Below are 227,863 nucleotides of genomic sequence, written 5' to 3'. Positions count from 1 at the left end.
TAGAGGCTTCAGGTTCCAAAGACAGCAATACGGCAGCACCTCCTCCACCACTGTGTTCTCTCAGGTTGGAGCTCAGCAGCAAGGAGCAACTGCTTCTTTCCCAGAATCCCAGTAAGGCTCTTCGTGTCTCACTGCACCTGGTTGAACCACGGGTTCACTTGCTAAGGACAGAGAAACGAGAAGCCCTAATTGGCTTCTACCTGGCCTATGCTTCAGCTCTGAGTCAAGGGCTGATTGTGAGGGAGAGATGAATGCACCAAAAAATTGGGGGCTGTTACCTAAAGCAGGTGAATGGATGTTTGGTGGTTAAAACTCATCAAAGTCCGATGCTTCCTTTAACATTTTTGATGCTAAAATGTCCCTATTGAAATGATGATGACTTTTCTTTCTTTACTATCCCAACTTGCCAAAATAGTTGACTACTCTGTATTCTTCATCAATGTTTTTTTTTTACCTGATTCAAGCAATCCCAATAGGAAGGAACCACTATTCAAGTCTGATCCACAGAGCTAAAGCATCTTAGAGAAAAGAGTGGGAACAATGAATTGGCAGACCGTCCTCCCCTCCTTTTAGGATTCATCTTGAGAGCCCAAGAAATTGACGTGACATCCTATACAAGGACCAATGGAGCAGAACAGCCAGACGGCTCCCCAAGAAGAGGTCTTCTTGGGAAGTAGGAAAGGTTAGGAAACCCCTAGTTGTCACAATCACGTTTCGTGACGCTTACAGTGAGCCAGACATACTCCTAAACAGGTGCATGCATGAACGCCTGTGACTCTCGCAATAGTGCCCTGCAGTTAGTGTTTTCACACCCATTCCATAGGTGGGAAAGCTGGTGTCTGATCCCAGGCTCTGGCTCCAGAACCACTGTGCTGGAAACTATTCTTTAAAAACAAAAATAGGAAAATGACCCCAAAATACAGATAGCATTCAGTGTCCAGCTTCTCACCCCCCAGTTTTTTAGGCTTGGGTTATCGTTGACCTTCCTTTGGTTGGAAAGTCATTTCAGTTTTTAACCTTCAGGGCCCTGGACTCTGCAGAGTTAAAAAATAATTCATCTCTCTCTCCCTCTCTAAAAAAGGGAAATAAAAACAAGCAGGGGGAAGGGACTGAACAGGCTACCTGTGGAAAACAGATTTGCAGTCTTGAGCTCAATTTGTGTGTTGAGCTGCATCGGTCTATTGTTTTTCCTTGGCTTGTGCATGAGATATTTGAGAGCCAACTTGGGTTTTTTCCCTCTTCTTAGTCTGTCACCAGTTTGCATAACCAATTCACCTGCCTGCTCCCCAGTTCTGGGCCTGGCACCCCGCAGGTGTTCAGAATGAACTTGGCATTCCCTGGAAGGAGCACTCCCTCCTAGGAACTCAACCTGGCCCTTGGTTAAAGTAGACGTGGGGACCCAGCATGCTGACCCTCTTTCAGGAAATTCCTGTGGGACTCTTTTCTGGCTCTTGGTTCCTCACTATTACCAGCCTTGAGTCCACAGTAATCATCAGCAAGAAAACCATCCCAAATCCAATTCACCATCTCCCACTATGAACCTGCCCTCTGTCTGTCTGTGTTCCCTGCCAGGAACACAGATTCTGCTGCCACCACCTAGCCAGTCATTCAAACCAGAGCCCTGGGCCTTCACACCCCAAAGCCAACCAGAACTGAAGCATGAAATAAATATAAAAGCTCATGAAGCAGACTTAGTGGTTTATAGAAGTACAGTGTTTAACAGAGGGCCTGGCACATAGTAAGAGCTCATATTAAGTAACAGTAATAATAAGCAGCATTATCATTATTATGGAATATTATGTGCCCAAATCTAGCAGTGCTTGCTGTAACTGGGTCAGGCGGATTCCAGGAACCAGCTGTGGCTAGGCAGAGAGCCTACCCCAATCCTACACAGTCTGGGCCTCCCTTTTTACATTTGCCAGGTAGAGACCGTTTGGAGAAGAAGCTCTGGAGTCCCTGGATGAAAGGTGTTCAAATATCCAGGCTTTGCTGGACTTGTCTCTCAGCAGCTCTTCAATTCCTCAGAACCCCCACCACACTCCCACCCATGTCAAGCGGGGTGTCTCTGTGCTGGCTCAGGAGAGGCCTAGCATTGCCTGGCCCACTGCCTGGCCTTCCCGAAGAGCATCTCCCAGAGAGAGGAGAAGGTCCGCAGAAGATCCGTTGCCTTCTAGGTCACGATCTCGGGGCGCTCTCTCCAGCTTTCCTACAGCTGGCTTTCTTTGCCCTAGGCTGACTTTCTCAGCCGCAGGGCCAATCCCTGTGCTACACAGGCCCTGAACACTTAGCTGTTATTAGAAGTCCAGGCTTGCTTTCAAGAGAGCCCATGGCGAGAAGATTTTCGCAAACAGTTCCTCTGATAAGGGGCTAATATCCAAAATATACAAGGAACTCATGAAACTCAACAACAAAAAGACAAACAACCCAATTGAAAAATGGACAGAGGACCTGAAGAGACATTTCTCCAAAGAGGATATACAAATGGCAAATAGACATATGAAAAAATGCTCAACATCGCTAATCATCAGAGAAATGCAAATGAAAACCACAATGAGATATCACCTCACCCCAGTCAGAATGGCTTTCATCAACAAAACAAATAGTAACAAGTGTTGGAGAGGCTGTGGAGAAAAAGGAACTCTCATACACTGTTGGTGGGAATGCAGACTGGTGCAGCCGCTATGGAAGGCAGTGTGGAGGTTCCTCAAGAAATTACGAATAGAATTACCATATGACCCAGCAATCGCTCTCCTGGGTATCTACCCCAAAAATATAAAAGCATTTCTCTATAGAGACACGTGTACGCCAATGTTCATTGCAGCTTTGTTTACGGTGGCCAAGACATGGAAACAACCAAAATGTCCTTTGATAGATGAATGGATAAAGAAGTTGTGGTACATATACACAATGGAATACTATTCGGCGTTAAGGAAAGATGATACAGGAACATTTGTGACAACATGGATGGATCTCGAGAGAATAATGCTAAGTGAAACAAGTCAGACAGAAAAAGCAGAGAACCCTATGATTTCACTGATATGTGGTATATAAACCAAAAAGAACAAGACAAACAAATGAGAAACAAAAACTCATAGACACAGACAATAATTTAGTGGTTACCAGAGGGTAAGGGGGTGGGGGGTGGGTGATGAGGGTAAAGGGGATCAAATATATGGTGATGGAAGGAGAACTGACTCTGGGTGGTGAACACACAATGGGATTTATAGACGATGTAATACAGAATTGTACACCTGAAATCTATGTAAATTTACTAACAATTGTCACTCCAATAAAATTAATAAAAAAAAAAAAAAAAAAAAAAAAGAGAGCCCATGGCTTGTCCAGAGGACTAGGCCAGACCCAGGCAGTGCATGCCCACACCCCGCCACACAATTCTTCTCTCAGGCCTCTGCCTTTCCAGCCCATCCCCCACCTCCCCTCTGCTCTCAGCCACTTGCTCTGTGCCAAACTCCAATACCCTCAATGGTTTCCCAACTGCTGCCACTAATCTGATTCTGCAGGGAGGGAACCAAGCTACAGCTCCTGTGAAAACAGCCCCAGCTGGCCCCAGCCTCTCACACCTGCACACTCCATTCATCCCCACTGTTTACACATTGCCATCCACAATTAATGCTTTCCCAGCAACTGCAGTGGGCTTATTGCCCCACCATCACATAGGGACCCCATTCTGAGCCCTTATGTCTGTTAAATTGAGCATGGGGCCCTGCGATTAAATTAAGGTTTGTGGCTCTGCCACTCTGGCCCCCACTCCATCCCACTCTGCCTCTCCTCCTCCTCCCCCTTTTCTTCTTATCCCCCCTCCCCTTCCCTTCTCCCTTCCCATTCATCACAGGGCCTCCTTGCAGTTTAATGGGGGGAGGTGGGCAAGGGGAAAATGGCCTGGCCCCTGGACAGGGAGGAAAAGTAGATGTCTTGGGGATGCGTGATCTCTTGGTGAGAGGAACACTGGGAAAAGGAGACAGTGCTGGAACTAGAAAGAAGAGGGTGTGTGGGGTCTTTGCTAAATTAATGAATCAATTCCTAGAACCAACATGGCAGAGTGGTTAAGAGTATAAGCTCCAAGGTAAGACAGACTGAGTCTGGGTTTGATTCCTGGCTCTGACCCTTTGTACCTCTGGGATCTTATTCACAGTATTAAGTCTTGGTTTCTCTGTGCTGGGCAGAGAGATCAAAATGAGCAAAGAAATATGTACCACCATCTATGAGATAATCCTGCAAAACAAAGAACAAAAATAAAGCAAAAATCCCTAAAATGGACCTGACTTCAAATCTAACTTTAAAAACAAAGGGGACCAAGGAACATGTTAAACACCACAGTTATGAAATCAGCAAAAAGGGGGAAATTTACAGGGCAAAGAATTACTTTCTTCAACAACAAAAACAACCAAATTATGAGATAAAAATAGAGACAATGAGGGAAACTATAAATTAATAGAGTCATAAGAGCCATATCAACCAATTATAATATGAGCCTTTTAAATCCTAATTCAAACGGACTTATAAAAATTATAAGATAATCAGGGAAATGTGTGTACTGCTCATTGATGATAATAAGGGATTATTAATGTCTTCAGGTATGAAAATGATATTGAGGTTATATTTTTAAGTCTTTAACTTTTAGAGATACATAATGAAATATTGACAAATAAAAATGATATAATGACTTGAATTTGCTTAAAAATAAGGGGAGTGGGGGAGTAGATTAGGTATAGATGAAACAAAGCCGAGTGATGGATACACAAGTTCAATAAACTATTTTTTCTCCTTTAGTGTATGTTTTAAATTTTTCATTTTAAAAAGTGTAAAAATAAAGATAAATTGGGGACATGGTCAGACAGAATATCTGCCAAGATCTCCGACAACTACACTTCTATGATATGAGGTAATTATTAATCTATTCCAGTTAAAATTATGATCAACGATGCTCCCAGAATTCCTCTGCTGACTTACGCATAGGTAGAGCTCTATCCATAACATATGAAGATGAGGTAAGATGTAAAACTAAGATCTCATGACTTGGGTCCTGGGTTTCAATCCTCACCTTTGGCGATCATTTTGCCTACATGGTAATTCCCTGTTACTTCCCCTTCAACCCTTGTTCCACTCTATTTTCTATTGATATTTATTGCCATAATACGGTAAGATCTTTGGAAAATTATTAAATACATAATTTAATTAACACATTAACTCTCTCAGAAATTTTAATTTAAATTATCAACAAAGAAAATACACAATTGAAAAAGAGAGCAAGTAAGGGGAGGGGAGAAGTAAGGTAGGAACTGTGAGACCAGCAGCCTGGAGGGGCCATCAGCCTGGACTCGGGGGTGGCTCAGAGAGGATGATGAAATGAATACTGAACTGACCAGTTCATAATCTAGCATAATCTGGCATAATCTAGAATGTCTTCTAGGATCGTCTCCTGCCACACCCAGAAGGGGCTCTCACCCACTGCTCCCTAAATGCAAGTCCGTGGTACCCCCAGAACACCAGCATTAGACACTACCTTAGTCCGTTCCAGCTACTGTAACAGAAATACCATAGACTGAATGGCTTCTAAACAACAGAAATCTATTTCTCACAGTTCTGGAGGCTAGAAGTCTGAGTTCACGGTCGGTCGAGTTCTGGTGAGACAGCTTGGAGGCTGCTATCTTCTTGTTGTATGCTCACGTGGTGGAGAGCAGAGAGTGGAAGAAGCCTCTCTCATGACTCTTATAAAGGGAACTAATTTCATTCATGAGGGCCCCATCCTTGGTCCTCATCGAAGCCTACTCCCCTCCCAAAGGCCCCCACCTCCTATACCATCACATTGGAGGGTAGGCTTTCAACATGCAAATTGGGGGTGGGGGGCGGGACACAAACATTCAGCCTATAGCTGACACCAAAGCTCAAGGCAGGTGCTCAGCAAGTACAGGGTTCCCACACAATCACTAGGAGTCACAAGTTTCCTGGTCCCGCTGTGATCCACTGGGAGCTGACTCTTCATAGGTGAGCCTACTTCACCCCACACCTCTTCTCTGCTAGATGTAATTAATCCAGTCTCACAGCCCCAGCTATAACTGCATGTGAAGAAAGACAGAGGAGAAGCCACATGGGAGAGAAGTGGGGGGCCAAAAGGGTTGGCTTCCTAATCCTCCCTAGTGGGGGTTCATTGAAGACATTGTCTTAATGTCTTCAGTGTCTAGCACAGATTATGGCACCCAGATCAATAAACACACACACACACACACACACACGCAGAGAGAGACCCTTGACCCAATGATATATGTGGAAAATGAAATACAAAACAGACTTACAATAAAAGCAAAATATTAGGGAGGTTTTCATGTATTACTTCTGTCATTAAATATAAATTTTTTAAAAGAATATGGGAACACCAGAAATCCCAAAGTCCCTGGACCACTTTTCTTTAACCATGGAGTAAGTGGGCCTTTCTTCTGTACCTCATCAAGCCACAACAGCTCTCTAGAAGCAAAGCTATCTACCAAGTAGAAGGGACCCCAAATCTCCATGAAAGGGAAAGTGAACAAAATTGTCTGCCTTCCACAATCCCTCCCTTCCTTCCTTTCTTTCTCTTCCTTTTTTATTCTTTCTGTTCTTTTCAAGAAAACATTGTATCACATTTCCATTACAAACTCATACATACTCATTATAGAGCAATCAGAAAAAAGATCTAGGTTTATCTGTACATGGTAATAATATGCAGCCGTTGAAAGGCATGCATGCTTTTAAGCATAAGGTTGAGCTGTATGTATTGACAGGGAATGATGTCCATGACATATTGTTTAGTGAAAAAAGCAAATTACAGCACAGTGTATACAGTATGATCTCATTTGTATTAAAATATACATACATGTGTTTATATGTGCATTCAAATGTCTGAAAAAATATATACCAACCTGTCCACAGCAGTCCTCTCTGGGGAATGATGAGAGGGAAGGCACCTATATACTTCTGTCTGGTTTGAATTTCTCACAATCCTGTAGTACCCATGTAATTCTTTTTTAATCTTGGAAAGTGAAAAAAAAAAAACACACACACACAAAATAAACAACAAAGTCACTTATAATCCTTATTCCTCCTTCCCTGCCTGATGTAATCACTGTGAATGTTTTCTAAGCATGTAATGCACACACTATTTTTATTTACATAAAAGGGATTATATTATGCATACCATTTCCATTTAACCTGCTTTTCTCCCCTAACCACATAGCATGAACATCTTTCCAAATCAATGAAAATACATCTCTCATCATTTTAAATGGTCATATATCTATTTAGGTTGTTTCCTTTTCATACTCCTATTTTTTAAAAAGGCTACTGTCAACATCCTGGGCAGTGCTATCTCTGTGCACATCCATTGTTCTGTCTTTAGGATAAATTACTAAAAGTGAAACTTCTGGGTATAAGGATGTGCAATGCTTGTTAAGGATTTTAATCTACGACACCAAATTGCCTTCCGGAAAAGCCTTGACAACGCTCCCTGCCCCAGCAGCTTGTGGGCCAGCCTGGTGTCCACTTCATCTGTCCCCTCCATGAGTGAGTGTCACTCTGAAATTTGTGTTCATTTGGTAGTTGAAAAAAATGTAATTTCTGTGCTGTGTCATTTTAATGATCCTTCCTTGGGTTACTGCTAGGGCTGGACATTTCGAAATGTTTCTCAGTCATTCGCTTGTCTTCTTCATGTGTTTTCCCAATATTCCCACTGGGGTGTTTCTCTTTTTCCTACTGATTTGTAAAAAGCCCCTTGTATGGTAAGAGTATATTGATTACTGTCTTTTATATATGTCATTTTTCTACGTATGTCACTTTTGTTTTTAACTTTGTTTTTTTAATACAAAAAAAGCTTTTAGACTTTGAATTAATGTATCAGTGGTCTCCTTTATAGTGTCTGTCTTTGGTGTTACATTTAGAATATCCTCCCACTCCAAGACTATATAAATATTTACCAATACTTCCTTCTAGTGTGACATTAAACTCTTCAATCCAAAAAAGAGAACGTAGGAGGAAATCAGAGTGCCATTTTTTTGTTGTTGTTCAAATGATTTTAATTATTGGCATGCATGATGTTCTTAATACGTAAATAAAGTTTTAAAACCTAAAAAAATTTAATTTCAATTTATACAAATAATTTGCAGATATTATGCAAATACCCCTGATTATTGACAATCATAAACCAAGACTGGGACATGTGCACCCTCACCTCCACCCCTCCACCTTCCCCAAGCCCCCAGGGCTTCTTGGCCAGCGCTGGCAGCTCGTAGCTGGGCTCCAGCCATGCGGAAGCAGCGATTATCCTTGGCAGCAAGACCCAGGCTTGTGACTGACCAAAGGAGGTCTGAGAGTCATTTCAGTGTGAATCTCTCAAACTCCTTTTTTTAGGCAAGCTGAGAATGGGGGTAGAGATGTGCCTAAAGTTTGAAGAAACCTTAGTCCCCATTTTGTTTCCCTACCTGGCTCATGCCAAAACACGTCCAGAGCTTTCCATGCAGACTCCAGGGAATTTGAGGAGTTGCTCCTAATGAGAGAAGAAGGAGTAGGCAGCAGGTCAGCAAAGCCTCTGCTTTATCTTGGAAGTGAGGAGGGCTAACTGTTGGAATCTGAGTGAGTCTCTGTAACAGAAGAAGCCCCACACCTGTGGGGCTTCTCACACTTGAGGAATCAAGGAGGGGAGGCCTGCCTCTCACGTCCCATCACAACCATCTCCACCCTGCACCAACGCCACCTGGCCAGATGATATCCAGGAGTTTCACAGCCCAGGTTTCTAAAAATCAATTCAAAAACAATAATATGGTCTGTGGGGAATAACAGCTTAATGGACATGGGGTTTTATTTCAGAGTGATTAAATGTTTTGGAACTAGACAGAGGTGGTGGTTGCACAACACTGTAAATGTGCTACATGTCGCTGAATTATTCTCTTTAAAGTGGTTAATTTTTATCCTATATGAATTTTACCTCAATTAAAAAAACAAGATGGTTTAATGCAGTGGATGAATAGAAAATTAACACCCAAGAGTCAGTTACCTTGCATAGAACAGAAATATCCAGGTAGAAAAGGAAACTCGAGGGAAAGTCCATTTTAATAGCAAACAAAACTATGATATACTTAGGATTAAATTTAACAGAACTGGTATGAGATCTGTGCATTTAAAATTATTATACTTAATTTAAGGGTAAAACAGACATAATTTGAATATAGATGGAAAGATTTGCCAGAATCCTTGACAGGAATCCTGAATATTGTGTAAATGGTAAATCTACCACCATGTTTTATAAATTCAATGCAATCTTAATCAAAATCTCAAATTTTTTTCTGGAAGTTGACGGTTTTGCTATATATAATTCATTTAAAATATAGAAAATGCAAAGTGTAATCCTTGTAATTTGCCCATAATCCTAAACGGCACACATAACTTCTTTCAGCAGTCTTATTGTATCATCTTACGAGTGCGTACGTTTTTGGAAAAGCTATAAAACACAGTGGCAGAGCTCTCAGGCTCTGTCAGAGTTGATCCCAAACTCTGCAGCTTACAGTTGTGTGTATGATCTTAGCCAGATTACTTAACCTCCCTAAACCTCAATTATCTCTTTTGCAAAATGGGGAGGATATTAATACCTACCTCATAAACATGAGGATTCAATGAAATTATCATGTTGAGTACGTAGCCTAGTATTTCAGGCATAATGGATCTCAGCCTCTCCACACTGCTATTTACTCCGCCACCCCTAACCCCCAGTAGTCACTAGGTGTAGGGCAATACCATAAGAAGTGACTTACTGCCATCTGGTGGCAGAATTGGTAAGGGCAGCTAAGATTTTCTCCATTGAAATGATTCAGGTAAACGCAGAATGTGATCTATCGCACACAGAGCAATCATTTTTTCTCTTTTATTGAGATATAATTGACATGTAACATTGTGTAAGTTTAAGGTATACAATGTGATGATTTGATACATTTATATATTGCAATCATTTATCTAACAATGCTCTAGGAGCTGCAGGGAATGTAAAGCTAGATCGTTTTTTGGCACCTCTGTATATTATAAAGAATAAAACATATACATTAGTATGCATTTTTTGGCACCTCTGTATATTATAAAGAATAAAACATATACATAAGTATGCATTGCCCAGATCAAGGAAGAGAACCTTGACAGTGACTTTTAAGGCTGTATCTCTCCTCACCAAGAGGAATCCAATACAGTCATGTTTTGCATCTTGTTTGGGTCCGAATGCATGGCTGAAAACCATAGAAATCTACTGTGATGGTCTTAAACAAAAAAGGAGGTTGTTGAAAGAAAAGAGGAGTTCTCATAGAACTCGTAGAAAGCTGAAGAGTCAGATTAGATTTAAATAGGCAGGAACCAGCAGGGCTGGAGGCTGGTCTGCCCCCCTCAACACTGGGTAACTTCCCCCCACATTAAGAACCTATTTTACCTTTGCCTTTAAGGCACCCTTCACTCCCAAAAAAACAGTTTTCTAAACCTGGGTCCTGTGCCTACAGCAGTCAGGGCGGTGGCTTCTGGGAGTTCAAATCCTGAAAACTGTCCATTGTCCTTGAGTGCCCCAAAGTTGCCTGGCTGCTCCATCCAAACCTGTTTCTGTCCTCCAGGAGATTTCTGTCTGGGAGGGAAGCCATGCAGGCAAATAGAGAACTGACGAGTGTGTGGAAAGTGTCCTGTGATGTTGCCAGATATTTACTGAGTGCCTCCATTGAGTACACACAACTGTGACAAACATTCGGGGAAGCAGAAAATACTTCCCTCCAAAGAGAGCTGAGCTCCTACAGGGTGGGAAGGATCCCAAAATGGCGTCAGGTCAGGGAAGACCTTGTATGTCTTCCTAAAGACTTTGGATTTTAATACTGTGGATGCGAAGGGCTGCTAAATGGGGAGTGTGTGTGTGTGTGTGTGTGTGTGTGTGTGTGTGTGTGTGTGTTGAGCAGAACTGTATACTGGGAAGGGTATACTGAGGATACGACTCAATTCAAGACCTGTTGGTCATAAGGTTGAACTGACTCAGTTTGGCCACTGCTTGGATTCTCAGAAGAGAAAGGTAAAGGGAGGTATTGGGGCATCTCTATTCTCATGGCTTTGGTGTAATTCTCCTGGCCCAGCTCCCTCCCCTCTCCTCATTCTCTCTCCCCTGAGAATATACAGTGACTCAGCTGAAGGGTAAGCTTGGGATAAGGAGCCAAGGGATGTAGGTCAGAATCATCAAAATCATCACATTGTACACCTTAAACTCCTTCTCTGGGGAGCCAGCTTCCAGCAGGCAGTCCACATTGAAATCTGAACTTCCAATTGGTGAGATTGTCAAGGAGTTTTGATTCCACCCTCTCCTGGGTTCTGCTGCCTCACTTGTCGTTCTTTCTCAGTCTCTTTGCTCGACCTTTTTTCTTTTCCCCAGCCTTAAATGCTGGGAAGCCTCAGAGCTCTGACGTCAGACCTTTGCTCCGTATCCATGTTCACCTTCTACACACTCAGTATGAGAGATGCCGTCCACACACTGACGATTTCCAAATGTGTGTCCTGACTTCTCCTCTAAATTCCAACTCCATATTTAATTCTTTGGATGACAAAGAGACCTCTTACTCAACATTTCCAAAATTTATTCTTGAATTCCCCCTCCCCAAACCTGTTTCTTTCTCAGTGTCCCTCATTGCTGTAAATGGCACCACCAATAAACCAGTCACTCAGCCCTCACTTCTTACCTCTCAGACCTTCCATTGAGGCACAGGCTCTGGTCAGCTCTACTTTCAGAATCCATGCAGCATCCAACCAGGTCTCGCCGCCCCCAAGGTTCACACTCTAGTTCAGTACTGTCCAATAGAAATCTAGTGCAAGCTGCAAATGCAAGCCACATACGCAATTTTGGATTTTCTAGAAGCCAGGTTTTAAAAGTAAAATGAAGCAGTTCAGATTAATTTTAATCACATATTTTATTAACCCAACATAGTCAAAATATTATCATTTCAACGTGTAATCAATATTTTTAAAAGTTATCAGTGTGACATTTTATTTTCAGACTAGCTACATGTCGAGTGCTCAGCCGACATGTGGCTAGTGTCCTCCATATTGGACAGCCCGGAGATAGCCTAAGAACCTTCATCTGTAGTCTGGATTATTATAATAGTCTCCTGCTTCCGTACTTACTCTGCTGAAGACATTTCCACAAAGCAGCCAGATCTGACAGAGTCAGATTGTGTCACTTCCTTTTTTAAAAAACTTCGGTGGTTTTCTACCATTCTGAGAACAAAATGAAGGGCCCTTTCCATGTCTGACAAACACCAGCATGGTCTAGCTGTGGCTTCCTCTCTGTCCTCATCACTTACTCCTGGCTCCCTCCCTTGGTTGCTTCACTCTGAGTCTCCTTGCTGCCCACCAAGTCTGCCAAACAACGCCCCAGCCCAGGCGCTCTCCACTTCCCTCTGCCCAGAACACACTTTCCGCAATCATGATCTGTCTGTGCACCTTACTTCCTTTCATCCCAACCATGAAGTCCTTTCAAACCCAGCCAGTCACATGCCCTTAGGGCCACAGGAGTCTCAGAGAAGAGGAGTTTGCCAGCTTGTGCCCTCTCTGCTCAGATGTGCCATCCTGCCATCTCCAAGCGATTGCTGCTGGCCACAGCAGGGGACTCTAGGATCTCAGTCCATTCCCCCAGACCCCAACTGGGAAGGAGCACAGGTCCTCTCAGCCCTAAGAACCCGCCAATTTATTAACGTGATTGAGCCCAACCCAGGGTCGTGACCCTGAGTGTGGTAGAGGCAGCAGGGCACAAGCCATTTCTGATTAGCTTCGATTGGCTTCGTTTCTCTCTGGCTTCCTCTCTGAATCTCTTCCCTCCCGCTCCCAGATCTTGTGAAACTTGTTTAGGCTTTGGTCTTAAAAGCCAGCAAGATGCTTCTCTCTGCTTTGAGTTTCAAATAAAAAGCTGAGTATCCACATGCTTCTTTATCTCTGCATTTCTGAAATCCTCCTCTAAAGATCTGAAACCTTACCAGCCAGGCTGGGGAGGGGCACAGTATGCAGGCAGTGTGGACTTAGGGATGCGGAAGGTTAATAGTCAGCATTATCATTCTGCCACTAATTAAAAGGTATTTCTACTATTGCAAGACACCTCAATCATAAAAATAAAAGACTGGTGCTAAAATGATCCATTATATGACGTAATGACACCAGGATGGGTTACAAATTCGCTTTTTGTTGCACAGCGCATGATTTCCCCAGGAGGGAAGGTTGGTGTGTGGAAAGGAAGGCCCTGAGTCTATAATCCAGAACCATACTGTGTGTGGCCTTAGTGTATGCTCCTGCATGATTTCCCATGGTAGACCTGCAGGTCTGCAGCCTCCAGCCTGCCGACCAAGGCACATGTATGACGAGCGCAAGGAGGTGCCTACGGAGGCAGGAAGAGCTGGGTTCAAGGCTGGCAGAGAGAGATGCACACATCCCTAATTGGTGGTCTCCAGGAGGCTGTTGCTCATCTGAGCTCACCAGCATGTTTGTTTATTGCAGTGTTTATCTGGTCCAAATCTCTTACACTTCTTTGAGTAAATTCTAACTAGCCTGTATGGAGACTTAGAAGCACCTCCACAGAATCCTGGGTCCTCTAGGCACCCAGTTGGATATATAAAACATTAACCAGGCTTATCTCTGGGTGGTGAGATTTTTGTTTTCTTCTTTGTGCTTATCTTTATTTTCTGCCTACTCCAAAATATACCCTTGTGACTTGTGTAATTTTGTTTAAGCTTTAAATAAATCAATGTTATAAAGGACTCCTGACCCTGTGAGTCCCCAGCTTTCTACCTGGGGCTTTGAGTCTCCCATGCACTTTGCTCTCTTCTGCCCACAGAATATTTGCTCACATTTGCAAGCAGGTGAGAAGTGCCTCAGGGGATGAAGCTGACCTCCTCTCCACCAGCCTCACCATTTTCAGTAGGAGTGGTGCAGGAACCATAGAGAGTGTGGCAGTAAGCCCAAACTGAATGATTCTGGGAGGGCACTGAAGAACTTCTTCAGGAAAAGTTGTAGGACGCAGGGAGTTGTCTTCCCCATCCCCCATTCTAGCTCATCATAATCATCACATCTGTGAAAGACCTAATGCCCTCCTCTTACCCGCAATCCACCTGACTTCTCAGTTCTCAGAGATGGGCCAAGTTCTCTATTATCATCACCGTGACCATCTGAAAACCTGCTGAGACCACCCACTATGCAGCCTGAAATTCAGACATCTGCAGAAATGTTGTAGCATATGCAGAGCTGTACCCCGGGATTGGTATCGCTGTCTTCAGCCATAGGAAGAGCGAGGAGATGCGAGCTGTTATTTCAACAACCCCACTTCCAGCACATTTTATATTTATTTTGGAATGGGATCAATACTCTGAGAGTGCATAAAAGAGAGCACTTGCTATCTTTGCTGATTTAGCACCTTGCATACACATTTCCCTACCACGTGTTAGAACAATGAACAGGTACCATTTTGCTTTAACCTCAATAGACATATAACTTATAGACAATGCTTAGGATCGTGTGAACCCCTTCTGATCCCCCTTCACTAACATATCCCCTCCCGCAACTAATCTAACCCTAGAATCTCAGATTGGAAAATAACATGATCGTCTCCTTGTCCAGCTTCCCACTTGATACTTGAGTCCCCTGAAAAATGGTCATCTCTGCTTAAACCTCTTCCACCCACCCAAGCCCCAGTGACAGGCCCTTCCAAGGTACTTCATTCCTTTTTTAGATAGTGAGAAGTTAAAAGTTTTCCCTATGTGGATGCAAATACAGATTCACCTTCCCAACTCTGCAATTCCCAAATTCAAAATGTTCTGAAATCTAAAAATTTGTTTTTAACTCCGTTGACAGCAAACCCTATTCTAAACTGGTGAGGCAATTTATAGTCTTTATTTACTCTTCATATGATTTACTGCAGAAATATTGATGTGTTTGATTATGGTACTATCCCAGGCTCCAACTGGGATGTTAGATAATATACTGTATACCATCTTGTCAAACTTTAAAAATTTACGGGAAGGTTTGAATAAAAAATTGTAAATCTGTATCTGTTTCTCTAAATATGATATTTTGGTCTTCTATATTCCAATTTACTTTTTCCATATCATCTATAACTGATTGCGAGAGATGAATTAAAGTGTCCTTCTATTTATTTGCTTGTCTGTTTTTTCCCTTTAGCTCCTGTAACTTTAGCTTTATGAATATTGTGCTGTTACTTGGTACACAGGTTTTCATTCTTATTGTGAATTGCATCTTTGAGCATTTCAAAGTGCCTTTTTTCATATTCACCTTATGTGATATTAAAATTATGACCTGTGCTTTCTTTTCTTTGCATTTGCTTCATATGCCTTTATACATACTTTTGTTTTCAACTTTTCAGAAAATACTTTGTCACAAATGGATCATTTACTTGGTAACAGTATAAAGGTGGGTTTTGCCTATGGAAAAGTCTGAAAACCTTTTTTAGTAGGTGAGGTAAGCCTATTTCAACATTTATTGATATGTTACATATGTTAACCTTAGTTCTATTATATTAATATTATATTTTCTGTTTTTATCATTTTCATAAAGCTTTCACTATGTAGTCTTTGTTGCTATAATTTTTCTCAAATTTAAAAAGGTTTTTATTTTTGCTCTAGTGGTTACTTTTATAACGAAAAATTTAAATAGCACCTCCAGTTTTCTATTATTTAACAAATGTCTATTAGTTCCTTACTATGAACAATAAAAAAGTAAACACATTTCCTCTTCTTCCCTTTCGCTCCTTTTCTACCCTACTTTAGTCAATAATATCTTTTTCAGAGTTAATCTTTGTATTTTAAAAGTGCTTATTATATTACTTGGTTTGTCAGCATTGAAGAATGTTTTTTGACCCCCCGTTATTACAGATGTAGCAATTAGTAAACTTTACCTCTCATCTACTTTCACCCTTCCTCTACCAATATTTGTTCATTGTTTGTATATTGTTAGGACACATCATTTTTACATCATTCTCAATCACTCCAATGTGTAGAATTATTTTAGCTTTAGTCCACGGTAATTGTATACAAACCTTGCTGCCAATATTTTTTCCATAATTTTTTTTTAAATTATCTCTTAGTTGACTGACATTCATCCACTGGTAGTTTCCTCAAGAAATGTTCACAGAATTAATATTCTCTGAATTTTTTCATGTTCAAGACTATCTGTAGTCTTTATAGTTGAATCGTAATTTAGCTAGATATAAAATCCTTGGACAACACTTTTTTTTTTCCTGGAACATCTTTTAAGGTTTGCTTCACCATCAGCTGGCATTGAATGTTGTAGAGAATTCTGAGGCCAGCCTGATTTTTTTCTCCCCTATAAGTGACATTTTGCTTGATTGATCATCTTTGAAATCTAAGAAATTTAGTAAGATATATCTGTAGGTTGACTCTTCTGGATCAACTATTTTCTGATACATGGTATAAAGTATTTCAGAAAATCATATTCATATTTAATCTGTTCTATTGTTTTGCTCTTCTTCTACAGAGACTCTAATTATGTATATTGAATCTTCTTTCCCTATATTCTATATCTATCATTTTATCACTACTCTTTTTTTAACTCTTTATTGCCATTCTATTTTGTTTGCCTTTCTCACGTCTCTCTTCCATGTCCCTTACTATGGTTTTCTTAATTGTCTATTATTTGTATTCCTTCCGTTTCACCATTAGCTGTCTGATACTTTGTTTTTCCTGAGTTCTGCCAGCCATGCTTCATCTCCTCCTGTTATCTCACCATCTCTGTCCTGTGTTCTTCCCCCCCTTTTTTTCCGTTTCCACCCTCCCCCACCCCCCAGTTCAAGCCGTTGTTTCTCAGTCTAGTTGTGCAGGACACGTCTCCCTGGCCCATGCTGGTACTATAAGTCTTGCACACACCCCACCCCGGGCTGAGGCTGTCGGTCACTGGCCGCCAGCTGGCTGCTCACAGCAGCTCTCGCCAGCTGCCAGCCACTCACGCTGGCCACTGGCCACTCATGGCAGCACACGGTAGCCCACGGCAGCACACAGCAGCTCATGCCAACCTCCGGCTCCTCATGGCAGCCCAGCTCCAGGGAGAGCCGTTGTTCACAATCTTAGCTGTAGAGGACACAGATCACTGGCCCTTGTGGGAATCGAACCAGTGACTTTGGTGTCAGGAGCTCAGCGCTCCAACCACCTGAGTCACTGGGCTGGCCTTCCTGTGTTCTTTTTCTCTTCAACTGTTTATTTTGAAAAATTGCAAACTGACCAACATATTGGAAGAATAATACAATGAGTATCCATAGATTCTTCACATGGTTTCACCAATTGTTGTCATTGTGCCATATCTGCTTTTGCTTTCTCTATACACATACACAATACACAAACACAGTTTTCCAAACCATTTTAAAATAAATTGCAGATATCATGACACTTCATCCATTAAGACATCAGCTCGCATCTCCTAAAATGAGAACTTTATCCTATATAACCACAATACCAATTTAATTAATTCCACAATATCATCAAATATATATATTCCTATTCAAGTTTCCCCAACTACGAACATTTTTTAAAATGTTTCTAATTATCTTTTCAATCCAATATCCACTCATATATTCATTTCATTTGGTTATGTTTGTTTATTCTTTTAATGTAGAACAGACCCCCAACTTTTGTTATGACATTTACTTGTTTAAGAGTATGTGCTAGTTATTTTGTAAAATGTCCCATATTCTAGATTTGTCTGGTTAGTTCTCTATATTCCATTTGTTTTACTAACTCTTGTATTTCCAATAAACTGCCAATTAGGCCAAAAGTCTTGATGAGATTCAAAGTAAACCTGTTTTCCTATAATTATATTGTGTGTTTCATATTGCACTCCTTCAGGAAGCACATGATTTCAGGTTGTCTCACTATTAATAATTCCAAGTTTGATCACTTGGTTCAGGTGGATAACTGCCAGGTTTTGCCAATGTAAATGTACCTATCTTACCTCTATAATTACTAATTAATCTATATGGTGAATGGTGATACTTTATCACCACATGAATATCCTATTCCCCGATTACTTTTTACCCAAAGATTTACCATCTACTGATGATTCTTAAATCAGCTATTACGTTATGGGTTCCAAAATGGTGATTTGTTTTAAAATTTTTTATTTTTGTTCTTGTATTTCTGTTTTGTGGTCCTCTTTCATAGAAGCAGCTGCATTCACTTTTTCAATGGCATAATGTTTGGACAGTTTTCATCTGCTCTGTGGCAATGTTTTCCTGGTGAGTATTCTTCAGTTGTTGGAAGCTTTTGCTACTCCTTTCCTCTTTAACTTTATAGTGGATTGAATTTGACGCTGTGTATTACTCATTATTAAATGGGCTAGTTTGCATGCAAGAGGCTCCCACAGAGGGGGCCAGGGTAGCCTTCCAGGTTTCCAACCTTCCATTAGCCAGACACAGACTGCTTCCTGTGAGTACTGCTCATCCACCGGATTCTTTGTGTGGCCCCTTGTGGAGACTCCTGTCACCAAACCTTTATTTACGCAGGATTCCAGAGGTCCATGGGGCCATTGCTGTAGAGTATTCATCTCTAGGTGGTTCCTCAGAGCAAGCCAAAATCCATCCCCACCCCCACCCCAGAGTGCTTCACACCCTGGTTCCTGTCCTGCCCTCTGGAGTCCCACACAAAAAGCCTATGAGACCCCCTCCAGGCCGGGTGCGTTCCAACCCAGCCAAGAGGCAAGTGTGTTTCGAAGACTTCACCCTGTCTCCCACCTCTGAAGGTACTACCCTGCTGGGATGGGAGGAGGAAGGCTCAGAGGACATGCACACACTACACAACTGCCCCAGGCGTGTTTATCTTTGCCCGTCTCTCTCTAATGCTGTTTGCCCAGAGCCCAGCTCCCAGCCTCAGACACCCAGGCATAGAACAAAAGTAGAGCTGGGAAAAAAGTATAACCGGAAATTGGAAAGAAAAGTCTGTGCGTCCCTGCTTCCTGCTCAGCAAGTTTCCCAAACTCTGGGGGGTTCCCCAGGCAGCTGTCAAGGAAGAATGGACACAAACAAACCTCCCCAGCCAGTGCCCTCAGAGCTGTCCTTTGGGGACCTCAAGCTTCCCGAGAGCCCCTTGGCCATCCCCACAGGCTTTTCCCTCTGGAGGTGAGCGTATTCTCCCAAGACCCACACCATCCTGGTTTGGGGATAGGACAAAGGTGTCCCCAGCACAGGAGAGAAGGACACAGGCACCTCTCATCTCCCAGGAAAAGTGTCATGGACACATCTCCTCCTAGAGGCACCTACATTGTCCCACTGAGACAGGTGAGTCAGCATGTTATTAGGCAGACAGGCAGGTCCCTGGTGGAATAAACAAAAGACAGCCATATCCTGAAACTCCACGTTCTGGAGTAACTTCTTCACTCCAGGACAAAATGTAACAGTGCCTTGAAGTTAATAAATTATCTCATAAAATTCCTTTTGTGGGACAAATGGAACAAATCTGATACATAGGAATGAGTTATTCTGCTAATCCCTTCAGGATGGGCAAACAGAACAAACCTGATAGATGAACTCCTTTAAAAGGCACCAGCCTCCTGCCCCCAGGCCAAGGAAGGGTATAAAAGTAAGAACTTTTGCCTCAGTCAGGGGTCATCCCATTAGGGAGCCTCCTCCCCCTCGGGAGCTGCATTTCTTTGCTTTTTAATAAACTATCCTCTTTTACAACACCTTGCCTCTCCTTGGTCCACACTTCCATTCTTCGGTTTCACGAGACACGATCCCGGCACTCACTCACACAGAAAAAATCTCCTCTATCACCACAACCCCTTGGGATATGCTACCTATATTCCAGAAGGAAAAGTAACCCTCTTTTCACTCCCAAGGGTTTGGAGGAAGATGGAAGTGACCTGCTGGGCATGGTGAGGGCACCCTGGTGAGGCATCAAAGACTGAGCAGAGTATGAGAAGGGCTGGGCCTGGACTGCTGCAGGCCCGGGACGGGGCCTCAGGAACAGAACGTCTGTGGGAGGGCTCAGTGTGGGGCAAGGGAAACAAATAAGTTCTCTTGTCCCAGAAGCAGCTAAGTGGGAAAGGAGTGTGAGTGGCACCCAGAAGAGATAGGGCAGCCAGGCAGACAAAGCTCTGGGCTCTCTCCTGTTTGGGGCCACAGCCAGTTGCATCATCCTTCTATTTGCATTCTGGTCTTGACCACCTGCCAGAGTAGGACATATCAGACCTGCTCCAGCTCCCTTTGTCCTGAAACTCTGCCCTGGAAGGTGATTGAAGAAGGTGCCCTCCAAGGACTGAGCAGGGGACGCAGTCAGCAGGCCAGCCGGGCTGTGCAGGTCTCTCGGCCTTCTGCCGCCACACAGGAGAATGGAAGCCCACAATGGGTCAGCCCCGCTCAACTTCACCCTGCCACCCAACTTTGGCAAGCGCCCCACCGATCTGGCACTGAGCGTCATCCTGGTGTCCATGCTGCTCATCATGATGCTCTCGCTGGGCTGCACCATGGAGTTCAGCAAGATCAAGGCTCACTTCTGGAAGCCCAAGGGGCTGGCCATTGCCCTGGTGGCGCAGTACGGCATAATGCCCCTCACTGCCTTTCTAATGGGTAAGATCTTCCGGTTGAACAACATTGAGGCACTGGCCATCCTGATCTGCGGCTGCTCGCCGGGGGGAAACCTGTCCAACGTCTTCAGTCTGGCCATGAAGGGGGACATGAACCTCAGGTAGGCCTGGGAATGAGGGCCATATTGGAGATGTCACAATCAAGGGGAAGAGCTGGGCTAAAGCCAGGAGGAGTGAGTGGGGGCTGGGTGGATACTAGGGCAGGGGGTGGCAGGCATTTTTTGTCAAAAGCTTATGCTGAGCTGGGGCCAGGAGCAGGGGTACGTCTTGGGTTAAGCAGCAAGCCAAAGAGGTCAAGCTGGTCCGGGGCATCCTGGAGACCTCCTTACTCCCAGAATCTCAAGTGGGGCATAACGATGGTCTTGAAGGAGTATTGATTTAAACCAAAGGGGCCTATGGGGAACTTTACCTGCCTATAACAGTAGGCAAGTTGTCTGCTTTGAGGCCAGGTTCCAGACATCTCCATGGAGATCAAGGGGGCTCCAATTCCTGCAGAGCAAGCAAGAACTTCCAAAGCTCCTATCCAGGCAGATGGAATGTCTTCTCTTAGCTTTCCTCACACCCTCCCATAAGACGCAGGAACACTTCCACGCAAAAACACAACCAGGTAGATCCAAGAGTTTCCCAGCACCAGCCAGGTTATTCTGGGCCTAACCTCAGCTAAACTGGGGTGTGTGAGGGGTGGGGAAGTCAGCAGCTTTCCCTATGCTGACTGAGAAAACTCACCAGCAGAAGCTCCTGCCTTTATCTAAGCCTGGTCTCACGCCTCAGTGGAGATGCTTTTCTATTCCAGGTAGGGCTGTGGATTCAGACAGTCCACCTGTGTGTCTGTCAGCACCCCACCCATTGTCACACTTTACTAAGGAAATGAGCCAAGAAAGGAATCCCCTCCCAGTGATGCCAAGTGAGGTAGGGTCGATTTTTAAATGAAAAAACGAGAGCAATAGTTGGGGTTTACCTGGACCCACCATTTGAACTGATCTGGACTCGTCCCCCACAGAATTCAGCCCTCACTGAGGTAGTTGATGGGAAGAGAGGGACAGAGAGGAGGTTGGCTTGTACAGTCCCCCACAGGAACATATTCAATGTCCAACCACCTCACTGTGAGGAAGTTCTTCCCTCTGTCTAATCGAAATCCCTCCTGCTGCAAAGCAAGCCCTCGGTCTTGATCTGGCCTCTAGCCAAGGCTCGTCATGGCCTTTGTGTCCTGAGAAACCTGGGCTATATCTTAATTCTGGTTCAGAAGGGATGCAGGAAGTCAGGTGTCAGGGAAGGGGTGCTCTGAGGGCTTTGTGGGTCTGCAGAAGCAGCAGAGCAGAGTGGGACCACATAAAGGGCAATGTGGGCATTTTTAAGTGTGAGTGATCAGATGTCTCAGCCTCTGTACCCGGTGGGTGCTAATGAGACCTCTTCAGTCATACCCGCATTTCCTAGGCTCAAGGCCCATCCCCAACATGCCTCCAGTGACTCGGGAATGTGACCCCCCAACATGTTCTCCTGCTCAGCCCCCTTGTCTGGGCACCTGGGAGCTGTCGCTTCTATCTAAACCCCACAAGAGATAATGTTCTGCTGAATGTCCACCTTCCACCATAGAGCCCCTCCCCACAGACGAACCATCCATGAACATTCAGCCACGCCTCAGACCGCACTGGCAGAGCGTGAATTTCATCATCGACCATCACGTGTTGCCAGACTTCCTATTCCAATTTGAGTTCCACTAGGATAGCTTGTGATGTGTATTATAATTGTGACAATGATGCTGACAATAGGCAACAGCCAGGCACTGTGCCAAGCACGTTACATGAGCTCCTCGTACAGCTTCCTGTGAGGAGGTGCCCTGGAAGAGCACCATTTGGAGATGAGGAAATTGAGCCTGGAGGGCTCCAAAGCCTGTGTTTTTACTCAAATATCTTCAGGGCCAAGCACACACATAAATGAACAAAATGGCTGAAGGCTGATTGCCAGCCTCAGAGGCACGGGCCTCCCTAAACAGGGCAGATGCCATGCATCTCCACCATGGGTGTTCTCTGGGAGCGGGAAGCCACCACCGCCACAGCTTCACGTTTTTCAAGAGAAGGTAGAAACTCCCTTTTCATGTGAAATCGCCAAATTTTTAAATATTGGTAACTCATGCAAAATTTTTATAAACACTGCGCAAGCCAAACCATACATATCAGAGGGCCAGATGTCACACAAAGGCTGCCAATTTGAGACTTCTCTTTAAGCACAACACTATCCTATTTCCCATTTCAAGTAGGGAGGAATCTTCAAACCCCAATTCCACTCTAGACATGAGAAAGCTGAAATCCAGAGACTTGCCAGAGGTTTCCCAGAATTGATGAGAAAATGGTGTCTAGAGCCAATCCTGGGCTCTCTCTTCCCAGTGACTCTGCCTCACAGCTGGAGTGAGTCTGGGGCAGCCTGCCATCACAGGCAGGCCGGAGCATTCTGGAAGGCTGGACCACCAGGTGGGCCTCTCACGCCAGCCAGGCTCCTTCCTCAAAGATGCCACTTAGACAAGCTCCAAAAAATGCGGGGAACCTACAGGCAAGAGACAATGTCCTCAAAGAAGTGAGCTTGGCTTATCAGGGACAGAGAGAGCCAGAGGGAACTGGGCCCCTGTGACAACCTTTCAGTTCATCTGCTCCTCTCGACCCAGCCCACAGCAGAGACCAGAGCAAATGGCTGTGGGGACAACAGACATGGACACAACCCAAGGATTCCCAAAGGCCTCCCCACCATGACATACATAGGAGGCCTAACCAGGATGAGACGGAAGCCATTTGGCTTCCCAGAAGTTTCCACTTCACCAAAGAGATTCTGCCAGGTCCCCTCACACTTCCCTTGGCTTCTGCCTCCGATGCCTCTGTTGACAGTGTCTCAAGGCCCATCCACCAGACACAGTGTTTTGGACATCCAGAAGTAGGGTCTGTGCAGTGCTCTGAGAACGTAAGCAGGGAGGGAAAATGAAAAAACTAAATGTGCTCCTTTTCCCCTGACCCCCTGACCCCCTGAGAGGTATCCGGGTCCAAAGTGTCACTACGTATGACGCAGGTTTCAGTCTCGGAACTAGCATCTGGACAAGTCACCTCCTATCCCTGTCCTTCAGGGTACACTGAGGATCGTGACCGTCACAGATACCAGCACATTAGGAGGTGGGCACGCGACCCTGACCAGCATTTACACACGTGGAGGAGGTACCTGAAGGTCTAGCAACCTGGCTCCCACACCCCCCTGCACACAAAGCACACCAAGTCCTAGAGCAAATTCCAGAACCCCTGACACGCCAAGCCAAAGTAAGCATGACTCCTCTGCCCAAGGACATCAAAACAAGCACACCCGTTGTGTGTGGCCTTTCTCCTCAGCAAAGATCAATAGCTAACACCGCGGTCTCCACGGGCCCCACCCCATCTCAGCCCCCTCGACCCGCCCCACGGGGAGCATCTCCCAGAATTCAGCACTGTTGTAGATTCATTTCTACGATTTATGCTACTTAGGTACCTATCCATAAACAAGACATACTATTGTATTTGCATGTTTTTACATTTTGTTATCAATGCTGTCATGCTGCCCATATCATCTCACAACCTGCTTTTTTGAAATATGGACATATACATAAAATAGCTACTTCGTGCGTTTGAACGGCTCTATAGGTTGCTGGTATTGATGTATTCTCAACTTATCTTAACTAATGTTAAGTACAAACCAGAAAGTAAAAAACATGAGAATATCAGTGTTGGGGACGAGAATAGTAATCAAGATACAAAGCAGGTGAGATGACCAGGTAATCCGGCCACTTACTAACAATGGGTAACTTGCTGCCTTCTCTATTGCACCACTCTCATGGTCCTTCAATTATCCTGTTTCTACTGCTTTGCTGCTATTTTTTGTAGTCTTTCTGATCATGGCCTGTTTACTGCTTTTACTTGCATGTTTTTGGCTTCTGCCTGACCATCCCTCCCATGCTGCCCACTCTCAAAGACCGAGCATTCTGTCACTGTGTCTCATATTCAAACTCCCCAAGAGAGAAAGTGCTCTTCATGTAGTTAGTCCTTGTTACCTCAGTCGGACACAGCCACCATGGCTAGCTGTCGCCGAGGCTCTAGGGCAGACACTCTAAGGTCGGGCGCTATTCTGTGATCCAATGGGATGTAGTCAGAATGGTGGGATCACAGTTAGCTTTCTTCCAAATGGGCGGTGCATATGGCAAAAAACTGTTCTTTTACAAAGGAGATCAGAATGGTTCCTTCCACAGGGAATCACACAGGGATTGAAGCAGCTAGACAGACCTGGGTGCAAATCCTGCTTCAGCCATTACTCCCTGCGTGATCCTGAGCAAGTCACAACTCTTCTAGTCCCCAGCTTCCACGTCCCCCAAAGGGAGACAGTATGCTTCCCTTCTGAGGCTACTGGGAAATGGAGCAATGCATGTGAGTTGCCAGGCACACAGCCGGCGCTCAGCGAAATGGTCTCTATTAACGGGCTTTCTCTCTGCGCTCTTCCCATGTCTCCCACCCAGCATCGTGATGACCACCTGCTCCACCTTCTTTGCCCTGGGCATGATGCCCCTCCTCCTGTACATTTACAGCAGGGGAATCTATGACGGGGACCTGAAGCAGAAGGTACCCTATGGAGGCATTGTGCTGTCACTGGTCCTGATTCTCATTCCTTGCACCATAGGGATCTTCCTCAATGCCAAACGACCACAATATGTGCGCTATGTCATCAAGGTAAGAACCTGGGGGTCTGGGCAGGGAGCAAGAAGACCGCTTTCATCTCAGTGTGTGGCTTGAGGCAAGTCATTTGAGCTTTTTTGTGTTGTTTTTTTTTCCTTGTTAACAACAAAAAAAGTGTACTATTGGGGGACCTACTTCATGGGATTGTAATGTACCTAAGAATACTTTTGAAAAGTCAGGAGGAAAAAAGTAAAACACCATTATAAGATATAAACATTATTTTATTAATAAAATTAAACTTTTATTATGTACCAACTAGATGCTAAGTTTTGTGCTACACTCTCTGAGGATTCATTGTCCACAAAGAGTTTATTTGCAGAAAGTGAAGTTAACACATGAGAAACAAGACCCAACACACTATACAATCAAGCATTGGCAGAATGCAACGGGGTGAGGCTAGTGAGGGCCAAGTGGTCAGGGAAGGCTTCCTGGAGGAGACGGTCTTGAGCCAGACCATGAAGAAAGGATAGGATTGGGGTAAGCCTGGGGAAAAGTCTGAATAGAGGAGTTCAGGGGAGGACCAAGGACAAACGTGACTGACTGGACAAGAAGCCAGATGGGAAGAGATGGTGTGTCCACTCCCAGCATTTTAGGAATAGGATGGGAGGAGCATGGAGTGAGTAGGACCCCAGAGCAGTTAGGGGAGCGCTGTGGTCACAGACAGGGCATCATGCCACTGTCTTGCCCTTGGAAGAATCACGGACTCTTGGAGTGCAACCATGGTCCCGCTGCCACCTTTTGTGACCTTAGCGCTCAGGCCCTGTCAATCTCCAATCTGGCTCACTCTACATTACTGCTCAGGAAGGACTCTGCCTCCTGACATTCTGAGGTCCTGCTTCCATCCTGCCCCTGGAGCCACGCCCTGGGCCAGTCTACACAGCATGCTGTTATACTTGCAACCTGAGGCTTGGCAGCAGCTTGGCCCCTAAGACAAAGAAGCTGGGTTTTCAGGGTCGTTTTATTTTCACACTACCATTGTCAAGAGTAGTTTTTGCCCTGTCCTGGTACAGTCAGTCCTAAGAGCATGGTCACAGTTCCCCTTCCCACCTGTTGGAAGACATGGACACCATTCCTCCTCCTGCCATGGCTGATCCCCCTCTCTGTTCTCGACGGCATCTGCCATCCTCTCCACCCTTACTTCTCAGAGAGCTCCTTTTGATCATGTCCCCTACCTTTGCAACCTTCCCCATCTCATTCTCATTTCTAGAACTTCTCTGTATTAATTCTTCACAATCAGCATGATACAGGTCACAGCTCTCCTATCTTTAAAAACAAAGCAATCCTTCACCTCCCATCCCAGCCAACACCTCTCTTTCCTCCTGCTTCCGAGCCAGGCTTTGGGCGACAACCTTCCCCACACTTCCACTTCCACACATGGCCACTGGCACTGCTCTCACAAGTGACCAGGCCCTCAACAATGACTCCCGCTCTTTTATCCTCCTGCGGCTCTATCCACTCAGCATCTTGATGACCACTCGCTCCACTTTCTTCACCAAATCCAATGCACACCTCTCAATTCTTCCTTGACCTTTTGGCAGCTTTCAGTATGGTTGACTTGCCATACCAAAAGGTATGGCCTCCTCGGAAGCTTTCCCCCTCAACTTTAGTGGCTTGAGCATTCCTATTTTCCTACAACATCTCTGACACTTATTTTCAGACTCCCTTGTGAGTTCTTCTGGTAAAAGTTACTTCTCTGCATTCAGCTCAAGCTTCTGCTTTTCCTGCCAGGCTTCCCTAAGCCCAGGATCTCCTCTCCATGAGATCTCATCCATCTCAACAAACATCTAGAAGCTGAGATGATTTCTAGAACTGTATCGTCAGCCCTCAACTCTCCTGACTCCAGAATCCATTTATTAACTGAGAAATCTTTCTACATGAATATCCCTCAGGCATTTAAAACACACTGTCTTACATTAAAATCACTTCCTCCCCAAATCTGCTCCTCTTCTCCCCCGATTATCTCAATGAATGGCATTCAATGTGCCCAACAGCCTGAGGCAGAAACCGGAAGTGATTCTCAATGCCCCTTCTCCCTCCCCACTCACACTCATTGGTGATTGTCAACTCTACCTGCTTCTGCTTGAATCCATCCATTCCTCCCCAGCCTGCATCAACTATCTTCATTCCGGCCACTATCCTCTCTCACTAGACAACTGAACTAGCCTTCCAACCTGGCTCCCTGACCCAGTTTTACCCCGAAGGTGGAAAGTACAAACTGTTGTCCTGTCACTCCACTGCTTACAGCCCCTCACTGGTTCTTTACTCTCCTCCAGGATATAAACTCCTTAATGTGGTTCCTCAGGCCTTTGGTCTCAACTGACCTCTCCAATCTCAACTCTTTTTTTTTTTTTGCATTCCATTCCCTCCACCTGGAACATATTCCCTCCTCACTCACTGGGCTCACACCTATTCACCCTTCACATCTCAACACAAACAGCACCTCCTCCAGGAAGCTTTCCTCAACCCACAAGCCTGGGTAGGATTAGGATGCTGGTATTTACGCGCATAGCACCCAACACTGGCCTGTTGCAGCATTTATCATACTGCGTTATAAATACAGTAGTACCTCAGTTTTCGAATGTCTCTGTTGATGAACACTTCAGTTTACGAATGCCGGAAGTAAATGCTTCAGTTTTTGAACACGCCTCGGAAGTCGAACATGTCATGTGGCTTCCACTGAGTGCAAGATCCTGAGGCCTAGCTGTAGGCTGTTTTTGAACGTTTCAGAACACGAATGGTCTTCCGGAAGGGATTACGTTCAAAAACCGAGGTACCACTGTACCTGTATGTTTTTATGCCCTAGTAACCTCGAGTTCCTCAAGAAGCAAGATCCTAAGGCTGTGTCTTAACACTGAACCCCGGCACTTAGCACAGTGCCCCCACAGCCAACACCTGAGAAAAAAAGAGCAAGTTCTGTCTCCCACGTTAGCAGGGGGGAAAAAAGAACACAACAGAAACATGTTGTGTTCATCATTTCATTTATTCAAATAGTTTGTGGGGGTATAGGAATAAAGAAAATCACCGAATGTGAAAATGTAAAGTGACCCCCTGATATGACTTAACGGAACTCTGCCTTCCCCCATTTTATAGATGACAAAACCAAAAACTAGAAACCCAAGTGCAATTGATAAGAATATATGCCTCCTTTTTACCTCGGAATAATTTTAAAGTGTTCTGAGGACACAAAAAGAACCCCAGGTCTTAGAGTTGGAAAGGCCTTCAAGATGAAGTTCAGTCTCCTGCCTTATTCCTATTTTGTAGGTAGAATAACAGAGGCCCGGGAAAGTTACTTGGCAGAGCCAGGATTATCAATCACCCTCCTGTCCGGTTGTGCTGCATATCCATTGCTCAATTCCACAGCAAAAATGGAGTCAGACTGACATCAGAGAACATTAAAAGGGCTAAGACACACCTGGGCTGGAAAGACAGGGACCGGTAACAAAGAACCACAAAACACAGGTGTACACTGGACCCAATTTACCACAGCTAAACCTCCAAGGTTTAACAACCAGAGGCCAATAGCTCTGTTTCTCAAATACTCCCAAACAGGAACCACTTTTGTGGGAATGCAGAGACAAATGTGAGGTCCCGATGCAAAAGCTGTTTTCTTGAGTTCATGGCTTTGAGGGCTGTGGTCATCCTTCATCTGCCTGTGCCATAAAATATAGTAAGTTATAAACTGAAAAATGAGCCAACAATCATCCCAACCTCTTTGCACACTTAACCTTCCTAGAGACTTTCCAATCAAAATTATCCAATTTCTGAAAACTAGCTCTGGCAGAAGGTATCTGCTCAAACTCTGCTCAACCAGTTGCGCCCCCTAGTGGGAGGTTATATTTAGATATGCTGAGAGATGATTTCAGGGACGCCCCCTTGGAAGGGCAATTCAAGTTTAACACTTGACATATGCAAGGGCTTATTCAAGGCTATATGGTCAGCTTGATGAACCTGAGCATGCCATGGCCCAGGAGACTTACTTTTACCGTAAGTCATCACTCTTTAATAAGTGTCCCCCGTTACATTGACTCAACCAATCTGTTTGCTTTTCCCATACATGCTGCTACTGATGAACTGACCGGATTATCCCTTATCACATGGCTTCTGCCAACTTGTAGCTTCTGCTGCTCCCAGGCCTATCTTTTAACACTTGCTCTGCTCTCTGTAATCCTGCAAACTCCCACAATGAGAGGATCTGACTAGATGGGTCATTCACCAACCTGTGTAGGCCTACTTTGTAGGAAGATTTGGAGCCAGGTCATCTCCTTGGTCCAGCTGATGGATTGCTTACACATGAATGAACACTCATCACAGCTTCAATCAGCTATGACATGGCAGAGAAGTCAGGTGGTACAAAACATGGAGAAGCAACTACCTATGACCTCTTGTCTCATCAGGCGGTTGTGGACATAAGATTTCCACAAATGGCAGGACTGAAAGTGACAGAATACATTGGGATGTTCTTTTCCTCTCCTGTACTTATAAGTAATAACAGGAGCTACAATTTGGTGAGTGGTTCTTATATACCCAGGTCCTGTGTTATCAGCCTGAGAGGTTGAGTGACTCACCAAAATTTACACATCTTGAGACTGCCTGAGCCAGTTTTCACATCAGAGTCACACTAATGTCTGTGCTTATAACCACTCTACATCCAAGAGTGGGAGAACAAGAGTGAGGGAATGAGAGTGAATGCCCACACAAAGAAAGAGGGCATTTGGATTCATGGACAATTCCTGTAGCCCAATGTCCCCTACATTATCCATTATACTCATTTAATGAGGTCAAAACTATTTGGTCATTAGGCAGAAGACAAATCCAAAAGCAATTGAAGAGCATTGCCAGAGCAATGCAAGAGCAAACTGAGCAGCTCATCAATTAAGTCTTTCAATAAAACTTGAAGCATGAGGGTTATTGATGAGATCTGTCAAATTCCTTCCTATCCTGGCATGAGGCCACTAGTTGGTACATGTGAGGTCTTGAATGACTACATCAGTTGGAACATGGATTTAAAACATAGACATGCAAAACCGGACGGCTGAAATTCGAGCAAAAATAAATACATGTTACCAGGATATTGTGAATGTAATTAGTGCCACTGAATTATACACTAAAACATGGTTAAAATGGTAACTATTATACTTTACCACAATTTTTAAAAATGATATTAGGAACATAAAATGCTACATATGTGAATGAACTGGAAACTGAACCAACACATATAATCATTACAAAATAAGATGGTAAGCTCAAAACAAGTTCACTATGTGTGCGTGTGTGTGTATGTATGTATGTTTACTCAAAAGGTGAGACAGAGCCTTAAATTTGTGCATAAATTTTGTTTGAAGTGTGTTCTTCTCTAAAATGCAGACCAAAAAAATGCTTATGTCGCATGCTAAAAAATCTTAACATTTTAATTTGACTGCAAATCTACCTATTGAAAATTTTAATGGTAAGATGCAACTATAAAAAATAATTTTTAAAATAAAACTAAAGTCTTAATATTAACATATATTTATTATTATTAAAAGCAGTAAATGTTGCTTTCACAGCCTTTAAGCTGCAACAGGGTGGACCTGCATTGTTTCTGATGATGCCGTTATCACCCAAGATATTTCTGAAACTCCTTTTGGGAACTTCCTTCACATCCAATTTGCAGGTCCCTCGAGAAAGTAGGCTCCTCCCTTTACAGTTGTATACCATTTAGCATCTAAAACCACATTACCTGACTTGATAATCCAACTTGTTTACCAGCTTCACTTCAAATGACTCTTGGCAACTTCCAGAAGTCAAATTCATCCTAAAATATATAAAGTCCCTACCTGTAACGGAGGTATTGGAGACAAGTACAGATTCTAAAAATTACATGTAGTAAGTTCCAAAATATTTGGAGCAATGGCAGTATTGTAGCATTGTGTGTACAAGCTCCAGAGTTAATGACTTTGCAAGAGAACATTTAATGTACAAGCTCCACTTTGCAGGAAGACGAAGTCATTCCTTCAGAGCCCCAGCACCTCCTGAGATGTCAAGCTGAAACTGTGCTTGGCTGAGTCTTTAGTAACAAGTGTTAATCAGGGTTCTGTCCTCTAAGCTTCCTAGCTACTGATAAGTTCAAAAACGATGGGAAACAAAGGTCTTTTGTACTCCCTTCCACTTCAAATAGCAACTTTTTAGACAATGTTTTCCCAGCTCAGTGTCCAGCGATGTTTCCCCACCCCTCTGCTCTTCCCCTTCCCACCACCCTTCTAATTGCCTTTTCTTCTTGTCCTCATTCACAGGGAGGCATGATCATGACACTGTTGCTCAGTGTGGCCGTCATAGCGCTCTCTGCCATCAATGTGGGCAAGAGCATCATGTTTGTCATGACACTCCGCTTGTGGGCCACCTCCTCCCTGATGCCTTTCATCGGCTTTCTGCTGGGCTACATTCTCTCTGCTCTCTTCCGCCTCAGTGGACAGTAGGTATTGCCTTAGGTCTCACTGTCCCATGAGCCTCATTCTTGATCGGGTTTCTCAGGAAAAGGATGAGATCAGAGATTTGGGGAAGGCGTTTTCCTAGCAATATGTTCAAATGCATCAACCGAACAAGGAACTTTGGACTGTGAGAAATATTGGAAAACGGGACACAAGTGAATGGGTTAGGAACATAAAGCGAGACCAAAGGCATCTAATCATCCAAAGAGCAACAACTCATGGCCAAGTCCTCCCTCCAGAGTCTAGATTCCATCTCCTGCCCAACTCCCTGGGAGCTAATGGCACTGGGGTAGTTCCGTGTCCTGACAAGTGTCGGTAATATTCTTCCTTTCCTCCTTTTCCTCCTTTTGTGCCTTGACAAGGACACCACCACGTGGCAGAGTAGCACTAAGTAGCACTCAGAACTGAAAGAGCTGTGGCCTCTGCTTTATAGTCTAATCCAATTCACAAACAGCTGCTACTTTAGGGGAACAGGTGACTTGCGAGCCTGATGTGGGAACATCAAGCACCTCTCCATACAGAGCAGTACACTTCAGGAACTTTCTTTTCAGCCATAATAGACAAATGCTTATGCAGGAGTCTATACATTAGCGGCAGCCTAGCCTAAAGCCCCCCACCCCACCCGAAAACTGAGGTGCTTTAAAAGTACAATTTAAAATCTTTTTAAAACAGGCTAATAAAAAACAATTACTACAGGATGGTGACATATGGCAACACATGGTGACATAGTAGCCAAGAGGCTGCTAATGACCACTCGAATTTTCACAAAAACAGTGACACGCATGCCAACAGAATCAAGTGCCACCAAATTAGTCTTCCTCATAATGTGCTGAGGCAGCTCTCAGGGGTTTTAGTGACTATCTTAATACACTAATTGCAACTCAATTTTTTAACTAAGTATATTCAACATAGTCGCTAAGTGTAAACATCCCATTCTTTAATCCATAAAATGGAAAGCAAAACCAAGAAAATGTATTCCAAAGACAGATAAATGGGGCTGAATTGAGGTTATTTTGGGTTTTTCTCCCTCCAATCATGTTTTGGAGTTAAAGGTTTCCAAGCCAGAAACTTGGGAACAGGACAAGGTCCCCAGATATTTCAATCTTTTACTGCATGTTGAAGTTATAATTGTTCTATACGTAAGCCCAACCTAACAAGCCCATGGGTGATATTGGCTAACTTTCATCCCCCACCAGCTGGACATTTCTCCAAATTTTAATTTGGTCGTTCTACAAAAGTAGACAACCTGTAGATTTCCAAGCTAAAAAACTGATCTAATAAAAACTTCCTGACATGAACCTACTAGCCACCATCCTTCTCCAGGGCTGGCTGAGTGATTTTCAGGAGTCAACTTTTCTAGAAACCATGTGCAAGCCGCACACCTGGCCCCCTCCCACCTTCCTGTCTGGGACTACTGAGTGGGTCTCGGAGCCCTTGGGAGGGAGGAAACAGGCAAGTGAGGCTGCACCCTCACGCCGCTCCTGTGAGGGCGTAAGGGGCTGGTCGTGTTAACTCCACAGGTGCAGCCGCACTGTCAGCATGGAGACCGGATGCCAGAACGTCCAGCTCTGCTCTACCATCCTCAATGTGACCTTCCCCCCTGAAGTCATCGGACCACTTTTCTTCTTTCCTCTCCTCTACATGATCTGCCAGCTTGGAGAAGGGCTTCTCCTCATTGCCATCTTTCGGTGCTATGAGAAAATCAAGCCTTCCAAGGGTGAGTAGTTATTCTCGGCTCCCATATCGGAGCGAGTTTCTGGCAAGGGCCTTTTGCATGGGACTATAACTTGTACCAAGTCACTAGGAACCAGGTAGCACCAAGTAGGGACCTCAAAGAGCCAAGGCTACTTCATCAACTGCATTCCGTTTCAGATGGAGTTTGCTTCATGGGACTGAGGCGATTTTGGCTGCTTTAACTAGGGAATACCATGTGTAGGGCTTAGGATGAGAAAGGACAGAACTGTCTTTGTTGTTAGATAGTTGTGAGATGTGAGTTGTGCCAAAGGCCCCTTATTCACTAGAGTTCAGGAAGTTTGTATTTCAGAACTAGGTTCTCATGTCCTAGAAGCAGGTCAGAGCCCCAGCACCACTGGTACCTGGACGATGGAAAACATTAAAACAATGCAGCCTAATAACCCTGAATTCAAAAAAAAAAAAAAGATTCCAATGCTGGTTACAAAGTAAAGTTTATTGAACAGCAACTATCACAATAATCTAGTTTGATATGCCTTATACCTTAATCTGATTACTACTGGATTAGTACCACATTTTGCTGTGTATAATGCACTCCTGTGTATAATGCGCACCCACGTTTTTAGCCCGAACTTTCAGGGATAAAACCCTTCTTAATTTTTTAATTCAAATTTTATGTTTACATTTAGGTACTTGTTTTTTGTTTGTTTTACAAAGGAATTTTAGCATTTATTATTACTTTTAACTCATAAGCATAAATAAAAACTTTATAAAAACATTTATATAGATACAGAATTAGTACTATCCATGTATAATTAGCTCATCCTTATTTTTCCCTCACAAATTTTGGGGGAAAAAAGTGTGCATTATACACGGCAAAATACAGTAACTTCCTAGACAATTAACACCTATTTTCTAAGAGGCTCAGATCATTTCACTCAAAATTAAATCAAACCTCAAGAAAGCTGAGTCCCTTCCTCAAAGTGGACTTTAACTCCAAATGTCTTTTTTTTCCAAACCAGGAAACTCAACCTTATTTGGTAACATATATCAGTATTTTATATCTTAAACATCAGTATATTCTTAATCGCTCAAATCCTTCAACTAACTCTTATTTACACAAACTTAATTGAGGGCTCTTTCAAGACCTTTTCTAAACCCCAAAGTTTGATTTACACACTGAGGAGAAAGGTATGACTTCCCCTGGTGGAATGCATTATCTTATTATAGTATCGTGTTTCCCCGAAAATAAGAACTAGCCGGGCCATCAGTCCTAATGCATCTTTTGGAGCAAAAATTAATACAAGACCCAGTCTTATTTTACTGTAAGACCGGGTCTTATCTAACATACAGTAGATAGAAAAAGGTATATTGAGGATGAGCTGCACGAGCTTCCAGAAGGGTGGCCAGATGGCTCAGGTGGTTAGAGCTCGCAACAAAGTTGCCTTTTCAATTCCCTCATGGGATGGTGGGCTGCGCCCCTACAAATAGACTGAAAACGGCAAGTGGACTTGCAGCTGAGCTGCGCCCTTCACAACTAGATTGAAGGACAACTTAGAGCTGATGCACCCTGGAGAAACAGTTCCTCAATATTCCCCAATAAAATTAAAAAACAAAAAAACCCTACTGTATTGCACATATAAAGAAGTTCGGAGATGAAGTCATGAAGAGGAAATCCTCTGCTAATTTACTAGACCTTTTGTTACTAGTATTACCATTCCTTCGAGTTAAGTCATGGGAGAGATGGTAGAGATGGAAAACCAAAGCACACTCTAGCGGTAAACTGGTACTTTTACCTTCCAGATTGAACATGCTTTGTACTAATTCTTTCTCCTTCCTCACCTGTGACCCTTTCAACCTTACAGATAAAACAAAAATGATCTACACAGCTGCCACAACTGAAGCGATTACTATTCCAGCACCTCTGGGAAATGGTACCCATAAAGAGTGCTTCCCCCGCACAGCCTAGTCTTCCCCCCAGTGGCCTGGATTCAGAAGGCAACTCGGAAGGCCAGTGTGGTAAACTACAGAGCAGAAAAATGAAAGAACACCAGTAGTATCTGAGTCTTTCTGAAACATTTCCAGCAGAAACCATCAGGATCATCAAGCCTTGCCTTTAGGGTCTACCCTACTCATATATCCCCAGCTGAGAATTGGATATGTTTCAAAAATAAAAGGGCAGACTTTTAAATGACAACCCTATGAAAGCAGGAACCAAAACTGCCTTTTGCCCCTTTATCTCTAAAAAACTACCCAATAGGTATATAAAAGGCACTTTCTTCATTAGTCAGAAAATCGTTTTACCCTAGAATCAAATATCCGAATCCTGTTCCAAGTTTTGTGACTAAAACCGAAATAAATGTTCAGATAGCAGTAGGAATTAGTAGACTCCAGAAATCCTAACCTTAAAAATTCAGATCCCACTCCTTCCCTTTTGACAGCACTACTGGGATTCAAGTTCATGAGAACACAAACATGACACCAAGTATACAAAAGCAGAAATGATAAAATGTAAAAGCAATTGCTAAGACAAACTCAAACACTCAGCCATGATGAAACAAAACATTTTTGGAGAATACAATCCCAGAAATAGAGAAGGAAAACTTGAACAAGAAAAGCCAGGCAACAAAAACCAAAATTAATCAGAAATGTTTCACTAATCTAATGATCTATGCCATCAATTCATTAGTTGTGGTTTTCACATTACACTAATTCAAAATTCCACGTATTCAAAATTAATTGCCAAAATGAGTGGTTTCTCAATTCAAAGAAAAATACTCAAATTAGAATTTTTAAAGTTCAAATTTCCTCCAATGAAACTTAAACATTTTGCTACTGGTCACGTGCAAAGAAGCATTATGATTTAAAAGAATATTAAGACTTGCCAACAACTGACCATGCCTCTTTACTTGTGACTTTTCGTATCATTTAATGTGATGAGGTACAACTAACTAACTGATCCCAAGACAGTAGTAAGGCATCAGTCTGGCAAATGTCCATGACTACCATACTCCCAGTACGGGAACAAACTTACTACACGGATTTGTGAAAAGATCTATTTATGTTTACACATTATACCCATAATTGACATGTTCCAATTGTTCTCTAGTATCTGACATCTGCTAGGAGTATCTAGTATCTGCTAGGAAACTTGGTTAAGTACACAAAGTAATATTAGTTTAGCTTTTTGAGGAAGGGAAGGCTGGACTTGATATATTACCCTCAGTGAAGGCGGAGGGGAACATAGTAACATTGTCTGCATAGTGACAGGATGATTGCTAAACTTAGTGTGATCACCACTGTGGTAAGGTACTTAAATGTCAAATCACTGTATCGTACACCTGAAACTAATGTAATCTTGTATACCGACTACACTTAAATTTTAAAAAATATTGCAAATAAGATACATTACCCTCAAACTTTCCTTATAGATGAAAGGACTACATAAACACAGAGAACAAAAAGTTGCCACATGCTCTGCAAAGGCTGGTCTTAAAACTGCTTATGGCTGCCGGATGGTTCAGCAGGTTAGAGAGCAAGCTCTGAACAGGGTTGCCGGCTCGATTCCCACATGAGCCAGGGAGTTGCGCCCCCCCACTAGATTGCCAGTTCAATTCCCACATAGGTGGTGGGCTCCGCTCCCTGCAACTAAAGATTGAAAAGACAACTGGACTTGGAGCTGGACTTGGAGCTGAACTGCGCCCTCCACAACTAAATTGAAGGACGACTTGGAGCTCATGGGCCCTGGAGAAACAGTTCCCCAGTATTCCCCCTGCGCTCCTCCCCCCAAAAAGCTGCTTAAACTTACACCCACAGATTCTCAGGTTCTGGATCTTGGAATCTAAGCTAACTTGTTGGTTCACACTAACTCCCAGTCACCTTTACCATTTGTTTAAAGAAAGGGTCTTTATTTATTGCCTCAGTGTATAATAATTTGTAGTATTAAAATAGTAAGCCACTTGCCTGTATAACTTTACTAACCAGTTACCCTAATAAATTTTTTAAAAAATAAGCCACTGCATATTTCCTTTTTATGAGTAAAGACGGGTGTGGGGGGAATCAGAAGTCAACTGGTAAAATGTCAAAATACATACACCATTACCATCGAGTTACATTTTAAAAGCCCAAGGAGAAAAGAATTGCCTCTACGTTTGACAGCAACTTGGCTGATCTGTACAACCCTCAGAAACACTGGAAAAAACTAGCTTCCGTTTTAAATAAAACCAGTCGTCCCCATCCAACTTAAACAAGTATACCAAATAAACTCCCTAAAATCAGCCTTTTAAAAGGATCAGCTTTACAATTTTATGGCCCGAGTTCTAGTGTCTTGAATAAAGGAAATCAGTAGCCTTCATGGTAGTATACCAAAAAAGCTTTCAAATCCACACCCCGAGTCCTCCTAGCTGATCCTCACACTTTGGGGAAACCAAAAACAATCTTCCTAGTGCTTTCCTCAAAATCCCTGTATGGCAGGGCAGATAAATATATAACTGAAGTGTGGGGTTTAAGGATTCTGAACTAGACTTTCTGGGGTCTAATACCAGTCCACCACTTACCTGCTCTCTTTGGCTCTGAATTTCCAACGGTACTGGTTATTACATACCGGAGGTGCCAAAAAATGTATACGACTTGTAGTCATCTTTTGTTATCAGTACATATTACAACTTTAAGTTTTTCCTTTAAAATGTTATTTTTTGGCACCTTCTGTATATAACAGGTAATTTTGAAGATTCCGCAAATGTTATTCAGTTGCCAAATATTCACCTAGCCTAGTATTCAACTAGAGGACTAAGTCTCCAAGACTCCTGTAACACACCATTAATCAATCTCCTCACCTGCAGGTAGAGGGCTCTAACACTTTAAATATTAAAGATGGACACAGAACCTCAAGCAGTTTTCACTATTGTTTTCTCAACATATATTGTCACAGCCACCTCAGGACTAAAAGATAAAGCTATGTGAAAGCCCTTTAAAGCATTTATGTGCATTGATTTAAAAACAACAAAAACAACCACATGATCTCTGACCATCAAAATTGTTACCACCTTTAAGACAGGCATGAGACATTAACTGTTACAATAAGGTAACCTGATGTCGACAAAGTCAGGGATAAAGGAAAAGAGCATGGGAGGGTCACATACTCGGGAAACTCAAACAACTGTTAGTCATTGTTTTAAACAATTCACTGCCTTCTTTGCCCATCATTTGACCAGCCTGACAATGTCAAAATAAGTATTTAAATTAAAAAACAACCCAACCAATTTCAGGATTTTCTACAAGGCATTTTCAACACGTTGAATGTAGAAGAGGAGGGAGTAGTAAAGAGCATACTTCCTCAGACAAACAAGACAAAAAAGCAGTTTTGTAATCTTTTATTATCAATAACAAACAGCTGCTTTACCGCCCTTGCCAGGCAGCTGTTAAAGGGTGAATGGGAGGACTCCCTTGACCCTAACAAGGAAAACTCAAATTAAGCCTTTATATACAAGCAAATTTAGAGCTCTTTTAAGTGTCCAAAGCTATTAATTAGTTTAACTGAGTCATTAAACTAATTCTGAATTAACATATTTGAATAACCAGGAACTAAAATGTTCAAAATTTTTCTAGTACAAAAAATTAAATTTGCTTTAGTTATAAAAGAGCTCTGTCAATATACACAAACTATATACTTCAGACATTCACAAAAATGTGAGCAGAAGGCTTATCAAAAGACATTTAATACAATTAGTTTTCAACAACCCCTTGGTGGTCCACATCTACAAAGATATCCAGCCCAACCCAACCCCCCTCCAAATACCACCCCCCCAGAAAAGCACATACTTACCAGAATTTTTAGCAAGTATGGTTTGGGAATTTTTTTTTTTTTAAAAAAGGCCCCCAGGGCAAGTTATTTACAGTTTAATTGCCACTGTCAACTGATCTGGACCGGGACCGGGACCGGGACCTGGACCTCTGGCGATCCACAGATGCTGGAGACTTAGATCTACTTGAAGAACCACGTTTCTGGCTCTTCTCAGGTGCAGGAGACCTACTAACAGAACGGGACTTGCTCCGGCTCCGGCTCCGGCTCCTGCTCCTAGACCGGCTGTAAGACTTCCGACTCCGAGAACGAGACCTGCTTCGTGACCTAGAGGAACTCCTGGTCCGGGAACGAGACCTGCTTCGTGACCTACTAGCAAGGCGGAAAAAAAATACAACTTAAGTAGCAGGCCCTACATTATCTGCAAAACACGACTTTAACTTAAAAATATTAGAGAGATACCTGTGCCTTTTGCTGCCTTCAATTAATTTTATTTTTCTCCCATTTATTTCTTTTCCAGAAAGTTTTTCAATGGCATTCTTTAAGTCACCATAAGAGGCAAACTCAACCACCCTACAATGAAGAAAAAAAAAATTTGTGGAATTATATACATCTTACAGTCTCGCAAGTTACGGGAATCTAGATTTTCTATGTTCATTTTGCTATTGCTATAACCAAGTCTTAACTCTCAATGGATAATGCAGCATTCGAGTAAGGTTTCTCAACCTCTGAACTGTTGTCATTTTAAGCCAGACAATTCTTTGTTGTGGGGGGCTTTCCTGGGCATTGTAGGATGTTTAAAACTCTCCAGACATGGGCCAATATCCCCTGGGAACCACCAGTGCATTCGAACATGTGCAAATTTTAAGTACTCAGAAACATTCACGGTAAAATTTCCAAGATATTTTAAAAGGCTCTCATAATCTTCAGTACATACTCACCCTTCATTTAATTTAGGTCGATGTGCATCCGCAAAGGTTACTTCCCCAGCTTGTCTCATGAAATCTTTGAGATCCTTAACACAAGACAATTGTGTTAAGCCGAGAAAAGGAAACGTGGCACACAAACAACCACATGGTATAAAAACAAGACTACTGAAAGAGAAGATGTTAGATAAAGTACAAACATGGCATTTACCACACTTGTATTCTATCAGAATTCAAAAATTATGTCAGGGCACGAAATAAAGCTAATAGCAAATTGCTTTTAAGCAAAATGCTTCAAGAAAATTCAGATTTTAACATTAAATAGTATTAGTCTATACTGAGCTCAATACAAAAGGAAAACAAGAAAACAAAAAAAAAAAACAGAAACAAAACAAAAAGAAACAATACAACTTTTAAAGACTAAAGTAGAAATTTTATATTTAAAAACAGAACATTTACAAGACACCAGTTATTTTGTGCCCCATATGTCATTAAAAAAGTTTACTTTACCTTTATTATTATTTCCCTAGGCTAGTCAAGCAGCAAACCGTTAATCGGTCGAAGAAACCTTCATGACATATGCCCGACTGGCTCTTCGCCACCCACTTGAAGGACACTACCCAATCGATGGAAGCCTTTAATCGCACAGCCCTCCCTATTAGCAGACTACTGGCGATGCAGACATGTTCTACTCTTGTGCAGTTACCAAGGACCACTTTACTGCGATCAGGATTCCAACGACCACCTAATTTCGTATCTTTCAACTCTTTTCGACCAGGACCTCTTATTCGGAAGCGTTACAGGAAGACAGCTCTCAACTTAAGGATCAGATCACGTTATCAGCGCTCTGGGATCGCTGCAACCTGGCACTTCAAGAAAGTGCCCCGATTACGTCTAGACCGGCAAACACAGATCTAGAGGTGGCCAATTGATCACTGTAGGAGCTGACTGGCAAAGTCAACCAGGCCCAACCAAGAGTGACCAAGACAACGATTAGGATAACCCACAGGCACTCCTCGTCATAAGGCCAACGACACAGATAGGCTGGCAAATAAAGGGTTTAATATTTGGTTAAAATTGATTTTAAAAACAAGAAAAAATATCCTCAAAACATTTACATTTGATCACTAATATTAAAGTTTGAAATATCCCCCAGTTACATTTAATTAAAAATTTAAAATTACAATTAAGTCCATTAATTTAATTAAAAATAAAACTACTTTTAATAAAATAAAAAATTAGCTACCCATTAGTTTTTTAAAAAAATCACATCAAAATATCTCAAAACTGAATTACAACAAACCTGCCAGCTGACTCTTGAAGATAAATTCTCAACTATAAGCCGATTTTCTGTCCTTACCGGTGGAGCATTTCTGAGGAAGGAAACGAGTATTCAACAATGGAAGCAATGCAGCAATGTGTACTTATTTTGTTCAATTTTGAGCAAGTTTAAGCAGTCAGATATGACAAGTCATTCAAATGTTCATCAACAGTTTCTGAATTATTTTATGACTCATTACACAGACTTATCAGAAATACTAGACTGACACAGGAATAACAGAACTGACTATATGGTAAGTATCAGAATCACGTATTGCTAATGGTTCTTAATCACTAACTACCCCTGCAATAATGATTGCTCAAAGAAGCCATCACATACCGTCTATCATTTCGAGGTCTGCGACTACTGAAACGGTCAGAATAGCGTCCTCTACCTCTTCCCCCTCGGGATCGAGCCCGAGCATGTTCAATAGTAACCCTAGAGCAGGAAACAAAAACCTTTATGATTCACCTAAGCAATGAGACCTAGAAAAACACCCCAAACCTGGAATGCTCTATATTACAATGCTAAATAGTCATAAAACTAAAAATAAGGTTCTCACCTTTCACTACAAAGTTCTTTTCCATCAAGTTCATACACAGCATCGTCAGCATCCCTGGGATCCTCAAATTCCTGAGGCATTAGCATGAAAAAAGGTAACGCTTTACACAGTTTTCAAAGTACATTCTACCACATATTAAGGGCACCAAAAACATGAAACAGAATGGAACGAGTGTATTAATGACAGTGCTATACAGATAATGAGTCTAATTGAAAAGTGATCAGGCCGGGTTTCCTTCTCGCCGGCAAATCCTTTTGTTCACTGTCTTAGGGACACATAGCATTTCCCAAAGATACACCACCTGTGCTCCATGACATCCAACACGCTGCTGATCAAAATCTTTACGAACTTAACAACAGGCAGTTCAAGAAGCTCTAACTACCTACTTACCACAAAACCAAAGCCTCTTTTGAGATCGATATCTCTTATTCGCCCGTACCCCTTGAAGAATCTTTCCACGTCTTTCTCCCTGGCCGCTGGATTTAGCCTCCCGATGAAGACTCGACAGCCACTCATAACGCCCGGCTAGTAGTTCCTGTCAGGAAATAATTCAATTGAGACACCACCAGTGAATGTCAAAGGCATGCCTAATCAAGGGATCAAAAACAGAAACAGCATAAAATAAAATGTTTACCGGGTGATGTTATAAACAAGATTGCCAAGAGTGCCTCTTATTAGGCCAGGTCCCTTGCAGACAAAATTAAAACTCGGCTCCCAACACGATCCTTCCTTCCCTGGGCCCAGAACACAGCAACCGCAACGCCCACTGCCGCCTCCGGAACTGCGCAGCCTCACACTCTCCCCGGCTCTTCTGGCCCCCTCCCATCTGCCGCAGTTAGGAAAGGCCGAGAAGTGCGGGCGGAGCCGGCCCCGCCCTCCGCAAGGCCAGCCCAATGACGACGGGCCGAGCGCGCGTCGCCGCCTCCCAGGAGCGTCACAGCGGGTAGAAGACGGAATCTCGCCAGGCCACGGCCGCGCCTGCGCAGATGGCGGCGGGAGGACGCTAGGCTGCCACAAAATGGCGGTGGGGTAGCCGGCGGGGGGGGGGGGACAGCCGCGCGTGCCAAACTCCCTTCTCGCCCCCTCCCCCGACTCCACTATTCCGGAGTCACCGTACCCGCCCGCAGAAAGCCCGAACCACACCCCGAGCAAAGCTCTCGGCTCACTACTCGAGGGGTTCGACTAGTGAATCAGAGGCAGGGAGGGGCGCACAACCCCTCCGTGTAAAAACGACCGTAACCACGACCGCCCTTCCACCTTCACTTCCCCTCAAACAATCCCCAAAGGGAGACGTGCCCCAGCGCCCACCTCGAATAAACTGCGCTCATTGGACGCCGTCCTCCGCAAAGAGAGCAGCCCTGGCCACTCGCGATCTGAGTAGCCATGAAGAAGCCTCGATCCGAGAAGCCATTCCCTCAAAGTGAGCCACTCACCTACCGGACAGGATCTTTGGCAGCTGAGACCCAAGAGAGGTCCGTAGTCTGCGACGGAGCCGTCTACCTCCCCGCAGACCAGGACTCAACTCGTCTACGTATCTCCACAACTGACGCACTTAGCTGCTCGGGCGTTCCACAAAATGGAAGGCGCGCCTTTACGTCACATCCGGGGCCGCCCATGGGACCGCCCCCTTAGGTCCAGGGACGGAAGTTTTTGTGGGGACGGGGCCTTCGTACGGTGACCGCCTGACCGACCTTCGCCCGCGGTGGGAGGGACCAACGGGCGACAACTGGCGTCGTTTGGGCCGTCAGGTTCCCGGCGCTGGAGGGGTAGCCGTTGAAGATGTTCGCTTTCCTTAGGCTGTCAAGTTCTGTTCTTCGTTATCTCTAGTATAAAAATATTCTAAGATAAATAACGTCTCTGTTATCTGATTATTTTTTTCACGGTGACCTGAGGAGTACTGGGTAAGAGAAACTCAGACTTTGCAAAAAGGAGCTGGCCATCCCTGCCCTCTTCCTGCTGCTTGCAATTTGAGGTTGCACGTTGGAGGACGCTCCTTGATGAGCAATGAATCTCTTAACCATACCATGGACGTGTTAAACCACACTAGTTACAGTAAGAAGACTACGGAACTGCACTTTTTTTTTAAATGGAAGGTTTTTTTACGTGATGAAATACTGAAATTGGGACTGCAGTTAGAAGGCCATCTTGCATTGAGTCCAGAATGCCGATTTCTCCATTTCCACTACACGAGGGCGGTGCTGGCCAGGAGAGGTTTCCAGCTCTTCTGAATCCAAACACAGTTGGTTAACCCTCCCTGTTCAGGTTTCTGTAACGTAACACATGATAGTCTACATTCTTCAGAAACAATGTGGTGCTTCCAGAGTTTCGAGTTTATTGGCCAATGGATGTGAAATGTAGCCCTCCACATCCTTAGCTCCACTTTCCCAGTGAGGCTGTCAGGCCTAGAAATTTGGGCATGAAGACGGTGAGAGGCTTACTTTTCTTTAATACGTTTAAGTGGGACGCAAAGCATCCCATTTTTGAGAGCAGCCCAGAATCTAGGGTTGCTGCTTGTAACTGGAGTTACACAGAGATAAAAGTAGTTCCAGGAGAGGAGCTACCTGTCCTTACTCTGACCTCCACTGACCACCAGGGCATTTAGGAACTCTGGGTTAGAATGTGGATAGTTCATAGAGCACGAGCTAGTCCATTCATGAATTTTTATGTTTATGTTGAAAAGAGCCTCGGCGGGTACACAGCAAAATAGTGAAGTTATTGTGGGGGGGAATTTAAAAGGAAATACTTATTTAAGTTAAAGAAAACATCTTTAGCTGATAGCCTGATAGACATTGGCATTTGATAATGCACAAATTGTACCAAGCCAGTACTTAATTTGTTTGCTTTCTGCATAATTTTCAAAAAAATCAGTCTTCCCATTCATTATTTTATACATTTCGTGTTGTTGACTGAAACAACAGCTTGTGATTTCACTCACTAAACATTTTTGCTGCAATAAGAGATCTGGAAAAGGTTTTCTGGCGGGGGGGGGGAGGAGGGGGCACAGGAACAATGGTGCTGTACGGCTGTACCCCGTGTAAAAAGTTGGTGCCTTCAGCCCATGCTGTTGTGATTTTTGGGGGGACTAATTTTTTTATAAAGCCTTTTCTCTTGATTACTGTTACAAAGTTTGTCACTTCTACAACAGTAATTTTTCATCAGTATTCCATAGTGACTTGATCTATTGTAATTTAAACCACTTGTCTTCTGCAATGCTTGTTTTTTCCATGACAACTACATAGTAAGTCCCTACCAGATTGTTTCTTAACAATTTCTCCAATAAATACAAACTCATCTTCCACGCGCAGAATTACTCTCCCTCCTATGTGATCCTACAGTATCCTGTGTATACCCCTATAATTCCTTCATCACTGACTTATAATAAGATATATGTTATTCATGTTTCTGTTTTCCAGAAATGCCTAACACAGAAAAGACTCAATATTTGAGACCTGGATTTGCATTAGCATTTTTTTCAGGTCATCTTCTATAAGAATGTTTCAACGAAATGGCTTGGCATCCTTTTCCTAAGACATCCAAATGAGGGGCAAATTTTTAGTAAAGAAAAAAGTGCAAAGAAATCACAGATTAATATAAAGTTTATTGGCCAACTCTGTCAGGGACTTTGAGCATAACTGTGGGATGTGTCATTCATCCTATTCCTGCTTTTATCTAACTCAGGTCAGCAAATTACAACTGGTGGGCCTAATCCAGCCTGCCACCTGATTTTTGTACAGCCTGGGGGTGGTTTTACATTTTAAAATGGTATGGGCTGGAGGAAATCACAAGAATGGTTATTTCATGACACATGAAAAGTATATAAAATTCAAAGATCATTATCCATAAATAAAGTTGTTTTTGGAACATAGCTACTCCCTCTTATTGAATTATTATCTACATCTGTTGTCCTGCGACAAAGACAGGGCTGAGTAGTTGCAATAGAGACCCACAAAACCTCAAATATTTACTATCTGGTCTTTTACAGAAAATGTTTGCCAACACCTGAGCTAACTGATTCCTAGACTTTAAAATGTTCTGTGAATATTCCACGCAACTCCCTTTGTCAGATAATAACATAACAAGGAGACAGGATGTGATCTTTCTTTCTAAATAGAGTTTATTTTATTACAGTTATAAAAAAAATATAGCAAAAATGTTCAACAGGAAAAATAATTGAAAAAAGAGAACACTCATGATCCCATCTCCCCAAATCTATCTCTGATTATATCTTACTCTTTTCCTTCTCATAGTTTTTGTCCTGAGTGTTTAACGTATGTTTACCTTTTCCAATTCAAAAATAATACATCATCATTTTTAAAAACATAGATAGGAGAATGTATTAATAAAAGGCCATCCTTATTCCCAACCCTGAGGGATAACTATTTGGCTTTCTTTATAATTACCCTTTAGTGTTTTTCTATAAACACAATTTTCAAGATTGTATTTTCAAAATATGAATCATTCTCACATATAGAATTTGGTATCATGATTTTTTCTATTCATAAAACTTATTCATAAGCATTTTTCAGCTTTCTTTGTTTTAATATACTTATGGTCAAAAATGCATATTCAGATTTGTATCTCTTTTTCTACTCAACATGACACAACTACATGCCTGGGGAAAATATTCCTTCTGAACGGTAGCTACTCTGTTTCTCTGTAAATGTCCTAAATCTCAGCAGATACTTAAAAATTCCTGTCCAAAACTCCCAGCACTAAGGAAAAAGTTTTGCTTCCTTGATTCTAGCTAAGAATTCTAAAGATCTTTCGAAGGAGTAAATATCCTTAATCTCTCTTGGAAATGTATGGTTTTTCATCTGTTCCGTTTTGGCTCAGATTCACCCCTATATATTTATTTGACTTCTTTCTATTACTACATCCTGATTTTATATTGTTTAATTTAGTGCACAATAATTAAAATACCAATGAAACCACTATTGTACTTTAATTTGAGTGCCTAGTTCAGTGTCTCTCATCACCAGCTGTACACTAAAATCACCTGAGAAGTGTTTATAACACAACTGGGTTCCCACTGGCAGAAATTCTAAATTAATTGGTCTGGGGTAGAACCCTCATTTGTCAGTGAAGGCTGCAGGCAATGCTAATACTCAGCCAGTATTGGAGTTGCTGACTCAGGGCTAAAAGCACACTGGCTCCATCTTCCCTCCTCCAAATACTCATGTCTCATTCAGGTTATGGCTGGAGCCCTATTGGGATAGTCACAGGGAAGCAGATTCACGACACAAATCATTCTAACATCAAGATAATTAAATTCAGGGCACCTAAGCGTTTCATCCTAACTATCCCTCTTAATATTGAGAGCTGCTATTTCCGGACACATAATCTCAGTCCTCACACCAACTCTTCCATGTAGGTGTTATAATATTTTTTTAAATGAAGAAACTGTGGCTTAGAGAGTCTAAGAATTTATTTTGCCCAGAGCATCCCACTTTCTGATTTTCCTGCCAAGGCCCTATTCACAAAAGCTTACGGCATGACTTCACGTAATACCTTTCTGTGCATTAAGATGGCCCCAGAAATCCCAGAAACCGGAAGCACTTCTACTGAATTGCACAGTCCTGACCACCAAGGCCAGAGAAGTTTGGAGTGAGGTAGAAATTAGAATAGGCAGAGAGCATCTCTGCATAGGGAATGAACTGAGAGAGAGAAAGGATGCTGAAAATATTTTCTTAGACAGAGATAGAAAGCAATTCCCACTAATTCAGAATTTGTTGATGAAACTTAGAAATTATTTATAGATCCATAACATAGTGCTGAGTTGATGTCAGTTTGTGCTATGAAATAACTCCCAATTTAAATTCTAGCCTTAGCGGCTGTTTCTGTCCCACTTTTACCTCTATTCTAAATTATCCTTTAACTCAAGGATTCTGTAAAAGAATCATTTGGGCTCTATTCCAAATGCAGATTCCCAGTGATGTTTCCCAAGGGAGCCTGATTCATGAATCTCAGGCTCAGGAGTCTGAATATTTAACTGGCACATTAATCAGGTGAGTCCCAACTATAGTTTGCCACGAGACTTGCACTGTTTGGTTCACTCCTCTCTTTCTCATTATCTCAGTAGCCATTCCATGCTTTTTCTCCTCTTCTCCAGTGACCATTTCTCCTTCATTGTTAGCAGTTCTTAGTTATATATTACTGTGTGACAAATTACCCCAAAATTTAGCAGCTTAAAACCACAAACATTTACTATCTCATAGTTTCTGTGAGTTAGGATATTCAGGAGTGGGTTGACTGGGTGGTTTGGAATCTCTCATAAAGCTACAAACTGTTGGCTGGGGCTGCAGTCTCATCTAAAGTCTCAACTGGTGGGGGGGATCTCCTTCCAAGCTTACTCACATGACTAGTGACAAACCTCAGTTTCCTGTTGGCTGGAGACTTCAGTTCCTTTCCATGTGGGCCTCTATAGGATGTCCTCACAAAATGGCAGCTGACAATCCCAAGAGGGAATGACAGAGAGAGAGAGAGAGAGAGAGAGAGAGAGAGAGAGAGAGAGAGAGAGAGGACAGGAGAGGACAGGAGAAAAGAGGAGAGGAGGAGAAAGTTCCATTCATTTCCAAGGTTTAGGTTCTTCATGCACCAGATTCCAGACCTTGGCTCCATCAATTCTTTCTTTCTCTCTTTTCCCCTCATTTCAACTCCCACCCTCTTCACTACCTCTTAAATCTTTAACTGCCAAAGACTTAGTTTTCCTCATAAAAAAAAAAGAAAATCCGCTTAATCTACATCATTTGTCAAGCTGCCCCATCTACCTTTCCTAAGCCAACATATTTCTTAGTGCAGCAAGTAACCTTTACACTCCGAGGTGCCCCTTTCTCAAGCTCTCATTCATCTCCAGCCAGACTTCCACCCCACCTTTCCATTGAAACTGCTCTCAACATTCATCATCAACCTAATTGCAAACTCCAGTGGCCTCTTTACAATCCACATCCTCCTGAATAAAAGTTGCCATTCATCTTCCCCTTACTGTATGCTTTGCATTTATTAGCCTATTCAGCCCTTATACAACTTTCTAAAGTCAGTTCATACTCCTTTCTTTTTTTTTTTTAGTATGTTGAAACCAAAGCTCTAAATCACACAGCTAGAAGTAGAGACTTGAACCCAGTGTGTCTTTTCTAACTCTATGCTCCCAAAGGATTTTCCTTCTGAAGTTATAGGAGTTACTCAAAGATGGAAATATAAAACCTTATAGCATTTTTTAATTCAGGAGAGAAAATTGCACATCATGGGAAAATAACTTTAGCTACATTTTTGTCTGTCTCTGTGTTACAAAGATGGGAACTGAGCTAGACTATGAAAATGGGTTCAGCATTAGCCATTACTATTAAGGACCGAAGCATGTAGGCTACATTACAAGTAACATCCACAGGCTCAATCACACAGGGAAGCAGCTGAGCCTGTCAGATAAGCATGCAGGCGCTGAAATCAGATGTGTGTTGAAATTTCTGGTCCAATACTTAACTGTGGTATGCTCCAGAGACCAAAATAGGGCCTGGCACATCAAAGACACTCCAACGATAATAAGGAGTGAATCTATGACTTCCAGCAAGTTGCTGGACCTTTTGAGCCTCAGTTTCCTCATGTGAAAAATAGGTCAATAACTACTTAATTTGTAAAGTTGTTATGAGGAGTAAGTGAGGCAATGCTTGTAATATATTGGATCCAGTGCCTGGTACACTCAACACATGTCAGCTACAATAAGTGCTACAGACAGGTTTGTCTCTCCATTCAGAAAGGAGAAAAATTAGAGTGAAGGTTAAGCTGTTGTAACCAAGAGAATCAATAAGACAGTGACCTAAAGAACATGGAAGGATCTTTCTCATGCCCCCAAATTTTCTGTGACTAAAATATTACAGACTGAAACATTCTGAAGACCAAACCATTCAAGGGACTTATAAGAGGGAGAAAGAACTGGACAAATGTCCATATCTACCCAAGAGTCACCCCCAATGCTTCTTGTCCTCTACACCTACTTTCCCCCCAAGCTGTCAGGAACTGGAGTCTGACCAATTACTGGGCTCTTTTCATCTTTAGTATCAAGAGAGAAGCCTCAAAAGTATGAACTCCCAATACCAATTCATAATAGAGCCATTGTGATAGAGTACATACTCCCAGAAAGAGAGACCTCCTAGATCAGCCCCAGTCCTGGAAATTAGTTCTTCCCCTATACAACAATTGGGGTCAAGGCACACAGGACCAACCCAATGAAGAACACTTGACATTCTATCTGTTTGATAGATCAGAGTACCCACAAATAGGTCCAATTTAATCTGGAAGAAATGGCATACTCTAGTGTAGAGAGTTGTGGAAGGAAATAGGAAGCCCTGCGTGTGTTTCTTCCTGATCATTGTACCTCAAATAAATAGTCTCCTGTTTTAAGAGCTTGGATATTGAGTATTTAATTCAATGACCATGGCGTGGGTTAAGGACAACTGGAGTAAGATATCCTACTGTGCAATTAGGCTGTCCTACTGAGCGCTGAGAGGTCTGGATGAATCCACAGGGAGATACTACTAGGAATCCAGAGCTGGGGAAACTTGGAGCCTGATGGAAAGCCAATGACCAGGAAAGGCCCTGCATCTCCAGTGTTAGCACATAAGAACTGGTGCAACTTCTAAGTCTGGGGTTTCCAGGCTGCTTGGATTAGGCTGACTGTTAAAACCTCTTTTCTGGTTTCTACCACCCTAATTCCTGTGCTCCCAGCCAAGGGCCCTCATCAGAACAGCAGGGCATGTGGTATAAATAGTTGAGTGTTGCTCAAAATGGAAACAAGGAAAGAAGAGCTCAGACATGGAGATAGAGAGGATCATGATGGCCTCAACTACCATGTTAATGAGCTGGGATTCTGTTTCTTGCCATATAAAGAGTCCTAATTGATTTGGCCACCAGCCCCCTCACCGTCTTCCCCCTCTAAAACATAAATCTGAGCATGCTACCTTCTTGCATAAAACCTTGCAACATCCCCTGGATACAAACCAACTTGTGTAGGACATCACTTGTGTAACAGCGAAATGCTCCAGTCTCTTTGACTCCATCTTATTTGGGCCTGTGTTGTTCCCACGGCCTTCAGGCTACAGCTCCTGCTTCAGACGTGTTAATCACTAGAAGAATTCTACTTGGGGCTTGAGTTTTTACAAAAACAGCCCCTCCCATTTTCCCTTTCTTTGATGTAAAAGAAGCCTGAACTCTACTTTTCTGAGAGTTTGAAAAATTGCTAGGACTCCCATTGTGCTTGGTGCCATCTCAATAAATAAAACTTTCCTTGCTCCAAAGTCTAACATTTTGAGCTTTAGTTCTTTCGAAGCATCAGGCACATGGACTTTGTACTTGTAACACTGGGCTGGCTGATCAATGCTGCAATGATCAATGCTGCAATACTGTGATTTATAAGAAATATACATTTGAATGACCAAATATATATTTCTTTTTTTTTCCCCTTCTTGCGCCTTTCCCTCCCACCCTCCCTCTGGTTCAAGGAATTGTTTCTCAGTCTAGTTGTGTAGGACACAGCTCCCTGACCCATGCTGGTATTCTGAGCCTTGCGCCCCCCCTGGCTGAGGCAGTCTGTCTCCAATCTTTGGTCGGCCACTCACAGCAGCTCATGCCGGCTGCTCATGATGGCTGCCAGCCACTGACGGCAGCCCACGGCTCAGCAGCCCATGCCGACCAGCTCCAGGGAGAGCTGTTGTTCACAGTCTTAGCTGTAGAGGGCACAGCTCTGTGGGAATCGAACCGGCGACCTCGGCGTTGTTAAGAACATGGCGCTCCAACCACCTGAACCACCAGGCCAGCCCCCGTGTGTGTGTGTGTGTGTGTGTGTGTGTGTGTGTGTGTGTGTGTGTGTATACATATATATATTTCTTAATATATATGTAATCTTTTTCCACAGTTCCAGACTGACAACTCCTTAAACTCTTGGAATTTTCTAAGTGTTGAGAATGATAAAGATGTCTATGTGAATGAAATGACTTTTGGAAGCCCCTGAGGATAGGGGCTGGTTGCCAGCAGAACCTGTGATTAGAGGGTTAAAACTCTCAGTCCACCTCTGACCTCCTGGGGGAGGAGAGGAACTGGAGGTTGAATCAATCTCCAAAGGCCAATGATTTAATCAGTCATGCCTATGGAGTGAAACCTCCATAAAACCCCAAAAGGACTCGGTTCAGAGAGCTTCCAGGTTGATGAACACAACATGGAGATGCCAGGAGAATGGCATGTCTAGCTAGAGAGGGCATGGCAGCCCTGTGCTCTTTCCCCAAACCTTGTCCTATACATCTCTATATCTGGCTATTCCTGACATACAACCTTTTACAATAAACCAGTGATCTAGTAAGTAACATGTTTCTCTGCATCTTGTAAGCCGTTCTAGCAAATTAAATTGAACCTAATGAAGGGGTTGTGGGAACCTCTGATTTATAGCCAGTTGGTCAGAAGCACAGGTAAGAGCCTGGGCTTGAGACTGGCGTCTGAAATTTGTGGGGGGTGGGGGAGAAGGGTAGTCTTGTGGGACTGAACCCTTAAACGGTGGAATCTGATGCTATTTCCAGGTAGATAGTATCAGAATTGAGTTGAATTCTTGGGCATGCTGCTGGTATTTGAGAATTGCTTGTTGGTATGTGGGGAACAGCACCCCGCACCCCCCCCACACACACATTGGAATTAGGTCTCAGAACACCATTTAAGTGCCCAATTTTTGTTTTTGGTGATCAGCACATCCTGTCCTCATGATTAAACTCTCTCAGCAGCTATGTTTCTGCTGCCTGAAACTACCTCGTAGCCTTTACTATCTGGCTCATCGTGAATCAAGAGATTCTCCCTACCTCAGGAATTTGGAGTTTTGAACTGAGAGACCCAAGTCTGAGGCATTTCAATGGCAGCATACCAGAAGGAAGTTGGCTTTCCAGTCTCTGACTGAAGTACTCAGAGCTACCTCGGTGCTGGCACCTCCTGAAACCGGGGTGTTCAAACCTCCTGGATCTCATGAGATCCTCTAGCACCTTCCACTAATTTTCCTCTTTTTGCTTAAACTAGCTCAAGTTGGCTTCTGTAATGTGAGCAAAATAACTTAACATCCTACATTATCCAGTTTAAGCAACAAAAAATGGGTTTACATCAAGGATTCAGAAGTGTCTCATGAAAACCAAGGGCAAGAATGTGCCCAAGCTTGAAAGGAGTCTGGAGACAGGAAGTGGGAGCTGTCAAGAATTCCGGAATACAGTCAGTCTCTCTCTCTCTCTCTCTCTCTCTCTCTCTCTCTCTCTCTCTCTCTCTCTCTCTCTCTCTCTCTCCTGTCTGTTTTGTTTTTGTTTTATTTCATTTGCTCTCTCCCTGTAGTCTGGCTTTCCTTAATTCTCGATCCATATGGAGGAAGATGGCCACAACATGTCACCAAATTTTTAAACATCCTCCATCAAAAAGCAGATCCCAGAATGAGAGTGGAACCTCAGTCAAAATTCCAAATTCCCTGGTGTGGAAAATCTTATTAACCCAGCTGGGCGAGGTGTCTATCCTGGTCCAATCAGAAGAGATGAGGTCACAAGATACAAATATGTCTGTTGCAGAACCCACCTCATAGATGAGGATGAAATTTAAAAGGGCATTGTAAACTAGGCTGACACTCTAAATATTGAACAAGCGACTCAACTTCAAAATGGCCCAGTCTTCCCTAGATCAAACTTATAATCACCCACCATCCTTCTACCAGAGCAGGCTAAACCAGCTTATCTGTGTTCCTACACTAGGCTCTGCTTTGGCAAAGACATGTGAAAATACCTATCTGCCTGAGTCATGACTGTTTTCTTCATTATGTCTAACATTGGAAGATGCACCAATAATTACCTGCTGTCCCCTGCAACGTTTGGGAATAATTGGAGGCCTACTGTGTGTCAAATATTGTGCAAGGGGTTTCATAAATTTATCTCATTTGACCTTCTCAATAACCGTAAGATGGGGATTGCTAACCCTATTTTATGGAAGAGTAAATACATTCCAAGAGGTCTACTTGCCAAGTTCAATAACTATGAGTGACAATGCGGAATTCAAACCCAAGCCTGTCTGCACTCAAAGCCCATTTCCTTTTTCCACAGCTCAGGTCAATCCCAGTATGGAATGGAGGGGTAGAAAGAGTAGAGACGTGTGCCTTGGAAAGCAGGCGCGGAAAGGGAAATTGAGTTCAGGCTGAGGGGCTCAGGCACCGTGGGTATCTGCTCAGTTTCAGAGGATCTGGCCCTGACTCCACAGCCCTAACTCAGCATACTGCCTCTCTGATCCAACCTGCCCCCAGGAAAATGGGGCCAATGCGGAGCAGAGTCTCATGACAGTAACAATAGGGCTTGAGATTCTGTGCAGTGATTAATCTTCTGAGTCTCGAAGCATTTTATGAGCATTGCCTGTCCCAGGAAGACTTAAAAGGAGCTGAATATAGGGCAACCGCAAATAATGATAATAACTTACATTTATTGAGTGTGCACTGTTCCTGACATTGTACTCGGAACTTCATGTGCATTAAATCACTTAAACCTCCTAACAAAACAAGTTTGCATAAGAGGAGACTGAGGCTTAGAAAGTAACTTCCAAAGTTACACAACAAGTAAGCATTTGAATTCTAGGCGTTTGTCTCAAAAGAGCTCCAACTTTTACTACCATGACAAAGACATAAATACTTGATATGTGCTGAAGAAACTTCAGGACATACCCAGAGAAGTTTAAGAAAAGAATTTGTTACTGAAGAGGGAGGATGAGGCCAAGAAGCCATTTTCTCAGAAGAGGGACACCAGAGGAACCGCCAGGCAGCTCCAGGTGTGATCCGTCGTGAAAAGCGGCCTGATGAGCAAGCAGCTTCCACCTCCTCACCAGTCAGTAGAGGTTATCTTCACACGAGTTCTAAGCTACCGCAGCTGCTCCACCTGGCGTGCCCAGGTGTGCATGTGTGGGGTATTTGAACCACTGGGGGACACACTGGGACTTTCCGAGGGATATTTGGGCATTAAATTCCATTTTAAGGGATCCATCAGTCATTCTAGATCCTTGTCATACTCAGTTTGGGCTGCTATCACTGGATGCCATAACGTGGGTGGCTTGCAAAAAATAAAAATGGATTTCTCACAGTTCTGGAGTCTGGGAAGTCCGAGATCAAGGTGCTGGCAGATTTGGTGTCTGATGAGAGCCCGCTTCCTGGTTCGTAGACTGAGCCTTCTCACCGTGTCCTCACATGATGAGAGGGTGAGGGAGCTCACTGGGGTCTCCTTTACAAGGGCATTAATCCCATTACCTAACAACTCCCAAAAAGCCACCTCCAAATACCATCGCATTGGGGGTTAGGACCTCAACATATGAACTTGGCAGGGGACACAAATATTTAGTCCATAACAATTCTTTGCTTCAATATGAACTCTTTCATATCTGTTGGTCCGGGCATCTTCTTTCTAATAGCCCCTTTCCCGCTAGACAGAGGTTTGGGATGGGGAGAGGTTAACTTTCTTTTGTCCAATGACGGAGGAACGCCTCTGAGGCACCAAAACAAGGAATAATCAGAAACATTGGGTATGTATCGAGAAAGCCACTGTGTCTAATGACAAAATAACAAATTCTTTTGAAAATCAAATCGTTTCCAATCCTTTGTTTTAACTCAATTACAGGAGTGTGGGGACAGAGCCCCAAAAAGCAGTTTCCAGGCTCTTGGCCTCACATAAAGGTGCTGGCTCAGGTAGTAAATGGCCATCAACTGTGATTAGATGGCCATCAGCTGTGGCTAGTTGGCTGTCAGCTGTAACCAGTGAGCCATTGGCCACTAATATAACTGCTGTGGCTACGCTAGCAGAGAAAATGGAAGCTAGCAAGAGTGGATTGCAGAGAGGCAGATGCCGCCCGTGAGAATATAGTAATATGACTCCCCTACTTATGGCTCCGTGGGTGTTCCTTTTTGGCCTCACCATGTCCTGTGTTCTTATGTGGGGAGCGGGACCAGAGACCCCGCAGGCCGCCCCGCACGATAAGGAGGACACAACCAAGTTGACAACTAATATCTGATTAAGTTTTGATAATTCATAAAAATATTTTTGACATTTAATTCAGTAGGAATTTTACAAATGGAATATGGCTTTAACAAAATTCCATCCAATCTTATCTGCTTGTTCATATAAACATTTCCCAGCACTTAAGTATGTAAATGTCTTTGCAATGAAAGTTATTTATCCACAGTTATGTGGAAAAAGTAACCATATCCACTTCATTAACAGATGTTTTTCCAATAAAATTACTTTTGAAATGGAACAACTATCAAAATTTGTAATATATTTAGGTCATTTTGATCACAGGCAATTAAAACATTTTTAATTTCTATTAAATACCTAATTTTGATGCATAGAAATATGAACGGTGCTTAAAAACACTAACAAGTATAAAAACATATTGGGATAAAATTCTGAGGGGGGAGTGGAATGGAAATGAGTTCAAGAAAAAAACTTATATAAATTTCTGTGTTATTAGTAGAGGTGGTTTCTGTGCATTAAAATGGAACATGATGGATATCAAATTGCAATGGTATGCAGGTCCCAATGGATTTATATAAAAGAGTGATGTAATACTTTTATTTTGAAATGTCAGTATTTAAAATACACTAGAAATTATATCATTCGTAACTATGTAAATCAATGAAAAGTTTTAGATGTCAACTTAAAAATGTGGAAAAAGTTATGTAGTTTAGTTGTTTTATAAGACTAAGTGAACAATCAGATTGGAAGAACACAGGCCTGAGCTACAGAACACAGGGCAGTAGATTTGAAAAGGTGAGTGTTGTGGGAGTTACCCCACCCCACAGAGAGACTGGATACCTGGCCTCACACTGAGTCCTATCCCTTACTTCCCTATCAGGTGACATTCTATGAAGCAGATGGTTTTTCTCAAAGGCCCATTTCAGTACCCTCTCTTGGCAACTGTTCCCCTCCTAGTGGGATCACCAAGCCTATAAGTCAACAAGTTGTTGACCTTCTAAGTCAAACAATTCTGAAATTCATAGAACCACCAGAATCAGACCCATTGGAGGGTCTGGTTCACAATGCAATTTCAGTGGGCCCTTATAGACCAATGGAATCACATTGAGAAAGATATTGTCCCAAACCCAACCCAATGTGAAACTCTGTGGTCTGGTAGGAACAGTTGTTCCTTCCCAGAACTTTGTATTCCTGATAAAACACTTGAGAAAATCTATTCTGATAGATAGACTTAGCCTTTTCTAGGAATCTCACCCAGCCTACTATGGTCTTGAGAGGAGCCCAAGGACCTTTAACCAGTCCTAGGAGATTTCTGATAATCTTTAACCCAACATTCTTCTATCTTTTATCTCCAGTCTAACAATGGTTATCTAAACCAGCACTGTTCAATAGAAATATAATGCAAGCAACAAATGAAAGCCACATTTACTATTTTAAGTTTTCTAGTGGCCACATTTTTTAAAAGGTAAAATGAAACAGGTGAAATTAATGCAACAATATATTTTATTTAACTCAGTATATCCAAAATATTATCATTTCATTGTGTAATCAATGTAAAAATTATTGGTGCGATGTTTTACATTTTTACCATGTTGTTTTAAAAATCCAGTGTGTATTTTAGACTTTCAGCACACATTTCGAGCGCTCAGTAGCTATGTGTGTTTTGTGGCTGCTGTATCGGACAGCAAACATTTAAACACTCTTATTTTTCCCTTTTTAAATGTCTTTGACAAGAAAGAAGTCTTTCAATTAGTTTCTTTTTTTTCTTTTTTTTTTTTTTTTAGAAAGCCTCCTCCCATTATACTAATGTCAAACACCTATTTTTGAAAAATGTACTAAGGTTATATGAGATGCCACCATTAAAGAAAGCTGGATAAAAAATATAAGCGAATTCTCTGTACTGTCCGGAAATTCTTCTGTAAGTCTAAAATCAATTCAAAATGACATTTTTTAAAAACCTTATTAAACTGTGTACTTAAAAATTGTGAATTTGTGGCAAAATATAGCTCTGTGAGACTAATTTTTTTAAAAGAAATTGTTAATTTTATTAGGTATAATGTGGTTATCTTAAAAAAATAATTGTCTACTAAATATACACCCTTAAGTATTTATAGATAAATAACATGACATTTGGGATCTACTTTAAAAATACTTTGTTCAAAATAAGGGCAAAATAAGCAAAACAAAAATTGTTGAAGTTGGGTGATTGATTCACTAGTGTCATTTATACTATTTTCTCTACTTTTGTGAAAGTTTATTATTTTCCATACTCAAAATTTTAGTTGTTGAATGTTATTATTTTTCAAAAAGCCAAGAGTTCCAAATTCATGACTTTTATTATAATAAATAGTTGTCAAGAGCCTGTATTCTAGCAAATATTTTTTGGGGAAAAATACATTTTGCTCAAGGTAAATATGATATTTTAATGAGTCAGAAACTGTTTTTCAAATGAAACTTGTGGTATGGAAAGTGGATGAGAATGTTTAGAAATGTTTCCATTGTTGTATGATGTTGTAAATGAAAATGTTGTCTGTCTCCCATAAAAATTTCAGTATCTAAATGCATTAAAAAGTTGGAAATGGTATTTTTAAGCTGTTTAAAAAAAATCTTCTAACTGAAAGGTGTTATTGGTATTATCAAACCATTTTCAAGAACTGTTTTGTATCAGAGAAGCTAGATACTTACAATAAACATAAATTTAAGAAACAAAAAGAAAAAAGAAAGCCTCCTCCCTTGCAGCATTTGAAACAAAACTTTAACATGTGTTTGTAATCACTGTGTCTGAAAAGTTGTTTTGACTAAGGCGGTGGGTGAGGTTAACAACTGCTTCAGGTGGTTCTTGGCACCCTTAAGCTTTGGGATCACTTTTCTAACTAGTCCACATCTAATTCCAATTTGCAAGTGGCCAATTCTTCCCCAGCCGTCTCTGTGGAAACCTACCTGTCTATTATCCAAATTCTTTCATACTCCAGAGGCAATGATTGGTACAGCTGTCAAATGTGTTGCTTGTCCTTGTGTACTAACCTCAACAAAGGGATGGTACACTCCTGACTCTAGGCCCTGCTACATGTCCCAAACGTAGAGGCTTGAAACATGTGCATTGTATGTAGACAGCTCAGTACATGGTGGCTGCTACGTTTAGATAGCCTCGCTCCAGAACCAGGTTCTACCATTCAATAGCTTCATGATTTGGATGCGTTACTTGACCTCAGGTCTTCCTCTATAAATAAGGAGAGAACGTGTTCCTACTTCATTATAGAGTTGGACCCAGTAGATAAAGCCCACTGGACCAGGACAGACCTTGGGCATCTCAACCAAAGGAAGTTGGGAGGAATTTTTAGAGGGTTTGAGGCTTCTGCTGAATGATTGGGGAAGTAAGAAGGGAGGAGGAAGCAGCTGTGGGTCACGTGTCGTCATGAAGTAAGGACAGTTGACAGTGGAGTTTCTCAGCAATCTTTGTTTATGAGGCAAGAGGAAGGAGCGTGTCACTGGTAAGAAAGTAATAAGGTTCCAAAGGAGAGGGGTCTGTGACCTTGGCCACAGTCCCCTAGAAACATTATTTGAGGTTCTATTAGAAACTTCATTTTATGGTTCATAGTCGTAAGGACCGTTAAATGAGATAATATATGCAAAGTGCCTGGTGCATAATAAGGGCCAATCAATGGCAGCTGCTCTTATTAGTGAGTATTAGTGTCAGCATTGGTACAATTCACCTAGGTTTTCCGTAAAACCGTTCCTTTCCTTCTGCTGCAAGGGCTACTGCCACTCAAAAGTTGGACAGGTTTTTATTTAAATCTTAGTCCTCGCCAGATTGCTCATTAAAGACGCATCACAGAGGCTCCTGGTCCAGGAGTCCCAGTGTCCTGACGCTGCCCAGAGCCAGAGGCTCACTTTTCATCCATGACCACTGCTCTCCTTACCTAAGAATTCTGGCTTTGCTCTGTCAGGACTTCACTTCTGGGCTTTGTTTTGTTTTTCAGGTACAAATTGCCTAAAGGATCCTTAGGGAAGGGAACCTAATTGTATCAGGAGTCGACCACTCATTTCAAGCCTGCTACACTAGATCAGGGCTACTTGCTCAAAGTGGCACGCACACACACACACACACACACACACACGTACACACACACTGACAAAAGACTCCCCAGGTTCTGTGAGGTGTTTTGTTTCCTGTGTACGACACCCACACCTGCACCCTCCACCTCCACTCTTCCGCACCTGAGGAGACAGTCATTTTCAGTGTCCTCCCTCAGCGCCTGTTTTCATCAGACTGGTTTTTCCAGCTCCACCTTCTCTGAATGTAGCATCCGGGGGCACTTCCTGTTTTCAAATGCAATGATACTGGGATTAATACAATAAAAATGTATTTTGAGTGTTTGAATTGCTTTTAAATAAATTGCTTATTTTTCTATATGCATCTCATAGGGGAAGAGTAGACACAGGGATGAGCTAGAAGAATCCGAAATGCCACCATAAGCAGACCCCCATACAACACTAACATGTTGACATCTTTCCAGATCTCCTTGCTACGGATGTGTTCTTTTGTCAAGATCAAAATTATGATCACCTTGTTGGCAGTATTATAACATTTCCCCCCACTTAGCAAGAATATACCACAAACAGCCTACTCGGACAAATAAATTTTCACACCATGACTTGAAGTAACTGCTTGTCATTTAAGAATTCAATTTGCAGGATTACGGAGGCCTGGCAGCCTTTTCTGTTTGTGATGGTTTTTCAACACCAGAAACATAGCACCGAGTGAGTGAATAACGGGTTGTCAAACCAATTGAAGCATGTGACAGACAGCTGTGTCTCTGACCAGGACAGGAGCTACCTGACCCTGTCCCTCCAAACGGAACACACTCTTTGTTAAAAATGAGCTGCCAGAACAAGCCACCGATACTAAGAGCTCAGCAGCAGTCAGTTGGACAAATTTTTCTTGTGATTAACCTGCAGTTCCAGATGTCTAACGATGCATTCCGACACGAGTGGGAGCATGCTGTGCTAACCATTCTTTATAAACTGCCTTTTACTACAAACCAAGACCATCTTTTCCTGTCAGTAAACATCATTTCAATCCCTCATTTAAAAAAAATTATACATAATACAGAATTGTACACCTGAAATCTATGTAAATTTACTAACAATTGTCACCCCAATAAAATTAATTAAAAAAAAAAATTATACAACATTGAGAGAATATTGATAAATGTTGAAACACAGAAACAGGTACGTGGAGGTTTGTCAAACTTTTCTCTTAATTTTATGCCTGTTTGAAATTTCCCCGAATCATTTTTTTTTAAATAGGTTCTAGTGTGCTCTTACATTCCATCTTTAGTTTTCTGAGACCACACCCCAGGCTTGGGGAGATTAATGAATACTCAACTTCAATGGAGGTGCGTGGCCAGCTTGGAGCAGAAGACCAGTTAGGAGATTTTTGGCACGGTGTCCTCACTCTAGAAAAGCTATTGTAGGGGAGCGGGAGGTGGGAGGCAGAGGCGGAGTGTGGGGACAAAGCCCCAAAAAACAGTTTCCAGGCTCTCGGCCTCACATAGAAAGGTGCCGGCTCGGGTAGTAAATGGCCATCAACTGTGATCAGATGGCCAGCAGCTGTGGCTAGTTGGCTGTCAGCTGTAACCCGTAGGCCATTGGCCACTAATATAACGGCTGTGGCTACGCTAGCAGGAATGGAATGGGGGCTAGCGAGAAGATGGTAGCTGTTAAGCGCGGACTGCTGTTAGGCAGATTATGTAGATCCTGCTTCCTGTGTCTCCAGCCCAGCCGCCAGCGAGAATATATTGGTTTGACTCCCCTATCTATGGCTCCGTGGGTGTTCCTTTTTGGCCTTACCGTGTCCTACGTTCTTGGGCGGGGAGTGGGAGCTGAGACCCTGCACGACACGGAGGTAGCTGTTCTTTGCAGCTTCCTGGGTGCTCTTTTCCTCTAGCCTCTAGCTCAAGCTTAGGGTGCCGTGGAATGTTACTAGCACCTGGGCGGTCTGGGAGGAGCTGCCCTCTGTACCCACTGGAGGCAGGCCGTGGGTGTCCGGAGGATGCTCAGTGATGGGATGGGGTGGAGAAGATTTCTTCAGGGCGCATTTTCTACTTTCTCCCGCCTAAAGCACCTTGAGTGTGTAGTTGAAGAGTAACCCAGAGATGCAGTGAGAGGTGCTTGCAAAAGACACGTGGGGCTGAGGAAGCACCTGACAGCAAATTAAACAAGCGTGCAACCTGTTCTGGTGATGTGATCCCACTGAATTGGTTTGAGGTGGGACAGGCCAACAAAGGTGCAACAAACAAAAGGACTGGTCATTTACAGAGAACTAAAACTTCTGGTCCTGCAGGCTTTTTCCCCTCTTTCTTTCTTATGTTTGCACAGTATTTAAAAACCAAAATCATAAACTTCTTATATTTGGTCTAAAACCAAAGTTATTACTGCAATTAAAAATCAGGGGATTTCACCTGAAAATTTGTATTTGGGGACTTGTTTAAAAGCCATCTGGACATCTGCCTTCAGACCTGTTGGCTATGGGTGCTGACAAGGTCACCACCCTCCCTCCCTCCCTCTCATAGGCCTGGCTCAGGGAATTTAAGCTCAGGAGCTTTGGTCACAGACTCACAGAATGTCAGGAGAACATTTAGTCCAAACTGTGGTTCTCAACCCATTAGTGGCCCTTGAAATCACTTTATTTTTAGTGAATTAGAATAGAAGAGAAGAAAAGACAGGGCTGTAACAGAGAGAAGAGAAGAGAATCTTGGCTATTAGAGGACATCGAAAGCACTGTGTAAGTTGTACTCGTATGTCCTGCAGTAAAGTGCAGTCAAAAAAACAAACCAAAACAAGGTTTGAAAATTGCTGAACTAGCCTAATCCTCTCATTTTACAGATCAAGACATTAAGGACCAGAGAAGATGAGTGACTGACCCACAGTCACACAGCAATCTAGTGAGAGCCAGGAGGATGTGCGGTCCCTGACCCTAGGCCACCCCACCTTGTCTAAGGGTTGGGACTACTGAACACACCTGGGGGCAAACGAGGCTCAAGTCAATACTCTTATTAGAAAGGACACGCCCACTTAGGAGTTAAAAGGGTAATACAAAGAACAACTGTGCTCCTTCTACTTAGAGTCAACAATTAATAATTTGCCACATTAGCTGTATTGCTTGTGTGTGTGTGTGTGTGTGTGTTTGGCTAAACCATTTGAAAGAAAGTTGCATAATCATGACATTCATCCCTAAACACTTTAGCATGGTATCTCCCAAAAGTAAGTAAAGACATTCTCCTATGTAACCACAGCACCATTATGACATCCAAGAAAATGAACATTTTCTTGAATATTAATTCTATAGTATCATCTCATATCCAGGACATATTCAAATTCCCCCAATTGTCTGAAAAATGCTTTCTAGGAATGTCTTTCCCTGCAATCCAGGAAGCAATCAAAGCTCACACATTACATTTGATTGTTTTTGTCTTTTTAGGCACCACCTGTTAGCTGGTCATGAAGAGGGAGCCAGAGTCCAAGTGCTTCCAGCACCCCCCACCCCCAGACCACATTCACACCACAGTGTGCCTTCCTTGTTTTAGCCGCTGTGAATTTCTAAAATATTAGACATATTGATACGTAAATGAATGCCAAAATCACTTTCCAAAGCAAAGAGAAAGAATCTGAGAGTATTCTAAGTGTTTGCATTATCTCTTTAGGGGATCTGGGACTCAAATCAAACTTTGCTGCTAAGTAGCAATGTGACCTTGGCAAGTCCTTGGTGATACCCGGGAAACATTAGATGAATGAATGAACAAAAAAAATAAATGAACCAATTTGTTTTCCTCATTGCTCTGGACTTGTCATTTCTGTAAGAAAAAAAGATTCAGGGGATCTAGTACAGATCTTACATCTGTTATTTTAAGTTCCTGGTACACACATACACACACGCACGCACACACATATGAACCTTTCATCTTTCATTGAAAAAAATCCCCCATTCCTTCGGGTAGAAATGAGCTCCCAACTGTATGCTTATTGCGCCACCTGTTGGACACATCACATTGAGGCAGTCTTTCTCACTGGAACTGACAAAAAGTCAGATGTCAGAAAGTTCTTCAAATGTTCTGAAGCAGGTGTTGTTCCTCGTCACCAAATCCATTGTCAGTGCCTGACCATCACTTTATGAACCTAAGCTCATTTTTAAGCTTCACCGGGGTTTTAATTTGAATTTGAAAGAGGATCGTGTGCCTAAGCAACAAACTATCCAAATGCAGCAAATAGAACAGAGGTTGGCAAAATGAAATAAATACACTGCTAAATCAACGTGGTGCATGATTATGGGAGTGCATGATTGGTCATAAGGCAAGCAACGACTGACAAAACTTCAGGGAGAATTAGATAAGTCAACAACTGTAGTTTGAAATATTACCACACTCCTCCATGGTCAAACAGATATTAAGGATCTGAGCAATATCATTAATAAGACTGAGATATTAGCTGCAGCACTCTGTACCTGGAAAAAATGGAATACACATTCTTTTTGAGAAATGTGACATTTAGAACAATATAGTAAATCATAAAGAAAACTTCTACAAATTCCAAAGTATCCTTATCATTCAGACTATAGTCTTTGATACCAAAGCAAAAAAACTAGAAATTTATAACAAAAGTTGAGCTTTTTAAAATCTTATGATAAACAAAGGTCTTTGAAATATTTGGGAGGACAGAAACAATAACTTCAAAATTTTGGGAAAAATTGGGTGGCCTCTGAAAGAATGGGAATACAACCTATGACTTCCCAACTGAGGGAATAATAAAGATGACAGAAAAAAACTAATGAACTTCATCTAAGTTGGAAACTTCTGCTCTTTGAAAGACACGGTTAAGAAAGTAAAACAAAACAAAAGACAGGGAGCAAATATTTGCAAAATACACACCTGACAAAGGATTTGTATCCAGAATAGAAAAGAACTCCCAAAACTTAATAAGAAAACAAACTACCCAATTTTTAAATAAGCAAACGCTTTCAACAGACACTTAAACCAAAGAAGACAAATGAGTGGCAAATAAGCACCTGAAAAGATGCTCCACATTATTAGTCAAAAATGAAAATAACCCAAACGTCATCGTTCAACTAGTGAACAGAAACAAATGATATATTTATACAATGGGATACTATTTGGCAATAAAAAGGAATAACTTACTGATACATGTAACAACATGGATGAAAATCAAATGCATTATGCCAAGTAAAAGAAACCAGATTCAAAAAGCTACATAATATATGGTTCTATTTATATGACATTCTGTAAAAAGCAAAACTATAAAGACAGAAAACATCAGTAATTGACAGGGGCTGGGGTGGAGAAGGGGTTCACTACAAAGGAATACAAAGGAATTTTCACAGGGTTTGGACCATTTCTATGGCCCGATTGTGGTGGTGGCCACATGATTGTATGTGTCAAAACTAAAAGCTAAAAAGGATGAATTTTGCTATATATATAAATTATATGTTAATAAACCTGACCAAAACAAACAAATAAAACCATACACAAATTTCTAATGAGATTGATTAAGAAAAAAGAAAAGTCACACAAGTAAACAATTTTAGCAATTGAGAAATATAAAAAAAAACACATGATTACGGATAATAAAAATTTAAAAATTAAAAAAACAATATCTTGAACCACTTTAAACAAATGAATTTGAAAAACATGAAAATGGATAACTCTATAGAAAAGTCACCAAGATTATCTCAATAAAATGGAAAATCTAACTAAATCAACACTCATTCAGGAAATTGCACCAATAATCAAAGGACTCTTCCACCAAAAGACACCAGGCACATATGGTTTTATAGTTCAGTTTTATCCAACTGTTAAGAAACCAATAAACTCTATATCCTACAAACTTTTTCAGAAAACTAAAAAGAGGGAAGCTACCTATTTCATTTTATGGGGCTAGTATAACTCTGATAGCAAACAAGGACAAAAGAAAATAATGGACCATTTTCACTTATAAATGCATAAATAAAAAACAGCAGTGTATTTTAAAACACACATGCAAGCACTCCACATGTTCTTATCACAACCAAATTTGGTTTATCAAGAACACAAGGATGGTTTAATAGCAATAAATTCTATTACTATTCAATATAATACATTACATTAACATATTACAGAAAAACATGTTTGCATTTAAATAGGTGCAGAAAAAGCATTTGATAAAATCAAACTATGGTTCATTGCTAACAACGCTCATCAGACTAGAAATTAAAAGGGTTTTTGAACCACCTTGATGCCCATAACCCACTACTCTTAGGGTCACATCTATAGTTACCCAGATTGGATTTCTTGGTACTTGTTGCCGTGAGAGGGATTGCACACCTCAGGAAGCAGGTGCTACCAGGGGCCTACTTTAGAAGTCGGGCTTGTGGTAAGCATTTTGGGGACGTTTCAAGGCAGCTTGGTTTTCCTCTGGACTAGGTGCTGCCAGAAAGTGGGGGCCATTCTGTGACCGGACATTTTTAGTCAGAGAGGCCCTCTGGACCCCTTTTCCATGACCTCTGCCTGGGGCACAGTCTCTACTCCTGGTAACTGTGACACCTAGAGCATGCGTTAAAGCCTCCTAGGGTGCCCCTCCACCTATGGGATAATGTTGAAAGCCCTGACAATAGCTCTCAAGACCCTTCCTTATAGAGCCACCATTTTCAGGTCCATGCCATTTGGCAGCACACACACCCCCACCCCCGCCCATACACCCTTTTCCAACCAAACGTCATAGTGTCTTTCACAGTTCTAAGCCAATGCTCACTCTTTCAGCTCTGCCTGGAAAGTTTCTCCCCGCGCTCAACTCTTTTCTGTCTGGCAAACTCCCATGGCTGCAAGACCCAGCTTGAAGGAAACTTGCTCTGCAAAGCTCTCGCCAACTGTTCTGCTCTCCCTTTTCCCCCGTGTCATATCCCTCCTCATTCCTGCAGCCCTTATTTCCTCTCTCCTGCCCTTTCTTGGTCCTAATTGCCTCCTTCAATGAAATACTGAGTCTCTGGGCCTGGCCTGCTGGTTGCTGAGGAATCAAGGTTGAGGCAGGAGGCCACAGATCAGTGGCGAGACTATTAAAGAGTCACACGTGAGAACCTCAAAGACAGAGCAGACACTACGTAGTCAGCTCCGCTGGCCCAGCTCCCCAGCTCAAGACTGGCACTTTGCAGATGCCCAGGGACATCTGTTGGATGGAAACAAAAGTCTGTTGTGGCTTGAATTGCGCCCCCCAAAAAGACATGTTCAAGTCCCAACCCCCGGTACCTGTGACTGTGACCTTATTTGGATATAGGGTCTTTGCAGATGTAATCAAGATAAGATGAAGTCATACTGGATTGGGTAGATCTTAATCTGATCACTGGTGTCCTCATAAGTAGAGGGACATTTGGATACAGACATATAGGGAAGAACACAACATGAAGACTGAGGCAGAGATTGGAGTAATGTAGCTATAAGCCAACAAATGACAAGAATTTCTGGCAGCCACCAGAAGCAGGAAGGGGTAAAGCCATCAGTGGGAGAATGGCCCTACTGACACATTGATTTTTGACTTTTAGCTTCCAGAACTGTGAGAGAATACATTGTTGTTGCTTTAATCCACCCAGTTAGTGGTAATTTGTCACAGCTGCCCTAGAAAATTAAAACGGAGTCCAAGACTCATTGCTCATAAACTCCTGGGACACACTTCTCCCACGCCCCAACCCAGGAGGCGGAAACTGCCCCAAGCTCCGATACAGGGTGGATTTCAACTTTTGGGTCAACCTCACCCTCCTTCCTTAAACCTCCCCTCTCCACCCGCAGAGGACCCCACCTCATCCGACACTAGGTGGTGCCAGCGGGCTGAGCCATCGCAGCTCCGTGGACTCCACAGGCCGCTGTTAAAGGGACTCGGTGTGAGCACTCGCCATGGGCTGAGCTCTCCAATCCAAGACGAGGATCAGGCATCAACTTCTTTAAATTCTTCCCAGACAAGAGGCTTTTGTTCTGCCAGAGAGAGGATCGTCCCCTCTGCAAACTGTCCTGCCAGTCCCTGTTGGCCCTTTGCAGCCTAGGAGGTGGAGTTGCTGGGGGTGGAAATCAGAGGGGGATTACTGCCTCCCGAGGGTTCTGCACTCACAGGCTGGCTCTGCTCTGCTCCTTCAAGTTCCCCTACATCTGCCTGAGCGAGGCCAACCACTTCCATTGTCACCTCAGAAGCAATTCCCTCACACAGGCTTTGGTGCTCCCTGCAGATCAAGTGCGATGGACCCCTCCCTGGGTTCTGCTCCCTCAGTCCCACGCTCTTCCACAGTGATTATTTAGGTTATTTTCAAATTTTGGCTTTATGAGACAATTGCAATGAATAGCTTGTACACATAGGCTATTTCACATGTGAGCAAGGACATCTGTAGGAAAAATTCCTGAAAATAGAATTTCTAGGTCAAAGGGTGCATTTAACAGTTTAATTAAAACCTTAACTTAATTAAAACTTTATTTAGAAACAATCACAAACTTCTAGAAAGTTTCCTGACCCATTCCGGAGTATATTGCCCAACCCCCTTCAAATACTTTAATATGCGTTTCCTACAAACAAGGACATTCTCCGACATAACCACAATATAACCAACAAATCAAGGAATTAACACGGATACATTGCAACCATCTAATCCTCACACTCCATTCAAGTTTTGCCAATTGTTGCAATAACTAACACCTTTCACAGCAAAAGGATCCAGTTCAGAATCACGCCTTGCATTTCTCTGCGTTTCTTTAGTCTCCTTCAGTAGGAAGCAATTCTTCAGTCTTTCCTGGACTCTCATGTCCATGACATTTTGAAGATTACAGGCCAGTTCTTTCATACAACATCACTCAGTTTGGGTTGTGTCATTTTTTCATGTTTAGATTGACATTGCATTTCAGTGGGAATATCGTGGAAGTGATGCTGGGTTCTCTCATCGCATCCTCTCTGCCGGTTCATGATTTTGCCTTGTCCTGCTTGATTAAAGTAATGTCTACCAGGCTTCTCCACTTCTGTCTGTATGGACTTACGGTCTCCTATTTTATTCAATGGATTATAATCCATTATCGTTACTATTTTCACGCTCGAGTTGTTCCTGCTTTGGTCAGTAGAAGCCTCTTCAAGTGGGCGTCATTGGGGCATCATTCTTTGAGTATTTCCTTGCTTGCCGATACTACAAAATGTTCCAGGCTCCTCTTGTAATCCTCCTGCCTCGGCTATGGAATCAGTCATTTCTCCAAGGAGCACGGGTTCCTTTCAGTGGAAAACAGTATTTGAAAGCCAAGGTCTGAAATCTGTGTGTGCTCACTGCTATTGAGGTGTCCCTATTTCCAAGCCCTCTGGGAAGAGCTAGGGAATCTCTCTCTCTCTCTCTCTCTCTCTCTCTCTCTCTCTCTCTCTCTCTCTCTCTCTCTCTCTCTCTCTCTTTCTCCCCATTACATTTATATTTATTTCTATAGCCATTTGTGTAGATTGAAAACCATGAATTCACACTAATCCTGAAAATTACAATCCGACATTGCAGGGTTCATCTGTTTGTTTTGTTTCCCTTTCTGAATTTGTTGTTCTCCCCTACACTATGCTTTAGAATTGAACTGTTCAGTAAGAGAAGGGAAAAGGAGCTGCATTATACTTTGATAGCTGTTGCCAAATTGCCCTTCATAGAGAATGTACCAATTTACACTTCTGCTAGACATCTTAAAGGCCTTTTCTTTTGCCAATCTGGTAGGTGAAAAATATTATATTATTTCTGATGTTTTAACATCTATTACTCTTATTATAAGACAGTTAGATTATTTTTGAATGTTTCTAATGAAAAACAGAGAAACTTGACAAGGAAAGGGTGTTATTGGTGGATTTAATTACTGTCCCTCAATTTTTGCCCTAAGGAAAATAATAAAAAAGGGTAAAAATAGCTCTTACCATTATAATGGCTGCCTGGCTGTTGCTGGCAGAAACTTGGTTGCAAGCAGTGGGCTTCCCTTCTGTTGTCTGTCCCAAGCAGCAACTAAATTGCCTTGTCCTCAAGATTTGAACCATTCACGTGATTTCTGAAGACATTCCCTGGAAGCAGGGGATAGGAGCTGGTGGGTTTTGACCAGAAAGACAGCTATGCTTGGTGCTCTATTTTTGTAGGGAATAGGCTCTGGGACAGGAAGTCTCTGGACACTTGTTTATGGGTGTCCTGACATTTCTTTCTTGGGACTAAAACAATTAAAGTTTTGTCGACCCACAGAAGAAAGGCAGTTCTAATTTTGGCAGATCTTAACCTTTTCACTGAGTTAATTGAGTTCAAGTTTGTTCTCCAAAATGTGTCAAAAATCCACAGAAAATAATTACAGTATTTATATTTTTAAGTAAATATAGTTAAGGTGTTACATTTTATTAAAATGATTAAAGTATAAAATTTTCTGATTGTTCTTGAAAAACACAAAAATATAGAAAAATGTACATCTGCTTTTCTAAACTTCCTTTCTGGAACATTGAACTCGTGGGGTAAAATTGAATGCCACAGTCAGCGGCGTGGAAATACTCGATTATAGATGAACGGCGCAGCGAAAATGTTAAAACAATTATGTATTAGGTTGCAATTGCCCATATGTGACCTTTTTTGTTAACCTGCAAAAGTGGCAATTTCATGTGCTTCATAGTTTTGTATGTTGCTACGTTTGTTCCTACAGGTCTCTATAGACTGAAACGTCCTCTTCTTCATACTTCCCACCCCATAGAGCTCCTTGTTCACTCACTTTCCAACCTATAGTTTGAAATACAATTCATCCTCATGATGCAAACAGCACCTTTCCTGGGAACACTTTTCTCATCCCCCCAAAGAAATTACCTCCTCCTCCCTCTTTACTCTCCAGGCACTTTGCTGATGCTTCATTAGGTGTTTTCCTTTCTTTTCTTCTTCTTCTTTTTTTTTTAAATTCTGCCTTAAGTTTTAGGTAGCTGTTTCATCTCCTCCCACATTAGTCTACAAAATCTTTGAGAGCAAAGATCGACCCTTAGGCACTGCTGTGCCCTGGAAACTAGTACCAGGCTTTGTGTAAAGTAAATCCTAAAAAAAAATTTTTTGTTGTTGAATGAATTAGCAAATGAATGAACGAATGCTTGCAGCAGGACTGGGAATGGCCATCCCACAGAGAGACTACAGCATCAAGGTCCCTACCAGTCTTTGGAGCCTAGATGTTCAAGGGCCTCACGAGACCACCCAGAAACCACACAGTCCCCGCCTGCGCACGCTTTCGCTCGGTGTGTTTGTGTGTCCTTCCTTCCCACACCCCCAATGCACCCCAGCCGGCAGGCTTAACCTGCAAACAGGCTGCCTTTGCTGGAGGCTGGGCTACTTGCTCCCCTGTGAGACTCCACTGGGGGAAGTCCACTCTTGCCAAATCCTCTGGGGTGCTCTGCCAAGTTGAAAATCATTGGCTACCCTAGGCTCAGGGACAGTTCAATCTGCCCCAGACGGGCTGCTCAGGACATTCCTATGTTGTGAAATTTCCTTTTCTGGGGGCACTGGGTGTCATGGGAAATCTGAAATGCCAAACAGCTGTTCACCTCTTGGTGTGGGATGGGACTGTCCCCAAGCCCTGTAATGCTCCTCTACCACCAAGGAGCCTTGAGGAGGGACCCAGGCCATCCTGGGAATGTGTCATGTCTTGCCCCAGGTTCAGATCAATTCCTCGCCTCAGGAATTTCAGATGAAATTCCTTATACAGATGAGACTCAAAACTGTGATTCCCCCTTTAAATAATCCTTTTATATATTCCATATTCCCATAACCATATGTAGAGAGGGCATCAATTTTGACTTTTCCTCTCAAATATGAACATCTTGGACATCAAACTAGTACAGTTTTCAATGTCTTTGTTATAAAGAGTAAGCAAACATTTAAAAAATTCCACTTTAGAAATTACGAAACAAATGTGAATCAAAACAATACCATTTCGACTGGCATATTTTTTAAATTGACAATTGCCAGTGCTGGTGAGGTTGGGGGAAAATGAACACTGCCAATGAAACTATAATTGGGAATAACTTTCTTGGTGGGCAGTTTGAGGTATAGCAAAAGGGCCTAAAATGCACATTTCTTTTGATCCAGCAATTTCATTTCCAGTAATTTATCCTAAGGAAATAATTTAAAATGCTACCAAACCATTGGTTATAAGAGGTTTTTTTAAAAAAAAATTGGCAGCCTGAAAGTCCTGATTACCAATGATAGAAAACTTTGCAGCCACTGAAGTGGTGCAGATGAATGTTTTATGGGATTGCAATATAGATTGCAAAGTTTAAAAAAAAACCAAAGTACTATTTAAAAGTGATCTTTTTAAAGAAGAATGTATGCATATAGGCATAGCAATAAGAACAGTATTATCAGTAGGAGGTGGCAGTCTGTGTGATTTTTCTTTCTACTGAAATAATGTATGTATTACTTTGGCGTATTTAAAATATTTTAAGTAGTCTGAGAAAGTCCCTGAGAGATTATCCCTACTTTTGTTGCTGTCTATGGGTCTCAACTTTCCAAGCTGGGAGGTGGGAGTTCAGCAACAGGGCAGGAAATTCCTTTTCTCTCCTCCCATCCACCTTTCCCAACCTGAGGCAACCACTTCAAAGACAGTCCTCCGCCATCAGCTCTGCGGGTTTTGTGGGCTTTGCTGTCTTTGTCCCCACCCACCACCTGCAATCAGGAGAAAGGCAACAACCCCAGGGTTGACCCCATGTTGACAAGTCTCCCTTCCCCACCATTCCCTAACTGATGGGACACGTTTCTGCCTGTTTCCAGACACAAAGACAACTTACCTGTCACTGAAATAGGCAGTCTTTCCTTTTTCTATTTTTTTTTCTTGGTGGGGGAACAATTCCTTCTGCTTTGTGAACTTATTTCTTACTACGTCTTGCATAGCTTAAGTGTCTCCACCACCATGCTGGGCCCCTCCCATTCTTTGAAATAAGAGTTTATTATCTTAGTGAACAGTGTGCCATTTCCCTCCCCTGAAATTAAGTTTTCCTCCACCTGAAGCCTACTGGTTAGAACAGACTCTGAAGGCAGAGAAAAGCCGTGAGGGCCTTGAGAGCCAGGCAGTGTCGGATGGTGTCAGGTATGGGGTATTTTAGCAGAACTCCCTGGGTTTGAGTGAAATCCTGGCTCCACCTTGGACAAGTGAATGTTCCTCTTTATGCCTCCATTTCATTGTATGTGGCTACAGGCAATAAGGGCACCTGCCTTGTAGTTGCTGTGTGGATTCCACATCAAGTGCGTAAGAACCGTGCTTGGTACATTGAAGTGCTTTTTAAGTATCAATTATCACCATTCCTTTCAGAAGCTGCGAAAGTGCTCTTCCCTTTCATCGTCCTGGCAACGAATGGCAGGGATGTTTGTGCGGATCCTGCTGAGGCCTGGTGCTACCGAGGGTAAGACGGGGTGGCTGTCACACATGACCTCAAAAAGTTTCCCCTCCCGACACTGTCAGAGAAACACATCTGGCTGTTAGACCCTGTCCCCAGCAAGTTTAAGCTGTGGCCTGATTTTTTTACCCGAAGTACTCTGTTCACACCCTTACTGCTCCCTACTATGAGCCTCTCCTCTGCAACGAGCTCTTCACTTGTATGGCCTCTGCTCAAGCTGCCTCCTTCCCCAGAAGACCAACAATGTCTTACATGGTCGCTTTATCCCCCTAAACTCTCTCTTCCTAAGAGATGGAGAGAGCTCCTCCCCACCCCTGCCCCTGCCAAATAGATATTACAAGCCATTCTGTTGCTTAAAACTGTTACGGCACTTCCAGCTGCTGTTCAGATGAAGTGACCGCCAACCTGGCTCACCAGGGCCCCCACGACCTAGCCCTGCCCCTTCCCTCAGCCCCGCCCTGCAGCAGCGCTAGAAACCAAACTCCCTCTGGTTTCTCAAACTGGATGTGCCGTCTTCTGCCTTTGCCCCTTTGCCTCACTTTACTGGCCCTCCACCTCTCAGCTTACCACGCCACTTTGTCCAAAAGGAGCTTTCCAACGGCCGGCGCCCCCCTGTACTTGTCGGTCACAACCGTCCGCCACAGTGTCGCTGCTGCCTGCCTCCCCAGCACAGGAGACCCTGCGGGCCCCCAAGAAATGGTCCCCGCCGACTGCCAAGTCCCAGCTTGAGCACAGTGGTTGGCACACTGAAAGCACTTACAAGAAGAAATCAATTTCCACCTATGTTTGTGGTCTCTCTTCCTTATCGTATAGACCACTTTTGTCCCCGCTCCTCCTCTCCCAGAGCCAGGACTTCCTCCCTTTGCGAGCTCCTACCCACAAACTTTTCAATCTAAGGTTTCTACAAAAACTTTGTGGAAGGATCGCATCTCTCACAAGTGCCTCATTAAGAAGTTTTTTATTATTATTTAGAAATGCAGTTATATACATAGAACAATTAAAATTAAATTAAACTTTGTACAAATATTAAAATACTATCTTCACACCCACTGCAATGTACAGGATACCAAAAAATATATATATATATCAAATAAAATAAGCAAACCCAAACTGACCGAGTGACATCCTGCAGAGTCACTGATGCATGTCGTTAGAAATCATTGTATGAGTACCATTCTGCAAGAATTCCATAGTGGTGTGGTAAGCCAGGGCAGGGGTGCTGGGGGGCAGCCACGCAACCTGTGTCCGTCTCTCCTCCCTGCTTGGCAAGCCAAACGCTTTGCCCCTGCACCCCACCCCAGAGAGCTTTGCTGCTTGGTGCACGGCTCAACCTTGGAGTTTTTGTTCAAAGTTCTACTAGGTTTTCAACCGGAGATTGAGTTGTTTCCCAGCAAAGCTGGGACTGCTGTCTTTCCCTCTTCAGGGAACCAGCCATTGTACTACCCAGTCCACCCATCTGCCAAGCAAAATCCTCCACGAGCCAGTCGCTGGGCACCAGTAATGACTGTCCCTATGCTGAGAGCCGGGAGCCCCTGCAGGCCCTACCAGAGAAGCTCCCAGCCTGACCTCAGCAAGCACATCTGGAGCTCAGCTGGAAAGCCTGTATACCACTTCCCTTCTGGGTCCTTTACTCTCTTTAAGGGGGAAGAAATGGGGCAAGGATTAAGAAATGTTTGTAGCATATTCCACTCTTGATGCAAAGATGTAACCTGGGAATGGAAGTGACATTGTTACATGGGAAGTAAGTGGTCTGAGAGCTCTGCTGAGAAGGAGGGGAAAGGCTGAGTGCTATTGATCCCTGTGTCACCACTTAGGCGGCAGGGACAGCATCCCTTTTTATCTGTTGTGTCATCCCGCTTCTCCACAAGACTTAAAATAAAGCAGGAGTGCGGGGTGGCGAGGGCCAGATGAACAGGGAGGATAACCTTAGTTCCAGTTCTGTTTGCAAATAGCAGAACGCACACTGAAATGCCTTACACACCAAAAGACTCAAAGTGGCCAGGATTCAGCTCATTTCACAATTTACACTGAGTGAAATGGGAACATGGCACAAAAAATTCAGAAATGGCAAAAGATAGAGCCTACATGCTAAACTGAGGCATTGAAAAGGATGGAAATTTTAAGTGATTTTCATCATATACTGGTCCTTGTAAGTCGCTGGAATGTGACTACAAGTTGCCAGGATATAAAACCTGTACGAAGTGAGCTCATGTGTGCAAAAAGTACCTTTCTAAAAGTCCTTTGGTGCTGACCATTCTCCTGGACAAGCCCTCTGCTGGACTCCCCTAGAGGTGAGCTCGGGAAAGCCAGGCTATGGACAGTTTTTCCACCTGCTCCAGGCTCCTCTGGCAGCCTCCTTCCTAACAGCCCGCCACCTGACACCACCTGTCTCTCAGCCAGGCCCCCCCTCAAGGCAGCTGTGAAGTCCCTAATCCCTTGCAAGGAACAAAGCCCAGAAGCCCCAGAAACAGCAGCACATGGCTGATGGCTAAGAAACTGCTTGGGGTGCGGGGGAGAAAACTAACAGCTGTCAGCAGCAAGGCCTGGCTCCTGCACCCACAGGCTCAGGGCCTTGGGGAGGGGCTCATCAAAGCCAGTGACACGTGCAGTGCGGGAAGAGGCTCCCCTTTACCCTGACTTTTCTTTCCCACCAGGTACACAAGTCTGGGCTTGTGACACACAGGGCAGTATTCGTGGCTGGCTGGCTGGCTGGTGAAAGGGAAGAAAGCTTCAGAAGGAAGGCTTTTCATTTTTGTGAAGACTCAAGCTGATAACCTATGTAGCTGAATAAACCTAAAATAAAAAGTGCAGTCTCTTAGAGGAAAAAAAAAAACAACCACCCCAGAGTAATGATATAAAAAAGGGTAAGATCTTCTATTTTAAAAAACATTCTAGGCTAGAATTCAGGTTTTGGAAGATTGGAAATAAAAGCTGCAGGTTTAGCAGTGAGACTTTGGACCCCCCCACCATCTGCTCCTGCTTTCTGTTTTGGAGGAAGACAAGGGTACCCCCGTGGGGAAGGAGAGCCCATGCAGGTGAGGCAGCTGGGGCGGTGGGGACCCACCCTCCAGATGGGCCCAGAGCCAGCGACTGCTGGCAGGCACTCTCTGGAAATGGCCTCTTCCGGGGCCAAGGACAGCTCCCTGGTACATGTCATCTCCCTTAGAGGCTTCTGTTCTAGTTCTGGCACCTCTGACAACGTTCCCATCTAACCATGCTGGCCTGGGCTCCTAGTGGAGAAGGGGAGAGGGATGGGAGTGGCCAACAAGCATGGCAGGCATGGCCCTTACCCTGAGAGAAAGGAAGACTGCAAGTGGAGGCAAGAGGCCAGGAATGGGCGGGTAGTAAAGTGCGTGTGTGAGCGGAGGCAGGAGGCCGAGAGAAGGCCATCCCCTCATCTCCGAGGCTCCCCGAGGCCCGCGCCTGGAGCTACCCTGTTGGTCAGGGGCTGAAAATACACTGGGCTCTTTATTACTTTTAACACCTCCAACAGGCTGGGGGAGGAGCAGAGGTGAAACACCGGGTCAGCTTTGAAGTTTCCCAGCCAGCCCCAGTGCTTCAAAAGCAAGTGCTACTTAATAGCCCATATTCTGAAGATGGCAGCATCCTGGCTGAGCTCTGCCAGCCCAGCCCTATCAGCATAAGACAAGGCTGATGGAGAGACCCCAGCAGAAGCATGTGGAGCACAGAGCCCACTCCTTCCACACCAGAGCCCAGAGCCAGGCTGCTTTGTTTGCAGCCATTCACCCAGCGCAGGCCGGCAAGGTGGGAGTGTAAGGGCGGTCTCAGCCCCTCCCCCAGGTGCCAGAGAAGACCAGGGAGCCCTCTGTCAGTGAGACAGGAGGAGGGGATGGCAGGGGAGGCCAGAAGTAGGAAAAGCAGCAGTGCAGCAAGCAGCAGGGCGCTTCCTGGAGCAGTTACTAAGGCACGTGACTGTGGTGAGGACGGGGCTGGCGCTGCCTGCAGCTGCCTGGGGACTCAGTCTGTGCCTCTCAGGTTCCCTCCATCACCACGAACCCAGACGGGGCAACCTGCCCCAACTGCTAGGGACCAGATGGGCATTCCGTGGCATCTCAAGGATGATTCCCCTTGGGCCTCTGTGGGCAGCAAGGAAGCAGGAGCTGCCCAGGATAACACCCAGGAGGCAGCATGCAGCGTCCCTGATACTCCAGGAAAAGAGGAAAACCGAGGCTAGGAAGGTCGCTGTTGGAGGAGGAGGTGAGTCCTTGCATATTAGGAAGACAGTTCATTAGCAGCCACCTTACTGGCCTCCTTTGGGATCTTCGGGATGTTTTCTGGAAACTCAACTCAGCAGGGGCCAGAAGCGGCACCTCTCAGCTAGACAGCCAGGTGCTGGGACAGCTTTGGTAAGATTTCCCACATCCTCCATCCTCAGCCAAGGAAATGAGCCACCAGGGGCAGGCCCAGTGATCCAAAACTCTTGCCCCAATTAGAGCCACTCTTGTCTCCAGAGCCCTCTCTCCTGGATCTGCTTCTGCTAAGGGCAGCGATGCCAGCCCTCAAAGAAAACAGGCCAGCCTCAGCCCCAGCCCCTTGTGTGGCAGGGGGCAGCAGTGCGGCCACTAAGGCTTGTAGGAAAGCAACAGGCCTGCGTGACAGGGAAACTGGACGGGCTTGTGGGAAGGCACAAGTAAACACAGCAGCTCGCAGGCCCATGTGGGCTGGTGGGGCTGCTGCCAAAGAGCTGGCTGGAGGGGACCCAGAGGGCTCAGGGAAAGGAAAGGTTCAATCCAGCACATTCAAATACGTCCCTGACACAGATGGGAAGGCTGGGCCAGGCAAAAAGCCAGCTCCTCCCGCTGTCCAGCAGGCAGATGGTGGATCTTCCTTGAGCTTCCAGCGAGGTGGGTCTGCAGGCCCTCAGACATCCACAGACCCACAGGTGGCAGCTCAGGTGTCCGGGTAGGGTGGCTGGAGCACAGGGTGCTCAAACCCACAGGGAGAGGGAGGAAGGGCAGAGAGGACCATGGCAGAGGAGAGAGGCCAGTGGCAGCCCTCATGCTTCTTTCAACAGTGGGATATCTGCAGGAAGAGAAGGAAAGCACAATGGTTACCCCATGTGGGTCTCTCGACAGCTGATCCCACTGCACGGGTCCTCATGCAGCCCGTAGTTTAACGAAATAAAATGCACTACTCATACAATTTTAGGTAGTCTAAATCCCTCGCCTCTTTTTTAGGTCTTTCTTACTCATCTCTCCCTCTACCTATGTGATAAAATCAGAATGTTCAGTCTGGTATTCAAACCCCTTCTGCTCCCACTAATTTGAACCTCTTTTCTGCCTAACTGCTGGTGTAGCTGCTACTCTGTCCTTAATCTCACCCTATGAGACTACAGAGCCTTGCTTAAGTCCTACCTCCCTCTGAATGCCATCCTCCAGCTGTATGACAGTGAATAAACGATTTACCCTCTCAGGGTCTCAGTCTCCTGATGCCGCAAGGTCCTGACTTCCTACGGTACTGTCAGCTCCAGACAGCTACGGCATGGCCTGCAACGAACTCAATAGCCTCCATGTTTTGTTTCCTGAACCCCTCATTCTGACACAGACCCTACAATTCTTGACCCCATTATTTCTCGAGTATAGCCCCCCTCTTCCCAACTGACTGACAATCCATGCAGGCAGAGAGCATATTTCATATTTCTATGCATTACCCCTGCAACCTAATCTGGCACCAGGCCCAAGGTGGGCTCTTGAAAATGCTTGTTTGATACATGGAACAAAGCAAAATAGCATGAAGGAAAAGAGGGAAGAGCAGGCACCATCTTGGCTTCTTAGGAAGCCTAAGGGCTGAGATTTGCACTTGGACATTTGTCAGTATGTGTGGACACACAATATGTGTGCACTTAGACACACAGTACGTGTGGCTGGCTGCCCATGGGGGCAGTGGCTTCTACCTTTAAGCCTGGGCCAACTACTCAGTGGCCCTTACTAGCTCTATATCCTACCAAGAAAAAAGAAGGCATGTTATTGATAATGGGGAAACGCCATAAAATGATCTGCATTCAACAATTTCCAGCTTCTTTACCTTCAGATATTCTAAGCCTTAGACTCTTACCCAGGAGTCCCTGGAAGCATCAGTTTTTCTCTAAGGCTCTTTTTGAGGGACTTTGTAAGTGCAGAAGTCCTCACTGTCAAAAGGGACACATCTGGGGCACCCCCCATTCGGAACCCCCTCTAGCTTGGGAGCTGCAACCTCTTCTCCTGCCTCTAATAAACTATCCTCTTTAAAACAAAAAAAGGGACACATCTAAGTTTTGTCTACATCCTGAACCATACTGGGATTTCATGTAAAGATATGTTTTAAAGTGACAGAATCAACCCCCACATTCAGTTCTCCAAGCTCCAGCAAAGGCAGAGGTGTCAGGAGGTGTCAGTTTCATTCTATGGCCGGTTTGCCACTAAGGGCGTGGACTCATCTAGGAGGCAGCATGGCACTATGGGATTATAATCGCAGGCTTTGGAGCCAGAGCTACCTGGTTTCAAATCCCAGGTCAGCCACTTACCTATGGGCAAGTGACTTACCCTCTTGGAGCCTCAGTTTCCTTATCTGTAAAATGTGGATATAATAATATACTTCTCAGGATCATTGAGAGGTTTAACTGAGATAGTACAAGAAAACCAACTAACATAGGACCTGATATTCTCCTACTCAAAATGAAGTACTCGAATGCTCTGGAAAAGAAATAGGCTTCAGTTTTCTCTGTAATACGACCCCACACCTCCTCGTCATTCCTGTCTTTTTAGGAACATAAAAATTATAACAAGAGGACAAACCCCCACCCCCACCTCCAACCAGCTGTCTACCCTTTGATTTAGCACAGCCATGTGGCCATGAATAATTTTGGAGACTCCAAACCATTAAAATTCACAGACAACAGTGAAAGTGTCCCTATACAGAGCCCAAAGAACTATCTGGAGCTGAGGGTGAAATCCTCTTGTGCAGGCTAATACCTCAGGTATTATCTTTCTTCGCAGCCCCCTGACCCCCACACCACTTATTAGAGGCTCCCAGTCCTTCCTCACTCCCAGCAAGGACCCTGAGCTGCTAGTAATTCACGCTCAGCACAGACCACCTACCATCTGTGTAGTCCTCTGATGTGAGGGATAAAAGGCTTTGTATGTCACTGTTCTCTGAATCGGGGGCTTCTTTGTGCGCCAGTTGGCTGTTCCCTGAGCCGGCCACCCAGGACGAGGTGGTTGCCTGATGTACCATCACAGTCTCTGAGCCCCGGGAGCCCCAGGCTTCACACAGTCCAGACTGGCCCGGGCCCTCCTCCTCTCCACCTGCAGAGGAACAGGCCCCCTGGTCCTGCAGCTGCTGCTCCCTTGGCCCGTTCCTCCCGCTAGGCCCAGACTCTTCTGACAGCACAATCTGCACTCTGGGGTCAGCGGGCGGCACACAGTGACCGGAACTGCCGTACACAGCCTCCTCGTAGGATGGCAGCGCAACCTGGACTCCATCCACCATGATGGAGACTTGGTCCCCAGAGACCCCCTGGTCACGTCTGTATCCGGAGGAGGAAAAGACAAAGGAAGAATTAAAATACACACACAAATGAATACTGCAACACTGAAAGCACCAATCAGTTTTGAGCACTGACTATACGCCAGACACAGCACTGAGTGCTTTATACACTGTCACACCGAGTCCCCACTTGAGCCCTTTCACAGAGAGAGTCACCAAAAATGCAGGAGAGGCTCAGAGAAGTTCAATAACTTGTTCACAGTTACACAGCTGGTAAGGGAGGAAGCTGGAATGTGAATCCAGTTCCAGCTGCTTCTAGAGATTGTGTTCCTAACCTCTGGACTCACAGGCACCTAGACTATGCAAAACTAGGCTCCTAGAGATCTGGGCATAGAGCCATTCATCTGGCACAGGCAGGCTGAGAAAGTGAGAGGACGATGGGTGCACATACCCAGGAACCGACAAAACCATTGCCTGTGGACTCTAATTGGCTACACCGAATGACCTGCGAATTACACCTCCACACAGCGATATTTTAAAAAGGAGAGGAGAGAGGAGCACTGTGATCGTGAAATGGGATATTGGACTCCGACTTGGAAGAATTTAGTTCTTCTGACTCTGCCACTTTGCATGCCTTATTATTATTATTTTTTTTAACTTTCTAAAGTTAAAAAAATACTGTATATGAATTGTAACACAAGTATAGAAAATGACACACAGACAAATGTGTACCTCAGTGACTTATCGCAAAGGTCACACTGTAGAAACCAAACCTCAGTGAGAAAGAGAAACTGCCAGCACCCAGACCTCCTCTCCTGCCCATCCTCATCACCAGAAGTAACGGCATCCTAATGGTCGTGAAAGTCACTCCTTTGCTTTTTGTGTTAATAGCTTTACTGCATACTCATGAATCCTCCAACACTATAGTTTTGCACATTTCTGATCTTTCTATGAATGGGGTATACAGTCAATTTGTGTGTATATATGTGTATGTGTCTGGCTTCTTTTACTCAACTCAACATTATGTTTGCGGTTTATTCACATGGACACCTTTCTGGGGATCACTTGTTATGTGCGCACACTTTTCTTTTAATCCAAACCATTTTGAAAGTAAGCTGAAGACATTATTGAGTACACACCTCCTAGAACTTCTCTCCTGTGTAACTACAGCATATGACACCCAGAAATTGAACATTGGTATAATACTGTAACACAAATTTCCCCAACTAGCCACAAATATATCCGTTCCACGTGTTTGTTTTCATCCAGGACCCAATTAAGGATCACACACTGCATTTACGTAGTCCTGTCTCTTTCTTCTCCTTTAATCCAGAAGAGTCCCCTACAGCTTTTCTTTCATGACGATGACTTTTTTTTTATAGACTCTAGGCCAGCCATCTCCTAGAATGTCCCACAACCTGGACTTGTCCAATTGCTTCCTTGGGATTAGACGGAGGCCAATGTTTGCCTAGAACACTGGACAGCTGCTGTACCCTCCTCAGCGCATCACAATATGGGACGTATGGTCTACGGCTGCACCGCATTATATTGCTAGACTGTTGTTAGTTCTCAATTTCCTCATCTGTACTTGGAGATAAAACCTGTGCTACCCAATTCAAATGGCGTACACACTGTGAGGATGACAGAAGTGGCACTCATGAAAGTGCTCAGAGGTTTCTGGAAGGAAGGAAAACTTTGACGGTAAAGTGGCATGGAAAGCAGTGTGTATTCTGGCATGTGCGTAACTTTAGTTATTCAAAATAATTTTTTGTTGTTGTTCAAAAAGTAATACATGTACACAGTACAAAATTTAAACAGAGTCCATAATGAAAACCAAATCTATTTTCCACTCAAGAGAGATAAAATCAGCCAGACTAACTAGTTAACTACAAGGGGGAAAAGCTCCCCTAATTTGAATGAAATGTCAAGAAGATCAGCTTGACTTTATGTGGCAATAGCTTATTCTCTCAAGTAAATAGTCCCTTCCAAATCCTCTTTATTCTATTGATTATTTAACAACCTTAAAAGTAGCTGCTACCCTCTCTCTCAAACAAAACTAACTAAAAAGAAAGAAAAATCACACGTAGTACAGGAGATTAAACAGCCTGGTCCATGTCTGTAAGTTCCAAGTAGGAACATTGTATTTCGCGCAGTTTAGTCTGTTCCTCGGTGCCTGTGACTGATGACAGTGACTTCTGAAGGGCTGTGAATGAACAGAAAGTGTTCCAGTCGGAGGGAAGGGGGAACTGCCAGGACAATGCACTCAGGTGGTCTGGGCGGGGCCTGAAAACCTGCATTCCTCAAAGTTCCCAGGTTCCGGTGGTGCTGGAACCACCCTCTGAAAGCCACTAACGTAGGTTTTGGAGTTGGTTTTGGACATGGTTTTGGAGTTGGACAGATAGGGTTCAGATCTCAGCTCTGTCATCATCTAGAGGGAAGACCTGAGAGAATAACTTAACCTCTCTAAGGCTCAGTTTCCTTATCTGAAATGTTCCTATGAGGATTAAGATAATGTATGTAAAGCAACAAGCACGACGGTGCCCAGCACATCCAGGAGTGTAACACATGGCAGGGCCCCCTTCTTTCCCTGGGCACCCAGACACACACAGGCTGGCAGACATCCCAGCAACCCTCTGCCAAAGGCCAGCGCTCACCGCAATGCCCATCACCCACTGCAACTGGGCTCACCTGCTGTGATGGAAAGACTTCAGCTTTGGCTGCAGCAGCACAAACAGCACCACGAGGAGAAGAATGAGCGCCACGGAGCTGGCAGTGGAAGCCACTATGGATAGCGTGGGGACCCCGAGTGATGTATTGGTGTCTTTGTCTACAGAAACAAGCCATTATCAGAAGTGGTTTGTATCCAGACACATAAAACACGAGCCCCACAGCTGATCTTATCAAAGGCCCTTTGCATGGTTCCATGCAGAGACATGCCACAGCGAGGGCCATTTTAGGAGTAACAGTGCACAGCAGTTTATGCAAACAAGGAAAGGGGCCATTTCCCTAATCCAGTTCCTGAATCTAGTATTCCCTTCACTGAGGGCCATCTGACACCTAACCTCACTCACATGGAGAGCTTATCTTTATAAACCACTTCCGATGCTGTCCCCAGTAGTCATTAAATGGACACATCATTCCACTATCTTAAGTCTACCCATCTTTTTCCTCATGTAGCAGAAAAATTTGTAAGAATTGGGCTGTAATAACCAGCTGTTCTAAGATCCTGCAGCTTTAGTTGTCATTCTCAGGCGGGTCTCCTCCCTTCTTGGGGGTGTCATGGCCGTGCAGCCTGAGTTTGAAGCACAGAGACACTGTACAATGCACACCTTCCTGCAGGCAGCTGGGTTTTTCTGTCATGCATAACAGGGGCAGGCAGGAGGGGGGTAGGTCTTCGTCCAGCTGGACTGTAGCTTCATAACAAAACAGTCCATTATCGTTCAAGAAAAAAGCAATATAAAAGAAACACTACAGAAGGTGTTGGCATTATGCTTATGTGTTAGTAACACACTAAGTCCACCAGCACTTGACTAGGTAAACAAGAGATTCTGAGCATCAAAGGGCCTTATATAGCAGAACAGATGCCTCGGTAGGGCGCCCTAGCCCGTCAGTGGCTCAGCTGAACCACAGTGGGACATGCACCAGAAACCTCAAACGTCTTTCACAAAGACATGAAATCACAAAAGAAGGGAGATCAGGGCATCAAAAGGGCTGTATTACCCCCCAGCACAGGACGCTCCGGGGAAAGCGGGCACCAATTTCCTGTAAGTTAAACAAAAGCAGAACCCCTTTCTCATCTGCCCAACTAACCCTCGTTGAGATGGCAGCTGATCTCCATGGCTGGTTTCCATTCGCCATTCTTACACGTCAGGTATTTGTAGTCACCCTTCAACATGTAGCCTTCAGCACACAGGTACTCGATGACACTGCCCGAGTTCAGGGGGTCTCTGCAGGGCCGAGGGTGGCAGACATAGCCCCCATTCTCTGGCTCTGGGGGCAGGGAACACACTGCAAAGACAAAGAGAGTGGTGAGGATTTCTAGTGGGAGTCCTCTCAGTGACACGGAGGGGGTGAGTTCTGAAGCCTCAACAAGAAACACAAGAGCAGCAGAGCTGGTCCAATGGAAAGGCTGTTGCTCAAGCCCTGGAAATTCAGGTTGCCACTGAGAGAGGAAGTGCGCTGGCAACAAGGGAAGTCTGGCTGCTTGCAAAATTTTCCCTTCCTCTCCCCACTGCTCCTTAAGAGAGCTGCATCCACAATTGAATGGTAGACTCTGACCAAGTCCTGAACTCAGAGATCTAGCACATAATATGGTTTTAATAATACCTAATGAAACACACAATGAATCAGCAAAAGGTGGTACAATACTCTTAACCTGTGGGGGAAATTGTAGCCTTATTTCCAATATCAATACCAGAAAGGACTTCATCGTGTAATATAAATGCACCATCTTGGCGGCAGAGAAGATTTCTGATGGATTTGCAGGGAGTACCTCCCATTTCCAGACTAGTCACGGCATCGGGTGTCTCCAGCCCACAGTAAATCCACATTTTTCATTCAGGACTATCTAGTTTTAAAAGTCTCTTCACTTCCTATCTTACGTATTCGTCTGACAGCTCCATGAGGTAGTTATCATGACTCCCCTTTGAAGATGAGGAAACTGAGTCCCACAAAAGTTAAATGACATTTAGCTATGCGTAAGGCAGAGTAAATGGCAGTCCTGGGAGCAGAGTCAAGTCTTCTGGTTTTAGTATCTGTGCTCTTTCCAGCAGGAGACACTGCTTCTACCCCATGAGCTAATGAAGAGTGTGTATCTAAGTTACCTCCCATTCAAACAGGCCAGTTGGGGGATGTGGATAAGTTGCAGAAATGGTGAGTCAGAGGAGCTGGAAGGTCTGAGCAGCCCTGGGGAGGGTGACCTGATTCCATGGCCTGGCCTTCTGACCCTGGCCCAACACTGCAGGACTGAGTCCCCAGGCAGTGGACTACGGGGTGTACTTAGCTAAGATAGGAGGGCCACAGTGTGGACACTAAGGGATCACTGTCTGGAAAGCTAAGCTGAGAGAGAAGGCGCGCTGGCGGGACGGCCAGAAACCCACTAACTTCAACTTCCTACAGTCTCACGAATGCAAGAAAGACACAAGTTTGCAAAGGACATTGGATTTGGCTGATGGATTCTCCGCCCCACCCTGGAGACCACAAGGACATCAGTATGAGAATAGGATCTGTGGGTTTCTTTTCTCACTTCCTCTAACAGACCTGGAGTCACTGTGAATGGAAATAGGTGCTCTCCCATTCACAGGCCCACCCAGCACTCACACAGAGGTGCCCTTCCAGCATCTCACCAAATACCACTTCCCTTCAACCTACAAACTGCTATTAGCAAGCTGACTGCTAGCCAGTCTGGGGCTGGATAACGCGTCTAACAGGGGACAATGGCTCCCTGCCCTCCAGCTGCTTAGCACTAAGATAGAGAGAAAAGACTCCAATTTTTTTCTTATTGGGGAATATTGGGGAACAGTGTGTTTCTCCAGAGGCTATCAGCTCCAAGTCCTTGTGCTTTAATCTAGTTGTGGAGGGTGCAGCTCAGCTCCAGGTCCAGTTGCCGTTTTCAATGTTTGGTTGCAGGGGACACAGCCCACCATCCCATGCGGGAATTGAACCGGCAGCCTTGTTGAGAGCTCGCGCTCTAACCAACTGAGCCATCCGGCCGCCCCTCCAGCAGCTCAGCAGCAGCTTGTTGTCTTTAATCTAGTTGTGGAGGGCGCAGCTCACTGGCCCATGTGGGAATCGAACTGGCAACCCTATTGTTCAGAGCTCGAGCTCTCACCAACTGAGCCCCAAGTCTCCATTTTTAAAGAGCTCGTTAACAAAACAAAGCTGGGGTATGTGCCACAGAGATCCGGAAAAGTCTGGGCAGCTTCTCTGAAACTAGAAGATAAGCCCAAATAAGTCTCCTCACTCCCCTCTCCAGACGGTTCCCACACCACCCACCTCGTCCAAAGTCTTGAACAGGAGGGAGACAGAGGCAAACATGCATTCTGGAGCCTATCTAAACTTTGGCCAAGTAGTTCAAAGAGCTGGCCAGCTAAATTTCCAAAGAAACCTCAGCAAACTGTTTCACCCTTTATACTTTCCCTCTTTTGTTCAGGGCAACAAGCCTGCCACAGATCCCCTGGCTCTCCTCTTACTATGTCTAATTGGTTCATTTCCTCCGCATAATTAATGCCGAGCACTCCAGGGCAGCCCCTGGAAGCAGGCAGGACCCACACTGTCCAGTGTGCTGGGAAAGATGGTCTCAGGGGAAGAGCTGCTCCTGTGTTGCTGGGAATTTCTGCTCATAAAGCCATATACTCACAGAATCTTTGAGCAGGACCCTGAAGGTCACTGGCTCTCATTTTATAAAAAGAAGTAAGGTCTACAAAGAAGTGACTTGCAATTCAATTTCAATTCAATTAATATTCATTGATTACTGTGTAGGGGTCATTGTACCGTGCTCTGGAAATAGGTAGAAAGATCAACACTTCAGGTACTTGTAGCTACATAGAGATATGACAAATAAGCACACACATATTTTAAAAGTCATTTTCTTTCTGGCTCCTGGGTTTTGTGTCTTGTTTAAGGACACTTTCCCTACTCTGAGGTTATACTCTCCAGTATTCTTTTATAGCGTTATACAGATTGGATCTTTGTTATGCACATAATACTTTCATAGAAAAAAGGAAGTATATGAGTATACATAGTATAAAATTAAAAAACTAAGAAGAATGTACAGTAAAAAGTGAGCCCTTCTCCATGCCCTAGTCACTCAGTCCCTCTCTCTAAACACCGTATCAATTTCTTCTGTCTTCTTCCTAAGATATTCTACACAGATTTATTCTAAGACATGTCAAAGAATGTGATTAGTGTTAGAAGAGGGAGCTGAAAGGAGAGATCCCATCTTGTGTGGGGGACATGAGGAAAGGCCCCTGAAGAAAGCAGCATTTCAAACGGGACTTTACGTCCTCAGGATAGGAGGTGGCAGTTTGAAGCAAATGCACTGAAGTACAAAAGAGCAGGTTAAGTCCAGAGTAGTAGCTCAGGTCAGCTGGGTTGCATAATATAATCAAGAAAAATTGTGCCCCCTACAAAAATGTAAAGAGCAATTAAACCATCTTGACTGCAACAGGGAGTGTCCACACTATATTCAAATGAAAAGGGGAGCCTCTGAAGGGTCTTGAGAAGGGCAGAATTACAAGAGAAGCTAAATCTGATGTAAGATGGACCAGAGGTAGAGAGAATCTTTACAGTATGTACAGTATAGCCACCCTAGTATGGTAAAATAAACTGTACAAGAGTTCTTCTATGTTGATCTATGAAGGTCACACAAAGGCAACAAAAGTACACAAGGTTCAGCATCGTAAAGAGGCTGGCTGCCCCTGGTCCAAGAAGGAAATAAGGAGGACTTAGAAGGAAAAAAAAAGGCAAGGTCATTTTAAGACACCAAGAAATCAAGAAAAAAACGCAGCCTTCTTGTGCGGTCGAAGAGCAGAGTGGGCGAGTCTTGGCAAAGGCAGGTGTTGGCGAGGACCCTCTCAGTGACGGGCAGGGTTATTAGCACAGGAAAGGAAAGATCAGGAAGAACAAATAAATCATCCAGTGGCTTCCAGAAGCCACTGTTCTGGGCAAGAGGCTGACTTAATCTGAGCATCCGGCTCGCTGTCTGACAGCCCCACGTCCGCAGAGGGAGTTTCAAGCTCTGTTCTTAACCTCAAGAAGACAATAAACTCATCTGATTTGGCAAAGCTGCATAATTTTAAAAAGAGAGAGAGAAAGCCAAAAGATGGAAATTTTACAGGGGAAAAAAAATCAATTCTCCTTAGTTTCCCTCTCTGCTTTCCACTGTCTCCCTCAGCCACTCTGGCTCTGGCGAGCACAGGAAGCCGTGAGGTAATTCTTCAGGGGCCCGGGCCGTGCACAGTAGTCATGCAGGGACAGGCCAGCCATGCCACCAGCTGGTGATGGCGCAGATGGAGGAGAAGCAAAACGGTCCAGTGACACTTCCACCACGGCGTCACCACAGCCTAAGCCCCCAGTAAAAACCAGTAACACTCCTTAGTCAGCTCTTCAAATGTTCTTTGCATTTGTTGTTTGGGGACTTGCTTTTGAGGAAGTGGCAGCAAATTAAAACAAAACAAACTTTCATAAGAGTTCATAAAAAGCAAATCAAAACAAGCTCTAGGAAAGGCCCCAGGGTCACAGCGTTCAGTTTAACGAACTGAACAAATACTCAAACCCCTTCAAAATGAGGCATGGGGAGGAGGGAATGTGAAATCAGCTTGAGGAGGGGAAGCAGATGTTTAAATACCTCACGCATTTTTAAAAGGCTAGCAACAAAAGAGGTTTCTGGTTGACGACAGTGTCAAGCACACATGACACTTCCGAACACAGTGACTGAGGCTTGAGAAACTGTCGTGTGCACTCACAGCTCTGAAATAATGTCATTTTAGACAAAACAATCAGTGCAGCAGAACTAAACTGGGTACAGAGAAACAGGTGCTTAATCAGAGTGCTGAAAAATAGGCTGGCTGAAGAAGGATTTCTGGGAATTTAGGGGAGCAGAAAGAGGCTCCCCAAGCCCAGCACCCCAGTATGGCCATCGTAATCATCAGGGACACAGCGGAGGCAGAATCGTCCATGTTCCTATTTGGTTGTGATTCCATCAATGATTAAAGCAGGTGTGATCACCACACAAGACACCCCAGGAGGGCCATAGAACTGAATGTGACAGGCCTGTGCCCTCAAATGCTTAGAAGCTAGGGGGACACAGACGCGCACACAGCCAACTCCAATGGAAATCAAAGAAGGTGATGTTCAAAGGTGCACTTTTCTGTTAGCCTGGGGTGTCCTGCTGGGCAGACAGGCTCATCTGAGCACTGCTGGCAGCCAGAGGAAGGTGACAGGTCCCGGCGTAGAAGAGAAATAGAGTGAAAAGTAAGGAGGGAAGGATGCAAAGGATGAAAAACATATATCCAGCACGGCACTGTCCAACAGAAATACACACGGGTCGTTCTAAATTTCCCAGTAGACACATGGGTCGAGTGGCCACCGCGCTGGGCAGCACAGGTGCTCAATGCAGAGGAAGTCTGTGTCTGAGAGTCAGCATGAGTCTGGGGACCTGGAAACAGTGGAAAGGGTTCAGCATCACGCCACAGGGCATGGAATATTAGGTTCAACTGCAGGTGTGGGGACAGCATTGAGCACTGAGGGTCCGTCCCGTCGGGTTGTTTTAAAAGCTTCGCCAACGTGCTCGCTCCCAAAACCTTTTCCTGCTATATGAAGGCCCTATTTCTACTTCTAGTCCCAAATGGTTTGTTAGGAGCACAGAGAGCCAGAGAAAAATCCAGGTGAGAACAGAGCAAAAAGGTGTTCAAATGTGTAGGTTTTTCTTTTGGGGAAGGAACAGAAGACGAGGAAGATAATTACTACAAAGTGTATTGAATACGCCAGGCACGCTTCTGAGGTCTCTCTTTATATGAAACAAGTACTACATTTTCTTCCTTTTACAGAGAAGAACAAAGAGGCTCAGCTGAGTTGAGAAATTTGCCCCAAACCACACACCTGTAAATCCTGAAGCTGGATTCATGAGGCAGCCTCGCTCCTAAGCACTGAGGAAACCTGGGCCTGCTGACAGGGTAGCACACCAGCCTATGCTGCAGCTCCCCCTCTGCAGCTTTGGGAACATGGAGCTACTCCGTATGTGAAAGGAAAGTCATTATACAGTGTGAGCAGGCTAGTTCAAAGGGAAGGGGATTTTCCTCAAGAAAGCCTCCCAAGACAGCTGGGATGGGTATTCCAAACAAATGCAGAGCGGTTTAATGGCCATTATCTAATTACAGTCAAAAGGTTCCTTCTGAGGCCCCTTTAAATCTCAGTAATAATAGGTCACATTTATTGACCATCTACTATATTCCAAGCACTAGTTTAAGCACTTACCTCATTTAAGCTTCAAAAAACCCTGTAAGAAACATGTTACAACATGAGATGAGCAAATTGAATGAGGTTAAGAAACTTGCTCACGGTCACTCAGCAAGGGGCAGGACTGCCCATGGCACTAGGCAGTAACAGGATTTCTGAGCCCAGATTCTCCTCTGGAAAGGGAGGCACACAGAGGGGAGCCCAATGACAGACAATCTGGGTACTGCCGTGGACACTGGCCTCTCCAGGCCTGTTTTAGTACTGAGGCACCGAATTAGATGACCTCTGTAGTCTCTTCTGACGTTTGCAAATTTGTCTAAAGTTGAGTGGGTGGCTGGCCTCACCAGCTATTTGAGTTTCCTTCATAAAAGTCCTGCAGTCACCATGGTTTTTGAATTGAACACAGGGTGTGAGAGGCTTAAGGAGAAGCATCCTGTCTGTGCAGAAGCTACTACATCTGCTGAGGCAGGTGGGGGCAGGGAAACAGGCAGGAGTTCAATTACTCAAGAGATACCCAAGGGCTGCTTCTGTCCATGGCTCTCCCTGGCTTTCTGCCTGCCTGGCCCTCCACTCAAATAGTGAAAAGTCTAAAGCTGGCTGCAGTGATCGGGAAGAGACGATTTCTCACGCCATGTGCAGCCTCCCTCTTCTCTAAGACAACCCTTCCCAGCAGTCAGACAGGAAGCCCATTGTCCAGACAGAATCCTTTTTCTCATGAGAACTTCCCACATGCGAGGGGAAGGCCAGCCTTTCCCAGGGTGTGGCCCTGGAGTCGGGATGGGGGAACAGAAAGAAACCACTCATGGCTTAGGCTGCCCCCCACAGCTCCTCTGAGGGCCCAGCCCAAGCCCTGCGACTCATGGGTGGGTCTGGCTTCAGAGCCAGTCCATCTTGTTTTACGTGTGGGTCCCTCACTCACTCCACCTCACAGGTGAGGGGAAATGCCAGCCAGCAGCTTCATAGCCAACAAGAAGGAACACTTTCTTTATTGAACCCTGCCCCAAACATGAAAACTCTTGTCACTTGGAAGCAGCCACCAAAGTCCTTAGTCATTCCGAAAGAAGAAGTGCTATTTCTCTCCTCAGCCTGGAACCCCTGCCCTGAAAGCACATGTGGTCAGATCAGCTGCAACCCTACCCATCTTTCAAGATTCAGTTCCAAGGTCACCTTGGAACGGTCTTGCTCCAGGAAACCAAAACGTCCCAAAGAGAAGTTCTGGAGAGAATCAAGCAGCACGGGGCAGAGCTTACCAGCACGGGGCTAAAATGAGAGAGCCCGTGTGTGCTGCTCTGCCAGTTACCCACCATGTGGGCGTAGGCAGGGCTTCCTCCCCCTTGGCTGTAAAATGGGGGTGCAACAGGTGTTGACCTCACAGAGCTGCTGTGCAGATTTATCACAATTATGCAGGTAAAATACCTGGTGTTGGGTCTGTCACACTCTAAGTGTTCAATAAACAGAAACTTTATTTTTCCTGTATTCTTATGACATCTTCATCCTCTCCGTAAACTATCACCACACTGTCTCTGCAACTGCTTTCTCATGGGTCAGTTCTTCCTCCAACTCTACTAACCCCACCTACCCACCCACCCAAACTGTAGGGCGAGCGTTTGCTCTGCTCATTTTTGTACCCCCCAGTTCTTGGCACAGAATCTGACAGAGAGTAGATGCTTAGTAGAAAACTACTTAACTTGCAAAATTTTGCCCCCATTTCAAGGCACCGTCTTGTTTCTAACTGCAAAGGGTCAGGTGGTTTCTGATTTGAGATAAGTTTCCAGAACAGACAACAGCAAAGAGCCCTACGAGGAGCAGGGCCATGGGGGCTGGGGTCAGAGCACAGCTTTGGGGATCAGACCAAGCAATCTGGGCTTGACCAGGGGCGGGCTCTGCGACCCCGTCAGCTGCCTGAGCTCTCCTGAGCCTCACTCTTTAACGGTCAGTACCTCCCTCCACGCAGGTCCGGGAGGACTGATAAAACTGTACCTGGAAGCGTCCTGCATCGTGCCTAGCATGTATCAGGCACTGATAAATTCTCTACATGTACTTTCACATAGCAAACTAAACCCTTACCTCTGGAAGGGCAAAGACTTTGGCAAAGAAAAGAAAAAGGATTGTTACAGAAATTTCTGGATATCTGGAGAGGGGACAGGCAGAGAACAGAGCAAGATGAGCACTTGGGGGAGCTTGCTTTTCTCTCCCCTTGCTCCAGTTCAGTAATACGCCAGCCCCTTTCGCCACTTCCCTTCACAGAACAACCTGGGCGGCTCTGGACTGACGAATGGCTCCCATATGACCTGCTACCCTTTCACCCCCTCTTGTTCTCACAGCTCAGGGACTTGGGGGAAGGGGCTGCCACCTGGGGCTGTACCCCCAGTCCCCTGACTACTATGACTGCTAAAAGAAGGGCAAGCAGGAGGACCATTCTCCTTCATCCTACTGCCCAGGCTGGGGCCACGCAGTATCTACAGCCATCCATGCAGTGCAGTGACCTACAGAGCAGTCCACAGTTGTCCCCCACCATCAACCCAGGATGAGGGATGGCAGGCCACTCTGTGTGCAGTGACAAACACTGCTATGTTCCCCTTGAGAGTGGTAGTTAAAGGGTGAAGAGAAAGCAGTCAGCGTTTCTTTACTTCATGAGCACTCGCTACTCCCTGGTTTGGTCTCCTTCACACTGGCATCTAACTAAGCTGCACTTGGATTTGCCGTGCCCCTACAGTCCCCCACCCCCAGGAGGATGCAGGCTTCCCTAGTCAGCTGCTTAAGGCACCGTCCAACCTCAGAAGGGTAATCGGTGAGCGGGTGATAATTAATTTAGGAGACTGCCTTGGAGTTTAAAACAGGATTGAACTCTTGGAAACAAAGTTCACAGCTGTGGTTTCATTTCCAACTCTACAATTGAATGGTAACTCCTAATGCCACGTCCAGTGCCAAGAACACACAGTAGGCCTCCAAGAAACACAAATTTAAATATAAAATAAATGTAAAGATGTCTGCTGTCCAGCAGGGTAGAAGTGAGGACGAGAGTTAACCTTTATTCCAGGCACTACATGGGCGCTTCGCAGCTGTCATCCTATTTAATTGTCCTGCCCTGTGAGGAAACTGCTATAAGACTCAATTTGCTCAGCAGAAGAAACTAAGTCTTTGAAAAATTTAGTAATAGCCTGAGGTTACAGGGCTACTAAGTATTAAGAGTGTAAATTCAAACTCTGGCTTGCCCTCCTCTGTATTATAGGAAAGCTCCTAGATTTTATTAATAGATGTCACTGGAAACATTTGCCCCAAGACCTACAGAAGTGTAACATGGGGGTGGGGTTCTTTTGGAATCCTGTTTGTAGAAGAATGTGGACTGGTGAGTTTACCTGTGCCTAGAAGACTTGGCTCACATCTCAAGTGGGGCCACATTTTTCCAGAGAAGTGGGGGGAACAAGGCAAGACAGACAGTTTCCTTCACTAATCTCTGAGCACTATAAACAATGGCGCTATTTAAGCATTACAGATACCGAAGATGCAAGTGGGAAAGGTATGGGAGCATTTTCAACTGGGAATGTAAGTCTTCCAAGAGGGACATGTGAAGAAAAGACTGCCACGAAACGCAGACTGGGGGTGCAACCTAGACAGACAGAGGGCGACCTTTCTGCCAGCGTCAGAACGTACAGCGTCACTGGGGCGTCCCTTACAAAGTCCCAAATGAACAGCCTCTGCCATGTACCACCAGGGAGTCAAGCAGTATTTTCCTCCTCTCGGCTGCTCAACAGACCACTGCTGCGCACAGGCCCACACAGCTGCAGAGGATGAAAGGAAATCATCAGAAAACAGTCCTTACGGACGGTGGCAGAAATCAGCTGAGGATGGTGGTACCTAAAACCAGCAAAACACTATAGTTGTTAGAAAAACACTCACCAGTCATTGAGGGGTAAAGGTCTGAATGGAATTTTCTGAAGAAAGGGGACGGGGCCTCCTCAGGACAGACAAGGTATAACTCACAGATCACGACGCTAAGGCATACAGACCATGTAGGGGCTGACCTGCCCACGAGACAGGGACTAGGAAATATAAAAGGGAAAAGAAAAGATTCTTTTCTTTTTTGGGGTGGTGGTGGTGGTGGAATAAGTCTGCCAGGACCACGGGTCTTGCCCTTCTCATCTCTGAACCAACGAGGGAAAGCAACACTGCCAAATGAACGTGGGTAGATGGAGTCAAAAGTTACCAAGGCCACTGATCTAGACATTCCTCCTCGTCTAGTGGGGGATGAGGTTCTATTCTTTAAAGCACCTGTCTGAAACTACTCTCTCTCGTGGCCACCACAGGAAAAGCGGCCTGTGGTGCCTTCTGGGTTTCCTCTGCACCTCCCAGCGGGGGAACTCGTCACCCTGTGCTCTCATCACCCTGTGCTCTCATCAGCTGATCAGGGCAGGGAGGAATGAAATCCACCCAGGGCTTTTTCGCTCTTCCCTACTTTCGACATTGGGGTCTTTCTAAAATTCTAGGCCATACGGGCCGATGGAGGTCAGTCCAGGGGCTGCAGGCCAGAATGCTCCTCGCAGAGCCCGCTCCTCCTCCCAGGCAGTACAGAAGAGCCTCTCCCCTCCTGAGAATTCTTCCCACATCCTTTTCTCTGAGAAAGCCTGACTGAAGCCTCTAAGGAACTTGAAAAACAAGAGGAATCCACATAAATCCCTGAAGTTCAAAGCAGAGCACCTAGCCCTCAAGGTGCTTTCCCACATGCCTGGGACCTGCTTGTCTTTGATTTCGTCCTGCATATATATGTACCGGCCTGGCGCTTTAGCAGATTGCTGAGTCTCCTTGATCGCTCAGCAGAGAACTCAAAACAGATTAGTGAAGCTTGGGTCTGGACCTGGTCAGAGTAAGGGGGAGGGTCTCAACTGCCCTTTATTCACACTGAGGCCCATGTTCCTGTCGTCTCCCCTGGCCTCCCTTGGTCTCTGGACCCTGACTCTGCGAAGCCACTTTGACTGACCGGTCCAAGATTCCTGATCAGAAGATGCTTCCTGTGGCTGCCTTACCCATTCTGTGTGTCAGTAGGTACCTACATGTATGTCCAAATGTCACACTGGTCAGCAGAAAAAAATCCTTTAATCTTTTGTCTTTCAAAGAATGGGTTTAGGGCCGGCCGTTGGAGCTCCATGCTCCTAAAGCTGAAGGCTGCCGGTTCGATTCCCACATTGGCCAGTGGGCTCTCAACCACAAGATTGCTGGTTCGATTCCCGCAAAGGATGGTGGGCTGCGCCCCCTGCAACTAACAACAGCAATTGGACCTGGAGCTGAGCTGCGCCCTCCACAACTAAGACTGAAAGGACAACTTGAAGCTGAATGGCACTCTCCACAACTAAGATTGAAAGAACAACTGGACTTGGAAAAAGTCCTGGAAGTACACACTGTTCCCCAATAAAGTCCTGTTCCACTTCCCCAATAAAATCTTAAAAAAAAAAAAAAAAAGAATGGGTTTAATAACTTTCACCCAAAAGAGAATAAGAAATATTTGCAAGTGTTTTAATTCTTTTTTTTGTTAGTTTTAAAAAACTTTTACTTATTTAAGTGTGTTTTTCCAGGACCCATCAGATTCAAGTCAAGTAGTTGTTTCAATCCAGTTGTGGAGGGTGCAGCTCACAGTGAGTGGCCCATGTGGAGATAGAACCAGCAACCTTGTTGTCAAGAGCACCGCGTTCTAACCAACTGAGCCAACCGGCAGCCCCCACGAGTGTTAATTCTTATTCTTTCTTGGTTTCACTTTCCCAATAGGAATTCGTTTACTAATTTAACAAATCTATTGAGCGCTTACCAATATGCCAAGTTGGTGCTAGAAATTCAAGAGTAAATAATAATAAATGGTTCTGTCCCTGAGGAGACTTCATACTCTTTGGGGATATAGATAAGGAACCCCAACCAGGTTATAAGAACAGTAATATCTACTCTGTTTACTTCCTAGAGTTCATGCAAGGGTTACATTTCTACATTCATAATTAAACAAGTTTTTACTAAGTACCAAAACATTGGCAGGCAATGGGGGAAGGAGCGTAGGAAGATGAATAAGATAGAGGCCCTAGTCTCTGAGAGCTTAGTGTCCAATAAGTAACCATTATAGACACACGTTACAAGTCAATATGGGCTACAACGGGAAGTTCTGCAGAAGGACTAATCCAATGAGGAAGAGATCAGAAGGAAGAAATGGTATCAGGACTGACTATAGGGGGAAGTAGGATTGTGGCCATTGAATAAAAGACTGTGATTATGGGATTGTGACTGAAATAAAGGAGAGTGGGAAGAAAACATGAGGATATAGGGATACAAGCAAAGGCAGAGAAGCAAGAAGAGGTGGTATGAGTACGGAAACCAGCAAATGATTCAGGTTTCACAGAAGAGAGCTGGAAATTAAGAAAATCAGGCTGACGCCAGAACAAGGAGAGCCCTGAATACAAAGATAAGGAATGAAAAATCTTGGGGTTTTCTTCTATAAAATGAGATTTTAAGGAACCTTCCAGTCCTAAAATGCAAAGCCATATTATTAATAATAAAATGCAAGTCGACCCTCTAGTACTAACCCAGCTGAAGAAACCAGCCACGTAAGTCTGCTGCCTACTCTGGAAAATCTTTGTCCATGGAGCTGGGTACGCTGATGTGGTGGAGTGGGGATGAGGGAAAGACAAGAGGGGAAAAGCACGTGAGTTTTCGAGTGTAGATTCCTCATGCTTCTCAAGTGTGCCTCGGTGAGGGGGGTGGGGAAAGATCTGGAGGGACTGGAGCAGAGAGAAGGAATACAAAGATACCTTGTCATCAATTCCTTTCCCAGGGTTCTCTCACGTGGCAGCAGATGGCCTATCCCTGGAGGACTGGGTCTCAGCAAGCAGCTGCTCCCAGGTCCCGGTTCTAACAGCTGGGGTCACAGGACCTTACTGCACAGGCGGCTCGGCAGAAATCAATGGATCCCATTGTGCCTGCATGCAGAAGCTCTCTGGGCCGGGCCCATACCCAGGCCTGGCTGGAGCAGAGGACTGGGGAAAAGAACACTACACTGCACTTGCAAATTAATGGAAAGACAGGATTATAAAGCCCAATTTTATTTAAATTACCTTGACTTTGCTAAGGAATTATTGAGATGCTAATTATTAAAGAGATAAAGGTGGGGGATGCCTCCGGGCAGATCACAACCAGAAGAAAGTCACTGTCTCTGTTCCTTCTCTTCTTCCTGCACGGAGGAGTCTAGCTCCACCCTACCAGCCAAAAAGCAGGCTATGTGTTTCATGTACTAGAAAAGGGGATGAAACTCCGTAAAACGATGTGTGTGTACACAGAGGAGTATAAGTGTATGATTACACAATTAGGCACATTAAAGTATTTATACTGCTGAGACTAAAAGCCCCTACTCAAAGGAATTCCACCAAAGTTGAAAGGGGAAAAAGAAAATAGAAAATAAAGCATCTAATTGCAATCTTCCACAAAGCCAGACATCCCCAGCTGGTGCCACAGCTGAATTCTCTTAATTAACATGTTGCAATGGCAAGTATGAAAGACACTGTACGCTTATCAACTCCGTGCCGCGGCCGGCCGGCCCTGGGAGCAGGCTGCGAGACTGCTATAATTAAAGAAGCTTTTTCCTCTTTCTATTATAATGGTGTCCTTGTGTGGGATGCTGGTTATTTTTTCCTTAAAAACTTAGTTGCTTAAAGCACGCACACGCAACAACTCTATACCCACAAAGTTAGGGACCGAGACTGAAAAACACGAAAAATTAACAGTTATTTGTTGGTGGTTGTTTTTCTCTTATCTCCCCAAACTTAGGGCTTTACCAGATAGAGCAAGCTGGCAACATTTCAGTAGCCCAGCCTTTTAAATAGAAGCCCATCCGACAGCTTAAAATCCTAGGTTAAATCTATCTAAATGGAAAAAAAGGTGATAGAAATTACCATATACGAGGTGTGATCAAACAATACAGTGAATGTTTAAATTTTAAAAAAGTATTACAGTAAAAGACACACTGCCATTAATCCCCTTAAAATACTCCCCCTCACTTTGAACACACTTATCCCATTGTTCTTACCACTTTCTGAAGCAGTTCTGGAAGTTCTCTTTCGTACCGTGTTTCCCCGAAAATAAGACCTAGCCAGACAATCAGCTCTAAAGCATCTTTTGGAGCAAAAATTAATATAAGACCCGGCTTATATTATATTATATTATATATTATATTATACCTGGTCTTATATTACATTATATTGTATAAGACCCGGTCTTATTTTACTATAAGTTATTTACTATAAGTTATAAGTTTACTATAAGTTATAAGTTACTATAACTTATTTTACTTATAGTAAAATAAGACCGGGTCTTACAGTAAAATAAGACCGGGTCTTACATTAATTTTTTGCTCCAAAAGACGCATTAGAGCTGGGTCTTATTTTCGGGGAAACACGGTATCTTTAGCTGCGTTGTCGTAGCTGCCTCGATGTCCTGAATTGATTCAAAGCATTTACCTTTCATGGTCATTTTGACTTTGGGGAGGAGCCAGAAGTCACATGGTGCCAGAGTCGGTGAATAAGGTGGATGAGGACACATCGTCATGTTTTTATTTGACAGAAACTGACATATACCAGAAGCGATGTGTGACACGGAGTGCTGTCCTGATGGAGGATGAAACCATTTGTCCATTTCACGTTAATGTGTTATTCGTGATCCATGACTTACGACACACTTTAAAACACACCTTCTCACCTGCAGCTCACATCCAACTGACTGCACTGAACAAGCTGAAACTTGTCACACACTGTTACTATAGTTCAACGCGCCGCTTCCCATATTGAAGATCCCTAACTTTCCATTGGATGGCACTCGGCAGCAGTATTCACCATATTGCTTTCTTTCTTTTTTAAATTTTATTGGGGAATATTGGGGACAGTGTGTTTCTCCAGGGCCCATCAGCTCCAAGTCGTTGTCCTTCAATCTGGTTGTGGAGGGCGCAGCTCAGCTCCAAGTCCAGTTGCCGTCTTCAGTCTTTAGTTCCAGGGGGCACAGCCCACCATCCCATGTGGGAATTGAACCGGCAACCTTGTTGAGAGCTTGCGCTCTAACCAACTGAGCCACCTGGCTGTCCCTTCACCATATTTCTTGATCACAACGGAAAGGCTTCGTGTCACACATCGCTTCTGGTACAGCAATTTCTGTCAAATAAAAACATTACAGTGTATCCTCATCCACCTTATTCACCGGATCTGGCACCATGTGACTTCTGGCTCTTCCCCAAAGTCAAAATGATTCAGGACATCGAGGCAGCCACGACAGTCCAACTAAAGACACTCATGAAAGAGGACTTCCAGAACTGCTTCAGAAAGTGGCAAGAACGATGGGATAAGTGTGTTTGAAGTGAGGGAGAGTATTTAGGGGGGGTTAATGGCAATGTGTCTTATACTGTAATAATTTTTTTTAAATTTAAACATTCACCAATATTGTTTGATCATACCTCATAAATGAGTACAATGCATGGGAAAGGGCATTAATCCGTTAAGAGAATAGGTCAACATGGAATATATTCCAAAAGACAAACTCTCACAGTTTTGGAAGGGCCCTGCACACTTACAAAAAGGGTTTTGTTTTTGCACAACTCTTAATCACACCAGAACCTAGTTATAGGTAGTCCCCTATTTCCCTGAAAAGGGCCCCCAAAGTCAAACAGAAGATTTATACTATATTATAAGAAGTCATGTTCTCAGAAGTCCAAACAAGGTTGTAAAATGCCTAATTATACTCTACCTTTTAGAGACAATCTTGGACAATACAATTTGGGTATTTTATACATCTCTTTTTTCATTCTTCACAACTGAGCAGGGCTGTTTACTTATAGTCAGCAAGTGTTCAACTGACACTAATAATTCCCCACTACTGACACACTCATTTAATTTCAAAATCTTTTCCTCAATTATATCAATTTTAGAAGATCTACCCTTTTTATAAGTACCATCAGCAGTGTAATTTTTCCATGTTCAACTCATCCTCACAAAATACGGGGACAAAAATTCCAGTGACTGCTCCAGCAGACAAGCCGCACAGATAAAGCTGGCCACACTGCTCGGAGCACTAGGGGCTGGAAGGAAGCCACGTCTCACCACTGCTGAAAGCTTTTCTCAGCTGCTGCACAAAAGTCCAAATTCATTACACAAAGGCGACTGGAGTGTCAACTTACAACGTACCAGAGTACAGGTTGTCCCTAAGACAAATGTTTAAAAGCTGACTGCTCAGAGCATTGCTTCAGAACTGCCTCGCGAGGTAGCAAGTTTGGATTTCTTGCCCCTTCACTCCCCTACTCCAAAGGCCCAGAGTCATCATTTTGGTGAATCCAGAGAAAATGTATTGAGTTAGGCCCAGACACAAATGAGGACTGTGCCCAGGACCAAGGGTCTTTGGCACTCAGCAACACACACACCTGCATTTTACAAAGAAGCCAGGATTGACCGCAAGGAGGGAAGTCCAGACAGGCAGCACCTGCCACAGGCCTGTTACTCAGGATGACAGCTCTTCTTGGGTTTCCCCAGTCTCCAAGCCTTGTTCATGGAAAAAGGCTCATCACACATGTAATCAGGGATCCTCAGGGTCCTTGAAGACACCTCCAGTCAGACCTTGCAGTAGAATAATGTTAGTTGAACATTAATTCCTTCTCCAAATGGGAGCCAATAGGCAAGGGGGAAACAGAATCAACGTGTCTCACATACTCTGTGCCAGTGGGGAATGTCCTCTAGAGCTAATGCCCTCTAGGGCTGTACTTGCAGCCCTTCTGCAAAACTACACAAAACCATACACCCCAAAACAGCACAGAAGTTGCAGAGTAACTGATTCTGAACTCTGGGCCTGCTGCTTTCTCCCCAACTCAAGCCCTCAACTTTCCCAGCTAACTTCCTTCATCTCTCAGAGGCACAGAGGAAAATAACACAGACCACGGCACTTTCTGCAAGTGTAGGCAGGTCACTGAAAGCCAGGCCCTGGTTAGGGAGCGTCTTGTTACTCAGCTGTAACAAACTGGTTACTCAGAATGGTTTGAGCAGTTTATCTACCAGCCATCCAGAACAGAATATCTGGGGCCTGGCAACTTCCATGGAAAGGGGGGAAAAGCGCTGGTCTTTAAAGGCAGTAGTAACATGAGATGAAAGCCAAAGACTCAAAGCTCCAAGCTAAATGTTCCTGCCTAGCAGCTCTCCAGCCCAAGGGCCCCGAACCTCTCAGCAGAGAGCCACAGCTGGCAGCATAGCCTCTGCCCGGCCTACACCCCGGCCTGGCAACAGGCTGGGATGATCCCCAAAGAACCGCTTGCTTCCCAGGGCTGCAACATGACGTTCTGCACTGGCCATGCCGTGGGTCTGTGCCAGGGAGCTTGGGGTGGGTCAGCAGGGAGTGGCAGGCGTAGCCCAGGCAGCGTAGCTGGTATTGAACCTGACATTCATTGTCCCATTTAAGAGATCTAAGTACTTCCCATGGCAATCATTTACTTTTCTCTCATTCTACTGGAAATTAATAGATCTTGTGATAAGCATAACATGTTTATGCTTGTTTGTCCTTGATATGCTCTCTCAACAAAAGTTTTTTACCCCAATCTTCATTTTTCACCAACAGCAACTACTAGATAGATACTCTTATTAAGAGCCCTTTTGACTGGTCCTCTTTGATTTTACTAATAATCCAAAGTTACCCAAATTCCTTATTTAAAATTGTTAAGGAGGGTACAGGGGCACAGGGGAAGGTGACGTGACTCAGCATTGGCAACATTTGGAAACAGTGCTCTTTCACTGCTGATTAGGCATAAGGTGACTAGTGTCACCCGTCCTTAAGCAATTAATTCCTGGCCGATCACATTCTAAAATGACCAGCTGGATGCTTGGAACCTGCACGTTATGCCAGGGCCCCCAGCCCACCAGGTGACATCACCTCCACACTGAGGGGGGCCTGATCAAAGCTGTGCTCAGGATGGCACCCATAGCTGGTCCTACTCAGCCAGCCACCTCATGGCCTGAGTTGCTGTGCCCTGCCAGGGGGGCTGCAGACGGCCAGAGGCCACAGGTACTGAGGGACCACACTCACGTAAGACAGCAGAAGCCTCTGCCAGGCCGTTCTTCCCCCACTACCTAACATCACAACTTCCTTCCAAGAACTATGGATGAAGTTGGGGCTCCCTCCTACTGCCCACCTGGAGGCAAACCCCAATTTACCCTGGGAGGCTAATCTTCCCCCAAGTACATTTTCCCTAATGATGCCTTCTTGTCAGAATATTCAAAAGGCTGCCGATTTCTTTCTACAAGTCTAAACGTTTCTGCTGGATGTGCATGGCTCTCCATGATTTGGCTGGTCCCATTTTTCCAGTGTCAAGTCCCACTAGGCTACCCATACTGCCTCACTCACCCACGGTCACGGCCTCAGATCAGTCTTCTAACTCTTCTCAACTCCTCCTCCTTCCCCTCTTCTCAACAGCATCCACTGTTTCCTCTGTCAATTCAAACCAGACCCATAGGCAAGGCCGGATCTTAATGCCTTCTGCTATAGGAGTCCTCTTCCTCTGTCCTAAAGCAGCCATGGCTACAACCTAGCACACAGTCACATGCCATTCTGCTCACTGTTGCTACACGGGAATGGGTCCGGTCTCCCCAGGGTACCACGAGCGTCTCACAAGGGCAGAGAGCCCAACTTTACCAGCCTGTGCACATTTAAGGCACTGGACAAACACCTGCTGGAGCCTGTGTCCAAAGGGCTGATACAACATGGACTAGATGCTTAAAAAGACCCCGCCTCTTGCGTCCCAGGAGTGTTCCCTCCCTCCACCCCACTCCTGGACCCAGGCCTGACAATCTCGGAGACTGCTGCCCACAGACGGCCAGCATTCCAACTCGCATCAAAGCATGGAACAAAGGATTTCATAACATCCCCACCCCTCCCTCAGGCTCCAAAGCTCTTCAAGGGCACCCTGTCTAAACAAGAGGTGCAGTATATTTTTGGGAAATGATGAAGCAACTTCCCATAAGAGGCAAGAAAAAAATTCCCTAAGTGCAAAAAGGTTTCTTGGAAAACAAACAGAACAGCTTCCCTGTCAGGAGAGAGAAAGGCTTTGACACCCAGGTCCCTCATCCTCGGCAAAGGAGCCTGTGGTGCAGTGGACAGGGCAGGGAACAGGAGAGACGAAAGGTGCGGGGAGAAAAAAGGAGGCAACTGCTTCTGACCAGACAGAGAACTCAGCGGAGTTTTCAGCGTTGGAGGCCCAACCTAACGCTTCACTTGATACAGCTCAAGGTGCCACTGGGAACTCCCCGGCCTTCTTCTCGTACACACCTTCAACAACAGATGTGATCCTAAAAAGTAGGGTGCAAATGCAATCCTATTGTACATACACTGGAACAACTGCACAGTGACTCCTTTGACGGATGGTAAAATCCTTTTTTAATAAAAATGCTTTAAAAAATTTTGTTGGGGAGGGAATAATTTTGTATTTCATACATGTGGTTTAAGGATTGTTTCTCACATATTCCAGAGTGTCTGGGTTTCAAGGGAGGGGGCATGGACAAACTAGGGTAGATCATTTTGCTTGATCTGAAAGATTTCTCTAACTACTCCTCATGTTTCACTTTTAAAACTACTACTAATCAAACATTACAGCAACATTAGCAGAACTCTTCAAGCTAGAAGAGCATCCGCCACAAAGGGAAGTTCTCAGGGCCATGTCTGCATGAAGGCCTGATGTGGCCACAGTTAGTAGGACAGCACCTGTGTGTTCAGACCTCACTTCTTCGGTGTGAGTCCTTTCTCCTGAAACTGAGACTTCATACCCATCTGGCCTATTTACGTGGCAGTGTGCAGCAGATCAAATCCTAGCTTTGCCCTCAGCAGCAACATAAGCCAGGGAGTAACTCTTCCCCTTTTGCTGTCTTATCTTCCCCACCTACCTAGTGACTATTCCTCAGAACCAATGAAAGGACCATAAACAGCTGCCAAAAAAGTCATTTTTTTCAGATGCAGTAATGATGTGAAGAAGGCTCCTGCAATCGTACAGTCTCTGACTTGATTTCCCCCTGCAGAGTCCTCCCCTTCTTAGTTTCCCACCTTAGCCCTCGGGCTTGCAGCCTTTCAAGCAGGAGTCCCTTTTCTCTATACCTGTGTAAATTCCTGCTATTAAGCTCACTCAGAAAATAAAAGAGTTAATCTACTTGATTTCCATCTCTAACAGATTTCCAGGGTTCATGACATTTTATCTTTTAGGCTGCTAAGGGGCAGCAGGAGGAGGGGCGTGGCTAAATGGGAAAACAGCACCTTCTAGAATGCTCACCCTGAACTGGGCCTTCCTGCTGGCAGCATTAACACTTATGTACAACTCATGCACCATTTTTTAAGTATGCCAAGTAATTTAAAGTAAATGTCAATTTATAATTTTTCAAAATGAGCAGTCACCGAATTCATGGTGGGGAAAGTAAGGGACTAGGTGTTTCCATCCATCTGTTCAGTACTTTCCTTCCCTGCAGGCAAGATATGCTTGAAGACAATTTATTAGGACGTCTGTATCAGCTCCTTAAACACAGAAAATAAATCCCCTTCTCTTGAAGCTACTAAAAGAACTCGACTACAAAACGACAGGGGCAAATCCTATAAATAGAATTTATAGGGAAGGAACTTGTGGAAAGGGACAGAGATGTAGGAGCTGTATCCTAACAAAGCCACAAGCGAAACGAATGGAAATTAACTCCGAGTCTTCATTTTATTTGGAAAGGCTGAGTCAGTGGGGAGACTAAGATGAAAAAAGGAATTATCCTCAGAATTCATACTTGTTGAGTGAGGTCTAACAGTCAAACAGGCTCTCCTCCAACAGACAAATGGGGAACAACATTTCAGATGGAGGGCACAGCATAAGCGTGGCACTGAAGCACATGCCACAGTATATTATGAAAATGATGAAATTCCTGGGGAGCTTTGAGGACAGAACACAGGACAGGGAAGTGGCTGGAGAGTGTTACGGAGCGAGTCCCCAAGAAATGACCACGGAGCCGAATTGGACAAATTAACAAGGCCTTTATTACAGATTCGAATCTGGGCTCAAGCCTCCACTGACATAGCAAGCAGTGAGCGAGAGCCCTGAGCACTGTTTCCCATCCCTATTTATTCTTTTCTGTTACTTGTCCTTTTTCTGATTTATGTGCCTTGGAGAAAAAAGGGGTGCTGGTTATTATTTTTTAAGGGGATGTTTTCAGGGGTAGGTTTTCCTTAAGGGAATGTTCCCAGGGGTAAGGGGATGTTCTGCTTATCTTTGCTGCAGCAACAGGATCTGCTTATCTTTGCTGCAGCAACAGGATATCTAGTTTTGGGGTAAGCTTAACTGGGTACATGGTTTTAACGGAAGATATGTTCGGGTGGCCGAAAATTTCCCACGGCACTTTTGCTCTGACCTGCTTATCTTCCATTGTTAAGTAGATTGTCTAAACTGAATTGAGGCACGGTTTTTTTTGTTTTTTTCTTTTCTTGACCTCCTTGTCACATTCCCTACTGGTCTTACCCAGGAATCAAATCATTGATTCTCGATCTTTTTCTGGGAAGTTAGCATCATCTAGGCCTAAGTTTTGATAGTGAGTACGAAACATGAGGACCTTGACAGCTTGGATCCTAGAGTGAACTAGGTTGACTAGAGATGGAAACATGTAGGGTCCGATAGTGACGATTAAGATGAGGAGAACTAGGGGCCCAGCGGCCGCACTAAGGAGAGTAGGGAGCCATGGGGACCAGGAAAATAGGTTCGCATACCAGTTTCCTTGCCTGGCTCGCTCTTTTTCTCTCTCCTTGAGTCTCCGTCTAAGCTGGCTAAGACTTTTTTATGACCCCAGAATGGTTAGTATAGAAACAACAGGCTTCTCCCCAGGGTGAGGCATAGTCCTCCTTGTTTAAGGAAAAGGAGGTCGAGGCCTCTTTTCTTCTGGAGAACAACCTCGGCAAGGGAGCTCAGAGAGCTTTTAAGTTTTGTAACCGTTTCCTCAAGGGTACTGAGGTCTAAGTCCACTTGTCTAGTTAACTCTCAGTAATCTTGGTCTTGTTTAACGAGGGAGGCAGTATCGACCGCAGTGGAACCGGCGACACCCAATGTGATCAAGAGTGGGATTAGGACTGGGGCCCTCCTGGCCCTATGGGGCTCTAACCCTAGATGTTCTTTACCCCCTTTACCAGAATGATAATAGATCTGAGGAAGAATACGGGTAAGGATACAGAGCCCTAAAGAGTTGTTGTTCATGATAGCAGGGAGGTAAGCACAAGGGGTGATACCCTCCGTGCAGGCTCACCAAGTCCCTTCGGGGGCGACGAGAAGGACGTTTTCCCCGTCGGTCTCTGTCTCTGGAAGGATGATGGTCTGAACACAGGAGGATGAATAAGGAGAATCCTCTATGCGAAAGTTGCCTGGGAAAAGGCATGTGCCTTTTCCTTGCACGTCGTCAAGAGTTAGTTTTGGGTGGGCTCCCCACGGGCAGACGTGTTCTAGGAGAGTCCCTGGAGAGGGGGTCTGACAGGTCCCCGGTGCGTCTGGAGCCCCCGTGGCGAGCGACCCTCCGGAATCTTAGGTGCTGGTCGGTCGTGGTCCAAGGGGCTAGGGTGACACAGCCTCAGGCAGCACAGTAGAAGTTGTTTTCTCCCTCACATTTGCTAGGCCCTATAGGCGGCTGGTCGATGTTGTAAGCCGGTTGTCGGGACCGTCCCTTAACCGCAGTCGGGGTGCTCAGGATCACCGTGAATGAGCCAGTCCATCTGGGTTTAAGCTGGCCTGGGTTGAGCTTTTTGACCCAGACTAATTTACCAGGTTTAGTAACAGGAGTCCTCACTGGGCTGGAAGTCTCCAGGTCTTTCTCTCCACACACCACATTTTGAGCTGTGTTCCGTGCTACCTGGAGAGCCTGTAAAGACTTAAGAAGATTATGGTTTCTGATGGCCCCCAGCTGCTCTTCCCCAACCGGGGTAGAAGTGGAGGAGGATGCCCAAACATTATTTTATAAGGAGTAAAACCCTGGGTATACAGAGTACACCGGGCCCTCAGGAGGGCGAAAGGGAGAAGACTTACCCAATCACCGCCAGTTTCCAGCTTTAATTTTGTTAGGGTTTCCTTAAGAGTCCGATTCATCCTTTCTACCTGGCCAGAACTCTGTGGTCTATATATGCAGTGGAGTTTCCACTTAATTTTTAAGGTGGAAGCCAATAACTGGGTGACCTGGGCGGTGAACGCCAGGCCATTGTCAGATCCCAAGTATAGCGGTAGGCCAAACCGAGGGAGAATTTCAGAAACCAATTGTTTAACTACTACCTGGGCTGTCTCTTGTCTGGTTGCATAAGCCTCTGGCCATCCTGAGAAAGTATCTACCATGACGAGGGGGTACTTGTACCCTCCTTTGGCTGGTGGCAACTCAGTGAAGTCTAAATCCCAATGTTCACCTGGGGACCCTCCCCTAAACCGGAGCCCAGGTTTCTTGACGGGAGTAGGGTTGGAGTTCACTTGAGCACAAGTCTGACATCTCCTTGCGATGTCCTGGGTCATCTTATAGAGTCCCTTTATGAAAAAAATTTTTCTCAAGAGTTCTGCGAGCTTGGTACCACCTAGATGCATACTTTTGTGGATCTGTTCGGCGATTTGTCTGCCCAAGCTTTGAGGAAGTAAGGTCCTTTTATCTGGGAGCTGGATCCATCCTTTTTCTGTTTCGGTTCCTCCCAGTTTATATCCTAATTCCCTTTCTTCTGGTGTGTAATACGGCCCGGAGGGAGGGTGACCTCATGGAGGCTCAGGACTTGTAGGGGCCCTACTGGTCTTTTGGCGACGTCTCGGGCTGTCCGGTCGGCAAACCTGTTTTTCTGTGACACTATTGATTTGTCCTTTTGGTGCTGCCGGCAATGGAAGACTGCTACTGCAGTAGGACCCCAGATGGAGGCCAGTAGGGTCAGGATTTTCTGGGAGTTTTTAATGTCCTTTTCTCCTGCTGTGAGGTGGGTCTAACAGGGGGACCTGGTATTGGGTCACTCTGGCATTTGACAGCCACCTCTCTGGTGGAGACCACAGTAAGCCCTCAATACCATGAGGGGCAGTGACCTGGAGGTTCTGCTCAAACGTTAGTTTCAGAGGCTTTTTTTTTTTTTTTTTTTTACCAAGAAGGCAGTGGCAGCGATGGCCCGGAGGCACCCAGGCTAGCCAGCAGCTACGGGATCCAGTCACTTAGATAAGTAAGCCACGGGGCGTTTCCAGGGCCCCAAGGTCTGGGTCAAAACTCCTTTTGCGATCCCCTTAGACTCAGCCACAAATAGTTGGAAGGGCTTCTCCAGGTCAGGGAGAGCTAGGACGGGGGCACTCACCAGGGCTGTCTTGAGTGCGGTGAAGGCTTTTTTTTTTGTTTTTTGTCCACTTGAGTTCTGTTTCCTTTCCCCCGGTTGCTGAGTACAGAGGCTTGGCGATCCCAGCAAACCCGAGGATCCAGAGTCTGTAATAGCCCACGGCCCCAAGGAATTCCCGTACTTGCCTCTTAGTCCGTGGCGTGGGGATTTGGAGAATCGCCTGGATCCGGCTCCGGGATAAAGTGCGCTTCCCCTCTTGGATAAGATAACCCAGATAGGTGAACTTCGTCCTGCAGAGCTGGGCCTTTTTGGCAGAGACACGATACCCCAACGAACCCAGGTTTTGGGGAAGGCCCCCCTGAGTAAGGGCTCGGGGCACTCGGAGATAATTAAAAAGGAGTGGGTATCCGTCTTTTCCCCGAGATTGGAGACCCAGGCTCGGGACCACGGATATGATTTGGACTTCCCAGTGGCCCCTCGGATGAGCACCCTTTCTTTCCAGAGGAGTCCTTCAGGTTTCAGCAAAACAGAGTGGGTTGTCCCAGTATCTACCAGAAAGTCAATGGGCTTTTACCCCCACATTCAGCATTACCCGGGGCTCCTGGGGGGTAGGGGAGCCCTGACCCTCCCAGTCTGTCTCTTTTACTAGGATGGGAGCGGCTGTGTCCCTCCCACTCTGGGGTCTCTTAGGGCACTCTCTCTTTCAATGGCCAATCTTTTTGCAGTATGTACACTGGTTCTTCCCCAATTGTTTCCGCTCTTTCCTTTGTTCCTGGCCAGACGTCTTGTCTCTCCCTCGTCCCTTTTTTCTATCTTTCTGTATTGCAAGTAGGACTTTAGCCATTTTTTTGGTTTAAGACCTGAGATGGGTCTTCTCTATTTTCAAAAACTTTTTGGGCCTCGGCCAGCAACTCAGACAGAGACTTCCCTTCGAAGCCTTCTAACTTCTGTAGTTTGCGTCTAATATCTGGGGCTGACTGGGCTACTAACTGGACTGCAAGGGCCGCCCGATTGGCTGGGGCGTCAGGGTCCATAGGCGTGTAAGTCCGGTAAGCTTCACATAGCCTCTCGAGATACGCCAACGGGCTTTCAGTCGGCCCCTGCCTTACCTCGGTCACCCCAGATAGACTGGTGGGTCTCCTAGCCGCAGCTCGGACACCCGAAAAGAACCTGGCGGCAATGGCTCAAAGCCCCTCCTCTAACCAATGAACTACAGCTTCAGTTACGACAGGTGTGGGAAAGACAGCCTCCACAGGATCAGGGTGAGCGGAAGGCTCCCCGCGGGCACCAAGAACCTGCCTTTTCCCCTCGGTCCCAACTCCCTCCCCCTCCTCTTCGGCGAACAGAGCGCTCAGCAGCAGCCACAATCATCTCACGTGGGCTGGCGGGCGAAAAATACCGATTTAAGGAGAACAATAAGACCCTGGGGGTTCTGGGGAAAAAAAGGATTCTGATTTTTCCAATTGTATAAGTCAGAAGTGGTGAAGGGAACATAAGTCCGTAGCGGGACCCCTCCCGGACCAGTTTTTCCCACCTCCCGGAGGGGCAAAATAGGAACTGCCTGAGCCTCTCCAAAAAGTGCCCCCGAACGGGTGTGCGAGGAACTTAAAGAGTTACGGGGGCTTAGAGGGCTCCCTTCCCCAGTGGAAGAACCAGGCGAACTCGATTCCCCAGCCGGGCCAGTCGAAATCTGGCTCCCTCGACCTGCGCCCCGGGGTTCCCGCTCCCCACTGAGGCCAGCCAGAGACGGGGAGAGCGGGCCGGGAGGAACCCGGGCGGATCCCGCCCCTCCCGGCTTCCCCACAGCTCCCCCGACAGGCGCCGCCGCTGCACGGGGGTGGCCGCCGATGGGGGACGGGATCCTCCCCCGGGGCTGAGAGAACCGGCGGGGCAGGAAGAGGCTGTTCAGTCCTGGGTCTCTCTGTCTGGCCCGGGGACTTAGCCAACAGAACTGATCGTTTTCGCTTTTTTTTCCCCCGATTTCTGGGGAGGGCAATCACAGGCCTTCAGGTAACCTGGATTGTCAGTTACAATATCAATCCAGATATCTATGTAGGGAATTTGTTCGGGGTGGCCGGTCTTCCCATAAGTGATTCGCCGAATTTCGTAACAGAAATCTAGATCGAAGGTCCCCGTAGAAGGCCACCCGACCCCAAAAGTGGGCCACTCTAGTTCACAGAATTTCCGGAGAGAGAAGGCGTCCACGGGCACCCCGTAGCCGTCTGCCCTCCTCCTGAAATCCTGAAAGTTCTTAATAACACAGTCGAGGGGACTCAATCCCCCGGCTTGCGAATTTCCCTGACCCATGTTCGCTTGCGCGCCAAGACAATAGACACTCAGACAACACAGAACACAAAAACAGATCCAGAATCCCAAAGCTGTCCACAAACACGACAGTTGACAGGATTGAGATTGGAGACTGGGGCGGCTGGAGCCCCAATCTGCCCAAACCAGGACCTCGACGGTCGTCACCGTCTAGGCCGTGGACTGGAAGTTCCGCGGCGTCCCGCCTTCCAAACGTCCACCACTCAGGGTACCTACCAAACCAGAAACAAAACAAAACAAAACAGGAATGACAGAGGCCTGACTTACCTGGCGCCGCTAGCTAGTTGGTCCGGAGGGAGTCTCCGCTGGTCGTTGATTCAGGAATTTAGGTGGTTACAGGGGAGCCTCTGGGCTCCCTCCAACCTTGAGGAGGGGGCTCCAGGGCGTCCCGGTGGCGATCTCGCTGGGGCCTCCAAATGTTACGGAGCGAGTCCCCAAGAAATGACCACGGAGCCGAATTGGACAAATTAACAAGGCCTTTATTACAGATTCGAATCTGGGCTCAAGCCTCCACTGACATAGCAAGCAGTGAGCGAGAGCCCTGAGCACTGTTTCCCATCCCTATTTATTCTTTTCTGTTACTTGTCCTTTTTCTGATTTATGTGCCTTGGAGAAAAAAGGGGTGCTGGTTATTATTTTTTAAGGGGATGTTTTCAGGGGTAGGTTTTCCTTAAGGGAATGTTCCCAGGGGTAAGGGGATGTTCTGCTTATCTTTGCTGCAGCAACAGGATCTGCTTATCTTTGCTGCAGCAACAGGATATCTAGTTTTGGGGTAAGCTTAACTGGGTACATGGTTTTAACGGAAGATATGTTCGGGTGGCCGAAAATTTCCCACGGCACTTTTGCTCTGACCTGCTTATCTTCCATTGTTAAGTAGATTGTCTAAACTGAATTGAGGCACGGTTTTTTTTGTTTTTTTCTTTTCTTGACCTCCTTGTCACAGAGAGCAAGGTGAAAGCATGGGGCCTATGTTGCTAAAGAGTATGGACCTTAATATAAGCCCTGAGTTTGTTTTCCTTTAAGTAGAGGAGTATTATGCTTAGTCTGAAATTTGGAGTTACTCTGGCAGCAGGGTGGAAGACAGATTTGAGGGGAGGGAGGCGGGAAAGACATTGGAGACAGAGAAACAGTAAGAGTCTGGTGAGAGCTGATGAGACCGTGGAGGTCAGCAGTGTGATTTTTTTCTTGGAGGGGCCATCATTCATACCCTTACCTGCAATTAACCTGCTCGCTGCCTGCCAGCCCACTGCCCGCACCTACCCACCCAGCACAGACATAGTAAGGAAGAAGAGTTCAGGTACTTTCATGCTAACGAAACTCACGTGTCCAGAGGAAACAGGGGTTTTAGAGAGGGGATCTGCTTCCAGAATCCCTGTCACTGGCAAGTTCTGATCCTCTGGACAGGAAGCTGCAATGAACTAATGAACCCCAGGATCCAAAATGAAAGTGTGCAACTTTTTAAGGAGAGGCTGCTGTATTCTGCGAAATGCTAGGAGACTCTCTTGAACAACAGGGGTCTAGAGAAATAAATCTCTGCTTATTTTTCCCCCATCCCTTCACCACCCCCCCCCCAAAAAAGAGAAAAACTCAAAAAAATATATATAAGGATAGATATGGAAAATATTCTATTCAGGCTACATAAATATTTTTGAGAAGGTGAAAAATTAAAAATCTCTTCCTAGTGGCTGAAGGGCCTGGGAAATGGCAGATGCCACCCACAAAAAATACATTCCAAAACTTGTAAGAAAATATAAGAGCCCATCTTTATGAAATCTGCAAAGAAGTTCTTAAACAAGTCAAAGAAAACACCATCCAGAAAGGAACAAATATAAATAAAGTCGATGCTGTAAAGCAGCAGTGGCTCTCTAACTCTTCGTTCACAGGTCCCTTTACACGATTAAAACTTATTGAAGCCCTCCAAAGAGGTGCCTGTCTGTTACATCAATCAATATATACCATAGTGGAAAATAAAACTAAAAATATTTATTTGTAAACTCAGTTAAAAAATAAGAACAGTAAATATCAGAGCAATCGTGTCAACACACGCCATGTATCCTCTGAAAATTGTGACTACACACTTGTGAAAGAATGAGTGCAAAAAAGGGCACATAGCATCTTAGCATTAATATGAAAAAATAGTTTCAATCATGCCAGTCTCCTGAAAGGAATCTCAGGGACCCTGGAGAACCACTGCCATAGAGAAAGTTAAAATAATCTACAAATTGGAAGAAGATAATCAAGGAACTACAAAATTGAAGCCACATGGGAATTCCATTTTATGTACATCAGATTAGCAAAAATTAGTATCTAACACCACCAGCTGTTACAAAGCATGTGGAGAACTAAGAATTTTCTTATACATCACTACTAGTACAAACTGACAGAACTAGTTTGGAAAGCTATTGGGCAATATGTAGAGAGTCGAAGTTGTGCACTTCTAATAATCCAGGAACTCTACTGCTACATGTATACGCCAGAGGAACCTTGTGTACGTGCTTAGAATACATGTACAAGAATGTTCCTTGCAGTATTGTTCTGACAGCGAAAAACTAAAGTCACTTATATATCCATCAATGAGAGAATGGTTCCAAATGTTTTGGTATATTAACACAATGAAATGTTATGCTGCAGGTAAAACAAAGCTATCGACATGGCTAAATTAAAAACCAATGTTGAGTGAAAAGAGGGAGGCTATGGAAGATTACATACAAAATGTATAAAACAATACTCTATATTGCTTAGGACACACATCAACTAAGAACACAAAAAAACAAAACAAAACAACAACAACAAAAAACTCAAACAATCCCATAAAAAAATGGGCAGAGGACCTGAATGAATAGACATTTCTCCCAAGAGGACAGACAGGTGGCCACACACATATGAAAAGATGCTCAACATCACTAATCACCAGGGAAAGGCAAGTTAAAACCACCCTGAGATATCACCTCCTACCTGTCAGAATGGCTGTCATGAATAAATCAACAAATGGTAAGTGCTGGCGAGGCTGTGGAGAAAAGGGAACCCTCGTACCTGGTGGAATTGTAAATTAGTGCAGCCACTATGGAAAACAGCACAGAGAGGTTTCTCAAAAACTTAAAAATAGAGCTGCCATACAATCCATCAATTCCACTTCTGGGTATTTACCCAACAAAAACAAAAGCACTAATTCAAAAAGACACCTGCATCCCGTAACCTGCATCCCGTATCCATGGCAGCATTACCAGCAATAGCCACGCTATGGAAACCGCCTGGACGTCCACTGATAGAGGAATGGATAAAAAAGATGTGGTATGTAGATGTACACAATGGAATGTTATTCAGCAATAAAAAAGAATGAAATGTTGCCATTCATGAAGACATGAATGGACTTAGAGGGTGTTATGCTAAGTGAAATAAGTCAGACAGAGAAAGACAAATACTGTATGATTTCACTTATATGTGGAATCTAAGAAACAAAATAAACAAAATGAAACAGAGCCATAGATATAGAGAACAAGATCCAAAGGGGAGAGGGTGGGGGAATGAGGGAAAAAATTAAAATAACGTGTGGATATAAACAAACTCATTGAGAATTCGAGAAAATAAATAAAGTGGCTATTACCTAGAACACACTGAACACTTAAATGTTAATTCTTTTCACTATACTACAGGTATTTTACCCCAAACCAAGGCATGTCATTTTTTAACGGGATTTGGTAACTTTTCTAATCTTCACAACCACCCTAGGTCCCATTTGGTCCCAAAACATACATAGAAATCATGCGATTCACCAAGACTGCCAAATCCTATGGGAGACGGGGGTTACCTTTTCTAGGGCTCTCAATGTACACAACCCTGAATTCCAGAAGTTTTACCCACCCACTGGCTGACCCCTGACCACTGCCCCCCGCCCCCCAAAACACATCACACTCAACTGAAAGCTAAGCTACCAGACAGCACCTGTAAAAAGGCTTTTCTTAGCAGTCGGAGGAGCGTGCAGTGACTCGGGGCACGGACTTTGTCTAAAGGGCCTTGGCCTCGGCCCCAGCGCCAGTCTTCAAGCCCAGGTAGCAGCCAGATGGCCCCCCTGCTGTCAGCGTCAACTTCACTCACACCGTTTCATCTCCACTGCTCCCATTCCTCCTGAGTTTGTCTGCAACACAGTCCTCAGAAGTGGGCCCTCTATGACGTCAAAAGCCAGATCCCCAATCCCTAATGCTTTCTGCAACATGGAGGGCACCAGTACTCCTTTAGGGTACAGTGTTTCTTAAAATGGGGGCCACCCTCACCACATGCAACAAAACCATGAGGGCAGTTGGTTAAACAGCTTGTCTCTGGAAGGGAACAAATGAAACCTGTACCCTTGGTTTCCTCTCTTCAGTGGGGAGAACTGAAGGGCTGTAGACTCTTCCATGTTAAAAAAACTTGTAAAGAATGCAGATTGCTGGGCTGTAACCCAGACCAAGTGACTGGTTCTTTGTGGGCACAGGGTATGGGAACAAAATGTTAAAAGCACAGTGAAGCTGGAAAAGCATCATCCCAGAAGATGTTGGTTCTTCTAAGTCTCATGAAGGAACCAAACCTCACCATGTTCTCCATATCCCAGAGTCTCAGGCAGCCAAATACCAACCCAACTCCCTTTCTCAGCTCTCCCCTGGTTTGGATTCTGCCTTCCCACCCAGGGTAAGTCTCAGCTCTTCTGGAAGCCTTCCTGGATGATGTCAGGGTTAATTCTCTTCTTTCTAACAGCACTTAGCACCTGAGCCACTTACGGGGAACAAAGATGGACTCTGTCTTATCTTTTCCCCCAATGTGACCATGAGGCCCTCAGCTGAAGCAAGAGGGCCCAGTGCATATGTAATCACTTCTCAACACTTAAGTGGTTGAAATAATGCTCAAGACAACAGCATGGGGAAGTCAGTGTTAAAAGCGCGCGTGCACGCGCACACATGCACATACACACACACACACACACAACGTAGTACAAAAAGTATTTGATTTTCAATGGGAGGACCTGGGTTCAAATTTCAGCTTTATCCTTCACTGGCTGTGTTAGGTTTATTGTGAGGATACCAATGTGACATGATATACAAGAAAGTGCTTTACATCTTGTCAACTGCCAATAGTGGTAAGCCGTTATAGCTGCTGCTACCCGTTATTTCTCTGAGCTCAAGAGGGAGTTCATATTATTTATTCCCCTTTAGAGCCAAGAGAGGGAAAGCACAGAAACAGGCACTGCAACCATAAAAACACTGAGAAAGGAAGCCTCCGAAACGACAGTTCCCAAGGTCTGCGCGTAGCCACCGTCCTGCTGGAACCTCCCCTACTTGGGCCTGTGGGCTTCCGCCAGCGCAGGGAGGAGGTGCCAGGGAGATACTCAGTAAGGAGAACAGTGCCTGGCACACCCCAGGAGGTCTAGAAATGTTGAGTGATGGAAAGGTTGTATACACTGCCTGGGACAAGAGATCACTCATGGGGACCCTTTTCACCCGCATACCAAGAACTAAGTAAACAGCTTTATAGGAGCAAAGCAAGCAAGACTGAGCCCCCAAGTGAGTGTGAACTTAAACACAGCAACGGTCTTAATTTCTGGAAGTACTGTCACAGCCAGTCATTAAGATCATTTTTAGGGGCCGGACGGGTGGCTCAGTTGGTTAGAGTGCGAGCTCTGGGCAACAGGGCTGCTGGTTCGATTCCCACATGGGCCAGCGAGCTGCACCCTCTGCAACTAGAATGAAGTCAATGAGCTGCCGCTCAGCTCCCAGGTGGCCAGATGGCTCAGTTGGTTGGAGCGCGGGCTCTCAACCACAAGGTAGCTGGTTCGACTCCTCAACTCCCGCAAGGGATGGTGGGCTGCGCCCCCTGCAACTAACAACAGGAGCTGGGAGGCACCCTCCACAACTAAGATTGAAAGGACAACAACTTGACTTGGAAAAGGCCCGGAAGTACACACTGTTCCCCAATAAAGTCCTGCTCCACTTCCCCAATAAAATCTTCAAAAAAAAAAAATCATCTTCAAACTGCTCTTCCACTAAATGAAAACAGAGCGCAGTATCCAGCTGCCTCAGATTAAAGCAGGGTAGTGTGGGAGGGGAATGAGAAACAGTCAGGATTTCCCATCACTGCTAAAAGGAGGGTGTTCAGAAGGGAGGAAATTAATGGAATCATCAAAAGGCTGGTGATTTCACTTAAAATGAATTAAATTTGATCTTTCCCTATTTCAACGAAGCCCTCAGGTTAGTCACTGCTTGAGCTGCCAGAAAGGCGCCCAGGCAGGATCAGGGGTCAGCCATTAACCAAGGCTGAGAACCCTTCCTTGTGCCCCGTCAGACAGAGGCTGGAGAGACAGGGCCAGACAATGGTTGTAAGGCAGGACGTGCCGGCCCTTTAGCCTGCCAATACTGACAGCAGGAAATAAAGGCTGAAAACAGGGTCAAATTCAATCTGAAGAACAGCAAACTCCCCTGGGAGGGTAAAAAACATTCTGTAACTCATAGCTAACCTACATAAAGTAGGCAGAAGAGAGAAGAGAAAAGGAAAAAGACTGGCGAGTTCTGGGTGTGCCCTTTACACAGGCACAGATGACTTACGTAGGTCTTTTGTGATCTTCTCCGGCATACCCTAACCCCTAACGCACTCAACATATAAACACTGATGGCCAGCTCTGCCGAGGTACAGAGGAGTAAAAGTGAACACAGTGGAAGGTGAGGAAGGAAGGGGAGACAGAGGGTAAAAAAGGACAATTATACCAAGTTAAGAAGACGGGAGGGAGAAACTAAAGGAAAGGAAAAGAGGTACATGGATACAGCCCTCTATTACATCCACCCAGCAAATATTGACCCGGGCGTCCCATGAGCACCATGCCAGGCAGTAGAGAATGTGGAATGACAATCCCCAGCACCCTGGAAACTAGCGCTGATCAGACTGCCTGTGAAACCTTCCAGTAGAGTGTGATGATATGAGTAAGCGATCAGGACCCAAACAAAATGCTAAGTCCTTTGTCTCTGGACAGGTTTTATGGAAGCTGCATAACTGCAGAGGCCGGAGATCCTCTAAAATGAAGAGTTACTCCAATACCCAAACTAGTTTCACTTTTAGTAAGCCAGTCCCTGTAAGAGATTCTGATTCAGTACTGCTTATGAACAGAAGTTCTCACACAGAGATAAAACAAAAGATTAAAAAAAAAACAAGTAATAAGCAAGCAGAGTTCCGACCCTGGGGGAGGAAGCCGTCAGGAGAGGCATTTAACGAATCCAGGGTATCAGAGCTCAAAGGGCCATGAGAGCTCGTCCAAGCCTCACCTCACCCTTGAGCAAAGTGAGGGACCTTCAGTTACTGCTCATCAGAGGCAGAGCTGGGGCTGATGCCGGGACCCCCAGCTCAGGGTCCTGTTCCTCATACCACAGACCCCAAGCTATGGAAAGACTTCCTAAAATGCACACTTTAAGAGCTCACTGCTGCCTAAGAGGACAGAATAAGTAGAGGGAGGAGATGCCTAAGATGCCCGGCCCCGGGGCTCACCAGTCCGGTTCCTCTCTCTGTAGGAGAGCTGGCAAGGACCAGAGCCAGCTCACAGAAGGTAAGAAACACACCTGCCAGCGTCCTCCCTTAATCACTTAACCTTTTCCCAGTTTTCAAATGAGGTGGGTCCATCTGCAGCACCCTCCTTCTGAAGCACCTCTCTCCCCAGTGGGTTCAAGGCCTCCATCTCTCTATCCCCACCTTACCAAAATTTGCTCTGAGACGGGTCACATGGGCTTGTTCACTCCAAGTGTAAATTGCTGATTCTCAAAGTGTGGTTCCCAGATCACCAGCAGCAGCATGTAAAAACTTAGTAGAAATACAAATTCAGTCCTCATCCCAGAACTGCTGAATGAGAAACTCTGGAGGTGGGGTCCACGAGGGAATTGTGACGCACGCTCAAATCTGAGACCCAATGGCGCATATAACCTGAAGATTCGGCCTGCTTGCTCTCTCACAAGTTTGTGACTACTGATTGGTAGACCTCAAGAATTTAAAGCCCAGGCATCCACAGAGCTGCTGCTAGAGGAAGGAAGAGCTTCCTAACTCAGTACATCCTCCTGCTCCCAGGGCTTAAGACCTTGTGTAAGAAAGTGCACTAACTGTCACTTTCTTAAGTCTCGAGCAGAGGCAGGTAAGCAGACCTGGGCTTGGGGAGAAAGGTCCTGATGACCATGAAGGGCCTCACCTAGTCATGTGAACAACACGAACCTCTCTTCACCGGCTCTAGACTCTTCACTAGACCTCAGAAGGAACAAAGGTGGACCAATGGGCCTAGGCTTCCCTGAATAAGCACCTTCTGTGGGTCCTCCTGACACTTCCTGGGACACATCAGAGTGGCAGGGTGGTTTCCACTGGTGTATAGAAGGAAGTAGACACTGTGGTACAGAATCTGACACCTCAAGCCACCAACCACAACCTAAACAGAACGGAATTAAGAACGCTGCCAGCTCCCTTTCTGCTTCCCTGTTCTTTGCCCCGAACTTCCTCTGATTATTGGCTTTCTGCTTCTCCAGTTTATACCAGATCCTCATTCCGAAGACGGACTCTGTGGCTTCTCAGAGAACAATGGATGTTAGATTTCCAGGTCTCTGAAAATCCTGACTATGACACCCTTGCCTGACATGACCAGTTGTCGGGGGGGGGGGGGGGGAGTGAGAAATAATTAATGATCCCTCCCTTTCTCATACTTTTTTATTCCCAGGAACGAGGCATTATCATATTCGGAGAGCCAATCTTTAGATTTAGACTCCATAGATTTGGGCTTCAAACTCAAGATTTGGGGCGCTGTTGGAGATTTTAGTTTGATCTTGTGTGCAAAGGGGGCTATTAAACGCCAGCCTCCGGCCCAGGAACGGATGAAGGATTAGCCAGTTAATGTTAAGTAAGTGCTTTGAGAAATTCAGAAAAGAGATGCTGACTGAGAAACAGAGCATCATAATAATCCCTCCATTGGGATGGACTTTACTGTTCACCCAGCACTTTTACATATATTATCTCAATTAATCCTGTTACTCACATTCTTAATTATTCCAGAGTGGGTCATTCCTGGCAACAGAATTTCTGGATGCCAGGGAGAGGGCCTGCAAACCCTCTAAACTGCCTAACAAGGTACTGAGAACAACAGCACAGGGAACAAGTTCCTTTGCTGAAAGTCATTCTAAAGAAAGCCAAGTCACACCTCTGCTGGAAGTCACGCCAGTTCTCTGCCCCCTCCCCCACCCCAACACATCAAATCACAGGCAGCCCTCCCTCAGCCCAACCTCTGCAATCACCCGGGCCTGCTCCAAGATGATGAGTTCTGGAATACAACTGCACCCCCAAATGCCAGCTGCTCCTCCACTCTTCTCTTCCCAATCAGTTAAGAACCTCCCACTCCCTCCAGCCTCCCTGTGGAATTCCTGACTGGAGCTGAGACTCACCCAGGATCCTGCGTGGTGCATGCTTGCCAGACACGCCTCCCACGGGCTGGCGGGGCTGAGGCAGAGGATGAGACGTCTGTCCTGAGTGGGCCCTCCTTAGGCAGGCTGCAAGGGCGGCCTTCATCAGTTACTTCCTGTTCTCATGTGCAAATAGAAGCCCGACCGCCATTCTGCTCATATGCAGTCTTCTCCACAACTTGTACCAAAATCAACACCCGCCTCCAGCCTTCTTTATTTCCCTGTTTAGACTTATTCAGCCCTTACTGCATTAAGTGGTGTTTGTTTTTTCTTTAACCCTGTGATTCTTAGAGAACTCTAGCTTCTTCCTCCTCCTCCCCTTCCTTCTTCCTCCTCCCTCCCCCACAACTCAGTTAGGAAAGGCACCTCACCCCTCTAGTGCTTCCCCCAAACTGCTTTTGGTTGATGTTCAGCACAAATCTCTGAACTCTCAGCCTAAAGCTAGACTTCCTTTTACTTTTTTGAAATGCCAGCTTCCAAGCTTACTTCACCAAAGTAGAGGAGACCACTCATTCACCCACCAGGGCAAGAAGCAAACCAGTTTAGGGGACAGAGTATATTGGACTTCCAAAGTTTCAACAGAAGAGACATGGAAAGTTCTAAAGGACAGGAATGTCAAGGTGAGCAGAGCAGGCACTGTACAACTCTCTCCTCTTCCCTCAGACTGCCCCCAACATACTGGCTGTACCTGCCACTGGCGAGGTGCCACATGCCATGTTTCCCCGAAAATAAGACCCAATCAGACCATGAGCTCTAATGCGTCTTTTTGAACAAGAATTAATGTAAGACCCGGTCTTATTTTACTATATTAGAAGACCGGGTCTTATATAATGTAATGTAACATAATATAATACAATATAATACCAGTATAACATATTATCATACAATACAATATAATATAATACCTGGTCTTATTTTACTATAAGACCCGATCTTATATAACATAATAATAATATAAGACCGGGTCTTATATTACTTTTTGCTCCAAAAGACGCATTAGAGCTGATGGCCCGCGAGGTCTTAGTTTTCAGGGAACCACGGTAGTAACAATGATGAATAACCCCATAACCCTAGATAGTAAGTATGTTATCACCCCATTTTCACACATATGATAGTCAGGGGACATCTCCTTTGAGAGACTGGCTCAAAATGACACAACCTGTTAGTGGCAGAACTAGGTTTCTAACCAGCCTGTCGGGCCCAGGAGACTGCGTTCCTCTCCTTCCCTGTCCGTCCTACTTGCTAGGTCTCAGTGCAGACTCCCTCCCTCAGAGGAAGCTCCGTGACCACCCCACTCTGAGCCAGGAGCCCCTATGTGGACTCCAGTGCGGTGCAACACTTCCCCGGTTACAGCCCGTATCACACAGAACGGTGGCTGGTCCAGTCTTGGCACTCAGGAGCAGTTCAACAAGTAAGTGACTAAATCAGAGGCTCAGCCATCAGCTCCGTATTCTTCCCGGTGTGGAGCACTGTGCCTGGCTCAGCTGCCCTCCTCTCACAGACTGACCGTGAAGACCAAACTGCATGTGACCCAGTCCAGGACTTGGTCCCACGACGTATCCCCTGCTGTCCTCCCTGTCCACCTTATGTCAACACATACTTGCCAAACGAGTTAATACTGTTTATGAAAATAGCAACGCCAACCTGTTCCACAGCAAGCCTAGCAAACCTTGGCGGTCATGAGGAACAAGTCTGTAGGGTTTGTGTATCACGATCTGCAGAACAAAGGGCTCCATCCAGTTCCCCAAAGCTGCAATCCCCAGAAATCTTAACGAGCTGTCCAATCCCTTCAAATCAAAGATAGTCAAGATTCTTGGAAACAGAATCGTGTTCATACGAAACCTCTCTGATATCTTCCCAAAAGAAAGGACTGAGATTAGCAGCTCCTGCTAATTCCATTCAAGAAATACACACAAAGCCTATTCTCCTTCCTTCAGACCCTACTGATTCTAGGGGTAAGGTGATGGGTGGTGTCTCACAGAGGAGGTGACTTTGAACTGGATCTTAAAGTATGGGACAAGAAGTATGGGAGGGAAGGGAAAAGGCAGCATTCCAGCCACAGGAAGAACAGGGTATGTATAGGCTTGAAAATACTTATGTTCAGGGAAAGGAGAAAAAGCAGTCCCCTGAGCTTGACGTTAGGGACAGAGGTAGAGGAAGCGGTGGGTGAGGAAGGGAAGCCACATCCATCCAAGCCGCCCTTCCCCGGGTCCTCTCTCCCATCAGGGCATGATTTTCCTATGCATTCCTCCACAGGACCTTCACTCCCTGCGGGTCATGAGGTCTCCTTTTCCTCCCTGCTCATCACCTAAGGGGACCCACACTGTGTTCAAAGAGCCTTACCCAGTCTCAAAGCTAGCAGACTCCGTGATAAACTCTTCTGGCAGCCTGCCCAGCCCCACTCCTCTCCCCCGAGAAGAGCACCACCTGTATCCCCTGAGGCAGGACCATACTGGAGCCATACATCAGCTGGTCCTCACATACAAGCCAGACCATGATTCTGTGACGCACCCCCCCAACCCCGCCCACAGCACTGTCTCCAGGGTGAACTTTTGAGCCCACCTGGAATGATCATTGGCCTGGTTACGGGAAAGTTTACGACTTCGTCCATACCTCCAAGGAGTTTATGTGCAAACACAAAACCAAGAACATAAACAGAACTAAGACTAAGAGACAAGTATATCTAAGAAGACCTCAAAGACTGAATGGTCTACCGTCTGAAGGGTATAAATAGAGACCCACGCAGCCTACTGAAGTCACCGGCTACGTTCATGGACATTAATCAGCAATTCTGAGCAGCCACGCACGGTTATCAGGAAGCTTTGTGGGACTGCACTGGTTCAACACCACAGGTCCTCTGCATTCTGGCCTCCAGAGTAATGAGATGAACTGGGAAGTAGAACAGCCATTTCCCCGCACCTCCCTGTGCCTAGACCAGTGCTCAGTCAACACCGACAGGCGACTCCTCACCCTCCCTCAGCCCCTGTCTGGTGTGTGACAATCCCGGCGACATTCACAGCCAGAATCAACAAGGCCAAACTGTCAGAACTCAAGCCAGTGACAATAAACACACAGGTCCTGCTCCTTTCCAAGGAGACATGTGCCTACTACACGTGAAGAATTGGTCATCAGGCCCTTTGTAGTTCATAAAGTGTCATTTGTTACTCAGAATAACATAGGCTGCAGCAGAATTATTGTATAACCCTATTTAAACTTGGCCATAACTTCCTGAAACATATTTCTCCTCCTGAGTTGAAATGCCTTAAATACTTTCGTGAATTTAAAAAGAAAACAAAACTTTGCAAAGAAGAAATCTTAAAGAGAATCTGTTTATCTTCTCGGTACTACTTCCTAGAATTCTGAAAGATTAAACAGTTGTACTTTAAAAGATTTGGCTACTGGCAAAGCTAACAAGTCAAAGAAGTTACACAAGGGCAAATTCTCCATCTCTTGGGAAGCAAATGAATCTAGGTAGGAAAAGACTCTTACAAGAAATGCTGTCAACTATAGCAAAGAAAAGGCGGCGAGAACTACCAAATGGAGAGAAGACCAGAGAGTTCTTATTCTTTTATTCTAATGTTGTACTCTCCCAGATGTGTTTAGGAATCTTTTGAAATGTAATCCTTCAATCACATCTCAGTGCTGATGAAATAAAACATCGTCTTTAAAAGAACAGACCCTCAGCACTCTAAAATTTTGGAGAGTTTCAAAACTGACTCCCAAAGTTCCTAACAAATAGCAACTTTGAGGAACCCAGGCTCTAAAATGCCAATAAGACGCTGAAGGGAATGGCTTACTGAGAGGTTCCCTAGCTGACCCCCCAGCACCAGCACTGCAAAGGGGCAGTGAGTGCTCTTCTCAGCTTGTCTTCATGTGTGGGATGCCAACATGTGGCATTTGAGAATTAGGAACTTACAAATTATGAATAACTCATGCAATATGTATCTAATTCTATACAGGAAGACCATCCAAGACATACAGAAGAAAACAGGAGCAGTTTCCAACCCCCCATCTGTCTGAACTAATTCGCTGTAGCACCACAAGTACAGGATGTATCAGTTGGTTCTAGAATCTGATTTTCCAAACTGGGAATTACTTCTTTGTATGCCAGGCACTGTCCTAGGCACTTTACATATACTCTTACTCAATCCTCCCAACAATCTTACGAAGTTGAGATGCTGGGGAAATATCGACAGTGAAGTCAGGAAAATTATCCAAGGTAACACAAGCAGCTAGGAGCAGAGGCAGTATTCAAACCCAGGCAATCTGGCTGCAGAGTCCATGCTTTTAATTAGACTACACTGCCTCTCTGAAACACAAGCGATGGAGGTGGGGCATAACGACAGGTGGATATTATACTGAGCTGTACTGGTGACCTCTGTGGCTCCATGGGAGCTGCAGGTGGCATCTGCCATTTTAAGGCATTTACAAACTGAATCCTATTCCACCTAACAAGAGACAGCTATGTGAAGAAACCCTAGGGACAATCCTCCTTCAATAGTTACAATCTCATCTTCTAGTGAATTCAATTGCATGCTTTAGGTTGGCTGCAGGTAAGGCAGTGAACAAAGCTGAGAGAAATCAGCAGCCAGCCCCCACCCTTCTCATTCACACCGAAAACAGACAGGTTGTCTCTAATACTGCTGTCCCTCTTGACCCCGAAGCTAGACACGAGGTAGGCCACTCCTGATCTGGGCACAGGCCAGATAGCCATCCATCCAGCACATGCCACCTGGAACGGGAGGGCTACTCACGTCCTCTGCAGGCTCAGGCTCCTAAGTGATGAGGAGGAAAGGAATCTCCCAGTGGGTAAGAGGTAATGAAAAGAGTTCATCTACAAACGTGTCTAGAGTAATTAAACATTGAGTGCTAACCCTAGTTTGTTTTTTATTAGAACCCTGTGACCCCCTTATTCAGAAAGATTTGGGCAGGTAAGGCTAACCCACTAGCTCTAAAGTTAGCCCAGGTTAGTGGGGCCACCTTTGCTTGGCAAATGGAATCTGTGTTTGAGGGCTTTAACAAAACTTAGGTGCTCAGTCTGGTGGACTCCTGGTTTCTTTTGTTCAAAAGTTATAGCGCAAGGCTTGTACCATGTGTTTGCAATGTTCTAAACATGGCACAACAATTAGCCTGCAGAGGGTAATTTCTCAATGTCTTTTTATGACGCCAGGGTGTAACAAGCCCTATAATGACCCATCCAGCCTCCTACCACAATCCTCAAGTCTTTTTATAGTCACAGGTAATTACACCGTGGAGAGATTACATCACTTAGTCAGCAGGGATTGCAGCTGACAGGAAGAGGCTCTGAGGATGTTTGGGGAACTACAGCCTCATTTAACAAACAATTTGCTCTGGTCCCTATTGTTCCTTCCCAAGAATAGAACTGCCTTGGCAAACCTTGTACCTACACTGTGAACCAAACAACCAAGGGCCGTTGTAGATGAGAACAGAAATCACCACAGAGGGAATCATGGTAACCCAGAGATGACTCCTGCATCCCTTATCCAGGGGATAAAACAGACGGTGTCTTTCTTCCTTTAGCAAAATAATCCTCTGAAGGTTGAGCTGAGTCCTCCAGTAGAGCAACACAAGACACGGCTCTCAGAGAAGCCTGCAACTCAACACAGGTCGTGTGGTCCCCAGCAGACCATGGGCAACAGAGTCAGACAGACTGGGCACAAGTCCCTGCCACCACCTACCACTGCCTGTCTCCAAGCAAGTCATCTAACCTCTCTCTGCCTTAGTTTCTCATTTGTAAAATGGTTGTGTGACTACCTAGCTCAAACACGTCCCAAGAGCTTTAAATGGGGTAACACAGAGCCTGACAACTGAACCACGCTCTACGCATATATGCACCACTTTCCCACGTGTGCTCTCCTTTCAGTTCAGTGCACATTACCTCTGACTCTAGGTCTCTCAGAAAGGGTGAGGTGAGCCAGGACCACCTGTCAACATCACTTTGCCATAGCAACGTTAGGGGCCAAAGCCACATCATCCCCTGAGCGCCTGGTTCTCAACATTTTCCATCTTCAATGAACACTAAGTGCTTGCCTTTCTCGCTCTGCCACGAAGAAATGCAAATGGCTGCTTTCCCTGCTATTTTAAATTTGCTTTAGGTGCTTGTGTGATGTTTAACATGGTCTGAAGTGTCATGGCAGCATTTTAAGGGGGGAAAATCAGAAACAAAAAGTAACACTGAGTTTTCTCAGTAAATATGCTCAGGGGAGAGAAGGGGAGAGAAAGAAAATCAAAAGCTTTTTATGAGTCAGCAAGCCATTTGGGGTGAGACTATCAAACTATGCAAACTTGGAAGACAAAAGAAGACCCAGAAGTAGTTAATCCTTCCTCAACCAGTCATTTGGCACCTTATCCCTGTCCCAAAAAGGGACTATGCATCTTCAGGTCCCCCCGCTTTTCCCGCCTCCCCCCCCACTCCGGTTCAAGCCGTAGTTTCTCAGTCTAGTTGTGTAGGACACAGCTCCCTGGCCCAGGCTGGTGTTAGGAGCCTTGCGCTCCCGCCGCTGAGGCAGTCGGTCACTGGTTGTCCATCGGCTGATCACAGCAGCTCATGGCTGTTCACGGCTGCCGGTCACTCATGCTGGCCACCGGCGGCTCCTGGCAGCACACGGTAGCCCGCGGCAGCTCACGGCAGCCCGGTTCACAATCTTAGCTGTAGAGGGCGCAGCTCACTGGCCCATGTGGGAATCGAACCAGCAACCTCAGTGTTAGAAGCACGGACCTCCAACCACCTGAACCACCGGGCGGGTCCTAGTTTTGTTTTTTCAAAGACAGTACATGATGTCATCTGCATAGTCTCCTGCACAGCATGACTCAATGGTAGGCCACATAACATCTCTGTTATTATTTGAGAATTACACCACACATTTTATATGTCAAGTGCCTTCCAATCATTTTTATTAGTCTCTGCAACACCAAGCTAACATTCTTAAGGATCTTGTTTCTGTTTGATGGAGGAGACAAAGAGGTCAAGTGATTTGCCTAAGGTTTCTTAAGATCACAAGTAAAGAGAAGGGGTTGTGAGATCTGAGAGACTGCTACATAATTGGGATCCCATTAGGTTGGTGCAAAAGTAACTGCGGTTTAAAAGGTTAAAAATAACTGCAAAAACCGCAATTACTTTTGCACCAACCTAATAATTTCTCTCTAGCCCCTGCAAAAGGCAAGCCCACCATCCCATGTGGGAATTGAACTGGCAGACTTGTTGAGATCTCATGCTCTAACCAACTGAGCCATCCAGCCGCCCTACAGAGATTTTATTTTTAATTCTGGTCTTCGCCTGCATGGTGTGACCTGGTGTGAATGAGATATGCTCCCTTTGCCACTCCTAAATAGGCAACCTTCAATATTTTCCCCCATCTCTTCTAAAGGAATGACCAAGGGGGAAAGTAGACCCAATGCCGAGCTGTAGGTAAAAGAAACCATGTTGGAAAACTGAACCCTGAACATGATGTAACTTTATTCCAGAACTCTCAAGTGCCTCTTCATACATGATTCTTTTCTTCTAACCTGAGCAATTATGAGCAAGAGTAGGGGTGACTGTGGTATTTATGACCAGAGACCAGGTAGACAAACTGCCCCCCCAGAATATGCCCACTTACCTATGTCCAATGGGGTTCTCACAGTCATGAATGTGCACATATGCACACAAACATATTCAGGGTCTACTAGAGTCCACTAGAAAACAAGGCTCTGTATTTTACAAGCACCTCATTTTAAAATGCCTCTGGAATGGGTGTTCAGAGGCAGCTATGGGTAAGAATTGCAGAAAAAGGAAGAGGGGACCTCTCCTAAACTGAATTGCCTTTCCTTGACTTCAGAGTATCTCAGAATCTTGGGGGTTTTTTTGGCAAGCTTGCTTGGCATGCTGCTCATGGCAGGCAAGGCCATACAGGTGTGTTCTGGGTTTCAGGCCAAGGAGTGGGTGCCTCCTTCCCTTAGGAGCCACTCCAGAGAGAGGGAAAAACACTGGCAGCAACTTGGTGCACTGGATCTAAGTAATGATGAAACCCCTTCCCTGCCTGCATCCTGCTCTGTGCAAATACACGTTTTATGAGGAGTAGAAAGACTTCGAGGGTGGGGTTGCAGGGGAGGGAGGATTCTTTGCAGATGGGGGAGGGAAAGAAAACAAGAGCCAACTTTCCCATCCTGGGCTGAGCCCACACTATGGACATATATTTTTCTACATTGTAGAATAATAATCCCTTCATGCAGCCAGTCTGGAACCATCAGTCCCTGATAATTGATTTCAGACTTTGGATGGAAACTTGGGAAGGTATGAGTAGTTGGGAAATGGGAGAGGGCAGGGTGTGAAGTGAAGTCCACAGAAAGGAGGGTGGGGTAGGGGGATGACTTCATGAAGTTAAGTCTAAAGACTTCAGACACAGAATGCAGACCCTAATACTGTCAGATAAGAAGCCAGGGCAGCTTCTCCAGTGGAGTCTTGGAAGGACGGCCATGGTAGTGCACAGGCACTGGGCCAGGTTCTAGTCCTGGCCCCAAGACCCTGAGCAAGTGTATGACCTCGTAAGTCCATCCTAGCTCTAATTGGTCCTTCCTTCCTGCTCTGAAAGTTATTCCATTCATGCACATACTTACTAAGCTCCATTTGTCCTAGGCTGGGGTAGGGTGGCTAACCTCTTCTATGTAGGGTAAAATACTTTATAAAATCTAAATATTTTAGGCTTTGGGGCCACATGCTCTATGTCACACTACTCAGCTCTGCCACTGGAAAACAAAAGCAGCCACAGGTAATATATACACTAATGAACCATTGTTATGTTCCAATAAAACTTTATTTATGGATACTAAAATGTGAGTTTCATGTAATTTTTACATAATGTGAAAGATTATTCCTTTGATTTTTTTCCAACTATTTAAAAATATAAAAATCATTTTTAGATCGCAGGCCATACAAAAGCAGACAGCGGTAGGATTTGGCCCGTGGACCATAGTTTGCCAACTTCTGCTCTAGCAATACAGTGGTAAACAAGAGAGGGCCTCCACATTCTGTGGTTCTGACACCACCACCTCCAAAGGCCTCATCTGGCTTTGGAGCAGCCCTATAAGTATAGCCTCTACTTCATTTTGCTGCACATTGGTGTAGGCTGGCCAGGTTTTTCTTTCCAACCTCATATAACCATAATGTCCCCACTGAAGGGTCCCAACCATTAGCAGCCCCCTTGGTTGTGCCAGGGACTCCTTCTAGCCAAGGAAATCTCAGGCCTATGGGAAAGGTTTAGGTTAAGTGTCAGAATGAGGTGAATGAGAGGCAGAAGATGAAATCTGTATGTGGGTGGTGAGGAAGGATATGGTGGAACAAAAAAACCAGTAATATTGTTTCTCCCAACCATTAAAAAAAAAGGTTAAATGAGATTGCACCATAATCTATCTGTATGTGTTAAGTGGTGGGAGTTGACAGAAACGGAATGAAAGAGATAAAACTGATCTGGAGATTCTTAGAGCTACACCTGTATCACCCGGCCTCCCTCCAGGCTCTTTCAGAATCTAGCTGAGACCCCTCTCCCGAGACTCTGGTAGAAGTAAGGCCTCCACTGTACTTACAGATACAGAGGCACGTTTTGCAGCATCACCCGAGGTCGATGGTACGCACCCAAACATGCCCTTTCTAAAAAGGACCCCAGGTCTAGAGAACCCCATGAAGAAAACCTGGAAGTATCTTCAGAGCATTGTGGAAAGCAACAGAGACCATACAAAGCAAAGACCAGGGCTCACTACTGCATTTGTAGCCCCGTCCGGGGCTCTTCCAGCTCTGGATCTTCAACCAGAAAGTCCTCAGAACCATTCAAATATAGACTAAGGGAGTAGATGTGACCTTCAAGGTTATCCAGGTCACCCCCTTCATTTGACAGATGCAGAAACTGATTCCCAGAATGGTTCAGTGGCTTGTCCAACACCACAAAGTTTGTAGTGTCAAACTGCTTCACTGAATTATTAGGTTGGTGCAAAAGTAATTGCGGTTTAAGATGTTCAAAATAATTGCAAAAACCACAATTACTTTTGCACCAACTTAATATAATACCTCAATTCTGTACTCATTCTGAGAAAAAGAACAGAAAGACAAGAAACAAACAATAAAGAGCTAACAATCAGTAAGTACTTAGTGTGTCATCTCAATCAATCTTCACAACCACCCTATGAGGTAGATGCTATTATTTTCCCATTCTGCAGCTGAAGAAACAGGCTTACAGAAGCAAAGAGACTTGCTCAGGGTCACAGAGCCAGCAAGCAGCACCGTGTTTCCCAGAAAATAAGACTGGGTCTTACGTTAATTTTTGCTCCAAAAGACGCATTAGGGCGTTTGTTCAGGGGATGTCATCCTGAAAAATCACGCTAGGGTTTATTTTCCGGTGAGGTCTTATTTTGGGGGAAACACGGCAGGACTGGGCTCTGAGGTCTGGCAGGCAGTCTGAGTCCAAAGCCTGCGCCCTTACCTGCACATCAGGCTCTGACTGTCACACCTCCGTCCTGCCTGATGACTGCGGCTGGGAGGAGAGGGGGGATAATGTCACCACCAGCAGGTTCCCATCCACCCATTTTCTGTCTGGCTGGCTCATTAGGCCTCTTGCTGCCACACTACAGCACGAAAGTCCCGACCCCACTCTCCCGTAACTGCCTGACAGACAGAGAATCCCCCATTACAGTTCTGAGGAGAAAAGAAACAATGGTATTGAGTCTTTTCCTTCCTAAAGACAGAAGGCAAGCCGAGACTCACCTGAGGCAAGTCCGTCTCCGAGGAGGGAGCTAAGGATCACCAGCGGAAGGAATACTCCATGTCCCACGGAGGCCACGGCAGACGCTGAGGTGCTCTTTGGTGCTATCCTGCCATGGCACATCTTTTATCCGTCCAAGTTATTTTAAAAAGGAAAAAATTTAAAACCAGAAAAATTCTAAGGTCAGCCAGGGGCAGATTCACCTATAGAAAATAAACAGAAAACAAAGACATAAGTAAAGTGGAAACTTTATCCATATGTTAGTTACAAGTAGTCACTTTGGTAAGGAAGCCATAATCAGGAATTCTAGCAACTGAATTCCTGCTGCCAGGAGAAGAGACAGCACACAAGTGGCTTTTTTTCCTCCCCGGGAAATGCCAAGGCCGGCAGCAAGCTGCCATCAGTGTCAGCGTCCAGAAGCCAGATCCTTGCGACAGGACAAGGAGACAAACCTGGCTCACCTGGAGATCTGCTGGGCACGGCAAAGCTTTCCGAAACTGCCCCAGCTCTGCCTGGCTCTCTGCCTCAGAGGCTCCAGCGGAGAGGAGAGAGGCATCTGTTGACACAGAGCTGCTACACCAGGGTCAGGCTGTGTTTTTGCCACTTGGACTCAGAGCAAATCCAAATAACCAAAAAAAAAAAAAAAAGAGAGAGAGAGAACTTGTGTCGTAAAGGGAGCACTACACCGCCTACAGAAGGAATGCAACAGTGGGAGCCAAGGGTCCGGGCTCGGCCTGCTCAACCGCCCGAGGCTAGATGAGCCCCTGACGATCTGACGCTGACTCCACAGTCATGAATTTCAAAAACGGACTAATTAATCAAGGCTCACCTGACACACCTGTGACTCCAGAGGCCATGCCTGTTGGTTGTACCTGGCAATGATTGGGGGGAGGACGGTTATAATTATTAATTAGCCCCATCAACCATTCCAGTTGAAAAAAAAAAAACTTCAGAAGAGTATCTTAAAAAAAAAAAAATCAGGAGTCATGACTTTTTAAAGATTTTTTTCCACATGCCTTCAGGGAAGCAGTTGGATTGATAATACATTATGGTATAGGCCTATTATATTTTACTTAACTCATTGGACTTCATTTATCCTAGTTTATAATAGGTATTCCAAATAATACGATTACATTTCCTTTTAAATTTCCATACACAACTCTTTCTCCACTAATCATGCCCTAAGGAGACAGACAGCAGAGCCTGCCATCTACAACCCTAAGGAAGGACGCCGCTGCGACTGTCAGGGGTGCTATCCAAACCTGACTGCAATGCGCCTCTAAAGCCTTCACTCGGTCTATGCTCCTCTTTTAAAGAGAGTTACTGCGTGGGGTGGCCGGTTAGCTCAGTTGGTTAGAGCGTGGTGCTGGCAGCACCAAGGTTGCCAGTTCAATTCCCCGCATGAGCCACTGTGAGCTGCGCTCTCCTTAAAATAAATAAATATAAAATAAATAAAAAGTAAATAAACAGTTACTTTAAAGATTAATACGAGTTGTCTTAGTCCAAAGGAAAAGCAACTATGAGGGTCTTCAATGAGCCAAGAGTTTAAGAACAGAGGCTGCCACTGGGTCCTTATCCACTATCCCCAAATAGTTGTGACTGTGGCAGTCTTCTGATCCCAGCTCCCCAGCTCCTGCCCAGACTCCATCTTGAGCCTTTACTGCTGTAGAATAGGGATGGTTCATGGAGAGATTGAGGGGTGAAGCCTGTGCGTGACACAAAACAATACATAAAACTGTGTATGTAAATGTATACAATGTGTACACATTTATGTGACTAAGAATTATGTGGCTAAGGATAGTCAAGTCAGAATACCAGAAATTAAACATTTCCTCTATTATGGCCAATTTACTCTCCCAACATCAGTTTTTTTCATCTGTAAAATGGAGGCAGTAACCATACTGTCTTCGTGGCCTAAATGACAATGTAAGAATTAGAATCAAACAAAGCACTTGACACAGTGCCTGGAACTCGCAAGTCTTCAGTAAACAGCGGCTGCTGTTGCTACTGTAATTATTAGTAAGGCCTGAGCTGTGGAGACCTTGGAGGTCATCAGACTTCACCTCCTCATTTGACAGATGCCAAAACCAAGGTGTGACGAGGTGGAAGGATATGCCCTGGGCCATTGGTCAGTTAGCAATGGCCCTTTGGTCCTGTTATTTTACATGCAGCCACAGCAGGTAACCCTGCCAGGTAGTGTCACCAGTCTCACAAGGCAACAACCAATGCATCATCAAATGACACCTGCTTGGGCCACAGCACAGCACATGCACAACAAATACTTCTGTAGTGAATGGATGAAGCTGGATGAGAGTGGTGCTTAGGTGTTTGTTCTGTGCATGAGTGGAGGTCACCAGGAAAGACTACCCAGAAGAGGTGATGCTAGGCGGACCGCTAAAGGATGTAGCTAGTGAGAAAGGAGGAAAAGAAGATACCACATCCAAACGGATCAAAGCAATGGGAGTACAGCACTCCTGGCAGAGGCTAGAGGCAGACGCTAGGCTAAGGAGTTTAAACCGTACCCTGAAAACCACAGGGAACTTACAAGGATGAGAAACAGGGAAGTTACAACACCAAATTCATTAAGGAAGCTCACTCTGGCAGCGATTTCAGAAGCTTGGGGAAGGAAGGGGTAGGAGCCAAGTGGTAAAGAATCTTAAATTTAGTATTTTATAATTAATGAGATCTTTGGAGGGCAACCTGACAGCATCTGTCAAAAAATGCACATATTCTCTGACCTACCAATTCTACTTGAGTCTGTCCTCAGAAATGACATGTGCAATGACATATATGCAGGATATTCACGCATTATTTGTACTGGCAAAAGATTGAAGGGGGACTAGTTAAATAAGTGGCCATACACCCATATAATGGAATATTACGCAGTGGTTTAAAAAGAAGTGGGCAGTTCAGTCCTTGCTAATATGGAATGACTTCCAAAATTAGTACGTGAAGCAAACCATTTGTGTGTATGTGTGTATCTTTAAGGACACACACACAGACACACACATGCACTGAAACAATGCACAAGAAACTGGGAGCTAACAATTGCCTTCAGGGAGGGGAACTGAATGGTTAACAGGGAAAGATACTTATTTTTCCTTTACTGTATTCCCTTGTTGTGCCTTGTGTGTGCATTACCTATTCAAACAGATAAATATAAATGTATCAAGGCATTCCTGTCGACCACTTGTCTCCTCCCTCAGCGAACTCACACTCAAATAATCCTGACTGCGCCCTCTGCCAGGAATACGATCCCTTCCAGGGCTCAGCACAGGGCCATCTCCTGGAGGCATTCTTTCCTGACACTTTACACCATGCCCACCTCCAGTAGAACCCCCTTTTTACTTCCAAAGTGCACCTGCTGTGACTGCACCTCTAACAGGTTATTACACCTATTTGTTTATCTGTCTCACCTTACTAGACTCAAAGTTCCTTGAAGGCAGGGACTGTGAATTACTCAATTTGGAATCCAGAAGCCAGCACAGGGCCTGGCACCTGACAGGCAGGCAGCAAATGTTTGCCAAAGGCAAAGTCATGACTGCCATGGGGAGGAGCAGTATGAACTGGGGAGAAGACACACACATATGAGCTCCTGTTTTGTTTTGTTTTAAAGAAACAGCTGGCTCCTCCTTTACTGCTCAAGCAACTACCTGGGCCAAGGGACCAATTCCACCATGAAGCCTAGGAACTGATCAAGTGCAGAACAGATGGGTTGATGGAAATGGGGGCTTTGCAAAGAATAAAGATAGAGGGCAGCCAATTAAGTATTTACACGCGAGGCTGGGCCAAGGGTCAGTGCTTCAGAAATAATATAGAGAAAAGCAATCCCTACAGCCCCAGGGTATCGCCCAGAACAGGAGAACCCAGCTACTATGGAGGATCACACTATTCATCTCATCATTTTAAGAAAGGATCTGCTTGAATACGGGACGGAGGGTCGGGGGGAGGGACTGTTCTTGGATTGTGGTTTTAGACCAAGTCAAAAGAAAAACACTTTAGAACAAATCAAGCCTAGGTATTCCCTAGAGAAACACATAGGCAAAAACCTAAACAAAAAGAATACATTTCATTTCAGTATTCCTTTGGAATGTTAGTGACCATTTCCTCTAATTAAAAAACATTATGATTAAGTAGAGACAGAAGTAGAATGGTGTTGTCAGGAGAGGAATGGGAAGTTATATTGTTTAATGGGTATAGAGTTTCAGTTTTGCAAGATGAAAAGGGTTAGGAGATGGGTGGTGGTGAATGGTTGCACAACATTATGAATACATTTAATATCAGTGAACTGTACACTTAAAAATGGTTAAGATGGTCAACTTAATTTTATGTGTATTTTACCACAATAAAAAAGATGGAAAAAAATTATGAATAAAGAGGAATCTGGCACTAAGCTTCATTTTCAAAGCCTGTACTCACCCATCCTTACAAGGCATATAACATCTAAACTTAGAGGTGAAACGAGAGAAGAGAGTCGGGCTACAGTTAGTCCCACCTCTGCCACCAACAAGCTGGCTGGTCATGAAGACCTTTTGGCTTAAGTTTCCACATCTAATAACCTCTCTCTCTCTCTCTCTCTCTCTCTCTCTCTCTCTCTGTCTCTCTCTGCCACAGAATTCTCTATGGCATTCAAGTTCCTCTTCGTAGAAGCCATCTCTTCCTTCAGCAGCCAGTTTGCCCCTCCAAAACACGGGTGAGCAGTCAGGGAAAATCTACATTCGCCCTTCGTATTTTCTTTCTTGGGACTAGTGCTGCGGCCCCGATAGCATGTGGTAAAGGGAGACCTCCTGCGCTAGACTGTCAGCCCCTTACCAGCAGGGTCTGACCTCTTCCACCTGTGTGAACCCAGAACACCAAAAGCTGGGCGACTGTGCTCTGTGCATGTAATGTCATGAACACTCATTTCCCGTACACAATGACCCTCCGAGAGGAAGAATAGTACCCTTACACCGGCTCCGATCTTGGGGAAGCCACTAAGCTCATCGCAGCCTGTGTTTCCTCATCTGGAAATTGGGGCTGCTGCTTGCTTTGAATATCTCATTAGTCTCTGGTGACACTCCAAGAGACACAATTTGAGGGACTGCTCTGCAAACTGGACGTAGATCCTTCTACGTTTAGTCTTAGCCCAGAAACCAAGCAGCATAAAGCTACCTGAGAACCTGCTCATCATAAAAAACGATGACGACAAGCACGGTGATAAGGAGAACCTGGAACCCAGGCCCAAAGGTCATGTGATGTGCTGGCTAATTATTGTTGCCATAGATGCTTCCGGGTTAACCAAAGAGCCTGCTAAGATTAAAGGTGTCCTGAGAGTCATCTTCAAAAAGGGCTCCCAGCTCGGGGAGGCAGCAGTAGGTGGGGCCACCCTGTCCTAGCACCCTGGGGCCCAGATCTCCTCAGGGATCTGGCTGCATTGGGGTCTACTCTGCGGAGAATGTCACAGTCCTGCTGGGGGGCAGGACTGAGTCTCACTGTACTGAGCTCTCTTCTGGGGAAGCTTGGCTTGCACATGCTCGGTGGGTTTCTCACTGTTTTTGAGATCAGCCTAGTTTACATGCAGTTTTCAGGATAAATTATTTCCTAAACTATGGCCCACTTCTCCATTAGTTAGGAGAGGGAACTGGATAGGTAAAACCAATATAAATCATTTTCTTGCTTCAAACTAGTCCAGAAAGGGGCCTAGAACAAGCAAGTTCATTCCTTAGAGTAAGCATCTTCACTAACTCTGACACTGCCCTGTGATGGGGGAAGACAAAGAACAGGCCGTGAAGTGTGAACAGAATTAACCAGTGAATACCTTTCAGAGCATGATGATAAGAAGTCCTAACTGTGAAATCCGAAGCTCCCCAGAGGGGCGTGACAGGAGAAGTGACTGACACGCTTTCTTACCCCTGCTTCTCTTCCCTTCAGCGTCTCCCCTCTTCAGTCCCACTCACCCTGAACCGGCAGGGCCACCGCTGCACACGATATCTAACTGTTGATCAGATCTTAATACCTCCAACTCTTCCTCCCCAAAATGATGAAGTTAAATTGCTTCTGGATGTCGTCAGTTTATTTTTCCCCGTGTGGCTAGATGGCTCCTTCCAATCTTGCTAACCTCGGTGTCTTCCCCTTTCTTTTGTGCCCTAACATCTATCTGGGTGCTTCAATAGGCACAGAGGCTTCTAGTGGACTTTGAGATCATTGAGAGCCAAAATGTTACCCTATCCATTTCCTTTTAATCTCTAGTTCCAAAGCCAAGACACAAACATCAAAGTCTCACTAAAATTCACCTCCTATAAATCACAAAAATAACCCTCATAAGCCCTCACAAACCACGTAAACTATGGTAGGGCAGCTGTTAGACGTTGTCTTGCATTGCTCTGCTATTCCTTGTATCCTTGTCTTGCGCCCCCAGACTGCTACCCATCCTCCGGTTGTCCCAGTTTCCCACTGTCCTATTCCTCAGGGTTCAGACAGCAGAAACACCAGCAGACACACCACCCCATCCCACAGGCCTTCTCTTTAACAGCAGCCAACACCTCTCTTCTAGACTCTATCAGCAGCATGGCTGCAGCATGGACCTGACCGCGGGAGGGAGCCCTCAATTCCAGCTCCACCAATGCACCGTGGGTCAGCCTCAGGGCTCCATCACTCTTCCTGGTCCTCAAGGGTGGGCCTGGATGATCCCCAAGTGCCCTTTCAGTTCTGAGAAATCTGGAATGTCTTCTAGGGAATAGGAGGGGCCCAGAAGTATTTCCTCTGAAAACACCAGATAATAGAAGTCCTGGCTGGAAGGGAGAAATGTGAAATCCAGTCCTTGTTCTGCATGAGCAGTCCTTTCTCCCCTACCTCTCCCAGGACCTGTCCGACCATCTACCGCCCTCTGCGCTGCAGCAAATTCAGGAGACTGCACTTTCCTGTTTAGAGCTTAACCAATCCATCAGCACGTTTGTATAAGCTATCTGTACATAGTGTTCTTAAAGTGCTTTCCAAAAATAACAAACGTCTAACAAAAAGAACAAAACAAAACAAAAAAACCACCCCAAAACCCAGTGTGTACGCACGCGCGCGCGCGCGCACGCACACACACACCACTGCAGAGCGGTAGTGGCCAAGAGAAAAAGATGAAGGACAAAACAAGACAAAGAACAAAACAAGACAGACTCAAGACAGGCCAGACAGAAAAGGGAGAGAGAAGGCAGAGTGCCCGTGAGCAGGCCCTGGCTCAGGCTGTAAATGTCCGCCTCTGAAAGCAGGACACCACCTCTTCTCTAGTCCCAGCTTCATCAACTACCGATAGGATGAACTAGGATAAATCACTTCGCCCCCTGTGCCTGTTTCCTCATCAGTAACATGTAACAGTTCAACTAAGGATCTCTGAGGGAGGCTGGACTCGTGAAAAGATGCTGCAGGCTGGACTCGTGAAAAGATGCTGCAGGCTGGGCCAGACTCTCTGGTCTGCTTGGATATTATTCAGGGGTCCAGGGTAAGCTACTTTCAATTCCCATCTATGAACTGGACAAACAATCCCCACCTCACCGAGTTCTTGTGAGGTGGGAAGGAGGTAAATGTGGAGGATGCAAGACAGTGTCTGGACCAGTGGGCACTCACATCAGTGCTGGCTAGGGCCCTTCCTGCCCTAACAGGCTGTGCTGAGCCCCTACTGCACTCCCAAAGGGCACTGTTTCAGCTGGGCTGGAAATACACGCCCTGAGACTAGGCTCAAAACACAATTTAGATGACAGAACAGCCAACAGGTTAAACAAATGAACTGCCAAGGTTCTCTCCCATGAAGTTCTAAAAATATTTTTAAGGAACTTAGCAATCACTCCCCCCAAGTTAAATAATTATGTATGTGACTGTACTAATGTTTGTGTCTAGGGGAGCCTAGGAGGTCTTCTAGCCTGTTGTAGGAAAGGATGAGGGCAGGGAGCTTAAATGTGTGACACACACACACACACACACACACACACCCTCACTGAATAGCTGTCATTACCGCCGTTTTATAGATAAGTGGAATCCAAGGGCCCTGGAAATTTTTCCTCCTCCTGCTTTCCTATTGCAAAGGGCTCCCTGCTCTTTTTCTTTTTCTTTTCAATACAAGGTCAAGCTTAGTTGCCTCTCTTCTGGGAAAACTTATCAATTCAGCCTACAAGCATGAAAGGCTTTTCTGTACCTTTACCATCACTGTCTGGACCACAAATGGGACAACCAATCATATCCTTCCCCAGGGTCCACTCACAGTTACTTAACTGTGGTAATCTTCATTTACTACAGGCAGTAAATTCCTTCAAAGACCACTAATTCTGCCTCTTTCTGTGCCCCAAGGTGTTCAACATTTACTTGTTCAGTAAAGGGGAAAAAAGGTAACTCCAAAAGACATAATTTGGGTAAGCAATACAAGATGGCAAAGTAGCAGCAGATATAAAACAGGAGGGTAAAAGGTATAAATCCTGAAGTTTTCACCAGGTAGCAAAACAAATGCTTGGTAGCAGCAGCTATAATTGGTGGGTAGACCCTAGAGATACATCTATGTGTCATCACACGCCTCTGTTTGGTTCCCATCAAAACTGAGTGGAGCAGGCTTCAATACCCACTTGGCAAATAAAGTCTGGGAAGGTGATTTGCTAAATCTGACTTCTTAGGGCTCTGTGTTTGCAGTGACTATACTGCAATTCAGCAAATATTTACTGGCTGTCTTCAGTGCAAGGCTGGGGTGATCACAAAGATGCAGTGGAGCACAGTTCTTACTCTGAAGGAATTCACAACTGACGTGAGCAGAATTATATGTTTATCAGTATAACATTCTGAAATTGTTACTAGGACCCCCCAAAAAAAAGTTCTATGAGAACATAGACTAGATAGGAACAAAGACTTTGGATTGGGAGTAGAGGGGAGGTGAAAGAGAGAGCTTTGAGCTGGACCTTGAAGATCACGCACATATTGAGTGAGCTCTCGAAACAGTTTTCCACGCATAGTGTGCTAATTACAAAGAAAGAAAAGGAAATGGAAGAACAATTCACCAAAAGGATGGCAGAGAGAAAGAGAAAGAAAAGTGACAGTTCTGTCTGCCAAAACCCACTGAATGCTGTTGTCTGGTAACAAGAAATAAATATCTGTCTGTCTCTCTATATATGTTTACTCAAGGGGGTGTTTAACGGCCAGATTTGGGTTTTCAAAGTACTCATAGCTCTGCAGGAAACACCTCCAGGTCAAAAATAGTGAGCCCACGAGAACTGGCTGATGCAGTTATGTTTACTTTTTATCATCTCTGCGGATTGCTTTCCAAAGGTCTCCAAGTGGGATGGTATAAACAGGTCTGTGTCACTTCCTGGGTCTCAGGCCTTCTGCTACATTCCCCGTCAGGCTGGGAAGGCTGCCTATTTAAAAATAAACTTTAAAACCTCACCAAAAACCCCAATCCCAAACCGCCTTTTCCTCTACTTCATTCAATTTCACTGAAATTAAAAAGGGTTGAGCAAGAAATTAGACAAAAATGACCATAGAGAATGAATTCTCATGTCAAAACAAAAATACATGCTCACTGAGTTCAAGGTCAGGAGAACTGGATTCTGCGCATGTTCTGCCTCTAACTGGAAAACAACCTTGGGCAAGCAAGATGCTTCATCTTTCTGCATAACAGCCCCAAAGCAGTTATCCAGTCTTTCTGAACCTCTTTCTTTCTAAGATAGCACTAATAACAGGGACCTCATAGGGCTATTGTAAATATTATATGGGGAAATGCATGTAAAGCACTTAGCATAGTGAGTCGTCAAAAATGGTAGGTATTATAGTCATCACTATTATTATCACCATCGTCTGAAAATGTAAAGGTTGAGCTAGATGACTGCTACTTGAAGAACTTCTCTGGCTCCAAAATCCTATGATTCTTTAAGTCACTTTCTCCTTTTCTTTCTTTCTTTTTTTTTTTTTTAATTACAGGGGTTTGATGGAAAGCAAAGGAGATAAACTTGAAAAGCATGACAGTTACAAACACATCGTCTGTGTTCGTTAGAAATACTAGGATGTAATTAGGAAATCCAGCAGCGAGTAAAAGGCAGCACAGTACTCTCTCCAGTGGAAAGGTCTTACCATGTTCCTTGAATGAAACTCAAAGCATGTGGCAAGTTCACGCACAATACACTGCGTCTACTCCCACGCACACCAGGGACAGACAACACCTCCTGGGCCAGCACAAGCTGACTTCACCCACCTCATCTTTAATGGCCAGCAGCTCCTTTGAGCAGCCCTAAAAGACAGCACAGTGGCCAATGCACCCATTTCTAATAACAACTAATCCTTCCACAAAGTATTCCTGTTTTAAACAAAAAAGTGCCTTCTCCTTAATATAATTTAAATATGGTCCCAAATCAAATGCCCTTCCCCAAAGTTAGAGTAACCAGAGGTGTTCAGCTTTACCAAGGCCAAAGTGCTAAACAGTAATTAAATTCAGATGAAATCAAGAAACTTTTCTTTTAGTCATTCATTCAGTGCCCATGATGTGCCAAATTCTGCAGAAAATGCCAAAAACTAATAGGATAGGATGAGTGAGAACAATAAAGGATGATGCCCAGGATTTTGGCCTAAGTGACTGGGTGAATGGTAGAAGCCACCACAGGAGAAAAAGAACAAAGGTGGACAAGCAGATTTTGCTGAAGAATGTAATGAATTTAGCTCAGGTTATTCTTGGATATGTTGAATTGTAGGTACTTGAAGGATATCCAGGTAGAAAGATTAGCAGGCAAATCAGAAATGAGTATGAAACTGCCGAGCACTCTGAGCTTGGGATAGAGCCCTGGAGTTATAAGCCTGTAAGTGATGGTTGAAGCCATGCAGAATAGATGAGGAAGAGTTGGGTGAGAGGAGAGTCAAGGACAAAATCCTGAGGAGAATACTAACTTTTTAAAGAAGCATATCGGGGAAGGAGAGCCCAGGAGAGACATTCCAAAAAGTACAAGGAAACCAGGAGCTTGTGTATCAAAGATGTCAAAGGAGGGACACAGAGATTCAAGAAGGATGTGAGGGGGAGCTGACAGAGCAAAGGTCCAGTAAGATAAAGAGCAATTTCATAAGAATGGTAAGGGTAGATTATATTGACTTTAACGTGAATTCAAAGTGAGAAAATGGACACAATAAGGGGAAAACTAATTGGCTTGGGAGGTGATTTACAAAAGAAAGGAAAAGAAAGACTGGATGATGGCTGGAGGGAATTTGTATCTTGTAAGTTGCACCTTCTCAGTTGACCCCAGGATTTCAGTTAAGGCTTCCTAAACTGTCCGGATAGCACCGAGATGCCATATGGAGTCCCTCTGAACTGACACTCCCACAGGTTATGGTTGGCCAACGTTAGGGAGAAGCTGGGGCGACGACTATTACAGAGCTGCTGGCTTCCTCTTGTTCAATAAAAGAGCTTCTCCACCCTGTCACTCCTCCCCCAAAACTTCTACCTCTAATGTAGACTTCATGAGTAAGAAGAAACAGTCAACCTAGTGGCAGGGCCAGAGAAATGACCTTTCCTGGTGTCTCTCAGGCCTTAAGATTCGCCAAAAACATGGTCCCCGTTTCTGGCATTTTCCTTCTTTCTACTCAAATGTCACTTGAGTATTTTCTTCTGAGGTTCAGATTCAGGATTCCAGGATCATGTTCTTTACCTCTATATACTGAAGAGTAACAGCCCCAGTGAGGTATGCACTTAAGTTAAACAAGATAGTGTCTTTGGGCTCCAAATGTTCTCCATCTTGTGTAAATTCCAAGAGTTCTCCTAATTTACAACTAAACCATGACTCTTCCTGTCCTCTTCCTCACAAATTACCCAAACTTCCTGCAAGCTGCCAAGGTTGGACTGTGAGGCCGGAACCTGCCCACCTTTCCTTCCCCTTTGATTAGCCCCAGGCCCCTACCCCCACCTCTGCCTTCACACAGCCCTCTGATTCTACAGTCCCTCCTCCAAGCCTACCTGCTCCAGTTCTAACTTTAATCATACTTCCAGTTCTCTACCTGTGGGGCTCTAAATCAGGACCCTGGAAGAAAGGAATCTGATTAATTCACAACAAAGGATAGTCCCTTAACTCTCCAAACAGAGATTCCAAAAGTAATCTCAAATTAGTCAAAGTTCAGGCAGAGGTACCAAATGAAGAACTTTATAAAGTCTAGGTAATGTCCTGGAAGATGTTAAGAGGGATTACGATAAACATAGCAAATAAGAAAAGAAACACTATAAATGAATGACAGAATCTAATATTCCCTCCAGACAAGGCATCTGGACTTATTCCTAATACATATCTTAAGGAATTTACTGACTTAATTCAACACATATATTGAGCACCTACATGCACTAGATTCCATGTAGAATACAAAGATAAGGGAAAGCACATGCCCTTAAAGAGTTTATAGTCAACTTGAGGAGATAAGACACATATATAAATAACTACAATATGAAAAACAAAGTGAAAACACATGGGTGATATATAGCCAAAGTGTCAAAGATAAAACAGGGAAGTTAGCTGGACCTCAGAAGAGGGAAATGAAACAGGATCAATTGATGTGGGTTTTAGAGTCCCACAAAAGCCAATTCAAATCCTGATTCTATCTATTGCTTCTTACAGGTCCTAGGTGTACTGCTTTACTGCTGTGAGCCTGTTTTGCCACATATAAAATTGGAGTAACAATACCTATTTCATAGAATTGCAAAGTGTCCAGGGTTCACACATTTTTAAAGACTTTAATATATCTGGCAGAGTATGACTAGGTAAGATGGAAGGGTCACTACACTTAGTGTTAATATTCCTTCTCTTTCCCCACAGGGCTATTGGGCCTATTTCATGGAAAGACATCTGAGCACCTGCTATTTGCACACCAATCATGCCTATTAATTCAATTAGTTGCCCAAGTTAAACAGGACAGAGGAGGTTCAAACTGTATGTGTATGTGCATGTTCATGCCAGGATAACAGCTGGAAATACACCCAACCTTCTTCTAAAAGTGAAGCATTAGAATACAGGTAAAGTTACCTACCATGAACAGCATGATACTGAACCATACTATTCGTTTGGACACAGCAGGTATTCAATAAATGTTAAGTAAATTGACATGACCTGAACCTGGCAGAATTATCAGTAAAATCTGTCACAGTAGATACACTTTCAACAAGTGAGCACCGGAGGAAAAAGACATCCAAGGTTAAAAATTGGTCTGAGGTGATGGTTTGAGAAACTTCTGTCTCTAGTCATGATGGAATAACAGGGAAATGAGGGAATTGACTATCTTTGCTTAAACAACTAGGAAGCCAGATACAATACATGTAAATTATGTTTTTCCGACATTCAACAATAAACAGGGCAGTGATCCTGAGAAAAGGGAAAGAAATGCAGTGAGCCCTACTAATGCCCAGCTAACTCCCTAAACAGTTTTCAGGCCAACAGGGTAGGGAGAAGAAACCTGAAAGACTTTAACAAGCTTGATGAGTTGAAGAGAAAGTTGGGAATTTAGGGAGGTGGCTAGAATTTTCAGGGCAAAGTAATTGAAAGGAAAAAGCTGCAAAGAGAAAAAGCTCCAGATTTGCAGAGGGATCCTCGAGTCTTTAGTTGAGTACTGATATGTGCATGTGTGAGAAAACTAGCAAGATGGGGAAATAATCAATGAAAAGAAGTAGGTAGCATAACCCCAAGAGCTCACAGAGAGTCAGAAACAGTTTACGTTCCCACCAGCCAAAGTGGAAGAAATCTCCTTATAGGGCATTGATGGAATCTTCCAAAGGGTTTAGCATCAATAGTGGAACCAACCTAGCCTTAGATTAAAGGCTGTTGTGGACCTAATCTAACAAAACTGGAATGCAAGCTTTGAAAGTATCAAACCATTTCCAAGAAACTGAATTGCTTCTAAGAACAAAGTCCAAAAGTAATGAAAGGAATACAAAAGTTCCAGTACCAGCAACATAAAACTCACTGTCTAGCTTCAAATAAAACATTAATAGGCATGTAAATAGGCAGAAAAATATGACCATAATTAGGTAAATAATCAAACAATAGAAACAAACTTAAAAATGACACAAATGATAAAGTTAGTGGACATGGATTAAAATCTATTACAATATATTCCATGTGTTCAAGAAAGAAGAAAGCATGAGTACGATGAGGAAAGAAATGGAAGACACAAAGAAGACCCAAATTGAACTTCTAGAGGGCAAGACACAAATATCTGAAATGAAAACTATATGGGATGGGATTAACAGACTAGACACTACTGAAGAAAAAGTTAATGAACTTGAAAACACAGCAATAGAAAATATCCAGACTGATATACATGGAACATCGTCAGTCAGCAGTGGTACAATATCAAGCAACCTACCATATGTATAGTGGGCAAGCGAGGTGGGGGTGGGGGGGTGAAGGCGGGAACATGAATAGGCACAAAAAATATTTTAAGAAACAATGGCTGAAAACTTTCCAATTTTGATGAAAACTATAAATGCACAGATCCAAGAAGCTCATCAAACCCCAAGAAAAAGAAGCACAAAACGAAAACAAGGCACATCATTATCAAAATGCTGAAAATTAGTAATAAAGAGATAATCTTAAAATCAGCCATGGAGAGTTAGGGGGAAGAGACACACACTGTATTTGGAGGAACAAAATAATTATAGCAGGTTTATTGTCAGAAACAATGCAATCCAGGAGGCAATAGAGCATCATGTTTAAAGAATTGAAAAAAATTCAGTCTGGCGAAGTTGACAACAACTATGAAGTTCCCATCACTCATCCTTTTTTGTGCCCTGGAGTACGATTCTTCCGGGAAGTCTGTGCTGAGCACACGATGGGGGTCTCAGTGCCCTTAAATACAGTTTTAAGTACAATAGCCTATGGAGAGTGAAAAGGCTATTGAAAACTATGAAAAGGCTATGAAAACGCTTTCTGAGGCTCACAAGAGGGGCACTTACCCATGTTCTATACTTATGTGCTCAAAACATTACAAACTGTAGCTCTTATGTCGTCTTACGGCAACAATGCTTAACACACTAGGAAAGAGACAAGAAATGTCTACTGGAGGATTCATCCCAAAACAGAAGAAAATCCAGTTAGAAATAAGAAGTGAATCTCATTAAGAAATGAGTTAGCCGTACCAGCATCAGGCATGAGTAGGCCGCCTTTCCTCCCACTGTACGTTTCTATTGGTTCACAGGCGTCTGACTGACCTCAACAGATTCAGAGAAAATGTTTCCGAATGGAAGCATGCTCCTTGAGAAAAGTAGGTAAGAATAACTCAAGATGTGAATGAGAGATACTCAGTTCTTAGCTATACCATCCAGCCCTGGCAGCAAAATCTCCTCCTCATTAAGCACCCTGGGCTACACCCCATTCTTCAGAGTCCAGCTTGGTGCTCCACATCCTGGGGGGGTCATTAAGACAGCAATTTATCTGTTCCATGCATTGGTTACTCTGGTCACTCCACTGCATTGCAAACTAAACTGTATGATACCAGGAAAACTGGGGCTCCATCCATTATACACTTTTCTTTGTAACCCTGAGACCAACACACACTCAAAATTTGACTCCAGTGTAAGTGCCTAAGAGGCACCCTTCTCCCCAAATTACTTATTGCCTAACTAGTGGTTCTCAAATGGGGGCAATTTTACACCCCTTCCAAGATATCTGGCAACATCCGGGGGCATTTTTGATTGTTATAACTTGTGGGGAGGGTGCTCTTGACATCGGGTGGGTAGAAGCCGGGGATGCTGGTAAACATCCCACATACAAGACAAGCCCCCACAACAAAGTATTATTTGGCCCCAAACTTCCAGTGTTCTGGTGGAGAAGCCTGGCCTCCGTGAATCAACGCTGCGCGCAGCAGCAGATGCCCACAGATCTATGTGAGTTGCGCACGCAGTACAGAATCCCATCCCACCACAGGAAGGCCTCTCGTCCTACCTCCTGTCATGAAAACATTTGCATTTTCCCATCACCCCGACCTTAGGTTTACAGTCCCTCAGAAAAGAGAGCAGCTGAGGACTTCAGAAATCTGGCTTTTAATCCCAGCTCTGCCACTAGCTGTTTGATTCTAGACATGTCACAAAACTTTTCTGGGCCCATTTCCTCCTCAGTAAAATAGAGGGGTTAGAAAAGATGACTTAAGAATTCTTCTGGCTCTAAAATTCTGTTTGAAATGCTGGGTTTGGCCTTTTCTATTTACAATGAGTCAAAGAGAAAGGGGAAAGGATCCAGTTTCCGTGCACATCCACCCTCTGAAGGGCAGAAGTTCTTATATTGGGCCAACAAAATTGGGCCAAGGAAAGCTCCAAAAAAGCCAGCAGATCAGGCATGAGAGACCCAGGAAAGGGTTCTGTAAACACTGGCTTTTCAGCCTAGGCCCTCAGATTTAAAATATGAAAGTCCTTACTTCCGAAGCGCCCACCTGCCTTCCCCTAGACCCATCTTTGTGACTGGTGTGAAGAGGAGGAGGAGGAGGTGAGCTAGGGCCTTGTATTCAACATACTGGCTGGGAACAGCAGCACTGTTGTCAGCTGGGAGCTTCTTACAAATGCTGACTCTTACCCATATCCCTGGTCTACTGAATCAGAATCTGCATTTTAACACAATTGCCCAGGCGATTCATCAGCTTGTTAAAGTCTGAGAAGTTTGGTTTAGGGCATGCTGCCCTTCTATTTCCTGCTTTGTCACTGCTTCACTTGGTAAAGATGACTTTTAGGGCTCTGTTCACATTCTCCCCCATCCCACCTTGCAGTTGCTTGAACGTACGTGTACACACACACACACACACACAACAGTTCAGAGCCTCCAAAGCCAGTCACCTAGAGTGATGGGGTAGGTTACTTTCTCCTCGCCTCTTTCCATGTCCATACAAGGCCCGAAAGAGGTAAGGCTTGAAGCACAAGCAAAATTAAGAGTTTTTCCAGTGACTGATTTGGCCCGCCCCTGTGGTTCAAAGGTTCCCCAGAAGGAGGGTGGAAAAAGGGGTGGTGAACCCAAAGGTACCAACTCTGATGGGAAGAGACTCATCATTTGCATCTGAACAGAGACCAACAGGAGTCCAAAGTTACATTTCTAAAGATTTTTTTCTTTTTTTGCTGCTGCTGCCTTATGTTATATAAAGATTCTTGGGGGCAAGGGCTAAAGGGCAAAGCACACACACAGAGTAAACAAAAAATGCAGCAAGGGTTCCCGTAGCAGAGTGGTGGGGGGCAGCAGCTGGAACAAAAGCAAGACCTCAATGAAGGGTAGCATAACAGAGCCCTAGCACAGAGGACAGAATGTGGGGAGAAGGGGGTTTGGACCCCACCCGAGTAGTCAGAGCAGTGAAGGAGATTAGGTTGCTGATCACCCCTCACCCCACCCACTGTCGAAAGCAGCAGATGGCCCAGCCCCAGGCAGCTGGCAGGGACAGCAATTTGTGTGCCTGTCTGCCCCTCCACCCAGGGCTGGAAATGGGGAGGAGCAGGGCAAAGTCTGGGGCTCATCTCAGGTGGAAGCAACACCTTGAAAGAGGACATAGGGCAAGGTGACATCACCACCAAACACTTTGCCACCATGAGAAGACCCTCCAAATCAACTCTCAGCATTACGCAAGGTTCTCCAGCACCTCCGCACAGTTCATCAGAAAGGTGGGGCTGGGGGAGGCCCCGTGCAGCTTGCAGAGAGGACTGAGGCATGCTGGCACAGGAGGGCCATTTCATCATCCACACTCACTGCACATACCGCATTCCCGGCCACAGCAGCCACGTGGGAATGTGGTGCTGACAGCAGGCGGTCTCTGCCCGCTGGGAGCTTACCACGGGGTCAAGAAGAATAAGGCGACAGTCATCCAGGGCTGAGAGCGAAGCAGAGGACCATGTGGAAGACAGAGGAAGGCATTCCGACCCGAGTGGCCAAGCAGCAGTCTAATCGGACACGGCCTTTAGGAAAGTGTTAGCAGACAGCGCAAGAGGTGGGTAAAGGGAGCTTGCGCGTTTCAAGGACGGGAAGAGCACAGGCAGACGCCTGGAGGCAAAAGAAAACCGGGAACTGCAGGTTGTTCTGTTCCAGCCTGTGCTTCACCTCAACAGCAGCGTACTCATGGGTCTGTTCTGGGATCCTGATACGTTACTGCCTCAAGGTACTTGGGCTCATCCTGTAAAGTCCAGTCTTTCCAATTTAATGGGTAAACTGAAGTGTAGAAACGGACCATGACCTGTCCAGAGACACACGGTTAGTGGCTAAACAAGAACTCAGTTCTAATTCTCACTAAGCCAAGTTCAGTCGAATATCTCCCGGTCGGAGTGTGAGCACTGGGCCCCCTCAGACAGCACAGCCCCGCACTGTTCTCACCGCTCTCTCCTCTAAGCACCCAGCCAGGGAGCGGCTCCGTCCAGGCCCCGCCAGCTGACACCGTCCAGCAGCATCGTCCCCAGGAACTCCCGCGTGGCAGGGGCAGCCCATGAAAAGGCAAGACTGGCTACCTGCCTCTTCTGGAAAGCAGGCAGAAGGCACAAACAGCAATACTCAAGGTAGGTTGTAGCTTGGGGTGGGGGGTGGGTATTTCTGTGTGTGCTTTAGCAAAAATGGGTTCCCCTTGGGAATGAAGAAGGGTTGTTCTGAGAGCTGAAGGGAACTATCAGCCAACACGGTAAAAGGAGATGAGCCTGAGATAGTGCCAAACCAGGCAGGTTTAATTAAGACTCCCCCACCCTCTTCCCCAGGAAGCCCACCCATCCCTCTGGCTGGTCACACTAAGCCCGCTGGGAGAAGTAGTCATTTCAGGGAAGCTGAGAGCCTCCCTGTTGGCTCAGCTGTGGGGGGTTGGCCACCAGCAAGGGGGCAAACCACTGGAGCTCGGGGTACAGCTGCCCTTCCTGTCGCCTCAATATCTGCCTTCAATAGCCCTGCCTCCAGCCTGCTGCCCACTGTGAATCAGAGCGTGTGCAGAGTGGAAGCCAATGCTCGTTAGCTTTGCGAGTGTAACCCTTTAGAGAATCTGAACAGAAGGCACAGTCACTCAACTCCAAAGCAGAATTCCTCCTCTCTCAGAACAAAACAAAAATGTATGGTGAAAACTGGGCAGAAAGAGGCTAGGGGGCTTTAGGGTGAAGCCCATTTACTAACCTCATTTGGATGCCTGGCGAACCTGAGCTCCAAGGCCTTGAAATGCTGGTAGGATGAAAACATCCTAATCATCAGAAATCTTTCTGTTCAAAATGCTCTCAGATGCTCTGACCCTACACTCAAATGCAATCACCATAGGCTGGTCCTGGCTTTCAGGGCCAACACCAGCCCAGGGATACCCGGGACAAGAAAGACACCCGCTAGAAAAACTGACTTAGTCAGGGGCTGAAAAGCAATGTTTGGTCTAGTACAACAAAGGGGCCATAATGGGCACCCTGTGTCCTAAACTCTTTCACATCTGTCGTGTGTGTGTGTGTGTGTGTGTGTGTGTGTGTGTGTGTGTGTGTGTAAAAAGAGAGCTGCACTGGGGGGGGGGGGAGAGTGTTACTGTAGCCAGACTTCCTTCTCTTCCTTCCAAACAACCCTTTAAAATTTGCCTCCTGAAAGGAAAATGCAGTTCTGATTTCCAAACCTCACTGTTTGAGAGAACTTCTTGTTTTCTCTCTGCTTTTTAAGACAGATGAATGCTCCCCTAGGGGAAAAGCAGCTGTAAATACAGGAGATGGTAGAAAAAGAATCCTGCTGTGAGTTCCAGAGGAGCCGTTATATATAATACTATAGTAAAAAGCCTTCTCAAGAGAGCAACAACACCCCCTTCCAAATAGAAAACATACAACTTCATTCAAAGTACTTCTCTAAAGTATAACCTTTGAGCAGATGATTTCTCTATACTCCATGGCTGTTTTCCTCTACTTAACAGGAATACCTTCATATGTATAGTGAGTTTCTTCCTAGGAGACTTAGAAAGAACTAGTTCACAACTCAATCAGAGGACCTGGCACTCAGTGTCTGTTATTACTGTGAATGAAAAGTGGACTATGAAATAAACCTAACAAGCTCAGGGGCAGGAAGCTCAGGGGCTGGACAAGCACATGGCAGGCCTGACAAACTCAGAGGCCGAAAGAAACCACAACACAGGACGATCTGATCACAAAGTCCTAACTGGGAAGGTCATGATGGATAGTCACATCACAGGCTTATAGCTTCCTTAGCAAAGGTCAATCTTTACCTTAAGTGAGCTCCGTCCATTGTTGTTGTTGTTTTTTAATTTGACTGTTATTTTTTAAATTGGGGAATATTGGGGAATAGTGTGTTTCTCCTGGGCCCATCAGCTCCAAGTCATTGTCCTTCAATCTAGTTGTGGAGGGCGCAGCTCAGCTCCAAGTCCAGTCGCCGTTTTCAATCTTTAGTTCCAGGGGGGCACTGCCCACCGTCCCATGTGGGAATTGAACTGGGAATCTTGTTGAGAGCTCGCGCTCTAACCAACTGAGCCACCCAGCCGTCCATCTGTCCATTTTTCTTATGCATCTAGGATAATGTATCTTTGAAATACCAGAAAAATTTTCTTTTCTAGATCCCGCATTGGAACAAGCCCCCGGCACGAGAGCCCAAGACCACCAGAGCAGGAGACCACAGAACCCCTCACTGTTATCCTGTTCCCCACATACCATCTCTATGTGCTGTAAATGTTAAAATTATTAACTAGCCTGTACTCACCAATGTAAAAGAAGTGTTTCTCCATTTTGCCTTTTATCCAATTCTAGAGATTTCTCTGCTTTGCTTTCTCTCTCCTCCTTAATCTATCACCAATGGATGTCATGGAACCTTCCTTACATCTCCTCCTTTGATTCTAATGTATAAAATAAGCTGTAAAACTGTCATTCTCTGGAGCATTTTCTCAATCTGTTGAGATTTTGCTTGCCGGAATATGTCACCAGTTTGAATCAAATGAACTAATTTATAAAAATCCTCCACAGGTTTGGACTTTTCTTCCATCGACATTATCATCATCATCATCATTAAAGGGCTAAAATAAACTTCATTGCCAAACTGCTGCAGACATTTAAACACAGTTAAGCCATCATGTTTTTAGGTATACTGAGGCCACAGTATTTAGTAATGGAGAATAGAATCAGAAGAGGGTATAAATCTGAGTGAGATAGCCTGGCTTCTGCACTTAATACTTTCCAAAAGGAACAACATTTTTCAAAGGCTCAGGCTTCTAGGACATCACCCACTGGCTTATTATACCCCTCCATCACAACAGTAATGAGGCTGCCTCCCCAATACCTAGTATTTGCCAAAAATAAAAGATCTAGGGGCCGGCCCAGTGGCTCAGGCGGTTAGAGCTCCGTGCTCCTAATTCCGAAGGCTGCCGGTTCGATTCCCACATGGGCCAGTGGGCTCTCAACCACAAGGTTGCCGGTTCAATTCCTCGAGTCCCGCAAGGGATGATGGGCAGCACCCCCTGCAACTAAAATTGAACACGGCACCTTGAGCTGAGCTGCCCGCTGAGCTCCCGGATGGCTCAGTTGGCTAGAGTGCGTCCTCCAACCTCCACAAGGTTGCCGGTTCGACTCCTGCAAGGGATGGTGGGCTGCGCCCCCTGCAACTAGAAAACGGCAATTGGACCTGGAGCTGAGCTGCGACCCCCACAACTAAGACTGAAAGGACAACAACTTGACTTGGAAAAAAGTCCTGGAAGTACACACTGTTCCCCAATAAAGTCCTGCTCCCCTTCCCCAATAAAATCTTAAAAAAATAAAATAAATAAAAATAAAAAAAATAAAAGATCTAAAGAGATATTTCAGAGAAAGTTTATGAGAAGAAAATTCAAGCTGGTTTTATTTCATACAAGCTACAATTAAATGGCTTTGCCTTTGCAACCACACTTCCTACCTAGAATTCCAGTAAGTTTTGATGTGCCCCATAGATTTAAAGTGGATTACAGGGAATTTAGCTGGCTGAAATTGGTCCCAGCCCACGGTTGTTACTAACCTGTTTCTAGGTTAGTTCTAGGTGGGTCTAAGAAATAAAAGGGAGATTGGGGGGGGAGGGGTCAGCATAATGCTTAAAAATCTGCCCAAGTCAAAAGAGGAAGACACAGCTTTTAATTTCATGGGACAATCTATTATTCAAATGAAAAATGCAACATAAGTCTGTATGTCCCATCATTGACAAAGCAAACAAAGAAAATGTTTGTATTTGCAGAATACATTCAAATCTCCAAACTTACAAGAAGAAATCAATACAAATGTCATGAATACAAATAAATTCTCAGTTCGACAGGTCTGCCACTTAATTGTTCCCTTAAACGATAAGCTTCCCCACGTCAGGGACCTTTCACATCCTCCTTTTGGGAGGATTTACCACACAAGCACCTGGCCTCACCACAATTCCTCAAGAACCCTGTTCAACTTCTAGGAGGAACACATTTTCCCACTGAGGTTTCACGAGAATCTCAGAATGAATTTTTGTAGATAAGCCTGACCCTTCCTGTCCTTTCCATTTTCTCTCAGGTCTTGGTTTGCAGAGTCCTAAAACTCCTGGATGGTCTTCTGACCTCCAACACCTGCTCTGCTCCAGGCCATCCGAAATCCTGCTAGGAACCACACTCCCAAAGCACTGTCAGAACCCCTTCATCTCCAAGGGTTCTACCCCTTGCATCTGCCCCTGTCGACCCCACATATCATCCTCTCCTGACCATCCTCAGTGGATAGCTTGTAAAACGCACAGAAGGCACAGGCCCCAGCCCAGCAGGAACTTTAATGCAGTGGGGGGAGGAGGGGGTGCTGCAGACCCAGGCAGCAAACAAGGCGCACAATCAGGCAAGAGGATCAACTTCAGTATTCCAGGGAGGTCCAGTAAAATGCTAAATCATGACGTGTGAGTAATTAGAAAATAAGGAAGAACAAGCAGCCACTTGTGAGTTATGAACACACAAAAAAAGGGAAGAAGACAGGGATCTGAACCAAGACAAAAAGGGTCTTAAAAAAGGAAGAAAGGGAGATCTGACCTGATAGCTTGGAGGGCTGAATAAGTACGGAGAAGGAAGGAGGGCATTTCTGGGGCTGGAGGCTGAAGTAAGCATGATAAATTGGGGACTTGAGGATGGGAAGCGGATGGGAAAAGGGGGAGGCGGGGAAGGCCAAGAATAAGGGAAGAACAGAAAACAAATTCCATTTGAGATCCTTCAGGACAATTTCTACAGTTTTCCTAGTACCTATCACATAGCAGTGCTGGTTATTCCACAAAGTACTAAGCATTCAACTGAATACATATAGTAAGGCCCGTTTGTGCAGCCAAGAAAAACAGAGAAAAGGCAGAGAAATTCAGCCTTGGATCAGTCAGCAGTGGGGAGCCAAGGGAAATTCTTGAGCAGGAATCTTAACCTAATCCAATTCACCATGCGTTTACTGAAGGCCTACTGTGTAAGAGGCACCAGAATTCAGGTCCTTGCCCTCAAGAAGCCTGCCACCAAGGGGAGGGCTGGTAATACTCCCTCCCACACACACAGAGCTTCCTTCTCTTACCTAGTCTCACTTGAGACAAGAATGCTGTTCACGGGAGATGAACATGGCAAGAGAGACTAAAGCAGCCTGGGAGGCCAAACAGGATGATGAGGTCTAGCCAGGGTGCTGGTGACAGACACCTACAGAAGAAAGAACTGGCAGGGGCTGGTTAATGACTGGAAAGGAGGGACTCAGAAGGGAGCGATGATGACATAGAAGTCAAGGAGCAGGTAGGACTCAGGTTTCAGGTCCCAAATGGAGACTTCATCTTAAGGCCAAGCTTTGGTTCCCTGACCACTAAATGCTAAGGTAGGTCAGCTTGGCCATTCTGCCTGTTTCTGGGAATGGGGGTTACACATTCCATCTGCCCAAGGTTTTTCGTGCTAGTTGTGATTTCTTGTAATTCCCGTTTGCAACAGGGTGAAGGGCATCAATACGGAAGAGATGACGATTCCGCTGTCCATCACCACAGTGATAAATACATCTCAATAGTCCTGCACTTAAGTTTTACTGGCAGGTCTCATCCTGGGAAGAAGAGAAAAGGGGGAGGAAAAGTGACATTTAAAAAGACCTGAGGCAGTGTTCTCCCTACCCAATGAGTTTTCCTCCTGGGCAGAGCCTTCCCAGGTGCATTTGGTGAGAAAGAAGGGATGAGATGGGGCACTATCGACCCTGAGAGCCTGTACCAGTTCCTATAGCGAAAAGAGGCCCAAGATTCCTTATGATCTACCTACGTGAAAAATGAGCACAAAACCCGGAGAGCAGAATCCATGTGAACCAGGCCAAAAATGCTGGAGTATGCAGCAGGACTGGAAACAAGCAGTCGGCCTTCCATACTAACTGCTCTGAAGGGGAGAGGACGCTTGGGGACACAGTATTGCTGAGTGCTTATCCCCAAGGACGGCTGCCCAATGTAAGGCCATGAGCCACAGGAGGGCCAGCGTGGCATCCAGAAATGCGGCTGCTGCTTCTAACACCCTGTGGCCACTCTGCCATCCCTGACCATCCTGGACAAAGGTAGCAAAATAACAGGTGAACAGTGGTGATCTCTAGAAGGGAAATCACATGACTGCAAGTAACCTCTACTTCCTAATCTTTCTTGAAGAAACAAGGACAACTTGTGATTTCTTAAATTTAAAAAAACCAGTAAGTTAATGGGGGAAACAAATTTGAGATGTGTACCTTTACAAAGGAAAAATGCAATGAGCCCTCTTTCCTAACCATTAAACAAAAATAACGGGGAAAAAAGAGTGCAGATTGAATGAAGAACAAACAGTTGGTTAAAACAGCGTGGTGGATTCTCTGACATTTTCTAAACAAGCACTTCTCCCCCACCTGTAGCAGATTCTGACTGCCTGAGAACAGTCATGCTATACCCTTCACACAGGGTCCTCAGAGAACTAAAACTAGAATGTGACCCGAGATTACCTGTTATCACAAAGCATTTTCCCAGTGCTCTGTTAAGGCCTCCTGTGGATGGCTAAAGGTCTTTTTTATAACCCTGTGGTCTAGCGGTGTCAATGGGAATGGGATGTTTTGTCATTCTGCAGGGCTCCATTCTGTAACTGGGGTGGTCATACTCTCAGTAACATGAAACCTCAGGATAACAGCAATAGTATCATTAACTGGCCCTTGACTGCTTAATCATTGTGCGTGGATTTAAGTATCTTCCATCTAATATCTGATTTAATCCTCACAACAACCTTAAAAGGTAGGTACTATTACTATCTTCATTTTTAGGCAAAGCAGAGAAGTTAAATAACTTGCCCAAGGTCACACATGTAACCATGCATGCAACCAAGATTACAAATTAAGCAGCCTGGCCCGAAGGCACACAATCTTGGTAGAGGTTCAAATTTATTCCATGTTAAATAATGTAATTTATTTTATATTAAAATTATCCTGGATACACGTATTATGGGACAAGAGGCAAAATTCCCATCTATTATAAAAAGAAAACAGGAAGCTTTGGAGACTGTTCACACTGCTGCTGGCCGCTCTCTGATGGGCTTGGACGTGGCATTCCAGCTCTACTTTGGAACCAGTGCAGAGGGACGTGTGTTTACTATTCGGATGCCAGGACCCATCCACAAGGCAAGTGGCTCCCAAGGCACTGGGTGGGTCAGGTAATTCTAAAGCATACTTTGAGGAACACTGCTTTGGGGTACTCCAAAGAAACTTCTGAAGCCACTGCAAGATTTGGGAACTAGGTCATTAGATGGTGATGGCTAAGTCCTCTGAACTGCTCATGAGACATAATCACTTCCAGTAACAGGCACCACAAGCTAATAATGCTGTTGACAGAATGGAGTGAAACAGGAATCCAGAGACATTTACTCCCAGAGCGCTCATGCATCGGACGAAGAGACTGCCTTCTCCATGATCTGCATGAATGTTTGCCCCCAATCTTCCACATCAGAAATATTACCTGGCTAGAAGTTGCCTCAAAAAATGAACCTGATTTCTCTGGAAAATGACTGCCAAAGATGGATACATTGCATATCAATGATCAAATGCAGATATCCTTAATAGAAACTTCAAGAGCAATAGGCTGAGAGGGGAAGTTATGTTTTTTTTTTAATGTGTGTTCTTTAAAAGTCCCAGCACAAAGCACATTGCCTGGATCTTTGCACTGGTTTGTAAATTAAAGAAAGCTGCACTCGCTGTAAAGTTCTGCCTGTTGCAGTCAGTCCGTAAATATCTACCAACATACCTGAACTCACCAATCTGTCCTTCCTCCTTGTCTTCAGTTATCTTGTATTTCAATGGCATTAGTGTCCAAGAAAGATGGCTTCAAGTTTGTAACTGCTTGCAATAACTGAATTGAGTTATGCAGAAATGCTAACACTTTTGTGAGCACCAGCCTGACCTTTCCCGGCTCCTTTTGGTCTCTCAGGGTAAGTCCTGGCTGCTGTCACGCTTGAGGTGGGACTCCTTCAGGGTCTTTACACGGGCCACATGGTGTGGCCAAGGGTTCAGACTGCCTGGCTCTGATCCTTACCAGCTGTGCTTCCTCGAAAGGTGTTTTTAATCCTCTTTTGGCATCAATTTTCACAACTGTAAAATGGGTATAATGTAAGCAATCTACTTCAAAGTTGCTGTGAAGATTAAATAAGCTAATACATATAAAACACTCAGAATAGTGCCCGGCACATAAAAAACACTTAATACATGTTATCTTTTATTATGAGTCTACCTTGTAATATTAAGAAAGTTTTGCATAAATCTAGTGCTTTATACTTTTCGAAGCAATTTCAATTCATTATTACAAAATCAGTCCTCACGATAACCATTTAAATTAGACGAGACTGGAAGCTTATGAACACTTCCTGCTATACGAGAAAGGAACTAGCCTGACAGTCGGACCTGTTTACTCATCATTCCCTCATTAGGTCAGAGACCTGTCTCAATCATCTTTGTATACCATCCTCCCACACATACTAGCACGTATCAATAACTCAATGTTGAATTGGACTGAATGTAGGGTTGGCCATACTGTAAACAGCAACCACAGCCTTGTGGCAAGGAACTGGGAACGAGTCAGAATCATCCTTCTCGGGAATTCCTGGCTACCTTAAACACAGACTAAAGGGCTCCCTTTCCCACTCCTGACTCCATCTCATCCCTGAGAGGAAAAGGAGCATCTGCAGGAGAGGAGGCAGCTAGGGGTCACTTAGTGGTGGTACCAGTCTTTGCACAATCTCTGAGGCAGCAGGGAGTCACAATAATATAACAGGGCATTACTTGGCCTCTCCCACTCGGCCAAATAGGGATCTATAAATGCGGTGTTTCAAAGGCAGATAATGCTGCCTTCGCTAACTGAAATGGGAGCTGCCTTTCAGTAGAGTACAAGCCAGTCTATAAATACCAGGGATTAAAAGGCTTCCTGCAGGGCCCAACTGCCACCTGCCTAAATACAGAGGCTATCTGGTCCTCCAGGCCCCAAAACAAACCCCACAGAGCTTCCTTCAGGGAAGAGCTGCCATTATACCAATGGTACACACCCTTCCAAGTTATACCCCAATTTTTATTTTCTTTTCGTCTACTTTGGTTTATTTTTCTCACCAACCTCTCCACCCAGGACCACCCACTCCCACGTACCCCTCCCCTACGGCTCCTACCTGGCCCCATCCTCCTCTCTCTAGGCATTTGTCCTCTGTCCCCCTCACCACCCCATCCTCCACCCCAACTTCCTAATCCATATATTTTATGAAAAAAACACAGGCTTTGGAATCACTCCAACCTTGGTTCTGGCTCCAACCCAGTAAATTCTAGTACTTAACTTCTGAAGCTCGGTTTTCTGATCTCTACAGTGAAAATAAGCCCCCTCGGTACAGCACCCAGCACAGGGCCTGGCACAGAGCATGGCGCAATGCTTCTTGCCTTGCCCCACTCCCCACAGTTTGCTTTTCTTTTCTGGGCCCTGTGACCTTGATACAGCCACTCTTTCTAGGTGTCACACCTGCTACATCCAAATATCTTAATCCACAGGAATAACTCGAATGATGAACATTTTCATTACCATGGTATCTGTGAAGCAGCACGTTCTGGGCACATTGTCCCATCAGCAACCTTCAAATTACACTGAAGAGAGGACTGGTCCCCCACTTCTCCACCACAAATGACTCATTTGTGAGGAAAGTCACCAGAGGGGATGGGAAGACAGAGTTGAGAGTCACTTCTGGCCAGAAGCAAGGGATAAACAAAGGCCTTTATAAGGCAAGGGTAGCACTAAAACCCCAAAAGGAAGATTCCCATAATTCCACATTTACATGTAAAACATTTTTAATTAATTCTGACAGTAAGAACAGCTGCCAGTTTTACTGGAAACAGCACCTAGTTCATTTCTGTTAAGGCCCAGGCACGACTCACATAGGCCCGGGACTGCATACAATATGGTCCCCAACAGGTGGCCTCCTAGATGACAGCTCCAAGGCAGCGGCATCCTCTCTCCCCAGCGCCCTAACGCTGCTCCTGCAAGTTCATGATTAGGCCTGAAATAAACCCAAAGCTTGGTTCTTTTATAAGTATCTCCTCTAAAACTTCTAGGCATCACCCTAATAACCAGATTTAATTTAAGCACATCTATCTTCAAAAATCAGATAAATACTACAGAAACATGATAAACAGCCTGAACCACTTGTGTTTTAGAGGGACTTTTGTGAAGCAGATGGGAGGGTAACTTTTCCACTGAACAGTCTCATTGTGCGATTAGCTAAGTGTAAAAGGGTCCTTTCCATGAGGTCTTTAAGGTCATCTGAGAATCTTTCTTTTGCCAAGCCAACAGGAAGCACTTTGATGCCATAAAAAAGCCAGGCTGGGAAAGAAAGCAGGCTGGGAATCAGAGCAGACTTGTCTAGAGGTGCAGTGACTTGGTTGGTATCAAGGAATGAAAAGTGAGGGCCTCGGGAGCAGGTCCCTCAGACTCTTCAGCTCCTGAGGAGCAATTATAAACTGCAAACCCGTGAGGATATAGTCCAAAGTAAAATGGACTAAGGTTTGCCAGCCACCACTAAATGTAAATTTGGGGAAAGGTGTATCTAAAAGACACGAAAACAACGTAAAAACTATCAAGTGCAAAAGTCTGTACAAATATGCACACACCTTCATGCCCTCCACGGAGCAAACCTAGACTGGTAACATCTGACATTGTAGGGCATGTATTTTTCATCAACTGGTTAAGTATTTCATGATGCGTGAAGAAGGCAGCAATGCAAATGAGGTAAAGTCTGAGAAAGAGAGAACCGAAAGGGCAAGGGTGAGAAGTACACTGTACAAACCCAAGGTGAGAAACCGGAAGCGTGGTCAGCTCTGGCCCCACAACGAGTCGGGGGCCGAGAATCACTCTCTGGAAACAAGACTGGGCAGAAATCACTCAGGGGGTTTTCCTCTCAAAATGTGAATATACAGAACAGGAGCCAATAGCAAAGCTCAAAATCTATTTCCTACCAAGCCTGACTTCAACTCAACCAGCCAGTCCCACAAACAGGCAGGTAGTTATGGAGAGGTGGGAAGTCAAAGGCAGGACCAAAGTGATGTGGAGAGACGCCTCTCCCTAGACTGAGCCCATCCTCATGCAGGCCTTCCGCGATGGGAGAGAGAGATGAGCTGACTCAGCACTGTGAGCCTGCCATGTAGATTCCAGCAGCAGGGCAGTGTAACAGGGGGGGCCAGGCCTGAAAGAGTTGAGAGACCTGAACCTGCAAGGGCAGTGGTAAGGAGTCTACCAGGAGGATGTGGAAGAAAAGAGAGAGGAAATAAGCCCCTCCCTTTTGTCATTCTGTACGTGGTCCATCTGCCTTGGAAAGGGGAGAAAGGACAGAAAGGACCTGCTCCTAAGCTGGCCTCTCCCCCTTTCTCAGCCCCTCTCTGTCCAGACTGGTGGTGCCTCTTACATGCACAGCCCTGGCCAGTGCTGATAACAGTTCATATTTACTGAGCAATTCTATACGCCAAATACCAGGCTGATTGCTTTACATATCTCCTCCAAACCCTCCACACGTAAGATACTACGGTTAACTCCCATTTTCAGTGGAAGAAGATGGGGCTTAACAAAGAAACTTACCCACAGCCACACAAACTAGACATAAAATCTAACACATGTAAGAGCCAGGGTTACTAATATCACTTCTTCCCCAAAAAAGCTGCCATTTGAGTATCTTTGGTTGTCAGGTACTGTATCCATTGTTTTAAATATCCTATTTTATTTGATTTTCATAATAATCCCATGAGGAAATACTTTTAAACATAATTTTAATTAAATCAGATATACCAGCAAAAAACTCAAATGACACAAAAAAGTTTAAGAAGTTAGTTTCCTGGTACCCTTCCTTATCCCAGAATTCCTGACCCCAGGTAACCTTTAATATCTTGGTAGCTATTCCTCTGGAGATAGGTAGTGTGTAGTTATCATCTCCATTTTACAAGTGATGAAGCTGAGGGTCAGAGGGGTTACGTGTGCTCAAGGGCAGACGTTGGGAAGTGGCTGAGCTGAGAGTGAGAGCAGCGCCAGTCTGATTCAAGGCCTGCTATCCTCCACTGCCTCTCCCAGTCAGTGGCCACTTCCTAAAACAATCGTCCATTTTCACTCACCATAGGAAAGGGAGAAACCATGCCGGGCCCAGAGCCAGCCTTACTCCTCCACTTTCCCAACTAAATGGAAAAACCAGCCAGGACTGGCCAAGGACACCCTGTCCCAGTAACATCAGCACTGCTTTATGTTTCCTCCAATCGAAGCTGTCCTGGGTGAGGCAGGACCTTCACCTTTACATCCTCACTGCCCACACAGGCTCATCTTTCAGAGGCTCATCTGCCTCTGAAAACAAGGGCAGGACAATGGGCAAGACAGGGCAAGCCTCACGGATAGGAGACCATGGGTCCCTGGGTCAGCAAAAACAAAGGAAGGACACTCCTTCAGGACCCTCAGGAATTCTGAGGCCAAGAAAGTACCCCTTTGGAAACAATATGAGGGGCATCTCCGGGAGGCACTGAGCTCACCCTTGCTACCTGGAGTCAGAATACATGTGCAGAAAGACAGAATTAAAATTGCAACAATGCCTGATACAGATGTTTGCAGAGCCACTCAAAATCCCCATCACAGAGCCCTTGGAACCCAAGGAACTCTGAACTTCTGCTCTGGCAGAGCCCCAACTGGACTCTCTAATAACCCAAAACTGCATGGATTTCTAGATATCAGGGTTGTCTCCCAACCGCCTCCCTGCTCCTCCAAAAAATAAAAGCCCCGTGGGCGACATGGCAATGCTTTTTCCTCAGATGAAAGTTGCCTTTTTAAATCAAGTACATTTTCACATTTTTGTCCCATCAGTACACAAAAATATACTGATATCGTGACCTTGAGAGAATCTATGTGGAGATGGGGGTGGGGGAACAGGAAAGAGGTTGTTACTGCTTTTCATGAGCAAGTTAAAATTTAGCCAGTCTGCAATCCAGGAGGTTTCCCATTCTCCTGCATGGGATACCAATGCTTGATTCAGCCTGAGCCCAGCTGACTCAGCAGAGTATTTACGGGTACAGTGGCTGCTCAATGTCTACTTGTGATCAAAGGCCTTGGCGTTCCCGTTTGTAAAATGGGACTAAAACCTTTCTCAGAGCATTACATAATATCTTCTGTGGAAAGCATTTTGCAAAATGAAGAAATCTTTATTGCTACTACTAATACGGATACCCAGCCTGCAGAGAAAACAGAGGAAAATTAAACCAGCACTTTCCATCCTTACGGGCTTGAAATCTATGAGGGTAAAAGAGACTAACCCAAACACTAGAGAACAATTCAAAAAATTTGTTAGCCTGTGCTGCAAAAAATCCCTATGGGGAGATGATATGGGAAAGCGCATTCAATAAATATTTCTTCAATTAATAAATGCGTTCAGATGCATTGCTTGAAAAATATCTACTTTGTGTCTATTCATAGTTTATCAACACCAAAGGCTCTGAAATCTGTTCATTCTACGGTTGCTTGCATATATCCCAAGAAAAGCAGTCAGTATTTATAGACAGCAGCCCTTCTTTCAAAGATGTGATTTTTCAAAAGCGTACACAGACCCTCAAAGGAGATGACCCACATAATTATATTTTATAATTCCAGAACCACCCCCAAAAGAGCTCAATTCTGGAGAACAAAGAAACACGCCATCCTATGTTAACCACTTTGTTGCCTGCAACCAGATTCACAGTGGATGCTAAAACAAACAAACAAATACACAAAAACAACATTCTGGACAAGCGCTGACACCCTCTCTTTCCTTCCCCTCCTCCCACCTCATGGTTCCTGAGCTATCTTCTTTTCATGAGAACTTGGTGAATGTTAACAGCATTTTATCACCTAGTTTATATTTGTTTTCCCTCAAACCAGGCCTCCCTCCAAACGTCTCTTTAGAACATCATTAATAATCCCACTCTGATTCCTTGTCATCAAGTCTCATGATCTAAAGTCACATCCTGCCCTCTCACTCTTTTTATTTTAATCCTCTATACTTTGTCAATTACTTACCAACCCACAAATTAATCCAGGAGCTGAGTACAAAGGAGTGGACAAGACAGTCACTGACCTCAGGGGACTTCCGATGTCAGCCTGGAACCTGGGCCTACACAGAAATGGCTCCCCTTACAGGTAAGATACATGGGGACGTGCATTTATCGGGAGTTTTATTTTTGCCAGTATTGTATTAGGTCCTTTACTGCCCTCAGTAGGTTATACAGCCACAGATATATCAGAAAAAAGGATCACAAATCAACATTTAGATCTAAAACTGAGGTTCAAGGGAGAAGGAAGAAAGATTCCCTAAGGAATTCACACCACTGATCCTGTCTATTTCCCAATTTCTTACTGTTGAATACACACCCGCTTTTCTCTCTTAACTTAAAAAAAAAAAAAAGGTATTTCAGAGTCAGAAAACGTTCCCACATTAAAAGTTGATTGGTTAAGTAAAAGCCAAAAACCAGGAATCCTCACACCAGACCCAACTCCTAGACCTAGCTCACTCTATAGGGAAAGGCAACTTGCTTCCTTGCTTGGGAGGCCAGGACAGACTCTCCAAGGATATTTTTAAAAACCTCCTCCAATCCAGGGGGATTATGGGTTTGGGGCACAGATGTCACTGAAAAAGTCAGAGCAACTCCTTCAGAGTAGTCAAGTTGAAAGTCGACTTTACACACAGATTCCTCTACTACTACTTTCAAATGAAATAATCCATGGTTATTCCCGCAGAATGTTAACTCCATGAGCACAAGTAGTGTGTCCATTTTGTTCCTTATTCACAACTGCATACTACTGTAGCCACAGGTACTCACTAATACTTGCCAAACAAATCACTAATTCTACTTCCTTTCAGTTTCTACAGCAACCATCTACCCATCTCCCACCAGCCTGAAGTCACATCCCAACCAGATTTATCAGTTCATAAATTATTATGACTTGAAAGTTCATGTAAAGGAAAGAAATATGGACAATGAACTCTGATGAAACCCGGAGCCTGTTTTCCTTGCCATACTGCTACGTGACAAGCAAATTCACCACAGGACTGAAACAAGGAGGCAGATGACCTTCCCGTGACAGAGTTTCTACCTGGAGGCAGACTGGAATCAAGGACTGATAAAGGTGTGACCAGCCAACATACTATTTGTTAATTCTCTAGAAATATCTTGAGCATGCCAACGGAAAGAGCAGCACCCAGTGAACACAAAACTGCTCAACGGCTTTTAGGATGGGGAAAGGTAGCATGTACGATCTCAGCCCAGGCAGCTTATTTCCTTTCTGGCTGTTTAGAGACGTGTATCCCACTGCATTTGGATGGGTGGCTGATCCCACATAACATAAACCTGAGGAAATCAGAACCACAGTTGTGAAGGGTTCTGGTCTGCTGGTGGGTAGGAGGGAGGGAATGTCAGCAGCCCCCGACATGTTCCCAAATACTGGGCAGTTCTACTACACCTAGAATGTTATCAGTTCCTGCCACTGTTCCACCTGGGCAAAGAGAACCCCAAGAAAGGGGGAAATGACTCAGAGAACACATCCCATTGGTCTGGAGTCAGGTGGTATTTTGGAACTGTAAAGCAGCACAGTACAGAGATAAAACAGTTAAGTAGCCCCAACCTAAGAATAACAGTGCCCATTTTAAGAACAGTTCTACCCTTAAAGACTCATTCCCCTTTGTAATTTCACTATTAGACTCAAAACCACAATCACAAAAGGGGCATGAATTTGTTCCTAACAATATGAATCACACACCCTGATGGGTTCCCAAACCCCTTCCCGGGACAGGCCCAGAGGAGAAGAGAAATCAAATACACTGGGGTAGAGAAAGCACTAGACTAGTAATCAGGGGCCCTGGCTTCTCCCCTGGCCCTGTCACCACTCAGGTAAGTCAGCTCTGAACATCCAGTTCCCATTTTTCCTTTCTATAAAGTGAGGAGGTATGAGATGACCCCCCCAAGTTCCATCCTTCCAATTCTAGCATCTCATGAGCACATATGCAGTTTGCTGTGCAAGGAGTTTTGTGGTAACATCTGGATACTATAGTCAAGAATTTGAACCTTCAGATAAGTGTTGTCTCACCTCACTCCATCTTTTGAGATTCCTAGGACTTGGGAATAGAATTTGCATTAACATGTAGAGCCTATTCCAAATCCAAAACTTTTGGCAGTGAATTGTGGCAGGGAAGTTATGGCTGCATTCACACACACACAGGAACTTTTGGAAGGACTGATCCTGGGGCTTGGCTCCAGGTACAAAAACCTAATACAGGTATAGGAGAAAATAATTCAAGTTCCTGGTTTTTGTCTGGCTTATTGGACAAAAGGCATGTGCCCTGTGTCCCACATGCTTCTCTAGGGTGGAGCCATATTGACCCTCTGATAAAGAAATTAGGTAGCCTGCACATACCATGCTTTCAAAAGCTTTTGGTGGGGATCTAGGAGCAGAGAAAGCAAAACCAGCTACTGCATCATTTCAGTAACAGACTGGTATGATGTGAAACTACACAGGGCTAAGTCCTGTAGAGGAAATGACACTCCCAGCAGCACCATCTGTTCCTCTTTGTGTCTGGCATGATCTATATTTTTAACCTTGGGTGCAAGTAAGGTCCACCAGTAAGAGCCCTCCCCTCCCCTCGCTGACTGGCTCTCTATTCCGTAAGCATTCCACTCGCCAGCCTCGCAGAAGCCTCTAAGCAGGTGCACAACCCTGGCATGGAATTTGTCATAGGAAATGCTTCTAAGATCTATAAATTACATTTGATAAGGGAGCCTCTGTGGGGTTCATGGTAAAGTTCTCTCCATAAAACGCAATGATGTGATTTAGAACTGAGGCCTAAAGATGCTGAAAAGCCTCTTTAAAAAATACAAAAGTAGCAGTCAGTACATACGCACTGAATTCGGGCAGTACTGCATCTGTCCGCTCACACTACCGTTTCAAGTTCTACACCAAAGATTTAGAAACAATGCTGTTGGAGAGTTCAAACTTCACAAATACATGATTGTGTGCTTGTGTGTGTGTACACACGTGCATACGTGTAACATCTTTTCTTAATTCAGGGCAATATCCTCAACACCTTAAGACCAACAGATTCTGCTGTAACACTGTTCTTCCCCAAACAAACTGTATAACCCAGTAGAATGGTAACTCCAAAGAAAAGGAATGCAGCTTTTAAAATATCTCCCTGAAAAATAAAAACATATGTCCACACAAAACCTTATACATAGATGTTCATAGCAACATCATTTCTAATCACCAAAAAACAAACCCAAATGTTTATCCATTCATCTGTTACATGGTGAATGGATAAGCAAAAGGTGGTATATCTATACAACAGATTATTTAGCAATAAAGTGGAATGAAGTATCGCCACAGGCTACAACATTAATGAACCTCAACAACACTGTGCTAAGTGAAAGAAGTCAATTACTAAAGACCACATATTGTATGATTCTGTTTATATGAAATGTCCAAATAGATAAACTAAAGAGAATAGATTAGTTGTGGTGGCTGGGGGCATTGCAGAGGCACAGGGAGGGACTACTAATGGAGCTTCTTTTCGGGGGTGATGGAAATGTTCTAAAATTAGATTATGGTGATGGTTATACAACTCTGTAAATATACTAAAATCCACTGAATTGCGTAGTTTAAATAGGTAAATGTAAATTATGTCTCCATAAAGCTGTTTTTTAAAATACATGTAATAAGACAACTTAAAATAACCCCTCTGAAAAAAGTCTCCTTGAGCAAACTTAGAAATAATCTAGATGTATAAGAGAGGCTATTTAAACCACAAATGATCCATGATGGAGTATTATAAAGCCATTAACATAATTACAAAAGGCTATGTGCCATGGTAAGGAAAATGTTTATGGTAGAAAGCTATGTGAAAAAAACAAAACATGATATTGAATGTACTGAGATTACCAACTAAAAGAAAAAAATAGAATACATGGAAATGATGTTTGTATTAAGACAGCAGAATTATGGTGGTTTTTTTCTCCTTTATTTCCCAAGCTTTCTATAATATTGTCTCAGTGTACTGTTGATTAAAATAAATAAATAAATATATAAAGTCTTCCTGCAGTTTACCTAGCTACAATTTAAAATTCAAAATAAGCAAAACTACCTTGTTCTCTTTTTCAAGGTCCCTTTTTTAAACTTCCACTCACTTAGTTCACCGAGATCAACTACGAATAGCCCAAACAAGACAGAATGGAATAAACACTCCTATCCCATTCTCAGAAGCCAGTTTCATTTTACTGGCTTTATCAGAAGCCAAAGCCTAGTCCAGCCAAAATTTCAGCAATTGCTCTTACACACAAAGTAATACCACGCTCTGATCTTACACTTCTGTGGGTGAAGGCAAGTCACTGCTGGTAGGTGACTGGACTTGGAAAGATTGGATGTGTTTCCCCTCCTTAAGAAAGGATGATAAGAACGAGGAGGGGAGGGGGAGAGCTGGGGAAAAGCCCTCATTTGTGTCTCTTCTCATGAGGTTTTGTGTCCTATCTCCAACTACAGGAGAAAAGAATCCTGAATCATTTCATTTTTCACCACAAAAGATCCTCTTCTGAGTAATAAAAAATTGTCAGTCACCAAATGCAGTCTGCAAACCCACTTAGAACCTATTATTGTCATCAGGAATCCGAGGTTAATTTTCTCCAAACCAAGGAAAGGGACCCTGCCAAAAAAACACACACAACACTCCAAAACAGTATAACACTTGTATATGTGTGGGGGAGGTGGTAGTACATTTAAGGGCACACAGCTACCAGATAATTTTAAGGATCTACTAATATTGGAGACAGTATCAGGGAACTATATCTATTTCTGCCCGAGAAAAATCCTTCAATAATATTCTCTCTCTGATTCTTGGCATGCAGCCTTCAGATGTTTCAAGGGTGGCTATTTTCCCTTTTTGAGATGTAAAAACCAGGGAGGGAGACTATATCACAGGCAACACCAGAGTCTGTGAAACCCATTTAGTTCTCACTATAGTTGCATTTTCTGCTGTTGCTATACCAGTACCTTCACAGGGACTCAACTGTCCCCCGGCCCTGACAAGAGCACAGGTGGCCTTTCATGGCTGAAGTGACCCAGCTTGGTGCCACTGCAAGGTCTACCAGAAGAGAAGAGACTTCCACACTCTGGTAAAAAGCAGAAGATGAGAGAATAGATAGAAGGAGCCCTGCTGGTTTCTAGGCCACAGGACTACAAGAGAAAGAAAAGGAACACCTTCACTGCAACATGGGAGCACATACACAGGTGCCTGACAGGCTCTGCCACTAACACCGAAGCCTGCGAGAGGAAACTCTTTCCGCAGCACCTCCAACTTTTCAAATAAAGCTTTTTACACAGAGACACTCACGAACTTACAATCATCCTAGGGAACAGTGGCTGTTGCCTTGAATCCAAGCCAGGGTGGGAGTGAACAGATATCTTGACGCTCAAAGATGGTCACCCCGATGCTGTCCTGAAATTGCTTCACTGGTGTCAGATCCACAGCTGTTAGCAGCTTCAAATACTCATCACAAAATCCCCAGCCCCAACCTCAAACTGCATCCTTCACTCCCACCAATATGGAAATAGCCCTCCCACATGACAGGAACAGGCATTGTTTCTCACTGCTCTAGTTTTCACATTCCCTGCAATGTGGCAACATAATTTAAGAATATTAATTTCTTTAAAATTCCATTAAATGAAATCTCACTACCATGGGATACAGGAGTGACCCCTAGACTGAAGCCATCTTGAGGAGAAACCAGGGGAAAGAGTATCTATTATCATACATGCACTTGTTCCAATGCTCATTTATCTTTAACCCAAGTGTCTTAATCCCCAACACCTAAGTCTGCACAGGAGCAATATTTGCTTTCAAAGTTTGGGGGGGAAAAAGGCACTGGGCTTCTTCCTCTGTTTGTTGCTTCTCATCTTTTTCCGACTGCCTGAGGGAACGCCCCCTAAACAAGACATCCCTACTGCCCAAGCGGACAGAAGAGGGAAAATGAACACTGCTTGTTAGCTTCCACCAGGAGATCGTGTGTCAGTTCAGGAGCTCAGTAAAACGCTTCATGCGTGGCAATTCCACAACCGGGCCCAGTGGATCTGCTGCCAGTCAGGGCCCCGTGGATCTGCTGCCAGTCAGGTCCCCAAGTAGGCTTTCCAGACCTGCAAAAAGGCATTAGAGCCCTGCTGCTGCCTTTCAGTGAATTGTCACTTGGTAAATGGGGAACTACAGGGAAGAAACAAACACAGGTGCTCTCTGCCTGCAAGTGGCTCTGCTAAAGACATTCTTCCCACTTCACTTGTCTGGGTAAGGAAATGAGTAAAATTATGTGGCTCACTAATTTTTTAAAAGATATTGTAATTCTCTGAGCCCACAAACAGATACCAGTAGTTACCTGGTTGTCCAAAGAGCTAACGATATGGGGAAAAAGCACAAGGAAAAATTTAAAACATAAGACAAGTTTTTATCTGGGGATGGAAAAGCATTGAGGGAGTGAAACAATGTTTAGTAGCTATAAAGCTGAAATAAGTACTTTTAATAAGCCAATTGAATTACTGCCTTTGGAGAGTATACAGGTGTGTGTGTATACACAGGGAGAAGGTAGCTGGAGGAATTGCTGCCCCAGCGACAGCACAGGAGGAAATCCCCTGCCGGGAGATGCACCATTACATAAGAGTACAGGTTCAATCACCACGACATGGAGACCTGCCAGGAAACCAGACAAAGTGCTGCGGTCTCTTCACCTGCCAGCCTGCATCTGCAACACTTATTTTCCCCAACTTCCTCTTCTATCTGCCCAAATGCTGTGCTTTGAAAAGGCAGGCCCCAGCAAAGAAGCTGAACACTGCCATCTGACAATGGGTTTGGCTCAGGGTTTAAACACTGCAGGGCAAAGGCAGGGGCAGGCCCTACTCTGAGCACCCAGAGACCTGTCCCAGTCAAGCTGGCGGTGAGCATTTGTTTCATATGCCATTTCTACTGTGTGCATCATTCATACATATATTTTAAACCACAGCAATGAAAAGAACAAACAGTCGTTCTGTGGACAGGAAGTCCTATCTATCAAGCTCAAGCTTCATACTAGTATTGTCCTCTACTTAACTCATTGGGCAGAAGTTCCTTATACAGCAAATGGCCACCAATGAGAATTAACAACAGAAACCAAAATAAAATTGACTTCAAGACTGTGAACTCTACGAGGGCACTGGCTGGGTTCTGTCTTACTCATTGCAGGATCCCTAATACCTAGCACAGTGCCTGGCATACATTCCATATCGCAAAAATACTTGTGAGTACTGAATGAAAGAAAGAATGCACAAATGAATGTTATGCAAACATACCCCAAATGTGTATGTGGAAGAGTTAAGGGTACTTAGGGTCTGAGCAGTGCTTTGAGAAGGTTCTAGAAAAACTCCAGTTTTACCAAAAGGTAAGCACACTAGAAATTAACAGTACAATCTAGTAGTTAACAGGGTTCCATCACAAACTATCTTTGTGCCTTGGGCAAATTATTTGTTTGGCTTTGGTCTCAACTGAAAACAATGCGAATAACAACAACATTTACCAAAAAAGTTTGTTGTTTATGAAATGAGATCAAGAAAGTAAAGTTCTTGGCACACAGTAAGTCCCTAAGCACTTTCCCGTATTACTACTATTATTGTTGCTTTATTAAATACGAACCCCCTTTACTGAGGGGGAAGTAGACACACACACACACACACACCCAACTCTGAAAATGTTTCATTTCTGTTTGAAAACACATCCAGCTAAAATTGCAAAGACCAGAAATCCAGAGCTTAACACCGAGCACATGTCTCTACTAGCCTCTACCAGATGGTGACACTTTGGGTGTGGGATTCCCAAAACAGAAAAGGGGTGTGTGTGTGTGTGTGTCCTTCACACACTCGAGTATATTTTAAAGCAGAGTAATGAAAAGAGCAGAAATGAATCAAGCCCTCTGAAAAGCTGAAAGAAACACTTCCGACCCCTGCAGAGCCCGAAAGAGTAAGTCGCTGAGTTGCAATGCACTGGCTCGTTTTACTGCCCCGTGTACAGCACACACACCAAGTCCAGTTCCCAGGAGCAACAAAGCCCAGGGAGCCGCCTGCCACCCAGAGAACATTCCGTGGGAACAGCAGCGTGGGGCCTCTTGGCCGAGGTGCGAGCTTCCCTCAAACCGGCCAGAGCCCTGATTCTGACGCCTCTTTTCTTCCGCGTTTCCCGGTCCCCTACACCCCGTCCCCCTCCCCCTGTCCGCGCAGGTAACTTTTTCCGGTCGGTCCCGCAGCCCCACAGCCACCACCCTGCGGGAGAGTCGGACCTACACTAATACCAGGAGTGTCCGACCAGCAGGAGTGAAACAGAAAGTCCACATTTATAAACAGGAAGTGGTTTCCGTGGGTCTCCGTCCGGATCAGAAGAGAAGTTTTTGAGATGCAAGACCCGACGGGGCGCGGGGGCTGCAGAGAGCTACGGCGCCCACACCCACGGACCGCGAGGCTCGCTCAGCAAACGCGCCGGCGCCAAGCCACGCCGGCCCCACGCGCGCCCCGCCGCTCGGGTCGGCAGGCGGGGTCCATCCCAACGGCAGTAAGAGAGGACCCCTGCCCACCGCCTCTCCGGCGGCCGCCAACTGGGTCTCCACCCTGAACTCCCGGACGGCGAGCGCGCCCCCGCACGCCCGCGAGGCGACAGCAGCGCGCCCCGACCCCGGTCCCCGAGCCCCCGGCCTCACGCAGCCTCCCCTGGCCGCCCTCCCGGCTCCGCGCCCGGCTGACCGCCCAGCGCGGGGCTCGCGGCCGGTGACAGCCGGCCTGGCACAGAGCAGCCGCCGCCGGGCGTCCCGCACAGGCGGTGCGCGTCGGCCCCGCGTCCCTGACAGCTGGCCGGGAGCGCCAGTGCCGCGACGCCCGCCCCCGCCGCCCCCGGCCCCGGTGACAACTTACCCGGGAACCGTGCGGCGACCTCCGGGATGGGGGCGCTCGCAGCTGCCGCGGCGCTGGGATCCCCTCCGTCGCCTGCGCGCTCCCGCAGGTTTCTCGGGTCTAGGCGAGGCCCCGCGCGCCGCCTCGCCCCAGTCTGGATGGCGCTGGCCGGCACTCCGGGAAGAGGAGGCGGGAGGCAGGGAGCGAGACTGTCGCGGGCCGAGGAGAACAGAACGCGGCAGCGGCGGCGAAGGCAGCGGCGCGCGCGTCAGTGGCCCAGCTGTACCGTGCGGGCGGGGGAGGCCCACGGAGGGGGGAGAGGAAGGGGCGGAGCCGGGCGCGCACGCAACGAGCGCCGGCGTCGCGTCGCCGCGACCGCCCCGCTGGGAGGCCCTGGCGAGCCACGGCTGCCAGCACGCACGCGCCGCCGCCGAGCCGCCCGCCCTACGGGAGGTGAGGCGGGGTGGGGGTGGGGGTGTCTTAAAGAGACAGTTACGTCGACTGTGCTGGAGTGGACTGGGAGGTGGTACTGGCTCGGACTGTGCCGCGTTTGCAGTGCATCCTCCGGTTATTTTACTGTTATGATTATTTAGATTTTTTAGATATTATTTGGATGATTGGGTTAATATAATTTCCAAAGAATTGGTTTGCCCTCAGGTTCACAAGGTGCTTTAACGCATGTTGCCTTTTAGCTTTTGAATCGTTCGCTAGACCTATCCCTGAGCCAGGTCATTATCTCCCCATTAAGCAGTACTTCCTTCACCTTGGTGGTGGTCTGCCAAGGTCAAAATTACTCAGAGGGGTGGGGTGGGTGTAATTGGGGTCTTACCTTAAGCCCTTCAGAGTCAGTAAAACTAGGGTCAGACTCATCAGGGATCTATTTTCATGAGCATTCCCAAGTGATTCCTCAGCACGCGAAAAGCAGGACGGATCTCAACGTTAAGAAAACCGAAGTTCAGAGCTAGGACCGGCAGAGTCGGGGCTAGAGACTCGCCACACTCCTAAATCCATTTCCCATCCTGAGCCCTGCCTCCCGTGGCTGGTTACGTACGAGTAGTTTGTGCGCTCTGGCTACATCCTTTAGCGGTGGTCACATGCAGTACTAGGAGGTAAGTCCTCCACCGGTGTGTTACAGGGCTCGTGGCCCCTTGATGATTGTGACTTTTTATCTTCGTGCCCCAGGGCCTTGTACAGGGCCTGTCTCAGAGGTGCTTAATAAAAGTTGAGGCACTCCTACTTGAGGATCTGCCAGAGTCTGCACTTGGACCCACAGACATTTTGCCTTTGCTGCCGCTTGTAGAATCATCAATCATCCCGGTTTGCCTGGGGCTACGGGAGTTGCAGGGACTGGGACTTCCAATGCTAAAAGTAGGGCAGTCCTGGGCAAATGGGGAAAGAGTTGGTCATCCTGTGGTATGTCTCAGAGGACAGGGTATACCTTCCCCCTCTCCCAGGAATCTAACTATGCAGGAGCTTGTACCTGTACCACTTTGAGAGCAGGAAAGAGAAGCTTGGCTCCCTGAAAGTGAAGGACGGAAAAGGTTCAGAATTAGTAGCTGTGTCTTTGTTGCTATCATTATTACTTATAACGAATGACAGCCACTGTTTATTGAGCACCTACTGTTTGCCAGGTACTGGGTAGAGACTTTTATACATGTAACCACTGTCAAACTTGAAGAGTCTGGAGGCTTAGGCTAGAAATAAATAATAAAGATTTATTCAAGGATGTTAGGGTTTGTAAACCGGAAACACAACTAGGCCATACCCCGAGTGTTCCAAGGAAGAACGAAAAGCTACGAGTTCTTATAGTGAAAAGTACATCTCGAGAAGAATCAGTTCTGCATTCTTAGCCTCTGGATCGGTCCTAGATGGTACACCTCTAGACGACCAGTGGTCTGGATAATGGATGTCAGGTGGTTTGGGTATGTGAACCTTCTTTCCTTAGTCCTTCAGGGGGTGATCAGAGGGTTATCTGAAGGTTTGATGTATATCCAGGCATTTATGCAGTGTTTAAAAAGTTCAAAAGTTTAAGTTCTCAGGCTAGTTAAAACAAGAATGGAATCATTTTCTCATGTTTCAACTTACTTGATTTTAGTAATTTAGCAGCTTAACTATAGTGACTCCATCTTATTTCTTCACTCTATTCTTCACCACTAATTTTGAGAACAATCCTCCAAGTATCGTTAACACCATTTTACACATGAAGAAACAGGCTCAGAGAGATTTCTGTGATATCAAAAACTACTTAGCATGTATGTTGTTGCAAAACCAGAATTCATTCTTGCTTGTTCCAAAAGTCACACTTTTTCAAATAAGTCATACAGCCCCTCATACCCCCAATAAAAATGTCAAATAATGACCCAAGTTGACATTACCTATTTCTTGATCTTTCAAAAAGTGATTTCTTGCACATCAGCTCATTTTATGTGCACAACATCCCCATAAAATGAGACATTCCTTAGTTTTATCTATGAGGAAGTTGAGGCACCAAGCAGATGACTGGCTTGTCTGACCTCAGACAAAAATTAGCATGGGGTTTCTTGTTTTGATTCAAGATTACTTGGGCAGCCTTCAAGCCCCAAGGAAGTAAACAAGTAAACCTGCTGGACTCCAGGGGAGGTGCAAGTATTCAAGCCATGTCACCACAAAAAGTCAGAGTCCAAGATGGGTGGACTCGCAGGGTTGGGCCAGCACAGCTGAGGGGCGGTTCCCACTCTTGAGGAACATCCTGAGCTCAGGTGGTTGTGTGAATACCTGGACCTGAGCCATCACCTGGGGCACTCCTCCTCTGACATGTCAGGAACCTAGAGAGCCAGGCTTAGTGGCCCAGTCCCTGTCGGCCAGTGGTCTGAGGGGCCTTTGCAGAGATCACAGCTGAGAGTAGGGCTGCCCAGAGCAGCCACTACGATTCCCTGCACACCCATTCCTGAGCCCAGCTCTGGAAAATGTGCAGCTGAAGCAATGTGCACCTGACGCTGCCCACTCAGCAGGTATATGTAAGAACGTGATCCAGACCCTCCTGCTTTTTCTGAAGCACTGACAAGTCTTTGACAACATTTTTTATCTATGACACAGACCAGAGAAGCTGGCAAAAAGTTTTAGCCCAATTTTACACTCAAAGAAGAGACAAAGTAGCAAAGAGAGCGTCCAACTGCTGTGTCTTCATAACTGCCCAGGCTCTCTCCCTCCAGCCTGATTACCTGCTTCTCCTCCCTGCCCTTTGCCATGGAGGCAGCCAGCAGAAAAGGAGGAAGGTGCTGAGGGCAGTGATGGATGGCCTGAGCCTCTTTCAGACACAACCAGTCACAAACCCCACCCACACTGGTCATTTGACACTGCTTTCCCCTAGTGACTTCTGTCCTCTAGGCTGCCCTGATGGTTCATTTTCACGTGACTTAATGGTGGGAAGGCAGGGTTGTATGATTGGCTCTGCTAGCTATGGGCTACAGGTAGATCGAGGAATGGAGTGCTCCCCTCCTTCAGTCTGTCCAGAGAGGCAGAGACAGGGCTGTGGAGCTCTGGCAGCCATTGCCTACTTACTAAGTCCGTCATACTGTCTGCCAGGCATTGTGCTAATGGCTTTACATATATGAACTCATTTAGTCCTTGCAGTAGCCTATAAAATAGGGATTAATATGATTGCCTGCATTTTACAGCTGAGGAAACTGTGGTACAGAGAAGTTAAAGATAAGGCCAAGTCCATAGTTACTAAGTAGCAGGGCCAGGCCTGCCTACCTCTTAGGGAATAAAACTGCAATTTGCAATTGTGAGATTGTGATTTATGAGAAATAGATGACCAAATATATATTTTTCATATATATATGGTCTTTGTCCATAATTCCTGGCTCACAACTTCCAAAACCCTTGGAATTTCCCAAGTATTGAGAATGATAAAGGTATATTCGTGATTGGAGGGCTGGAACTTTCAGTCCCATCCCGACCTCCCAGGAGGGGAGAGGGGCTGGAGGTTGAATCAACCACCAATGGCCAATGATTTAATCAATCACGCCTATGTAAGAATGCTTCCATAAAAACCCAAGAGGACTGGATGCAGCATGGAAATTTGGGGAGAGTGGTGTGTCTAGCGAGGGTTTAGAAACTCCTTTCCTCATACCTTGCCCTATGCATCTCTTTCATCAGACTGTTCCCTTTTACAATAAACCAGTGATCTAGTAAGTAACGTGTTTCTCTGAGTTCTGTGAGCTATTCTAGCAAATTAATCAAACCCAAGGAGGGGGTTGTAGGAATCTCTGATGTACAGCCAGTCGAACAGAAGTGCACATAACAAACTGGACTAGCAATTGGCATTCTGAGTTGGAGGGGGTCATTGGAACCTCCAATCTGTAGTAGCCAGTTGGTCAGAAGCACAGAAAGGTTGGGCTTTCAACTGTTTGGCATCTGAAGTATGCGTGTGTGTGTGTGTGTGTGTGTGTGTGTGTGTGTGTGTGTGTTTCTGGGGGAGGGGTGGGAGGGCAGTCTCACCCATGGAATCTGATGCTATCTCTGGGTAGATACTATCAGAATTGAATTGAATTCTCAGACACCTTGGTGTCTCAGAATTGTTTTTTGGTGTGGCAGAACCCCACCCACAGTAGAATTGGGTCCAGGAGCCCAAGTGAGCACTGCAAAAGACAAATGTGATTTTTAAAGGGGACCAGAGACAGTTAACTGCAGTACTGGAAATTGCTAGTATGTACCATCTCTCAAGAACCAACTGAAATTTCCAAGATTTTTGTGAGCCAGATTTTATCAAAAATTAAATTATATATGAAGAATTAAATTATAATTTTTAAAGTCATAAATACCCAAAACTTACCACTTCCAAATTATTTTACTACATTGTATTCTTATCTATGCTTTCAAGATTATTTACATCTATTATATAAGTATTGTGGAAATACTATATAATATTATGTTACTGAGTTTCCCCGAAAAGAAGACCTAGCCGGACAATCAACTCTAATGTGTCTTTTGGAGCAAAACTTAATATAAGACCTGGTTTTATTTTAATATAAGACCGGGTTTTGTATAAGACTGCGTATAATGTAATGTAATGCAATAATATAATGTAATGTAATATAATGTAATATAATATAATATAATATAATATAATATCGGGTCTTATATTAATTTTTGCTCCAAAAGATGCATTAGAGCTAATGGTCCCGCTACGTCTTATTTGAGGGCAAACACGGTATTTAGCATCTCTTCCCAAATCCACATTCAATGACATCACATTCAATAGCATGAAATCAGACTTGGAAATATTTACACCATGGAAATTAGCAAAAGCTACAAATCAGCCCCCTACTCCCAGAACAAGTTGTTAAACACTTACCAACACGTGTGTCTGCAGAAGCCACCATGTAGCTGTGGTGGCCCAGTGCTAGAAAAACTCACCAACGAAGCCATTAGGGTGAGTGAGGGTAGGGAGCACCTAGTGTACCCCTAGGAGATAGATCCCAGAGATTCTCCATTTAACAGGGAAGGAGGGTGATGTCCAAAAAGTGTGTCAGTTCCATCTGCCTCCACTGAGGTGCACTATGAAGAATTTTTTTTTAAAATGTCCCCTTGTTGGATTGGATTGCCAGATAAAAAGAGAGAAGGAGCAGGAACCTGAGAGGAAGCCTGCCTGGAAGAAGGGGCAGCTGGTCCCCAGTCCCTAATGAATGCCTGACCTCTAGTGGTGGGAGTGAGAATGCAGGCTTCTGCCCTCTAGCCTTCTGGAAAGATTCTCACATCTCTCCTTCCATAGAGCACAGCCACAGAACTTCCCAGCACAGAGCACAGGATGTCAGGGACAATCCATGTGGGACAAATGGACCATGGATAGAAGCACTTGCTTCAAACCAGAGGGTCTCAATTACTCCCTCAGAACCTATGCCTTCTTTGGCGACCAAGTATTTTACAACACTCCCTTACTCCCATGAAATGAAAATCACAGATAACAATCTGCCTACACACGTATTGCAAAAATTAAAGAAATGCATACATATTTTCGCCAAAAGTCATCAACAAGAATGTTCACGGCACCATTATTCACAATAGCCCCCAAACTGGAAACAACCCAAAAGTCCACCTACAGCAGAATGGACAAATACAATAAGGTACGTCCATACAATGGAATACTATGCAGTACCGAGAATGAACAAACCGGTAATTCACACAACATGGATGAATCTCACAATATGATTTGACTGAAAGAGTTTATATGAAATTCAAAGACATAGGCAAAGTTAACGTAAGGTGTTGGAAGTGGTAGAAAAAAAATGGTAGTTACCTTTTGGGGGAATTGTAACTAGAAGGGACCTCCAGGGTGTTAAAAATGTTCTGTTTCTTGGGCCAGCCTGGTGGCTCAGGTTGTTGGAGCGCCGGTGCTCCTAATGCTGAGGTCGCAGGTAGGATTCCCACATGGGCCTGTGAGCTGCGCCCTCTACAGCTAAGATTGTGAACAACGGCTCTCCCAGGAGCTGGGCTGCCGTGAGGAGCCGGGGCCGGCAGCCATTGTGAGCCGCTGACAGCAGGCGAGAGCTGCTGTGAGCTGCTGTGAGCAGCCCACCAATGATGGGCCACCGACTGCCTCAGCCTGGGGAGCGCAAGGCTCATAATACCAGCATGGGCCAGGGAGCTGTGTCCTACACAACTAGACTGAGAAACAAAGGCTTGAACCGGAGTGGGGGAGGGGAGGCCGAAGAAAGGGGGGGGAATGTTACAGAGATGTGTTCACTTTGCAAAAGTTCATAGAGGTTTATACTTATGATTTGTTCACTTTTTTGAAGTATGTAGTTACTCAATAAACAGTTTGCTTAAAAAAAAAAAATCAATCGATCAGTGCCAGCACCTAGAACCACCATGACTTTGGCAACTATAAGTGCAGATGGATGTAGGTGTGTGGTTTTAGTGACTCAAATGCCTTGAGCAATGTTGCTGCCTGTTGTTTGATTTTTCTGAAACAGAGCTCCTGGTAAAGTGCTGAAAAATAAAGCACACTCTTCCTGCAATTTACATGAAAATTTCTAATCATTATAAACAGTTTTTTGGTTTTTTCCTACATAAACATCCAGTGGGGCATACAAGAATCTGTGGAAGAAAGGAATGGTTCCCTGCTGGGCTGGGCTGTCTGTCCTATCTGTTGCAGACCAACTAGCCCCTCCCCCACAACACCCGGAAATGGGGATGATGGCATGGAGTGTCTACCTCTGAAATGGGGATGATGGTATGTAGTACCTACCTTATAAGGCTATTGTAAAGATTAAATGTGTTCATTTCAATTAAATGTTTGGAACCCAGCCTGGCACACAGTGAGTACAAAATAGGTGCTTGATATTATTTTTATCACCCTGACCCCCATCCACTAAATGCCAAAGGTGCTATCAATTTTACCAACCAAAAACACCCCCACACATGCCCAAACAACCCCTGGGGGGTGACACTGCCCATTACAAACCATGGCTTTAAGCCCACTGGATGGCCAGAGCTTCTCAGTAGCAGCATCATTCATTCATTCATTCATTCATTCATTCATTCATGTGCTAAGGACTGCTGTGCGCTAGACCCCACACTCAAGTTACCACCAGGCTGAGTGGGAAGACAAAGATATCTACAAATAATGACAACACAACCTAAGTGTTTACCCAGCCCAGCAGCAGCATACTGGTCTCTCTGAGGTCCTAGCCTCCTGCAGAGGGGTCTGCCTTGTGGTTAGTTTGTTTGAATTTTTTATTTAGTTGCAAGTATTTGAAAATCAGAAGATTTCACATAAAAAAACCCAGACTTTCTGCTTCTCTTAAAAACTCCAAATCTTTGTAAACACTAGGCCTGCATTTGTTTATACGGTCAGGAGCCCTGCATTTGCCACAGCCCCCACCTGACCTTCATTTAGTTTCCCTCCCATGAAGACCCTGGCTCTTGGGGCCACTGTCACAGATCTGTCTATTGTGGGTGTGGAGACCCTGAGGAAAATTGAAAGCTTCCAGGAGGGAGACAAGTGAGTCCTGAAGGCTCAGCCAGAGGCAGTTAAAGTGGGAGACGTCATTGTGAAGGAAACAGCGTGCTCAAAGGCTGTGCTCTGAAGACGGTGGCGTGCTGGAGGACCAGTCCCTAGTACGCGGAGGCACTTCACAGAGCACTCAGGCCCACTGCAGCAAAGGGAGGCCTGGGACGAGCTGGGAGCCGGGCCAGAGCGTTGACAGGCCCAGGTCTGAGACCAGCCTACTGTCTTTTCTCTGCATACCTGCTTGACAGAGGTACAAGTTCAGAACAGAGAGTGCTAGAACTGAAGTGCTGTCCGACAGACACCACCCACAGGTCCTTGCACCTGGGCCTGCCTGTCACATGCCTGGGGGGGGCGGGGGACCTTGGGAGATCAGGAAGAAGCATGAAGACAGCGGCCGAACAGCACGGTCCCTGGGGTCCCTGCAGGGCTGGCATGACTGAAGGGGCAAGAAGGGCTCCCTCCCGCATGTCTGAAATATACCATTAGAGATTCACATCCCCTAGCTCAGTGCTTCTCAAACTTTTATGTGCACGCCAATCACCTGGGGATCTTGTAAAATGCAGATACTTATTTAGAGGGTCTGGGTTGGAGCCTGAGAGTCTGCACTTCAAACAACCTTCCAGGAAGCTGGTGTGCTAGCCCAAATCCACACTTGGAGACCATAGCTCAGGGTTTCTCAACTGCAGCACTATTAATATCTCGGACCGGATAATTCCTTCTTGCGGGGGCTGTCCCGCACATTGTAAGATGCTTAGCAGCATCCCTGGCCTCCACCCACTAGATGCTGGTAGCAGCCCCCTAGTTGTGACAACAAAAAATGTCTCCAGATATTGCCACACGTCCCCTGGGGTGGGGACAAAATTGCCTTGGTTGAGAATCATTGTTCTGGAGTCTAGAGGAACTCTTAAAGCATAAGAGTTTATATGTCTATGGGCTTTTCTAGAATCTAGAGAGCTTTCAAGGCACTGAGGCAGGGCAGACCTCACAATTTGTGGGGTCCAATGCAGAATAAAAATGCTTTGTTCAAACAGTAGGAAAAAAGTGCTGTTCAAGGTACTAGAATAGAAAGCTTTTGCCTTTAGAAATATTTTGTTACTTATAAAATATAATAGGGGCAATAGTGATACATGAGTAACAATGTAAAGTCACAGTTGTAAAAAGGTATTTTTGGTGGCATATTTTATGTAATGTAATATCTAATCATACTTCAATAATGTTAGATCTTGATTGATCATAAGAATTTTCTGGCTTGGTTTTCTGCAAATTCATTTATGAGGTCATCAAATGTATAATTTTAGCAACTTTATTTTCAGTCACCATAATTGAGAATGATGTTAGTTGCTCTTGGTAAATGCAAGATTGCAAGGAATGCTCAATAATTTTTAATTTTGAGAAGGAGTTCTCTGCTGATACAACTGTTACTGAAGCTGTTAAGAGTATTTTATGGGCTGTGACAACACTGGAATACATTTCTGATAAGTTATTCCAACATATAAATTTTAGTGCATTTAGAGCTGATGATTCTCATGGAACAATCTTTCTAAGCAGATTTAATCCTTCATATCAGTTTCACGCAAGTCTGAATTTGATTTTAAAGGTTAGTTTACACAAAGGCTTTTTAATGTTTTTTTTCTGACGTTTCCTATACCTTGTGGAGGTTGTATAAGAAACTGAAAGTGGTTTCATCTTCTGAATATAATTTAAAGCACCTATTTATGCATTCTCTCATATCTTTAATTATAAGAAAAATTAAGTTTGAAATTGTTTTGTTTGTTAATAATTGTTTATTATTGGTTTATCCAAAGCTTCCTATGAATATAGTGTTCTTTTCCATTGAGTGCAATGATTTAATTTCTCTAAGGCTATGAATATTTTCTTTGCAATTTTGCAGCAGTTTTAAAAACTGAAGATTCTAAATGCCTTAAAGAATTCTAATAATTCCCTGTTATGCTCTATTGCAATGTCTATACATAAGCTTTTATTTCGTAATAATTTACTGCCAAAATTTACTGCCTAGAGGCCAGCAATTCCAGTCTGGGAGCTCCAGCCCAAGAGTTATTATCTGTACAGACACTGCAAGGATGGGCCCCAGAGGGACAAGTGGGCCTCCCACTGGGGGTCCCAGTGCTACCTTCCTGTAGAGCCCCTCCATTCTCCTGTGGCTGCTGCTGCTGCTGCCACCACCACTGTCACTGCCACCACTCTGGGCCCAGATCTGGCCCAGCGCATTAGGATCCAGTGGAACCCAGACTGTCCCAGGCATGTGTGTGCATGCGGGGCCACCAGTCCATTGCTCTGTGTTCCTGCTGCCGCCTGCCATGTGCTGTCACCAGGCATCTTAGATCATGCATGATCCATTGATCCATTGCATTTCGCTGACAAAACACTCATCTACTTCAAACATTGCAATTATTAAGAATTTCCAAATGATGACAGAACAAGAGCATCAAACCAAGGCTATGTCCTTCTGCGCACAGGACCTGTACAACTACACAGGTGGCACACCCAGGAAGCCTGCCCCACACTGGGTGGAGATAGGCAGTGCATGAGTTGGGCCTTAGTAAAGAATCCGAGGGCCTCTCAGAGGCAGCGGGAGGGCATAGGGAACGGGCAACCATGGCGTTGATTTTCAAATCTACACACAGGCATCCCCTGCACAGGTCGATGTGGGCAGGCCGCTCTGCAGCCCAGTGGGGACAGGAGTCCCTGGGAGAAAGCAGCTCCATGGGGACGGCCGGTTCCTACCGTTACTTAGGGAGTGACCCTCCAATTTCCAGGCCCCCTTCCTATCACCTCTAACTCCCTGCACTTTCTCTATTTGCTGCTCTCACCCGAGTTCCTGTTCCTGACTTGACTCCAGCTTTTTCTCTCCTCTTCCTTCTATGTCCCACCCACCTTTGCAAGTTTGTCTGGGGATAGGCCCAGATCTTCCTTGGTGGTAAGGAATACTTCCAGAGAAAGATTAATTTCAGGGGAGCTAGACAGATGAAAATCTTCTCCCAAAGGCCAAGAATCAATGGGGGAAAAAACATGACAAAGGGAAACTGGCCTCAAAATGCAAATACTTTTTGAAGCCTTCAGTGAAATCCAAGCCTCCAGCCTCTCAATAGCTCCCAGGGCATGCCGTCACAACTTCTGGAGTAACTGCCCTAGAACAAGCCAGGGGCTTGAGCTGAGATGAATGCTGACAGCAGAGAGAATCTGCTTGCTAATGGAACACTCCAGCACTGGCAGGGATGACCCTGGGGCCACAGATTCTAATAAACTACTTGTGTGTGCAAAGTCTCAGTAAAAGAGCACGTTCCTATTCATAGCAGCCCTATGAGACAGGAATCATTAGCCTGCTTTAACGATGGGAAATGGGGGCTCAGAAAAATCAAGTAACCAACTCAACGTCACCCAGCAAGTAAGTGTCAGAGCCAGGATTCAAACCCTGGTCTGCCTGACTCCAAATCCAATATTTGTTTCAACACCATGGGGTAACGTGTCTTTGTCCCAAAGCTGTGTGTAAACAGATCACTGCAGTCAGCAAAACGTATCTTTCATCACATCTTTTCAGGCCTCCTCACGTCCTCTTTTTGGCTCTCTCCTCTTCTGCCCTCACTCCATCACCCAATGCTTTCAACTGGCCATTGTGAATTTCAGGGATCGTAACATGCCCATGGAGAGAGATGTCCTTCAGCTGGCATTCCTCTTTGTTCCTCAAGTCACCTTCTCTGAAAAGCGGTAGGATCAGCTCTGAGCTGCTGGACTTTGTGTGCAAAAATATGGGTTGTGGATATGGTGCCGCCACTATTTCTACAGTTTCTCAAAGTCTGACTCCTTTGCAAATTTCAGGCTTTAAGTTGTTTCCGTTTTCAAAATAGGGAGGCTGAGTTTATGTAAAGATGGAAGAGGGGGGGATATCCACTGAGTACTGTGTGGGTGAGGTGTCAGGGAAGTGTTCACAGGGACACTTGTTCTGGCCCTTTCTTTCCAGCTGAAATGACTCACTGCATTTCCAGTGTCATGGGCACTGAGCGGGCTCCCCCAGGGACCCTGACAGCCTCTACATCAGCGTGGTGTCTGCAGGTCTTTGTTCACCAGATTTGAGAGCCAACCAAATCCCAGTCCACGCCTGCTGCCTGCCCAGCTCTCCTAATACTGGCAATCTACAGGCAACATCTGCTCCAGAGGCTTAATCCAACATTTGGAAGGTTTCCCTTCCAATATCACTGGCCTGGCACCACTCCCAGCCCCCGTCAGCAAAGAGCTGCTGTGTTTATGTGGCTTTTCCAGCAATGGCTTTGTATGGTCTAGGGAGCGGCTTTGATCTCCATGGAGCTGGGATGGGCTGGGGATGGGGGAACAAGGCACAAAGAGGAGAAGAAAGGAAGGCGTGCACACACTTGTTCAGGCTCCATGCCTTCCACCCAGCACCTGAAGGCTCTGTACAACCCTGAGGAGTTGACAGATGTGACACATTTAAAATTCAACTTTGATACCAACCCTCAGGCAGAAACAGTTATCAGTTCAAGCAGTATATATACTGTGGAATTTGGAATTAAGAGGGGTGTCTCTAAATGTACCTTTTCATCTAGTGATGGGGCACACAAATATTCTGTGACCATATTAACAAAGACACTCTACAATGCTGTTGTCCAGGTTGCCAGCTTCACAGATTATTCGAAAGTATTGCTCTATTATATGTCCGCTATAAGAGGATAAGCCTTTTGTGACAAGTGATGACATAGATAGATGTTCAAAAACAGCTAGTAATTTGACAGAGGTAACAGCAATTTTGCAAAGAAAACAATATAATTAACAATCCAACGACTTTCAACAAACAATGAACTCAGGGGCCCAGGATCCCCAGGGTCTCTCTGGACTGTGAGACCTATAGCCAGGCCTCCAGACCCTCTCCCCAGTCCCAGCCCCCAAGAACCCTCCTGCCCTCTCCCAGTGAGTCCTTCTGTGGCCTTTCTAGAAGCACCGAGTGTTCGCTTTGGGAAACCATCCTAGGACCTCTCAGGCTCCCCTCACCATGCACTGTCTCATAGCCTGCCTTGGGCTCAGCCCTCTCACTCTAGCCCTCCAGATTTCCATTCAAGCCCAGGGCCCCTCAGAGCCAAGGCTCTCAGCAACCCACCTGCCCATCCCTGGGTTCAGGGACTGGATTAGGTGAAAGCCCCTCACCACTGACTGGTGGTTTCCTGCATATGCTTCAGGGGGCCGAGGGCTCTCTTGGGCTCTTATACCCACACCCTAGAGCAGGGGTGTCCAAACTTTTTTCAATGGTTTTCACCAAGGGCCATATGCGGTAAAATACACAAACAGCTGGGCCACTCACTCAAGGTAAAGTACGTATTGCCTCACCTGGTTTATTTAAGCAAACTAAATATATTCTTGGAATTTGCTGCGGGCCAATTAAAAATGGATTGTGGGCCGCAGTTGGCCAGCAGGCCACAGTTTGGACACTCCTGGGCTAGAGGCTTCATCCTTCTTTTCCTGAGACTGGCACCACGGGTTGCAAAGCTGAGTGCTTCTTTCCTATGGCAAGGACTCGTGCTCAAATGGAAGCAGAGGGGTCGCCCACTCACTCCTTCCTGTTGGGCATGTCTTTAGCATCATCAGGACATCTCCAGGAACCTCCTTTCATGTGCTCTTAGGGACTTTTATGAGACTTAGAAGTCTTCAGGCAATTTACTAGGCCATTGCTTGAGTTAATATTACCTTTAACAGAGAGGTAACTACTGTGACGTAAACATACTCAAGATAGCTGCCATAGCTCCAGCCATCACATCCCCATTCTGGGGGTAGGAAGAAGAAAATGGGGTGCTTTCCTGGAAGCCCCACCAAACCATTTCCTGTTACATCTTATTGGCCACTTTGATTTACAAGGAGGGTTAGGAAGTGGAATATTTTAGTTGGGCACATTTCTAATCTTAATAAAATGAATCAGGGTTCTGTATTAAGCAAGATGGTAAGAACGGATATTGGGTAAGCAGTTAGCAATCTCTGTCTTACTACTTTTTATACCTTGTATTTTTTGTCGTTTGGGGCTACATGTATTTTTGGAAATCAGAATTCCTTGGATTTTATAATGGTGCTATGAAGCTTATACTGCACATTACATGACACTCCCCACTGGGGTGTGGCACAGCACTATGTAGCCCACATTTTCACTTTTCTGTAGTGAAATGTTTGAACAGTCGCATTAAGTGTGATAAATAAAAGTATAAATGACTCCAGATTAGTTCAGGTCAGATTTTGTCACCTAACCAGTTTTTATGCCAAATTTAGGGAAAAAACAGTTTTTCGAACTTCTGGGATTTCACAGTTATGAATAAGGAATTGTGACCCCCATATCCTTATTTTACTTAGGAAGAAAGCAAGGCTCTTTTTCCTCGGAGAAGTTAACGTGACTCAAAGTCATATAGCTATAAATGGTGGAGCCAAAATTGAAATATGGGTTTTCTGACTCCAAAGCGAGTGCAAAGGAAAAGAGGCCTGTCTGAGTCCAACTTTCTATGACAACTCCCAGAGTCACATCGAAACAACACAGGAGTGCCTGCTTAGATTGAGGTCTGCTTCAGGGAGATGTTTAAAGCCAAGTGTTATAAATACATTTTAAATGCACATAGATAAGCTTAAATTGTAAAGAAACTATATGTTATATATTCTGAACAGTCCAAATGATTAGACTCATTTCTTTTTCAGTCCAAAGAGCCTACTCTTTTACCATTATTTATGTACTTTTTACATTACATGTACATTGTATAAAATTCAAAATGTACCAAAGCGAGAAGTAAAACCAGTCTCCCACCAATTCTTCCCAGAGACAACTGCAATGACGTTTTTGTGTATCTTGCCAGAGATAGCCCTTAACTTAGAAATAACCAAATGTTATCAGTGGTTGTCTCTAGATAGTTGGTTTAAAGTGATTTCTTTTCCTTCTTATTTATATCTTTTTGCCTACATTAGGAAATGTCTGTACATATTCATTTTATCAACAAAGAAATCTGATTTCTTGAAACTCCTTCCCACTGATCCTAGATTTTTCTGGAACAGCTTTTGTGCCTCCCTAAATCTTCGCTACCTGGGAAAATGGTTTTTCTGACCCACCCTACTCACCACCCTGGTACAACACCTCTAGGATTGCATGAGCACGCGTGGATCTTCAGGTGGTGCCTGACCTTTTCAGAGAGGAGAGGGACACTCTCTACTCCACTGCAGGCCTTACTTTTATCAGAGCAAGTCAAAGTTATGTGAACTCTGCCAGATCAACTGAAACTCCAGCTTCTCTTACCCAAGCCCTGTTTAGTCAAGTCCATGATGTCCTGTGTTTAGGCAGTTGCTATTCTGAGCCCAAGTACAAGACTGTACATTTATTCCATTGAAGTTCTTGGGACTCAGTCTAGAATCACAGCTCACTCAGAACTCATGAAAGTCCCGTACTGTTTCTCAAAGGTGCCAAACCCACTTCTGCTGAAGGGCCTTCCCCTAGATTCTCCCCACTGTGGCTCCTTTTTATACAGATGTCATTTACTCACAAACACCTTCCCTGACGCTTCTATCTAAGGTGGTCCCATCCTATTATCCCACTTTATCTTATATAGCACTCCTATGAAATTGTCTTTTTTATTCCGTTTCTTCTTTGTTCCCATTCTCTTCACTAGGATGCAAGTTCCATGAGAGCAGGATCTCGTGTGCGGTACCTCAAACACTCCCTGGCACACGGAAGGAGCTCAATAAATGTCTGTTGAATGAATGAATGAATGAATGAATGAATGAATGAATGAATGAATGAATGGAGTTTGTCAGTGCTAGTGAAGAGCTTCAGACAGTGTTCCAACCCCATCTCAACACTTGCTAGTTGTGTGACCTTGGGCATTTTAACCCATCTAAATTGGTTTCCTCATCTGTCAGCTAGGGACTGCAATAACTCCCACTTCTTAGGGTCACCATGGCATTAGACAAGAAGTAAGAAGTGGCCAAGTGAAAAGTGCCTGGGATATAAATGCTAGCTGTAGTTATTTTTATTCTCCCTCTGCCCACATTTGTGTGTCATCTTTGATCACTCTGTCTATATCCAAGTCATGGGAAAACCCTTCAACAGCACAGCAGTTAGGACAGCACTACCACCAGAGATGACACCATATGACTATAGTCTGACTAGGAACACGCTTCCCCATCCCAACCACAGAGTGTATCCAAGATCTTGCCTTTGATTGCCAGCGTTGCTCTGATCTGCCAGCCTAGTCAAGGAAAGGAAATGAAAGCAGGCTGGCTCCGTTCTTGGTGAGGCTTCTTTTCCTTTTGAGACTCACAGACCAGACCATCTGTTGGCTGAGCTCACCCAGGGCTGACGTCAAGTTCATTTTTTGCCCTGGGCTGGGTTGGGTCCTGTTGCCCAACAACAGAACACCTGTGTGCCCTTCCTGGTTCCCTGGGTTGCCCTGGGCCCTGGCCTCTGGCTGTGCCAAAGCAGGAAGGACAAGCTCTGGGTGTTGCTGGGTTGCTCTAGTGGGGAGAAGTTAATGGGTCCAGTGCAGTAGGGAGAGAAAAAAGATTGCCCCGTGGGGCAAAAGGCTGTGCTCAGGGTAGAGTCAGTAGCCACTGATTCCCCAAAACATGGCCAAGAAATTACCTGAGTCTCAGTATTTGGAATCTGTTCTTTAAAGACAGTTCCTCTGTATGTATCCTTGAGGAGGCAAGTGCTCTTTGAAAGGGACACATTTCTCAGCTGTCATCTTAAAGCAATTTCCTTGGAGAGGAAATTCTAGTTCTGGAGTCAGTTGAGAAGAGGACCAGAGGGGTGAGCTAGGAGGTTTGGGAGGTGAGGTACTGGTAAAGCTTTGGGTAGGGAGCTTTGGATGCCATACCCACATGTGGCGCCCCACAAGCTGATGGGGAAAGAAGATGAGCCTGGGTAGAACGATGGAATGGTTCTCGTGTCCCCATCCACTTGGTCTGGCTGAGTCCTGTTTGTCCTTTATATCTTTGCTTCAAGGTTACTTCCTCAGGGAAGCCCTCCCATCCCCTAGACTAGGTCTTATTCCCTCTCATAGCCCCCACTTTTGATTCGTAGCCCTTCTCCCTGCTGCAGTGTGTACCTGTCTCTCCCTCTATTCCATCCACAAACACCACAGGTTTTGTGAGGGCAGTGGCCGTCTGTTTACAGCCCAGCCCCAGCACCTGGCCCCATGGCTGCACACAGAAGGCACTCAAGAATATAGAGTATCAAACGAATGGAAGAACGGACGGATAGAACTGGGGGGACACAGTGCAGGGGGCCTGCCACCCTGCTCATTTTACCTTGGCCAGTCTGGCCTTCCTTGTCAAAATCAAAGGGCATGGGTGTGCTGGGAGCCTGATGTTCCATTTCCTGTGCCCGGCAGGGGAAGCCGGTGTTTCCCAAAGATCCATATTGTCATTGTTCCAGCTGCATAATGAATAACAGCCATTCTCCTGCAAAGATGAAGTCATTTTCCTAGAATAGACATAAAACCCACCAAAAAAGGAAACTAGCATCACACACCTACTATGTTCCAAGCGACTAGATGTCTTATTTGATTCTCACAACAACTCTGCAAAGCAGTTTCTATTTTTACAGATAATGCAACTGAGGCTCAGAGATGTTAAATAATTTGTCACGTTCACAAAGAACAAAAACAAAAAGCACAATAGAGCTGAAATTTGGATGTGTGTGTGTGTGTGTGTGTGTGTGTGTGTGTGTGTGGTCCCAAAGCCCATAACTTCGGTGGAGGAGAGTGTCATGGTGGGCCCCATTTAACCCTTAGTGCTGCCAGGGGTGCCCATGGCTGCTCATCAAAGACCAGACGCATTGATGGGGAGAGCTTCCCAAAACATGAGGACAGAGGGGGTAGATTACAAACATAGAAATGGAATCAAGTGTACTTCCACTTGTTCATCAAACCTATATTATCTGTGTCAGGCTGAGGATGGGGCTGAGGACAAATTGTCATAAAATATGTCCACTCTTCATGGAGTTCACTATCTAGTGGGTGAACTGAATAAGAAAATCAGAAATCACAGTTCAGTAAGTTTGACGTTATTAGATCATTTATTCTTTTTTTTTTAATATTTGAAGTTCTCTGTAATAAAATGTTTTAAAACCCATTGTAGTTCCATCCAAATACAATGCTCAGGGTATGGTGAAAGCACAGTAGAAAGGCACCCGACCTCGACTGAAGGGCCAATCAGGGAAGGCTTCACTAAGGAGGTGACATCTGAGTTGAGTTTTGCTAGATGAGAAGGAGTTACAGAGGCAAAGTAGTGTGGAACAAGTATTGCCAGCAAATGGCACACACAGAGAGAGAGACAGAAGCATGAAACAGCATGGCCTGCTTAGAGAATTGTAGGTACGAGTCAATTCCTACAGCCCAAATGAGGGAGACATTTTCTTCAAGTTCCCTTGTGAAATTGTCCTTCAGGTGCATTGGGCACTCCTCTGGGTTTTGGGGTTTTGGTTCTGTGTTTTCAGACGTGGTTTCTGACTTTAGAACGTTAGTACCACAAGCAGATGCATGAAAGAGGGGCGCCACCTGGAGGTGAGAATGTGGAGTGAGGATTGAGGTTTCTTGTCCAAGTTTAATTTAGGTAAACAAAATAATCCTGCCTTCTACCTAGCTCTATCCAAGAGCTGAGCGTCACGGAAATCCTCTGATCTCCAGGAACAAAAGGCAAAATAAGTTAAAGGCAATGTTTCCAAATGGAGCAGAGGAACTGAAATCCAGGTTAGAGACATGATCTACAGGAAGTCAACCAAAAGAAAGCTTGGATTTGCTAATCATTTCATCCAAATGTAATAATGATAATAATGACTTGCCATTTTTTCAGTGTTTACTATGTACCACGTACATGGGTATACAGTGTGCTATATGCTGAACACAGTTTATCTCATTTAATTCTCAGCAACAACCTTAAAAGGGAGATATTACTACTATACCCATTTTATAGTGAACAAATGGCAGTTCAGAGAGGTTGAGTAACTCTCCCAGGATCATACAGCCAGGACATGGGCAAGTGGGATTTGAATCCAGGTATGTGGACTCAAATGTTCAGGCTTTAAATGTTGAGTGAGACACCTGTCATGTAGGCTGACACGTGGGGTCTCTGCTCCCGCTACCCACATAGGAACACGGGATATGGTGAGGCCAAAAAGGAACACCCACGGAGCCATAGGTAGGGGAGTCATACCACTATAGTCTCACTGGTGGCTGGATTGGAGACACAGGAGGCGGAAGCCACACGATCCGCAACCTGCCGTCCACTTCTCTCTGCCAACCAACCTCACTGGCTTGCTGCAATCCGCCCTGTTAACTGCCATCCGCACTTGCTAGCTCAGCCACCATCTTCTTGCTAGCCCCCATTTTCTGCTAGCGTAGCCACAGCAGTTATGTTAGTGGCCAATGGCTCGTTGGTTACAGCTGACGGCCAACTAGCCACAGCTGATGGCCATCCATCACAGTTGATGACCATTTACTACCTGAGCCAGCACCTTTCCACGTGAGGCCGAGAGCCTGGAAACTGCACTCCTGGCTCTGTCCCCACAACACCTGATGGACATGGCCATTAAACAGGTCCAAAGAGGAACACATCATCTTTGCTAAAAACTTGTTCCTCTTCCTCCTCCATTCCCCCTCTCAGCAAGTGGTACTACCCACCCCAATCACATCCAGTCGCCCAAGCCAGAGACCTAAATTTTGGTCCCACACCTAATCCCTCACCCCGTTGTTGATTCTCTCTCATAAATATCTCTAATATTTTTCTATCCTCTCTGTCCTCACTGCTGCAGCCTTAATTCAGGACATGGCCATCTCTTGCCTGATTAGACGCTCTTGCAGGAGTCCTTCTCCTTCCTCGCACTTATGAGTGATTTATAATCATCTCTCCTCTTATAGAGTCTATGGCCATAGGACTCCACCTGTAGAATCCCAGTGCATGGCACGCAGTAGGCACTCAGTCAATATGTGAAGGACCGAAGAGAGCCAGGAGTTGTTATTTCCATTTCATCAACGTTATGGGTTGACTTGTATCCCCTCAAAAGTCATACATTGTAATCCTAACTCCCAGTATCTCAGAATGTGGCTGGAGATAAAACCTTTACAGAGGTAAGTTCAAATCGGGTCATTAGGATGGACCCTAATCCAATATGACTAGTGTCCTTATGAAAAGATTAGGATACAGAGGGATGACCATGTTAGGACACAGCAAGAAGGTCGCCATCTGCGAGCCAAGGAGAGCACCCACAGAAGAAACCAAATTTGACAATGCGCTGATCTTGGACTTCCAGCCTCCAGAACTGTGAGACAATAAATTTCTGTTATTTAAACCACTCAGTCTGTGGTATTTTGTTATGTCAGCCTCAGCAGGCTAATCAAGAAAGGAAATCAGACTCAGAGAGTTTGAAGGACCTACCCAACGCTGGATAGTAATTACTAATTTGTAATAATTAGTTAGTAATGCACTAATTAGTAATGTATTAATCACATTCTACCTTGTGATTGATTTAACCCTGTTACTATTTAACTTCTTGAATGTTTGGGTATTGTTACTTTAACTGGCATGCAGGGTGAGAGTCCTGTCTTACCATTTCCAGTATTCCCAGACCTCCCAGCTAAGCTTGGTGCTTTTTAACAATAAGTTTGCATTGCATTTTTTGTTGTTCTTGTGTGATTGATTGACACATTTGGAAGGGTAAAAGAAGCCTGATAGCAGATTCCTGATCTCCAAGAGAAACATGCAAAAAGGGGGCCACCGTCTCAGTAACAGGATACGACTCATTTCTGAATCTCCACATATAAACATCAGGATGACTGCTGTAAGACATTATGGGGGGGGCAATGATGCACAATGTTTGACATTAGAATTGCCCATTAAAACAAAGGGGGGGGGAGAGAGAGAATGAATGCGCAGATATCAGGGGAAGAGGCCTGTAGCGAACAGGAGCTATAACTGCAGAGTAGCCCATCTGACAACAAGGGGCCAAAAGCACTGAGCAGGCAGGTGGCTTCGTGTCAGAGGCTGATGACCAAGTAAGAGAAGCAGAGAGACTGGAAACAAGTCTGGCTCCTAAGTAACAGCCCACTCTTTCAAGCAGACCCATAAATGTCTTGTAGACAAATACCCACAGACAGCAGCCCCAGGGCACGGTCATGCTCAGGAATGAGGACACTTCTCCGATATCATACAAGATGGAATGAGGCTCTTCCAGAAAGGAGAAAAAACTTCCACTGGATTAATTGTAAGATTCCCTCTAGATTTCCCTGCTGATGCACTTCCATGCATCGGCAAGGTTTTAGTGCAGGCTGGTCTCTCCTGTCTCACAGGACAATTCTCAAACATGAGTATCACCTTCCTAAGGTAACTAACTCTGGCAATTCTTCAAAGTGGCTTTATGGCTCCAAATAGTTTGACAAGACCAGTTTCAGAGTACATATGGTGGGCAAAGTAGCACTAATTAGATCCCATTCCCTGTTTTCCATGCATTTCCATGCCCATGCAGGAGGGCCTATTATGTATCAGGTTCTGAGCAGTTGTGAGCATAAACAAACAAGGACCTGTCCTCCCACAGCTTACAAGTCCCTGCCACCTAACACACCAAGCTGGTGGTCTTTGGGTGATGATTTCTCTACAGTGACTTTTTTCCTTCTTTTTTCCCCCCTGCATTTTCTAAGTTCCTACCATGATGAACATATACTACGTTTCCCCGAAAATAAGACCTAGCCATCCAATCAACTCTAATGCGTCTTTTGAAGCAAAAATTAATATAAGACCAGGTCTTATATTATATCATATCATATAAGACCCGGTCTTATATTATAGTAAAATAAGACCAGAAAATAATAACTTAAATAAAGTATGAAATAAAACCCTTTATTTTTAACAAATATTACCTTTTACTTGCTGGTTTGTATCCTGTATTTCTGCTTAAGGCTTTAGTCTCAAGAATTGGGAATGGTTACACTTTACACTGTGTATTACTCTGTGTCTAATCAGGAAACAGAAAACACAGTAATTTAAGCAGAGGAAGCTTAATAAAAAGAGGGATTAAGCTATGGATGGAGAGTAAATATAAAGAGAACTCTCAAGGGTTCCCTAAGGCTGAGGGAGATTAATCAAGGAAGTACAACTTGAAAAGGGAGCCCCCTTCACAAGGTTGGAGTTCAGATCTCATTGGAGACGGTATGACTGTAGCCCATTGCACCGGAAAGGAGCCTGTTTGGGGCAGAGCTGCTCCACAGCTGCCAGGCAAGCAGGAAACAATCTTCAAAGGTGGACTGAGGCTGGTGAGAGGGAGACTTATTGCACGTGGTGTCCGCCTCAGGAAGGCTTGGGAAGGTGCTCGCCAGCCTGGGACCAGACTGTGAGGTCACCAAGAGACTGCTCGAGGCACGCAGCTGGAGCAGGGTGCCATTGGATGTTTCCACACACCTGCACCACTCATCATGCAGCAGAAGCAAGAAAAAGCAAAAAGCACAGCCACCGGAACCAGGAAAAGAAGCACCTTCCTTCTACAACGTCTCTCCAGCTCCCTCTATTGGCCAACCTTAGCATCGTGCTCACCGTTAAGTAGAAATGCAAACAGTCCATTATCTCAGAGCAGGTAGTGAAGAGTGAATTTGGAAGTTCAAGGCCATAAATTGCTAACTGGCACAAGTTGTTAGCAGTCATTAGAACAGGTATTGGTAATATTTTTCTATAATCAGACTGACAGTAAATATTTTAAACTTTGGGAGTCATACAGTATCTATTCAAGTCTGCCATTGTACACGAAAACCAATATAGACAGTATGTAAACAAATAAAACTTGATTTAAAAAACAATGGATTTGCCCACAGGTCAGTTTATTGACTCCTGATTTAGAACTTTAGCGTGAATAATCAATGTTCTGTGAACAGGATTATATTGAGAAGGGGAATGAACACAATTAACACAGAACTGAGGTGGGGGTGGGAGTTGATTGAAAGGAATTCAAATGCAGGTAACAATGTCTACATTGTACGGGTTTTTTGTCCAAATTAAGTGAGTGCTATGGACTCTTAATTTGAATGCTTGTGTCCCCCCTCCCATTTCTATGTTGAAACATTAACCCCAAATGTGATGGTATTTGGAGGTGGGAACTTTGGGTGGTGATTAGGTCATAAGGATGGAGCCCTCATGATGGATTAGTGCCCTTATAAGAAAAGACAGGTGAGAATTTGGGTCCAAGATGGAGGATTAGGTAAACCCTATGCCTACTGCCTCCCAGGATCACACCAAAATTACAATAATTACAAATTACCAAAATTACAAATAAATTGTAGAACTATCAACCTCAAGAATCATCTGAAGGCTAGCTGAACAGAACCCTTATAACTAAGGATATAAAGAAGAGGCCACATCAAGACTGGCAGGAGGGGCGGAACTGTGAAATGGTTGACCCCAAACCCACAGATAGTGATTCAACACTGGGAAGGACACCTCAGTGGCAGAGGTCCCCCAAGCAGAGGGAGGGGTCCCAACCCCACACCGGGCTCCCCAGCCCAGGGGTCCTATGCCAGGAAGAGGAGTTCCCACAACATCTGGCAGTGAAAATCAGCAAGGACTCTGTATGCCCATGTTGGTGACATGGAAGGCAGCTAGAAACCCAGATGCCCTCTTAAAGGGCTCACGCACAAACTCACTCACAAGCACTCACCTGGTCTCTGGTGGAGGGGTGGCATATTGAAAGGCACCATAGATATATAGAGAAAGACTGAGTTGTATGGCTTCAAGGTGAAGGCTGGAGGGAGAGCAGCCATTATCCCTGTGTGGAGCCTGCCTCACGTGTAGCCTACAGGAAGGCACCATCTTTTCTATGTTGAACCTTCCCCCAAAAGGCCAGATCTGAGACCACATTGGTCTGGTAAAATCCATGCGTGTGCACCACCTTGGTGATGCCCTGCCCCTCATAGCTATGACTGCATCGCCCAGGGCACTCTCAGCTACAGAGTGGCTGGCCTTGCCCCACAAGCTGCAGAAGGCTTTTACAGCAGTGGAGAGCCTGTGGCAGCTCAGTGAACTTTTGGTGGTGGGCAGTGAGCACAACTTGTGCTGCAGTCTCTTCTGGGCCTCAGGCGAGTGATGGCTGACTGCGGTGTTTTCGGTGTTTTTGCGAAGTGGTCACAGGCCTGGCACCCATGCCAGGAAGAACTCAAACTGCATTAACTTGGTAAAAACCACTGCCCATACCCTGTAGTTCCCTAGAAGCCCACCCCACGACCTAGAGCTGCATTGCCAGGGCACTCTCAGTGCCGGGGTGGCTGGCCCCACCCCACAAGCTGTAGAAGCCTTTTACAGCAGTGGACAGCAGGGAAGTTTTGGTAGTGGGTAGTAAGCCACAACTTGCACCTCAGCCACTCTTGGGCAGCTCTTGGGGATCTGCAAGCCCAAGGTGAGCAGTGGCTGGCTGCGGTGTTCTCAGGGCACTTTGCAAAGTGGTCATGGGCACTGGCACAAGAACTGAATTTGCATTAACCTTGTAAAAACCACTGGCCATGCGGCATGACTCCCTGGGACCTCACCCCGTCCAGCTAGTGCTACATCTTCAAAGGCACTCTCAACACCAGTTAAACCAGCCTGGCCCGCGCACCGGAGGCTCCTTCAACGGCTGAGCCTTTGCCAGCAGGTGGCAAATAGGTCTAGGGGGCCCTGAGCCTTTTGCTAAGCTTCCCCAGGCCCAGTACTGGTGGCAGCTGGCATCAGTTCACAGCAAGGCCACCCCCACGTGCCTCCATATTCAGCACAGGCAGCAGCTATCCACATATAGCTTTGTAGCAACTCCCAGATAGCCACGGGCCAGTCACAGGCAAGACTGAAATTGGCCTGCATTGGAGCCCCTCCCACGAGACACCAGAAAAAACACACCCAGAGGCCAGCTTTAGAACCTGGTTAATCCCACAAGTGGTACACAAAAAGGGTGGTCTCAACAAGCATAAGAGCCTGCGAGGGCGAATCCCCCTCTGAGGGGTCAGCCCCCCACACAGCAGCTTATACACTGTGGGCGTAGCCAATCTTCACAGTCAGTCAGCCAGGGAGTCAATCCCACTCACTGATGTGCCAGAAGCAATCAAGGCTCAACTGCAACAGGAGAACACACACAACACACTCAAGGGACACTACTGGAACACACGCATAGGAGATAAGGGAAATTGAGTCATTGGACCACACAGGACACATATTACATAAGGCCACTCAGAAAGACTGAGACATAGGAAATCTACCTGATACATAGAAGCAATCCCAGAGAGGCAGTCAGAATGAGGAAACAAAGAACATGTCCCAAATAAAAGAACAGGAAAAACCTCCAGAAATAGAACTAAATGAAATGGAGGCAAGCAACCTACCAGAGACAGAGTTAAACACTGGTTATAAGAATGCTTAAGGAACTTAGTGAGAATTTCAACAAAGAGATAGCAAGCATAAAGGGTCATAGAAACCATAAAAAAAAGAACCAGTCAGAAATAACTGAAATGGAGAATACACTAGAAGGAATCAACATCATATTAGATTAAGCAGAGGATCGAATCAGTGATTTAGAAGACAAGGGAGCAGAAAACATCCAATCAGAACAACAAAAAGAAAAAATAATAATAATTTTTTAAAAAGATAGTTTAAGGGACCTGCGAGACAACATCAAGCGTAACAACATTCACATCATAGGAGTACCAGAAGGAGAAGAGAGAAGAGAGAAGAGAGCAAAAGATCAAGAACCTTTTTGAAAAAACAATGACTGAAAACTTCCCTAACCTGGCGAAGGAAATAAGACATACAAGCCCAGGAAGCACAAAGAGTCACAAACTAGATGAACCCAAACAGGCACACACCAAGGCACATCATAATTAAAATGGCAAAGGTTAAAGACAAAGAGAGAATCCCAAAAGCAGCAAGAGAAAGACAACTAGTTACTTACAAGGGAGCTCTCATAAGACTAGCAGCTGATTTCTCAACAGAAACTTTGTAGGTCAAGTGGAGTGACAGGAAATATTCAAAGTGATGAAAAACGAGGACCTACAACCAAGACCACTCTACACAGCAAGGCTATTATTGAAAATTGAAAGAGAGATAAAGAGCTTCTCAGACAAGAAAAAGCTAAAGGGATTCATTACCACCAAGTCAGTATTACAAGAAATGTTTTTAAAAAACTTCTTTAAGCAGAAGAAAGAAAAAAACAAAGATAAAAAATATGAAAAATAAAATGACAATAACTATATGATTATTAATAATCACTTTAAATGTAAATGGATTAAATGCTCCAATCAAAAGACATAGGGTAGCGGAATGGATAAGAAAACGAAACCCATACATATGCTGTCTACAAGAGACCTATCTCGGATCAAAAGACACACATAGACTGAAAGTAAAGGGATGGAAAAAATATTTCACACAAATGGAAACAAACAATCAAAAAAAAAGCTGGAGTAGCAAAACTTATATTGGACAAGATAGACTCTAAGACAAAGACTACACTAAGAGACAAAGAAGGATATTACATAATAATAAAGGAATCAATCCAACAAGAGGACATCATCCTAGTAAGCATTTATATACCCAACATTGGAGCACCTAAGTATATATAATAAATATTGACAGACATAAAGGGGGAAATCAACAGTAACACAATCATAGTAGGGGATTATAACACCCCACTGACACCAATGGACAGATCTTCCAGATAGAAAATCAACCTGGAATCAGCAGCCTGAAATGACACACTAGACCAGATGGATTTAACTGATATTTTTAGAGCATTTTACCCCAAAGCAGCAGAATATTACATTCTTTTCAAGTGCATGTGGATCATTTTCCAAGATAGATTACATGTTATGCTACAATATAAGTTTCAATAAATGTAAGAAGGTTAAAATCATGTCAACTGTCTTCTCTGACCACAATGGTATAAAACTAGAAATCAATTACAGGAAAAAGAACTGAAAAACACACAAAAACATAGTGGCTAAATAACATGCTACTAAATAATGAATGGGTCAACATTGAGATCAAGGAAGAAATCAAAAAATACCTTGAGACAAACAAAAATGAAAACATAATGACCCAAAATCTATGGGACACAGCAAAAGCAGCTCTAAGAGGGGAAATCATAGCAATGCAGGCCTATTTAAAGAAACAAGAAAAAAAATCTCAAATAAACAGTCTAACTTTACATCTAAGAGAACCAGAAAAAGAACAGCAAAACAAAGCCCAAAGTGAGTACAAAAAAGGAAATAATAAAGATCAGCACAGAAATAAATGCAAGAAAGACTGACAAAAAAAGATCAATGAAACCAAGAGCTAGTTTTTTTTAAAAGATAAACAAAATTGACAAACCTTTAACCAGACTCATCAGGAAATAAAGAGAGAGAACCCACATAAATAAAATCAGAAACGAAAGAAAAATGATAACAGACACCACAGGAATACAAAAAACTTTAAGAAAATATTACAAGCAACTATATGCCAACAAATTGGACAATCTGAAAGAAATGGATAAATTCCTAGAAGCATACAATCTTCCAAGGCTGAATCAAGGAGAAACAGAAATAGGTCTGAGCAGATCTATTACTACCAATGAAATTGAATCAGTAACCAACAAGCTCCCAACAAACAAAAGTCCCGGACCAGATGGCTTCACAGGGGAATTTTATCAAACATTCAAAAAGAATTAACACCTATTCTCCTCAAACTACTCCAAAAAATCCAAAAGGAGGGAAGGCTCCCACACTCATTTTACACCATTACCCTGATTCCAAAACCAGACAAAGACATTACAAAAAAAAGAAGAAAAAAAAGAAAGAAAGAAAGAAAAGAAAACTATAGGTCAATATCCCTAATAAACATAGATACAAAAATCCTCAACAAAATATTAGCAAACTGAATTCAGCAAGACATTAAAAAAATAATACATCATGATCAAGTGGAATTCATTCCTGGTATGCAAGGTTGGTTCAACATCTGCAAATCAATTAACATAATACAACACATAAACAAAATGAATAATAAAAATTATATGGTCATATCAATAGATGCAGAAAAAGCATTTGACAAAATCCAGCATCCATTTATGATGAAAACTCTCAGCAAAGTGGGAATAGAGGGAACATATCTCAACATTATAAAAGCTACATATGACAAACCCACAGCTAACATCATACTCAATGGGGAAAAGCTAAAAGCGTTCCCCTTGAGATGAGGAACAAGACAAAGACTGCCACTTTCACCATTTTTATTCAACATAGTACTGGAAGTCCTAGCCACAGCCAGCAGTCAAGAAAAAGAAATAAAAGGCATCCAAATGGGAGAGGAAAAAGTAAAACTGTCATTATTTGCAGATGACATGATACTATATATAGAGAGCACCAAAAATTCCACCAAAAAAACTATTAGAATTGATAAATCAAATTAGTAAAAGAGAATACAAAATTAATATTCAGAAATTGGCTGCACAAATAACAAACTATCAGAAACTACACAAATAACAAACTATCAGAAACTAAGAAAACAATGCCATTTATAACTGCATCAAAAAAGAAATATGTGATATAGAGATGATTTATTACAGAATTGTACACCTGAAATCTATGTAATTTTACGAACATTTGTCACCTCAATAAACTTTAATTTTTAAAAAAAAGAAATAAAGGACTTAGGAATAAATTTAACTAAGGAAGTAAAAGACCTATACTCAGAAAATTATAAGACATTGAAGAGAGAAATCAAAGAAGATACAAATAAATGGAAACATACACCATGCTCATGGATAGGAAAAATTAATATAGTTAAAATGACCATACTACCCAAAGCAATATATAGATTCAAGACAGTCCCTACCAAAATACCAATGTCATTTTTCACAGAACTAGAACAAACAATCATAAAATTTATATGGAACCATAAAAGACCACGAATAGCCAAGGCAATCCTGAGAAAGAAGAACAGAGCTGGAGGCAGCATGCTACCTCATATTAAATTATACTGTAAGGCCATAGTAATCAAAATAGCATGGCATTGGCATAAAAACAGACACATAGATCAATGTAATAGAATAGAGAGCCCAGAAATAAATCCATGCCTATATGGTCAATTAATCTATGACAAAAGAAGCAAGAATTTACATTGGGGTAAAGACACAGTCTATTCAATAAATGGTACTGGGAAAACTGGACAGGTATGTGCAAAAAAAAAATGAAACTGAACCATCTTCTTATGCCATATACAAGAATAAACTCAAAATGGATTAAAGACTTAAGTGTAGGACCCAAAACCATAAAACTAGCAGAAAATATGGAAAGTAAACACTCAGACATTACTCTTAGTAATATTTTTACTGATATATCTCCTTGGTCAAGGAAAACAAAAGAAAAAAAATAAACAAATGGGACTACATCAAACTAAAAAGTATTTTCACAGCAAAGGAAACCATCAACAAAATGAAAAATCCTACTGAAGGGGAGAATATTTGCCAATGATACATTTGATAAGAGGTTAATACCCAACATTTATAAAAACTCATACAACTCAACACCAAAAAATTAACAATCCAATTAAAAAATGGACAGAGGGCCTGAATAGACATTTCTCCAAAGAGCACATATAGATGGCCAACAGACATAAGAAAAGATGCTCAACATCACAAATCATCAGAGAAATGCAAATAAAAACCACAATGAGATACCGCCTCACTACTGCCAGAATGGCAATCATCAATAAATCAACAAATAAGCGTTGGCAAGAATGTGGAGAAAAGGGAACCCTTGTCTACTGTTGGTGGGACTGCAAATTGGTGCAGCCACTATGGAAAAACAGTATGGAGGTTCCTCAAAAAATTAAAAATAGAACTACCTTATGACCCAGCAATTCCACTCCGGGGTATTTATCCAAAGAAATCCAAAACACTAATTTAAAAGAATATATGCACCCCTATGTTTACTGCAGTGCTCGCTATTCACAACAGCGAAGATATGGAAACAACCGAAATGCCCATCAGAAGATGACTGGATTAAGAAATTGTGCTACATTTATACAATGGAGTATTACTCTGCCATAAAAATGAATGAGATCGTACCATCTGCAACAACATGAATGGATCTAGCGGATATTATGCTAAGTGAAATAAGTCAGACTGAGAAAGGCAAATACCCTAAAATCTCACTTATACGTGAAATCTAACTCTTTTGCTGCAACATTCAGATATGTTTTCCTGTGGCTTGCACTATCAACAACAAAGATGTTATGTATGCCATAATGTGTAACATTTTGTAATAATTTTTTCTGTCATCAATGCCATTAGATTCTAATTTATCTATATTTAAATCTAATTGATGGCACTTAATATGTTTTGAGTATTTTTTTCCTAAAATTCAATATAATGGTAAATTTATTATCATATAACAAAATTTTAAAATAAAAATAATGTCATTTATGTACAAAGCAGCTCAAAATGTTATTAATTACATAAAATAGTCAGAATATTTTCTTTTTATTTTTTGTGGATTTTTGACACATTTTGAAGAAATAAATTGAAATCAATTAATGCAGCGAAAGAGTTAAAGAACAGTATAAATGAACAAACAAAGCAGAAATAGACTTATAGATAGAATAAATTGATGGTTGCTAGATGGGAAGGGGGTTAGAGAGATAGGTGAGAAAGGTGAAGGAATTAAGAAATACAAATTGGTAGTCACAAAATAGTCATGGGGATGTGAAATGTAGTATGTGGAATATCGTGAATAATGTTGTAAAGACTATGTATGGTGTCTGATGGATACTAGCTAGACTTATTGAGGGGATCACTTGTTAAATTATATAAATGCCTAACCACTGCGTTGTACACCTGAAACTAATATAAAATAATATGGAATGTCAACTATAATTAAATATATACCGGGGGTGCCTAAAAAATGTATACACATGACTTGTATTCATCTTTTGCTATCAATATACATATGTTATTACAATTTTAATTTAGTTTTTTTCCTTTCTTAAAATGCATATACTTTTTTTGGCAACCTCTGTATATATATAGTCACGGGATGTAAAGTACAGCATAGGGCATATAGTCAACGGCATGGTCATAGCTATGTACGGTGTCAGATGGTTGTAGACTTGTTGGGGTTTGTGAGGTGTGTAAATGTCTAATCATGATGTGGTTTTGTACACCTGAAACTAATAACAAGAAATATATAAACAAAACATCAAAAAGCGAAAAAGCCAAGACAGTAAGAGCTTGTTCTCTTTCCCTCTCTGCTCTCCTCCATGTGAGGATACAAAAGGATGGCCGTCTGCAAACCAGAAAGTGAGTCCTCACCACACACCAGATCTGCCAGCACCTTGACCTTGGACTTCCCAGCCTCCAGAGCTGTGAGAAATAAATTGTTGTTTAGGCCACCCAGTGCATGGTAATTTGTTACAGCAGCCCAAACTGACAGTGAGCTATTACATTAAAGAATGTAACAAGGTACTGAATAGATTATTATCTCTAGGGGGCTGTGCAAGGCAAAATAACTACATATTATGCAGTCCTCTTTTGAGGAAATTGAGGCTCAGAAGGGCTAAGAAATTTGCCTCAAAACCTACAGCCTGGCATCTGAATGATTAGTCTGTATGACTCTTAAGCCCACATTCCTCGTCACCTTGTCCACTATCCCACTCAAAAGGGGCAGGTGGGCATTCCCAAACTGGACTGCTTTCTTTACTGGGTATCATAATAAAGTTGGACTTAGCACCCTTGATCTTTGGTGTTAAAAGATCCAAGGCTAGGACTCCCAACCTGAAGTAAATCAGCACTTACCCCTTGTGAAACCCATCTCCTGAAATGATCAAGGCACTTAAAGATGAGAGGTAAGAGATATCTGACCGTTTAATGGTGTCCCATTGATTGCCAAGTTAGTTCTGCTGAACTGGCTGGCTAGGCCAGTGTCATATTTCAGGACCCCCTTCCCATGCTCTCTCCTTCCACGACCTTCCCAGATAAAGAACCACTCCTTAATCAACGGTGGATCATCTGCTGGAATTCTCCTTAAAAACTTGCAGACACTACAGATGTTTCCTTATTGATTCTGACCACACCTAAAACGTGAGGTTTATCAAAATGAATGGGAACTATTTTATCACTGCTTAATTGATAATACATTGGTCTAGGTACTTGGCATATGGTCTTTCCAGTTCTGACAACAACCCTGAACGGTAGCTATTATGGTCCCTATTTAACGACAAAGATGATATTTACATAGCAGACATTATTAATCTTTAGGGTAGTCAATTTAATGGGATTCTACGTAAAGAGGGAAAACCACCAAGGTTTGGAGAGGTTACGTTGCCCACCCCACTTATCTGCATCTGAATCCGCTTCTCTCTAGATGCTTGGTTTTTTATGGAAATACAATGTATGGGATGCACTTCAGTGTCAGACAGAGCCAGGTCCAAATCCCAGCCTCACCTCTTACTAGTCACCTGACCAATTACTCCTTTTCTCTATCAAGAGCAGTTGTTCACTGCATTCCTGCATGTTTTGCAAAGGCTTTTATTCTATATTATTTTTCAAGGATATTTGTGTAGCAAACATCTTTGGAAGAGAGAAATAGTCTCCCACAAGTCAGGGAAGATGTTTCCTATCCAGGATAATAAAAATAATGCCTCCTTCTGGGGAAAAGGTTGAACAGGTTTGCTAGTAGCCCCTTTAAAAGATTAGGGTTTACCAAGCTTGGGGTCATTCAGCTGTGACACACACCCATTGTATGTGCAGTATCGATCTAAGCCCACCTCTCCTTTGTTCCATGGGACTTGGGGAGTCCACGAAAACATTAATCTCACGCTGCCTGCTGTACCCCAAGCAACAAAAGTCTTTGTTTCTGACCCAAGAGTCTCAGAAGGCTAACTGTCTTGGAAGGCTAACTTGTTAGCATGGAAGTAGGATAAAATCTCAAACCCTTCACAGTCTTTAACACTCACTCAAATGTCAAGTGTCAGTAACTATCCCGTTCTCACCTCCCACTGCACCTCAACTCCTGTTTAGCTTCAGCCCCCAGTAAAACACTGCAGCTGTGTTTGCTGATGTCGCCAAAGACCCTTTTACTACCAGTTTCAGTGGGTATGTGATTCCAAGCAAAAATCTTTCTCGACCTCTGCAGCCTTAACACTTGGGGCCCACTCTGCTTCTGAAGTGCTCTACTGTTGGCTTCCAAAAGACCCCAAGTTCCTGACTGTCCTTATCGGTCCCCTTCCTGGACTCCTTGTCCCGTAGCAGCCCCATCAATGCCCTGCCCGCATCCCTTGCGTCCCACCTGCCTTCCCTGGCGATCTCATCACACTGGTGGTTTTAGGAACCTCCCCTAACCTCTAGTTCCAGTCCAGACCTCCAGCACAACTTACCCAGCCACCTGCTGAGCAGCAACACCTCAAACTCAAGGTCTAGCAAGGAAGGCATCCTTCTGCGGCCCTCCACACCACCTAATCCTCCCTCTTGGATCCACTCTGTTTGTGGTACACCCAGCCACCTATTTGCTCCTGGAAGTCATCCTTGACCCCTCACTGCTCCCCAAACCCCAGAGCCGAGCCATCTTTGAGTTTTCCTTCTTTTATTCTCTGTTTCAGGAATCTGTACTCCCTCCCCCCACAGGCTCTCTCCTACTGTTATTCTCCCTCAGGTCCCAACCCTTCCTGCCTTAGGTGACTGCAGTGTCCAGCTAACTGGGCTTCCTGCCTCCTTTCTGCCTCCTAAAGCCTCAGCCCATTGTTGCCAGTTATGTTCTTAAAATATAAACCAAATCATTAATTTCCCTGCTTTAAGCCTTTGACTTGTTCCTCACTGACTGATAACGTCAAGGTTATTAACAACACAGTTCACCATGCTAGTGTCATATCCCACCCACCCTCCGGCTCCCTCCAAATACCCCTCCCAGCTCTCGCTGATGGCCACTGTCACTCCCAATGGGAAAAAGGTGGGGAGGAGAGGTCTCAAAATAATACTCATTAAGTGGCACTAATTGGTTTTAGGAAGCCCTAAAATGTTCCATAAAGCACTAGTCACACATCTTCTGCCTGTCTCAAACCTATCTGAATGTTCTTAGTTTTCCTTAAAAAAATAACATCATAGTTTGGATCAGAAGCCATTATTTCACCCTAATTATTCACTGTCAAATTTGTTTACTTCTCAGGGTCCCCTTGAGAAGCAAACAAACCAAGCTATTCCTTCATTCTACCCAGTTAAGGTGCTGAAAGAAATTAAGTTATATATATAATTTCTCTCTTTCATCCTCTAAGCACACAGACCAACACCCTTGAGCGTCCACCAGGAGGCGCCGGGCGTGTAGAACGACCTGCGGTACCTTCACGGTCGGAGAGGCAGCGATGGATGCAGCATTGATGGAACCCGGCTTCCTTTTTTAAGAATCAGTGAGAGGGAGGGGAGCAGAGCTGCGTTATTTTAGGGATACATTGTCGCCCTCCCCCTCCCGTGTGTAGGTAGCGTCTGGGATGCGTGCGGGCCCCATGGAGAGACGCTGGCGGTGGCTGAGGTGGCAGCTGGGGCTCCAATCGCGGATGCAGTCGGCAGTAACCCGACCCCGCCGGCGCGGGGACTGAAGGGGCGCAGAGTAAAGCCGCGAGCTGCGAACAAAAGCCCTCGGCGCGGGGCCCGAGCCCCGGACGTGCGGTAAGTGAACCCGCCCGGGGACCCGGAGCGGCCAGCACTGGCGAGGCCAGGCTATCCCAGGAGTCCCCCTCGCTGGGATACGGCCGAGGGACTCCGAGGGCATTTGGGGGCAGTTGTCCGCGCCTAAACTGGGGTGGATGGTGCCTTTAGCACATCAGATTTGGAGGGGAGCCGGTGCATCTGGAAGGAGGACCCAGGCTCTTTCTCCATCCCGGGCAAAAACGGGGCAGGTGTGGGGGTGGGATGAGGTGGGCACCGCGCCTAGCAAGCCATACACAAAAGGCAGGAGCAAGATCCATCACCCCTCCCGGAGAGGCCTTTTGGCATTGAGGCATTTCTCAGTCCTTCCATCACCCCGTGCTTGGGTCTCCTCTGGCAGAGAGCAATCAGCCATAACTTCTTCCCTAGGCAAATGGGGACCTCGTAGCAATGCCCTTTTGATGAACAGGCCTCTTCCCTTTTTGTTCCTGCAAAGCCGCAGCCCCCGTTGCCCGCCTAAGCTACAAACAAATACACTAATCCTCCCGGGAATCCTCCAGCGCCTCTCTGGCCGGCTACTGCCCTGCACCTCGGTCTTTTCATCTTAACTTGCAGCAGGAAGGAGATGTATCCAGCGGGCCAGACGCCCTGGGGAGCTTGACCACGGCCTCTGCCCCGCACCCCGGGGCTCAGGGAGGTGGAGACTGCTCTCTGTGCACCAGGGCCGGCACCCGCCTGGGTGTCCAGGGCACCGGTATTATGATTTACGTTCCCCTGGGCCTCGGAGCCTACTCCCAAAGCGGATAAGATGGGAGGGGGTGGATATGAATGGGGTGGGGGGAACTGCTCTCACATGTATCCCATGATGTCCCTCCCTTGTCTCCCGCAGACTCCACAAAAGGACAGGGCTCCGTCATGGTGGACCCCATACCTGAAGAGGAGAAGGCAGGAGCCGAGCCCGGCGGCTCAGGAGGAGGAAATGGAGCCGCCGCATCCGTGCCCCCTGACGCCCAGGGCGCCCAGCAGCCCGCAGCCTCTTCGGCCTCGGCCTCCGCGTCGGTGCCCTGCAAGGCGGAGGTCCCGTGCGCCGCAGAAGGCGGGCGGCGGGAGCAGTCCCCGCTGCTGCACCTCGACCTCTTCAACTTCGACTGTCCGGAGGCCGAGGGCAGCCGATACGTGCTGACCAGCCCCCGCTCGCTCGAGGCCTGCGCCCGCTGCGCCGTCAAACCAGTAGAGCTGCTGCCACGGGCCCTGGCGGACCTGGTGCGGGAGGCCCCAGGCCGCTCCATGCGAGTGGCCACCGGCCTGTACGAGGCGTACGAGGCGGAGCGGCGTGCTAAGCTCCAGCAGTGCCGGGCCGAGCGCGAGCGCATCGTGCGCGAGGAGAAGCGGCGCCTCTTCACGCCGTTGGGCCCCGCGCCGGCCGCGGCCTCGGCCCCCAGCGCCGGCAGCAGCAGCAGCTGCAGCAGCGCCAGCCTCCCCGCCTCGCCCGCGCCGCGTGCGGCCCGCAAGGCCGCCTCCAGCCCGTCCCCGGCCCGGCCCCAACCTCCGCCCGCGGGTTCCCGGGCGGGCAGGAAGAGCCACTCACTCGATTCCTTGTCCCGCCGACGTGAGGGCGCCCTCAGCTCCGAGTCGGGCGCGTCGTCGTCGTCCTACAGTGGGGAGAGCCTGCGCGAGCTGCGTTGGCCGCAGAGGGTCCCAGCCAGGAACAGCTGCCCCGCGGGGTCTTTGTCCTCCGCCCCCAACCCTCTGGGCCGCCCGTCCGCCCTGGCCCTGGTGCCGCTCACCGCCCGCAGCTTCAGCCTCGGCGACTTGAGCCACTCGCCGCAGACGGCCCAGCACGTGGAGCGCATCGTGCGCCAAGTGCGCGCGGAGCGGGGCCTGAGAGGAGTACCCGAGCGCGACCGCAAGATCGCGGCGCTGATGCTGGCGCGGCACCAGGAAGAGCGCCTGTTGCTGGAGCAGCGCGCGGCGGCCCACGGCCAGTGGGAGCAGCAGCGCGCGAGCGCCGAGCAGCGACGGGAGCGCGAGGAACGCGAGAAGCGCCGAGCCCTGGAGCAAGGCCGCCGGGCCTGGGCTGCGCAGGTGGAGGAGCGGCGCGGCCGCCGGGGCCGCGAGGAGCGCGAGGCGGCGCGGCGGCGGCAGCGGCAGTGCGAGCTCAGCGAGGAACGGAGGCGGGAGCTGGCCGCTCGCCAGGGCCTCCTCCGGCGGGAGCGAGCGGAGCGCTCCGCTCGGGAGGACCGGCTGCGCAAGCTGCAGCAGGAGCAGAACCTGAAGCAGCGGGAGGAGGGCCTGCAGGAAGGACGCGAGCGGGCCGAGCAGGTCCGCAAGGAGCGCGCCCAGCGTGCAGCCCGCACCAAGCAACGGCAGGAGGGCCAGCTGCAGCGGGAAAAGCGGGAGCTGAGCCGGGCCGAGCAGGCGCGTCACCAGGTGTTCCTGCAAGGCCGGGCCCGGCAGGAGCACGAGGAGCGCGAGGGCCTGCGGAGCTCCCTGGAGGCCAGCTTGGGCCGCGCGCAAGAGAACTACGAACAGTTGGTGGAGCAACGCACCCGAGAGCTGCGGGAGCGGGCCCGGAGGGAGGAGCTGCAGGGCCGGAGGGCCAAGGAGACGGCCGAGCGCAAAGATCGGGAGCATCAGGCGCACCTGGAGGCACTGGCCCGGGCAGGGCAGCGGCGGCTGCAGCATGCGACGCAGGCGGCCGAGGAGGCTGTGCAACAGAAGGCGCGGCGCGTGGGTCAGAGCCGGTCGGAAAAGGAGCGGGCCCAGCGCGCCAACAAGGAGAAGGTGGAGAGGGACGAGGACTGCCGCCGGCGGGAGCTACTCCAAGCTATCGGGCGCAAGCTGGAGCGCAGCGAGCAGCTATCGCGTGAGCGGCGAACGGCACTGGAAAGCGCTCGCTCCACAGCCCGGGCCTCCTTCCACGTGCGCGAGAAAGTGCGCGAGGAAACCAACACGCGCTCCTTCGACCGCATGGTACGGGAGGCCCAGCTGCACGCCAGCCTGGACCGCAAATGACCGGCGCCCTGAGCTGGCTAGCCTGCCATGCTCAGCCCCGTGGGGCCTCCCGTGGCCAGCTTGACCAGACTGTGGGAGTCCCCGTTGGGGGTACAGCACAGTGACCTCTCCACCCGACCTCTGCACCATGAACAGTGAGGCAATGGGAGGACCGACATGCGAGACCTTTCAGTCCACTGCCTTGTTTTAAAAAACTGATTTCCTATAGAAATGACAGCACAATCTTTGATCACATCCACCCTTGGTCGCTCCCGCACCGGCCCTTCCCAAGCTGCCCTGTGTGTCTTTTGGGTTGGAATAGAAAGGAGCCGTGAGAAAGGGGCTGGGTCGGGCCTGCGGGGAGAGCCCCCCACGAGAGAGAATGCAGGGGTAATGGTGTCCCCTTCTGCAGCAATCACCCTAGGCACCTTTCATATATTGGTGTTTGAGAGGACTGCGATTACTGCAGCTGAGGAGGCATTTTCCTAGCTCACCTCCATCTTTTAAAATATGACAAGTTGCACAAAGCGCTAGGCTTCACAACAAAGCACAGGTCTTCCAAGGTGTTAGGCCACACCCAAGTGACCCAAAAAGCTATTGATTTTTATATGTTGACTTTAATCTGCCACTTGAGAAAATTCTGGTCTTAGTCCTGATAGTTTTTTTCATTGATTCCCTTAGGTTTTCTAGTTAGACAATCATCTGCAAATAATGATTAATTTGTGTCTTTTTTGTTCTCCTATTCTCCCAAGTGACACAAGAAATTAGTTGGTTTGGTAATGCTGTTTAGCTTAAGCGGAAGCCCCCAGCCTCTGAGGGAGGTGGGTTCCTTAGGCAGCAGCTTTCCACCGGATTAAGCATTCTTGCAGGGTAGTTTCAGGAGGAGGCAGTGTATGATGGCCACCTCCCACTGTGGAGCCCACTCCTCACGGACAGCAGCCATGCCTTAAGAAGCAGAGCTACCTTATGTGCCTGCCCAGGCCAATCCTGCCTAAATCTTCAGCCCTGGATACAGTCCCAAGGGTGGGCCCTAGGGAGTTTGGATTTCCTCTGTGAAGGAATCGTCACAGTGGCTCTGAGGACAGTTGACTGTGGTGGCTGAAGAGCTGGAATTGCCTCTTTGCTGTTGAGAGTTGTGCTCACTATTGTTGGCAGTGTATCTTTTCTCCCGCCTCTCCCCAATGTGAGGAAAAAGATAATCTCTCCCTTCAATGCCCTCTCACCTATGACTGAAAGTTATTTACTCAGTCTCTCTGTGCCTCACCTTTCTCATTGGCCAGACGGGGCTGTTGGTATTCTTTTCCTGGTACCTCAAGGTCTCCCGGATCCAAAGCACCACCTCAGTATTATGTGTTGGTCTTCTTTGTGCCTTTCTTGACCTGGAGTTGGGAGGCAGGAGGGCTGCTGTTGGCCTAGTTTGTTTCTGGGAATATGGATTCCAAGCGTTGGAAGGAGCAGTGCTGACAGACAGATGGTCGTTTAGCCTCTGGAGGGAATACTAATATTTGCAAGACCAGGCCACTCCCTGGTCCAAAAAGTCCTGTTCTGTTGTCATCTGGAAAGTTTAACCCCTAGAGTATTTCTCTTCCATGAAGCCAAAGTCATCCCCCAGCTGTGTCCACCCACTGACTCTGCCTTCATCAGGGAAGGTGGGAAGTAAAACATTACTTCTTACATTAAATCAAGATCAGGAAATGAAAGTTACCAAAAAAATCAGTGTCGAGAACTACTACATATTATACATAGTTCATGTATATTCTGCTGGATAGAATTATTCCTAAAGTGTCTGATGTTACACCCAGGCATGTGTGCACACACATGCACACACTCTGTCAGTACCCCCCATCACGTGCCAACAGGTATAGGAGTATTGTGTAGAAGGAAGCAGTGCTTGGGTGTTGTGAAACTAGGAGAGGAACTGTGCCAAGGTTTATTTCTTGAGTGGGTGAATTGTTTCCTCAAATTTTCTTGTCAGTAACCAAGTTGTCTATGAGCTATAATAATTGGCATTGTGAGTCAGGGGCATTTAACTAAAATGTTAATGTCATACTTGGTTCTTACCTTGTGGTTCCTGATTTGCTAGAGGGCTTTTGAAACCTTAATAGAAAATCTGACCTAAAACTACTTACTTCCAAAGTATGTACATTCACATGACAAGGACACAATCTGGGGTTTTTGGATAAGGCATTGAAAAGTACATAGGGGATCTTATCTGGCCCTTTATTCAGTTTGTTTTCTGACTTACTGAGTGACTTCAGGTAGATTAGCTCTTTGTGCCTTGGTTTCATGGTCAAAGGGATGGTGACTTTGCCCTCCCTCTCACACAAACACTGTGAGGAATGAGTCAGAATTAAAGTGGTGCTGTCAGTACTATGACTTTGGAACTGCCGGTACAGTTGCTATCAACAGGATCATGTGTCTGTACTGTTCCTAGAGAGCATAATGTACTGTCATGGCCTAGTGCAGAAAGGGATGGTCTCCAAAAGCATATTGCAGATCACAGTGATCTGCATATTTACATCACCTGTGATGCAAATGCCCAGGCTTGAATGTCACCAAATAATGCACTCAGAGAAAAGCACTGTGTAAAGGAAAAAAACTTTGGGATTAAAAAAACCAAAACGATATAGCTAAGTAGAATTAAAGCAAACACAGAAGCCAAACCTAGTAATAGTAAAAAATGGTTCTTCCAAATTTCAGACCATCCCCTATAAAACAGACTCATCTCTATATCCTAGGATAAGTGGTCATGTTGCTTTTTAAGGAGGAGCAATTTCCAAGATCCTTTGTTGGGCCCTTTATTGATAGTACGTATTCTCTTTGAAATGATGCCAGAGAGGATAAGCGTTTCTTATTCTGAAATGCGGCAAGAGAACATAGGGGTGGCAGGGATGATGGTGAAGAATTGCTTATGATGCGAACATTCTAATAAGTGCCCAGAATTTTCCTCAGAGCACCATGCTGAAAGTTCTTACTATCCAACGAAACTGCAGCCTTGCAGTGGCCCCAGACCTTCACATTTACCCTCCTGGAACATTCCTTGCTCAAGAAAGAGAGAACATGAAGTGTGATGAGGAGGCATGAAAAAGGTTGGAAGAAGCTTTAGTTTGGTTCGTTACCAAGAAGACAAACAGGTCAAAGCCATTTCATTGGTGAAGCTAGCCCAGTGTCCTGCTCAGGCAATGACCAATGCCTACACCACATCTGGACAGGAAGACAGAAGTTTCCTTTTGGAAGCACATGGACTGTGAGTCTTCAATGGGAGCAGTAAGCAGGATTTGCCAAAGATGAAGAGTCTGTGGGTTGAAAGGCATATGAGAATGTAGCTTGTGTTCGGGCCGTTCTGTAATGCCCATCACTTATCATTCCCCCTCCTTTAAAAAGGCCATTGAAACTGAAGGTGCCTGACTCTGCATAAGGTCCTGTATCTTGTTTACCATCCATTCCCCTGTAGCCCCTGGTTTAACACCTCACATAGGGTAAGCACATAAACACTGGCTGGGGAGAGGGCTAGCCAATGGATGGCTGATGGACAAATGAGTGCTGACCAGGGGAAATCAGTGTAAAATAGATTGGGCAGGCCTCCATTCATTCAATACATTTGTAATGCACACCTGCTATGTGCCAGGCGCTGCCCTTGGTGCTGGAGAGACAGTCTCTCATTATTGACTCTAGGGACCATTTATACTGCAATGTCATGAGCAGGCACCTGTATTTCCCCATTGAGTTTAACTACCTCCCCACCCTGCTACCCATCCACAGGAAGACCTGATGGCCCTTCAAGCACTAATTTCAAGCCTTCTCAGTTTCCTGGGGACACGCCATCCACCGGCCAACCATCATCTATCTAGTCACTGTTGTTCTCTTTCCCTCAGAGGAGCCTTGATTAATCAGGTCAGATTCATAAGGTCGTGTACTTAATCACTTTTAAATTACAGTAAAAAGAGAGAAATTAATTACCTTCAAGGGCATTGATCTGTGTTGCTTTTAGCAGAGGCAGCACAAATAATGATCATGGACCTAGAGAAGCAAGCCGCAGGCCGTGCAGAGTCCCAGATCACCAAAACGGGACCAGGTCCATCATTCGACTGTTCTTGCTGAGACAAGAAACTCAACATTTCAGAAGCATTTGTTTTAAAGTCCCCACAAAAAGATTTCTGATCAATACTGAATCAGTGAGAACGCTTAGTGATCCCGAATATCCCACGGCTTAAAACTCCCTGGTAATTGAGGTAACCCATAGGTTGCTGTGTAGACTGGCCTTTTCTCCACCATGGAACTGCATCTCCACCCTGCATGTCCCATAGAAACATTTGACAGTGGAACATAAGAAAACCTGCATTTTTTGACACAGTGTGCCTGGATAAGGGCTTCTAGGAGCCCAGCAGACACCTCTCAGTTGTAGAAGTGTTTAGTTTAGGCCTTATATGTGACGCATTTGGTTTGGAGAGTCTCATGCAGCACCTGCAGTATTACGCATGATCACACGCTTTGGTTACATGACTTTACAAAAGAGCATCTTGTCTGCTCACGCATGTGCTCTGTCCCACGAAGCTCGGATGCGCTCTCCCCATGCGCCTCCGCCCAGCCCATGCATGCCCCACGTGTCCCAGGCCTACATCCTGTCCCCGGTGCTGCTCTGGCTTCCCAGAGGTCAGCGCTGGGACGGAGGGTGGAGTTAGTAGCAGACATTTAGATATAGAAGGGCAGGGTGATTTCATTTTGAGGAACACTGGTAATCATTGTTTGCAATGTTGCTGCTTCCCAATTCATCAAATATTGTCATGTCTCACATAAGCACAAAAACCTAGTTCAAAGCGATTTTGAAATTAGCTTCCATTTTGAACTGTTCATGCCCTTCTTCCTCTCCACTAGTTCAGTATTGATGGCATGTTTTTGTGTCAGACACTTGCACAATTCACAGGACTGTCAGAAAGATGATCTGTATCTACTCCTGTGTTTTTGAGTGCACGCGCACACACGCGCACACACGTGCGCACACACAGTCCCAGCATCAGCGTTCTTGCAGAGGCAGAGAACCTGTAGCCATCCTTTTCTTTCAGGGAACGGTAAGCTCTGGGAAAATGGAGCTGCCCCTTGGTGGGGGTCCATTGATTCCATCTACCCCCAGCTCCAAGACTGCTTCAGGCTCTAGCCCGTAAGCATGGTGTCCATATTTCCCAAGTGCATCATTGAGCCACATGGGTGACAAAGGCTTTTCATGCGGCCGCTACACTTCTCCTTCCTTCTCCTCAGTGTGAGAGACTGACTGGGCACTGGAATTTGGATGCCAAAAGTTGACATTCAGAATATCTCAGTGTGACAGAATGACTGATAGCTACAAAGTTTTGAAAATCCAGTCCATGTGGTTACCATACCTTCAAGGCAAAGCGTTGGGCAAACGAGCAAGTGTCTTGACTTATTCAAACTATTACCTACTGTTCCACGTGCTCCTCTTGTCATCTGTCAAATGGGGACAATAAATCCTAGTTGGTAGGGAGTTTTTAAATGAGTAATGTTTGGTAAGCAGCACCATCCCTGGAAGATAGAACTCAATTTGTGGCTATTGTTATTCTGAACTTGGGAGGGCAGTAAAGGAAAGAATGGGGTAGGTTGAACTTCAGCCAGGTGGTCCTGGTGGATGCCAGGCTTGGATGGCAGCCCTTTGTGCATGTCTATCCCTTGCTGTGCGACAATTCCCCAGTCATTCCAAAAGAAGGGGCTCTGGAATAATGGACCTCCAGGAATGTGCAGTAGTCTGCGGCTGGGGGAAGAGGAAGGGAGTACCTTGTTTACCAAATGTTTGGCAATAAAATTGATATCTGATGATAATTTTTGAAATTTTATTTTAAGAATTCCTAAAGGATGTTTATACTGACAGGATGTTTTAAAATGTGTGTGTCTTTCTTGGGAAAAAGGGTGGGTTTCTGTCCCAGCAAGACCCAAATTCTTTGAAAGCATCTTTAGCAGAAACAAGTAGGAAAGGTTGTAGGAGAACCACTGTTCTAGGGGGGTCTGATACCGCAGGATGTGGCACAGGGCAGGAATTCTGGGACGTGCAGCCCTCTCTGCTGTGGCCACATGGGAATGAGAAAGAGGGTCTGGCACAAGCCCAACCTGGAAGAGTGCTTTTTCTGAGAAGGCTCAGAAAAAGCCCCGGCCTCCTTTCCTGCCACACCACACCCCCAGCCATGCAGACAGCTGCATGGAGATTAGCTGCAGGAATGGCTTTGTAGAAGTCCATTCCCCACTCTGGACATATATCAATGTTCAGAGGTGCTGCGCAGGCTGGCTGGCCCATGCTAGTTCTCACCGTGCATTGGGAAGTGAAGACAAAAAGTGGGGCAAGCTGGCAGAAGCTCTCCTGCTTTGTCACCTTTCTAGTGCCCTTGGATACCCTACAGGGAGGCTCCAGTGGACCTTAGAGGCCTCCTGAGCCCTCAGCAAAAGAGTAGAGTAGGCAGACTCTGCCTTCCAGGAACATCTGCCTATTTGAAGTCGCAGGGTGAGCAAAACACGTAGCCAAAGGGAACAATTTGCTAAAGCTGGGATTGCAAGGGTAATGATAACTCATGCATACTAAGCACTTACACTATGCAGCTGACTGTCTTAAGCACTGAATCGTCGCAAGATCTCTAGTCCCACTCTTCCCATTTTACAGAGAAATTTGAGGCACTAAGTTTAAATGATTTACCCAAGGTCACACAGCTAGTGTTGAGCAGAACCGGGCTTGGAGTCAAGTTAGTCTGGCTGTACAGCAAATGCTTATAACTAGTATGTTTGGCCCAGCCAAAAGCTCTGGCCTTATGTTTCATAGTCTGCCTGCATTGCCATAGGTAGGTTGAGAATTTGGCCTGGGCTCCCACGTCCGCAGCCACTAAAAGAAGTGAAAGCAAACGACAGGGCAGGAGGGAAGTGAACTTCCCTGGGAAGGGAAAGGGTTGATTTATGAAGGGTTATTAAAATAAGTAAAAGCATCATTATGCTCAAGAAAGGAGAAAATGCAGTGAGCACACAGAAATAAAGGAAGAGAACAAAAGAGGCTAGGGAATACTAGGATGAAGTCACAGACAGAAAAATTCAGGCAGGGTATAGATCTTGAGAGTACATATGAGCAGGCTAAGTAAATCAATGCCTCAGAGGAAAGAGAGGCCCTGACTGCAGCCATCTAAGGCAGCTGAAGCAAGATCCAGGGAGGAGAAAGGAGAGAGCAGCTGCCTTGGAAACTGATAGTTACTATTTAGGTCCCGACTCAAAATGTGTTCAGTCTATAGGTATCAGATCCACATAGATAAGGGTAGGCAAGCCAACACTAAGGGGCCTTGCAAAAGTCACCAAAACTTCTAGCAAAAAGAATATACAAGTTACAAAAACGTTCAACTTCTTGTGCTTGTGATTAAACCACTTAACAAATCCTTGGAATCCATTAGAAGGTACTTTTGAGATATCTCTTCTCTCTGTGGGCACTAGAGTAGATTTAGTTCCTATGTCAAGTAGCAGAAAAAGTACACAAAGCTCAAGGAAAGGCAGTCCGTTTTGTAACTTAGAGGGCTATTGGTAGCAGGTACATCACAGAAGGTGAAGATTTGAAATGAACACAGAGTGATTTAGAATGACTTAGATTATATTTGTCAGGCAAAAGAAAATCTGTTACTGATTTTCTTTAATGTTCTTACCATCGAATCCTGAGGTAAGATGCCAGATTGCCCATCCAGTTAGGCTGAATGATATGAAATTTGTTGATATTCAACTGTTTTTTGACCTACAAAGCAGCAGACAATGGGGTGACTGGTGCCCTAAATGGGCTGTCTGAAGCCCTTGCCGGAACTGGGGGTGAGGGAAGGAGAGAGATGCCCAGATAGCCGGGGCATTCAGGTCTCATATGGAAAGAGATGTCCCTTAAGGAGCTGGCATGAACAGGTCAAGGGCAGCCCGACAGTGTGCACAGACAAAGGGTAGCTATTCTGCGTGCATGAAGCACACATTTATGTCAGTGCATCTAAATGGGAGCTCCCTTGGTCTGCCCCCACAGACTGGGCAGCACGGCTCTTCATTTCCCTGCACTTTCCTGCAGAGGCTGTGGCCCTGTGTCTGAGGCACACTCCCAGGGGTCCTGCAGGCAGCAAGCTGATCAGCATGCTACTGCCTGCCTGTCCAGAATACCAAACAGCAAACAGCACTGCAGGCTCCCATCTCTCTGTAGCAGCCCGCTACCCTGGCACCAGCTCCACCCTCCAAGAGCCCTTTCTCTCCTTCCACTGTGGCTTTTCTACAAACCCACTAGTTTCCAGGTGGTAGAAATATGCCCACGATCCAACAATATGTTTCTAAAACCTTCTCCATGACAACGCAGAGCCATGAGCAAGCTGCCAGCTCGCAGCCAGCCAGAGAATGGCCCTGGGGGCAGACAGCATAGAGACAGCGTGGGGCAGCTGGGGACGCAAACATTCTGTCTTAGCGCCAAGGCAGTCCTGGGGTTCACACAGCCCACATTCCGGGGAAGCAGTATGGAAGCAGTGAGCAGCTGTCTACAGAAGCCCAACAATGATAATTCCGGAACCTTGACTTTAGCACAAAAGCCAAATAGTCTAGGGAAGCTGGGACTTCCTTTCTTCTTGAAAGAGCTTTTGTACCTAAACAAGAGGAGAGAAATGAAAATACAGCAAAGGACTGGGTTTTTTAATGGGCTGCTGGTGCTTTGTGATGGATAATGTCTTTATAAATTCCAAGTGTCATCCGGATGGCGTATGGCACAGGTGTTGCACCCCCCCCACACACACCGCCCACATCCCTCCCAGCTCCAGCTGACCTCACCGTGGCCAGAGCCTGCGAGCCAGGACCTCTGCTTTCCCTCCCTTCTATTTAATGACAACATTACCCTTGGGGCAGAACGGTGGGCACAGCCGAGATGGCTGCTTGAGACCCAGCATCCACAAAGACGTTTCCTAGGAGACAGCTTGTTGTTGGGAGTGTGTGGGGCTCGTCAAGAAAAATGATAAACAAGCGAGGAAGGCAAAGGAGCAAGGTCGGGACGTATGTGTGAGCTGGAAACGGGCTGCGACAGGAGCCACACCAGATGGCACTGGCTCTCCTTCCCAAGTCTGCCCCTTGGTTTAGCTTCTGTGGCTAAACCAGACGCGGGACTTCCAGACCCGCAGGCAGCCTTTAGTGGGGAGCCAGGTGCTTCCCCTGCCTTGCTCATACCGCACCCTTCCCCAGCCTTCACCCCACCTACGTAAGCAGAGTCCTCTTCAATGGTTTGGTGCTTCAATGGTTTGGTTTCAAAAACGGGATGCTGAAGACGATAAACTCCAACGTGGGGTCAGAAGGACATCAGACCATTTGCCACCAGTCAGCGCATCAAGCAAACCCAAACTCAGGGAACCTGGAGCCACCTAGCCCTATTTTCCTGGGATGTTCAAATAGGACCAGGGCTCCCTCCCTGTCTGTTCCCCTGTACTCTTCTGATGGGTTCAGTGCTGAGCTCCCACTCTGACGTCAACACCAGCTCTTGCTGCAAGGTTGGGGAGTGGAGGTCTCCTTTGGGGTGCTTTCCAGGGTCACTTGCTTTCCACACAAAGAAGTGAGTTGACAAGGGGGTGCCACAGGCATGTCAGCATTGGCTCTGGGGTAGTTCATGGCTGCAGCTACTTTACGTCATAGAGCATTATTTTTATCTTCCAAATTACAGCTACATAACTTGCAGTACCAGTGTAAAATGAAAATTCATGGCCTGTCATTCAAAAATTACTAACAATTTCAAAACAGCTACAGCAGAGCATTAAACAAAGCCTGGGACCCTTCTAAGTACAGGGCTCGTGGTGCCCACATAAGTTGCACCCCCATGAAGCCAGCTCTGCCAAATCTTTTTTCCTAGTAGAAGAGGCTACAGCCAAATATTAGGAAGATAAAATTTATGGAGTTTTTAACTTTGCGAGTAATTAGGACTTTTACAGTTGCAAAGCCAGACTCATTAAACAATAGAAAGAAATTCTATTTTGTTTTTCTTGATCTAATTCCCCTTCAGATCTTCCCTACACATAAGTACAAGGGTTGGGGAACACTTTTCTAGGACCGTCAGACATGGTTGTTAGGACACAGCCTTTCCCACAGTGGGAGGACCTGGTTTCTGCCCATTTCATTGAGATTCAACTCTCTTACAAAAATTGTAGTAGCTAAAACTGTAGAGTCAGACTCACCTGGCTTTTGGGTCACCTTGGACGAATTATATAAATTCTGTGAGCTTCAGTTTCGTCATCTGTAAAGTGGGGACAGTAATGGTACCATCTCACAGGTTGTTGAGAGGATGAAACGAAATAAAGCACACAGAGGGAATAGCACAGTGCCTGGCACCTCATGTGTGTTTAATAAATAGCTTTTATTATTAATCTCATTGTTATTCTTTCTTAAGGTAGGTGGTCCTAAAAGTTGAGTTCTGTTGAACCAGAAGTAACCATGAGCTAAACTATTTCTCTTAATTTCACTCTCAGAAAGAAAGTGCTAGAAGGAATGCAGAGAGCCTGGCTGGAGGGCTCCATGTTCAACCCAACTCATAGACTCTACACAGTCCTCAACACTGACTCTCAACTCAGCTCCTGAGGTGACCTCCTCCCCCAAAACTGAATAAAGGCAGTTCTCGGGCCAATTCTCAGACAAAATTAAGTCAAAGCATGAAAGTGTCCTAATGTTAGACTTCCCCCAGTGCTGTTTGCGTTAAGACCTTGGTGCATGCTTCTGGATATCTATATTAAAATGTAGTATAAAATGGCAACCACTTAAACCAATATGTACTGAGTATTTTAAAGGTTAAGACCACAAAGAGTCATGATTTCCACATGCTTTGTCATTGGAACACATGTAAGGTGAACATGAACTTTGGAGCACTGATTTTGCATCAACATTAATTAACGTGACCCCATGAGGAGTAAGCAGAGGGGATTAGTGGGCCCAGAGGACAGCCTGTTTGATGGTATATTTGAGGGTGGCCTCCCCTCCGACCCCACTTCTCACCATGCTCTTCTAGGGAGTAACTCTGAGCCTGGCCCATCAGAGTCTGTGCCCGAGGAAGCTCTGCCCTTTACATCCCTCCACAAATGGTTTGTGCACCAGGGACAGTTAAACCACCGTAATCTCCTTGTCACAGTAGAGGACGTGCCTGAGACAAATGAGGAGGCTGAATGCCCTCGTCTGAGGCGATGGCCTTCTTTTTCTCAAAGGCTTCAGTCTTATTCTTTTTAGACTAAAGGATAAAGCCTCCTGCTCTGAGGCAAACTCAACCCCTACAGACCTGCTTACACGCTGGGTTAAGCGTCCCTGGGCCCACCAAGCCCTCAGGAGAGCTGCTGGGGTTTCTGAGGCTCCTGGGCTGCGGCATCACAACTGTGCATGTTCAGAGGTTGCTTTGGGAGTGCGGATGATGGTGTGCATTGGGTCCCTGAAGCTGAGGCTGATGGGCCAGGAGCCTCGCAAACTGTGCTCTTCTCAACCTTCAGGTTTCAATGAGAGCCACCATCTACACAAAGAACCCCACAGAACGCTCTAGCAACGAGAAGGAAACACTAATAAAAAGCAGCAGCATCAATTAGATTGCTGCCAAGGCCAATGCTCTTGGGAAGTCACTTCAAGGAAAGGCTGGCCTGGGCCCAGAGCCCCAGCTTTCAGAGCCGGCGGCCAAGGCTTTGGTCCATTCGATGGTGCAGAGTTCCCTCCATACAGTGACCAGAGAAATCCACCAGGCTGCCCCATCCCAGATTTATAAACAGACCTCCGTGGCTGTATATAAATTGAAAACAAATTCTAATGGAATTTGCATACGTTTTCCAATCAAATTTGATGTATGGATTCTCCATCCCACCCCACCCCCTTAACCAAGAAACTCTATGTTTTGACCAGGTTTTCAAGGCAAAAATAACCTAGTGAGGATAAGTCCTGCTACACCTCACAGACCTAATCAAAACTCTACCAGGTCTCACGTTAGGGTAGAGTTCCCCTGACCGGATACACTCCCGTGGACTGGGGTCTGGCACTGGGCTGTGCTTTGGCCATAGTCAACAAGCCCCCTTGGGGAGCACTTCTTTTGCGGCCTGGCCTGGTAGACTCGATGTAGAAGAAAGCCTTGGGTGTGTCTGGAAGAAGGGAGAGAAGAACGAGAATTGTTCTTCAGTTTTTGCTTGGGATTAAGCAGATGGACATGCTTAAGATTCCTTTAGGCAAGAACCAAGGCGGTTTACAAGTGAGTGTTACTACCATTTATTTATTCAACATTCACTAAGTGTCTACAGTATTCCAGATAGTGAGAAAAGAAGGCAGGTGAGATTCTGGTCCCTGCCTAAGGCGTTGCCAGTCTGGTGAGGGTTGCAGGCAGGACCCTATGATAGGTGAGGACACAGGTGAAAGCTCACAGGCAGTGCTCGTCCTGGGAGGGTCAGAGACAGCTTCCTAGGGAAAGTAATGTGTAAGACGAGTGCTGATGGACAAGCAGAAGGCTGACAAGAGGCTTATTTTTCTCTTGCCTAATAGTCCATAGGCAGACGAGTGGTCCGGGCTGGGTAGATGGTCCCAGAGCATGAGGTTGCCCATGGCCCAGCTGCCTTCTTGCCTGCTTCTAGGATGTTTTCCTCATTCGCATAATCAAAGCTAACCCACAAGCACCACTTCCACATTCCAGGAAATAAGACGACATGGCAGGCCAAAAATTTCCTCTTGTAGAAGTTGCATCCATTACTTCTGCTTTCATCCCACCAGCCAGAACTTAGTCAGATGGCCACTCCTGGCTGCCAGGGAGGTGAGAGAATATAGTCTTTGGCTAAGTAACCATATATCAAACTAAAAATAAGAGGGGAGGCTGGACACTGGTGGACAATTAGAAGTCTATCACAGCAGGGAGAGGATGATCTATAGAATAGCTTATCCCACAGCCAAGGGCAAGAGGCAAAAGAGAGGACAATGGATTTGGGGAGGGAAGTACTATGCACTATACTAAGTACCTTACCTATATTATTTCATTTAAATCTCATAATCCTATAAATAAGGAGTGTTATCATTTTCATCTTACATAAGAGGAAAGTGAAGTTCCGAGAGATTAGGTGATTTTTTTTCAAGGTCACACAGCTGTAATGGTGAAGCCAAGACATTAATCTAAGTCCACCCAGCTCCAGTCCCACTGGTCTCTCCATGAGGCTACACTTCCTCTCTGTAAGGACACCTAGCAGGTAGGAGGAGACTATGGGAGAAGGTGAGGGGAGACTCCAGGAGTCACTGGCAGAATGGTGCCAACAGTGGGGCACTGCAGGAAGGAAACGAAGACTAGGAGGCAGAAACGGGATTGGCAATGGTTGGCAGGTGCATTGAAGAAGCAACATCTGACAAAGCCAATTGTTTTTGAACCTAGGAGAATCAAAGTTCAGGTTTTGCTTTCAGACCAAATGAACTCTACTAGTTGAATTCTAGAATCTCAAGATGCTCAGATGTAAGGATAATCGTGCCCCCCAAACTCATCCACACGATGGCTCTGAATAATCATCAGAGACACCTAGTCCAGCCGTACCCAAAGCAGCCCCTCCCACAGCACGCCTGATGGTTGCTCATCGTTACCAACTCGAACATTTTCAGGGGTGGGGAGCTCACTGTCTATCTACAGCCAGTGTCTCTGTCAGAAAACTCTGGGTACCCTGGTCCCCTTCTGAATGGTCCAGCTGAGGGGAAGATAAATTCCACACAGGTGTAGAGGTTGGGTGAAGCCCACCTATCTGCTGATGTGTTTAATCCATCAATCCACAAATTGAAGAGTTCAGAGAAACCTGCGGTCCATCCGCCCAAGGACAAGGCTCTATGTGAATCTCTGCACAGAGAATTTTTCTTCATTGCGCTTGGCCTAGGGCTTCATGACATGGAGACCCCTGGACTATCTGATTTCTGATGGCATTTCCAACCTTCATGAATGCTAGGTGTGTTCATTAATCCTTTCACCCATAGCCTCACAACCACAACCTTGAAGAAAAATCACTCTGAAATTTGCAATGGATTTGGTTTATGAATAATTCAGTATGGCTCGTGGCTCAGGGGAAGTATTTGGTTTCTGATGCTCCTTATCCTACAGGAAATGTAGATAGCATGCCATAGGAATGCATCTGCTCAGACTTGAGAGAATGGATGGGAGACAAGAAGGAGGGAAGGAAACAAGGGAATCAGGATAGGGAATGAGGGAGAGAAGGGGAAAGGAAAGTTAGATATAGAACAATTTTCTCCTTCAAGCAGTCTTAGAAGCACCTAAAGACTTCATCTTAGGCTGGGTAATAGGTTCTGGGGGAAGAGCTGTGGTCAGATTACGGGAGCTGCCTTGGGTGACAGGCCACCCTGCCTCCCAGGGCAGCTGCAGGAGAGTAACAATTGAGTGTGGAGCTCGTCCATGGAACTATGAACCCAAATAAAAACCCAGAATCAGTGTGCAAAGCTCCTCTCAGAATGTCCAAGACTGCAAAAACATCCCCCGATCTGGGCTCGGCATTGTGTCAAGACTAGAAGAGGTAGAAGCAAAGAGCTGGGGACTCGAGTTCAAGGGCTGAGTTCCAGCCCCAGTTCTACCTTTTGTGGCAGTGGGATCTTGGAGCAGGTCACTAGTGCCTGGCCTGAGCAGGGTAAAGACAGGATAATGGCACCTGTCCAGAGACTCTGTACCCTCCAACCCTATCCTAGCACAGGGCAGACAAGTGCAAACTACATTACTGAGGCCTGTTTGCACTGGTGGACCAGGCTGCCCCACGTAAGGGACCCCTGGATGTAGGCTGAGGGCTCCCTTAAGGAGTCTATTTTTCTTTTCTCCTGAATCTGAAAGTACTTAACACTCCCATAGTAAGGAAAGGTGAGTCCCAGAAAAAACATGCCAAGAAAGAGTGAGCAAGAATATCTGTCCAAGACCTAGGCAGAGCAGGTCCAATCCCCGTATCTCACATTCACTCCGGGAGAGATGTCTCAGGCATGGAGAAGAGCCCGAGGAGGCCCACCTCTCCACCACGGAGGCCTAGAGCATCACCTCCTCTAGGCACTCGTCACTCCTGGCATCATCCTATCACCTAGGGACGGGCGAGAAGGGTGGGCAGGGCTAGGCAGACGAGGACCGCAAGCTTCTCTAGAAGTCAGCACTCTCTGACCTCTGTTTCTTCATCTTTAAAATGGAAACTGTAAAAGCACCAGCCCTGGGGGTAAGCTGAGGCAATGGAGGTGAAAGTATGCAATCAGCAGCAAGGGGCCTCATAATATTGGTTATTGTTGGGGCCACCAGTGCCTGATTCAGTAAGCCCGCGCTGGACTGGAGATGGATAGTGAGTATATCCTGGCTGCAGCAGGCTCCCTGCAGGGGCACGCAGTATATGAAATACAGTCCCTGCCTCAAGCTGCCTGAATGCTTGTTGGGAACAAAACACACTCCTACAGCACCCTGAGGAACAACACGCAATGGTAGACAACCTCAAACAGGTTCACCACTGCAGGTAGATGGTTGTATGGGGTCAGTATGCTTGTTTTAGGAGAATCGTACAGCCTCCAGCTATCAGGCATCTTACATCCTCCATACCCTGGTGGAGTTACCATGACTGCCAGCCCGGTCCTTGATTTGGCAGTCCCAAAAACCCTTTCAGAAACTGATACACCCTGGAAAGAGATTCATGTCAGCCAGGCCCCCAGTCCAGATGCCAGTGCATTCTTTACATTGGAAAAGTACCCCTTCACTTGCATGGAGCACACATCCTTTTTAGTGCGGCATAAATCCACTCAAGGGACACAGTGAGAGACCAGAAGGTTTGCTTGTAAAAGGAATGAAACCAGAGGGTACTGGGCAACCTCACAGGACATCACCGATTACTCCATCACAATGGCATGGTGATGACCTCCCATACCTCTCTCATCCAGTCTCTTTCTCTCTGGGTATCTTGGGAATCCTGAATCCTCATTTGTATAGGAACAGTCACTCTCCTGTCAGTTCTGAGCTTCTCCTTTTTCTGTCCTCCACGAACCATTCTGCCAAGAAAATGTACAGCAAGTTATATCACAGTTTACCTGGTGTTGTTCACACATTGGACATCGACATTTTTCATAAGACTTAACCATGAGCTAAATTTGCAAGAACCACACCACCCTGCCCCAGGCTTCCAGCCACAGGGAGCAGCAGTTCCTTCTGTGATTGGCTGAGCTGTGGTCACTGTCCCAAGGACTAACTCTACCTTCAGGGGAGACTCCATCCCCTCCAAACCAAGGAATTTACAGCAAACAATCTTAGGCCCTGATTCTTAACATTTTTAAGCCCATAGTTCACCCACAAAGATTCAAGCAAGCTTTACTACCATTTGTAGTTTGAATGACAAAAATGCTGGATGGTGATGATGATGATTTTAATTTGTCTTAGAAGAGTGGATGCATTTTCAAACTCTACCCATTCCCCATGCTGACACCCTTCCCCCCAACCCCAGAAGGACGTTCCCTTCCACTCTCACTTTGTTGTGAATCACTCTTTGAAGGTCACCTCTTCAAACGGACCTTCTCACTTGTGCTACAGTGAATCAGTTCCACAGGCATTGGGAGTGCCAGGATCTGTGCTAATATTGCCAAACTTTTTGGGGGGTGGAGGGGGGGGGAGAGGCAATTTCAAAAGAAATAATTAGCACAACATTCAATAGTGAAAGGGTGTTTTGTTTTCTCATTTTTAGTTATCCTGTGAAGCCCCCAAGATTTTGTCTCTGCTCAATTCCCCTGTGATGGCAGAGCTAGTGCCAGCCCTGCCCTGCACCCTCAGGGATGGAAACCCAAACTCAACCCCACACCTTTCTACTCAGAGTAAGACAGACCCAAATAACTGGGCTTTGTCTTTCTTTGGCTCTTATCGAGAGAGGACTCATCTACAGGCAAATATCAGTCAAAACATTCCAGCCTCACTCTTTTCCTTAAGCACCTCCCATCAGGCTGTTGCCATGACAACTGTTGCTGACCCAGCCTTCAGGAAGCTGCTGGGGC

General features: G+C 45.2%; 4 protein-coding genes and 1 long non-coding RNA gene across 14 annotated transcripts; 3 read left to right on the top strand and 2 right to left on the bottom strand.

The window, feature by feature from the left end:
- The first annotated feature begins 20,279 nt into the window (after positions 1 to 20,279).
- Positions 20,280 to 37,537, top strand: SLC10A1 (solute carrier family 10 member 1). Its single transcript, XM_081047578.1, has 5 exons — positions 20,280 to 20,741; positions 25,160 to 25,370; positions 31,649 to 31,827; positions 33,364 to 33,560; positions 35,401 to 37,537. Exons 1-5 carry the CDS (start codon positions 20,386 to 20,388, stop codon positions 35,502 to 35,504), a joined length of 1,047 nt encoding a protein of 348 aa, XP_080903704.1. The 5' UTR covers positions 20,280 to 20,385; the 3' UTR covers positions 35,505 to 37,537.
- A 1,355-nt stretch (positions 37,538 to 38,892) lies between these two features.
- Positions 38,893 to 43,754, bottom strand: SRSF5 (serine and arginine rich splicing factor 5). 8 transcript variants are annotated; one of them, XM_081047583.1, is made up of 9 exons: positions 43,578 to 43,731; positions 42,779 to 43,122; positions 42,535 to 42,679; positions 42,145 to 42,215; positions 41,922 to 42,020; positions 41,565 to 41,634; positions 40,277 to 40,350; positions 39,798 to 39,908; positions 38,893 to 39,707 (listed from the first exon to the last, which is right to left on the bottom strand). In XM_081047583.1, the coding sequence occupies exons 3-9, from the start codon at positions 42,658 to 42,660 to the stop codon at positions 39,434 to 39,436; spliced, it is 825 nt and encodes a 274-aa protein (XP_080903709.1). In that variant the 5' UTR covers positions 42,661 to 42,679; positions 42,779 to 43,122; positions 43,578 to 43,731; the 3' UTR covers positions 38,893 to 39,433. The 8 variants fall into 8 exon arrangements, with proteins under 8 accessions (XP_080903709.1, XP_080903708.1, XP_080903707.1 ...); XM_081047582.1 differs by having other exon boundaries at positions 42,779 to 43,152; positions 43,453 to 43,717; XM_081047581.1 differs by having other exon boundaries at positions 43,453 to 43,717.
- A 27,350-nt stretch (positions 43,755 to 71,104) lies between these two features.
- On the bottom strand, positions 71,105 to 209,488 carry SUSD6 (sushi domain containing 6). 3 transcript variants are annotated; one of them, XM_081047570.1, is made up of 6 exons: positions 209,454 to 209,488; positions 131,868 to 132,068; positions 84,876 to 85,073; positions 83,754 to 83,892; positions 80,678 to 81,105; positions 71,105 to 78,623 (listed from the first exon to the last, which is right to left on the bottom strand). In XM_081047570.1, the coding sequence occupies exons 2-6, from the start codon at positions 131,986 to 131,988 to the stop codon at positions 78,598 to 78,600; spliced, it is 912 nt and encodes a 303-aa protein (XP_080903696.1). In that variant the 5' UTR covers positions 131,989 to 132,068; positions 209,454 to 209,488; the 3' UTR covers positions 71,105 to 78,597. The 3 variants fall into 3 exon arrangements, with proteins under 3 accessions (XP_080903696.1, XP_080903694.1, XP_080903695.1); XM_081047568.1 differs by lacking the exon at positions 209,454 to 209,488 and adding an exon at positions 173,238 to 173,497; XM_081047569.1 differs by lacking the exon at positions 209,454 to 209,488 and adding an exon at positions 132,327 to 132,383.
- Positions 149,569 to 153,533, top strand: LOC308497710. The gene is made up of 3 exons (XR_013993363.1): positions 149,569 to 149,952; positions 150,181 to 150,343; positions 152,353 to 153,533. It is a non-coding gene; the product is annotated as an uncharacterized lncRNA (long non-coding RNA).
- Positions 207,586 to 216,685, top strand: CCDC177 (coiled-coil domain containing 177). Its single transcript, XM_081047567.1, has 2 exons — positions 207,586 to 207,886; positions 208,755 to 216,685. The coding sequence occupies exon 2, from the start codon at positions 208,781 to 208,783 to the stop codon at positions 210,878 to 210,880; it is 2,100 nt and encodes a 699-aa protein (XP_080903693.1). The 5' UTR covers positions 207,586 to 207,886; positions 208,755 to 208,780; the 3' UTR covers positions 210,881 to 216,685.
- Positions 216,686 to 227,863: the final 11,178 nt, after the last annotated feature.

Source organism: Rhinolophus hipposideros, assembly GCF_964194185.1.
Source record: "Rhinolophus hipposideros genome assembly, chromosome: 5".
NCBI lineage: Eukaryota > Metazoa > Chordata > Mammalia > Chiroptera > Rhinolophidae > Rhinolophus > Rhinolophus hipposideros.
The sequence above is the reverse complement of the archived record's forward strand: the minus strand, read 5'-3'. Positions and strand labels throughout refer to the sequence as shown.

Excerpts from the sequence above, each read along its gene's own strand:
- SLC10A1 (XM_081047578.1), top strand. The coding sequence starts at position 20,386 with ATGGAAGCCCACAATGGGTCAGCCCCGCTCAACTTCACCCTGCCACCC. Across the intron at positions 20,742-25,159 it reads AAGGGGGACATGAACCTCAG|CATCGTGATGACCACCTGCT; the intron begins GTAGGCCTGGGA and ends TCTCCCACCCAG. Across the intron at positions 31,828-33,363 it reads CTCTTCCGCCTCAGTGGACA|GTGCAGCCGCACTGTCAGCA; the intron begins GTAGGTATTGCC and ends TTAACTCCACAG.
- CCDC177 (XM_081047567.1), top strand. The coding sequence starts at position 208,781 with ATGGTGGACCCCATACCTGAAGAGGAGAAGGCAGGAGCCGAGCCCGGC.
- SUSD6 (XM_081047570.1), bottom strand. The coding sequence starts at position 131,988 with ATGTGCCATGGCAGGATAGCACCAAAGAGCACCTCAGCGTCTGCCGTG. Across the intron at positions 85,074-131,867 it reads CGGAGACGGACTTGCCTCAG|TGTGTTCCCTGCCCCCAGAG; the intron begins GTGAGTCTCGGC and ends TTGTCTTTGCAG. Across the intron at positions 83,893-84,875 it reads CAGCTGCCATCTCAACGAGG|ACAAAGACACCAATACATCA; the intron begins GTTAGTTGGGCA and ends TTGTTTCTGTAG.
- SRSF5 (XM_081047588.1), bottom strand. The coding sequence starts at position 42,660 with ATGAGTGGCTGTCGAGTCTTCATCGGGAGGCTAAATCCAGCGGCCAGG. Across the intron at positions 42,216-42,534 it reads AAAGAGGCTTTGGTTTTGTG|GAATTTGAGGATCCCAGGGA; the intron begins GTAAGTAGGTAG and ends CTAATGCCTCAG. Across the intron at positions 42,021-42,144 it reads AAAGAACTTTGTAGTGAAAG|GGTTACTATTGAACATGCTC; the intron begins GTGAGAACCTTA and ends TTCCTGCTCTAG.